We start from the raw sequence: 285,433 nt of genomic DNA on the forward strand, positions 1-285,433 counted from the left end.
CTGACCTCTCAGGTTTCCACAGTTCCCCAGTTTCACCCTCCAGAGGGAATATTAAATGGAATAAAGCCATTTACACTCTGCACACTAATCATGGCCTCCCTGACCTCAGACAGGCAAAGGGCCTCTGACATGGAAAGATGATAATCATGAAAGAAGGTACTGTCAAGGTTCTCATCATTTCATGAAAGCCAGAAAATATAAGAATAGCAGAGACCGTTCTATGCTTTCCAACAGCTGTGTGTAAAACTTATCCCAAAATGGAGTACCGGCGGGTGTTTGGCGGGGGAGGGGGTGGGTGGGTAGACAGTGGCTGTGGGTAACTCATAAATGCTTGCATTGGATGGTTACTAATACTCTTTGTATGAAAATGACCACTAAGCCAATCAGAGACAGTGACTATATTACATCTGTGTATGTGTGTGTGTGTGTGTGTTAGGGGAGCTCCTAAGGAAGACCACAATTCAACAAAACCCCCTCTTTCCATCCACAGCTAAATAAGCAAAACTGGGAGTTACCAGAAGCTAAACTGTTTTCGCTTTCACCCACAGGGATGGTGGGTTTTGTATGCACATTCTCAGAGGGGGCATCTCTGTCCACACCACAAAATAACATTATCATGCTGAAGTACTGAACAAACATGGAGGGAAACGGTTTCCAGGCTTCCACTGTCAAATAAAATAATAATAATAAAGTCCATTTTAACATATTTTATATATATACAGTATATATATATATAGCAGGAAAAAAATTAATGACCTGACATTGAGTGCGCATGATATCCATTTTTTTAAAACTTGAAATAATGGCTTTCTGGAAATACAGTAGTCTCTTGTATGAAGTATTTAGAGTGCAAGGGCTTTTAAAGTTTCAGGAGCAGTTGGCTTGCGGGTGTGTGTGTATGTGTGTGTGTGCGTGCGCGCGTGTGTGTGCATGTATCCATTCTGTGGAGATGCTGCTTTTCTAAGAAATTACAGAGGAAAAAAAAGCTTCCGATTTCTTTACTTCTTCGTGAAATAGGCGCCGATGGTGGCGCCCGCTGCACCCAGAGCAGCCAGACCAAAGACCGTCTTAATGTACGGCCACGAGCAGTGAAACATGGACTCCTGCTGTCGCCCGTACAGCTCCACAAATGCATCCTGAGAGAGAGAGAGAGAGAGAGATGAGTAAGTCCAAATCATGTCAGAGAATAAATACATTGTTCAATGATACACCCAGGACTATTAATGCATATCAACAGGGAGACGGTGCGTCTCATTAAACAAAAAAGAAAATCACTTGTTTGGTTGGTTCTGAATATACATGTACAAAAAAGCTTCTTGATTTCAGGAAAATAGAACACATTTTATGTGGCAGCTGCTGCAATCCCCTGCCCCCCTCCCTCCCTCCCTCCCTCCCTCCCTTACTTGTCAGTATTGCTTTTGAATTCTGCTGCATTGTCTGCAGTTGTGCGAGTGTGCAGCTAGCATATGGGGCAGACAGCATCAACAGCACAGTTGAAGAGAACAGTTCTGAGGAGCCGCGGAAAGCCATGGAGTATTCCACACAGACACTCCCACGGACTACAATGGCTCTGGACGCGATTCTCGCAGACTCGGACAATGGCTGCTATGGATATGGGTGAACACGTTCAGGGTTCCGCAAGTGTGACCGTGGCAACACATGTGACTCTGCGATCTAATTCCTCCCAAAAAGCATTTAGCTGAAAGCGCTTCTCAAAGCCCAACATATAATTGGAAAGCCGACCAACTGCCAATCAATGGCTTTAATCACCTCAGGCTACAGCACAGTTTCTTAGCAATCATACTGGAGTGTATCCATAGCTACTTGACCCTGGTCCTGGAGGGCCGCTCTACCTTTAACCTTGATTTCAGATGGCTATAATCCCTGTAATGCAACTCAACTTCACTTTCCAAGAGATATGGACAGCCTAATGGGCAAAGCTATGTCGGTCTAGACCACGCAGGAACCAGCGTTTAATAAATAAAGCTCTGGGATTAACACAACTCAGTCCATAACTCAATTTGGAAAGGTTAGGCAGTGCAGATCAACAAAAGCATATCTTTGTATCACACAGAGGCAGTGTGGATGTACTCCAGTAGGCATAATCTCACTAGTTCCTAGTCAGGAAATGGCAAACACTTCAAAGAAGGCTTTCAAGTAGCTCTCGTACATCGTCACAGGCACATAACTGATGTATGTCCACAGACGGTGTTTTCCAATGATGCTGTGGCGCAGCTGAACTTCTCTCTGCTTCTCAGGAAGGCACTGTGATTGGTCAAATATGCCAGATCAGGTACGGCTCATCAACAGGGTCATGTTCAGTATGCTCTCTTGTATCAAAATAAGACAATTACATTATGATGAGCGGTGAAGTCAGCGGAGAGAGGTTAACCGCAAGGGTTATCCCCAAACTCTCCTTCTATGACCACTGCCTCTAAGATAGGCCAGACTGAAAAATAAGAAAAAAGCTGTTTCGTTTTTCTTTTTTAAATAGCTGCAAAGGGGATTTTGGGAGCCTGGTCCTGCCATGGTGGAAGAGGAGCAAGAAGACAAAGCCAGTAGATGTTTGGGTTGTATTATTCAGAAGCATGCAGAAGGGAGAAAAGATGAAAAGGCTTAGTAGACATGGGGAGAGAATGAGAGAGAGACCGAGAGAGAGAAAAAAAAGAGAGAGAGAAAGAGAGAGAGAGAGAGAGAGAGAAAGAGAGAGAGAGAAACGAGGGAGAGAGATGGGCCCGAGGAAGTCCCTTTTAACATGACTGAAATCTGGTACATCTGGTATTCAGATTGATTTCGCTGGCATACACAGCTCAATGTCACTGATGCTATCATTGAATTTAACACTACCCCTTTTCTAGAAGTCTGAACAGATACAGAGTGCTGCACAAAATATGGAAACAATGTTTATTTTATATTAAACTGTCAAACAAGGATTCTGACCGGATCAAGTTTACTTCCTTCTGACATAGGCGACGGACCGGATGAGTCAGGTTAAACATATGCAAACGGAAACCGTACTACACAGTAGACTGAATGTATGACATACAGTAGGAGACTCAATTTTAGCCACCTGTTTACAGTGCTAACACTACCTGTGCCTGTCATTGCTGGCTTATCTGGAGCGTCAGCTGGACAGGGGCCGACACAGACGAGAGAAACCGAGCAAACACCAGCGCGTCCCTCTTCCCCGGAGACCGGCCTTCGTCAGGCTGCGGTGGAAGTGACAGGGCTGGCTGGAGTGTTGATAAGTTGGTATCTAATCCATGTTTGCTCTGCAACGGTGGCAAACATCCGGATTAGCGCCGTTTCCTCGCCGTGTTTAAAAAGGCTGGGTTGTGTTTGCTCTCTCCTGCGGTAATGGCCTCAGCAGGGACAGAAGGACAGAAGCAGCCTCTCTCCTCGACGGAGGCCAGGGGGGCACAGTTGGGGGGGGGGCAGGGATGGGGAAATGGAGGGAGGGAGGTAGGGAGGAAGGCACTAGGACCGTAACACTAACCATTCAGGCAACATGAGGTTCAGAGGAGGCCGAACCTCTTCGGCCGCACCGCTCATCGCACCGGTTGGAACATTTTTAAAAGCTTTGGAAGTTTAGCGGAAAGGCGGAGGTGCAGTTCAGCAGCGGCTATTAAAGGAAAGCAGCTAATGATGGGACACTCTCACAAGGCCAAGCCTATGTGTTAGGGACGGGCTGAGAAGCAGTTTCCTGCGGGACCGATCATCAATGTCAGAGCCATTAGCACTTACGGCAACAAGCATCACCAGTACAGTACATGCCATTGTGCACGCGACACGCATTTCAAAATCCTAAATTTAGCATTGAAGGACAGTTGCAAAATTCAACCTCAATATGGCGGTTGAGTCAGTTCTTAATTAAAGTCCTGAAGGACAGAGTCCCTTCCGTGGAAGTTCTCACATTCAAACCGCTAAAGGCTGAAGGGGACTGACGTATTCTCTCTCAAGAAGTGCTTCAGTGCATCGGTTTGGTCTAATAATAGCTCTCGAATCATGCATTTGTCCACCCCCAACCCCAATTGGCTCAGAGGCATTCTTATGAATGGCCATCTCGCTGGTTTCAGAAATACACAGAAATAAACCACATCTCCTCTTCGAGGAAGTAAGACTGCTTGCATATGCATTTTTTCTGCACATGTATTGTTTTTTTATTAGCTGGGGAAGGCTGGCAGGGGGTCAGGATATGAGATCAGACCCAGTTGTGAGCTCTTGAGTTCCCCTTTTGTCTCCATCCCCAAAAAGTTTGGCACAGTAGCCCTGGGTAGAGAAGGACATCCATTTACAGAGTGTAAAAGACCTAATCAGACATGTATTGTAAAAACAGAAATTACCTCATTGTTTGCTTCAACGTTCTTCCAGTTCATGGTATTTTCTCCACAATACCCTTGCGTTGAATCACAGAGGACTGTATTGTACTTAAATGTGATAACAGCTTAAGATCAATATACTATAACAAAGGACCCTGTTGCAGTTATTGAGGGTAATGTGCAAGAATGGAACTTTTCACAATGTTTAATGAGCACAATTATCCACATAGACTATTCTAAATGGTCCATTATCTTTACTGGAACAAATGTTTTGCACATATTATTTATACGGTTGTGTCTTCACGGAGGGTACACTATTTTAATGCAAAGCAAATTTCAAAGAAAAACAATATGGTATAATCTATCATTTTGGCAGTCTAATAACACTACTTTTGAACTGTGATTGGTTCAGATGCCCTCAGGTGATAATGATGCAGATAATGATAAAGATAGCCCTTCAGCTAATGATATCTTTCTGCTTTTAGAATTGTACTTGCATATTGCATAGCAAATACAGACAGTCTGTCTGTGTGCTTATTAAAATAGGTGTTCAGAATGGCAGCAGAAATTTGAAAGGTGATTTGGTAGAACGCCAGATGAAAAGACATGAAGAACACAGATGCATGGCATTCAAACAGAACTACAGCAGCTGTGGGTGAGGAAGGATATCCTTTCTTGGAGAGTAAAACAATCTAACAAGCCATTTAAAATTAGCCATTACCTCAGACAGTCTCATTAGCAAGCATCTTCTCACGTGTTCACATCTTTAAATGTCCCTCAAACACTCCTAACAGTGTCTCTTCCTTCTATGAAAGGGGTGTGGTAGAAGTTAGCGGTGCACAATCAAATGTACATCACATCAGGGCTGTGAAAACTGTCCCTATTTTTTGAAAGGCATACATTTATTTATATTTAAAATATATTTAAGCATTTGACTAAATCAATCACCATTGCTCTGGAGCATTTCCTTTGTAGAAAAACAGCCATGCTGGATAAAATGTCAACAATAAAATGTCAAGGTACACAGTTGTTTATTAACACAGCTGTGCTTGTTGGAACTTATTGAAGGAGCTTGTAAGATGTAAAACAGATGGATATCCACTAACAAACCTTTCTAAGGACCGAGGCTGGTCAGGAAGCTTTCTCTCAGTCGCCTGTGCTGTGTAGCATATCCAGTGCGACACTGCTGAATGACATCAGCACAGAGGGTGCTCTCAACAGCTAAGAGGGCATGTTTCATTGTTTACTCAAATACTGCAATGCTAAAGGCCATTGGCTGACAGGACACGCTCCACTGTGCTTTCATGTTCAATGCCAGAATCCGATAGGCTGAGAGAGTTTCCTCATGGTTAACTCTGCGCCATTGCAGAAGGCACAGCTGGCTCCTGTCCAGGCTATGTCCAGAACAACTGTTGGCCTTTCCCAACTACACTGGCCAAAAAAGTGCATTTTGCAGGATGGAAGATTCCAGCAGCCTCTGGTACGGGCACATAAATTATTTGTTACCTGACCTCTGAACCGATGACAAATTAGACTCTTCACAATGATTAATCTTGGTAGAAAATTGGACAGGTATTTGGACAGGTATTTGTGTAAATTGGACAGGTATATGCCATGGAAATCAATACTGCTTGTGAAATTGTGTAAAACTCCCATGCATATCTACATATCATATCCACAAAGAAAAACCCAACAAAATAATGAGATGAAATATGTTGAGTAAGCAAGACACATTCGTATTAAAAATTTAATTGCAAAGACTTGCAGACACATTCACTGCAACACCAAGACAACAACACATCTTCAAACTACTTTTGCCGGACAAAAAGATTCCCTGCCCTCGGTTCTGGTTGCGTTTTTTCCACCTCGAGCAGTGAGAGAGCTACATTCGGGCCCGCAGCGTCCTGCGATAAGATCCCCAGAACACCAGACACACTTTAAATACGCCCTGTGCACGACGCACTTCACCTTGTGGGGCGACCTGCAGCTACGGCGGGGTGGGTCCTGAAACACAGACAGACTATTGATTTAGGTCAGCCTCCCCCCCTGCCCTGAGTGGACCAATCAGGTTTCGCCTCCGTTCCCTGAAGACTGCCCCTCCCTTTATAAAACGTTTAATCAAGCACTAATTAGTAACTACATCACTCCCGACAACATCCAGCTGAGAGTCATTAAAACGCTGTGTGTTTTACCAGCAGGAGTCCTTGGATTGAGAACCCAAGATAAAGCTTCTCCATTTCACACAATCCAGCTGGATTTCCGAGAACCGTGAATGTACCTAACGTGAACTTTAGCATCATTTCTAAGGACAAACAAAACAACAAATAAGTCCAGTTCTCTGTAAAATTCCCTGTGCGATTTATTTTAAGTCATTCTATTTGGGTTACATAACAAGCCATCAAAAAAAGCACATTTCTTAAAGACAGACAGACACCGCTTCGCCCGTGTTTTCATACTGAACCAAGAGCGGCTGCCTAGAGTGCGGGTGGTAGAGTGGTTGTTGTTGTCCTGCTGGGGGTAGCAGTGCAGCATAACGGTTAAGGAACTGGGCTGAGCAACTCGAAGGTCCCGAGTTCGACTCCAGCTGTATGTAAAGATGTGTCTGCTAAAGGCCTAAATGCAATCTAATGGAATCTAATGGACAGAGATACAAGACCGGTCAGTGCACTAAGCAAACTGACTTAAAACTTAAGTCTGTTTACTTAATGCACAGAAGCATTTGAACATGTCATTTCTGAATACTACAGTATAACTTTGGCCCTGTATACTGTGATAATTCACGACAGAATACATAATGTGTGGGTCACATGTTCCTGAGTGCCCGTATAGTAAATTATTATTAAATGAGGAAATACCAAACCAAAATAAAGAGAAAACTATTTCCTGCCAATCACTGTCCAGTGAAACTGGTATGGATTGACTGGAGCTGATTTATTTTCTAACACTACAGTAGCTACAGCATTTCAATGAGATATACCACAGACATGCATCAATACTTCATGTTAATAACGAGGAAAGACTAGCAGGGCAGTCACCAGAGGCTAGTTGTGCCTCAGAATATCCTTCTATGAGTAGAATTTACTATATCAAACACTGTAGTCATAGCATGCTAATCATGTCCAATGAAAACAAAATAAATATTTAAAGCAATTTGACATATCTGCCAAAATAATATTTGCGAAGTGACCTAATAATTTTGTTTTGTTTTTTTAAGGATTCCCTGTTTGCCACAGTTGTTCTGTTTTGGGGCTCTGGGCTTGGTTCCAGGATTTACACTATCAACCTAAGTGTGGAAACTTTTTCCTTTTCAGCTGGCAGCAACAAAAACCTGAGTCACTGGGCCAGGGAACAGTAAACATCTACAATCGCAGGGTACCATGGGACACAGTTATGTAACACATAGAGCCGCTGTTCTGCCCATCTGGTGGGGAGGTCATTTTTATTATTGTTATTATTATTATCTTTCCTTACACCGTAACCAGACACCGCAACCATCTGCTCTGTCACTCGGAAGCCACAACTTTTACGGTGCTGACAATAACAGCCTCTTTTTCCATGCAGGACTAAGGTCTTCCATGATGCGCATTGATGCAGTGTTGATGGAGAAAGCTTCTTCCCCCTTCACTCCTACACTTCACCTGCAAAGGTACTGCGGAGTCATGAGACATACTGACTTCCAATCATGTGTTCTGCTGTCACAAAGGACTTGACATGGGTGGGGTGGGGGGGTAACTGGAAATCGTCTTGAAATTCTCCTGTGTGGATAATTTAAGAGGTCAGCTGCAATCACAAGATAGTCATCAGTTACCAGATCTCAAGATCTCATCTCGCCCCGTTATTACAACACTCCGACAAATCTAGGAATTCATCCACCCTGCCTATCTGCGCATACGGAAGTGTCCTTACAGTTACATTTCAGCATTTGGCCACACCTAGGAATCAAACCTATAACCCTGCTGGCATACTTGCACGAGGTACTAACTGGATTAATGTTCAGCTACATACATGGGTATTGTGTGCAAAGTACAACACAAATGTCACCATGGCTACGTCTACTAAGCAAAAGACGGTTAAAAAAAGAAAACCCAATCTCAAGTTCTCCACCTTTCTAATAAAACACTTCTAATAAGAAACTCTGGGGGGTGGTCACTGCCAATTACAGGCTGCCGATGGGCAGAAGTCACCCCCCCGCCCCCCCCACTCCCCGCACACAATTTTAGCTTGACCGGACTGCAACAGATTAGCTTTTTTTTTTTTTACTCATCACCCACTGAGATGAATTTGTCTGTGTCCAGTAGTGTTTCTTTGCACACTTTCATTGGCTCAGAGGTTTTCACTGCTTCTGATAAGTATTCCTTAGTTTATACAAGCAACAGCAACAACAAAAAATATATCAAACGATATTTAATGTACGGCAAATTCTTCTAGTGGTTGGTACGTTTTCACTGTTAGGGGCAGAGGGTATTAACTATTTCCTTTGTGATGGCAGACAGATTATTTGCATTTTAATAATCTCAAGAGATATTTACAGAACACAGTAATAAAAAGTGAATAAAATTCCAGCATATTTAAGAGTGGTATGTTTTGATTGCATACTTGCGAGATTAAGGAGAAAAAAAAACTAGTCTTCATTCTCACAATTACCTTTTTGTCATTAAAGCCAACAATTAATTCATTCATACTCTTTTATTTGATGGCAATAAAAGAATTATTTTGAAGAAACCAGTATTCTTCAAAATACTTGTCAGTATTTGACAAGCTTTGTTGAATCACTGAATATGTGATGTATCACATGATGAGCACACACAATTAAAACCTGGTGAGAACTTGACTTATTGGGATCATCCTGTTAGTAGGCTGCATAGCAGACAGTTTTCTGTTGTCCTGACCTTTGCACCCTCTGTAAATGCCGTTGTGTGATGGCTCCCTTATGAAATGTGTCTCAGTGCAAGCTGAGCTGCTCATTTGGAAGCTGAAGCGAGGTGTAGGCTGAAGTCACTCAGCACTTAAATCATGGCCGTGTCCACCACCCGCCTTCCCCCGCAAACCGCCTCCACCCGGTCACACCCCACCTTTATCCCAGAATCCTTTGTTCTGTGACACCTCCCGGTCCCTCTTCAGGGTGAGAGCTCACAAGACAGGGGATTTCACGATGCCGGTTAAATAAAAGAGAGGAATGGGCCATTAATCAAGCCCTCTGGTTACAGAATAAAGACAAGGTGAAAAAAATAGAGAGACTGACCTACTGCTGAACTTAGGAAATACCCACAGCAGGCCTCTACTCAAAGACTGTGAGGGTAAGATCACTCTCACTGTGATAACAATGGCCTCTAGGCACATGGCTCACCTCCCTCAATTAAAAATGGAGCCAAGAAGCCATTATCTACTGTACTCTCAGTCACACAACTGGTTATGGTTTGCTTATGTGCCAGTCTCCTTGACTTCATGTTATACTTATATCATATTTACGCTTCATATTATTAACAAGGCTCTTAGCCATTAGACATAAAAAGCATTTTATTGTTTTACATCTGTATTGTGAAAATCTTAGCAAGCCATCATGATTACATTACATACTGTACCCCAGGTGCATGCATGGTTTTGTGTCGGTTTCCTGAGAGATGGAAAGAGGAATGCAACACAATGGCCAGGCGGCGGTTTGAAGTTTGATCTGTAGCGTGACCCTGGAGTGCAATTCACAGGCCTTGCTCCTCACTCCCTTATCAGCTTTCAGAACAGTACAGAACACTGTCGAAACTCCCTGCTGACTGTGACATCATAAAAGCTACTGTGCAATCAGCACTGTGACATCACAGATGCGTCAGCCAACCACAACATTGCCAGGCATCCTTTTTTCCCTTCACAAACAGGAAGAAACAAATCTAGCACATACGTCAGACATACACTGCTGACCTTTAGTCTATGGTCAAGGTCAGCCAGATTGACTGCAGAGATTAGTCTATGGATTTGCGTCTAAGAAACTGATTACAGAAGCTCTTTCTGTGCTGGTCGATGCATTTAAAATGTGCAGGTCAACAGAGAAAGAGTGTCCTTGAAAGGCATCACCTTCCCATCCACCACCATTGATTCAATGAGAGTGCCAAGCAAAAAAAAAAACAGAGAGAAGAAAAATATTTATGGAAGGCCTTCCTCGCAATGAGACAGCCAGCCTTCCTGCGATCACACAACGTAGAAACTGTGCTCTCAGCGAAATTTTTAAAACATGGAAAGTGCAGCGCTTCATTCTTCAGTCAAAATCTGCGCCCTTTAAACGGATGTAGATAAAAGATGTCAAACGAATTCGAGTGCTCACACATGGACCTCACGCCGCTGCACAGGAACGCTATACATTATTCATGCTGTGGCCCGGCTGGTGCTGTGCGTGTAAGATATCCCGAGTTCACATGGCCTTCCTCTCCCTCGGAGAGCGGGTGCCGGTCCTCACGCGGCTGTTATACTTGGCGCAGAACTCAGACGACTGTAAAGCATCTTAATGCGCGCGATAATATTTGGGTGAGAGGCGCCTCTCCGTTTACAGAGCAGCGTCGGGGGAGCAGACAGCCCCGCGTGTGGCTGCCCGAGTCACCCGAAGGGGGGAGAAGAACATAACGGCTCGCACGGGCCCCCCCCCCCGCCCCCCTCTCCTTTCGAAGCATTCAAACAAGCGCCAGCGGCGCCGCGCAGCAAACAGGATGCACCCGAGGGATACGTTTTTATGCGCCTGCAAAACGATATCTGATAAATCATCCGGGGCTGTCACCAACGCTGACGTTGCTGCGGATATCTTCGTTAAGGGCGGCTTTCCTGGTAGATAAATCTTCGGAGGACCCTAGGTCAGGCTGCCGCGGGTGACGGGTCAGGTCGCTGGGAAGCCTTTGTTTTATTTATTTATTTATTTCGCTGGCTCCCGTGCACGGGGAGCCACGCCAGGGCAGTTGTCACGCGTTGGCTCTCTCGCCGCGGCCCCTCTTTGAAATACAATGCCAGCTCGCCCTATTAAAGCACCACCCCTTTTGTGACTTGAGCGAACCTTTCAATTATTCAATACCCTGCTTTATGTACTGATTTTATAAACTCCCGTCATGCCACGGAAAACAAAAGGCTTTGGTACTTTAGGTGGGGGGTAGTTGGTTGGCTGGGAATGGCACCGCCCCTTCTGAACTTCTAAGTAGATTGGGCCAACTACACCTATGTATTTATTTTTTATTTATTTATTATTGTTATTTTTAAATATGACCAAGAAGGATGGAGCTACACACAAATCTTATCATTAGTCATTGCTTTCCAGACCTTTCAGGTCATTCCTAAAAACATTGGGAGAGTCCATTTCTCACAACCTACTGTTCTCCTCACCTTAAGGCCATCATTCTTGGATTCATGTAGCTCTGTGCTGGTTTATCTGCATGGCTGTACAATCATACACCTAAAACTCTGCTTTGGACAAGAACATCTGGCTAATAAAAACTACTACCAATACTACTACTGTTACTATAATCTATGGAGATGCTGGACCCAAGGAATTCATTTATATTCATGAGAGATAGTTTCTGCATTAATCTTTTAGCGTTGGAGAACTGATGCAGCACTTCCATGAATCGAAAGGAGGCTCCCCTGAGACATTTTTACCCATGATTTGAATCTTAAGGGATTTGTCAGTGACATTCATAAATAATTAAACAATGTGAAACATCTCGGATACATCCATCCTTATCACTGAAACTCGTACATTCAATTAAAGTCAATTCTACAATTAAGTAAGACAGGGTTGCATCTAACACATGAAATATTTACGGCAAGTTTTCTTTTACTCGCAAACTGGAATGCATAAATAATGAAAAAATCCGCCAAGTCTTGGACGTGACGCCACTTTAAAACCTCAGATCACACGCGCACTCGCGATTCTTAAAACGCAGTTTTGACGGATTTGACGAGGGCCTGTCACAGTCATCTGAAACGGCCGACCCATTTCCGACAGTGATTTCCCGAATTGGCTGGCGCAGCGCCAACGTGCCAGTCATCGTTAAAGGTCAGAGGCAACGCGCGCCACTTGCCAGCTCCCGGAGGAAGGGAGGGGGGGGGGAAAAAGACCGCAGCTATAAATAACAGCAGAATCCGATAAATGGGCTTCGTCCCTGGGGAGGAATCCATTAAGGCTGGGGGACGATGTGAATGCTGGGACAGAACCAGCGCGTTGCCTGGAAAGGGCGGAACGTGGCGGGCAGCGGGGCAGGAAGTTCACGTCATTCCCCTTCATCCGTGGAACAATCGCGTTCAGCCGCCGCCGCCACCCCTGGATGGTGCCACCGGTATGACGTCTCTGAACCCATAGGTTGCGCTCTGGGCAGGATGCTGGTCCTCAATCTGCTGTCCTAATAATAGCTGGCAGTAATAACACAATCTAAACTGCAGTATCAGCTCCATTCATCTTACTGCAGAGGGGAAAACACTACCCAGAAGTCACTGTGCATTGCTGCCACGGCCAACCAGTTTGATGCCTTACCATGACAGAGAAAGCTCTTAGGCGAGCCCAAGAGATTGGGTAGGGAGTACAGAGAAGTGTTACCAGTAACAACACAAAAAGATTCCTTATAACTCCTCAATAATTGGTACCAGTAACAAAGCATCTACATTCACAAAAGCCTTGTGGCTAAACCAGCAGCCCCTATGCAAAACCTGTAGCTCCATGCTAAGCCTGTAGCCCTTTGCTAAACCTGTAGCTCAATGCAAAACCTGTAGCCCGTTGCTAAATCTGAAGCTAAATGCAAAACCTGTAGCCCTTTGCTAAACTCTATGATAAACCTGTAGCTCCATGCTAAACATGTAGCCCTTTGCTGAACTCCATGCTAAACCTGTAGCTCTATGTCAAACCTATAGCCCTGCACTAAGCCTGTAGCTCCATGCTAAGCCTATAGCCTCGTGCTAGGCCTGTAGCTCCATGCTAAACCTGAAGCCCTGTGCTAAACCTGTAGCACCATGCTAAACATGAAGCCCTGTGCTAAGCCTTCAGCCTATTTCAGGTCTCAAGGCCCACGCTGGCTTGTTTTCCATCCCCGGCTTGCCGATTCATCCAAAAAAGTTCCACAGGAATGGCCTTCAATGGGAACGCCACCAAGAGTGTCTCAGATCCCACCATGTGTGTAGGCAGCCCCCGCTTGCTCCACCCTAGCGAGACAGAGCCGCCATCACAGACGAATGCAAGACCACAGCAGAACCTCAGCATCCTTGTGGCTTGGGTGCGAGCCCCATCACTGTGTTTAAGGCAAGAGCGCCTCAGTCAGTCTCTCAAGGAAGATGTGTCTTTGGCTGTATGGCACGTACACTGGGAAAAGAAAAGCGATTAACGTTAAAATCTGCAATTTGCTACTAAAATAAAACAGCAGATGAATCGTAATAGTTCCAATTACACATAGAACTATGGAAGGCTCCTTTAATTCTCACACAGCAAAACTAGAAGGGGAATTAAAGAAAGCTCCCTTCGTTATTAAAATGAGAAATGCCAAAACACAGATCTCTTGACACTTTACTCCAGGCTCTGCAATGTGGCATACTTCTTGCACATTCTGAATTCTGCCCCAGCAGCAGTTTCTTATTGTCATTTCTTAATTTGCATCTTGTTTGTGTACAAACAGCCAGAAGCTAGCTGGGGGTGGGGGGTGATTAACATGCAGATATTTGGAAGACTTTCAGCTTTACCTCTGTGCATTTAACAACACTAAAATAACTCTGCCTACTGTGTCCCAGGCTCTAACTTAATTATTGCAGCTGTACCTACTGAAAAAGGTATAACTACTGCAAAATTAGTAAGGAATGCCTCAGTGCAAAGAGTATACTTTGCACTGAGGCATTCCTTTTGGGAAATTTGGGTTTACTTCAATGAAGTTCAAGGTCGCTCTTGTAGGAGGAAGAAATGAATTAAAATGGCTTTTTAAAGCTTTCCACTTCAATTACTACCTTTTGCAACTACACCATTTCCACTCTCTACAGTCATACTCCCGGTGTGGAGTTTTACATTATTTTGGCTGTCGGAGTTGTTGTCGTCTGCTGTGGTACAAGTACTTTGTGTTGAATGAAGAACATTGAGACTCCCGTAAAAAGAATTGTGTAATAAATTCCCATTCACAGTGCATGCCTGAGCCTCTCATAAGAGCGAGGCTGTCTAGATCTGTATCAGTAATTTCTTTCTGAAATGGTTTCCAGCTATGGTCATTCCTCGCTGCTCACACTGTGATGTTCTTCACCAAACCTATTACAGGTCACCAAAGTCATCATCGCTCGTAAATCCAAGCAACTGAGAATGTCTCTGGAATGTGTTCCAACTGTGAATGCCAGCAGCGGTGCTTCATGAAAGCGTCAAGAACAGTGGTGCTCATACCCACCCCCCACCCCCCCACCCCCCAATTTCATGCGTTTTTCCTTTCATCCCTCTATGGTTCCTAATTTCGTACATTCATCTCAATCTAAATGACACAAAGACAAAAAAAGACATTTCACAAAAATAGAGATGCACGGCATGACAGCTCCTTCCTGTGGTAAGATATTACCGACGTGTCATTGATGCTCCAGCCTGCAGCAGAGATCACAGGGGACCAGTTCCCCTGCCATGCCCTGGGTGTTTTATCTGAGCTCATCAAACTCCCACACCTTTCTAACCCAAAAGTGAGCTTCTTTAAGAGAGCTGCCGCAGCTTCAAGCAGTTTCTCCCCCACAGTGTGACTTTCATTCCAGTAAACAACGGAATAATATTTTAAGTAGTAATTCAACTGTCTTTCATGTAGGTCGACTGTCTATGTACAAATCACCCAATTAAGTTGTTAAAATACAATCTGTATTGTTGGGACTGCGGCATATTTAATTGTCGATATGAAAAACATGTTTGTTTAAAGTCATGTTAAAACGCAGGGACTTCTTAACGTTCTAAACAACTTTCAAACTTCGGTAACATTTTCAACTAACTGCGGGGAATTAAACACAGAGGGACCTAGGATGTGCAGAAAACAAAATGCGAAATTCAGAACAACTTCCTCCCCGCTGCCAAATTCACACAGGATTACACTAACAGAGGTAGGTAAAAGTCAGCAGTACACTGACAACCCAATAAAATGGTGCTTTGTGAACAGGACTTAGGAGGGGAGCTGTGGTATAATGGTTAGGAAACTGGGCCTGTAACTCAAAGGTTGTGTTTTGTTTCCCAGGTAGGAGGGCTGCACTGCTGTTGTACCCCTGGGTAAGGTACTTAGCCCAAATAGCTTCAGGAACATATCCATCTGGGTTGTTTTTTAAAAAGAAATGTTATCCAAGTAATTCACGCTGGATAAGAATGTCTGCTAATTGCTGAAATGTGAAGTAATGTCATTTGTGAGGGCAGAAAAGAGCAGCATGATGCCAGTCAAACAGAATGGTGACCCACAGATCGGGTGGCCGACAGATCAGAAGGGATTAAATGGAGTTTTTTGGTACAAAACAAACTTTATTCCAAAGGTCTTAATTAACCGCACCTCAAACTACAAACCCATGAAGCTAAAAAACATGCACTTTGATTTCATGCTACAACAACAGTAAACACCCTGATATGTAAAATATAATATTCTAAATTGGGGTTTGGTTGTTTATCTTATCTACATGTATATACACCAAACACCATGTATTGTGACAAGTTTCCAATATCAAAAATTGGTTGAGAAATGAATTATGAATCGAAATTGTATTAAAAGGCAAAGAGTGTTTTCATTGCAGTGTCTTTTTCCAAATGCACTAGATATTTCAGTATTAAAAGATTTATAGCATTAATAATTCCAAAGCTCAAACATTTACTTCCCTTCTCTAATTTTACAAGGAGCCATCCCTTGGGCCTGATTAGGGCCTTTAACAGAGCAAGATAACGCAATAATGTTGTAGCTTTTGCCTGGTTTGCCATAAAAAAGCAGTGTTCCATGACCAGAACAGTCTTTTGAGAGTTTTATTGGAATGTATGAATATTAAAAGAGGCAGGGTTAAGTGGTGTGTTGTAAACACCAACTAGGACCAGTTTTCTAACTCATAACCATTAATGACAGAGATAACAGTCACCTGATTGACGGACCTGCCTCATCCCTGTTTGAAGTGCTTATTACGGGCGCCTTTGAAATATGGCTGCTACGGCACTAATAGCAGGTGCAACAAGGCTATTACCTTAACACTGGCTCAAGCATGTACTCCTGCACACAAACACAGGGCAGAACTACACACCCACGTCAACTCATGCCAAGCCCTGTATTTAAGCCATAACACACAGGCCTATTACAACTGACAGTCGCAATTGTACGTGCGCACACATGTGCGTGTGGCTCTGTGTGTTTCCAGTGCTTCAACTGAACAATTTCGGTAATGCTTTTGCTATAGTTCTGAGAATGAGTGAATGATGAACTCTGTTAAGGAATTTAAATCTCACAGTATTTTTTCAGGCACTTCCCGTCTCCACGTCTAAAACTGCAGTAATGTGATCCTCATAACGGAACTCGTTTAAGAGGCAGAAGCGAACTGTCTTCCAGGACATCAGCAGTCAATAGTGAGACAGCCAGCTGAGTCTATACTCCATCGGCACACACAAGTACATAACTGCACACACACACACACACAGACACACACGCGCTTATGTAACACAGGAATGGCAGGAACCTCAGAGCATGTCTTTGCTGAGAATGAATGTTTAATAATTCAGAGATTTGCATAAGGGGACCATTCCATGCTGCTGTGCATTTCTATGTGTCGTTGGGCAGAAAAAATTACATAATGTCAGTTATGCCTCCCGAGAGCTGAAGCATGACTCTGTGATTTTTTAATGCCATGCAGTGTATTGCCGTGTGGATAGCTAATTTAGAAAATCTCACTTCTATGGATGTACAGTTGAGGCCTATAAGGATAGTATTTATTGACTCATCCATGTTTCAAGCTCAATGTTATGGAAAAGGTTAAAAAAACTCTCCAGCATTTCAGTAAAATATTGTGGGTTTCATGGATATTATGAAGTTGTTGAAAAGACGTAACCCAGGAATGCTGTATATATTTTACTTGCAGCCAAAAAATACAGTTTTTTTCCAGTATGCAGTCTGGTTTTCTAGCTGTTCCACAAAGGAGAAAATGACACAAGCAACAGGAAAAAAAATGTACTTGCAGCTTGGAAAATAACATTTATTTCCTTCCATTAAACCTTCTGAAATGTTTTGGGCATGTGAGAGTGACTGAGATTTCCTCAAAACATTCTGGCCGAGACCCCCCTCCCACCACATCCCACACACTTCAGGAACAGGAAGCTGGACAGGCAGTTAAGGGTTACATTCTTTCAGAGTTGTGGAATCGTACTTCCTTTCAGTCACGCCAATTGAACCAGCTTAACTGCTCCCCCGTCCCAAGTCCCTTCAGTGAACCCCCTTCCCCCTAGCAGTAACTGCATCCTCTGCGGGCTCTCCCATTGGCTGCTTTCCTGGACCACGTCAACGACGTAGGGGGTGACCACACAGACACCATCCTAATTGGATCCCTGTTCTGCACTCTGAAAAAAATACCTTTTCTTCCTTTAAGGGTTAACATATGCACGAGCGGGTCTGTAAAGCGTCTGGCAGACCTCGCTGCGGTAACGTTACGCCACTTGTTTAACCCCCCTCACCCACCCCCACCCCCCTCCACCCCCCCCCTTCCAGGGCTCTCAGAGGGGAAACAAGGGAAAAGTTCAATGACCTCTCTCAGCACCAGGACCCAGGGGAAGTATGAGTGGAATGCATTGATGTGGGCACAAAACAATCCCACTTTGTTGCTCCCCGATTTGGGAGCTGGAGGGGATAAAGTCTGAATCATGGGAACCTCTTCTACTCCTGGCCCCATGTACAACCCCCCCCCCCCCCCCCCCCACACACCCCTACCTCCCATAGCACAGGCCCTTTACAAAGTGCCAGCCCTTATTTCACAACACTAACCCACATGAAGACCAAAGATGCAATTCGGGTATTGGATTACAAACTGCATAATAACTGCAGTCTCTTCTTTTTTCGCTCAGAATCTGAAAGGGATCACTGCAAACGCTCTCGCCAGGCACTGAATCTGTGGCGCCTCTCAAACGCTCAAGGAGTTAAAACTCTTAAGCAGCCCCCCTGGAAATGGGCCAAGAGCCTGTCTTCTGTCTCCAGTGTGAATTCAGAGGGCTTGTACAGAGCGGCATGAACATGAGGCCTTCCACTCCCCCCCCACAGCATTTCCTCTCTCACAGCATGTTTAAGTGCCATTCAGCCTCTGTCTGATGGGCTAGCTTCAGTTCCCAGTGACAGGTGAGGTGGAAATGTACTCTACTGAGAGATGTGAGCTGTGCTCTTCGCACAGGAAGGTCTGAATCCAGACACCGAGTCCTCAATCCCGCACCAGAGCAGTCTGTTTTGAAAAGCGCACAACTCCATGAGAGGTTTTAAGAAATGCATGTCAATCAATCAATCAATCAATCAATCAATCAACCAGGCAACCAATCAATCATTCAATCAAAATGCTTGTGTTACAATGCATTTATGCAGCTGGTAAGCTGTAGAGCTTGACGGAGCATGTCTTCCAGAGGGAATCAATGAGCCGGAAAGCAGAGCCAATTTAGGGAAAACATTTGAAAATGATCCACTGATTCCAGTAAGAGACAATCCGGGAAAGGGGTGGAGAAGTAAAGATGAAGCCCAATAAGGAATGCTTTTATTGTAAAACTTTTTTTTAAAGGAACCCTTGAATGATTACTCATGTCAGTTATAAATTTTGCTAATACTAGTTTTTTATACAAAACAAAATGATTGTATCGTATAACCGTATGACTTAAAGTTAAGCAGGTGAATTCGGTTTTTCGTTATAAGAGGTGCTCTTGCAGGTTTGTTAGTTCTCTTTTTGCAGGGTTGGGGAATACCAGAATATCAGGAGGGGATTTTCACGTCTGTTTCACTGATAAAGGAGAGGTAAGGCTTTTATCGAAAGGGGATTTTACATCTTTGAAATTTGCATAAGCGTCAAAACATTACTTTTTTCCATCCAAAATCTCGTTTTGAATTGAAGACAGAGGAGTCGAGATCAGTTTTACTCATCTGGGTTTTCAGAATGAGTCTCTGTAGCATCCGTTGAATGTGGCGAGCCCACAGTTGGCTGTCTAAATAGGACTTACCGAAGAACCCCTTCAGCTGCGGGGCCTTCCCCTCAAACCGTTTTTTCATTGGTGGGAATAAAGCACCTGAAACAGTGTGTAGGATTGACTGCGGGGCCTGTCTCTCCAGCAGTTGGTTCTGTCGATCATTATCTCATAGGCATTTCTGAGAAGTTTTGAGCGTGACATACAGGGTGCCTCAGGGGAGGTTCGGGAAGGACAACAGACTAAAATCAGTAAAAGTGACACACTGATGAGGGGAAATCCCAGACATTTTGGGGGTTTTTATTTGCGGTTCCCCGTCATCTCAGGAGGAAGCCGTTTCTATGACGAGTGACTACACAACTGTAAGAGGTTTCATTAGAGAGAGCTGTCTTTCACCAAGCAAAGACTCACCATAATATACATATAGAATGCTCAGTACAGACTACTATAGAAATTGAATATAGAAGTATGTAGTATAGCATATAAAATGTAGTGAATAGAGCATGTACAGTACTGACAGTAGAGAATAGGTTATACTGCACAGAATATAAAGAAATAGGGAGAATGTGGAGAATATGACGTAATGGCACGTCCTTTAGAACGTCTTGTGAAAGGGCAAACACTCAGACTTTATGTCCAGAACATCCTGCCCTGCCCACTCTCCTGCTCTACCCAGAAAAAAAGACTCCAAAGGGACACCCCACCCCCACCCTTTCCTGTTCACTTTGCGATTATATTTATGATTTATAGTGGCTAGCTAGTGCACTGAATTGTGGCATTCTTCAAAGATCCTTATCCAAACCCATGGCTTTGCCTGAATATTAGACAATAAAGACCACTATTGGCATTATGGAATTCACAAACCATCCACCGTATGACCGCTTAAGGCACAAAAACATCAGATTGACAAAACATCTATGACAGTAACACTCCATCTATGACTCCCTTCAACATTTTTCATGTATATAATTTTGGCTGTGACGAGACAGTCTTGGCAATGGCTGTTGCTCCCCCCAAGGTTATGACAGTATGTTTGTTCTGCCACTAGATGGCAAAACAGCACAAATGAGGGAATCCAACAGCAGTAAACAGCATCTCTTCTCCTTCCTGCATTCTCTGCACCCGCTAATCATTACAACAGCTAATCATGCCATCCGCCAATGAGAAGGTAGCTATACGAACCTCACACGCATGATAACTTACTGCAATGAATGTGTATGCAAAAGGCTCCGCTGAACGGGTTGCTGTGGGATTCAGGGCCCCCTACTGCTGATCTCTCCTCAGACCAAGGTTTTCGGAACGCCCTCGAGGCACAAAGGGACACTAAATCACCCATCTGGTCTTGTAATCCCCGGCAGCAGCACGCGCTCCGCACCGACGCCCTCTGCCCACACCAGGAGACTGTGGCCTGGGGGACATGGCCTCCCTGCCAGGCCACCTCTGTCCTCATTCCTGGATGCCTGGTTTCCCTGAGCTGAACGTCTGATGTGGTCTGGGTTTTATCCATCGCATCGTGCATTGCCCCCCCCCCCCCCTCCCCTCACCCACACTGCCTTTCCCTGCTAACTATTCTTGAGATCAAAGAATTTCAGTCACCGCCGCTGCCACCACCATCTCCGATAACACCTGTCGGGTGCTTTGTAACTAAGGAATGTGTGCTTTATCCTGGCTTCATTTCTTAGCTTGACTTCGCTGGTAATGAAGAACTCACCTGCAGCTGAATAGCTTTTGACAGTCTCACGGCTAGATTTGCTACATGCCGAACAGTTTATCACAGGAGAAATAAGCTGAGACTTGGGGGAAAAGCAAGAAATGGTTCTCTGGAGCAAAACCCCCACAAAGAACCACAAGATTACGCCCATATATTAGCGCCATTCTTTTTGTTCGATACAAAACACACTGGCCTTACAGCCAACATAACTGTTTGGAGGAAATGTTTTTCACTACGTACAGCTTGGAATGCTGCTAAAATTCTCCCTGCGTTACTGAACTGTCTTCAGTTATTGTAATATAAGGCCAAACCCACCTTAGTAGTAAGAATGCCACCCCCAGGGCTTCCCTTTGTATTGTAGCTATTCCGAGTTCCACGTTCCAAGTTCCATTTTCTGATATAACCGAACAACCTCCCTTTGTGATTCTGTCCCTTGGTGCATTATTATTGTGAAATAATAATCCTTCTGTAGTAACTATTGTGAAACACATACAGTATTTTCTATAGTAACTGGTTTTATCCTATCAAAACAAGAGAAAGAAGGTTAAGAACAGTCTGGATTCAATCAAAACATTTTTCTTTAACTACATTAGACGCAGATTCTTTAACAGATTTTGGCAAGTGACTGCTAAAATTTGTTTTAAAAATAAAAAAATGAAATAAATAACGATGTCTGTAAGTCAAAGCTGAGAATAAAATATTGAAGCCAGGGCTCTACTATTGCTCTGAAGTTATACTGCAGGCCTCTGTATGTACTTCAAATACTTCCAACAATTATGTGCATTCCATGAATGTGCATTCATTTTCACATAAAATGCTCTTTATTTATGTTACTGAACGGGCTCATTTATTACAGCTGATCAAGTCTAGACGCCTGTGTTCACGTCTGGCCCCATCCCACATGGCAAACGAAAAAGGAAAAATTAAGAGTTGGTTTAGGAACTGACCTCGTAAAGCCAATGTTTGGGTACAGTGCTTAAAATGAGCCATGCTTCCAAAACAGTTCTCCAAGGGTAACACAGATATTTTCAAGATGCCTGATATAAATCTGTTGCTCCTTTACCTCCCACCCCTACAAAAAAAGATCTAACCCAAACAATAACAAGTTATCCCAAACCCCTCATGGACCGTGTGGATTCAGAGTTACCTAACCTGAAAAGTGAGCATACCCTTATCTGACTGGAATGCACATAGAGATTCCCTCATATCCTTTCACAAAGGAAAGGGTGTAGTTTTCCCACACTCTATAACCTATAAACTCACATCAAAGCTGGATACGAGAGATGTTGGGGGGGGGGGGGGTGCAGTGGGTGTCCGCCAAAAAGGAATTTGAGCTGCCACCATCGCGGACTTATTTGCAAACTGAAAAAAAAATGCTGATGCTTATCGATTTACATGCTTTCACTGACATACTGGCCGTCCTTTCTCTAAACCTAGCGTACCTTTCTCTCACCAGAATGCCTGTGGAGGTGTCTCTTACCACTGTACATTTCATCCTTTTCTTCTTCAAAATGAATGCGGCACTACAAAACACAGTTAAAACATAATGTTCCACTGACTTCTCCTTGCATTTCAATAATGTTCTACAATGTCAGAACCAAATTATTATAGTGTAGTGTTATGTGAGCTTTATGGGTCAAAAGTGATATAAAGCAGATAAGTACATTCTACAGAATTGTATGGTATATGTGATTTAATTATTGAATCTCTCACACACTTAACCATGAGTCAAAAGATTGTAATCCATTATTTACCGCAGTGAAAAAGTAAAAAGGACTGACATCATCAGTAATGTAACATGAATTTCTTTCGTAATTTTTATGATTGTTTAAATCTTTGTTTATGATGCACAGAATTTAAATTCAAAATACAGTAATGGCTCCTCTTCTAAGTTTATGCAAATGATCTGTAACACGTATGCCTCATAAATTTGAAAGCGGAAAGACACACAAAGCAGAGGTATTCGGATGTCGAAACCCATCAGCACTGTATTTTTCAGTGCAGGAAAGATGTAAGATTCAGATCATTTGGGAGATGCTGTCCAACTCTACCAGTTAAGTGTCTAGTTAAAAATATCTCTGAACATCCATTACTCAGGATAAGGGCCTCCAAGCAGAGATGCATGGTAAGCACAATTTACAGCTATTTACAACTATGCAACTATGATTTAGTGGTGAATGCGTCTTTCAAAGAAATCTTTGGATCGCAGATGGGGGCGGGGGTGACTTGGAGTAATGTTTAATTTATGTTCTGAGACACTTGTCTGGCTTAATTTAAAAAACAATACAAAAACTGGACTCGAAAAAAAAAGAAGCTCAAATAAAATGCAGATTATAAACTGTGTTTCTCCAAACTTGAGGCCCTGAGACAGGAGCAACATTTCAAAATGTTTCCTGGCAAACGCTGAAGCTGTTGCATCACACACACAGAGGCTTCCTGTTCCTGTCGAACCACAGCAAACGCCCCATGCCTCCGGAACAGGGCTCAGACTGCTGGAATAATACCCATGGTGCCATGCCGTGCACATCAGTCTGGGGACGGAGGGGGTTGTGGTGCCGGTGCCCAATCAGAGCCGGTCTGCCACCGCACTGGCTCCCCGCCCAGATTCGCACCTCGCCTCCGGGGCAACGGTGCGATATTGGTTTCACACTTCCGTACCTGCCCTGGGACGGGCACTGCGTTACTCAGCTAGCGGCCTAGCAGGGCTCGCATTCTGGCACGAAAACCGCCAGCCTTGGGCCGTCCACCGCAGGGTACGAGAGCCAGGCCGCGGTGCCAGCTCCCTCTCCTCCCACGCCGTCCGCCGGCAGTCACGACAGAAACACGGCCCTGGGCTTGCAGGCACCAAAGATTCATCAGAATGTATGACTGCAATCATCCCTTTTTGCAAGCACCTGAACACCTTAAGTCCAGGAAGTGGCATCATAATCTGTGGTGAAGAATCTGGTCTGACCAGATGATTCCTACCACAGGAAGCAAATAATATAAAGGAATGAACTCAACTCGCATGCCATAAATGGTCTTGAGACACGGCAGTACATCCAATAAAAGGAAGGCGACAAAAGGAAGTGGAGCCGTAACACTGCTTTCAAACTGTGCCAGTCGAGGCCCACAGACTGCGTGACTGGTGAGCACACCAACGCAAGTCTGCAGGAGCCACTATAAAGTGTGTCATTGCCCATAAAAGCATTATAGTGCCACAACATTGCAATTATTATTTTATTTATTTTTATTCATTAGAAAGGAGAGCACAACCCACCCTCCTTTGCTATTTTTGGTTTTATTCAGACAGAGAGAAAGCAGAGATGGTTACAAACAGAGAAGGGTTCACAGACCAGAAAGTGCCATGCCATGGCTCGAACCCTACCCATGCAGGTGGATTCATCAATGGTTTGAGAGTAAGACACCCTATGGTCTGCACCACACGTCTGGTAGCAACACTGTAACTGAACATTGAGCGGACTCCTGAAACGTGACAAACTGTATTTGACAGCTAGCAGTGCCCAGTTCAAAAAGTGTTCTCTGTGTTCTAGAACTCCATTGCTTTCTATTAGCAGTAGTGACTGTTATGTCCGAATTCAAATATTCATTTAAGATCATTCACTTTAACTGAGATGCGCATAGATCGAGGAGTGGGGCTTCAGTCTCTGGAACAAATGCAGTGCCACTGTTACAACGACACATAACTGTCACACCGACACATAACTGACACACCGACACATAACTGACACTCGTATGGGGAAACTATCCTTAGAAGCGTCTCCCATGTGCGAGCTGCCTGCTGTCATTGTGCGCTGTCTCCAGGGGAGAGTGTGGGCTTGCACGCTGCTCCCCTCATTGGCTGCCGTGGGACAGAGGGAAGCCAAGGCCCCCTGGGCAGCTTCAAAGGAGGTCTTTAAAGTGAACCGGTGAACCTACCTTTCAGTTACTCGTTTATGTCTGCTTTTCACCCGGGGCCTACGTCTGCCTGTCAGTTAAAACGACAAACAATGGCCTCGCATTTCATGCTCAAAATAGAAAGAACACTACATTGTGTTGTAAGAAAAATATATATATAGCGTGGCAATGTATAAAAAAGCCAAAACGACACAAAATGGAGATTTGCTAATCTGGAGTAGCGCTTTGTAGAGTTCTGTTTCCCTCCCTCCCTATTCAGCAGGTGTCCATACTATCAGAACAGGGCTGATAAGTAGCAAGCAGCAGCCATGTCATTACTGCGCACGTTAGCTCAGCACAAAGCAAGTTCCTGGATGAACTTCGCTGACCCGACCGGCAATTGTCCACCCAGAATGAACCATCCACACCCAAAACTGGCCACTCAGGAAAACAACACCCAAATCTCGTCCATTTATTTATTTACAGTCCCCGAGCTGCGCCTGACATTCCTAAAATTGCAGTAAAACATCCCAAAATAAGTGGCCAGGGCGTGGAAGGACAAAAAGAAAAAAAAGAAACAATGGGTTTGAACTGATCTCTACCTCCGAGCGCTCAAACTACCAATAATAAACCAAAATATCATCGCATATTGTGTATTTTTTTAAGGAACGAATGTCAGTTTAGATTTCTCCTGAGACATTACAAAGGGTTCCCTCCCCATTAGACATGGGTCACTGATCCCATTGTTTTGCAGTGTGCTCCCTGTGCAGGGTGGCAACTGTATTGTTTCTAAAACAAAGGGGAGGCCAGCTCCTCCAGTGAAAGGGTTTGGAGAGTCGTCTTTAGATTTGCTGTGCCTGTGAACAATGAAATCATTATCTATGCACAAACAGGGCATTGACAGACTCACAAATCCTGGTCCTTCATGATTCCAAGAGAGATCAGAGGGTTTTCCGTGGGGAAAAAAACAACCTTTGGGCAGGGTGTTGTATTTTTTCGGCCGATTCTATTCAAAATTCTGCTGGTTTGGTAGAGCGAGTGGGTTGTATCATTGATTTTTGAAGGAAGACCAGGTTCAAGGCTGACAGACCTGAGGTCAGAATACTTAATTGCACATACAGGCACTTGATAAATATCATTATACACAAAATGTTCATTAAGGACTGGATTCACCATCTGTGACTACTAAGGTCAGAAATCACTAAACACCAAACTCTGTAAAAACCACAAATTGTTTCCAATAAACATGGTCTGAAATGGGAAAAGGACTTGTGAATGAACTTAACAGTAAGCTCTTACGAGGCCTCTGAACTGTTAAGAATGCTAGTCCTTACAAATCAACAAAGTGGTAATTAAAATAAAAACGACTCCAAACCTTGAGCAGAAGCTGGCCCACTGGGAACAACAAGTGATAACCTGTCCTTGAATTTCCCCTTCTGCGAAATGTCACGTTGTTTTTGACAAGATCCCTAGGCCAGATCCTTGGCACTGTCACAAAAGAACACTTAAGCTACACAATAAGGTCAAAAAATGCAATATTCTCCATAGAAACAGACTGCACGTCTCTCAGCTTTCAATGGCATCTTTATAGCCAAACTAAGCCTTTGATTATAGCCGACTACACACAACCCACAAGTAAAGAAAACAAAGGTTTGGAATATGTATTTTTTTCTGATAACATGAATTATTTCGCACCAACTCCATTGGACACATACTGTAAACACATCACTAAGAGTTAACTTATGTCATGCCATGTCAGCAGTACATTTAGACAGCCTGTTATAGTACAGCAAATCCACTATAACCACATGACACTAAGATCCCACCTTTGATTTCAATCAGAGCAAAAGTCAGTCCTGATTAAAACAAAGGCTTTCTGTCCTTTCTCACTGGACACATTACCACAGGATTTAATTATAATATTTTCAGTGCATAGGAAAGTGTGTTTAATGGAGCAAAAGTAACTCTAGGAGCAAACGAAAAAAAGAATGTGGGGCTTTGTGTGCAAAATATCTGAATATACTATTTGCGAGGACCACGCATTGGAAAGGGTCACTTCAGCTTTTCTGTGGGAAAATCTAATTGAAAGTCTCTGTTGGAAGTGTGTGTGAAATGACAGCCTCTTGGCGACACAGTCATTTTTGGCCCAGCAGCCAATGCTGTCCTTTAATCTGACTGCTAATGTGATTGGGCTACATTAGAGTCTCAAACACATGGAAATGCAGGTGAAAGGCAGCCTGAATATGCAGAGCAGCAGGTGAAAATGAGTTCACGCCTCTGGAAAAACAAGTGTCAGTTTACATCACTCTCAGCGGAGTCGACCCTTCTGAGGAGGGGAACGAGGGACAGGGGCTTGGGGGAGGAGCTCGCAAAATCGCCTTGCAGCGTTCTGAAGGCTGCTGAACCCCAGCCACCTGGAAACGGGCGATGGGCAGGCCTCATTTTTGGGGCTGTGAGAGTGTAGGCCTTGTTTTGCGGCCTGTGAGAGTGCAGGCCTTGTTTTGGGGCCTGTGAGAGGGCAGGAATTTTTGGGGCCTGTGGGAGCGCAGAACTTATTTTTTGGGCCTGTGAGAGAGCAGGTGTTTCTGGGGCCTATAAGAGGGCAGATTTTTCTGGGGCCCGTGGGAGGACAGGCTTTGTTTTGGGGCCTGTGAGTGAACAGGCATTTTGGGGCCTGTGACAGGGCAGGTGTTTCTGAGGCCCCTGAGAGGGAAGGCCTTGTTTTGGGGCCTGTGAGAGGGAAGGCCTTGTTTTGGGGCCTGTGAGAGCCATGCCTTGTTTTTGGGGCCAGCAAGAGGGCAGGTGTTTCTGGGGGCCATGAGAAGGCAAGCGTTTTGTGGGGGGGGGGGGCTGCTCTGGCTCTGTGCTCAGGGCCACATTTCAGACATGACAGGCCCTGCTCTAAGGGGAGTAAACAGAGCAGCAGATGGCAGTGGCAGGAGGCAGACCTGACCTGGAGGTACCAGAGAGGGGGGTCGGCTCTCACAGTGCGTCTGGCAACGGGGCGTAGCTTCATCTCAGGACATGGCCTTCTGCACACCCCGCCTAGCACACCCACACCGCACTCCACGTCACGGTTATCCAAAATGGGCAAAACAGTCTTCCCCTCAAGGCAAAAGGGCTCATGGCCTAGTCTGTAGACGATTAGGACATCTTGAAGTTTTCATAACTACTGTGTGCAACAGGCTATGGAAGCTACAGCTTCAGGGAGAGGGCAAGACTCTGTCCTGCGGTCAGGTTCACAAACTTGACTGGGCCTTGCTTTACATTCAAGCTAAAATGTACATTAACAAGTATGTGTGTGGGTGTGTACAAAATCCATGTTGAGATTCATAATGATGTATAAGTGTGCGCACCAAAGTCTGTGTGTGAGAGTGAATGTGAGTGTGCGTACGCTTCTGAGAGCGTGTGAGAATGGGGTTATGGAAAGACTGTGTGTGTTGTGTGCACCCGCGTGTGCGCGCGTGCGTTCGTGTGTCTCGGCTCTCGTATGTGCTGGAAGGGAGAAGGGATTTACTGTAAATGGCTCCAGGAGCCTGTCACAGGCGTTGACATCTCTGTGTATGTGGGCGGCGAAAGCAGCCTTTTCTGAAGGGGCCCCACATGGTTCAAAAGTTTTTTCGTTAAAAGAAAAAAAAAAGAAAGACAAAAAGACAGACAGGTTTCCTTTTGTGCCGAGAGAGCAGAGGTAGGGTCGAAAACCGAAACTCTGGCTGGCGCGAATCCAGTTCACTTGGGAAACGGGCAAGAATGCCCTCTTTGAAGGGGGGGGGGGGGGGGGGGGGGGGGGGGGGGGGGGGCTTCCCAAAAAGAGAGGGGTGGGAGTTGCTGAATGCTGAAAGGCTGAAAGCTTGGTAGAGTGGTACACAACCTGGAGCACTGTTTTCAGTCCCAATGTAAACATGAAGCGTCTGTGGCAGAGTCCTGGCTGTTCAAAATGCCACTGTGCTACCCTGTCGCTTACTTTTCGGTGGTATTTACTGAACTTTCCCATCGGGGCAAAGAGATGGAAAAACCCTGTAAATACCAGAGCCCCAGACTGCATTCTTAGTCAACAGAAAGCAGACTCAATTCAAAGGGACGAATGCAAGCACAGCGAATGTTCTCAGGTAAATCTGCTGATATTTCATGAGCAAGAAAAAGAATGAACAGATGTTTACAGACAACACCACCCTGGCAACCAGCAGTTCCATTCTGTTTGACTGTCGAGCATCTCCCCCACCCCCCCCCCCTCCACCTAATATTTATGATATTTTACAAGCATGTGACACACACACACGCTCATACAGGGTGGATAAAAACAGCCTTTCCACAGGAAAAGGACTGACTGCTGCTGTCAGGCACAGCTCAGATTCCTCTTTTAATCCTCAAAAACATGTCACACTCGTCAGGATTTGTAGGTTTCTCCCTGTCCCACCTTCTTTCAAAACTCTACAGCAGAGGAGACGCACTGATTAAAACATGCCCCTGAGTGTCAGGCACTTTTTATATTAGGAGCCCCAAGCAGCCGCCCACCCACCATGCACACCAACCCCCCCCGCATCCCCCCCCTACATTCGCCTCCATATTCCTCTCCACCGTGGAACAGATCTGTTCCACTCCCACTGGAAACCCGATCTCCGACAGGGGCCCACGGTAGCACTGAAATCAGCAGGGCCCGGCAGTCACAATGCAGCTCGCTGCGGTAGCGCGGTGTGTGGGAGGGTACCCCACCCCCGCCCCGGCCCCCGCCCTCTCCCCCACGCCGTTTTCCAGGTGCGCTCAGTCCGCCCGCCCGCCCGCCCGCTCTCAAATCAGACAAAACAGAGGCTGATTAAAGACCCGGCTGTTTACAAGCAAAGTGCAGCCCAGATTCGGCCCCCCCGTCTACCTCCGCCACCCCCCCCTTCTCCCTCCTGCCTCCCACGAGTGAGCCTGCAGGTTTCTGACCACATCAAGGAGCAGCAGTCTGCACCGGCAGCCTTCTGCACACCCAAACACTTCCTCACCTGCCCCCACAGCCCCTGTGTGAGGAGAAAGTGCATCAGGCCAGCACCTCAGAACAACCGAGCACCTGAGGAACCTGCCCGGCAACCCAGCATCCAAGGGGCCTACCTGGCAACCCAGCATACCTGAGGGGCCTGCCTGGAAACCCAGAATTCAAGGGGCTTGCCAGGCAACCCAGCACCTGTGGAGCTTAATGGGCAAATCTGCACCTAAGGGGCCTGCCTAGCAGCCCAGCACCTGACAGGCCTGAGAGGCAACCCAGTGCCTAAGGTGCCACCCAGCAACCCAGAACCTAAGGTGCCTGCCAGACAACCCAGCACCTTCAGTCTTGTGAAACCAGCTTATATGGAACTTCCGAAAACAAAGACAAGTAGCTGCTGCTTTTTTGTTTGTTTCTTACAAAAGCAATAAGTTCCCAGTTAACCTCAGTGACCCCCAAACTGATAATGCATAAACAGCCACAAACAAAACACTGGCTTGTCAACTTCAAGAAAAGAAGAAATTCTGCCACCGTAAACAAAAAAAATACCATAAATGAGCAAGAAATATTTTTTAAAGTACAGACCATATAACCATTTCCACAATGCATGCCTAGGACTCAACTATTGAGCCACTATTTGCCATTTCGGCTGCATTTTTGAAAGTTGGTTAAGTGGTACACCCAAATACTGCACAGGATTTTTTTATTAGAAAGATTTTGATCCATTAAGAACTCTGTATTGATTTATGTCCACAAAGCCCTGCTGTGTCTTTTTCTCTAACATAAACTTGCTCACGTGCATCAATCCTAATACAGACTACTGTACTCAAACCCAAAAGTGTCATTTGCTTAGATAAGGTCCTGTAAGACAGATCTACTGGATTTCAATGGTGGCACCTTACAGCTTCACTTATGACGCTACTCAGTTTCCTCCCAGAAGTACCAAAACAGTCCTGCACCTAACAGCTGAGGGCTGGAGTGTGTCCAAGTGAAGAACATTTAAAAACTCTGCGAGATTACAGTGTTCTGGTTCCCGGCTCCCTCAGTGCTGATTCACTTTCCCCAAATGAGAGGTATGCGCCGTTTTAACTCTCTTCCCACGCGGCGTTTTAAAGAGCGCCTCGCGCCACCAGACTACACAAAGCGGGGTCAGACGTGCAATTCGGGAAGCCGAGGAGCCTCCGCCGTCCAATCGGCTTCGCTCGCCGAAACAACAGCGGGGCGAAAGAACGCAGCGCGGATAAACACAGGTGCGCGGCGCGTGGGCGCGGCAGCCATCCGCGCGCTGACAAGGCAAGCCGCGCAGCGCTAGGCGACACGACGCGGGGCCTCATTATCCCTCAGACTGCAGGAGAAACGCAGGGCTCCGAGCTCGCCTAGACTGCAGCGCTGCGAGGAGATGCAAAAGAGGGGAAATTTTTTAGAGATGGAAACAAAAACAACAAAAAAAGAAAGACAGCCTTGCTGGAGAAGATGCGGTTTTTAAAAACTGGGGGGGAGGTGGGGTGGGAGGGAAAGGACACTGACAGAATCCACTTACAGGCCCTAAACAACAAAGAAGGCACACCTAACTGGAGCGACGGCAAGCTGCAATAACAGGAAAGCAGAGGTGGAAACCTTTCCATACTAATTTGCTTTTTTCGTACTCTCTCTTTCCCTCCAAATGGTACCAGTGGGCTAATTAACAGCCCACATTTTTCTATTTTCAATGAAGACAAATAAACATCCAAACATCGTTTTCTTTTTCCAGCGCTGACAAGGTTACTGCTGTTTGCCTCACTTCTGGAGACAGTAGACCTCAGGCACTCTAAACTTTACCCGATTTTCACAAAAAAATCAACACTGCGACCTCTGTGTTGGATGGGACCGTACCAGTCTGTTGCAACATAGCTCAGCTAGCCGGAGCAGATGGTCTATGGAAAAACACGCAGGACTCAAATAACCATCTCTCCTCTGGGTTTGTGTGCAATGTGTTCATAAAACGATTGTAGCTTTTAAAAAAGCAAAAAATAAAATAAAATAAAATAAAACTGAATACGCCATATAGCCTTTTAAAAATCTGAGGTAATGTCAGCCTATTTATATAGCTTTGTCAAGACAAACTGTCACACCATAGTTCTCTCCTTTTCCTCAGTAATTAAAGTTTTTTTTGCAGCTAACAGGTACAGCCAGAAATGTGTGATTCCACCAATATGTGGAAAAACAGCTGGGTTGTGAACCTGATGCATCGTTAAGCAAAGGGGGCTAAAATAGCATTAATTTCATTAACATGTTCAGGTTAAAGCAGGCTGCCAGGTAGGTTGTTTAAAATAATTGTAAGACTCGCCACAGTGGCTCAATTATCCCGTGATTTAAAATGCAGATTAACGAAGTGCATTAATTTAGAGGTTCATTAAAACAAAGCATGCAGCTAATGGCAGAGATGGCAGAGGACATTTTCAGGAAGAATACAGGGCATCTGACTAGTCTGTGTCTATCTGAGAGATTATGCCAATATCAACACTTGCTTCAAGCCCTCTTTTGTCTGACAACTGTGGTGCCTTTCATTTGTAAAAATACAAATTGCACAGAACACAACATTGGCAAATGAGATGAAGAAATTCCAGCCAATGAAAACTGATGAACAACAGTACTGTGATACATCCCTCATTTTAACAAGCTCTGCAGCAGAACTAGCATGTAACGCCATTGCTTTAACTCAAATTCTTCACATCATTGTAAAATCAAAAAAAGCAACAACAGAAAAAAGGAATAGTTCACAACTTTCTGTACTTTAATTGGCTATCTCAGAGACCAGCATAATCATTTCAGTTGAATGTACTTAAAAATAAGCATGGCCAAGCCTGGGTCAGTGAAAAAGCTCATAGGGGTTTGGTCAAATTCAAGTGCAGGTGCAATATTTTTGCCATGAGAGCATATGCTGATTAGTGTCTCTTTTTATTTGGTTTACTGACGTGAAGCATGTCTAGGTCACATTGTTTTGTTTTTTGTTTTTGTTTTTTTGGTAACAATTTTAACTCTTCAGAAAAGTTACACGGTATATGTGTACAAGTTTTCGGTCATTCCTTCTCTATGATCCACCACCATCATTCCGTCTTCATTCAAAGACAAATCAGAACCAAACACAAGTATTTTAAGTATTCAAGGTATTCACTCTGCTGGAAAATAAAAAATATCGAGCATAAGTCAAATCACCTAAGCTTATGTGTATGATCGTAAATTACAGATAAAAAAGGAACTTCCCCTTAAAAAATCTTAAATGAAGAGGGGGAAACCCAGCTTCAGCATTTGCACACCAATCAAAAAGGCCTGTAACTTTTTTTGCAGTGTTTCACACATTAAAACTTTTAAACTACCTAAAGAAAATTAAGTTTCACTTGGGTATGATACTTTTGTTTTCAGCCTCAATGTAGGTGACTTGCCATACATAAAGGAAATAATTTATCCAGGTCATGTTGGTTAAAGATATTCTGGTGATGCAAAAGACTGATTTTGTTACTGACCTGCTTTATGTGAAGCTGATTAGAGGAAATGTGTTTTTTCTTTATCCACAATTCATAATCAGATTAAAGGTTCATCCTTAATGAATGGATACAAAAAAAGATACCAAATTCCTGTCACCTTCTGTCTCTGGGATACTGACCATTACCAGCCATATTAGCCCCCCCCCCCCCCCCCCCCCCCGCCCCCACCCCCGCCAGTCCAGTGCTTACCCTGCTGAAATTATGCTGCCCATATGATCGTAGTAACATATGTCCTATCCAAATGAGAGATCCTAACAGACTGAGGATGGTTAGTGTCTGTAAAAAATATACTTGCACAGATGATACCATTAGATAGCCTATACTGACAATGAAGGGTACATATTTTTCCATAAAATGCTTAGAGGTCTATAACCAAAAACTTACATGACAGTTGAAATACTTATGTTAAATCAGTTACTGCACTGGACTGAGCTCTGTGTGCTAATAAAAAGCGGCATTAATAGTTCATCATTTAACTGCAACTTTACAGTTGTTTCCCACTCAGGCCTGAGCAGCTTCAGCAACTTAAGCTAGCCTGGGGAAGTCCGTCGTAAGTAAAAGGAAAACCTGATGACAGAATGTCATCTTATGAACGACATAGTATCCCATGAAAAGTGTGTTTCGTGCTTACTGACTGTAGTACTGTTTAACTTAGCCAAGGATTTACTGCTTTTCATATCTAGATATGAGAGACACTACAATGGGGCCATTTCACTGTATTGGGAATTAGGGGTCAAAAAACGGGCTACGAACAGGGATCTGAAATAGGGAAGTCTGTGGACTGCTGTTTTTCCAAGATGATAATTTGTTAATTTCAGAGTATTGTTTTTGAAGTCCGCAGGTCCTACTAATGATATGACCAAAAAGATTACATTGAACGAATGGTCACACGTAATCGTTCAAATGTAGAGGAAAAAGTGAGGCAAGCATATAGCCTTATTCTCACAGAGGTGTGTTTAATTACTTTACCTGAGACTTGGTCCGAGCTCGTGATTAACCTTTAAAAAAAATTAATGAAGTGACCATTGTTCAGAAGACTAAATTACAGAAACAGAGAGCAGAGCACGAATTGGACCAAATAAAAGGACGTATTCATGCCGCAGATGGAAATGAAACAAATCAGTAGTCGTTTCTTTTGGACAATTACTTAGAAAGGAGTTCGAGCTCCTTATCCTTTCGTACCACTATCATACCACTACTATTAGCTAATATTAAGTACAAACGTGGGCACAGTCGTGAATATATGAAAAAGAATAATATATGTCATGGACAAGAGGTTCCAAGAATCCATTCTGTGCATGCGCTGTCACTATAATTCCGAGAGGGTGCGCTGCATCAAAAGACGACCCTGGTAAGATGACGAGCTGAATGGCCAGTTATCACTGTCAGACATTATCGTGTTCTAAACTAACAGTGGGAAATGGAAAGCAAGCGGGAGGCAGGAAGCATATGCTAGGCTACAATGAAAGCAGATAGCCTACCTCTGAATAATCATTTCTAGCTGGTCTTTTTCTCTAGCTAAGCCGGTTTTGCTTGTCCAAACAAACAGCACTAAAGAGGATGTGAACCTTGGACTCCTCAAATAAAATATGCTTAACCTTACAACCGCGCAGCAGATGCCATATTGAAAGTTCGCGATGACAGAACGCCATTAGGTCACTATAGAAGGCGTGTGGGAGGTGTGACGACAAGAGAACATCCTATTGGTGGAAAACACTATATGCAAACCACCTGACCTTAAAACGGGACGTCTGTGCTCTTGTATCATTTACAAAGCTCCCTTGCTTGCCAGGTGATAGACTGCGAATTGTTAACAATGATATGAAGACATAAACGATTTAACATACCCAACCGCCATTCTCCTGGATCCAGTTCTGCAGCGGCCCATTTAGGTACTCCGTCATCCAGCTCGCAATATTATCGACTTGGGCCGACATCTCTCTGTTCATACTTTCAACGCACATCGTCCCTCCGAACTCGAAGAAGGCAACAATTCGACCCCAATTGACCCCATCCCGGAACAGCTCTTCAATAACCGACGTAAATCTCCTTTGTGCGGTGTTAGGTGTGAAATGCAGCTGCTGTGACATCTCTGCAAAGTCTCGTTGATACATCCTTTCAATTTCGTTGCCCGCTTCTCGCAAAACCCTGTGAAGCGCAGCGTGCGGGTCCGGTTGGGGAATCCGGTTGAAGACGGGGGAAGCAGCTGTCTGTGCCCTCCGTGCCAAAACGGGCGAGGAGTCTGAAGAATCCACTAAGCTATTATTTGGAGAATCCGTTTCTTCGGTCAAATGGAATTCCCACACATAGCCCCTTTTCAAGAGTTTGTGACTAATATATTTTTCCACTATACTCCGATTATGGAAACCAATCTCGTTTGCCATTACGGTTTTAAAAGGGCTCGGCAAAATCAGTTGTTTCAATAATTGTTACGCCAAATGCATTTTCCAACCGAGATACGTTATATTCAAAGAGTGTGATCTGCAACATAACGACAAAGATTTCAGCAATTGATACATGTGACTGCTATATTTTTTCATTCAAATAAAAACAAATTATCAATTATATTTATTCGGTCGTATAAACCTAATTGATTCATCAAATATCTATAAAACTGCTGACATTTAAAAAAGTAATTTCTTTGTTTTACTGCACAAGTAATAGCTTATAGCTTACTAAACATAAGTAATTAACAAAGCGAAAATCTGAATTTAAAAAAATGTTGCCACACTTTGTTTAAAATAATCATTTACACATTCGGTTACTTACTTCATGGTGCAGACGAAACGTGCACCACTGCCGTTAAGATACTGTAGCTACCAGGATGGCTTGTTGGTTAATGCTACGCCCCTTTCAGATCCTTGGGAAAGTAGCAAGTTCAGTGTATCCGCGTTAAAATGGAACTCGCATTTAGCCAGGATAAGGAAATGTGTTTTCACTTGGATTCTTCCATCGACGATTATCTTCCAAGATTTTTCTAAATTTAGCCACACCGATTCTCCTTGTTTCTATACCATTCCTCTGACATTTGTAGCCTAGCTTCTTCAGAAAGACGGAAGAGAAAGCTTAAGCCCTCGTAATGCACTTAACACACAAAAATGACATGCACTGCACATATAAGGCAAACAGAGCCCCTCTACAAAGCAGTGTTGTGCCTGTATCAGATATCAAGTCCAGAGCACCTAGTTAACGCTTGACAGCGAATAGGCTACACAACGGCGCTTCGCGTAGGCAACAGTAACCTATGCGGAGAGAAGCCTCGAGCTGGGAACTGCTCTCACCCTCTGGAGCTACACCCTCTCTCTCTCTCTATCTACGAAGTTACTGCTTTCTCGTGAGGTAGTTCCTCTACGTCACACCATTCACAGTTTTTAATCAGCAAGGAGAGCGAGAGACTTCATGAATGATGAAAAAGTCACATGCTGCTCAGTATGTTTGGTTTGGACCGTTCATTCTTCCTCGTTCATATTTCATATAGCAACTGTTCAAAATTGTATGACAAGATGTAATCCTAGGCTTTTCTTACTTCGCGTCGTTCTTGGCGTGGTCGGCTATTAACCCTTAAAGACTCATTACATTTAGAGTTAAGGCACTTCATCAGTTCACAATGGAGAATGTTAGTATATAAAGCAGTGCAATGGCATATTTTTCACCTCAACAGAAGGGGTGACGTGTACGATCTTATTGAGAACTCCACTCTAGTTAGAAGACTTCTGAATTCTAGGAAATCAGTCAGTTTGTTTAAAATAAACAGTCAAAAAATAAGCAGGGAGAAAAAATCATTTTTTAAAAACTCAAAAGACATAGCACGCCCCCCCCCCCCCCCTTTTTTTTTTGTCCTGAACCAAGCTTTTAATATACACTGCCCATAACTTTGTGTGAAATGAGCAGATAAAACTGGAGAATCCCATCTCATAGTATTGCTCCAGTCAAAGTTGAAGGATTTTTAAATCTCACAGAAGGGCCTTGGTGTTATTAAACTAAAACAATGACAGAGCAGGACATGCTTTTACAAGGAAAATTTAAAATTTTCTTCAGAACACCCCAAATGAAATATAATTGATACATGACTTTGGTGAGAAGACACTCTCTTTGATCTTGGGGCCGTTGCAGTTGGCCTACTTGCATGTTAAGAAAACCAGCAAGTGCTGCAGTTATAAATTATTGCAATATTCACTCTGAATTGAAAAGTGCCAGGCACTGAAGAAAAAAACCCTTTGATGGGTGCCCCCTGGTGGCCAGGCAAGACTGGTGCACTGCTCAGGAGCACAGCCCACTAAAACTAACACTAAAATATGAGCATGACCCCAATGTCATGGCCCTCACCCCTACGGGTTCCACTTCCAAATGCAACACTTAATTTTTTCTCTCATTTGCCTTTAAATAATTTATACAGCTGGAAATTCCCTACGGCAATTCAGGTTTAGTACCTTCGCTCCAGGACCAAACAGCAGTGCCCCACCTAGTAATCGAATCTACATCCTCAGAGTTACAAGCCTAGTTCCCTAACCAGTATGCTACTCTATCACGACAGACAGCCTCTCAAACAGGATCCTGGAGTCATTGCATAAGACACGCATGCACACAGTTCACACACATACCTGTACACACAAACACAGGCCCATGCACGCCTTCACAAATGCACACCCATACGTACGTGCACATGCTTACACACGCACATGCACACACACACACGCACACACACTGAATTGCACAGACACGGAGAGAATGCCTCCAACAAGAAATGCAAACGCATGCAAATGCCTTCAAATTGCAAACTTCCTATTGGGGCCAAATTCAAACAAAGCACAGGCAATGAAAAGCAAGCATATCAGCTTTGGACTGAAACAGTTAAGAAAGAGGTTACCCACAGACACGTTTCTCCTTGAAGTGAAAGTGGGACTCCGGGGGTTGAGACAATGGCTACTTTGTCCTGGCAGAGCAGTGCACTGGGAGAGAGTGTGATGGATGTGTCTGCAGAGCAAGACGAGGGCACGGGTCTCATGAAAAGGAAACAGTCGCGTTTACAGCCAAAGCCGCCTCAAGTGATGGACACACAATGGCAGATTCGCTGCTCTGTGATCACCTTTAAGGCAGCTATTTACCTGTCAATATTTGCCAGCTTTAATTACTAGTAGAATTTAGAAGCAAAGTGTCACATTAAATAAGTACTTACAAAACAGAGTATGTGTGTATACTTTTCAGAGTATATATCCCTGACCAATACTGCAAAAATAATTTGGAGACACATTAGCTTCCTTTAGCCTCTCAACTAAGCATTAAGGGCCATTTCACCCCCATTATTTTTCTCCTTTGTATTACAAATGCAAGAGTACATACATTGTGTATATATAAGAATTATTCAAATGAGAACAAATGAAAAGACTCTATAATGTCCCATTCAGCTTACTGAAACCACAACTGCCCATAATGCATTTCTTCCTCGCCTGCTCACAACCAAACAAAAATCTCTCATTACAGCCTGGGAAAATGAGGCCGTGGTAAAAGTGAAGATCACTGTGTAGCTTGCATACAAATAATAAAATACTGATGTTGTCCCTGTGATGTAAATCATCATCCATGCATGAAAACAGCTCGCATGACCATAAGAAGGGGGACAGAGCAGATGGCCTCTTCAAAATCAGCAGCCAGATTGGAGGCAAACTGCCTTCTCAAAGCCCCACAAATGCTAATAAATAGGCAAGTAGAAAAAATACAAAACTAATTTAAAATCTAATTAAACTTTTCACAAAGAAACACACATTGGGCCTGGTCCAATAATTAGATAAATACAGCAGCTATAGACCCAAATTGTGGGAGCAGATATCGATCTTTTTTGTGGTTGAAAAAAAACAGCTTTAACAAGCAACTTGCATTTATGCCAACAGTAATCTTCATATTTTTCTTGTTGCACTTAAGACACCAGGCACTATTGAAGGAATAACAGTCTTACAGTTAGTATGGAACAGTTAATGAAGGACTTTGCATATCTGGCCAGCAGTTTCTCTAAGCTAGTTTCAAGGTAATAACATTGTTCAGAATGTGGATAGACAGCTTTACATTCCTTCACCGACAGCACAGGGTCTTGTGACATAACCCTTATGTGTACGGCCAGTAAACAGAAACATTGCTTTAATTAGTTAAGGTAATAATTTAAAAATCCCTGCAGATATTTTGAATTTCTCAGGGCTGAAAACAAAGGCAGTGTAATAAGGTTGTTCATCCTTCATCTCACCTTTGTCAATAATTTGCATCCACTAGCTTCTATACTTCAGAATGGCCTCCCACTTGACAGAGAGTGTTAAGTGAGGACAGAAACACTTGGCTTCATGGGCAGTAAAACAAGACCAGGTCAAAACCTAGTATATAGCTGGACCTAACACACATGATCCAGCCAACCAATGGTGTAACTTCATCACTCACTCAGTCACAGACATTCGCGTTTGTAGGGCTGGCCCCACTGTTGTGGTCCAGCCATAAAAATGTTAATGTTAACTGTTTGCAAACAGGCTGACAGAGACAGACAGACAAGAGTGTTGTCAGTTTTGTAGTCAGTTCTGTCTGTAGCTGGTGAGCATTATGTGTCCAGTTAAGCCACACCTTGTGGTGACTGCTCAATGTAAATTATTTTGGGACTAAGGACTGCATGTAAATCTTATGAAGATTCATGTTAAACACTTGACACTGCAGTCAAAACACGCAGCCTGCAGCCTTGGGTCCAATTATGGCCATTATGGTCAATCTTTCATCCCTACACCTTCCAACAAGTTACATACCAGCTGTTTGTGTCTAACGCCATGGCAACCATCCGTGTTCCATCACTCTGAGGTCACTGCTCATCCACTTCAGTTGACCTTAGCAAAATATATACATTGAAAAATGTGACACAATATATTACGCTGGAGAAATCAACTATAATTAGAGGGAATGCTTGCCATTTTGCTGAAAATGGAACAGAATTAAATTGTATCTGCTGACCAGAGGAGGATGGGTTCCCCCCTTGAGCCTGGTTCCTTCCGAGGTTTCTTCCCATCTGCTACAGGGAGATTTTCCTTTCCACTGTTGCTTTAGGCTTGCTTCTGTGGGGGCTTAGACCAGGGTTTGTCTGTGAAGTGTATTGTGATAACTGTTTGTGAAATGCGCTACATAAATAAATTTTGATTTGATTTTGATTTGATTTATTGAAAAACAGAGTAATCCTTGCGTGTCCTTTTAGAGTAATTAAGAAGGGATGTTAGTGGCAGAAATGTGATCTAGCGCATGAGGAGCAGAAACTGGCAGGTTCACATTCAGAGAACGGCACAGCTGTTCCATTCTCGGCGCATTTACGCTGAATTTCCTCAGTAAACACCAGGCTGTATAAATAGGTATGACTGGATAATAGGTAAATAGACACAAATGCAAGCTGCACAGTTCACCCTAAATACAGACGTCTGTGGATAATGAATGGTTTCTCTGTTGGGGGTGGCACAGCCTCTAAAAAAAAAAAAAGAGGTAAGAATTTAGAATTAAACATTGGTTACGAGGAGCCTGTTCTTCTGGTAGCTTTATCCAAAGCGGTAAACATGCTGCACTGCGCTCGTCTGTCAGGAACAGCTTCTTAGATTCAGGGTGCAACCACACCCTCTGCACAGTTCACTAATCAAACACACTTTGAGAAAACTGGATTAAAACTGCAAATAGACACACAATGACCAGCTGTTTGAACTCTAACAAGGCTTCCTTGTTTGAATCAACTTGTAAATGAAAATCATTGCACAGAATAGATTTAGCTGCGTAATTTGTTTTCAACACGCAGCAGATTACAATCTTTTAATATTACAGAAAGCACCAGGTTCGGCTGTGTTTTATGTTCTAGTGCTCAGTAAAGGTCCAACAACCCCCCCTACTGCCCACATGTAGTACTACTTATGCAACTACACTTAGAAAAGATTAGTAGTAGTAGTAGTAGTAGTAATAGTAGTAGTAGTATCAGTAGAAGTAGTAGTAGGTTCAAAGGAGATCTGTGCAATTACAGTGTTTGTCATATTTAAACAAATATCAGTATAAAATAACTTCTAGACATGGAAAGTGGAAAAGTCCACTGCAAACAAAACAAACCAATATGAAATTTTCCAGTTGTTTATTTTGTTCTGTTTTTTCATGTAAGAAAAATAAGACAGTAACATCATTCCACTCTTCATTTTCCTCTTTAAAATGGCACACAAGGTGAAATTCTTACAAGATTGGCAAAATAAAACAAAAGAAAATAAAGAAAAAACATGAACGGAATTTATTCTGGTCAGTTTCAACACATACAAATTATAGGCCATTTCATTCTTATACATCTTCCAACAGAACATCAACAACTCCTGGAACTAGTGCTCAGCATTAGAGTTCACATGTAATTTTGTTTGAATAGATCGAAACATAGGCTTAATTTGCATAGCTTAAAAACTGTTAAAACTAAAAACAAATTGCTTGTCAATAAGCTACATATCAAACTACTATGAACTACTTGTTGCTACAGTTTAACCTAATGGTGAGAGTATGAAAATCAGATTTGAAATATACACATATCGGAAATATGACAATAATCTGCGCACCGTCAACCATGTTCCGGACAGAACCTCAAGCCTAAGTCAGATGAGAGCATCGTCTTATCGAGTCATGTGGTCTCACCGTCATTCCACCGGTTGACGCAAGGTAATTTGTACAAAACACAAATGAAAACAACTGCCGTTGACATTTCTGGAAACAAAGCAACTCGCAAACGATAAGCAAACTAAGCCACGGTTGTGTACGCTGGACGAACCCACTCTTTTAGCATTAACGCAATCCGCAGGTATCTCTTAAGGCTTAGAATGGGCCCTGCTTTAGTGCCTGGCTTAATTACAAACTAGTTCTAGGATAAAACAAGCAGCAAAATTCAAATACAGTTGCATTGCATTGACTCGATTTTTGTAGTATATTTTGGCATTCAGACAATGGTGTGGCGGCTTCCTTTCTGAACGACAAGGTTAGTACTGCAGTACATTCTTCTCAAAAGGTGACACAAGGAAGAAGACTAAAAAGGAAGACTAGAATGAACTGACATCATTTTGAAAATTGTTTGATTGTTTATGTATTTAGTTGGACCGTGTGCAGCGGATGGTGGAGGTCGGGGGGGGATGGGGGGAGCACAGAACAGCGAATGGATTTGGAAAGACCACCTGGAACACCACGCGCTGACCAATAAGCTGCTCTCCAGCGCCCCCCGCTGGGCCGGCACGGTCAGCACTCGAACCCGCGAGTCTAAAACCGTGCTGCTCGCCACATACGCCCCCCCCCCCCCCCCCCCCCCCCCCCCCCCCCCCCCCCCAACCCCTCCCAAGGGGGCCAAGAGAAAGTTTCCATGGCAACATCTACACAAATGCACCCTGGCCCAATAAACAGGTGCGTGTAAGTTACACATGAACGGGAAAGCAATCTGTCAAAGAGAATTGTCCCCACACCGGACCGGTCATAAAGAGATTCCTGGAACAGAGACAGCGCTCCGTGAAAAGGCTTTGCGTTCTGAACAAGCAAGCAAGCATGCTCCCTCAGTACCAACGGACACACTCCACAAGACCTGAGAGCGGCACAAACACCAGCCTGCCATACGGGAGAAACAGAGTACCAAAATCAACAAAAATAATACTAATTATTCTTTGCCCGCAAAGAACTGGAATGACCAGCCGATTCTGGAAGTCAACATCGGAGAGGCGTGCAGAATAGGCGACGACTCACGTTTTCCGTCTGCTGGCCGACCCCATTTTGTTCCCATGGGATGCTGGGAATTCATCTCCGTACATTTTTCTGTCCTCTGCGCGACTTCAAGACAAAAAACCAGAGCATGTGATATGCCACGCCCCTTAAAGACTTTGCGAAGCAAAATAATCACTTTGCGAAATTCTGCTTTGTCCTACCGTTAACTCGAGTTCCGCTTCTGCGTTTTATCTTTAAATCAGCCACCACAAACCGTCGATTCGTTCTCGCACCTGCTTTTTTGGGCGAATTTCGTGGGAGCGGAGAGAGTCAACGTTGTATACGCAAGCGACATCAAGCAGTATTTTCGGATTCTCGAAGTTGAACGCCTGTGAAATTGGTGATGAAAGAGGCACACGCACACGCGCTTCTACACTCCCCTACTTTCAGAGCGGGGAACCGGTTACGCCTATGAAGCACACGCACACATCCAAACCGAAACGCACAGCAGCACAGCAGTTACGTTAGCGCACCGGACGTCACCGCACTGGCCCTCAACACACACAGAAGCGCAAGCGGGACGCGCGCGCGGCACAGCTCAGCCTGCCGCTGATCTGCGTGCAGAAATCCTTCTCGTTTCTGTACACAGGGAATGCGAAAAAGGCAGACACACTATAGGCTTATACCAGAGCAAAACAGTGGGCTTTTAAAGACATGGCTTTTTTAGTGGTGAAGGAACACCGAAGTTTTCTGGGATGGCGAATCCTGACTGTGGAAGGCTCGACACCTGTAGGAGGAAGGCAGAAACTAAAACACGGATAAAGATGGACTACGTCAGGTGGAATGCAGGTGGCCCTGCGATGACATCATCACCACCATGTCCTCCCTGCTGTCTCAACCTGCTGCCCCTCTCTGACATCATTTCTGTGGGGTGTGGATTTGCTGGGAGGGGGAGGGGGGTGGGTGATGAGGCTGGGTTAGATTCTCCTCTCGTATGGAGGTGTTGGTCGTGGGGTGGGGATTTTGGGCGGTGGGGGTGGGGGACAGGGCGAGCCGGGAGAAAGGGGGGGGGGGGTTACTCGCTCTTGTCCACAGCCTTGGACTGCTCCCTCTGGATCATGCAGCGGCGCACGATGCTGTCGAAGCTCCCCAGGTAGAAGAGAGCGATCGTGCGGAAGAGACCCATCGTCACGATCTGCCGAAGAAAGACAAGCAAGTCTTTTCATCCCTGAATCGCACGTTAAAGGGCATCTCGCCCAAACAGAGCTGCCAGTGATGTGAAGCAGGCAGTACAGAGCTTTCTGTCTCAAACACGCTTCACACTCTAACCGCTCACACCTCGCTATCTCCAATTAGCATTCAGTAGTGTTATTCTCACTGAAGGTGCGCTCACACTCTTCCTACACCCCAGCAGTCTGGGAGAGGTCAAGTGAGGGAGAGGTCTTGTGTTTGTTGGGAGGCTGTCAGTTTCGACATCATTAACCATTCTGCAACTGCCGCTCCAACCTTTCCACCCCCTCCACATACCAAACATTATACTGAGAAATCACTGCTCTACAGACAAGCTAGTGTGTGCAGGTGGGGATCGGTGTGTACGTGTGTGTGTGTGCACGCGTGTGTGCATGTGTGTGTGTGTGTGTGTGTCATACCTGCTGAAGGCCCTCTGTGATAGAGGTGACAGGTGACATTCCACAGGTGAGAGCAGAGAGCATGTAGCCATCGGGCCCCACAGAACTGGTGAAGTTCCCTTGCTGTGAAGGAAAAACAGAACTGGTGAAGTTCCCTTGCTGCGAAGGATAAACAGAACTGGTAAAGTTCCCTTGCTGTGAAGGATAAACAGAACTGGTATCCTCTCTTGGAGGATAAAGAATATTCACAAAAAGACTGCTAGGAGGCATTCTCTGTATACTGAAAGCTCTGTTCAGTTTTTGTCTGCCTAAACAGATGCTAACAGACGCTACACGGTGATTCATTTCCTACACTGCTATGATGGAATGAGTGGCTAGTTAAAGCCTGAAAGCCAGACAGGGTTAAGGCTTACCCTAATTAGAGTAACCCAAAGTCCCCCGACCTATTGGTACCACCCACAGACATTCATTAGTGCACAATGCATTTTATATAATAAAATCATCCTTCTCTTTTTAAAAAAACAGTCTTCAGAGCAAAGCAGAAGTAGAGGTCGTCGTTCTTACCACTGCATCCTTGACCACAATTTTAGCCACTTGCTCAGGCTGGCAGATCCCTGACGTCTCCGAGATCATCTTCGTCTCTAAGGGCTACGAGGACAGCAAAAATCAGAGCTTTGCCCTTCAACATGAAGCACAATCAGTTCTCCATACTGGAGAGGCTGAATTCCCAGAGTTTCACACAAAGGACTACTAGCACAGAGAACTACTAGTACATAGAGCTATTAACACAGAAAGCTGGGAAAAGTGCAGCCAACAATGTGACTGACTGGATGATTGATGCACAGCGGTCTTTCACAGTCACAATAGCCCACCTTTGATTTGTTCTCCTCCGCGAAGCCAGGAGTGTCTGTGTCTGGTGGATAGGCTACGGTCACGTAAATGTTATACGGCTTCATCTGCACAGAGAGACAAATTCCCACTCATTACTTTCACTACTATCGCATTCCAGTATTCCAACAGCAGTAACCCACCCTGAAAACCGAAACCTGCAACCCCCAGCTCTGCAGTCTGACCACTATGCCACAATGTCACAGGCACTCTAACATGGCTCACATTTTCATACATACAATCCATTCCAACAGCTGGATATTTATGGTAACAATTAGGGCCTTTGTTAAGGACTTCAACAGCTGTGCGCCAACTGGGAACTGAACTGGCAACCCCCGAGTTCCAAACGTAGTTCCCTAACCATGACACCACACTGCACAGTTTGCGGAATTAATAAGTAATAATGAATAATACAGCTCTGACTCGTTGGGGTGAGGCCCGGTAGAGACACACTGAGCTGAACCCTGCTTATCAGAGCCTGTAGCGTTCAGGTCTCGGCGGTTGCTGCGGAGACCAGTCCCCGCCCCCACCTCCATCTGCAGGGACTCGGCCAGGCCTCGCAGGGCGAACTTGGACGGGGAGTAGGCGGTGTAGCCGAACAGGCCGATCTGGCCGGCCTGCGAGGACACGAACATGATGCGGCCCATCCTGCGCTCCTTCATGGTGGTGATGACGGCGCGGGTGGGGTACACGCTGCCCAGGTAGTTCACCTCCATCATTCTCTGTCAGACAGACGCACAAATACACACAAGACACACACGCGCGCACAAATGTACACACACGCACCCAAGCACGCACGATAAGCACGCATACAAACAGACACACGCACACAAACAGACGCACGCGCAGTGTTAGGGTATGATTTCCACGGTAGTCTTAGCACAGGGACATCAGGGTGGTTTATTCTGGAAGCATTTCCATGCCCGTATAACTGCATTTCTCTGGGACAACTATTTCATACTCTATAAGAAGCGTGTGACATGTGGAATGTGAACAGCAAAGGCACGCTTTGGCTAACCAAATTAAGCTAATCGACCAATTACAGAAAGGAGAAGTACAGATAACCGGTTCCTCACAATCTAACTCTGATCCCATCTCTCTGGTTATAATCAACTAACATTTGTTAGCAGCTCTTTTCCAGGTTAGCAAGCCAGCTGTGCCTTCAGAGAGCAGCTCAAAAACGTACAGTCTCAACTGATGTTCTTAAGCCTGTCTATTAAACACTGATGGTGGAATTATGACGAAAATCAAACCAAGGGAAGATATTTCAATGATGATAATTAGTTAAATGGGTATCTAGTTTGCAAGGGCCACTGGTATATAAAATATAAATGCTTTCCCTGGCATTTAACAGTCAAATTTATGTCCACTTCCAAATAGAAATACAAGTTAAATGTTACTGAGGTTAACTATGTACTGTCAACATATTCACTTCCTTAAGAAGTGGCCTTTAGACTGAAGGCAGGTCAAAGATGAACGCGGTGATGGGGGAGATGGACCTGCCAGCGATCTCGAGGGGCACAGAGCACTCACCCTGAAGCGGTCCACTTCCACCTCCTCAAACTTAGCAGAAACGGATGTCCCGGCACAGTTCACCAGCATGTCCACGGGCCCCAGCTTCTCCTGGGCCTGCGGGGAGATCCAAAACCAATCATGTCCGAGCTCACGCAACGCATCACTCATTACATCACAAACACAAGGTCTGGAGCCTGTGGAGATCGAAGGGCCTCTTCACTGTCGTCCCGAATACTTCTCGAAAGACAATCATAATTTTACTCTCGATTACATTACAGGCATTTAGCAGAGCGACTTACACAACATTTTCACATAATATCCACTTTATACAGCTGGTTATACGCCAAAGCAATTCAGTATATACTGAAGCAAGTCCAACCTGGGAATCAAACCTACAATCTTCACTAACCCAGCTCTCCAACCATTACTACACTGATTGTCTTGGACCTACTTGCTTGATGACGCTCTCCACTTGGCTGTAGTCCTTGGACACGTCCACAGAAATGCAGAGCACCACCTGTAGGAGAAGGGCAGTCACATGGGCAGTCAAGACATGGGCCTAAAAACCAAGTCTATCCAATTCACTTCATTCACCAAAACTCACATTAATGAAGGTGAGAAAAAAGCTCTGGAAAACTATATTAAGGGAAATCACACAAATGTAAAGGCTGCCATTAATAAACATAAAAACTCTGGATAAAACACAGGAGCCAGTGGAGGACCTGGTTCATGCAAGCTGTTCATTCTCCAGAAGATGCTTCTCAAGCCACATTCTGGGTTACAACAACAGATGTGTCATTACCAACCTGCTTGTCATTTATAGCACACTTTTCAACCTCTTTCTTGGCTTGAACCAGTTTACTCTGCAGAAAACAAAAATAAATGTCACACAATTTCATCTGCTTGATTACGCAACTTACAGAAACCAATGCTAGAGAACAGGATTAAAAAGTAATTGCATAGTGCCGTTTTAATGACTTTGCTACATGAATATTAAAAACATGAATAATAAAATGACATGAGTATGTGAGTAACTGGAATTTATAACCTGATAATTACAATAGCAAACACAGTGAATGTTGATTGAATGATTCCCTTCAAAGGACTTTCAGGAGTAACAAGAACATCCCCTCTAACATCACAAAATAACAATTCAATCATGCAATCACATGATGTGATGTGACAAGAGGTTAAAGAGAACAATTTTTCCATATGAACTGAAATACTGGGTTAATTTCCTAATTCCAGGTGTGTCGTAAGACCGTTAGCAACGGTTTTGAATAAGGTTTCAAATAACAAGCAACACTTAGGACCCAAGTGTGTTTCAGCAGTCAATCTGAATGGCTCAGTCAGTCTAAGAGTACAATCAGTCACTGACACCCTGAATTGGTCAGTGATGTAAAATAATCCTTTAATGGAAGTGATAGATTTATGTGGGTTTTCATGGTGTTTCATACTTTCAGGATACAGACCTATTCTGCCTTTGGTCTAATATTTTAATATGTAAAACACAAGCTATTTTACCACATTTTATGTAGGAGTATTGCAGTATGGCATACAATTCATAAAAGGCAAGGTTCAAAGTATCTGCGAGTGTCCTGTGTCCCACAGCACTTCCAAAACTGATGCTATTTGGTCTGCAACTGACTAGTAAAGCCAAACGAATTCATCAGGGAGCAAATATAACCGAGTCCATTGCGTTGAGCACTAGGCTCTGCAGCCTGAAATGAGGTCATGTTTCGCAGTTTTTCGTTTCTTTCTTGTGGTTCCCGGCTGGATCACATCCACGCAGTGCTCCTAGCTTCCTGTCGCTAACCGCGGAGCGTAAAAAACCGTGCTAAGCGTCGCTCACCTCATCGCGCGCCACCAGCGTGATGAAGGCGCCCTGCCGGTAGCACTCCATCGCGATGGACTTTCCGATTCCGCTGGAGCCGCCAGTCACCTGCGGGCGGTTGGAAAAAGAAGGAAGAATTACGGTTATTCGCTTTTCCGCCCCGCGTTTTCTTTCTTTCCGTCTTTAAAACAGCAGCTTTCTGGGTCATGCTACACAAGCAGGACGCAAGCATGTGTGAACAGAGGAGAAGACCACCATATTCACCTCCATTATTAAGGCCTAATATCTTATTTCTGAAGGGCTTAATAAGACCAATTCTCTCCATTAGAATAATTTTTAAACTACAGAGGCTGTGTGGAATGATATATGCTGCAGCACATTCGTAAGAAGTCGTGCAACACAGGAATTTCAATGGTAACCAAAATGCCCAAGAATGCCAAAATGTTTTTTGGCTGGACCACAACGGGGGGCCAGCCCTATAAACGCGAATGTCCGTGACTGAGTGAGTGATGAAGTTACACGATTGGTCGGCCGAGTTATGAAGTTACACCATTGGTCGGCCAGATGAAGTGTGTTAGGTCCAGCCATATACTAGGTTTTGACCTGGTCTTGTTTTCATTTATTTATTTTGATTAGCCTTTAAATTTTATTCATAGAGTACCCTTTTAAAAAAACGCTAATTATACTGATGAACAGTTCATAGGTTTGCACAGCAGACATACACGGATACCAATCAATTTTTGGACAAGTTCCATGCAGATTAGTCTATACTCTACTGCAGTGTGTGTCAAAGACCAATTGGATCAAATGAATTATCAGCCACACTTCCATCAGCCACAAGTGGATGCCTTGAAAGTATTAGTATTGAAAGTAAGATAGTACTGCTAAAGAAAATTCTGAACTTTATTAATAAAACTAATGATTATAAATAATTATTGAGGCTTCGGAGCCGTCTGCAGCAGCAGCTTGCAGAGTACTCCACAAAGTATTTGTGAAAACTATGCAAAATTGGTTTGTGAATGTTTTCCTAAACCTACTGTTTAACGTCAAAGAGGGGGGTCAAATACTCCTTTAAACATGGGACATAGAACAATTTATGTAAACACCAATGAGTGCGAACGCCTAAAACGGTATGTATTTGTGCACGCACATAGGTCAGTGTCCTACAAAAGTAAAATAGGTAAATACAAAACGGGTTGCTCAATACCCACATTCACAGCTCAGTAAGAGATATGTGTTAGTGTTTAACCCTTTAAGATATGAGATTGTGATTAGAATGTTCTTAGCTGTACATTCTAATGCTGACGTAACAATCACTACAGATTATTAGAAGTAATGGAGTTCCAGAACAAGGACTTCAATTTTGAAATAACATTAGGCTACAAAAACCTCCTCTTCAAAGGGTAAAAGCACAGAGACCCTGCGAACGGCAGAGTAAAGGTCATATCAGACATTAACTTCCACTCATAAAGCTTCATTTAACATAAAAATCCAACTGAACAACGAAAAGACATTTAAAATACGAAAATATTGTCGCCATCTACAATTTGAAAATGTTAGCCTTTGGTCGTGAAACCAGTGCCTAGGTACAGGCGTTTTTAAATCCAATTTTATATTATATTTAAGTCCGTGAACGTAGTTTCAACAGAGCAAGACACTTGACAGTTAGCTAAGGCTGTCAAGTTATCTAGGCGCTCTATAATTATGTAGGTACTGTATAACGATACTACGTTACTTGCTATTACTAAGTTGTTGCAACGTCAATTTAGCAGGGAACCAAGCAACAAAGCTTCTGTGTGTGTCAGCTTTCCGAGATGCTTCTAAGACCGATGAATAGGCTTCATGTCAAAAATCCACTTTTTCTTCGCAGCTATACGAAACAAAGGTCATGCTTTAGCAAGCTAACGTTAGCCACCTAAGTGCCATATACCCCTAGCAGCGTTGTATCATGAGCATTATACGAACCAGTGACGAACAACGCAGACAAGCTAGCGAGCCAGCCACTGAAGCGAGTTACCAACGTGAAAGTAATTAGAGCTGGGAAGACGCCTGCTTGTTGGCTGGCTCGTTTCTTTTGCACTGTTATTTCGCACTTACCACGACGTGGGCCCCGTTTAATTTGAGAGGTTTAGGACTAATGAGCGGGGATATCATGTACAGCAATAGTACGAAGGCGACGATGAATGCGGCGACGACCAATAACATGACGAATGGCAGAAGCAGCCACCAGGAATTGAAGATGAGCCAGTCCGAGATCGCTGAACTCAAGCCTTCTTCGGCGGACATGGATGAATTTAGATCGCTGCTAACGATATCGTTAGCCACAGGATACAGGAGGAGCGTATAGTAGAGGGGCAGGCGCTCCTCAACCAGGGGAGGTGATCACTAGTTTAGAGGCGGAGTTTTGAGAGCCTCTGGCAACGTGACAGTAAGCTAGCAGAATAGATTAATTATGACCGCGAGCCCTTCCCTTTCAACAGCAAACACTCCGTCCATCCAGATGCAACACGAACCAAAACAAAATGAACCATACAGTACGACGTCCGTTACATCGGAAGCTGTAATTTGTGTGGTTGATTTGGGAATTGTAGTTTCTGCGGATCTGGAGTGCAGTATCGCCTTAAGAAAGACCAGAATAACGAGACTACAGGTCCCGAAATGCAATATTGTTTCCGTAGTTTCTGTTCCGACCCCAGCTGTTCAGTGATGCTGTCAAAAAGTGGACGTCGCCAGCAGACCTGGCAGCAAATAAGCATTTTATTTTTTTGACATAATACTATATACACAATAAACAAGGGAACTTATAAAGTCCCATTTGAAAAACCAGAACATATGATCTTGAACTTGACTACAAATTACTGTATGGAACTGAAAATCATTAACCTACATAAACTACATATTCTCTAATAGTCCATAAGAATTATTTGTAATAAAAGAACATAGAATAATCCTGACACCTACTGATGAAAAACAAATACAGGTAATTCAGATTGTATATGCTTTAACACAAATTAAGGTAATGCAATCCATCAGCACATCATTTTGAATTCACCACCCTGTTGTATTGGCTCCATATTCCAGCACATTTCTAATCTACCTTTTTCCTTAGTACTAAATATTTTCATGAGTGAGAATTAAATTTGGACAGACTAAATGCAGTTTTCGATAAGTAATAGTAGTTTTATTTACATATACAAGAAATAAATGGAACAAGGCAAATCCAAATAATTCTCTATAGTTTTGAAATCCCTTAAAACATACTTTCCCCTTCAGGTATGTGTAAATTTCTAACAGACTTAATAAAATAACCAAGTCCTACACTCAATCCTACCGCAAGCCACTTCGTCCTCAATTTTGAGAAACAAATTAATTCCCAAAATATTGCCAAATTCAGTGACTTCTGACCTTAATTTACCGTACAAATTGAATAAAAGGGACACTTGTTTACAGTCAAAGCTGAGAGCTAATCGTAAAGCAGGACTGAACATACCCAAGTTGCAAACATTGTATAATCTTTTATTCCCGTATAATGGATTTCTTTTAGTATGTTTTTTTTTCTTCTTCGGAAAACCAACACCGTTAAGTGCATAGAAGTACAGTCATATACAATCAATATAGAGTAATGTTGAATAATTAAATGTGCAAACATTAGCCTAACATCTCCCATTTCCAAACTATTTCAATAATGAATGCACACAATGAAGAGGTTTCTCTCAATCTCAACTTTCAATTTAAAGACCAAAACATAACGAATATAGACATTCTTATCGAAAGGCACACGTGTATGTCGTTGCTAGAAATGGACGCCTTCACAGACAGTGCAGAGAAAGTCTCTTTTTGTTGCCATGCTAGTTCTGGATGTCATGCTCTCATCTGCGTCAAGGCCATCCCCATTTCAAGCCCTTCTTAAGGCTTCCTGTATAATTTTGGATACTTGCAAAATGACCTTTAAATGTCTTCAAAGCCTTTGTGGGTTACTTTAGTAGTGCCCACGCAAATAAGGCATTATCATGTAAGTGGTGGCCAAAAGGAGAACCGAAAAATGTGATCCACGGCAAGTAGAGGGAGGGGGGAAAAAAGAAACAATGAGCAATGCATGCTAAAGTGAACAAATTGATGGCATGGACTCTTTCACAATTACAGCTGGTCCTGTAACTTTGTCGCGTGATCCCGCTGGACCGAATCAAAACCCTGATGCACTAGTTACCCTTCTGCAGAAATACAAGAATACACAGCAACAAGGTGGTTAAGCAAACTGGGCTGCAGCACCTTACTTCTTGAGTTGTAGCCAACTGGCATATCCATGACAACAGCACCAAATATGTACCAATATATCGGGCTGAAGAAACTGGCTACAACTGCATGCATCGCAGCTTTGACTCACTCCAGAAACAACAACCTTTAAATCTTTTGAAGTATCCATTAAAATCATTTTTGTGAGTTGTCTATGGTGTATAAAAAAGAATTAATATAATTTCTCTACTGGTAATTATGGACAATTAAATGGTACATTTGACACACTGGTTGAGCCCCTATGTTCAGCAATAGTCACCACTTTTCCTGTGTTGACAGAGGCACGGAAAGGATTGAAGTAAAACCAAGATATGATCCCAAGGGTAGGATGAGAGAGGACAGAAAAACAGCTTTGCAAACGACATCCGTCCAATGTGCTTTCGCCTTAGCCCTCCTGTCCAAAATCTTCTGTGAACTTCTTCAGTTTTTCCAGATCCTGGTCATTCACGGTTGGCTTAGTGTTTGCCAGAGACCTCAGCATGTCCGGCTGCAAACATCACAAGTGTTAAAAAATTACATTTACCAGACACGCTTACCCAGAGCGACTTAAACAGTTAACATGCTTTTACATAAAATTATTTTATATATACACATAAGGATAAGGATGCTTCAGGATATTTACGGAAGCAATTCAGGTTAAGTAACTTGCTTAATGGTACAACAGCAGTGCCCCACCAGGAAATCAAATCTATGACCTTGGACCAAGCCCAGCTCCTCCACCATTATGCTACACTGCTGTACGCATTCATGCCCTGCTGTAACATTCATAAAGCTGGGCTGGTGTATTGTGACTTTGGTTACATGAATCATTAGTAATGCAAATGAAAACCATGTGGTCCCTCCTCACCATGGAGACGATCGGCTCCAACAGCTTCTCCCCAGGTACCTCCATCCAAGTCATCTCTTGGGCTTGAGGGTCTCCAGGGGAACAGGGGGTCAAAAGGTCATCCACCAGCACATTGGGGTCGTCTCTCGACGGCCCGCGTACCTACGCACACAGAAGGAAATTGCGTTCGAAGAAGGCGGGGGGTAAAGCATTGGGACTTCAACCGTTAACGCCAGCCCCGAGAACGCTGCGACAGGCACGTACCTGCTTGAAGTGTGTGGCGGACTGGACCTTCCTGACCGGCTGCATCAGGGCGTCCCTGACGATGACGCTGATGTCAGCCCCCGAGTAGCCGTCCGTCTTCTTGCCCAGGGTCATGAAGTCGGACTCGGTCAGGCTGTTGGGCGTGGAGCCCAGGTGTAGCTTGAACATGAAGGAGCGGGCGTGCTCCTCAGGCAGAGGGATGTAGATACGCTTCTCAAACCTGATGTCAGAGCAGCGGGAACAACCCTCAGTCGACGTCTGATTGGCTGCTCGCCACCCCAACCCAGGCTGGCAAGTCAATACTATCCATCTACTGAGGACATCAACTGCCAACCCAGAGTGCAACACCATACAACAAGCTCTTATATGTAACTTTTCATGCATGAACCCCAGGGTGTCTAACAATATGATTAAAAATAGGATGGCAGAATAAACTATACAAAGCTTAGAAAATTAGCTGGGGTGACTGAAACATGCACAAAGAAATCTGCCTACTCATTTAATTACACTCGACAAATTGCTTTATAATCTCGAGACAATGCCACAACCTCATTCACACTAAACTTCTTATGAGTGAAAAGTATTTCAATATCTACGAGAATAGGGTTCAAATTCAGCTGAACTCATCTTTAAGCTCAATAATGAGCCTGCTGAAACTGCCTAGTGGAACGTTCCACGTTCAGCTCTCCAAACAGCCAAGAACCTTCAAGTTAATTCAGACCACTGCCAATACACTGTCAACTGAACTGCATTTCAGATACTCTAAAATAAATATCCATCAAACTTCCTTCACGATGAGAACCAATGTACTTCGTTTTTGTTGGAAACATTTACATTTTATTTAACAGTATGATCTATGTAAATCAACCCGCTGCCTTTTACAATCTAATTTTCAAACAGTTTTTTGCTCCATGTTTATCACTGATACACACGTCTGAACAACTTGCTTATGGTTTTCTCTCCTAAATACACAATATCACTTATTTCATTAATTACATGACATTTACTTGGCAGACGCTTTTAACCAAAGTGACGTACAATACCGAAGCGGATGCCGAAGGTCTTTGGAACAACTACATTAATCATTGTGGGCTCAAAATTTGGTTTGATATTGGAAACAAAACCTGTTTGCACACAGTCCTTTACAGCATATGCAGAGTTTGCCAGAATACAGTATGCTCCACAAATGGCATAGGCTTTGTGCAGTCATAGGCTAAATGAGGAGGGCCCTTTAAGACTGAGGAACTAATTCAATTAAATCAAACTACGTAGCTTCAATTGCTCGGAACTATAAAAACATCCTGTGTTTGTAATGTATTGATGATTATTCTAGCTAAATTGGCAATGACAGAATGCAAAATTCTTGGTGTTTACACGTACCTTCTTCTGATAGCAGAGTCCAAAGTCCAGGGAATGTTTGTGGCCCCAAGAACCAGGATTCCCTCATTGTCATTTCCAACGCCTGAAATGACCATCGAACCATAAGTAACAATGTTTCCATAACAACCACCCGTCACTCAACACATATTTTTCCCTCCGGTCCAAACGGATTCCTCACAAAACAAATAAATAAATAAACAACACACAGGAATCACATTTGAAATACATCAGCAACAAACTAAAATTTCACTATATGCTAATGACATGTAGAAGCATAATAATATGAAAACACTCAAGCACACTGAGGACCTCTGGCTTCCCAAACTGGCCTTAGATGCGGCCGGTCTGGGGAAAGCGCAGCTGGGTGCATCTCTGCAGCGCGCCTGCTGCTTACCCTGCATCTGAACCAGAAACTCGGTCTTGATGCGCCTGGCCGCCTCGCTCTCGTTCTCACTCCGGGAGCCGCACAGCGAGTCGATCTCGTCGATGAAGATGATGGAGGGCTTGTGCTCCCGAGCCAGGCTGAAGAGGGTCTTCACCAGTCTGGAGGGGGGAGGTGGGAAGGCAGGGAGAGAGGATGGAAGGATTGAGAGAAATGGATATTTGAGGATTTTTCCCCCTCCAACATTTCCCTAACCATCTTCCTAACCAATGTTAACAATCAACTGTTAGAGGAAATGTGTCATGTAAAAAAGGGGGAGGGAAAGAAGGTTTTTATTTCAGCTTACAAGGTATGTTATCAATTTTATACATGTCACATAAGGATAAAACCCAATTATATGAGAATTAAGATAACTGCTAACGATACTAAATATTGACATCCACACAGTCAAGAAAAGTAAGTTTCTTAAATAGAAATTATATAAAAAGCAGTTAAAACCAAATAAAAAAACTACCACTACTTTTCATAAAACCTACTCTTAAATGACATATTTTTGCTAAATGAGATATCACAGGCCAATGCTTTAAAAACTACAGACTTAAAATCCACCACTGATGTCACACATCCCCAGAAAGCTGCCCCAACCCCACACAAAGTGTCTCACTTCTCGCTCTCCCCGAGCCACTTGGACACCAGGTCTGAGGAGGAAATGGAGAAGAAGGTGGAGTTGTTGGCCTCCGTGGCGACAGCTTTGGCCAGGTAGGACTTCCCCGTTCCGGGAGGCCCAAACAGCAGAATGCCCCTCCAGGGAGTCCTCTTCCCTGAGCACCACAGAGACAGCAGGTTAGGAAAGCAGACAGCTCAGCCTAATGGCTGCCAATGGGTAGAACAGATCAAATGAAACAGCTTGCAAAAGGCAAGGTCTGTCTTACAGAAAAGAAAATGAGAAAATACTATTGTATTTAAAAAAATAAAATAAAAAAACAATTAATAGTAATGGACACATTACTTTATTCACATCCCACCTGGACAGAGGGACAGAGAAACAGACATGCCCTGGCTCTAGGCCATCTTAGGCAGAAAGAAACAGTATCACACTCTCTCAAAAGAACAGGATATGGTTAAAGGGCTGCAACATGTGTGAATCCCTCTGTACCACAGGCTGAAAGTTCACTCATCGCATAGCATTTGATGCATTTACAGGTTTAATAGAAACAGGGTTCATACACTTTTTCACCAATGATTTTCAATGACTTTTCCATGACTTCTCCACAACCTTTAACTGAATTTCCATGACCAAAACAAATGACTTTCTCAGCGGGACAATTTAAAATTATTTATTGTAACAGTTCCAACTACCCTGTACCCTCCAACAGACCCTGAATGGTCTTGATATCTGGGTTGAGGAGCACAAAATGAAACTCAACCCAAAGAAATGTAAAGTTTTACATGTCACCCACATGAAGCATCCACCTGCCCTGCCGACTCTCCATTGACCAGAACATCCTGGAAGTCTGTGACACTGTCAAGGTCCTGGGGGTCACCATCCAGAGTAATTTGCATTGGGACAGTCAGGTGGACCACATGCTGACCTCAGCGAACAGGAAGCTTTTTGCTCTGCGTCGCCAGAACTGGTTTCCATCTACACAGGCTACGTACGCCCGGTGCTGGAGTATGCAGTCCCCGTCTGGCACAGTTCCCTGACTACAGACCAGGCTAAAAGGCTGGAAAGCACGCAGAAACGGGCTTGTAAAATCATACTTGGCCAGACGTACTCAGGGTACCCAGAGGCTCTCTGCACTCTCGGATTGTGCACTCTATCAAAGAGACGCACTCAACTGTGTCTTGGCTTTGCCAGAAAGCTGCTAAAGTCCAACTTCAGTGACTGGCTACCCCCCCTCAGGGAGGAGCTCGCAGGTCATTACACAAGGAATTCAAACCAACTGGCCATCCCAAGATGTCGAACTGAGAGATACAGGAGATCACCAATCCCCTATATGTGCAGACTCCTAAATGACAGCGGATTTTAAATTTGGGATACGAGATTAGATCTCAGCTTAGATAATTGCAATATTTAAAATTTTTTGTCTACTTAGTATTGATGTTTTATTGTAACAGCAAAATAATTCAGTGTTTTTAATGACAACTGTCTTTATGAACCTGTAATAATGCTGAAAGGTCAATAAATAAATAAACACTAAGTAAAATTAGGTCTGCATCTGAAACATATGGTGCCTCTCTAAAACAAATAAACACCAGACAGACACACTTAGATACATTCTCTCATATTTTAATTCGAATAGTTTAACATTTTTGTCAATGTCTCAAACAGGGCTCTAAATTGCTCCCGAAATTTAATCTGTGCGACCTCGAAATATAACTGGGAGCATTTGTGCGAGTGCAAATAATTGTTCTGGTGCGACCTTTTTTTTTTTTTTTTTTCCAGTCGAACGTCTCTTTCTCTGTACATGCGCTAGTTAGTACTCAGCATGTCCCTTGTGAGCTGACGGTGACCCTTCTAACCAATCGCGAGCTTGACATTCTTACCTTTAATGCTGATTTTAAATTGGTTAATATTAGCCTTCAATGACTCCCTTTCGCTGCACTCCACTGTCACGCGACACAGAGAGCTAACGCGTAACTAATGTTACCTGAAGACAAAAGTTTATGTTCAATTTATTAGCGTTATCGAAAGCTGAAAAGTTGAAGCGGACGTTTTGTGTAGCGACCCGGCTGGAACAGCTAATTTCTCCGATGCAGTTTACTGGCCGTTGATTTAATTAGCGGTATTAATGTGACGAGAAGCGCTTTGTAGTTTGAATGCATAACACGCAATTCCTTTGAAGAGTGGACACATTTTATGCGTGACAGTTTAACTGTTACTTGTAAACCGTACTGTTATATTGTCGTTTTTTATTAATAAAAAATCTATTGCATATATTGTTGGTGCTCCTTACATTTCGGTGGGTGTTCCTAAGTTTTTGAAGTTGGGAGCACCAGTGGTAACAAGTAAAAAGTTAATTTCGAGCCCTAATATATTACTGAAGCTGCACTTCCCTGGCATATTGTCGTCACAGTAGGGCCTACGTTTACTAACTGCTACATCAGCAGGGGCGTGCCTGTAAACAGACTGAGCCGGACCGAATTAACTTCTCACACCACCAAAATACCGCAAAGGTTACGTGCCAATTTACGTTTTATTACTATACATACTATTTTTATGATAGGATTAATTAGTAATTATATTTGATGCAGCTTTAGCTATATTTCCATTACTTTTCAAAAAATATTATTTTCCATAACTTTTCCATGGCCTGGAAATTGCATTTTAAATTTCAATGACTTTTCCAGGTTTTTCATGACCGCACGAACCCTGTAGAAAGTAGGTTAGCCTACTGAGTGAAAGCTGCCTGTAGGTGGTTCCCACTCAAACAAGTCTGCTTCTAGTAAAGCCTGGATTGGCTCCAAGTGCCGTGCATTGGGAGGGCCACTACCGATCCTGTGTTTTAAAAATCCGTTGTCTGGGTCTATTGCTTCACCACACAAAACAAACTGAACATTAATGTCAATGAAATACTGTTAGTTAATGAGTGGCAAAGGACCACAGAAAACCCATTTCTGGTTATGTAGATGAAGCCTGGTCTTCTGTACCTGTGAACAGGTGTGGGAATTTGATTGGCAGTATGACAGCCTCTTTCAAAGCCTCCTTTGCCCCCTCCAATCCGGCGACGTCATTCCATTTGATATTTGGCTTTTCCATGATAATGGCCCCTGCGACAGAGAGAATGTAAAAAATCTCATTTGAAATTAAAAACATATGAATTACATTATATTACATTTTATTATATTCACATAGTAGGTGCTTTTTATCTAGAGCAACTTACAACATATAAAAAACACAAGTGCATTCACCCAATTATATGAATAACAGTTCAGGCTCGGCAAACAACTTTCTCAGACCAGCGAGTAAAGATGCAGCATTACAAAATGCTCTAGTGCATTTTAGCTATGCTATCCAAGCTATAAATTCAAAAGGCATAGAAATTAGACATACTATAGAAGATTTTAACCCTTGCTGTGGTCTGTCCTCAACCCTGCCCATTCACCTCGGTTTTTTAAAATTTTTAAATATTTTATATATATATATATATATATGCCGTTTATATTTTTAGATCTACATTTTTGGTTGCCGTCAAAGAAAAGCAATTCCAAGGTTGACTCTGGTTCGTGAACGAGCCCAGTCGGCTTGTCATTCCGCTTTACTTGTGCTTCTTCACCTCTGCCATTGCAGTAACACTCCACCGAAACCTGATGCCACCCCACAGGCTCTGTAGCCACACCCACTCCTCCCCACACAGAAAAGACCGTCACACCCAGAAACGTCCAGTATACATTTTAAAAGAAGCAATACAGGCAGAGGAGCAGAGATTCAGCAAATGTTCACAAAGACAGAGATTGCTAGTGCATCATAGATGAGACTGAGCATGGTCATTCTATAATGTTTCCAAATCATGCACTTTAAAGAATAACTCCATAGCAAGATATACAACTGGAGATATACGGTCATGAATATATGCCTCACCAAACAAATACATTTGCTGGAAAAGAGCAAATGGCATACAGAATTGAAATCAGATGAGAGGTCTAAAATAAATGTACTGTGGTAGGGGAGAAATTTACCCTGGAGCTGGTTTTGAAACTTCTTTTTCTCTGGGTCATCGCCGTCATCGCTTTCGTTTCTGTGAAAAGATTCGGCAGAACAATTCCGTTTCGTCAAACCGGAACCACGCCACGCATATCAGCGACACTGATCTGGCTCAGAAACACGTCAGGAGATCGAGCTGCGTTTCAATTAGACCGTGACAAGCTAACGGCCTCTGAGAAAAATCTTCCACGGGACAAAACGGTGAATTAAAAAAAAAAAATTAAAAAAATAAAAAGTTTTGGCTTGAATAGTTAAAGCCCCTCCACACTCACCCCTTATCATCCGATTGGTTCTCCACACTCACCCCTTATCATCCGGTTGGTTCTCCACACTCACCCCTTATCATCCGATTGGTTCTCCACACTCACCCCTTATCATCCGGTTGGTTCTCCTTCACTGGCTTGGCTGGGGGTGCCTTCTCCTTCTTTTTCAGGTACTCCTTTAGTTTCTCTGCACGGTCCAGGTACTCGGCACACTTTCCGCGGATACTCTGCTTGGCCTTGTCTCCTTGAGCTTCATCTGAGCAAGGACAGGAAAAAGGACAACCCAACTTTTGTCACTCTTGTAATACTGGCTCCTGTTCATTATTAAGAAACAATGAGGACTGCCCAAACAGCACACAGCACAGAATTCATTGGTCAGACAGACACAAAGGATTAGAGCTTATTTATTTGCACCTGGTCAGGCTTAAACGATCAGATCTTCAGACACAAGCCTTTCTATAGACTCAACCTTGATAGACATGCTGATAAGGGTTTTGTGTATATAATATCCACAAACAAACTGCTAATCCATTAAATGGATGCAGGTGGTAGGGATGGCGGCAGAATTATGCACCTATGGAGAATAACAACTGACTTTTTTGAAAGATGTACAGTACACCTTATGTTGAGATGCATAGATTGTAATTATCAATAAAATAAACTGACAGCATCCACCATTAGAACACCTCCTGAGAGGGCCCACTGAGCCCTGCAGTGTTTTCAGTGGGGTTAAAATGGACAAATCAGTGAAGCCATGGTGGATTGGCGATTCCTTCCCCCCCCCCATGATAACAAAATGAGACGGTTCATTTTACTCATACAGGCCAAAAAAAAATTGCAATATAAAACATTATTTTAAAAAATCATATACAGCATACATTCAATCATTTCTACAAATACTAAAATATTTGAAATTAAACCATTAGTAAAGGGTTTAGTCAGATACAGTAGACTGCAGTATCTCTGAACAGCCCATATCATACAACAATTGTTGCAGTCTAAAAGGAGGAATGAGGAAATGGTAACACACATAGGCCTCTAATTTCTTACATTTGACGACATGTAGGAAGTACTGCACTGCATGCTGGTATAAGCGCAGGGCTTCTTCATAATTCTGCGCTTTGTCCTCTTGCGCTGCTTTGCTAGCCAGATCTATGGCTTTCTGAAATTATAAAAAAAAAAGTAATAAGAAAGTTAATTTGGGGCCATGACCTTCATTAGGATGCGAACATCACGAGAACACCACACGTTCAATCTGAGATTAACAATGACATCAACCTCTGTAGCAGGCTTAAATGACTGGCTCTTCAGTCTTTCTGAAGGAAGATGTGTCAAATGACAATGTTCCTGAAGGGCTCTGCATAAACTGGTGCTCACGTTAAGCTCTTAATGACCCCTTAACGACTCGTGCTAATGCATTGCATTATTACTCGGCTTCAGTTCTCTTTTCTTTTTTAGGTAAATTAAAAAAAATTTTTTTACTGTGTTTATAACACCGACTGTGTGTACAAATAACTAGTAAACCATGAGACAAGTATTGTGTAACTCAGCCAACATTCCAGGACACTTGACTAGTACAATGATTCAGGGCATTCTCTCTGACATAATCATAATCAGGCATAATCACTGAAGCCGCAAATTTATGACAGTCCTAACATAACTAGCGGGAGTGTGTGGAATAGTGGATCGGGACCGATCTTAAAAGAACAGATTCAGATGGCAAACGCCATGTGAATAACCGGAGAGCTTATTTCTCTGAATTCAAATAAAGCATAAACAATCTGCCTGTCAACTGTCACGTGAATTAGGCTAAGTAATGCTACATAGTAAAATTCAGCAGATTAAGACCAGCAGAAACCCACCAGTTTTCATTTCCCCGCACTTGCATAAATGTAAATAGCTGCTGTAGTTTTGACTAAAAATAGGCACTTAACTCAAGAAGTATCTATTAATCATTTTGTCTATCGTTACAATACTTACCGAGATAACATATTTCAAAGTGAATTCCATTGTGTTCATCACAGATACAGTAAACTAAGAAATTGCCGTTTATTTAAAATTCACGACAGAATTTCACTCTCTCTTGACAGTGAAACTAAGACTTGGATCGTTTCCAAATGTTAACTACAGGAAAACGTGTACTCAACTTCTACGAAATCATATTCTGGAATACAAAGCGAAAATAAATACCATTCCAAGTTACCAAAGTTATCTGACAGAAAAGCAGATGGTTAGCTGAAGTTACATAGCTAACATTAGCAAGATAGCTTGGACACCTGAATTTGGCAGAAAAACACCGGTATTAAAAAAAAAAAAAAACTCGCCCGGGTGAAATGCTATTAGCAAATTAAAATGGTTCAAAGGTTCAAATCTAACCAACTAGAATACGAACGACATATCTGCAAGCTAATCTATGATGGCAACCAACCGGTAATATTCTCTGAAGTCTAGAAAGTAACAAGGGAATCAAGTTAGCTCATTCGATATTATTTTATCTAGCTAGCTAAGTAAACTAGCCAGTTAGCAAAACTGACTGGATTGGCGTGGCTATCTACGTGCAACCTCTGATTACTTCGCTAAACTAGGCCGACTTTGCCTGGATTAAGTAAAATTGGTTAAATTAACTAATTTAACTAAACGAAAATCCAGTATCGTCAACTTCAAATCTAATATGATCACATTAGTCTAATCTAACGTTAGCTTGCAAGCCCGTGTTTGTGGTAGTAAGCTGGCTAGCTTGACGGGAAATACAACTAAACTAGTGTTACCAAGCTAATTTTGTGCGAGTTTAAGCATTCTCTTAATTAATCTAGCTAATACTGACGCCAAATCATAGCTAATTAAATTCTTAACTTGCTAACGTTAGACTAGTAGCGAAGTACGGTTACACAGTTGGCAAAACAAGTAAGCTAACATCAGCTAACGTTAGCGTTAGCTCACTCGTAAATTAGACATTTATAACAGAGCATCTAAAAAATAAAGTCAAACACACCATCTGGACCGTCTATACATATTTATTTTGCCAGCAAGCTAAAATCTATTAAGTTTAAAGCTATTTCGTGATGTATTTTACAGTTAAACAAACGGCGAAGTGTGTGTGAACATGTTATTGTTTCTGCTTACCTGCAAATTGTTGTTGGCAGCCATGGGGCTGGAAAAACTGGTATACCGTCCGACTCACCAAAATATCACGTTACTTGAATTTACGGCGTCGTTCAGTCCTAAAACAACGATAAACTACCAATTGTACGACAAGAGATGTATCCAATTGATGTGTTTTTCAACTCCGTTTTTAGAGCGTTAGATAATTGTTCGTGCGAAAAGGAAAAAAAAAACTTCCGTATCAAGATGTCGAATGTCACTTCCGCCTGAAGCTCTCACGTGGCTACAAGAATGTTCTGATGTCAGTTCTGTAGACACACCCTACGCACCCTTTTTCGTATTGACAATGGCAAGGCAGCTCCTACTTGCAACCCTTGGCTTATTTATAATGAGGATTTGTTTATCAGGGGATAGCCCAAACAAGAGCTATTAACAAGCATAAAAAGTAGGAAATTACGTGTACCGCTCTGTATTATGACTTGCAGCTGCACAGATATTATTTTGAACCGCTGAAACGTTATACCTGGTAATTAGGAGATTATTGAGATCATGGTAATATTTTTTCAGCGCAGATGATTGATTTGCAGGCGTCAACAGTTCCCCTAGTGCAAAAACCTTTTTACACAGCAAATGTTGGCTACTGACCACCAATAAGACAACTCGTCCAGGGCATACTACTGCAGTAGCAGCCATAAATAAATATACATAATGCCAGAGCTTGGAGATGCAATAACCTCAGACTAGTTCCCTACTCACAATATAGGATGCTGGCAATATGTACAAAAGTGAACATGCCTAATCACCATCTGCTGCCACTTGTTCAATTTACATCAGAATCACATTGTCACATACACTCAGTGTGAGTGAATTGCAGCACAGTGTCATCTGAATAGGTGTAGCTGAAAATCCGTGTTTGAGCTGTGTGTTCAGTGTGCATGTCCAATTAGCATATCATAGGTTTCTCTCCCTGCATCTTAATGGCGGGCCATTCCAGTCATTTAGGAACAGGACTGCGAAACATTGACCTGACATCAGCATCTAAAACTAACACAGCACAATGTATCAACTAACTCTGAGATTGTAAATGGTTATTTAGGCAAACATCAAAGTTCACAGAGACCTCTTTCTTTTCTAAGTAGTCCTTTAGCTCTTCCATTCTGTCCAGGTACTCCTTGCACTTGTCTCTGATCTTCTGATTGCCAACTTTACCCTGTGGTTCGCCTGCATAAAAAAACAAAAATGGAAGCATTAGTAGTTTCAACATAAGCTGCTTTTCCACCGCATGGTACCGGCTCAACTCGACTTGACTGTACTCGACTTTTTTGGTTCTCCATCGGGCAAAAGTTGTGGATAGTACCTGGTACCTGGTACTTTTTTGGTATCACCTCCGTCGAGGTTCCAAGCGAGCTGAGGCGATACCAAAAGGTGATGTGAAAATACTGCAGACCACTGATTGGTCAGAGAGAATCGTCACTTATCCTCTTGCGTCGCCTTTGGGCAACCAGCCGTCTCGTCGTCTGAGCTCTGATGTAGGATTTCCCAAACGCTCCTGTTTTTTTCAGCAGTCTTTTGTCTTGCTGCCTTGAGCCTCTTCTGAAACAAAATTTGCCTCCTTGCTGTGACAAACAGCCACATACGGAGAATCAAGAACACCATCCCTTTGATGTCCTCCATTGTTCCTGTGTGTGTCGCATTTAAAATTACGTCACGGCAGCTTCATGTGGTGTCGCTATGACGACCAACTACATTGACAGGGGTATTAATCTGCAGTGGAAAATGAAGTACCTGGTACCAAAAGCGAGTAGAGTCGAGTAGAGCCGAGTCGAGTTGAACCGGTACCATGCAGTGGAAAAGCGGCTATATTTACTTTAGCGACTGTCCTGTGGTGAAATGTAAAATGTCCTTGCAGCAAGACAATGTGTAAAGGACAGTGTTAGTTTAATTGTTTTACGCTTACATGCTAAAACCCCAACCAGGCTCATCAAGGATATGTATGAACCAGAGCGACTAATACTAATACTAATACTTTTTACATAGTATCTATTTATATACCTGGATATACAGTATACTGAAGCTATTTAGGTTAAGCACATTGCTCAATGGAACAGCAGCAGTGCCCCACCTGGGAATCAAACCTGCAACCTCTCGGTTACAAGCCCAGTTCCCAAACCGCTCCAGCACCGGACAAAATTCCTTGGGCACTCACGTTTCACTATGTGAAGGAAGAACTGAACAGCGTGCTGATACAAACGGATGGCTTCCTCACAGTTTCCGGCCTGGTCCTCTTGAGAAGCCTTGCTTGCTATTGATATAGCTTTCTGAAATAAAGGTAACAATGTGAGAAGGTAATGCTCAAATACAACTTATCATCAATCCTTGTAAACCATTATTAATAATAATAATAATAATAATAATAATAATAGATAACACAGATAAAATATAAGAATTTACAGTTCATTAATTAATTTATAAATATTATCATTCAGGAATTAAAAGTTTTGAGTGAAAAAAAAAACACTTGCAAAGAAAAGACACTACAGAGTGTACTGAACTGGATATAAAAGGACATAGGGAACACCAGACAGATTGGTCATAATCCATCACTTTGTTCAGTAAGATTCACCAGGTGCAGTTATACACACAAGCACTTCCCCTAGACCAGTGTTGGCATAGGAAAGAAGAGTAAAGAAAGTAAAACAGGTGAGAACATTGTGCACTGGAGCAGTGTACCTGGAAGACTAAGGCATCACATCACCAAAGAGCTACATGGCCAAAAGACTTTCATCAAAACAAATCCATAGTTTGATTCACTTATGGATGGATATAACTTATGAAATATGTAATCTTCAGATTAAATATTTTGTATCAACAGTGTCATACAAACACCCAAATCTGGACTAGACATTTTAAGATTTTACTGCACTTAGCATACTGATGACCGGTAGGTGCTGCCGTTTCTTATGAGTAATACTGCTGAGGAAATACAAAACAATGTACCAATTCTAGAAACAGAGAGTTTTCTGGTATCTTGTACAGTAGAAATAAATGACGCTTACTGGATCCTGCTCAGTCCGTTCTTATTGGAGATCCCTATTTGGCCAATTGGAGTCATGTGCGTGGAAACGACAACGAGATAAACAACTAGTCCGACCAGATCCCTTACGCTTATCAGCTCTTATGACAGATGTTTATATTTATCCCAGAAGGAAGCATAGGCGAAGCTTTTAACATTTGTTCTCGAAATATCTCCTCGTTGCCCAGTTTAAGTTTTAGCCACGTGCTAAAACAACCTCTAGCTTATCTAGTCGCTTATTCGTGGTCGCTTTCTCAAAGTTGGAACAGCATGGAGCTAGCAACCCGATATTCTCGACAGTAGCCTACAGTGTAAAACAGGGCACGCAGGTTTCTTCCGAACGTGTCACGATTTCTCCTCAAAATCCTGTGGACACGATAAACACTGGTTTCGTGTTCATTTTCCATGTTGGAAAATTGTATTTGTTTTAGTTGTTTTACCTGCAAGTTGGTGGGCTCCATGATGTAAGAGGATCCAATAAGACGCCGACGAAAACACCTGATCCGGTCTTTAGTTTCGTTTACAGATGTTTCCTTCTTAACTTTTCCCCTCTCCTTTCTTGCACTCTGACCATGTGATTAAATAAGAATGACAACAATGTTCCGAGTTTATCCACGCCCTTATGACAAGTCACTGTGGCCATTGTATTGTTCTGCCCACTGTGAAAAAAGTTCTATAGCCTAACTATTATCGGTAGATAAAAATAATTTTAAAAAGCGAAGATTCTGTAGAATCATAAGCGCCTTCTGCCACACAACGGCTATTACTGCTGCTAATGATAATAATACATTATTGATATCATTATTAGGCTTTTAGTAGCAGTAGTAGTAGTACACTGCAAAATATTTAGTGTTAAACTAACTCTTAAAAAGTAGTCTACAAATATTTGGTGGCTATTGGACTCATATTTGCACTGTTAGAGTTGAATTGGGCATTTTACTGCGGAGTAGCCTAGTAGCCTAATAGTAATAGTATAATATGTTGAAACGACAAAGAAGTATATATGAAGCCCCAATCGCAAACAAAATTGCATATTTTAATACAAAATGTACAGAATGTATATGTATTTGATTCATTAGTGTGGTTGCATTCGGCAAGCACACTATTATTATTAATTTATGTTGTTACTTGCACTGTCCTGCAGATGGTAGTGGTGAGTTGTATCAAACAACTGTGCACGCCGGAAGAAATGAACGCTCCATTAAGAAAAAAGCGTTTAATTTTTTCTTCCGTCTGTTATGGACGGCGGGGGAACTGTTGTAGAGTATTTCCAGCAGCCTCTGCGCCTCTTTATGAAAAATAGCAATAACCAGTACTGTTTCTTTGCATTCAAGCTACACACAAGGACAAATAATCTACCAAAATAAATAAATAATAATAATACTCACCTTAAATCTAAAATTGAGTTTGTATGCAAATTGACAAAGTGTGGCAATGGGTTTATGGTCTAGTATGAATTATAAGTGCTTTTATGCCAGGCCAAAAACAATATATCATCCAGTCCAAATAAATTCAGCTGTGAAGGATGGCAATGGAGACATATAATGGGGATGTCCCTCATCTGCATGTCAGGACTGAAAGGGAAGAGGATGGTGAGACAGATGAATCTGAGGGGAAACCTGCCGAACCTGCTATAGTCAGCCATGAAAACTGGGTAGAAAATTTACAGCAGGATAGTGACGCAAAAAAAAAAAAAAGTGTAGTCAAAAATATACCATTGTCATTTGAATAAAAAACATTTTGGCAACGTTCTATAGATTATGAAAAATCTGCAATAAATTTCAGATGGATTTTAACACAGGTGTGTCATAAGAAGACAAAACAGAGATGACTTTCTCTCAGGGTCCAGCAGCTGCGAGCCTAAATCTAATGGCAACCACAGTTTGCTGCGACCATTGTTTGCCAGCATAATTGAGGATGCTAGCTGCTTTTTCCAGGGAACAGAGACATTTTAATCCATTAGGCAGACAGGTAGAAAATTTCTAGAGCATAGAGAGAGAGAGAGAGAGAAAGATCAGGGGAGAGCGAGAGAGATCAGGGGAGAGAGAGAGAGAGAGAGAGAGAGAGAGAGGGAGAGGGAAGGAGCTCTGATGTAAAATGGTGAAACTTGGTTGAGGACCTGACTCTGAGGCTGAAAAAGGAACCAAATGCGTGGACTGGTACCGAAACGTGGAAAGATGCAGTTGCCATGGTTACCCTTCTGCTCTTTGAGTGTTTTTTTTTTTTGTTTATGTTTTTTTTTTTTTTTGCCAGATCACATGGCCATTCAGATCTCCATCCAATCTACATCCCAGCACACATCCCAGAATATCCATTACATTACATGACATTACATAATTAATCCCGAGCGATTTACTGCATTCACCTGATTTGTATTAGCAATAGTGCCAGACCTACCTAACAGCACTGCCAAATGTCCCCCTGACACAGCTGGCTGTTATTTGGGATGTAAATGAAGTGGCTTTTTTGCAGGAATGAGAATTTTCCTTTGCATTTTTAAAAATTCTGAAAGTGTCTTATGACTGTATTGATCAGTCATAATCAATTCCACATGACAAGGGAGTTACAGGATTTTCAGGTTTTTCTTTCACCTGGCAATGTGGAGTTTAGAAATAGTTTTTACTGTAATGTGGAGTTTTAGTAATAGTTTACCCCAAGCAAGTGAATCACAAAAATGGCATTAGCAACAAGGAAGTATGCAGGTGTGAGTGTGTCATTCCATTGCATATTATTAATCTGTTCATTTCCATTCAACCTGCATGCTTTCATTTGCAAAGCTGTACTTGGTATTTTACCATCATATCCTTATACTGTGAAATGTGAAACCTTTAAACTGCAGCCCTCACAATGTATGACCTCAATCTGTGCTTATATTCCACATACGAAGAGCAAGAACTCACCTGGGGGGTGAAGGGTTTTGACTTTCTGGCTCCTTGGTCCAGAAATAACCTGTAAAAACTCTTCCTTGACACCTACATTTCACTGAATTAATTTAAATAAAGAATTCAGGAAACAGTACTGTAAGTATTTAATTGTTTTTTAAGTATTAGTATGCATTTGTATTGTGTACCATTGTTGTTATTGTATAATGTTCATATTTATTGTCATGCTCTCCTGGCCAGGTCTCTCTTGGAAAAAAGGCATTTTCTGGTTAAATAAATGTTAGATAGAATACATGTTCAGAATGAATTCAGTAGGCTATCCTTTCCATTAAATTGCTCTTCATATGTGACATTCGTAGAGTGAATTCCGTTTAGGGTTCGGACAGGTGTCTACATAAGGTGTAAAGCTTAATAACCGGCTAATGTATGCAGCACATTAAAAGTCCCTGTCAAGAGACATAAAAAGAGAGGGCATTCTTCCCTAACAATCAAGGCTGCCATAAAATAGCCTTTAATAAATCTATTCAAGCGGAAGAACAGTTTTTACCCTACTATGATTGCCTACTAAGACGCTTAATTGCAAACGTAATATGAGATTTTACATTAAACTGCGGCTAAAAGAAGTTTAACCTAATGTATAGATAACTAAAATATATATAGGTTATAAATAACTGAAACCATGATCAATACAATATGGATAGCAGGCAAAATGATGAACCCGCAAGGGCTTAGCCTACTAATGAGAACAAAAAAAAATTCAAAAGTAAAATGACGTAACTGCAACCGTAGTCCCCTTTTTCTGTAGCGAATTCTAATTGATTGATTAAAGTGGTTCGATTGTTCAGACATACACTGTTGCCACTTTAAAAGCAGAACACATTTAATTCAGAAGACCACTGTCATATACAATTGATTACAGGCTACAACCCGGTTTCGTCAGATGCTTTTAAACGTTGAACGTGGTCTCTGGAATCAATCCATTCTCCCTCTGACGCAGTCCTGTGCGTATGGTTTGAATTCTGTAATAGAAGCTGCGCTTTATGTGTCCACTGCACGAGAGAATTACTGTTTGTCCTTGCTGCGCAATTGGATTCGACTTGGAGAGACGTTCAGAGCACACCAATCAATCAGCACCGCATAACCGAACAGCACCCGCTCTTTTTCCGCGTTTTCATGGACACGTCCTGTCTTTTTTCCTGAGAACGTAGAACTGCCGGCGAAAATTTCTGATGGCATCAACTGGCTTTTGGTCCCAGGAAGGTGAAATCGGGCATGATGACGACGACCAAAGCCATACCACCCGTAAGTATGCCAAACTACAATTGGAACTCAGTAAAATATATATTTTATAATCGATGATTATAGTAGATTGTTCATGTTTTACTAAAAGATGTAGGTTACAGCTTAGGCTACATGGATTGATGAGATAGGCAAAACATTAATTAATTGTTAATTAATTGTTTTTCATATAGCAAGAGCTTGGTGTCAGGCTGCCCAAAAATTTACCGGAGACCTTGGATCGAAATTATATGGTATGTTTTATTATTTGACAATGCTCTTAGTTGTGCATCCGCACTGCTAATTGGTGAACAGTCTGGAGACACAGAAATGGGCTGTTTTCACAGTTGAGTTGTTTTCATGCTGCAGCTCTGTTCAACATTGGAGAGAGCGAAAAAACGGTCAATGCTTCCGCCAAAGAAGTCGAGGGTGCGACAGAGAATTGCAGCTGCAACAAACCCTGCGATTGTTCTAAAGGAAACATTGATCTCTCTAATCTGTACTCAACAGGTATGGATCTCAGTGCACTAAAGTCAAAATTAAATGCCGGGAATAGTCATGTTTAGATTTTAGTTATGTCTATCCATGCTAACTGCATGACAGCCAAACTCGAGCAGGTTTTTTGCTGAGTTCAAGCAACAGCATTTCAAGGTCAATTCACAATCTATTTGCATAGTAACTTTTAACACAGAATCCATCTTCCCATCTTTCAGACCTATTGCCTGCATCAGACGGGGATCTGGCAACCGTGACTTTTCTGCAGGAAGTTGTGGACGTAATGCTGGCATATGTTGTGAAATCGTTTGATAGGTCAACGAAAGTGATAGATTTCCATTACCCAAACGAACTGCTTGAAGCAAACAACTGGGAACTCTCAGACGACCCAGAAACACTAGAGGATGTATTATTAAACTGTCGAGTAGCGCTGAAATACGCAATCAAAACAGGTGAGCTGGATTTTTGTTCCCAACAGTTTTCATGCAGCTTGGGGCCAGCCGTTTCCCATGATTAAAAATGATTTTTTTAACGCACAGGAAGCAAATAATGTGGCTGAAGGCACTAAATTGTGCGTGCACTAAATTAGACACCTTTTCAATATCTGATTAATGTGTAGTTATTGCGTCATCATCTTTTGGAATGCAGTGGGTGTCAAGATTAGGAAACTTTCCATGTTATAGTTTCATTCTGTTATGATATGCTATATTGATAGAATTTAAGAATGAAACCCATTTAATATATAAGAAGTTTTAAGTGATATAAATCCAGAATGCAAGATGATGTACACATTTACATTTGCTCGTATTTATTTTTTAGATTTGATTTTTGAACATTCAAGTCCATTATTGTACTCCAGGAGCTATGCCTAAAGTACTAAGTTAATTCATTCAGGGAGAGGTTTTAGGCATCTTTGCCACTGTTGATACATCACCTAGATGTCCAATCCGACACACATCTGAATTATGAAAATCAAAAGTGCACTGGCATATAATATTCATAACAATAAACAATACAGACCATTCCAGTCAACCCCAGATCCTGGAAAACCTCAAACTCTCGAGTCCCCATGTACCACATTAAACAGCAAGGTTGGTTTAACTGTTTCCATTTGGATGCTATGACCTATTCACACAAAGGCATGTATTAAAGTACTTATTCTGGGCATCCTTTCTGCTGTCTATTTATAGGTCACCCCCGCTACTTCAATCAACTTTCTACAGGATTAGATGTGGTTGGGTTAGCAGCAGAATGGCTAACCTCCACAGCTAACACCAATATGTGAGTACAATCGGTCTCAGGCTGTGAAAGCTTATTTCTTCTCCCCTGCTTTTTAGCATTCCCAGCGATGGACCTGATGGCTCTCACAGAGGTTAAGGGCCTCTCCACAAGCAATATCAAAAGAGGTATCATTTAAAGATACCATTTAAAATGTTATTGCACTAAAGGAGAGGGTTGTGGTGACATTGCAATATTAATGCAAAAACTGAAAGCTATATGAATGCCATCCACTTTTAAAAGTCTACTCCTGTCTTTAACAGTTATTCAGAGCGTGTCATTTCACCCCTATGTGGGCTGTGACAGCGTTTTCTGAAGACCTTCTGCCATTCATAGTTCCAACATCTGTGAAAAAACACAGACAATGTCAGAAAACATGCTGACCATTTAACATGAAAAATCATATTTAAAAAATACTGCTGAGATCCAGCTGAAGTCCATATTCAAAAGACGATTATGTTTCTTCAACTGACCTTTAATTTGCATTGTCTTTTTTCTTTGTGAAAAGCGTGAATTGCATGAACAGATATTTTCTCTCCTTGTGTTTGGAACCTGGTCATGTGATCAGGTTCACTTATGAGGTTGCTCCAGTGTTTGTGCTGCTGGAGTATGTCACTCTGAGGAAGATGAGGGAGATCATTGGCTGGCCAGATGGGCAGGGGGATGGAATATTCTCACCAGGTATGTGTCACGGGGATGGGATATTCTCAGTAGGTATGTGTCAGAGTGGATGGGTCTCTCAGTCTTCAGCTGTGGATGGCAATGCAGTGCTGTTCTCTGCCAGGTATTCTTATTCAATGGTCAGCTTACTTTCTGTTACATTGAATAACAGGTTTTCTGAGAAGAGACACTCTATAATCATATTTATAAAGCAATAAATATTCCCATAATATTTATGTTGAACATGGGAGAATAATGATAGAATATACCATTATGCACAATTGGACTGCAGATTAATCTTTCTAATTATTGTATCTTTACTTCTACAAAAGCAAAGCAAACTGGTGTCCAATTATTTGCCCTTTTAATTTTATTACACATTACATTTCATTGAATAGAGGTATTAGAATTAAACCATAGCTGCCCACACCTGGCCCCATAACGCTCACTAATTTAAGCTTGGAAGGCAGAGCCATCAGATGCATTTGACCAGTCTCATAGCTAATGTTTCTTTGGAAGCAGGATAATGATAATGTTGATAATTACACTTATAACTTAGGATCTCCAGTGGGACCCAATAGCTGTAAATTACTTTGGCAGGATGGATCAAGCACCTGTTGGCATTCTCTTCCTCTAGGTGGCGCCATCTCTAATATGTATGCCATGCTGGTCGCGAGGTTCAAGATGTTCCCTGAGGTGAAGGAGAAGGGCGTGTCCTCCATCCCCAGCTTGGCTGCCTTCACGTCTGAACACGTAAGGGTTACTCTGTCACACGTAACTGGTTCCCAGGTCGCACAATATAGAAATTCTGGGGCCGATATCATTAACCGATATTTGGCTGGGTGCATTAGCCAATGGCGATGCCAGTACCTCCCTGGTTTACATTACTGAACAAATGCAAACTACAATCAATTTTATGCATTCATGGAAGACTTACATCAGCACAAATGTCAGCTTATGAAGGAAAAATGCAATATATTTTAATTGCATGGGAAAAATGTTTGAACTTGCTGACTTTATTATTAGGTGGAGAGCACAGTGAGAGTCTAGTGAGCGACTGAGTCTCTGTATTACTCTGTTTCTGAGTTTGGCTGGTAAAAAAGATGCTATTGTACTCATTCTTGAGAAAGAATCCTCTGTGTATCTGCATCCATTATTATTTCATTTATTTATTAAATTACATTGGTGTCATTTAAATGACTTTCATGTAAAATAGTTTCCTGGATAAGCTCATGTGATACGGCGATTCAGAATAATGAGAACCCGCACTGTTTCCCCCATGCAGCTGTAGTGGAACTTTACTAAAAAAAGGGCAGCGTTTATAAAAGCATGATGATCTAGAGATGCTGTCATTTTCATTGTCTTCTCCTCATTACATTTCCAACTACCTTAATAGTTGGCTATGGTGGGTAACGGCATTTTCATTTTGGTTCATGCCTTTAACTTTGATGATTTCCCAGAGTCATTTTTCAATCAAGAAAGGAGCCGCGGCTCTCGGGATTGGGACAGACAGCGTCATCTGCATAAAGGCAGATGAGAGGTACGCTGCTAATTCACCCAGTCCTTCAAGCGCAAGGCGCGACGGGCCGTCTCCTGACAGCTAGGATGTTCAAGAAATGATATTCCATTTCCTTCCCCAGGGGCAAAATGATGCCATCAGACCTTGAGAAGAGGATAGTCGAAGCCAAACAGAAGGTAATTTCACCCTAGAAGAAATCTTGTAATGCCTTTGGGTGATTGCATTGTGCGCACGTGTTGTAGCGCGAGTTCAGAACGATGCGCTTTCCGCGTCTCGCGGTAGAACTGACTGGGACCGCTTCTGTGTGTCGTGCACAAAATGACACTTCAATCTGCAGTGCTGTCTGTTTCCAGAGGGAGCGGGTTGGGGGAAACATGAAATCATCCTAAAAAAGTCACAGGTGCAACATTATGCATTTTCAATCCATGGATTCAATCCCCACCATTTTTTGCCATTATTACTTTAAAAAATAGTTTTTAAGTGCTCCTGGCCAGATTAATATCCACCCTGAGAATGGCTTTAATTAATCTTGAAATTTGAATCCTTTTGATGAAGACTGAGTGAATGTGTCACTGTCTCTCCCTCCAGGGCCTGGTTCCGTTTTTTGTGAGCGCGACAGCGGGCACCACTGTGTATGGTGCGTTTGACCCGCTCAACACCATCGCCGACATCTGCAAGAGGCACAACGTCTGGATGCACGTGGATGTGAGTTGAGTGAGACCGGGGGGAGCATGTCCCAGGGTTCCCCCAATCACACGTAAAATATACGGTGTCACTGGTGTGGTCAGGAGGGGAATGAACCCTCAGTATCTTTGTAGCCATGGTAATTTCCTGTATAGCTTACAGTACAAAATACCTAGAGCCCCACTCCCATACAGGTAACCAGGAATACATGTACTTTGACTTCATTGGATGACATCACCACACTAAGCACTCCCTTGTTTGCCATGAGCTCGCCAGGGCATACAAAGGTCACATGGTTTTTTTAGCCATCTGGCTAAATTCCACTATGATGTTAGCCTTGTTTAACTCTTCCCAGTCTCTCAGATCAAGGCCATCTCTTGGAAGTCTAGAGCTTTTCCCTTGAATATATGTAAATTTTTAAATGGGGCAAGACCAGAAGGTATTAAAGTCTTAAGAATGTACTGGTGGTAGTCTTCAATATATAGGAGACAAATCAGAAGAATATGTGTTATATATTTGAATAGGTAGCTCATTACCTTACTGTAGACCTACAGATAATAGATTCAGATCCTGATCCATTAGCCAGTAAACAATTTAGAATGAGAGTGAACTGCCTACTAAAAGGTCATGTGACATCTCTGTCACCCTGTGTGGCTGTTTCTCATCAGGGGGCCTGGGGCGGAAGCCTCCTCATGTCCCGCAGGCACAGGTGGAAACTGAACGGAGTGGAAAGGTTAAGTCAATCACCATCTTCCATCTTGTGGTGTGCCGCCGACGTAGACAGAAACAGCCTTCTCTGTGCAGCGGAGAGCGTCCTCATTTCTGTTATTTTTCCCTTTAAATTTTCATCGTGCATTTTCCAGTGTGCATGCTGATTGCAAATGTTATGGCAGTGCATTTAGGTAGGAACATAATTTACTCCAGGCGTCCTGGAGAAAATTACCTTTCATCGTGGAACACTTATTTCTCAGTTATTCATTTTATATTAGTGAGTAAAATGTACACATATTGCATATGCTGTAGGCAAGAGCTATGTATCACTGTCACCTTAGAGAGCTGAAGATATTTGGTTACATTTTGTGCACTTTCACATTTCAGGGCAAATTCGGTCACGTGGAACCCTCATAAAATGATGTCTGTCCCACTACAATCCTCTGCCCTCCTAGTCAGAGAAGAGGTAAGAAATATTATTTAAAAACAATAAATTCATGAAGAATAAGTCATCATAATAAAAAATAAAAATTCCTCAAGCTCAATATATGCACTGTATATACTGCAAGTGCAATTAATGTGTGCATGTGAGAGTGTGTGTGTGTGTGTGTGTTTGAGGTGAGTGTGTGTTTGTGTGTGTGTGAGGTAAGTGTGTGTGTTTGTATGTATGCATGCATGTGTCTGTGTGTTTGTGTGTGAATGTGTGTGTGAGGTGAGCAAGTGAGTGTGTGTGTTTGTGTGTATGTATTATATATGATATGTATGTTCATATATACTTGTAAGAATTATAATTGCCATTAATGAGGCATCAACCATCATACACACATGGATACAAAGAAGAAAAAAACCCGTTTGATGCTTGAATGAGTTTGATCTGAGCTGACAGTTCAGCTGAAATTCATCTCCTCACGAGCTTAATGTGAGACCCCGCTGTGTTCAGCTTTCACATAGTCTCCCGCCCCATCCATGTCTGTCTGTCTGCAGGGATTACTGCAGACCTGCAACCAGCTGCACGCCTGCTACCTGTTCCAGAAGGACAAGCACTACGACCTGTCCTACGACACGGGCGACAAGGCGCTGCAGTGCGGACGACACGTCGACATCTTTAAGCTGTGGCTCATGTGGAGGGCTAAGGTGGGGGGGGCACACGCTCGCCAGCAGAGCCTGACTTCTAATCTGGAGTGAAAGAATCCTGCAAGAAATGCTAATGGGTTTTTGCTGAAGATGCTGTGCTCTAATTAGATGGCCCACAGTTTTCACCACAGTTTTCTATTATTTTCCTCTGCACATTTTGTTGTTCTCTTTAACATTCAGTGAACGTGTTTTGCTATTTGTATATACACACAAATGTATAAAATACAGATAGTATATATTTCCTCTGATACAATACCTATTACCGTTGATATTCAGATAGGCAACTGCTGACACTGGTATTCTGTTCAATGAATTGATTCTCAGTAAATTGAAAACCTTTGATAGTGCTGATAAACTGATCCTTAGGCATGTAGAACATTGCCATGATCTGGAAAACAAACCTCTTTACCTCTCCTGATAGTGGGGTTTAATGTGATATCATTTCTGGTCATCAGGCTTCGGTGGATGCTCCTGTTGTTTTGCCAGGAAAAAACAAATGTAGCTATTGATATTCTAATGCGAAGTGATGACGCCACGGTACTAAATCACACAATGTTAGACATAACTGGAAAACAACCCACATCGTCTACATTAGAGATTTAGCATCTACTGTCTCAGAGCTGTTGACAGATATAATGCATTTTGAAGCTGCAGTTTTAGAGTTGATACTAATGCTTGTGATTCTACATTTCTAGGGCACATTTGGATTTGAAGCTCAGATTGACAAGTGTCTGGAGCTCTCTGAATACCTGTACAACAAAATCAAGGACAGGGAAGGGTTTGAACTGGTGTTTGAAGGGAAAGTAAGTAATCTTTGTCTACTGGTCCTCTCAAGACTACAATGAAACAAACAACCCACAAAAATAGTATTGTGAGTGGACAATAGCTTAACTAGCTATGTGGGGTTTAAAATAAAACCCAATTGCAGAAAAAATTCTATTCTATTCTATTCCATTCTATTCTATTTTTTTCTGTAATACATTCTTCCACAATTTAATTGGATGTGGATAGAATTCAATTAAATAAAATGCTTATTTATGTGTATTCAGTAGCTTTATTTCATCAATGATGAAGACAAGTAATGAAGATGCATCCTCCAGGGCCTGAGGATTACGATGCATTTAATGAGAGGAAAAAGACTTCCATCAGTCTGGCCATTAAATGATCCACTCTCCCCCTCCCTGGAGGGTGCATTTGCCCTGCGGCAGGCTGAATATGTTGGTAGGACATTTTAGCTGAGTTTTATTACAGCAGCCTGAATTTTGTGATATCTCTGGTGTTTTGTGTTTGTTTGTAAAAAAAAAATAGGGAGAGAGAAAGAAAGAGAGAGAGAGGCTGTACGTCTCCTGATAACAGTTCTATCTAGCAGGATAGCAGGATAGCAGGATAATTTATTATGATGTAGTCAGTAATGTGTCATGCAACCACCAACCCCCCCCCCCCCCCCCCCCCCCCCCCCCTTCCCCGAATCCATCCACAGCCAGAGCATACCAATGTGTGTTTCTGGTACCTTCCACCTGGGGTTCGCTACTTGGAGGACAAGGAGGAGAAGTTGCGGTGCCTGCACAAGGTTGGGCTTCACTCTCCCTTTTCCCACCATTTGGAATATTTTGAATGATTTTTAATCATCTCATACAAAATGGAGACTTGCCCTAGTCATTGCCCCCTGCTAATGTACAACAATGTCCATTTGCCACCTTAAATTCACATATGGAGAATAGATAGTGTGAAGAAACCTCCAGAAGTCAGAAACAGAGAAGGGCCCATAAGAAAGAAACAGTATCAAATGAGAAGAATTTTCATAAGGGACAGACACTGGGTTCTGGTTGTAGGCAGCCATTTTGAATGAAATATGGAGTCTAAAGACACATAAAGGAAATGGATGAATGATTGGCAGCCAGCAGACAGTGCCGCATCCCCCCTCAGCCCATTAGGTATTGTTAGCTTTCGCTTACAATATAAGCATGTGCTTTGAGCCTGTTGCTGCCAACTGTGTTGCAGCACATGTAAGCTAAATTTGACTAATTATATATGCCACAGCTGAGTGATTATACAGTAAATATAGTCACTGGAGTTGCAGGGATGTGCTGTAATTAAGACAGTTGGAGCCATTCATGCCCAATCATTCATACACAATCTATTGGATCTATTGAACCATGAACAGGTTCTAATTCACGGCTGAGTGACTGTGAGATGATGTGCAGGTGTTTGAGAGGTTTTGACATGAATGTCGATGAATTACGGACCAAGATGGGCTGAAAGGCCTGTACTTTATGTTCCACCATTTAGCTCATGTAATAGCTTATCCTTTGAACAGGGTGAGATGGGTCTTTAGGGTTCTATGTAGGAGCAAACAGGGACTCTGCGAACCTGTCCGCCCATCTTGGCAGGTGGCTCCCGTGATCAAGGCTAGGATGATGGAGCATGGGACCACCATGGTCAGTTACCAGCCGCAGGGAAACAAGGTCAACTTCTTCCGAATGGTCATCTCCAACCCAGCGGCAACTTTCGAGGACATCGACTTCCTCATCGAAGAGATTGAGCGTCTTGGACAAGACCTGTAGGTTAGCATTCAGAAAGAAAAAGCAAACCCTTGAGACGTGCTGTGGTGTTGTGAATGTCTTGTCCAGTCTTACTGTGAGTAACATTGTCCAGTGACTTATGTCAGTTCTTCTGTCCAAGTGTTGTCTTGACTTGAATAGCCAGTATGTCCTTCATTAGTACTGTAAGTGGCATAATATATTCAGACAGATTGACTCAGTAGCAAGCATGGGACCAAACTTTAAACTTGCAAGGAAAAACACACATGTGCATGCAAGCACGAACACACGCATGCACACTCGCATGCACGCGTGCACATATACACACACTGTCGTGGAAATTACACTAAACTATATTCCTTAATAAAAGCGTTCCACAAGGCAGAATGAACAAAGTTTTTTGAGGTCTCAAGGGAAGAAATCCAGCTGCTCTCAGATAAACAGTGAGATTTGTTCCAAAAATTGTTTGTTCATAGCACATTTTTATGCATTTCAAGCCAAAGCATAGTTATATAAAACAGGTTTTCGTTGGTTCATTTTTCCGGATACAGATTACAAGTTAAGACAATTTTGGTTATTGTACTCGTGCCTAAATCTCAAACAGAAAAGCTTTGATGGGTAACAGCCTTCAGGTCTGGTGTTCAAGGTGACCAGACGTTGAACGTACATAAGGCCTCCTGCTTCTCATGATATTTTCGGATTTGGCAAAAAATTATTTCCTGTTATCTCTTAAGAAAAAGGAGTAAAACTTAGCACTCACTAATGGTTATAAAAAGAACAACACACAAATATAACTTTTCTCTCACAACACACACACACACACACACACACACATACATGTGGAGGTGTATCCAAACTCGAAAACCGTATTCACATGCATGGTAAATGCCTTGAAGAGAGATTCGACAATTCAATGATTCAATGAGCACTAAAAAGTAAGCACTAAATGGACGTGAAACAAGGTAAATTTCCTGCAGACAATAAGACACAAGTCTAAAGCATTTTTGACACATTGACAAATGCATTTATTAAAATGCACTTATGTGCTTTGAATGATGTTTATATATATGATAAAATTATGATGAAATACTTAAAATACATATTGCTCCCTAATGCAATCATCATTCAAAGCAGATTAATTTAAGAGGGTGACTGTAGCCACTGCAGTTGTATTGATGTGCCTGTTAGAGAACACAAAACTGATGGAAGTCTACCTATTAAGAGCACAAATGACTCAATGTGGAATCATGGTGTTACATGTTACATACTGCATGTGTCATACTGTAAGCCTTTCAAAATGCTCCTGTCTTAAGAAGCAATTGATATGCACACTGTTACAGGTGCACGGCTACTAGATTAATTGAATACTGTGCTATCTGTCTAGTAGACTACATTTGCTGAAACTTGATAGTTTGTGCAAATATGTGAAGAAAATGTGTTTTTGTCTGTTTATGATTGTACAGCCTTAGTATAAAATGTCAGAATTGTATGGTTCCCCCAACAGGATTGTGCACTTTAGTCCATTATTAAAATAACTGTAGAATATGTGTGTAATATACTTGCCTGATTGTATTTTGAGGTAAAAACTGTGAGTGATTAAAGTGAATTTGTTGCAGTGTTAAAACGACTGAGAGGTTGTTTTTTCTACTTACTTCTGTCTTGTAACTTTGTATCATTATAGCAATTCGTTAATACAGCAAATTACATAGAATCTCATTTTATGGTTGAAATATTTCCTGTGGCACACACAACTTGAGACTGCTGTGTTCAACAAATCAAGTACTGGTACAATATCAAAGCTGATGTTTATGTGTCTAATTTAATAAACGCAATAAATTTAACCTGTTCAATATGTACAACCTCTGGAAACAACATCACAATATAAGCTGCTCTGGATTTACTTGACGCGTATTTTCTTGCTTTAGACCACAAATCGAAAAATGCCCTTCACCAGAAATTTACAGCCAGCTGGTTGTCAAAAATGCATGGAAACCTCAAAAATGCCCATTTAATCTCTACTTTGCTTGTATTCATCGGAGGCATGCCATTTTATTTCATTACACCAAATGCCTGTGATTGTGTTATTAATGTTTGAAATAAATGTCCTGCAAATCACTCCAAATGGTGGCCATGCACCAAAGCCAAAGTCCTAAAAAGGAAGAAGGTTCAGCATATCGTAGAAATCACAGCCAGTAGAGGGCACTCTTGGTCTCCTCAACCTTTGGCACCAAAACGAGATGTCGACATCAAGATTACATTTTCAGTTCATGTGGAAGAAGAAAATGACTTTTGTAGATACTGCAATGTTACATGCTAATGTACTGTGCTCATAAAAACTGTCCTTATGAATGGAGTAATCTCAAACATAATGAGTGACTGAAAGGTTTTTTAATTTATTTCCCTGGATTTTTCTGGAATTTGTGCTGGTCTTCTCGTCTACTATCACATTGAATTTATCATACTCATAGAACGTATGCATGTATACGTATATATTTAATTCACTTGTCTGTTGAATGTGTTTTACATGTACATGCAGGTCTCTCTTGAAAAAGAGATCTCGATCTCAATGAGACTGTTTTAATAAAGGAAAATGAATATATATTTAATACTCATACTCATAGAACATATACATGTATATATTTTTAATTTTACTCAGGAAATGGGTTTATCTGTGTAGAGTGTTACTTCCTTGTATGACACACTGGACTGTTGTTACCGGGTGAGTTTTTTGTTCCTCTTTTTCAAAATGTTTTCATCGACCTCTGCTGCAAAGTATGTATGGGCCCTAGCATCCATTTTCAGTGTGAAGGGCAGCACTACTGCAGTATTTTAAAGCAGCTGAAATCTTCAACAAACAATTGGATGTAAAACCTTACTGCCATGCATTTCAATCATACTAAGGTATTTCAGATAACCATGGTTTTATGCCAAATGATACATGAAATTTGGGCAAAGCATATTAGAGGGTATATTTGCACGTGGAAATGCAGTTGAGAAAAGTAAAGAAACTTGACAACTGATTTTCTTACACGTCTCTCTGTTGATGTCAGTGATTAGAAATGGTTGTGACATCAGTCAAAAGAGGCTGAAACTGTGTACACGCACAGCCATCTTGGTGTGTTACATACTGACACATGATTCCCAGCCGTACTGTAATGCTCCACAGATTGATTATTTCCTTGGAAGTATCTGAGAAAGCTTGGCACTGTACAACCGGCCTGAGGCCCCACCCTCTGCTCATCAGTGCTGAGGAAACTACTCGGAATGCGTAGTTGTGCAAACTACCAATTATTTCACATCAAAAGTAGCTGAACTACAGCAAAGCTACACTAAAGAGAAATGTAGCTTGCGAAAATACAATTACTCAAAAAATGAAGTTAAAACTATTTTGCAAAAAAAAAATTATTGTTATCACGTTCCCCAGATATAATGTGCTGGAGATCAATTACATTACATTACATTACATTACATTACAGGCATTTAGCAGACGCTCTTATCCAGAGCGACTTACACAACTTTTTTTTACATAGCACTTTACATTGTATCCATTTATACAGCTGGATATATACTGAAGCAATGCAGGTTAAGTACCTTGCTCAAGGGTACAACGGCAGTGTCCTTACCCGGGAATCGAACCTGCGACCTTTCGGTTACAAGCGCAGTTCCTTACCCACTGTGCCACACTCCATCCTGTTTGCACACGGGGAGAACCACCATACAGAAAACCTAAGTAGGGAGAACCAGGTATGCCTGGGAATTGGCATTTGACCATTTTAGGGCCGAAAATAGTTGTTAGTGCCTTTACTTAAATACACCTCAAAATGACAAAAAAGTAATTAACTACTACAACCGCTCCCCAACAATGAGTATCATTTAATATAACAGGGCGACATAGCTCAGGAGGTAAGAGCAGTTGTCTGGCAGTCGGAAGGTTGCCGGTTCGATTCCCGCCCTGGGTGTGTCGAAGTGTCCCTAAACAAGACACCTAACCCCTAACTGCTCTGGTGAATGCGAGGCATCAATTGTAAAGCGCTTTGGATAAAATTCTATATCAAAGCAACAAAATGGAAGCTGAAGCAAAGCACTTCCCCTCTGTTCTAATTTCCCTTCCTAAAAATACTTCCGCAGTAGTCCCACTGTTAAAATGCCCATAAAGGCACATGTTGTACAATTTGTGTGTAACAGGCTTAAAGTAGTCTGTAATATCATAAATGAAAGTCAGTTAACCAGAATATTATTCAGTCACGATAGCTATCATATATAGTGCCGTCTGTAAGTATTAGCATATTGACAGATTTTTGTTGTTTTGGCTTTTGACTCCAGCACATTGGATTTGAAATGAAACGGTGAATATGAGGTAAAAGTGTAGACACAATAAACACACATAACGCAATCAACTCTGGAAGGAATAACAGCGACCAGCCCCTAGACCTGAACTTCTGCAAAAGACAGGAAGCCGAGTAACTGCCGGTAAATCTTACTCTTTCAGCACACAGGCTGCAGCACTACTTGCCTGTGCAGCTCAAAACCAGAGCATATCCTCACTCTCATATGGTAGCTTAAGGGAATCACACCAAAGGTAAGCCTGTTTTCTAGACTTTTTAAACTGTGTTATTAAAAATCACGAGACTATAACTGGGCTCTGATTATTAAAATTGTCTGATTTTTTAAACATCTGTAGGTCACTCTGTGATGACTGCTTTCACCTCTCTCTCTTTCTCTCTTTCTCTCGCTCTCTCTCTCTCTCTCACACACACACACACACACACACACTCGCCGCGTATGTTTGTGTGTGTGTGTGTGTGTGTGTGTGCATGTGTGTGTGTCATATGGTTATCTTGCAGTAATGGCTTACGTTATATGTGTTAATGCAATTTCAGTTGTTTGTTCAATATAATAATTCTGAGTGGACAGAAGTCCCCAAATGACCCCTTTTGTCAGACTAGTTTTTATTTTGTACATACTGGGGTTTCAGTGTATTAATGATTAATTACTTTTGGATGGAAACATTCTATAAAAATGATCTATTCTTTTAAAAATTTCAATGGTGAATTTGAGTATTTCTGCAGTAATCAATAAAGGTGAAGCACCAATAATGTACATGAGCTCAAGCATGCTAGTTTTGGCTCAATTAACTTCCTTTTGCTTTTAGCTTATTAGTTAACCTGCAAACTTACAACAACAAATATGATATAGGAATACAATTTAGTCCAATGAAATTTGACCATTGCTCATTAAGGTGGTAATCCTTGTCCATATGAATCAATATTAGTCCCCATCTAAATTTTTCAACAGCTGCTACAAGTTTGTTACAGATCTTATAGAAAATTTGTGTGTGCAACCAGCTCAACACTTTACATCATGTGAGGACTATAAAGTAGCGACAATTGACCTTGAAGTGTCAAGCTGTGAAGATTCAGCAGAACAGATCATTTTTACTTGTCATACTTAGCCTTTGGTGTCAAGAACCATAAGAGCCACCTGCCAATGTTTAATGTAAGATAATAATTCTAAAAATTGCCAACAGTCAACTGTTGTTCAGTAGAGCCTATGTGGTCTGCATCCAGTAGATATCATAAGAATAAGAGATAAAAAGGTCCAGTGCAAAAGACATGCAAGGAACTTCACGAGCCGTGGTGGGAGCATGAGTTTATTTGATCCATCTTCAAACGCAATTTTTCAACATGATTTTGCGCATGGGGATGTGTTCAGTTCTCTAAATATTTATCATGCCTGGTGGGAAAATTGGTCTGGAAATCTTTGCTGAGTCCAGAGGAAGTGATGCTTCCTTTTTATTATTCAATAAAAAAAATATACATTTTACCAGGGTTCCAGTAAAGGGTACCCATGAATGTTACCACAGGCGGAAGACATCACATTCGGCCTTCATTTGAATAAGGAAAACGTATCACTTTTTGTGCACTTTTGTGCAAATGTGCCAATTTCTTAAATCTTTTGAACATCTTAAACATCAGAGTAATTCTCTACAGCAACTAGGTGGAACCTGGGCCTATTTTACATATACTTCACAGTACATGTCAAGTAATACTTTAGAAATCTCAAGTCAGGCCTGCTCAAAAAACAATCTTTTCCCCTTTTACTGGTTGTATGGATTGAAATTAGTCACTTCCTTTTTCCATACTGATTTTGGTTCTAAACATGGACTTCAGTGGATACCATAAAGAAACTAGGCATGCAATTTTATATGATAAAGTTGCAGTCAAATGGCAATAAGAATGGCTGCTGGATTGGTTCACCACGAGCACATGCATTCTAAATTTGAAACTGACTGTCAAAACAAAAACAAAACATAAACCATATGAAGAAGCATAGATACCCATTTAAACAAGGCCAACACAGTTAAACAAGGCCAAAGGGTATTTCAGCTACTCTCTCTCACAAAGACCAGACGTGGTTCTAGGTCCTTATCTATTCTCTTTTGCAGAGTTTATTATCATAGTTGACAATGTATGCATTGCCATGTTCTCTTCTTCATCACCATTTTAGATGAATCTTACTTCCAAAAGGAAAGTTTCTAATTTCTAAATATCCCCAGTTCATAATGTGAGACAATGTATTTATCCTTTAGCATACCAGGAAAAGTCACTAAAGAAGGCTTTCACAAGGAGAACCTGACATGAAAGACACAGCTATGAAGACAAACAATTGAAATGACCATAACACACGGAGATGAGACATATCTGAGCTACATTGTTCTGAGTAGCTAGTGAGAAGGCTTTTAAGCTAAAATACAATGAATGGCCATCATCACTGACTGAGAGCATGTGAGGATCTTTCTATTAATATTCTATTAAAGCTAAAATAACTCTATTAAAGCTAAAATAACTCTATTAAAGCTAAAAGAACTTTATGAAGTTAATTTTACACTTAAAATGTTTCTGTGTAGGGATTATTTTCTTAATAAACAATTGAATTATGAAGGCTGGCTGTTAGTTCTTAGCAATACTGAACAGTCTTCAAAAGCTGTGAAGAATTTTGCAGCACATTCTGGGGACATGTAGTTGTGAAGTAATTTGGCCGTAGTTTGTGGAAGTTTCCTGTTAAAAAAAACACGCTGGTTATTTTCTGCTTGACTGTGATCACAAAGGCATGGGGGAGGGGCAGTGCCGTCCTTATGTATTTGGTCAGTGAAATTATTTTTTTATTGTTTTGGCACTGTACTCAAGCACACTTGATTTTAAATGAACAAAGAATATGTCATTAAAGTGCAGACCATCAGCTTTAATGTATGGGTATTTACATCCGTATTGAGTGTACCATGTAGGAACTGCAGTCCATTTTATACATAGTTCCCCATTTTGAGGGACCAAAAGTAATTGGACAATTGGCGGCACAGCTGTTTCTTCACCAGCTGTGTAGTCATATCGTTAGTTAATGCACAAGAAAGCTAACAGAAGGTCTAGAGTTGATTCTAGGTGTGGAATTTGCATTTGGAGTCTATTGCTGTTGTCTGTCACATGAGGACCAAAGGAGTGTCGTGCTGAACATCATGGGGTGGAAAAATCTGAATAAATCAGAGCCAAAACATGCTCTGTCAAAATCAACTGTTTGATACGTTGTTAATAACGAAGAACGTGCTGGTAAGTGCAGCAATAGCAAACAACCATGTAGATCATGGAAGGCCACTGTAGTTGTCAGAACAGCAGAGACCCTGGCCGTCTTCAAACGTAGACTGAAGACTCACCTCTTCAAGCTACATCTCACCTCATCACCCCCCACTACCCTCTAAACCTCAACTGAGTAACCACGCGTCATGTTATTTTCATGTAACTAGGTTCATCTACAACTAGGTGGGTGGGGGGTGGGAATTTATATATATTTAAAAAAAAAAAAAAAAAAAAAAAAAAAGGGGTACAATTCACACTTTTTGCAAAGTTATACCTATTGTAGCTCTCTTGCAGGAATGTTGTAAAGCGCTTGTCTCTGAGTTTTGTAATGCACTTGTTGTAAGTCGCTCTGGATAAGAGCGTCTGCTAAGAATCTATAATGTAATGTAATGTAGTTGCATTGCACTGGTCTCAGCTGTCATATGAGTATTAGGGCAATCTGCACATGTGAGGAAATCATTTCACAATATTCTTCTCTCCACAAGCTGAAGAACAGTCATTCATTTCATTTCTTTGTTTTCTGTGCCTTCTAGTAATGAAACGTCACCTGTTACATGTTCACAAGTGCTGTAAATAGTGAAGGAGTTACACATTTCATTTATGCATCATATTGTGCTTATATAGTGCAAATCAGCAACCTCATCCCTAAGTGCTTCACAAGGTCAAAACTGTGTTGTACTAAGATGTGTCTAATACCATAATAGGGACACTGAACTGATCAATAACCTAGTAAAGTTTTTTTTAGAGACTCTTTTGAATGTAAGTACCATGTACCATGTAAAAATTCAGCACAGTTCAACTAAATTTAACTAAATTTGGCTGTATATGGCTGTAGGTTTGATTAAAATGAAAGGGGCGAGGTTTTAATTAAGAAGATCAATAGTTCTTGCCGTTCACATTCAGATGCATCAAAATATAATATACTTGAATATGAATATTGCCTTTAAAATGTGCGGCCTGTAAAAACATAATAAAGGGTGATGTAAAAGGCTTGCTTTCTCACAGGCCGCTAAGTCAATTGTTCCTGGTTTCGCAGAACTTCTGTTTGTTTTGAGCACTGCTGTCAGCAGTGAAAAGTTCTGTAGCCTGAAAGGAACGATAACGATAACCATTTTAACGAAGATAAAGTCACGTATAAATACACAAAAGGCTGTTATTCCTGCCGTGGTCTTCAAACTCAGGCCGCGTGACTATGTGCTCATCTCTGTCAGCAGATAAGATGATGATTATCTCTCGGTGCAGTCTGCCATGAGTATTTCCAGCCGGCAGTTTTACATAATGCACTGGGTGTGCCTTCTGCACACAGAAACATCAGAGGAAAAAGTGCAAACAAGAAAATGGTGACTGTGACACATCATCTTTCTCTATTGAGATATGCCCTCGTTGAGTACTTTTAGAAGGCAGTGTCACATTATGCGGCTATAGAGAAAGATGTACAGCAGATGTAGTTCTTTCTCTTTTGGGAATGATGTTGATTTATGAACGCGTATGTCATAGGAATACAAAGAAGCAAAAGGTGCATTTCTATGAACATTCAAAATTTCCAAAGGGCTCATCAGTACTCCAGCATTCAAGTCAATGTATAATAAAATGATGTCTTTTTATACGCTAATTGCTTCTTGTTTTCATTGCCTGAGGTTCACAGTGTGAGCACTGTATCATTTACTTTCTGTTATTTTGTATCTGACAGATGGAAGACATAGATGAGATGTTCAGTGATTTGCTGGGAGAAATAGACCTCCTAACACAGGTGAGACCACCAGCCATCCCACATCTCATGTTCATGTTCATTTGTGTGCAAAATCGGTTTACAGACATCCCCTTCAGTTCATTGTATAGCTTGGCCCTGTAAATGGAATCCCACGCTAGATGCCACTAACTTTAACTTACTTCTAGTATTGTGATGAAGCGTATGGGTATGTATGGGCTAATGCAAATGCAATGAATCTTCTCTTCAGTAGGCAAAGTGGAAAGATTGCTCCCTTCTCTTTTTAATATTCAACAATTTTAACAGTTTCTGTCAACAACAATGACTCTTAGCTGAGTTTACATGGATAATTTTAAAAAAGGACTAAATGCTTTGAATGTTTTTGGGCCCATAATGGATAGGAAATGACAGCCAATACTGGCACATTTGTCATTTTTTATAATTTTTTTATTAGTAACAAGGCTGTTATTTTGTGGTTTGCCATCAAAAATTTATCTTCCTGCACTTTACAGAGTTTAGGGGTGGAAACGGTACCACCTGAAGTCCCACCCAGCTCACACAACTTCTCCACTGGTTTCAAAGATTGGAATGGTAAGCACTATGCTGTGGCGTCACTAGGGTTGGTGTCAGCCGGTGCGGTCGACCGTTGGTGTCACCCGATGTTGGTTACCGGGGGGTGGCGGGGGGCTGGTGGGTGTCATGCATTCAAATGACAAAGTGCTTCTCGTCACATTAATACCGCTAAATAAATCGACCAGCAGTAAACCACTTCCGAGAAAATCAACTCGTCGCTACACAAAACACTTTGCTCATTTTGGTTTAGCTGCATGGCCTGGCCTTCACTGCAGCTGGGAAGTACTATTCAACTGAAGTACAGGAATGCAGACCATAAACTGTACATTATTCTTTCAGTCAACAAACAAGATACTAAATGGCATATAGACTTGTATTGCAGATAATGCCTGTTTATCTGCTACAGATCTCACTTTTTGTCATGTTCACATTTGGTTTTGGCATGGTCTAGGTCCGAAGAGTCCTTAGCCTGCAAAGAATGTACGCTCATTTTAGATCACCTACGTGTTTCTGTGCCTCTCCCAGAGTCTCTGAATGAACTGGAAGAACAGGATTTGGATGCGTTAATGGCAGACCTGGCGGCCGGTCTGAATGCGACAGAGGAGAACCTAACCACAGGGAAAAGCGGTCCCTCGCAGCCCAAACCAGCCTTCCCCAGTCTGCCTCCACCTCCACAAGACTACATCTCGTGTGCTCCCACCGGACACCATACCACCGCCAGCGCCCACGTCCCCGCAAAGCCAAAGCCACGGCCACCGGTAATAACGCTTCCGATCAGGGCTTCCCAACCTGCGACCTGGTCTGCTGGACTTCACTGTCACTCAGCACTGAACTGATCTAAAGTTTGTTACACCGTTAACCCACCTTGACAACCGACACACTGGCCCTCTAGGCCCATCCAGGATCCAGGACCTGAGATAACTAGTCCTCAACCTTGGTCCTGGAGAGCAATGGGGTTTTAGTCATTAACAAGTAATAGATGAATTAAAGCAGGTGGTTTAGGTCAGCTTGCCCCCCCCTTTGTTTCTGAACCAGCTGCTGATTTTAAGATAAAAACAAGTAACCAGAGGACACTGTGGCCTTCAGGACCTGACCGAGGACCACAGCCTGTTCCCACTGTTCTCTTTACCATACTCCCAGTGGGCAGAACATAACATCCTTACATTTGCTTAGTTCAGGCGATACAATGTGTACAGCATGAATGAATGACTCGCAGTTTGTTGTTTTCATTGAGTTATCATGTAAATGATTTGACATTCACATTGTGACCTTATTAATGAGGTGCCTTGTGCATTTATTTTTCACAGGAAGAGACTGAAGAGCAGACCAAAGCTGATAAAATAAAACTTGCCCTAGAAAAACTGAAACAGGCCAAAGTTATAAAGGTAAGACTGAGAAAGTATGCTCATTGGTAAAAAACAGAGAATTATTATTTTTTTTAAGTGAATGTGGAGCAGCTCAATGGTGAGGGCACCCTTCCGGTTCACTGCAGATGGTGATTAAAGTGCTCCTGAACGACGGCAGCTCCAAGACGCTGATGGTGGAGGAGCACCAGGCGGTGCGGGAGGTTCTGGACAGCCTGTTTGAGAAGACGCACTGCGACTGCGGGGTGGACTGGAGCCTGTGCGAAACCAACCCTGAGCTACAGACCGGTGAGAAACACGCACACACACTTACCCGCAAGAGAAAAAGCCTTTTTTTGTGCCTTCAAGCTCCTGCAGAAACAGTGGGGATCTTACCCTTATGAATCTAAACTGGAGAAAAATGAACCAGACATGATGGAATGACCAATAATTATCATTTGACTTGTACTCTTTCCTTGCTTTTCTACAGAAAGAGGAGTTGAAGATCACGAGATTTTAGTAGATATTTTGTCCACATGGACGCGAGACAGTGAAAACAAAATACTTTTTCTGGAGAAAAAGGATAAATATGCCATTTTCAAAAACCCACAGGTAATACGTCCAAAAAAGGAAAGAAAAGTGAGAAAGCAAGCCAGAAAGAATGAAAAATGTGACTTTGCTGTATAGCTCAGAAAGGGCTCACGGAGACAGGTGTATGCACTGCACTCTCATGAAAATGAACATATACCCTATCAAGAACTGGTGTGGTAGCCTACTCTTTTAGTTTGCAAGAAAAGAAGAAAATGTGTAACTTGCGAAATGGGACACTTCAGACAATTGACTTGTCAACATGAATCAACATCATCTCTTAGGGAACAGTAAGGTCAATACGACTCACATTACAGAATAAAACGCAGTTCAGCTTTGAGGTGTGTTAATATCTCTCATCTCATCATACCTTTAGAACTACTATCTCTGGAAGAAAGATAAAAATTTTTTGAAAGAGATGAAGGAAAAAGACAAGGAAAATCTCTTGGAGGTAAATCCAACCCACCTCGTTACCCACACACTTTGCATGTGTTTGGTATACAGTGTGCATACAGTGCTCTACAAGCTGTCCTTTTCAAACTCACTGCTATACCTTCTGAGCCATTGGTTGCATGAACAGGGCCGCTAGAATTTACTGCACATTCAAGGGAAGTACCTAAAGTAGATTTATGTGGTAGAAACCTAAAGTAGTTATTGTGACATATGGCTATGCTTTGAAGCAAATTGGAATCTTTCTGTAGGCATTGCTACCAGGATCCATTGCTGAAAGTACTGCTTTAGGGGAATAAAATTCTGTCGCGAAACACATTCTGTAAAAGACATTTTGAATCATTATCAATCGAACGAATGAATCAAATGAATCATTTGGGCAGAGTAAGACTTGAACGGTCATGTTTACAGAATTTTGTCATGTCAGCTCTTTAGGAATGCTAGCATTTTTCATCCTCTCCCACTTTCTCCTTCCCTCCTTCGATATCCTGGTGTTTGGACCACACCACAGGAGAATTTCAGTAGGGGTTCCATCATTGTGCCAGACCTAGAAGGGATGCTTTATCTGAAGGAGGATGGGAAAAGGTCCTGGAAGCAGAAATACTTCTTGCTGCGAGCCTCTGGAATCTATTATGTACCCAAAGGAAAGACTAAGGTTAGAGGTGGGGGGGATTTTATATATGCACTTAATGCCATGCTTCACAATCATAAAAAAAGACACATTGTCCCTTCTAAGTAATTCCTGTAAAAATATCTTTCAAGTTCTTTAAAGGTATTAGTAATATTACCATTACTTATGACAACCTCTTGTGGCATGGTGCTGGGCTGGAGGTGGTCACCATGTCAGGTAGTGAATGGACAAGACACATCAGAATGTTAGTGGCATGCCAGCTTTTATATGCTCCTTAAGTTTAAAAAAAAATCCACAAAATAACTGCTTTATTCAGCCAAATAATCAGATCCTGGGTAGCAGCTACCAAGACTAGCAATGAGCTCAGGTGCTACCATACCTGTGAGTGGAGCAGATGCCTGTTCCATGATCCTGCAGTTTCCCCAGGTGGTCAACACACCTGAGGAGTTGAATGGACAGCACCCCAGAACATAGGATTAGCCCTCTCTGCCCCTGTGCTACCCCGCCATTACAACCTGTATTAATATTCATCTCAATATGTATTCTTTGTTCAGATGTAATAGCCAACAGCCGAGCATGCCATAGTTTTAGGGGACCAATGACAGTCCTGCTGACACATCCATGGTGGCCCGCTTGAATTCAGAACACACCATATCCTACGCGAGCAGTGGCGAGCAGAGAGGGTTCACGTTTATTGGCGGATACTGATTGGTTTGTTCTCCCCTTTGCAGTCGTCGAGTGACCTGGCGTGCTTCATACAGTTTGAGAATGTGAATGTGTACTATGCCACAGGCACCGAGTACAAAAATAAACATAAGGTCCCGACAGAGTTTTGTTTCATCCTCAAGGTGAGTAATGTAGTGAGCCCCAGAGGCACAGGGGTTAACAATGGACCTAGCTGTCATTTCTGGTTAAGCTCCTGTGGTTCCCATGTTAAAAAAAAATACATCACACCACTTGAATACATTAGTACTGAAAAGTACCATTTAGTGACATCGCTCATGAAAAGATCCCCTCACGACTTAATGACATCAGTATTGAAAAAAGGGCCGCACCATTTAAGTGACAGTAACATTGGATACCACTTAATGGCAGTATTAAAAGGGCCTTGGGCCACAGACCTCAACAGCATTTTATGAAGTTTGTACTGAAAAGGAGGTAAGGTTATGGGATGTGGGCCTCAGGTCTCTGATTTGGACTGTGGTGACTCAGCATCCACAGATCCAGAAGGACTCCCAGTACATCAAACACCTGTGCTGTGATGACGAGTGGACAATGAACCTCTGGGTGACTGGAATCCGAATCGCCAAGGTGAACCCTGATCCTGCTCACCTACTAACAAAAATCAGACTTTTCACGATCTGATATTGCTTTAGCATAGCTTAACAAAAGGAATGTTAAGGTGGGGGCGTTTAATTAGACACTTTTACATTCATAAAAGAGATGAACAAAATGAACTATCAAAGTTTATTCAGGTTGACTTAAGTCAACCTGAAAAACAAGGGAGCACAGGTGGGAATGAGCCACAGATTACATTACAGGCATTTACCAGACGCTCTTATCCAGAGCGACTTACACAACTTTTTTACATAGCATTTTACATTGTATCCATTTATACAGCTGGATATATACTGAAGCAATTTCGGTTAAGTACCTTGCTCAAGGGTACAACGGCAGTGTCCTACCCGGGAATTGAACCTGCGACCTTTCGGTTACAAGTCTAATTCCTTACCCACTGTGCTACACTCCGTCAGATAAATTCCACCTGAATAGCAGGCCGTGTTTTTATGAAACAGGAACAGTTGTCAATGTGTGGAACAGTTTGCCAGGTTGTGCGGTAGAGGCAGAAAACCACTCGGGGAGTTCAGACTTGATGCAATGCTGGACACTGACTCATTTATAGGTAAATGGTGAACCTAGATAAGATCAAGGCCAGTTCTTGTTACTATGTATTTTTGTGTTTCCATGTAGCTGCCTATGAGCTTTGGATACATACTTTTATCCAAAATTAGATGAATGCATCTTTGGAAAGAGTAGTGGTATTCTGATGAGCTATATTAGGAAGTCCGGAAATGAGGCACGTTGTGTTCTTCCCCTTCAGTACGGTGAGAAGCTGTATGAAAACTACAAGACTGCTGCGAGGAAAGCCTGTACAAACTCGGCGTGGACAAACCGCAATGTTTCCACCCCCTCAACACCCTCCCCCGTCCCGAAAGGTCAGCAGCCACACATATATCTTAACAGGAAACAGCACCTTAGAAATGTGTGCTCCATTAATAAAGTTGCTATTCAATGAAAATATTTTAAAAAGCACAGCACACATGATTGTTTATTAGCAATAACTGAAACAGCTGTCAGACAAGAAACAAACTTACATAAATAGCGGAGAATGACTGAGGGACGGTTTTCCCCATGGTTACACACAACACAAACACAACTCATGTAAATCAACATAGGCTAGCTATGACATTGACAACCAACAACAAACAAGAGGGTGCCCATTGCGTTAGCCTGCTGGAGGCTAGCCAATTTGCTATCTGCTTCGCTAGCTGCCACTACAATACCAGGAGACAATGATTAATTGTGTCTTTCTGTCCTCTTCCAGCTAAAGCTGCCAATGGGTGTGCCCCCCAGACCTCCCATCAGCCAAAACCCCTCACCACTATCCTCCCTGAGGCCAAGGTAGGACAGTTCCATAGGCGATAGGGACCTTTGGTAAACTTGCACACATCACACCCTCATGGAAACTTGCTGAAAGAATTGTGGCGAAAAACACTTAGCAAAAGCACTAAAAAAAAGGAACAAATGTGGTCAGTGTTCAAAGCACCATATAGCTCATAGGAGGGACCCTGAGGGACACCATTTTGCAAAGCTCATATAGCAGCCAAGCCAACATCCAGCCAGGCCAACCAAGTTATTAAAAAGTGTAGAAGTTTCACAGAAAGCACCCAGACAAGACAGACTAATGGCCCTCAACGATACGCAGTGTGAATAGAGGCCTGTCACAGACGTTGCTGGAGGAACGGGGGCAGGGCTGGTTCTTGCCACCCTACGACTCATGCTCAGCACTTCGTCCTGGAAAAAAAAAACTGCCTGTGGTAGACAGCAATCCCAGAATGCCAGAGCATTCGTGTGTAAGCCATTGCTCTCACTAGATCACCCAGAGCAGTGGCCTTTCTTCTAGCGCATTTTCTGCATGTTGCAAGAAAGGCTGAGCATCCTGAAATGCATTTTGGCCACACCTGTTAGGTGTCAAAGCAAGGGTTATGAAACCTCTGCATGTGAATGTGGATGTGGAAGGGAAATTGCTATTTGCGGCCATCTCATTTTGGTGTTTCATCATTCATGCATTTATCAAACTTGTTATTGCACTCAATTTGATATAGATATTCTTTGCTTTCAGTATTAATACACGCACTGAAAGAACTTCCTGATGAATGTACAGTGAATACTGAAATGAAATCTCAGAGGTGATATTGTTTATTTTGTGTTTACAGGATTATGGTAGTGGTCAGGCTGAACTCTCCTTTCCGCCACCTCCGCACGCGGCAGACAGGATCCAGTTCCCCACACTGCCTGACCTGTCCACTCCACCACCACCACCACCACCAGCATCAGCTGCCCTGCCTCCCAACGCTCTGCCAGCCTTACCCCAGCACCAGTTAGCTGCTTTCCCTCCACCAGACCCAGAGGACTTCCCACCCCCTCCACCTGATTTCTTCCCAGAGCCTCCCCCAAACTTCCTGCCTCCTCCCCCTCCTGTTCATAGGCTGAGCCCAAGCTCAGGTGGGGGAACTCCACCCCCTAAACCACCACCCCCAGGGACATCAGTAAATCCTATGCTGATCGGAAAGAAAAAACCCCCAACTCCCCCAAAGAGGACAACGCCAGTTGCGCCCTCTGGTGGGAACATGATGTGAGAACCTACAGTTGCAAATGCGAAAAGACAGAGCAGTATTCAGAACTGCAGTAATTAGGCATGTTGCGCCAACAAAACGACCGATTGTACATGTCCTTATTTCTGTCACTGTCATTTCTCAGTCTCTGCCAGTCTGTGGCAAACTGCCAAGGATAGGTAGTTCGTTACAGGAAATGGTAGAGATCTGTTTAAATCCATTACCCTTTTTCAAAAATGGAAAAAATACCGCGAGCAAAAGCGGATTTGGACACGCTCTAAATGCACTTGAGCCATGCGCTTTAGACCGTGCGCTTAGATCGTTAAAATAGAGCCCTATGTGTTTTGCAAGGCCCAATGCCACAGTGTTTTAATACTGAAAACTTTTGTTAATTACAGTTATATGCTGAGTTTGAATCCTCTGTATACAATGGAAATCTGTTGATGCATTGCTGACTTTTATTGACTACAAATGCCTTCGTGTTTTATTGTACATGCTGATGTAAACATTAAATTGGTATTTAAAAAATCAATAAAACTAAAACACAACAGAGATACTGCCTCAGTCAGACTTGACTGGATGGAGTCTAACACATTGTAAACTCTGCATTGTCGATCAGTGCCGTGTTTTGCGATTGTTTTCTGGTTATCTTGGTGACGCAGTGAGTCACGGGCATTGTTCAGGGAGCTATCTTGGTCACACGGTCAGTACTGGCCTTGTTCAGGGAGGGATTATAAAAGAAAATGGACGAATAAAAATCATGTAAATTTCATTTTAGATATAAATAAGGAGTTCAGTAAAAAAAAAAATTACAGTTTGCTTAAACGGTTATTTTAATTTTGGTTCGAAACGTCTCCACCTGTTGGCCCTTTCCGGGTATTGCAGATGTCTAATGGCCGCGTATAGCATCATGCAGCATACTACGCTCATTAAAAATAAAAAGTAACATATCTGTAACTTTTAAATATCTACTGTACTGTACTATATTTATCACAAATATAATGACATAAATATCTATCCTACGGCCCAAAACCTCAGTAAACTCGAATTTAGAATAGATGGTGCCCAGTCTAGCCTACTTTAGATGACAGATACATAACACGTTTAACTAGACTACTTGGCGGCACGTCGCCTACGCACAGCTCCACATTTAAAAAAGACTCCTTTACGCTTCAGTTTGAAATATCTGGTTATTTAATGGGAATTCAACAGAATCGGTAAGGATGGGTAGGATAAGAAATACAACGTAGGGTAATAACGTCAGTAGGTAACGCACAGGCTGTCAAAATGCCAGCGACACGCCTACACGGAGGTTAGTGCCGTTCATTCACTACGTTTTTCCGCTTCCTGGCGAGCGAAACATGGCGCTGCCGTGGAGGCATTGCCGCAGGTGGACCGTGGGGAGAAATGGGGCATCTTCTCTAGTAAACGCGGTCTGTGGCGCTGTCACAGCAGCAGGGCGGAGAGAGGAGAGCATAATCTGTGTGGGAGTCCGTGGCATTGCGGGAACCAAGGTAAAGCATTCATTTTAGGGGCTTGTCAAAATCTGAGAAGGTCATGCGGGTTTAGCCGGTAGTATTAGCTAACTACCACGAACCGATTCACATGTGTGTGTGCTCAACAATAAATAGTCATATCACTCATGTTACATATTACTTAGATATTATTAGCTACTAAAATCGAAGTGCTATCTATATCAAGTTATTCATGATACATGTGTACACCCGAAACCCACCTCTTCGTAGCATAACCGGTGAACGATTAGGAGAGTCTGGGAGTCCTAGCTAAGAAGGTCAACTGTCAAATAAGAGTATCGCGTACAGTAGTAGGAGTCCTCAGAAGGGCGAAGGTCTAATGATTCGTCCTTATCATACTCACCTTGCAGCGAGTCAGCAATATGTATCATTAAATAGACACCTAGTTGTGTTTTTAAGTAACGCAGGACACATCAGCTAACTTACCCTATACATTTGAAAATAAATACGAAAATGGACGAGTAATGAAATGTCATACTTCCTTCTGACGCCTGATTGTTACGGGAAAACTTGTATTAATGGATGGCCGCATCACTGTCAGACCTAGTTACAAATATTTACGATGTAAACATGAGATTGATATTGAGGAACATTAGGCTTCAAAAGAATGCTATATGGAATGTTGTTTTAAGTTCATGGTTAAACCAAGAAATTTCCACGTCCTGTCTTGTTCGTTTAGTGGTTCTCAACCTTGGTCCTGCTCCTGCGGCCCACTCTGTACGCTGCTTCCGTTCCAACCGCAGTTGCAATCCCAGCATTTAAACGAGCTGTTCATTTTTCTTAATTACGTGCTTAATTAGAGTAATTGTTGGGAATTCTGAATCGATCCTACATAGGTACCTGAGTGCTGAGTCCCTTTAATACACTGAAGTTAAGTCAATACAATAATTTTATGTTGAAAACATTCATGGCAGTGATATGTTGTAAGCAAACCAAAGAGGAACTCTATTACTAGCTATTTTGGGAAGATTTCTGAAACATGTTTTTAAAAGAGCTGAGAATCTGACCTTTTTCTTCTGGATTCAACGATTAATGATTGGTTTTAATAGTTTAATTTATATTATTTGTTTCAGGTAACCTCTACCAACAGACATGTGAATCTTCCCTCAGTCAGGATATGTAGTTCCCTACTAAGGTACATAAACTGCCAAGAATTAGATTTTCATTATTGGTTGCTGTTAAATCTTCTTTAACGAAAACCTCTTTGCCTGTAGTTATAATTACAGGTCCCTGAACACTACAGAGAATGCCAGCTGTTTTAAAAAGCTGCACAGTGATGCCAAAGCAAAGGATCCCTTCACATTGGCTCAGAAAGACTTGTATAACTTATATGATGATATTAAAAAGGTGAGTGTCCGAAATATGTAAACGGTAGAGTCTAATGACAAAGCCCTCTGCAGTCATTGTCTTGCCCAAGGAAGATATTTCACATTTCAATCCCCTCCCAAGTTTCTGAGCATGTGGCATTCTTGGTTGAACTCCTAATAAATGCTACACAATGAATGGAAAGCACTGAACTGACATTTGTGTGACCATTCCTTGTCTAAGATGGAGGTTTATTACTGGCTATTATGTTGTAAAACTGAAGTAATTGTTTTTATAACCTTGTGATATTGTCCCTGTCAGGAGATGTTTGTGTCTAAAGTAGAGCTGAAGTCTGTGTGTGATTACTACTTCGACGGGAAGGGAAAAGCCTTGCGTCCCATGATAGTAGTGCTGATGGCCAGGGCGTGTAACCTGCACTGCAACCGCGACGGGTAAGACCACAGTAATAAAGTTTTTTTTTTTTTTAATGTCCTCAGACAACACAGCTTCATTAGTATTTCACGCTCACGACCAGTTAACAGAAATTAGCTGTGGTTTATGCGTGCAAAAACCAAAAATTCTAAATTTGCTAAATTATATTTTGTTGTCTACTTTGCAGATATCAGCATTAAAGCTTGAAAATATGTGATTTTCTGTGGCATAAATGTCCTGTGACACCTTTCATTTCCTTGGTTCAGTGCTGTTATTAATGTTGATTCATTAAGTTAAGAACCTGACAAAATAATAATTTAGAGCATATAAATATACAGCTCTGAAATGAACCAGATATTCTCCCTTTGCCAGTACCTACATGATTCATTGCCACAATTCCACAAATTTCTTCTTCCAAAGAGAGCTTCTCCCAGGCCAGAGGTCCATAGCTATGATCTCGGAGATGATCCACACGGCCAGCCTGGTGCACGACGACGTCATTGACGGATCTGACAAGCGAAGAGGGAAGAACACTATTAATGAAGTGTGGGGAGAGAAAAAGGTCAGCCCATCTGGTCTGAACTGCTCTTTTTTTTGTTGTAGATTTACCGCTTAACTATCAACACCGTTTTGATTTAAAGAACCAGTGTAATTTCTCTGCTCTTTTGAATGCCTCATCATTTCTTAAAAGGAAAAGTATGTGTCTTATGATACAATAGGCCTGATCTACCCTATTGTATGTGGATGTAATGTAAGTTTGTTTTGGGATAAACAATTTCTCACTGGGAATTTCCAGGTTTTTTTTTTTAAAGAAACACTACGTCATGGCTCAGTCCAGTTTCCTGGATTATAATCTTGTGCATTTAACATGATTTATAACTGAAGACGACCAATGTGGTTAGTTCTACAGGAAGGATGGAAATGGAACACCCAGTGCAAGAAGTTTATTTAATTTCAGGTCTCAATACAAGCAGGCAATTGTACAAATTTGAAGCTTCCAAAAAGTGACTTACTCATTTTACTCATCTGGCTGCAGTAAGACCTGGAGTGGCTCAAACCGCTCTGCTTTGGGAGTGCCTTGTCTGTCTGTCTGTCAGTCAGTCTGAGCTGTGCAGTAAAACCAGCCCATGTTGGAATGAAAACTCCTGTGGGCGGGACCTGTTCATTTCTGCTTTTCCCTTTGCTCCAGGCCATCCTGGCTGGCGATTTCATCCTGTCCGTAGCGTCCATGGCAATGGCTCGTATTGGCAACACCACTGTGGTGACAGTGCTGTCCCAAGTCATCGAGGACCTGGTGCGAGGTAATGGGAGCAGCTCTCCTTTAAACAGAAGATAAGCCGTATACAAGTGATTCAGCAAGAGCGTGAAATGCACACTTCACAAGGTTGCCAGATTCTTTTCAGTCTTTTCAATACCCATCCAAAGTGGCGTCTGCCCCCCAAACCGGTTTAGAGCGCACAACTTATATGGACTCGGCTCACGGGTTGCCGCTGTCGACTTGCAGGTGAATTCATGCAGCTTGGATCTAAAGAAAACGAAAACGAGAGATTCAAGCATTACCTGGAGAAAACCTTCAAGAAGACTGCCAGTCTCATCGCTAACAGTTGTAAAGCAGTATGTACGTTCTATCTCGGCATCCAAAATGGAGCCATGCAATTGAACACTGGACAAAAATGGGGGAAACTATTTAATGTGCTGACACCCATTCTTTTATATTGAAAGGTATCGATTCTGGTGAACTCTGATCCGGAGGTGCATGAGATTTGCTTCCAGTACGGGAGAAATGTTGGAATTGCGTTTCAGGTAGCTTTGCATCTATTTCAATTAATTATTTTTTTTATTATTGAAAATAGTTTCATAAACAAATCTGACAGGTATAAGTGTTTGTGGAAAAGTATTTTTTACTTCAGTACAATTTTTTTAAACACTAGTTTGGTTCACTGTATTTCCATACCATATCTCACTAGACACTATGTACTGTGACCAGTTTCACCTTGGAAATGGAATACCGTCTTAGCAATAAATGTAAGCATGTGTAATATTTTGTGAGTATAATAAATAGAAAAGTTTGTCTTAAAAGCAATTTTTCCTCAAGAGAGGGCTGAGTCTTTCCCCCTTTTACTTTCAATCTCAGAAGTATCAAATTTTGTGTGTTTTCTCTGCGGTGTCATATTATGACTTTTTACCCACAAGCTGAAATTTTCCTGAGACTTTAATGTTTCTGTGCTCTGCCTCAGCTGGTGGATGACATTCTGGACTTCACGTCATGTGCCAGTCAGCTGGGGAAGCCCTCTGCCGCAGACCTTCGGCTGGGATTGGCCACCGGGCCTGTGCTGTTCGCCTGCCAGCAGGTCTGTGTCCTGTGACAGCCCACATTGTAAACCAGTGTTGCCAAGTGCCAGGGATTTATTTCAGCCAAGTATTCTTTGAAACACCCCTGATTTACAACTGCCCTTCTTACCACCTCCTTTACAAGTTCATGCCTATCATTGACATATTGAGTATATTTAAACTGAAACCTTTCACAACCCCCCATTTTTGGGGATTTATACAAATCCCCTATACTGGCAACCCTGTGTTTAACCCAGTATTAGTGATCCTCATTCAGCTAAGAACCAAGCCAGTGTGCCCATTTCTCTGGGAATGGACTCCCTCTTTTTCTTACTTTACAAGACACAGCCGAGCTGTTCTGATAACATGCACAGACATTCAGACACCGCTTGCAGGAAAGATTTACTCTGAACAGGATGTGACTATTTTTGGCTGTTGTCCATGGTATTTCCTGGAGGGGGGCTAGTAACACAACCCTGAGCAGACAAACACAAGTTTGTATGTATTTATGAAGCCAAAGGAAGTACAGAAGTAAAACCTGTTGTGTGATGATTATTTTATTGTTTCGTTTTTTTTTTAGTTTCCTGAGCTGCATGCGATGATTATGAGGAGATTCAGTTCCAGTGGAGATGTGGAGCGAGCCTGGCGGTATGTCATGGAGGTAAGGAGTTTGAGAGCTGATACCTCAGAAAATTTTAGACTCACCAGAAACTTTGATACCAAATACTTTAGGCTCTCCCGATACTCTCCGATACCACAGACCCTGAAAATAACCTCACATAGCTAAGCAACAGAGAGTAAGGAATGTGTTGTGGAGTATCCCTGGAGTTTGAGGGATCTGTGGTAGTAAGGTGTGTGAACCTATGAGAGGTTGCGAGATACAGAAACGCAGCGATACCCAGCCACTGAATTCCACGTTTCTCTCACCCACCCCGCCCCCCTCCCCTCAGAGTGACGGCATCCAGCAGACCAACTACCTCGCTCAGCGGTACTGCCAGGAGGCCGTGAGGCAGATCAGCAAGCTCCGCCCCTCCGCTGAGCGGCAGGCGCTCATCCGGCTGACCGAACTGGTCCTGTCCCGGGACAAGTGAACCCCCGCCCCCCCCGTACACGACGTCACTCCAGGCAGCTATTCCTCGGGAGTGGGTCCCACTAAAGGGGTCGTGGCGGTGGCCCGTTTAGCGACCAGCTGTGCTCAGCTAACAAATACGCCAGGTTACCAAATGTGCCTATGCTCCTAGTTACCCACCTGCATGTTCAAATTGATTACATTTCCAGTTGTGTGTACACATCCACTTATTACTCTATTTCAGTTCTCTGATGGAACGGAGAAAGAGTGCTTGTTCACTTTCCCCATTTTCCGAGCACTTTTCCCCACAGAAAATTTAATGTCAAAGACGCTAGCAAGCTCGCTACCTGTTGCTAGCCTTTCTGTACTTCGCATTGGCAGAAATGATTGCCGTTTCTAACGCATCAGGTACATTTATTTCTATTTCTCAGGTCTCCGCTCTCAGTAACCCTGCAACTGGAAACGCGATCTGTGTAGACATGTAGGCTGTGAGGAGCCAGGAACTGGATACATTTGGTACCCTGGGCATTTCTGCTCATTTGACCAGTGAACTATGAGGAGGGGGGTTTGGCTGATTGACCTGCACTTAAACTCAAAAATGGTCAAACCGGCTCTACTCGATTATCAAATGCACAAAGGCAGTGACACATCAAAAGCAAACCAGTTAGAAGAATCTTGCTGAAATCATTTGTAAATCTTGTCAAGTATAACAATCAAAACGGCTATAGGATAGCTGTCGAATCTGAGAAGCGGGGAACTCCGGTCTTCCCGTCTCCCAATTGGCAGAATTTGAGAGAGAGCATGGCTCCGCCCCCCTCCCACTTGTGTGTCATAGAGGTGCACAGACAGGAAGAGGAATCACTGCATCGCTGTCAGACTTGGTTGTACACTGTACTGTAAAACACAGTTCTGCCTTCGCCCTTGTGCCAGTCCCAAAGGCATCTGGGACAGGAACCCGGGGAGACGGAGGACTTCTGAAGTTCAATGGGATTCTGGATGTTACTGTCATGTGGACTTGTTTACAGTCCTTAAGGATCCGTCCACACTGCAAGGCCAGTGTGTGTGCGCGTGTATGCATGCATACACGGCCAGTTGTACCCAGTGTATCGGTATACATTGTATTAATTCAATGAACAAAGCCTTATTCCATGTGAACTGTGTATTCAATTATTCAAAATAAAAGCCAATTTTTAAAAAAACCCAGCCTTCTATTGCAGCATTACCACACACCTCACCCAAAAACAAAATTAAGATTTTTTTTTTCTGTGGCAGAATGATTTATTATAAAAGACTGTACATAAAATTTCAATTAACAGATTATATATACAAATCAAGGATGAAGAGACAGGGTTCAGATGTTGCTCCCGAGGAAATTTAAGTTACAGAACACTTGGAACGTTTAATATAACAAAGCAAACGGACAAGAGTATCAAGGCGTTATCAGTGATATCCTGAAATGTTTTAGATTAGTGGTCAAGAAAACTGTTAGTTCCGTGTGAGTGACAGTTGAGGAGAGAAGAAAGGAAAGATCTCTTCCTGGAGCAGTATGATGACACAAACGAGATGTCCAAACTCAAGGTTATAAATTTGACTGTATAAAACAATTTTACCAATTAAAAATACTTCATGAGGACTACATGGGCTCTAACGCAATCACTTTGTCAAATCATTCAACACACACAGCTGGAAGGTGCCCACACTTTGTTTAAATAAAAATGCTTGTTTACAAAATGAATGACAAATGGTCGCTCTGAAAAAAGCTTTACAGACCTGAGTTATGAATCTAAACAGTCAAAATGTATAAAAATGGAAATCCCAATACACAAGCATCTCGAGGTTAACCGTGTCAAACATTTAGGCTTACCAGTCATTTTGGCCCAGAAAAGACCTCTTCTTCAGTCAACAGTACTGGGATGAATGGAATGGCATCACATGGTCCACTGCCTTTTAATATTCAATAGCACAACTGAGTACAGCAGTGTTTTCAGCCCAAGGGCTCATTTTCAGCAGCAGACTGTAATCGTGAGGGAAACTGGAGCCAATTTGGAGCTGCAGTCTGCATCTGTGATTGTTGATAATGGCACCATAGCTTCCTGTGTACTGGGGACCAGTTCACATGGAAAACCACGTTCAGGGCGCTGTAAAACCACAGTGAGGTCCCTCTGGGAAATGGGGCACGTGGAAATGCAAGCGGTTTGAGGAGCAGGGCCGACGCTGGGCCAGGGGGCGGGAGTTCAGGGCGTCCGCCTTTAGAGAGGACAACCCACCGCATCCGCAGCCACCCCCGTCTCCTTCAACCTGCACAGCACGGCCCCCGACGCTGCCTTACAGTTCCGCTATCAGCACTTTAATTACAAATCAAAGCATGGAGAAAATGAGATCAACAGCTCCACTAATGCGTCAGATACATTCGGTAGAAAAAGAGCGCTCACTGTAAATATCACACAATGGAAGCGAAATGGATGAACAAGTACATTTATCATACATTTTCTTTTTTTTTTTTCATTTGTACGCATGCTTTAGGCGATACTTAATTACATTTTAGGAATGTCTGCCGGCTTCAGATACTGAAAATGAACTTCGCTGTATTCAGGACCACCCACCCCTCCCCCCCCCCCCCCCACCTAAAAAAAAATAATAATAATGATTTTGCCTTTCGTCAGCTTGACAGAGGAGAGGAAGGAGAAAATGACAGTTTAACCTGACCAGTAAAACAATCCCTACTCGATGTGTTCACGTAGGGTGTAGACCGCTCAAGACACCAATGGGCACCCACAGGAACACGCTAACGACGACCTACTGGCAGCTGCTCACATTATATACAGTGAAGTAAGAGGGCACAGGATCATACCGGAAGTTAGAATATAATCATTCACGTCTCATTGTACAGGAAGCGCTTTACAGCTCTACGCACGCTTCCCTTTCAGTGCAGTGGATACTTTGCCCTTCGTTTCGGTCAAAACAATCCAAGCAGTAAAGCACTTCCATTGTATCATATTAGTATATTTTAATCCCCAACTCCCCCCCCCCAACAACCCACCTCAAATAAAAAATAATCAATAGATTTTTTTTTCTTCTCATTTGCAGTTCTAAAAGGAACAAACATTGCGTCACATCCGAATGCACTGGCCTACGCTCCGCAGGTCAGGTCAGGCCTGGTTTTGTTTAACTGTAGGCGTGACTGAACGAACAGGGCCCTCTCAGTCGGCATAGTGCATGATGGACTCCACGTAGTTTCCGGGGAAGAGGCCGGTCACGCCGTTGCAGACGCCCTCGTACCAGCCGTCGTCGTTCTTCTTGATGATGTAGATGATGGCCCCCTCCACGAAGGACAGCTCGTCGTCCTTGTCCTTGGTGTAGTCGTAAATCGCGACGACTGAAAGAGCAGGGGTGGAGATTAATGAAGCCAACGCCCGGAAGCGTTCCGAGGGTGTCAAACGCCCTCAAACCAACTCAACGCTTTGTTCTATGTGCAGTGTTAAGCAAATATAAACCCATTTATCCATGTGCAGCTCAATCCTGGCGATGCGCTTGAATAAGTTATGATGTTCAGGTTGGAATATGCAATGCTGACTGATGACTGTGCGTCTGGCTGTGTGAACACGGTAACAACGTGGCCAGTTTAGGGCTGCCCATAGCTTGCACCACAGTGGTCCAGATTGCAACCGCCTCCATTTGCCCAGGGCAAGGAAGAGGCTTTACACACAACCTACGTTTGATTCTGTGCAGCAACAGAGCGAGTGATCAGAGGGAACAGAGCGAGTGATCAGTGGCAACAGAGCGAGTGATCAGTGGCAACAGAGCGAGTGATCAGTGGCAACAGAGCGAGTGATCAGTGGCAACAGAGCGAGTGATCAGTGGCAACAGAGCGAGTGATCAGTGGCAACAGAGCGAGTGATCAGTGGCAACAGAGCGAGTGATCAGTGGGAACAGAGCGAGTGATCAGTGGGAACAGAGCGAGTGATCAGTGGGAACAGAGCGAGTGATCAGTGGGAACAGAGCGAGTGATCAGCGGCAACAGAGCGAGTGATCAGAGGGAACAGAGCGAGTGATCAGAGGGAACAGAGCGAGTGATCAGTGGGAACAGAGCGAGTGATCAGTGGGAACAGAGCGAGTGATCAGTGGGAACAGAGCGAGTGATCAGTGGGAACAGAGCGAGTGATCAGTGGGAACAGAGCGAGTGATCAGTGGCAACAGAGCGAGTGATCAGTGGGAACAGAGCGAGTGATCAGCGGCAACAGAGCGAGTGATCAGTGGGAACAGAGCGAGTGATCAGAGGGAACAGAGCGAGTGATCAGTGGGAACAGAGCGAGTGATCAGAACAGCAGGGCGCACTGCAGAGCTCACCTTTCTCAGCGTAGGCCTTGGGGGCCCACTGAGGGTCTCCGTCCGCGTAGGGGTCGCTGTAGTGCACCACGGCTGCCTCCTCATCCTCGTAGTCGACCGGCGGGGGCGGCGGGGGTGGCGGCGAGTCGTCGAACAGCGGCACGTCGTCGGGGGGAGGCGGGGGCGGCGGAGTGGGCGTGTCCGCTACTGGGGAGGGAGGAGCACACAGCTCAAAAGCCACACTTGCTAAGGCCCCGCCCACCTCACAAGGGCTGGATAGGCGTGTCACAGGGGGACGCCAGCTCGCCATGCATCGCGACGCTGCCTGCGACTCATGCATGTCCAGGCAAAGTGGGTATTAGGTCGTGCACTTCAGCCAGTATGGTTAGTGAAAATAGCGCCCCTCAGAGGGTGCGAGTATGCATGCCATAAAACCCCTTCTCTGCTCCTCCATTTGTGCTTTACTCACAAGCTACAGCCTCCCACCTCTTCTGCAGTACAGAGGAAATCGATAAAACTGTGCTGGGTCAGATCATACGCTTCCTTCTACACGATCCCAAGGGTAACTTATGTTCTATTCATATGGAGTCCTTTTTACATTCCTACCATCTGATCTCACGCTTCATGGTGTGGTTACCAAGATTTCCAGCAGATGGCACCATACAGGGTTTGATTTGGTTTCTTTTTGTTACAGGATTAGTATGTAGCCAGTTTTCCCTGAGAGAGGGTTCATGTAAACAGAAATGAGACAAGTACAAGACAATGGATGGTATGTTATTACAGGAGTGCCAATTAAGGGGGCTATTAATTTCAACATGCGATATTGCCATTGACGTTCTGCGAGCTGCTTTGTATCCTGAGAGTTTGAGAAAGCTTAGAGAGTGTAGGCAGAGAACACAGAGGAGTCTTTCAACGCAGACTGTAAGCCGAAAGGTTTTAAACTAAATTAACTTTGGTTTCTACGCAACAGCCAGGTTGCGCTGAAAAGCAGAGCATTTCAGCTTTTGTAGCTTCAGTATCGATTGAGGGAAAATGACTGTCTGGAAAATGCCTGTCTAGTACTTAGCCCCCGCTTCAGAAGTAGCACACTACTCACGTATTGGTAAATTGATGCACTGGTAAATTGATGTACTGCAGGCAAAAGGAATCTTAGGTGGAAGAAACCCTGGCATTTAGAAGTACAACTAATTGCCGGGGGATACGGGAGTCTTGTAGACAGGACACATTAAAACATTCTCGCTGCGTGCGTCTGAAGCTTGGCTACCAGCGTTCTCTCCTCAGCCAACCCTAAATACGCAGATCCGGCTTTTAAAAGCGGGCTTCGCTCGGCCCACCGTTTCCATGCCGACAGCTGGGGCAGTGTCAGACTGCGGTAGCTCTGGTCTAGCAGCGGTGCAGCGGCAATGGCAGTACGCATCGGGGGGGGGGGTTCGGACAGGGTGACGCAGGCGCGGAATACGGAGGGGGGAGATGGAGGTGAAGAAGAGCTACGCCTACGAGACGAGGCCGAGGGGACCATGCGCTCAGGTGCAGCTAGGGGGCGCCACTGCGGACTTACTGTTCTCCTGCACCCTGGCCACAAAGCCCGTGAGGGGTATCTGTGGAGTCAACTGGGGCATGGGGGGAGGGGGTGGGGCAATAGTCACTGGAGAGAGAGCGAGACGGATGGGGAAGGGGAGAAAGAGAGAGAGAGAGGGAGGGGGAAATGAGAGAAGGAAGGAGGAAGGAGGGCGCCCGGGTACAGGACAAGAAAAACAGAAGCAGATGTCAGTGTCAGGAAACAAAAGAGAGAACCACATGGAGAGAGGGGCTAACCACAAACCAAGCCCCCTGCCCCCCCCGGCTCCACCACAGATAGGACACACCTGCCCAACACCACCCAGGGGGACGGTTGGAGGGGGGTATGGGGGGTAGCAGGTGTTCGACTGCAGTGAGAGCCAAACAGCGAATGAAAGCTAACACAGCTAACACAGAAGAGCTTACAGACTGCTGCACACTGGCCAGACCTCTCCATGCTGACAGATCCAGTTTAACCACAGACCTCCACTTTATACTGTTCCTCTCTGTGTCCAGTTCACCCCAACATCTCTTCCTCTGGCCTCCCATCATATCTTACTCTCTCAATCTGTCTCCATTTCTCGCTCGCTCTCTCTCTCTCTCTCTCTCTCTCCATTTCTCTCTCTTTCCGTCTGTCTCCGTCTCAGTCTCAATTTGTCTCCCTCCCTCTCACCACCAGAGAACTCACACCCTTGTGTTTTTCCTGGTCTGGCTCAGTGGGTTCTGTCACTCTTGGCTCTTCCAAGTGATGGAACTTTCAGTCCAACACAACAGGAATGGGATTTTATATAAAGAACGAACAGTGCTTTCACGGTTAAAGAATCATTTGTGCACTGGGAATGCAGCTCCTCTGTGGCCCTCCTGGGTCCCTTTTCTGGGACACCCCGACCGGCGTGTTGCCTTCAGGCCGGGACTCAGTTTGTAACAGTGAGAGAGGAAAGGATACTCCAGCATCACTGGCCCCCAGTCCGCCCAGAGCAAACCTGCCGTAGCGCCACGATGTCCACGCTGGGCACCGATGAAACAAACCGCTTCTCAAACCAAACAGCTGCCATTTTCCCCAGGGACAGCTCCATGAGGGACTCTGTCATCTGAGGCTTCCAGCGGGAAAAAATATGTGAACACACCACACCAACAGGAGCCTGAGTCCATCCGCAGCAGGCAGCAAGAGGCACTTAGCGGAAGAGCTGAGCGGCCAGGGGCCTGTGCGGTGTCTGAGAATTACCGCTGTACACGGTGTCCTCCACAGAAGTTTTACAATGCAGCCTTAATGGGCTCCTACTCAGAAATGTCAGAGAGCTGCGATGCATGTTTGAGTGATGTGAGCTGGAGAGGTTGAGTCTAATCCACCAAGGCAAAAAATGAAAAAATAAAACTTGATAGTAAGAATGGTGGCAAACTTCCTGAAGTAAATCACTCACTTTCTCATGCCCGTTCACATCCAATAGGGGGATTTTATGTGACGTCTGAGTTAAAGTGGCAATAGAAACCGCGGTGGAACTGGCTGTTCTTACTGTATTCCATATAACGGTCGACAAGACATCCCATTACAACACTTGTCGGGTAACACCCAGCCTAGATGTATATTTATGTTTATGGATCTAAATCCAGCTCGGTCGATCAGCATCTGTATTGCACTACATGCCCAGAATTCGACCTTGTGAGTAAATGTTTACCTCCTGAAGAATCTAATCAACTGGAAACAAGGATGTTGTCTGTAATGTTAAATGACTGCGGGGCATGGGAACCGGACTCGTCCAACAGCAGCAGTCCATTTGCTGGTACAGACTGTGCTTGTGTCTCTCCCACAACCCAGGAATATCCCGCAAGAGCTCTCCAAAGAACAAACTATTAAAGCACACATCCTCTTTGCAAAGATTTAACAGGAATGCGTTCAATCCACTGCAGGTATTAAATCTTGAGATTCTCACAGGAGGTAATCCAACAGTGGAACTAAATTCAGCTCATCGTGGGGGGCTTGGAACCTGAAGTATGCTCCTGCTTTTAAACTCTGCTCTACTTTTTAATTACCGTTACAGTGCAGTCTCTACCCATTTGATGTTTGTAACTTGTTAGTCAACTGCCTTGTTCAGTAACTTTTATTTCAGGTGCCCCTTGCAAAAGAGATTTTGAACTCAGTGGGGTTTTTCCTGGTTAAATAATGGAAAAATAAAAAATGAAATCAAAACGTTTTATGCACTTGTTGTACAGGCATATGCATGATTTTTCCCCCATTGGTATGGTGTATATGAATTGTAGATGTCATTGTAGTGACATCATTGTTACACATACTTTTGGGTATGTGGTTCAGCTGGTGATTCATACAACGTATGAGGGTTCGGTTTGGGGGAGAGGGTGTGGCTTACTTGAGTTCTGGGGGTACACGGGGCCGCCGTTGACGTGCGGCTGCTGCACGGAAAACTGGGAGGTGACGGACGGGGCGCGCCGGTACGTGCCGGTGGCCGAGACGGTGGACACCGAAGAGGTGGTGGAGTTGTGCCGAGAGATCTGCCGGGATATCGTTCCGAACTGCGACATCGGGATGGGACCCAGCCCAGGCCCCTGGGGAACTGCCGCTGTTAGTACCCAAAGAGGAGGGAGAGAGAGAACCCAAAGGGAGAAAGTGAGCCACACCCAGTCACAGACAGGACCCAGTTCCCAGCAGTCCGTACCGCACACCGCAGACCACCCAGCATCATTATAACCCACACGGAAGACGGGAAAGGGACAGATGCACCAACAAAGTGATTCAACCAATCATTCGACCAGAGGAGGGGCAAGGTATCAGATCACAGTACCACGGCCCAGGAGACGTAGACAGGAACATTATTAACGGTCCACATATCAGATTACTGTACCAATGCCGATGCAGAAAAGGATGAGAGCACAGCATTATTACCCATTAGTTAGGGGGAAGGACAGCCATCAGATGAAAGAACTGAAGTAGTGGACATGAAAATGTTAGAAATAAAAAACGTATAAGGTGTGTCCTGTGGCATAAAAGGTTGTATTTTCACACGTCCAAGAGTAGATTAACCTGCCCTGTAAACAATGTTTGAAACAGGTTGCTGGAAATATAACAGTGCCATAATTCACTGTATATGCACCGATCGCAACAAAACTTCGCAAAAAATGCAGAAAGCTCTGACAGTCCAATCTACCCACAGAACTGCGCTGATGCTAAAGCTTTTGGCATTCTGAAATGATTAAAATTGTTGAAATTCTTGCGGCTTGCAGAACCCTGTCATGGCTGCCTGTCTGCAGAGGTGGTAGGTCATAAATCGAGGCAGAGGTGCATCCTGGAGAAGCATCACAGCCGAGACTGGGCTCAATCCCGGAAAGGGACAACACCTTTTTATGATCACCACACGCCAAAACCAACTTAAAGGTAAAGCGTATGTTAAAGATAAATTCAACCTGACATTTCAGTAATCTTATTTAATTTTTTTTTTCATAATTTCTTTCATTTCATATTGAAACTGAAAGTCCAGGCCTAAATCTACACCAGAGAAACTGATGAGCTCACAGTAGTTCAGTGGACAGTCTGAACAAAAAAGGCATTTTTTACAGCAGGCAAACATCACTGGATGGTCTATGCTGAAGTGGCATCTTGTTGCCAGTGAAATGGCATCTTACTGCCAGACCTTCGTAACATTTGCTAGCGCAGCGCTAATTACTCACAGGGACAGCGCATATCATCTCTCTGCAGGTTGTCTGCGCTGAAGAAACTCTGGCTTTCACTTTAATCTGCACTAAAAACTGTCTGTTTTTAAAAAATAAATTTTGCACTTCCACAAAATAATTGAGAAAATGAACAAATGCATTAAGCTTTAATTGCATACAAACAGAAATAATGAGATAAATGCGCAAAAGACTTAGTTTACTTATTTTCTAATAAACAATTTTGTCCCCAGTTTGGAACAGTGCACTCCAGCGAAGGTGTGTGTGTGTGTGTGTGTGTGTGTGTTCCTTTGACACTCATCCAGAAGTCAGCGATTACATGGCACACCAAAGGATGCACTATTACCGGAGAACTACCACTGATCAGACGAGAGAATATCTCCCTGGCAACAGCTGGTAGCCTAGGTAACCTGAGGATGTCTGCCACGATGCTGGGAGGGACCGAATCAGCGGTAACCCTGGCTGGCCACCCTGAACTAAACTCACCTTGCCTGCAAATCTGAAGTCACAAAATCAAAATCTCCAGACGATTAACGGCATTTAACTTCTAGAACACGGAGGAAGACAAACCCACCCCACAGCAAACGTGCCCCGTTCGCCATCAGCTACAGTACCGCTGCAACCACTATTTACCCACAGCTCTCTAAGAACAGATTCCATATCAACGGGACTAAATAAAGCATAAAAGAGTATCACAGTTCTCTGAAGCTGACATATTGAGAGGTGACTGACATACTGATTGTAAAATCCGTGTGGAAGCACTCCGGCAACCTACACCTCAAACCACATTAAGAGAGGAAGTCCAGTACGCCCATCAGACCTCTTATCACTGCGCTGTGCAACACGAGCCGTTATTGCATTACATTAAATTACAATCGTTTAGCAGACGCTCTACCCCAGAGCTACTCACAGTACAGGAACACAAGTGCATTCACCTGATTTATACGAGTAATAACGGCAGAACCTGGCTAACAACACTCCCACACTAGCAGGAACATACGCAACATCACTAAAGCACTAATGCAAACAATCAACGCTAAGCGAGAAAGATGAACATTCTACTCTTAATGCAAGCTTTCGCACCGTTCAAAACAAATGCACACCTTCAGCCTTCACACGGCACATACATTTCATGAATGCAACCCCAACAACATAAACCAGGAAATAGGGAACATGCCGGAAGGAAAAGGAAAGGCTTCAGTGCGGCCACAGTGCTTATTTTTATTTATATTTTTATCTCCGGGGCTTTCTGTAATGGCTAGGCTTGCGGTCATGCTTGGAAAAACCCAACACGTTGAAAACAGCCCAACGGCACCAAGCTGCTAGCTGATTATAAAAAGCCTGGACCAGCGAGACAAATTTACATGCTCCAAAGCCACATGGTCAGCTAGAAGCAGTCTCAGAGTTTGAGACTTTCACACGTCAAAACCTTTCTAACTGCAAATATGCTGTACTGGGACTCTCCCTGGACATTAATTGCACCCCACGTGAGAAAACCTCTTGGGGAACGGGGTAATGGAGGGGCTCCAAGGGGGCAAATACTGACTGTACTGAAATGAGGTCAGAGGGGAGGGGACAAATTCAAAAACAGCCCTTTTGGGTCAAAGGGTCAGGGCGTGATAATTCAGCCCAGCTCTTAACCAATCAGACGGCGTCCTGCTGAGGGGAGACCTGCGTCTCTACTGGCACGCCAATCACCCAGAACTGAGAGCAAGGGGCCGCTTCCTGAGTGAAAGGATGTGGCGCTATGGCAACCGGTCCCCTCTGACACACAGGCAGATCAGCGAGTCACACAGGCCAAGCGGTCTCACACTAATCACCTGGCAACTGCTCTCTCTCTCATACCCCAGCCTCCGCAGCCCCATAATCATTTCACCCACTTTTCTGCCACTATCCACCAGCATTCCAATCAGACGTTTTCAGGGTTAAAGTCAAGCCACATTAATAAAATGAATAATCTGCTCAATCTGGACATTAGTCCTGAATTCCAGTATGGAATGCGTTTGATATATCACATATTAAAAAAAACTGTTGTGCAGTTGCAGATGAAAGTGTTTAAATCAGGGCTGCCCACCCCTGCTCCTGGAGGTCTACTAGTCCTGTAGGTTTTCACTCCAGCTCTAAAGCACACCTCATTCAACAGCTGGAGAACTACTTCAACCGCTAATTAGTATAATCAGGCGAGCCAAATTCGAGTTGAATGAAGAACCTAAAGCAGGGCAGATCTCCAGGAACAGGGCTGGGCAGCCCTGGTTTAAATGGATCTCAGCTCACAGCACAGTGGAGTGGAGGCACCGGCCCTGTTCTGTGCCTCTTAAAGCCCCTGAAAATGACACTCTGTTTAATTGCGCTCGTTTGATCCGCCGCCCAACTGGAGCGTTTCCTCGCTGACGCGTGCGGGCCAGTTAATCAGCTGTGACATCCATGCTGGGGTGGGCCTGTGGCGCGCACTTAGAGGGGAGGGGGGGGGGCGGGCTGGTGGTCACCACGGCGACCATACAAACCAGCCGCTGACATCACAGTCTGACTCGCCGCCCAACCAATATAACCCTTCCTTTTTCCCTTCACCTGCCATAGCAGAGGGCATACGGTTTGAGCCGGAAATGGCGACATCGTTTCCCATGTGATTTTGTGCGTGAGGCGGGGCTTACCTGGCCCTGGTCCTGGTCCCAGACTGGGCGGGGAGGGTGTCGGCACGGCGATGGGAATCCCAATGCTGCTGCTGCCGCCGCTGTTCTCCCGACTGCCGCTGCCCCCACTGCTGCCACTGTGGGGGGGGGGGGGGGGGGGGGGGGGGGGCACACACACACACACACACAAGGTGTGTCATACGCACTGTGCTAAATACACACTGTGCACTGTGTACCACACCCATAATGCTACACACACTGTATCTCACACAGTGATATCACACACCATGTCAATCAAAGTGCATTACACATGATATAACACACAGTGTACTGAACCTTACCTCTATCGTGCAGAGAGCATATCACACATAACCAGTCCCATACACACACACACGCACATACACACCACTGCACAAAAACACCATTCATGAAAAGCAGCTTGCCACAGAAGAAGCACTACCTGTTAACCTTGAGCTGCTGTCCAGCTCCTAATTTCTCATTTCAAACAGACTTTCTCCCTCTCTCTCCACTACCTTACCTGTATTCTCTCATCTCAAAGAATCGCATTACACATGGACTGCCACTTGATGAAATTCACAATCCATTTTACAGCCAGGAGTTTTCGGTGTGTTTTTTTGGTTCTTCCAAGCAAGTGAAACAAAGTGGACAGCAATGATAAATGAGGAGAGAGATGGACTTGCAGAATTATAATGTAATACCGGGTGGACTGCAGTGCCCGAATGTGACACAAGTGATTCAGTTTTCAATTTATAACTCCCAAAGACAGTATTAGCTTTCACGCACAGAGGGTGCCTGCACACCCAGAAACTCATCCAATTCACAGGGGTGCATTCACTTGAACTACGTTTTGGATTTTAAAATATTAATACCTCCCCGTGTACCAAGGTTGTTAAAAGATTCCATTAAATAAAAACATTGATCAATACAAGAGCCAAAGTTCACTTTGGCTTCACACACGCTTCATATACACCTGAGCGAGGGCACATATTGCTAACCCAGCTAAATCAAATGCTTGGCTCAACTCTAATTCTCTCATTTGGCTGAAATGATGAGCTGATATTCCATAAAGGGTCAGCTGTATGAATTTTAGAACTAAAATGAATTCCAACGGATTGCAACGCACACACAGACATGCACACTTGCACAAACACGCGCACGCGCACACACACACACACACAGACAAACGCACAAACGCATGCATGCACACACAAACACACAAACATAGAGCACATACAAACACAGAGACACACAGAATATCATAGACACACACACACACACACAAAGTAAACTTATCACAACCCTGAATTTCAGTCACTTCACAAAAGCCGGGCAAATTAGTCCCGGCATCATTACTGCTAACAGGCCTCCTGCAGGAGCTCCAGCTCATCTGCTGGCTGTGAACGCTGGACGAGCTCTCCACACAACCGAGAGCAGAAACACGACAGCAGCCAATGAGGGAGCGGGCTGCGTCCACAGCTCTAACCACGACGCCCACCAGAACCCTTACTGGTGATGTGTCGAAGCGCAGGGCTTCCCCTTCAGAAACCTCAAGACGTTTTTAAAGACCGGAACGGGCCGGTTTCACCACCGCCTCCACCCGACCTCTCACCGCAAACAGGAGGCGACGCTCAGCCTGCCAGTTGAACGGCCAGACAGCCAGGCTGAGCGAGGCGGTTTGGGAACCTAGCCAGGACACCAGGGAACACTTCTGTAAAACACGCTCCGTGAATGAAGTGCAGCGGGAGCGCTAACGCTCACAGGAAGTCAGGACCTCCATTTGAGATCTGACAGATGGCGTCTCATAAAGCTCCCGGCGCTGGCTCTCATGCAGACGCAGGACTGCCCCCACCCGTAGCCCTGCTGAAAGCAACCCGGTTTCTGCAGGGAGTCTCCCATCCGAATGCTGACAAAGTCCAGCACAGCTTAGCTTCTGCTGTTCAATTAATATTTTGATAGTTTGTGGAAAGCAGTAACCCACAATGTTCATCCAACGACAGCTCACTGTTCGCACTGGGTCCTGATCCTGACACCTGCTACACAAACAAGGTATAAAAAAAAAATAAAAAAACAACCAAATCCCTCGGTTACAAAAAGGATGGAACAGTGCTGCCCCCTGTGGGGTGAGACGATGGGGAAACTCAAACATCCCGGTGGATGACTGAAGACACCTGGACCCAGGAGTCCAAAACACCAAACACACCTTGTGTTCAGGGATCACTCTTACAGGGAACGGCAGAAATACTCAACAACCTGTAGAGTCCTGGTTCATCTGAAGAGCAACATTTCTCCTCCACCACCAGAGACACTTCACTCTCCATAATAACCAGCACGGAGAGCTCCCAGTGTTTATACTGTACCACGGAGTTCTTTCTAGAATAGGTCTTTGCCAAAACGAAAGGCTTTATACCGATTTTGTGTCAAAGGCACTGTGCATAAACACTATCCACGTTTCAACAGATGCCCTGAGACAAACCTGTCCATCATCTTAAGAGGCGGAACTAGCAGGGGGAGGTGGTGAATCCTGAGGAGCATGTATGGGCCATTGAAAGGGTCATTTACACCCATAAACGCAGTGGTAAAGTCCTTCAGGTAACGAGACGACAGTCAGCAGTCTCTCTCATGCGTGTGACACATGACACTCGTGTTTCACCCTGGCACACAGAACTACAGTGAGAATAATGGCATCGGCGGTCATTGTCCTGTTGATGTGCTTTCTGCGCAGGATCATAATTTGCACCAGCTGTTGACACTAATGTGATTCAGCTGTTAGTAAAATTGAAATAAAACCATGGAGAAGATGTGTGAATGTTATTTATTCCGGGGGGGGGGGGGGGGTTCCGGATCCTTCTGAGAATGACCAGGGTATGACATACCATGCTCAGAAAAACTACTGAACAAACGGACGGAAGTGGCTGCTGAGCACAGACTCTGTTTCTGTAAATATTACACTTATTTTACACTTCTCTGTATTCATTCATGGGCCCTGTCACATAAGATAAAACAGAGAGCACAATGGCCCCCAGCTCTCTACAGGCACAGGCTGCCAAACTGCCTTTAAAGGGTTGGATCATGTGATCACACACACACACACACACACACACACACACACGCACACGTACACGTACACACAAACGCAAACACACAGACATACAACAAAAATACATTTCCCAGTTTAGTTTCTGCATTGTGACCAACAACAACGATTTTATGTTTTTCTTCCATATTATGACTGGCATTGTCTTCTGGCAGATCCCCTCCAACACTAACAAAAGATTACAGTCTCCAAATAAGGCTGCTCAGAGGGTGTGTTGGCATCTGAATCAAATAAACATGAAAACACAAGAACCACATCTGCGCACACACAGACAGACACACACACACACAATTGCAATCTCACACAGATCACGACAGTTTCCTTCACACAATCAGTTTCGTACGCCTGTCAATCCTACGGCTCCACACGCGGTGGGGAGAGGAGACATGGGGGCGGGGCTAAGTGAGGTGGGAGGAGGGGATTGGGTGAGGTCAGGTGGAGGGGGCGGGGTTACCTGTGAGTTCTGGGTCTCTGGTTGAGGGAGGCGGTGCGGCCGGGGCTGTGCTGGCTGCCCAGGCGGGCGGGGCTGGTCATGTAGTCGTTGGGGACCACAGGGGGCTTGACCGGCTCCAGGGTTTTGTAGGATGTGTTTCGACTGGTGAAGCACAAACAGGGCGCCCCATATAAACACAGGGTAGAGCTGCATGCAGGAACGCCTCACATATATGCATCACGCATATATGCAGTCAGAATACATGCTGAAGACTGTGTGGGTGCTGGGAAAGACCTCTGGAACATGCCATGCATTTCACAAGCTTCTGTTTACGCATCTTTCAGCAAAAATAAAAACCCATCCACCCATTCATCAACAGTTTAATTAAACCACAGACAGAGACAGACACACACAAAGATACACACTCACATACAGACAAACACACAGATGTACACACACACAAACAGACAGACAGACAGACGGACACACACACATACACACTGCTGTTCTGCGAAGGCAGCCTTACCCCAGAGTGCCCCGCCCTGCCATGGGCGGGCTGGGTGGTTTCTGCGTGGGGGGGTTGGTTCTGGACAGCGTCCCTCCCCTGGCAGGCTGGTTGTTCCCATGCTGCGGGGAGGGGGGGGGGGGAACGTTTGTGAACACCCAGCAATGTGCCCGTGCAGTTCTGAAGCGCGACGCAGCGCTACGGCTAAAGCGGGAGCCACAGACAGCTGGTGTTTCCCAGATAAGCAGAGATTTTTATTACTGTTTTATCCGCTCTCATCAGGCTTTATTTAAGCAGGCAGCGGAGCTGTGAACTCGTTTCTCCGTTACGGCTGAGCACCTGGGGGGCCCGGGCCAGCCGGAGGCGGTCTGGCAGCCGGTCAGGTGCGGCCGGGCAGTCCAGACCGAGAGCGGCAGCGTGAGAGCCACGCCAGGACGGCAAGCTCGACAAAACCTTCGATAAGCGTCACGTTATCTTGACCACAGTGTCGCTGGATCCCAGTTTACAGTGTCTGAGCTGTTCAGTGAGCTAATCACAGGCCTATGCACCCCAAAGAAAGGATAATGTGTGAATTATGACTGTTTATGATCTTTATCAATTTTTTAAAAATCTTTATCTGGGAAAGCCATATACACAGATTAAGTACTATGAGCATTTTTATGTACTATTAAAAGCAAACAAATCATGACAATACAGTGACAAACGCGTAAAAGGCCACAGTTCTACTGTAACAAATATATAAAGCAGGTAAGGGGGGCGGGGTTACAGGAGGCTACCAACACTACAGAAGTAAGGGGGAGGGGTCAGGTGAACAGTAACTCTTACCTTGGCTTTTAGCCACTTAACGTGAGCCGGAAAAAAGAGAGAGAGAAAGCACAATGTCAAAAAGAGCACCTCTGAGGGGACGTCTGAAAAGCTAGCACAACGCTACAGAAACAGGATGGGGCCAAACAGGGGCCTGTTCGCCTTGCGCTGAAACACAAGGCCTCATACTCCTGTTTGGCTTTGAACAGGAGGGGCAGCACTGCACTGGTTTGATGCTACAGTGACTGGCAGATTACAGTGCTGCATTTCAGTAAGAAAATAAACATCTCTCTCACACGCACACAGGCACGCACAAAGACGACATCCTTCAGTTCTGATTAACTGGGAAGGGAAGTATTTTACCCCGGCAGTGACAACCCGGTCTTTAGAACTCATCATTACACAAATTCGCTCCTATAGTCTTCAGCACAAAGCACGCAGGCAATTAGCCCAGATGTACCACGTGAGGGAGCTGGACCAATCAGCCCACAGCGTTCTCTGCGCTTCAAGTAAAAAGAAACAAACCCCAACTCTTCCAAGAGCATACTGTAGTTTACAAATTTCAATGCCCCAGCTGCAGCCTGTAAGACCGGCGGCTCGTACCGCCAATGGCCGCGTCTGTCTCACGGCACAATGCCTTCTGGGTAAATCCAAAGACACAACTGACAAATAGTCTGCTGTCATTCAGCAACACAGTAGCTGTGTTACGTATTCACAGAGCCGCACAAACCAAAAATAATGAAAAAGGGTGCATTTTTATAAGAGAAACGAGAGCGATACTGCTGCCCGCTTTCATTACTGTCAACAATTCTGTGGGCTGTGAAGAGGAACCAAAACAAGGCGTGGCGCATTGTGATAGCGACCGCTGTATGTTATTTTTGGAATCCTGCCTAACGAACATGGATGTGGAGATGGGAATAACATTAGAGAACCGTATTCTCCAGAAAAAAAACAGGCTCTAGAAAAAAATGAGTGAGAAGCTGATGTTGTAAGCAGCGAAAACTCCCTATTCATGCACCGTGACCACCACACCCAAATTACCGTGGCCACACTTCCTGGAGTTTACTCAAGCTGCAAAACAAAGCATGACCCTCGTCATGTGACCACTGCACTGCGACCCTGTACAAGTATATGAGCTAATAAGGAGCTATTAAGGGTTCTTTTCGTGACAGAAATTTGAGGCCATTCTAAATATTTAATATAAGTTTAGTCAAAGAGGAAGAGAGCAAGAGAAAGAGAGAGAGAGAGAGAGATAGACGGGGAAAGAGCAGGGTGGAGGGAGGCACAGATGGAAAGAGAGCGGGCAACACCCAATCCCCATTCGATCTTTTGGACAGGATCCGATTTCCCGGGGAAGTGGTCGCGTTTTCCCACAGGCGCGCGGGCCACCGGCGGGGGCGGCAGCGTTTGGCCCAGTTCCGCGCGCGTCGATGCGGTCCAGCCAGTGGCCGCGCGGGAAAGAGGACCAGACGACCGCTTACGCAATCCGTACAGACTCAGGGGAAAAAAAAAACCTCTCCTTTTCCAGGTCACGGACACGAACGCTTAAAATCCCAGCAGCAGCGTGGGTTAAATCTCTGGGGGATTGTGGAACAGTGGAATGCTCGGGTGAGGGCTGAAGTAGCAACGTCGCTAACGCTGTGTAAAACACGTATCAGCTTGGGGCTCGGAGTGGGGTAGCAACGTCGCTAACGCTGTGTAAAACACGTATCAGCTTGGGGCTCGGAGTGGGGTAGCAACGTCGCTAACGCTGTGTAAAACACGTATCAGCGTGGGGCTCTGAGTGGGGTAGCAACGTCGCTAACGCTGTGTAAAACACGTATCGGCTTGGGGCTCTGAGTGGGGTAGCAACGTCGCTAACGCTGTGTAAAACACGTATCGGCTTGGGGCTCTGAGTGGGGTAGCAACGTCGCTAACGCTGTGTAAAACACGTATCAGCTTGGGGCTCTGAGTGGGGTAGCAACGTCGCTAACGCTGTGTAAAACACGTATCAGCTTGGGGCTCTGAGTGGGGTAGCAACGTCGCTAACGCTGTGTAAAACACGTATCGGCTTGGGGCTCTGAGTGGGGTAGCAACGTCGCTAACGCCGTGTAAAACACGTATCGGCTTGGGGCTCTGAGTGGGGTAGCAACGTCGCTAACGCTGTGTAAAATACGTATCGGCTTGGGGCTCTGAGTGGGGTAGCAACGTCGCTAACGCTGTGTAAAACACATATCAGCTTGGGGCTCTGAGTGGGGTAGCAACGTCGCTAACGCTGTGTAAAATACGTATCAGCTTGGGGCTCTGAGTGGGGGGCTGTCCCGCTATGCTGGCCGTTTGGCGACTCTCTGGCCCTCCCCGCACAGTGGCGGTCTCTGCTGCCCCGTTTCCCTGGACCCGCGCCAGGGTGCCGCACGTCTCTCCGAAGACGTCCATCGCGCTTAACGAGCACGACCCGGCCTCCATCACTCCATCAATCTGCTTTACGCCGGCGCTCTGCATATCCAGTATGAGCATTAGCCTGATTGTTCTCCATCTTTTTATGAACTCGCTGATGTGCGCTGCTGTACAGAAAAATCAATCTTAGCCATTTCAGAAATCCTATAGTAAATATGACACGGTCGCTGCTGCCCCAGTTAACCCTTTCTTCTCTGCTCCAGACAGGGGAACCTGCTCCGGATTTCCCACAGTGCTCAGAGGAACAAGGGGCGCAGAACAGAGGCGCTAACGCTAGCAAAGCAGGCCAAGCCAAAACAAAACGCAACGGCGAACCCTAGAGAACACACATCTGGTTCCACTTCTGCACACCAGGAGCACAATGTTGACTGGGCTTCAGGCGACTCTCAAAACACATTTCTTTTTCCCAAAATACAGGAAGCTTGGATTATTCTATGAATACACGCTAATCTTGCAGTTAGACGGAATTGCGGGCGCATCCATGGATCTGCAGTGCGTCACGAGGCCCAGCGGCACCTCCATCTCCAGCCAATCAGTGGCAGCGGCATTTTCACACGAAGAACCGGACTCTCAAATGCATCAATGTCTGCACCAATAGGCAAAATAATGAGAAATGCTAAATATTAAGATGATGTCTTAGTTCGGTCTTACTCTTCTTAGAGAGTTATAAAAGAGGACATGTTTCACAATCAACTCATTAAAATCATATAATTGTTTCTCCGAAAGCAGTGAATGGAAAGTGAATGGAAAGTCTGCCATTGTGCAGACGACTTGCTGCTGAAACACACCACCCCTCCGCTGTGATTGAACACAGAGAGGGGAAATCATTGAAGACTTATCGAAATGTCGCCGCTCGCTTTCACGGCCGTGCCCTCGTGAAACACGGCCGCCGTTCAGCGGGGGAGTCCGGACGCTATTGTTTTCACTCTTCCGTCAGGCATCCGTAGAACAGATGGGGCCCGAGAGCCACCTCGCACCTCTCACACACACGCATCAGCGGCACATTAATGAGTAACTAAATCAGCGGGTACGTGCTAACGGCTAGCTAACCGGACCCATGCGTACTCACCCTGCAGGCACAGAAAGCACATACAAATGACCTCCTGCTAAACACAGCCTACAGTACAGCTACTGTAAAATAAGCTGACATCACACCTGAATCAAGAAATCCGGTGGCATAATTGACATGGAAAAACACAAACTATGGACATTCTGTGGTTGTATAGCTTTTTGAAAGAGCTATACAACAAATACAGTGGTAGAAGCAAATTCTTCAAACGCTTGAACAGTTTTAAAACGGCATAGACTCATAGATTAGTTCACCTGCGGCCAGTAGTCCAGATAAAGGCATCTGGAGACATACTAATGCAAATGCTAATGTGTTTTTGAGTGTGCATACTTGTGTGACTCCAACTCCAATATATGCAGAGTTTGAGAGACACAAGTATGCACGCTCAAAAACACATTAGCCACCCATTTACGGTAAGTACTTATATCAGATATTAGCATGTGCATCCCATTATGTCAAGCGCTACGCCTTTATGATTTGCACTAAACCAAATCTCAAGCAGCAGTTTGGCTTTTATTTTGGCTGCACGTTATCCTTCAGGATGACAACACTGTGCTATAAACTGCAGCTTAATTCAATAAACCTGACAAAACAAATGGGCCCTGTGATTAATGGATCAGAGGAGGGCGGGGCCCTGTGAGTCACAGTGCCTGGACTGTGAGGTCATTACAGTCAGTCATGTTCCCCAGCCAACACACACGCAGGGGGCGGGCAGGGGGCGGGGAAACTGATCCAGGACCCCGCCCACACATGGGAAACAGCTGCATAAGACACTGGCTGGAATTTGACAGAAACAAAGGGTAGAAACAAAGCTGTTAGTCTTGGCCAAGTATCGGTGGGCCTGAAGGCTCTGTTTCAGTGTGAGATGAGAGGGAGGGACAGGGAACAGGAAAGCGCCTTTTGAATAACTCAAGTGGCACACTCCGCTATCAGTCTCCCATCAGAGGGCGGGGCCAATGCCGGAACCTTTCTGAGCCAATAAAAGTGACGCGGTCAGCTTCCAAGCCAATAGAAAAGTGTGCTTTCATATAACGCCGAGTCTGGTCGAATCAGACGGCAGCAGACGGGAGGCCCTCACCTTGACCCCGTGTCCCACGTCATCCAGCACGGTGTAGTCTATGGGCTTCCGAATATACCTCACGGGCCTCTCCATGTTAGCAGGGGCGATGATCTTGTGGGTTCTGGACGTGTTCTTGTTTGTCGTCAAAATGCCGATCTCTCGCCTGGCAACCTTCTCCTTGTGGATATCCACAGTCTGAAAGAGAGAGAGAGAGGGGAGAGAGACAGAAAGACACAGGGAGAGAGAAAATTCTGTGAGTGCAATATTGGAGCTGTGGGGGAGGGGACGGTCATTTCATTAAATTATACAACAACGCTCATCAAATGTAATCGAATCATAAAGCCGGTTTACAAAGCTTTTAATCGTGTAACATAGTTAATACACCCCCAACAAAGTCCATTTACAAGACGATAAACAGGAACAAATTGCAGAGCATCCATTTGACTGATAAAGCAATCATGCCATGTAATATAATTATTCTGCAATCAGTATTGACAAGTGCGTGTCCACCGACGCACAAACACAGTTACAGTAATAGGCATCAACAATGAGCTCCCAAGAGCCTTCACGTTTCGAAAATGTTCATTGACTGAGTGTCCTCAGATTTTTCCTTTTTTTTTTTTCTTCAGGGGTAGGGAAAAAAATGTATCCTGGTAACCAACAACAACATGGGTAACAGCACCCAGCAATTATTTAAACTGATCGGTTGTGACAGTCTTCATTTACAAAATTACCCATAAGTAACTGCGTAACTGATGCATAAGTAATCTGCAGCTTCGAGAGCCTCTCTTGGTTAATTCACCAGAGTCTCATCTGTTCCACCCACCATCCAGATGAGGAAACTGCTGATGTGGATCTATTTATACTAAGCAAGTCACCCTGTGTCAGGCACCCGTTATAAACAAATGAATTATGGAAAAGAGAGAATAATGTATATGCATATTATGCAGGATGGCTACACAGCCTGCATGAGCTCTATATTTCCTCCTCAAAGCCCGAAGGGCTGGAGGGAAGGATCAAGGGCACAGAGATGAATTATTAAAATCCCACTTTGGGAAAGGAAAGCACTGGCTCTGAGCATCAGAGATTGAGATCTGCTCTTTCTGTTGAGTATCTGAGAATGAGATTGGCTCTTTCTATTGAGTATGAGATTGACATCGTCCCAACCACGGAGCTCCCCTGGAGTGGAAAGAACTCCTCATTCCTCCATGGACCGCTCAGTCACTGCCCGTTTTCTGCCATGGTCTGACAGCGTACCTCTTTAGACTGTACCTTGCCTACTACTCCTCCACAGGGTACATGCCTACTCCTCCACAGGGCTACTCACACTCACTGTCTTATATCACTTGTATCCTTGTTCTTGATCTTCTAGCACTTTCCTGTTACACATGCATCTAGCACTTTTGTGCTGCATCATTTCGATGTTGTAGCCTTATCTCATATCTCATGCAGTCATGCATTGCTTCTAGTTGGGACTTGCCATGACTTTACTGACTTAGTCTATGCTTGCTGCGTGAACAAGACTTGATGTTCATGGCTAGGGACACTGAATGAGAATAATAACTTATCGGACCTGTGTTTGGTAGCTGTTCCAATGACCGGTATGCACTTATTGTACATCGCTTCAGATAAAAGCGTCCGCCAAAAAATGTAATGTAAATGTAATGAGACAAGACCAAGTATGTTCACCTGTAAAGAACTAAAGAGAAGCTCTTTCATAAATCCAGAAAATATTGCTTGCCATCTGAAACTGGGGGGTGAAAGACCAGCTCTCTGTTCTTGTTGACCAGTTTCATATAATCTGATGCTGGGAACAGTTCAAATACCATTTTCCTTTTATATTCCCAGCGAACAATATATTCTCACAATGTTCTTGGAAGGTTTTGTCAATGTTACACAAATTTATTTGCTAGCTGGGTTCCGAAAGGTAATACCAAGTACTTATAGAGAGCTTATCATTTGCACCTGAAAATTGAAAAATAATTTAGGAGCAGATCTACAAATTGGGATGCATTAGTGAACTTGGGAAAATGTTAGCATAGAGGCATGGGCATTCACCCTGTGAAAGTACTGCTGAGTGATAGTGATATTTACACAGGTGCTGGGTAATTGTGTGAATGTATACAGAGAGAGAGAACGGTGAGGACACAGTCCTATTGAAAAGATCTTGCTGTCATGAACACGGCTGGACTTTGTAACAGACTCTGTATTCGTGCTTTGACCGAGTCGCCATGGAAACTCAAAAGAGTTTCCCACGAGTGGCTCGCTGCAATGTGACAAAAGTGTGCGTGCGGTAGAGGAGAATTCTAATTTCAGCCTGCCCCAGGCTGCATGCAACACTGCAGTACAGGCACCCTAACTGTGGGAACTTGAATTAGTCATATTAACATCAACAGTAATTAAAATATCTTCAGTTGAACCTGATGTCTCAGACCCTCAAACATACTCCACATTTAACCTGAAAAAAAACCGTTTGTAAATTCTTAAGATTTACATTTATGGACTTTTTTTTTTTTTTTTACTTTCTTTACTTTTTTTCCTCCAAAGCAATTAAGACGACCTAAGACAATAAGATCAGATTTAAATCCTTTAACTAGTCCAGCGAGGTTATTTGAGAGAAAAATATTCCAGGTGACCTGTAACACGCTAAATCACAGCTCTTTAGAACTGGCACTCTGCCCTGGCTGTTACTGTCCCATGAGCCACGCCCCTCTCTGATTACGTGGAGAACGCTTCTCCCGCCTTGGCTTCCCACACCTCTGTATCCACGGCAAGCCGGGAGAACGAGGCTCTCTCAGTGGCCGCATTTATAAAGGGTGCGACTGGCAGAAGAGTGAGCGATTCTCCTAACCCTGCCCCCTCCCCTGCCCACCCCTCCCCACCCCTGCAGCTGGCTCCACTGTAAATAATGGATGGAAACCGCCCCAGGCCCCAGGCTACTGCCACAGTATGACAGCTCTGGGTGTCATTTTTTCCCTTTATTGTTTTTTAATTTGTTTCTTTTTCTCCACTGTGAACTGGGCTGCCTTGGTTAGGCCTGACCTCTCCACAGCCTCATGGGAGATTCTTCTCTCATCTCACAGGCAGTCCCCCGCAACCCACTTTGCTGCAATTAAACCCATCTTGAGGGGAGACAAGGGGGGGGGGGTGGGCGTGGTAGGACACAGAGGGCGTGGCCATGGAGCCGATCACACTTTAAGAGCATGACCCCCCCCCCCAGCCATCGGACCAGGTCACCATTCACGTATCCGTTCGTCCTCGCTGTTCTCATCCCTCTGATGACCTCATTTCCTGCCAGTGTGGAGGCTTCCTGTGGGCATTGGAGAACAACGAACATGTGGCTTGCATGTTCAAATCCCAGATGAGACACTGCTTAAAGGTAGCACATTTCAACAGCTCCACTAAGACCACTGCTGTACAACAGTGATAAATAATGCATAGATATATGAAGAGAACTACAGAGGGAGGGATTGAAACAGCACTCCCTCATAGCACTCTCAGCGTCGAGTTGTGCTTGCAGCACCGAACACACGACTGCAACTGTTAAAGATAACTGGATAACAGACCTGACCGGATAACGGACCTGACCGGATAACAGACCTGACTGCACTGGATGATGGACCTGACCGGATAACAGACCTGACCGCACTGGATGATGGACCTGACCGGATAACAGACCTGACCGCACTGGATGATGGACCTGACCGGATAACAGACCTGACCGGATAATGGACCTGACTGCACTGGATGATGGACCTGACCGGATAACAGACCTGACCGTATAATGGACCTGACTGCACTGGATGATGGACCTGACCGGATAATGGACCTGACCGGATAGCGAACCTGATAAGTGAGCTGGTTCGCCATCGGCTGCACGCCATCTTGAATTGGGCGTCAGATTCACCAGAGAGGCTGGGTATCAGTTTGCCCCATAGCCCTGGCAGCGAGACAGCGGTGTGAGTTGGGGGGGGGGGGTGGGGGGGGGGTTCACAGAACAGCCCATTAGTCTTCACAAAGCCCCAGAGGCCAGTGCTGACCTCGCACGCCACGCCACGCCCCCCCCCCCCCCCGGGGTTTCGGGTGCTTCCTGCGTCTCGCTCTCACGCAGAGCGCGGGTCTGCGGCGGCGTGCGGAAGCGCTAAGGGACAAAGGCGGCCGTGATTCGATTACCGCGACCGGGACGCGACGCAGTGCGACAGGGCGTGAGAAAGTGGGGTGCCCCCCCCGGAAGCCTCCCCTGTCACCGCCCCCACCCCTATCACCCCCGCCAAACTTCACCATACTTCAGACTGTTCCAAAGGCATGCATACGGCCTGCCACAACTGATTAAGCGCAGAACCGGATAAACTAAACAGTACCTATCTTCCACACATAGTGTACTGTGAAAATGCAACGTTTCTGCTGGTAAGATTTTGCCGTGGCGTCCTTACCGCCACACCATATTAAATAAATAATAATAAAAATAAAATAAAAAATGATATATATACTGTATATAGCCTATATATTAAATTCATAAATTAAAAATGTTAAACTTTCTAAATATTTCTGCCTAAATGCACTTTCAAAACCATACTGTCGCGTCCACATGTACATTTTCAAAAAGAGCCTAGGCCGCGCGCTCCGTGCTTGCTCCTTTCTGAGGTGGTCGGAAGACGCTTCAGATATTACAAAAAAACCATAGTGTTAACCAGTGTTTGAATTGGACCAAAATAAGTGCCGGTACCTACTCATCAAAATACATACTGTTTAAAATAAATTAATGTTGGTAATCAAAAGAAGAGTCGGTACTCATATACAAGTCCCGACAGCTCCTGCCCATCTCAAGCACTGGCGAACTATCATTCGTTGATGACAACTTTTCTTGAGCATCAATTTTGGCTATATAGCCCTCTATTCTTGAAGATAGAACTTCTAGATGGACAATGTGCTCTTTTAATTGTTCTCACCCCACCATAACTCAAAATACAGGCCTATTTTGCTTCAATATTTACAAACAATACAAGGGTTAACAAACCTTTTATGGTTTTAAAGTACATCTAAAACTACTTTTTAGCTCTTGAAAACTGCTATTCCTTGTATCAAGAGCTCGTCAGAGCTAAAAGATGGATTCAGATATTTAAGAAGTCTCAAGAGGTTATGTTTTCATAGTCTTGAACTTTTTTGCCTTTGCTACACCAACCCCCCCACCCCCCACCCCCCCTTCGGACACCCACCACCACACGAAGAGATCAATTCCACAGGACACACTGAAATGCAATTCAAAAACTACCAGAAGTTTTATTTTGTCTGCATCATGTGAAACCAGCATGCATCCTCAAAATGGATGCCAGTTTATACATTCAGTATGGACTGCAATGCTGAATTTCACTGTAGCTGACTTTCTGGCACAGGCCATGGATTCTTCCATATGATCATCCCATACAATCACAATGGTGCATGTGAACAGGATCTCTATCTCTCTTGGTCTCTCTTGCTTTCCATCTCTCTCTCTCCCCCTCCCTCTCTCCCCACTTCTCTCCGTGATCCTTCATTATGTCTCCACTGGGAGCAAATTCAGCCATCTCTTTGTATAAGCAATATTTTATGGGTGCTCCATCCTCTGAAATATTGATGTCGAGGTAGCCGGAATATAAAATTGAGCTGGCACAGTTAAATTCAGCATGTCTCACACTTAACTCTCAACTGGGGCGTTTGCAGCGGACGGCACGTCTGGTGTGTGCGGCGGGCGGTGAGGCGGGTGGTGAGGTGGGGGTGGGAGGGGGAACAGTGACAGCGGTTGGCGCTCGCATCGCGGTGCTCAGTGCTGATGCTGCTGAGCCCTCAGCCTGGCCAACGCGTGTCATCGGATGACAGCGCTTTCCCCGTGAATCACCCGCCGCGCGCTCCCTCCATATTCATGGCCGTCGGGCCGCTCGTAAATACCACACTGGGCCGATAACTTTCTGCGGCGGAGGCGGGATGGCAATCTTCCGTAATCCATCAAAACACGCTTCCTGTACCCAGATCACCCTGGTGTTCGGCTGAAAGCCTGGACTCACTATATCCAGAGGGGGGAAAAAAACTAAACTTTAAAAAGAGGCTCTCTTACAAAGTAGGTCTTAACAGTAGTACAGTTGAAGATAATGTCTTAATACTGCCCCAAGCCAAATCTCCCTCACCAAGAACCTCTCCATTAATTTGCTGATACCATCTGTCTGAAGGCTGATTGGCTCTAAATGGCAGACAGATGTTTATCACGTGACTCAGATTACACTGTATCTCTAGAAAGTGTCTGTTCTCTGCTGAGAACGTATTAAAAGTGACTAAGCCCGCCTCCGGGCTTACTTGTAATCGTCGTCATCTGGGCAGCGGGGAAGGGAAGAGCTCTCCAGGAGCAGCCATTGCAGCGCGGCAGAGACGGATTACACATCCCGGGTATTAACGGGAAGGGGGAACGCGGCTTCGAAGACCCAGAGGTGTCTGGGGAGGAAGCGTGGGAGTCCGGCACCGCCCTCGAAGCTCCCGCTAACCCTGCGCGGCGCGACATAACGCCCCCTCCTCCTCCTCCTCCTGCTGCTCTTCCTCCTCCACCCGAAACCTAGCCGTTCTCTCCTCTTAGCGCACAAACACATACAGGAAGTAGGTGGGGGCTGCCCTGCGTCTGACTCATTTGTTCTGCTGCGCAGTGTCTGTGTGGGGCACCCTTCGCAGGGCCCCTTCTCCACAGCACAAGCAGTATGACTCTGTTCACTGCTCCTTTTCTTTATTGTCCTAAATTAAAAGTTACTTTCACTACTGAGTCTAAGCACTGGCTACAGAGGGACTTCACATGCAGAACTACCCTAAGAGACCGGACACGATCAGTCAGCCAGTTTATGTACAGGCATCTTAATGGACGGCACACGCTACAGGCCAAGCGGGGCGGGGGTGGTGGAGAACGGTCATCTCCGTCCGGTCCTGCTCTCTCCGCGCTCGTTCTGTGAGAGCAGCTGCGAGGTTTTCGCGGCAGGGTCGTCTGCAGCAGCCGCGTGGGGAGATGGATCTCGCCCTGTGGGGGCAGAGTGTGGATGGGGGGGGGGGGGGGGGTGGTCTGGTAGAGCAAGCGACCGACAGAGCAAGCTTGTCCTCTGCAGCGAGATATCACTATTCAGAGACAGGAAATTCGGGGTTCTAATAATGACAGCTACCGAAACAAGGCCGTTTCTTTTTTCTCCACTCTAAAGATAATAGCACGCCGCGTGTACCTTTTCACTTTCATAGTGCCGGCCGTGTCTGTGCAGTAACTGCCTGACGGAAGAGAACGAGCGCTTCACGAGCAAAACACAGCTGCGATGTTTCACAGTCAAGAAGCCAGCATTCCCCCCACGATGTTCTCCAGCTTCCGTAAGTTGCTGGAATATCTTCGGAGAGACGGAGGAGCAACTCTGTTCCGCTGCTATGACAAAAATGTGCGGAAGCTTCACCCCACAGGTCAGACCGGGGGGCTAAAGGAATCACACACAAGCGTTACTGATTCCGGGCGGCCAGCTGACGGGCAGACAGTGGTATTCACAGGTGTGCCTGTCATTCTGAAAAACCTCCTACGTTTCTCAAAGCCTGAGCCAAAATGGCCGCTGAATTAAGTAAGATTAAATTTAGTTTAGGCGGATGCACAAGAGGCATACTGGTATGGACAAGATAAATTTAGTGAATATTTCAACAGTATAAAGAGTGGATAATAATTTAGAACTGGATGGAAAATTAGACTGTAAACTTTGAAGTGAGAGAAATCAGAAGTACAGTTTAAGAACCTATTTCCAAAGAGCAGCCTGGACTGTGATCACCCAGCACCAGCTCAGAGAGGAATGAAATCGCCATGGAAACCCCTCTCTCACCAGCGTCTTCCTTGCAATTGGCATTCGGCCAACCCATGACAGCACAAATTGCTGTACTGCGCATGCTTTGGCTTCACACACTTCATATACACTTGAGTTAGGGCACCATACATGGCTAATCGACCGAAATCAAATGCTTGGCTCAACCCTAATTTTCTCATTTGGCTGAAAAGATGAGCTGATATTCCATAAACGGTCACCTGGATAAATCTGACAATTGTACAAGATGAATTCCCCACTCCAACACACACACAGACCACCAGACAGACGGACACAGATGCACCGCACACAAGCGCACACCTCGAACCCAGGACCCATCACACAGGAGGGAATGGATTTTGTGGGTGTGGCTGGGTGAGGAAGCGGAGAGCTACCTCACGCGTCCTCTCTGAGTGTGTTCTGCACACGGCAGCCCGGTGTGACAGGAAAAGCACCTCTGCGCCGTGCCTCAGCCCCGAGCGCAAGCGCAACTAAAATACGCTTCCGGCACAACTAAAATAACGGCTAGAGGTGAGTTTCAAACGCTAAGAGACATCATTACACTCAGGCACGTGAAAGCTTGGGCCTTTTTGAGCGCTAGCACAGAGGGCTGATGATTTCCTCTCCACAGGGCAGAGCGTGCTCAGAGTTTAGATCCGCCGCCCCCCTGCTTGCAGGCCCAGGCAGCGATCAGTCAGGAATGCTAACAGGACTGCTTCCGGTGAGAGGAGCGCCGCTGCACACACATTTTTTCGTTTCGGGTGAAACGAGGTCACGGAGCCTGCTGGACAGGGGCCAGGCGTGTGGAGAGAGGACGCCAACCGCCACTCATAAAGACGCCCAAACTCTCACATGCACAGACCACACCCACACGCACCCACCAACGCGGACATCAACACACAGACCGCACACAGGCTTGCACACACACGTGGGCTCACCCTCACACTCACACAATCTCACTTTCACACACACACACACACACACACACACACACTCACACACTCTCTCTCTCTCCCACACACACACACACTCTCTCTCTCTCACACACACACACACTCACACACACACACTCTCTCTCTCTCCCACACACACACACACACACTCTCTCTCTCTCACACACACACACACACACACTCACACTGCTGTAAGAGGTAAGCAGAGCGGTAAGCCTGCCAGCGCTGACTGCTGCTGAACACATGAATGGACACCGCTGGGCCAGGCTGTCCGGGGCAGGGGGGGCGGGGCCCAGCTCTGGGGGGTTATTAAAGCGTGCCAGGGCCCGCTCACAAACGGGCCGCTGTTGTCACGCCCGGGAGGGCTGAATGAACAGTGAGCGCGCCGCGGCCCGGCGGCCAGGGGGCAGCGGAGCGCCCGAGAGCCCGGCGTTACCCAGCGCCCGCCGCGGGCATTATAACCAGCGCCCGGCCCCGGGCATTATAACCAGCGCCCGCCGCGGGCATTATAACCAGCGTTATAACCAGCGCCCGGCCCCGGGCATTATAACCAGCGCCCGCCGCGGGCATTATAACCAGCGCCCGCCGCGGGCATTATAACCAGCATTATAACCAGCGCCCGCCGCGGGCATTATAACCAGCATTATAACCAGCGCCCGCCGCGGGCATTATAACCAGCGCCCGCCGCGGGCATTATAACCAGCGCCCGGCCTGCGGGCATTATAACCAGCGCCCCCCAGCGGGCATTATAACCAGCGCTGAGGGCATTATAACCAGCGCTGAGGGCATTATAACCAGCGCCCGCCGTGGGCATTATAACCAGCGCCCGGCCGCGGGCATTATAACCAGCGCCGCGGGCATTATAACCAGCGCCCGGCCGCGGGCATTATAACCAGCGCCCGGCCGCGGGCATTATAACCAGCGCCCTCCAGCGGGCATTATAACCAGCGCCCGGCCGCGGGCATTATAACCAGCGCCCGCCCGCGGGCATTATAACCAGCGCTGAGGGCATTATAACCAGCGCCTGGCCTGCGGGCATTATAACCAGCGCCCGGCCGCGGGCATTATAACCAGCGCCCTCCAGCGGGCATTATAACCAGCGCCTGGCCTGCGGGCATTATAACCAGCGCCCGGCCTGCGGGCATTATAACCAGCGCCCGGCCGCGGGCATTATAACCAGCGCCCGGCCTGCGGGCATTATAACCAGCGCCCGGCCGCGGGCATTATAACCAGCGCCCGGCCTGCGGGCATTATAACCAGCGCCCGGCCGCGGGCATTATAACCAGCGCCCGGCCGCGGGCATTATAACCAGCATTATAACCAGCGCCCGCCGCGGGCATTATAACCAGCGCTGAGGGCATTATAACCAGCACCCGCCCGCGGGCATTATAACCAGCGGCCGCCCGCGGGCATTATAACCAGCATTATAACCAGCGCCTGGCCTGCGGGCATTATAACCAGCGCCCGGCCTGCGGGCATTATAACCAGCGCCCGGCCGCGGGCATTATAACCAGCGCCTGGCCTGCGGGCATTATAACCAGCGCCCGGCCTGCGGGCATTATAACCAGCGCCCGGCCGCGGGCATTATAACCAGCGCCCGGCCTGCGGGCATTATAACCAGCGCCCGGCCGCGGGCATTATAACCAGCGCCCGGCCGCGGGCATTATAACCAGCATTATAACCAGCGCCCGGCCGCGGGCATTATAACCAGCGCCCGGCCGCGGGCATTATAACCAGCGCCCCCCAGCGGGCATTACAACCAGCGCCGCGGGCATTATAACCAGCGCTGAGGGCATTATAACCAGCGCCCGCCCGCGGGCATTATAACCAGCGGCCGCCCGCGGGCATTATAACCAGCGCCCGGCCGCGGGCATTATAACCAGCATTATAACCAGCGCCCGCCGCGGGCATTATAACCAGCATTATAACCAGCGCCCGCCGCGGGCATTATAACCAGCGCCCGGCCGCGGGCATTATAACCAGCATTATAACCAGCGCTGAGGGCATTATAACCAGCACCCGCCCGCGGGCATTATAACCAGCACCCGCCCGCGGGCATTATAACCAGCGCCCGGCCGCGGGCATTATAACCAGCATTATAACCAGCGCCGCGGGCATTATAACCAGCGCTGAGGGCATTATAACCAGCGCCCGCCCGCGGGCATTATAACCAGCGCCCGGCCGCGGGCATTATAACCAGCGCCCGGCCTGCGGGCATTATAACCAGCGCCCGGCCGCGGGCATTATAACCAGCGCCCGGCCGCGGGCATTATAACCAGCATTATAACCAGCGCCCGGCCGCGGGCATTATAACCAGCGCCCGGCCGCGGGCATTATAACCAGCGCCCCCCAGCGGGCATTACAACCAGCGCCGCGGGCATTATAACCAGCGCTGAGGGCATTATAACCAGCGCCCGCCCGCGGGCATTATAACCAGCGGCCGCCCGCGGGCATTATAACCAGCGCCCGGCCGCGGGCATTATAACCAGCATTATAACCAGCGCCCGCCGCGGGCATTATAACCAGCATTATAACCAGCGCCCGCCGCGGGCATTATAACCAGCATTATAACCAGCGCCCGCCGCGGGCATTATAACCAGCGCCCGGCCGCGGGCATTATAACCAGCATTATAACCAGCGCTGAGGGCATTATAACCAGCACCCGCCCGCGGGCATTATAACCAGCACCCGCCCGCGGGCATTATAACCAGCGCCCGGCCGCGGGCATTATAACCAGCATTATAACCAGCGCTGAGGGCATTATAACCAGCACCCGCCCGCGGGCATTATAACCAGCGCCCGGCCGCGGGCATTATAACCAGCATTATAACCAGCGCTGAGGGCATTATAACCAGCACCCGCCCGCGGGCATTATAACCAGCACCCGCCCGCGGGCATTATAACCAGCGCCCGGCCGCGGGCATTATAACCAGCATTATAACCAGCGCCGCGGGCATTATAACCAGCGCTGAGGGCATTATAACCAGCGCCCGGCCGCGGGCATTATAACCAGCATTATAACCAGCGCTGAGGGCATTATAACCAGCACCCGCCCGCGGGCATTATAACCAGCACCCGCCCGCGGGCATTATAACCAGCGCCCGGCCGCGGGCATTATAACCAGCATTATAACCAGCGCCGCGGGCATTATAACCAGCGCTGAGGGCATTATAACCAGCGCCCGCCCGCGGGCATTATAACCAGCGCCCGGGCGAGGGCAGCAGCCGCTGCCAGCGTCGCCACCCTTCCACGTTCCACCAGCTCACGAGCGGCCCGCGGGCACTTTATGGAGCTCTCGCCACGGCGGAGATTTTAGAGAGGGACCCCAGCGGGGGCCGGCCGTACTGCCCTGCGGGGACAAAGCGTGGACGGTCTTCAGCGCCGACCGCATCTCGCCGCGACCGAGAGCGACCTCACTCCAGCAGAGCTCACGGAGCGGCACCCAGGGGCCAAATCTGCCGAAGCGCGGCTCCTGCGTTTGCATATGCAAATAGGGCTGTCACTCCGTACTCTAACGAGCCCAAGGAAGCGCGGGCTTCAGAAAGGACGCCGCTTCCTTCGCCACTTTGTCCCCGCCACATGAAAGGGGTCCTCAAGGCCTGTCAGGGCCAGACAGCATTTCATTCATCCCCACAAGCGAGGCCTTTCTCCGGGGATGAAAGCTGCTCAGTGTCCCCTTTGCGCAGGGGCCGCGTGAACAGAGGGCCCAGCGACGCAACGCGACCTGAAAAGCGGCCCGTTTGAAAGGGCCGGCGTAGGCAGCCCTCCGTGAAAGCCGCGCTCGGGGAAGGCTTCGGGCCGGACGTGCCGGGCTTCATTAATCCAGTCCTGTGTGGGTCGCTTATTTCGCGCGTCCCTGGTAGCTGGCGCCTTCCACTCAATGGGGTTCATTTTTAAAACACTTGGCAACTTCTAGCCCTCAGAACACCCAGAACAAGTTAACTTGTCTGCAGTCATGCGTGCGGAGAGATGCAGCCATGTGCTGGGCCACCTACTGCTGGCGGACGTAAATGAGGTTAAAACTGATTTATTCAGGGGTGTCTTTCCAGTCTTCCGTCTCTTTTTAATCGAACGATTTCTGGTCTGCTGTTGCCTAAGTATCACAGCCCTTTCACGTGAAGACTGGAAGATCACCTGCCCACATGATCACAGGCACCCAAGCCATCTGACAGGTTGTCACTGGTATGGTCACATGACCTTCAACATGCATGTTTGGCCATTGGCTGCTCAGCTACACTGCAGCAATACATTTCCCCATGACAAAATGAGTCGTGGGACGAGGGCTGAGGTATGATTTAAGCAGGACAGCTTCCCTCTGGTTCAAGTGTACAGTTTCCCTCTCTCGTGCTAGGTACAGAACGCATCAGAAAAACACCATGTGAAAACGCACTTGCACTCCCAAAGGCCCTGAAGAACGACAGCCCCCCCCCCCCCCCAAACCCAATTAATTAACACCCTCCATCATCCCGTTTTGGCTTAATGAGAATCCCCATATACTTATCCCCATAACTGCTTGAGTCAGATTTTGAAGTCTTAAGAGGCACTGATTATGTAGAGGCCCGATAGGCCTTAATGGAGCAGGCTAAGACTGCGGGTGCATTGTGGGAAGGCTGACCTGAGAGATGTGGTTTATGGAGGACTCCATCCTGCGGAGCTGGGAGGCCTGGATGTCCAGCAGCTGCAGCACATTGTTGGCCAGAGCATTGATCTGATAGGCCACGCTGGCCAGGGACTGGGTGGTGTACGCTTTGGTCTCCTCAAGGGCCTTACGCTTGTCCTGGGCCTAGAGAGAGGGAGAGGGAGGAAGGGAGAGAGAGAAAGCAAAAGACAGAGAGAGGTTAGAAACAGGTCAGCCAGGAACATACAGTAAACACAAAAACATACACCCACATACACACAAATACAGAATATCTCTGGTTCGACTCATGATGGCAGAATAGCCAAGACTGAGCGTTCAATTAATAATGACGAATAGAACACAGTTGAGTTAGCGGTTTGACCGTGGTTATGCCCGGTAGAAAAACACACAGGCCGCTCTGGAAGCAAGGACGGCTGTGTTTCCGATGGTCACCACGACCGCACTGAACCACCGTAACCCGCGACCTTCTCGCGACGGACCGCCACCCTCCCCCTCCCCCTCCTCCCCACCCCCGCAGAACTGGGCCAGCGTGGGCCGCGGGCTCAGAGAGGAAGGCTGAGGAAAGTGCTGGCACAGCGGTCGCGGTCACAAGCAGAAGCAGAAGAGAAACTCGGTCACAAGCCGAGAGGCCCGCTCCCCTGCTCCCCAAAATATCCTGCAGGCCCAACCCCGCTCCTGGAAGTGGAAGCGGCGCAGACGCTTCTGGCCTGGGCCATTGTTGCTTCACCGTCACATGATCAGCGTCAGTCTAAGCGAGCCTGAGGGAAGGGGGAGGGGCACTTTTCCATGCTCAGACACGATTGGTTCGAGCAATTTCCAAAACCGCCCGAGGGAAACTCCACAAATGACTTGGCAACTTAACGTCATTAGCGGCAATGGCCCTACGGATTTAGAAATGTGTGCCGAGAATCATTTGACTAAATGGCCAGACAAAAACTGGTTTTTAACGTGCGACATTTGACGTTTGGAAAAAAAGAAATATTGCTCAACATCCATCATATCAGCCTCAACATGAGATCTGGGTATTTTATGTAAAAAAAATAATAAAATAAATTGAGAAAACTGTGGTCATCTATCCCTTTTGAAACAACGGGGGTGAATACTTCACATTCTCTGGTAAAGTAAATTTAAACAAAGAACACAAATTTGTGGAACTTGCATTCAACTGTGATGGAACAGAGGATTTTCAAATACATTTTAAATAAAAACAAATCCGAAATGAAATCATTTTGCGGCAGAGTAAAGCGTAAAAACTCACGAGGGGGGGTGAATATTTCTGCATTCCACTGTACATAAGCCGGCTCACTTCAGCATGGGGTAACCTACAGAGAGCAGGCCTCATTCCCCTGCTAATTTAACCCAACAGGATCTTAACTGAGATGTGGGTAAAACACGAGCAGTTCGGTCTGAACAGGACTGTCAGCTTGCGCTTCAGAAAGGTGTAAAAACAGCACCGTGTGGTTAACCTGGCTTTCGTACCGCACATCCCTGGCCTTTCGCTCAAAGGTGCGATGCCACAGAGGCGGGTTCCTGTGAACGCTGCAACGCATCTGTCGCTGGCCGGGCGCAAGCGAGGGGAACCACGGCGGCGCCAAAAATAGCATGCTCCTGATTCGGCACGCGAAGCGAACGAGGACAGGGGGGATTGTGGGAAGGCGAGCAGCTTTTTGAATGGGATACGGTAGCACAGCAGCAGATGCTGAGGTCGGTGCGAGGCCTTCGGGGAAGGAGGAGAGATTTCAGCGGAGCGCCTTCCCGCCGCCGCGACCATCTGCTCGCCAGGTCGGGTGGCGCGCGTCTCCCGCCCCCGCCGCGCGCGTGCTGGAGAACGCAGGGCCCACCGCGGCCGCGCCCGCGCGGGCAAACGCGCAGCCGCCTGGCCGGCGTGCCCGGGGAGCACCCGCCACACCCCGCCGCTCCAGCACCCAACACACACACACACACACACCCCGCGACTGCCCGCGAGAGACAAAGAACGCCGCCGTGCTAACATTCCGGAACATTCTCACAGCCCCAGAGAGAGTCCTGTAGAGTGAATTATTAAAATCCTACAGTTGTGCTATTTTTACACCTTCATAGATAACCCTGCTGCTTTCAGCACTTTGTCGTATCTTCAGATGGTTCCGAAAATCCAATATATTCGGTTTAACTTGCCAAAAAGAAGAAAAAAAAAGGAACGGAAAAGAGAACAGCAACTGCAACGCTAGGTGTAACATGGTCTTACCACCAACATCAAAGCAGTTTCGCATATGCTCAACCAGTAACCGCAGCACTGGGTGTGTGCACAAGCATGCATTTCAGAACCTGGTGACGTCACTCTGTATGCGCACAGACTTCGTTTGAAAGCTCCTGCTCCTCGGGGCTTTCACACAAGGCTCTGTGACTCAAGCTCACAGAACCTGTAAATAATTCAGGGGACAGCTGACATGCACAGAATTATTCAGACAGAAGGCAATCAAAGAGCAAAGCCAGCCATATTCCCTGAACCTCGCAGAACGCACGGCAGGCTTTCCCTGTTCAAAACCAGTACGGCACTCAATGCTCGTCACAGTACTGCACTGCATTACACATGAGCATAGAGTGCCAGTGACATTTTTCAATATGAAGTCTAAATTGATTTTACAGATATGTAATTTTTTTTAATATAGTGACAGAAAATCCGAAAGAAAATTGGAAGCATTGTGCATACTTTATTACATCAAATTAACAGACAGCTTTTCTGTTAATGTGATGACAGCAATCAACATAGGCTATATGCAATGCGGTTGCTTTATCATGGAGGCATAAAGTGTAACGCTACATTGGAGTCCATTCTAACTGCGTCTGAGTGCAGGTAGGGAGCAGGACTGTAAGGGTGGTTACTAAGGCAGAATTAGGGAGGGAACAGGCCTATAAGGAGGCCCATAATGTAATGTATAAGAGCGGCCCTAAGGCAGTATAGGGAGGAGCAGGCCCATGAGCACTCTGTCAGAAGGAAAGTAACAGAGCCCCTCTCCAGAGGGGAAACGCCCAAGGTCAGGGAGAAATGCACCTCCTCCCACTCTTCCTCTTCCTCTTCCTCTAACCCTCTCGGTTTCGCCAAGTGTGAGCCAGGACTACGCCAGCGCTCGACACAGAGAGGGTGGGCCAAGAATCCATCAGCCATCAAGACAATACGACCATTACACAACAAGATAACGCTCTGGTCTGATACAGTGGCCAACTCCCCCGACAGCACGGAAATAAGAACAACATGCCGCAGATCATTTCTGCTTCATCCTTGGCCTTTCCACGCCGTTTCCCCGGCCTGTGTGTACAAACCTCTCAAACGGTAGAGCTCGGGAAAGGAGGACGCCCGGCAGTTTGCTCTCTGGGCATAATTACGGAACTGATCCAGAAGTCCTACAGGCACGCCATCGTAAGGGAGGTGTTGAGATGAGACGGAGCTGAACGCAGCCGGCGAGCACTGACACAGCCGACTCGACACAAATTCAAACCTGCAACCTCCAGGCATGTTCCCAACCAAACTATAACAAACCAACACACGAAGCTTGGAGACAGACAGAAATGTGTAGATGTTCATATGAAAAGCTCGGCTCCTCGGCACCACAGCTCCACTGCTAATTGCTTGGCTTTATTCATGCTGCGATTTCAATTTGGCGAAGTGGGAAGCGTTTCCCTCCTCTTCAGACGGGCCCCGGCGGGCCGCGCGCCGCGCGCTGACTCTCGGACCCCCGTATCGGTCGGGGGCCGCCGGCCGCGGGCCAAACGCCGCCGCGTGTCAGCGGGGTTTAAATGGGAGTTCCAGAGAGTTCCGCGGAGAGAGGCGAACAAAGAGCAGCGGTCAGCCCATCTGCACGAGAGGGGGGCCTCTCATCAAAGCGCTCCAGCGCACCGCAGGCTAACGCTACGCTATCTGGGGGAAAAAAAATAAAACTGAATGTGGTGAAAGCTACATCGCGGGCAAAGGTAAGCCTGTGGAACGTGCTACTGTGCTCCAGTCCTTGGTAACAGGCTAGCAGCTAGCTAGCTTCCGAATGCATTTCTGAGCTACTCCTTCACAAGCCAACACCACCGCTGGGTAAAGAACCCATTTCACATAACGTGCGGCTCACTCCGGGGAAACGGTTTTAGGGACAGGAGCAGAAACCGGACTACAGATGAGCTCTTCGGCCACTCTCATACCCACACACAGCATGCTACGACTCCTACGCGAGTGTGAAAATGACAAACGCCTGGCTTTTTACGCTCCCCCAAAAAAATAATCTTTAAATAATGACTTTCTGCAGCGAGGTCTGCATTCACTCAATCTTCCAGACTGGAATGTTAACAACATCTGTCCCACTCTGTCACTTAATCTCTCCTTAACAAGTACTGAAAAAAGAACAAAATGGAGAGTCTTTCCCTCCCGTTTTTCCCGTTGGCTTAGCGGCGGATTTTTAATCTGATGGTGAAATATCTGAATGAGGGAACACTCGGGCTCCTCCTCCCAAGAAGTGGATGCTCCAGGCTGCAGCGGTGACCGCTGGCATTTACCCGGGCACGCGGTGCCAGCTCCACTTCACTCCAGAGCGTGCCACGGTAAGGATGGCCGGTCGACACTGCGACTCCTGTGACGACGTTTAAAAGACGAGACTGCGATGGTTAAGAAGGGAGCGAGGCCAAACCGCACGGCCTTGTGGGATGCGGAATGGCATCTGGAGGTCCCGCCGACTTCCAGGATCGTAGGGGGGGGGGGGGTAGTTGAACCCAATGGCAAAGAGATTACAGGCCCTCTCTAATCTCCGGACAAGAGGACTTGTGCAAACAATGCAGGCCCAGCATATGTCCGTCAAAGCAGAGCCGGCCCACTTTTGCGGGTCAAATTGGTTTCCTGACCTGGATTCTGCGTAGCTTGTGACCCACAACATCTGGCACGCTTCTAGCTCATAGCAGCTATAACATAATTAATCTGGTCCCTTACACAAGAAATTAAAAGCCAGACACAAAAAAATAAATGGTGTATTACCAATCAAACAACACATGGTACCTTTCTTTAGAAACCCCTGAAAAAGCCCCCAGAAGAATTTTCTCCAGGAAAATTCTATTCAGTTTTATTTGTACAGCACTTTTTACATAGATACCGCCACAAACACACTTTACTGGAACACAGGAAATAGCCTAGGTACGCTGGGAAAGGACAGGTCAGAAGCATCCAAAGTGCCATTTGAAAGCCGTGAGGCTTTAAATACTGATTCCTACAGTTAGCCTAAATCAAGTTGTCCTCATCTCAGTCTTGGTAATATATTTTATTTCCATATATTTTCAGTACCTGTAATCTAACAAGCAGTTCAGTCTGTGTCATGCCACCCATCCTAAAATCAGAGGTCCCTTCCTCTAGAGCACATGGCAGAGACTGACCCAGATCTTTACCAGGACATCCCAACCTCTCACAATGCACAACTGTCAATTGCCATAAGACCTGAATGTTCCTTTATTACAGTTCAGAAATTCTCATTTTAAAATTCTAAGCAAACCAAACCATTCTCTGCTCATGAAAAGAATGAAATGACAGATTGTTGCTTTATCGTGTTCCCAGAAAGTACAGTACGTTCCTTCTCGGTACACAATCTAAGAGCTTGTGGTGCTACCCATTATAACAGCAAGCAAGATACCACCTCAGTTGTTTGTTTTTTAATATAAATCCAAAGTTGCACACAAACAGCTGCTATATTTCAAAGCTTGTGGTGTTCACATCTGAGCACTTCACGAAGCGGAGCACGGCAACTGCGACTTCTCTCCTGAGAAAGCTTCTCAACTCAAACTGCTTCAGCAAACACTGAGCTGAATAAATGTCAAAATGAAAGTCAGGCTAAATAAGGGCACCAGGGAAACTAACTGATTTAAACATGGGGACTAAAATATCTGGCTAAAGGAAGAATGGAAGCCAAATGGCTTTGTAGGCAATAAGGGGAAGGGGAGTTGCTTTGGTTGGCAATAAAATAGCGGGCCAAATGGCTTTGGTTGACAGTATACAGCTGTGGCACTTCTGGCAAAGACAGTGGCTCCCAGTGACTCTCAATGTGAACCACGAAAACCCAGCAAGACCTGCAGGCAAACCGGCATGCGTGTCACTTCCCCTGCCAACTCCCCTGGCTCTTTCCTGTAGGGGGGGACTGGTGTGTCCCAGAACATTGTTAGCCGGGAATCGCAGCTGAGTCACATGACCAGGTAGGAAGCCGCGGGAACATTCCGGAACATCTAATGACAGGACAATGGCTCGCCACTCCCATCAAAACCACCAAAGCTATTCCCACTCCGCACTTCAGTGCTGCCAGCCTGCAAACACAAGCCAGGTGGCTGCTTTGGAGCACTCCTGCCCTTGCGTAGAACAGCCTAATAAAAATATCAAACAAACATTTCCATGTGAAAGGTTTGAATGCACATCTGACATGCCGTGGCTGCCGGCCAAAAATATGCGTACATTAGCATAGGCGAGTTGCTTTCATGTCCAGTGCGCTGAGTGTGTACACTCATGAACGACAAATGCCTTCTCATTTTCAGAGGGAATTTATCTTTCAGAAGCAGTGTACCAGATTAAACTGCATCACAACAGCGCACATACAGCAGAAAGCCATTACTTTCCAACAATTTGTCAAGCTGGTCGAATTCATTGACGTCATTCAAAGTAGAGCACAGTATTGGCAGGCCTGTCAATATATAGACTCACTAGTGTTTCCCGGGATGTAATTCCAATTGGACATCATCGCCTTCTGATGCGTCATTGGTAACTGGTTCACAATGATGACTGAAAATGTGGGTAGATTGGGTAGATATAACCTCCACTGGCGAATGGTGTGCTATACTAGCATATCTGGGGCGACATAGCTCAGAGGGTAAGAGTGGTTGTCTGGCAGTCGGAGAGCTGCCGGTTCGATCCCCCCACCCTGGGAGTGTCAAAGTGTCCCTGAGCAGGACACCTAACCCTTAATTGCTCCCAACGAGCTGACTGGTACCTTGCATGGCAGCCTTTCGCCGTTGGCGTGTTAGTGTGTGTGTGAATGGGTGAATGAGAGGCATCAGCGCTTTGGATATATAAATATAGGCTAATAGAAAAAAGCGCTATATAAATGCAGTCTATTTACCATCTTTTTGTATTTAGCTAACTCGATAAGATACAAATGATAGTACTTTAAAAGTAACATATTTGTACAGGCTGATAATAGGCTATTTGACGTTACCTAGAAGAGTGCCGTAGTTTGTGCTCAGAATTAGGAAATCTGCTTCTCCTGAGAAGTCTAGAATTCGAATGCCATCCCAAGCACAAATGGACAGCGGGGCGAGAATCTGGGAGACCCATCTACGTATTCAAATTTCGTCCCTTCCACAGGAACAAAAGAAGTGCAGACATCCAAGAAAAATAGATGGATCTCCCCCCCAATTATCCAATTTAAAATCCTTTCATTTATAGACAGCAAGGCTGAAGGAAACGCCAGCCGCCTGCAGAGTAAACTAAGGGTACATCCAAACACAGCAGGGCGTTCGTTAATTACAGGAGGCCCGCTTCTCGTCTGTTTCTGCCTCTACAGTGCCGGTTTGCCCCAGATGCCCCAGCTACAGTCACACAGCCCTGCAAGCATACATGCTGGGGCAATTCAGCATGGCACCATCTCCCCACAGCCTCGCCTCCACCTCTCTCTCCACAAGGAAAACCCATGAGATCAGAGACAGAGGAGAGATAAGAGAGATACCGAGGAAAAGGAAGGGAAGAGGAAGAGAAGGGGAGAATAAAGAAAGAGAAAGACAGTTCAAAGGAAGAAGGGAGTAAGACAGAAACGGAGAGGGTGTGAAATTTGGGGCAGGCTTCACAGCGGGAAACACTCCGAGTCCTCCTGAAACCCCCAAAGAGTTTGCGGATCTGGGACACCCTTCAAATGAAGTCTGACACAACACAGGGAGGACATCCTGAAGTGATATGCTCTTATAAACTGAACCCCTTTGATGCTCAGATCAAATCCCCATTTTTCACAGTTTTTTTTTTCAGAACCGTGACACCATTGGAAAACTTCTTTCACCATCGGGCTTGCACACCTGGGCCTCCCTTTGAGTTAAACAGTTTTAAAAATCACATGAACTTCTGCTGAGAATCTGGGAAAGTTCTGGCAACAGGCTATTCTAAATGGTTTATACTGAGCGCCTCCATATGTTCTTATCAGGGCATCCAAGGCCTCAGAACATCAGACAGCACACAGAGCGTTGCTCTTGATAAAGAGAATAAATCATGTTTAGTCCCAAATGTGTTACTGATCAAGGCTATTTATTTAATTTTTTAATTCCAATGAATCATCTTGCTGAAATGTAACATCTCCATCAAGTATTTGCTCGAATTTCACGAGCTACAATTTTAGAAACAATGCTAATGATTGCGGTGCAGACGTGAACTGAAACAGAATTCATTTGCTGCCATTCTGGATCTGAATACAGGCAGCATCCCACTTCCTGCTCAATAGATTCAATGAGTCAGCTGTTGTACCTCGCAGCCAACTGAAGCAGAACAGCCACAATTAGGCCAATACAAACACTAAAATTACAGTGCGGCAGCCGGGCTAAAGTAGCTATTAATTAGACCACTTCTGCCATTTTGTTACATGTATCTACCAGTTCTACACATTTTCACAAGTGTAAGCAGCTGCATGATAAACAAACAAGCGAACAAATACCTCTCGTTTTGAAAAAGCACAAAGTGCATCTAGGCTATTGATAACGGTGCAAACATCACACTGGTACATCAATCACCTTCATAACCTGCAGACTCACAGAGGCATCCGGAAGCACTATGGGCACACTAGAGGCAGGTGTTGCACAGAATGATTACTGAGAAATGCAAGAGACCAACACCCAAATGGCTCCAGTCCCAGCCATACTGAAGTCTTGTAAAGCCTTTACAATGGTATTGAGCATTTCCACATTTATCCACCATTAAACATTTTTCAAACTCTCCACTCAAGTTCCAAATGTCTTGGCAGTTGTTCTAGTGCAGCCCAAGCCTGCCTTATCGGTGTGAGAAATGTTTCTCTTCTGAGACAAATCGAGCCATTAGATCTACGGTAAGGATCGAACTCTGAGGTGAGTTAACCACATACGAAAACAGATTCCACTCTGATGCAAACCCATCTTCCGCTGTGGCCTGAAGACTCATCTCTTCAGACTATACCTAGACTAACCACCACCACGCTGTAGGCTATATTTCACTCTAAATCCCCCCCCCCCCTTTTTTTTCACGACACTTGTTACATGTTGCCCCATCCCAGCACTTTTTGGTAATTTGTATCTGTCCTAATACTGTAGCTTATTCTTCTGCCTAGTTGGCTTTGCAGAGGTTAGGTCTGAATAGTGTTCACTGTGTGAACTAAACTGTGTTCTTGGCTAGAAATAGCTGTACAAAATAAGTATTGTATCTTACTGAACCTGTGTTTAGTAGTTGTCTAAGACCATGAAGTGCACTTTTTGTACGTCGCTTTGGATAAAAGCATCTGCCAAATAAATGTAATGTAATGCAAACAAAAACTGCAAAGCTAAAAAAAGACTCTGTGACCCTCTACACAGGGCCAAACCCATGAAGGGTGGGGTGAGCCAAGTCAGGGAAGCCCAACCCTGTTCCTGTTGATCTACTGTCCTGTAGGTTTTCATTTCAACCCTAATTTGGCACACCTGATTCTAACCATTCACAGCACAGGGAGAACTCTGGCTGTTGACTGACGGTGCATCTAGTCAAGGTCAACCAACAGGATGGTAGATCTCCAAAAACAGGGTTGGGCAGCCCTGCTCCAAGTCACAGGTTCCCGTGCCACGGACGTTAGTCAGCAATGAGGCATGGCTCACATGAGTCACCAACCCCAGTGAGGTCAGACTCGGCACAAAAGCGTTCATCCAAAGCATGACTCGAGCCCCGGACGAGATTCGTCACACAGCTAACGTGTTTCCCCAGGTCTGAGGGCCAAACGAGCAACAGATGCAACCATTAAACCAGCGCGAGTGACTGCTCAGCGGCTGGGGACTTCAAGAAAAGCCAAAGATCGGCCCCTTTGCTAAACTGTGAATAATGCTTTCATTGTCAGTCTCCTATGCTCCAAATAAACAATTTGTCAGTTTAACAAAGTTGCTGCAGAAGAGAAATGCAGAACAAAGCTTTCTGAGGACAAAGGTTATGGCCGGCTACTTACAATTCAAGACAGAGGCAAAGAGAACACTCAATAATACCACAGCATTCACACTTGAGCTGCACATTACAGCAGTGGTTTTCAACCCTGGTCCTGGGGGCACACTCTGTATGCTGGTTTTCGTTACAACCACAATTGCAATCTCAGAATTTTAACAAGCAATTATTTTTCCTTAATTAGGTGCTTCTCATGTCAGAGGGATTATTTGCCCACTTGTGTCAGAAATAGCTATGCATGCCATAAAGAATAAAAGTCCCATATTCACATTGTGCTATATTGCAGACGATTACGTTCAGAGGTTAAAAAAACTTTTTAACTAATCAAAATAAAGACTGAGGCAAATCAACAGGTTCCTAATTGGGGAAAGTGTGGACACCTGGCCACTAAATCTAATAATTTGACAGATAAGGAAGAATTCAAAAACAAAGAAAATGTTAACGAGTCAAACCTGTATTGTGCTAATTAGTTTAAGGGAAATATTATGCACTTAAAGCACTTAAACACATGTGTTCAGCAACCTAATTAGAAGCCTATTAATTCCCCTTGTTAATTTGATCTGTTAAAAATGTTACCTCTTTTCAAGTGATTGTTTGCAATCACTTTAAAAGCAACACAAGAACACAATGAGATTTTATTCTTCATGCCATGCATTGCAATTCCTGACATAATGTGGCTTAAGAGGGTAAATAATTCCTTTTAACATGAAAAACACCTAATTAAGAAAAATTAACAGCTTGTTAAAATTCTGAGATTGCAATTGTGGTTGGAACGAAAACCAGCATACACAGTGTGACCCCAGGACCAGGGTTGAAAACCACTGCATTACAGGCATTACGCTCTTATCCAGAGCGACATAGCATTTACATTGTATCCATGTATACTGCTGGATAGATGGACGGACTGGGACACCGGCAGTGTCCTACCCGGGAATCAAACTTGTGACCTTCAGGTTACAAGTCCAATTCCTTACCCATCATGCTACACTGCCGCCGTAGCATGACCCACTCAGGGTGGGAGTGTGGATGCAGTCTGAAAATGATTGTTTTTCCCTTAGACAAACTTTGACTTGCCTGAGCTGATTATAAGGGCGATAGAATCCCTAGACAGCATCAGAAATCAGAGCGCATCTGTAGCTGAGAACAAGAGTGTAATCTGCTTGGACTCAAATCTTAATCCCACCTATTTTTCTCACATTTTTTTGCTCCAGATGCAGATGAAATTCTAGGTCAAAGTGATATGAACAGGTGCACTGGAACTGTGATAGTACCAGTAATAATGATGTGATGTAAATAATGCAAACCGCATCTATCAGGATCCAGAGGCAGATTATTTTCAAACTGATCACACAAGTTAATTTTGAACAGAATGGTCTCATTCTGTTGCTTTAGATGCTTTGGCCAGATAGTAGGCCTAGTAGTTAATAATAATAATAATAATAATAATAATAATAATAATAATATATTGTAATTATTATAATTAAGAGTTTTCACTTTATAAATGAATGTAAAACACCCACACACACCATCAGTGGTTTAACTCATGTCAGTGTGCGCTTCATGACCAAGCTTAATGCTTTATTTCAAAATGACAGGAATTACAAAATTGTTTCACTTCGCTAGGGGAACAGCACTGTCTGTCACTATAAAAACGGCTAGGCAAGCTCGTGAATAGTGCCAGCTGAGTTGACACAGCAACATTAATTCAAATGCAGAAGAGTAATTTCCCCAAAGAAAACATTAAACGCTGCTCTACAACAGCGTATTGGTAAAACCTGTCCATAAAGGACAAGAAAGCATCGGGGAATATCGTCGTCCTGAGTATTTTCCTGTAATGTATTTAAGGCTCTTCTGTCAGGATTCAGGTATATTCACAGCTTTAGGTGTCACGTATAAGTTAAATGACTGAATAATCAGTCGCATATGTACGCTATAGAAATAGGGCTTTAGACCGATTCTGCTTCACAGGAGACAGTTTGTTTCTGTTTTTTTTTTTTTTAAACACATACTTAAATTTGAGGAGGGGGGGGGCGTTCCAAAAAAAACTTACTCTTCCAAGGGTTAAATTCTACAAACAAAATGTAAACCACCAGGCTGTCAGCGCAGGAAAAGATGAGCTATATTGTAAGGCTACTTGCACGTAGGCTATAAACGCCCGCTCTGGCTAAATCATAATTTCTCTCAATGCAATCGATCCACTGAGGGGGAACTTAGCGAACGAAAATTGCAATAGAAAATGGATTCTCCAAGGCCTTTTAAGGAAAGCGTTAATGGCTCAATTAACAGAAACAAATGCCTCGCTAACATTGCGGTAATTGCAACTAATAACTCGCACGACGCCTTTAGCCGTAATTGTGCGAAATGCAGCGTTCTATGAGACAGCGATGATCATTAGCCTACTCAACGACACTTACGTTTGATATCAGAAATTACAAAATGTTAGAAAAAGCGGTTTCAAAGCTAGACGATATCATTATTAACAACATTGTGTGAATATTGCCATCTCCACATTGGAGTAGCTATCAAGATATAGTTTTGGCGATGGTTCTGATCTGACCCTTTAGGATAAAATGAGCCAAATTCGGTGAAACGACGGTTGTATTTTAGCAAACGCAGATAATTCAATATAATTGCAACAAGACTTAATAATAAAGACACACCCTCTCTGGTTACACCAGCCAAACTAATCATGAACCATTGCAATGAATGGGGACAACAAATCTGTTCGATACCACAACAAGAATAATCAGCTGTCAGCTGAAATAATACACAGAACACAGCCTAGAACGGTAAAATTAAATCCCTTTCATGAATGTGGTCAGTTATCATTTTTTTTGTTTTCAGATCCCTAATTTCAGTAGCACTCCACATTTCCTGTATTCAGTTTACACTGGCACGAAAAATATCTCGCGAAATCGTGAAAATGAATCATTCCACACATTCAGTAATATTTCTCTCACCTGAACATAATTGTTTTCGCAGTAATCCGCTACCCTCGTCAGATTCTGGTAGCTCTCTACAAGGGCTCTTTTGCCGGCTGGAATTTCTTCCTCTAACAACATTTGCAGCTCTGCCATCTTGCATCTCTCTGCATTTCTTTTTTTCTCCCTTTGATTGAAACCACAAGCTCTGCCCCGAAACGGAGCTCCTTCGCCTGGTATTGTGGGATTCCTGGCCTCGCTTTCATTGTAAACGTTCACCGATTGGGTTCCCAGAACTCATCGGATTCTCAAGCGCACTCGCGGATTATTGGTTTATAGACCTCCCTTCAACCGTGTCCACCAATAATAAACAACAGCGCACTTCTGCACGAGACTAAATGCAACTCATCCTGGGAAAACGCAGGATGGGAAGTGTAGTTTTCATTGTATCAACGGCAGGGTCGTTGCGGAATTGAAACATTCTTGCCATAATCCAGCTACAATGTTGCAGGAGTCTGTTGTCTATTTAAGTTGGTTTTATCATCAAGTGTCACTTGGACAAATGTACGTTATATTTTCCAAACAACACGCTACCAGTTTATTTTGAATTAAATGGTGTTATCTGTACGATCTTTTCAGGTCATTTTCTCCTAGAGTAAAGCTAGGATATTTTGTACTACGATTCCCACAAGTAACCGCTCTCTGATGCGCATTATGGATATTGTAGGAACTTTCTTTGCGGTTGTCTCAAAGCAAGATCAAGATGTAGTTTAATAAAAACTACAATTCCCTAGAAATATCAGATGTGATAGAATCATATGGTTCCTGTTTGGAATGTATTTGAGAGGTCGCCGTATTTCCAACAGATAGGTTATAAATGGTGAGATCCTAAAATATTATTGGGTACAGGTTATCATAAATTCAATACGTTATGTAGATTTTAATCATCGTCGTATTTTTATTTGATGTCTTTGTTTCATTCCGTTGTTAGTATCTGTGGTTAAAGTAGCCAGGGCTACGAATGGTTTGTTAGATACTTGGATAGCTTTCACATGCTAACCACTATTTATGTCTGCATACAAAGGTTAATATTTAATGGCAGTTAGAAAGCTTCACTGAGATTTAGCTTACCATTGGTGTTACAACCTAGAGTGTATGTTTACTAAAATGATTCTTATTTTTTCAGCACAATAACAGGGTGTCGGACATATAACTTGCTAGCTGTCGTTAGCTAACCTAATAAATTACATTGATACAGTTTATGCTGTTGGCAAAAACAATAATCGTTTTCATGTTTAGGTCAAGACATTTGCAGCCGACACTTAACATTGTGTGTCACTATGGCGGAAGAAAAACCAATCTACGAGATCAGGTTTGACGCGGCAGTAAAAGTAATCCAGAGTTTGCCCCGTAATGGTGAGGATCCGCATGTTGCAAACATTCAGTCCGCTGTTACATTGTGCATTCTAAAGTGTAAATAATTGCTCGTGGATATAAACATTTAAAGAAGTTGATTTGGTGTGTTATTTTGCGGTTTTTCAGTAAAAATTCGATTGACTTTTCTGCCATAATTACGGTAGACCCATTCCATTTGCAGGCTACACATCCATTTGTTTTTTTTTCTTCTAATTTGGGGTAAATGGATTAAGCCCATATATTCAAGCTACTTATTTAACTTCGTTTTTGTCGCTTATAAGGAAGCTCTTTATAATGAACTCGTTGCCCCTATGTTTCTCTAATTGTCTGATTTTAGAAAACAGACGTCATGACATATTTGCCTGCATAACCTACTTTGAAGCTTTAGTGCTGGATCAGGGCTTTTGCTTTAACTAATTTGGCTAACTTTAAAAAGGTTTATTTTGAGTGCATTTGCATATCTCCGTACGTGTTTACATGCAAGAACATGTTAAGTACGATATTTTTTGATGGATTGAAGAAACATGAATTTAGAACACACTGCCATCCTTGGACGAGCAAGCTATTTAACTGCATGTCATAATCCATTGCTTTTGACTCTTGCACCTCTAGTAACAGTCCTTAATTGTTTTGGTGCCATTGTAGGCCCCTTTCAACCATCAAATGAGATGATGCTGAAATTCTACAGTTACTATAAGCAGGCTACTCAAGGGCCATGCACAACTCCTAGACCTGGCTTCTGGGATCCTGTGGGCAAAGTTAAATGGTAAGGTATGGGTAAAGGGCATGTTACACAGCAATACTGTGTGACAGCTGCAGATGGCATCACGTTTAACACTCAATTATGCGATTAAAGTGAATGTTTTTTTGTTTTATGATTTTTTTTACCACTGGATGACACTTCATCCAGTGGTATTCAGGTGTAATGGTGTATGACAGAGATACTAAAATCTGTCTCTCAAGGTCAGTAGGACTGCAGGTTTTCTCTTCTGCTTGACAGTCCAATACTGTCTCTGATTGGCCAGAGATTACACTCTACTGGTGGTTAGGTTTAACTCAGTCCCTGATCAGAGAGGATGAATGATACGCAGCAGTACCCCTGGCGTATGACATGCATGATACTCGTACCCTACCAGGATCTACCACCATAACCATTTCTATTCTCAGTTTGGCAATGACGTGGTCTAGAGAATTGCAACCAACTTAACTGCAGTGAATCACAAGATGATTAGTGTGTGACAAGGTCTCCCCAGTGCCTTTCTGGTGTGTCTCTTTAGAAAAAAATGACAAGAAAATGTTTCATTTATTCATTCTCAGGGGCTTCTCTGCTTTCTCTTCCATGGTAACTGCTGTTCTGTTCTGCTATCGGGGTGATGGCTGGCCTGTTCCTTTTGTGAAATTTACAACACTGGAACAGTGTTCCTTCCTAAAGTTGACTTGTGCCAATTTCCTTGTTTCAGCGTATTTTTGTCACAGTAACCTCCACTAGTGACAATAAATGCTGTCAAAGCAGCCATTGGGCCAGCATGTCTCTTTGGTTTTGAAGTCCATAACCTTGCGTTTGTCTGTTTACTTTGAAAGTGCTATGCTGTCCAGAGCTGCAGTGCCATCTTTGAGCACCATTTGCAGAGGCACAAGAAAATGTGATTAAAGATTTGTAAAAAAAAAAAAAAAATTCATTTGAAGAAAAAAATAGATAAATTATTAAGATCATCTCACATTGTGTTAGTTGTGCCTCAGTAAAGGTCTTTACAGGTGCTGGTCATTCAATCTTCTGTTCTGTGACCAGTCACGGGGGAAACTGCAAATTTGAAATAAAGGCAAAATGTGTGACGCATGTTGTTCTGCGTTCTTAAGGGATGCTTGGAATTCTCTGGGAGACATGTCAAAGGAGAAGGCAATGATTGCGTATGTTGATGAAATGAAGCTGGTAAGCTGCCCATGGTTTTGATTCTGAAAAAAAAAAATACTTGCATATAACTATGTAACTACTACATATAACTTTTTTTGGGGGGGGGGGGGGGGATAATGTGTTAACTGGCCTCCACACCAAAAAAAAAACTGCATTTCTGCATTTTTATAGATTCTGGAAACCATCCCAGTGACAGAGCAAGTAATGGAGCTGCTGGGCGTTCTGGGACCGTTCTACGACGTGGTGGAGAACAGAGTGGAGGAGATTAAGGAAGCCTGTGAGGAGCCTGACCAGACAAGCGGTGCGTGCTTGCGCGTTACTTCCCCAAATGCTGTGAGCGGGCCTTGGGCTACCTCACAGCTCTGTTTTCACTCAGAGCGGCAGTGCAGACTGTGGGGTGGGCGGTGAGGGTGGGTGAGGCTATGGCTAACCAGGCTTCTGGAGCTACCATTGACCGCTGGATGCAGTCACACAACAAAACACTGCGATTCATTCTGATCAATGAGTGGTGACACATGATAGCTCCACCCCTTTAAATGAAAAAAAAGAATACGTTTGGCCTAGTTGTGTAGTGTTACAGTCCAGTGCAGAAGTAACCAAGGAAACTTGGCAGAAAAAATCAAATCGTGTCATGCCACTACTGATTCCCATTTTAGGGCTAAGGATGCCTCGCTCTCCCATCAAAAGTCGAAAACACCCTTCAGGACAGTTGTTTTGTGATTACCTGCCGGGACTCCACTTGGTTAATTTGGGGAAAGCTTAGCAAAGCTTTGTGAAGAAATTAATGCTCTTTATTTGTGTAACTGGGAAAGGAGAGGACCCTGGCTAACTTTTATAATCCTCTCTCGGCTCTATGCAGTCAGTGTCAGTAGTTAATGTATCGCATTAATTTATACCTTATATATAAGTTTTTTCATTCTGAGTGTTCATTGTTTGGTGACATTCCTTTCTGCCTGAATAAAGTAGGTCAGTCACTTCATTCTTTCAATTTATGCAATGCTGGGAAACATACTGATTTGTTACTTTTAAATGGCTGATTAGGAAAATGAAGTTTTGAAACTAAGTGTGGAAAATATACAGAGCATTTCCAGACGTTCCTGTTTCCCCTGCATTTGTGCTGTTGTGGTTAATGGAGTTGGTGTTTGTTGCTGCTTTTGGTTGCTGGTCTGTGGTGCTGTAGTTTGGGTGATGGATCAGAGCACTACCTGATCTATCCTTTACGTAAATGTAGCGGATTCTGCAGGGTAGAATAAAAGTTGTGAGTTCTGTGGCAATGCGGTGATGGGCATTTACAGGAAAACACAGGGACGAATATGACTGGTTTCCTGTTGTTCAGGCTTTGGAAATGCCATAACACCACCATCAAAGAATGGCCCCAAAAACATTGAAAGCGATGGAAAGGCGAAGGACAGCGAGGACGTCAGCAACACGAGTGTTGATTCCGGGGGCAGCGAAGAGGAGGAGGAGAAGGAGGATGATGATGAGGAGGATGATGATGATAAAGAAATGGAGGAAGGTACAAAGCCAGGAAACAAACTCAAAATGAGTACCAGAGAGGAGGGACGAGACTGCCAGGGTGACGGTGTAGCATAGTGGTTAGGGGCCTGGGCGTTTAACACAGAGGCTGGAATTTGTAGGTTGCAGGTTTGATTCCCAGTCGGGGCACTACCATTGTACCCTTGAGCTAGGTCTTTAACCTCAATTGCTTCAGTTAAATACCCAGCTGTGTACATGGATTGTTTGGAAATAATTTAAGCTGTTCTGCATAAGAGCATTTGCAAAATACCAGAAATAAGTTTTAAAGAAAGGAAAAATTCCTTTGATTGAATGTTCAGTTGTCACTTGATGGGCTGTTTTTTGGGTTGTAACACAGAAGCCTTCTCCTCCCATTCCTCCAGAAAAGGAGATTTTGACGGAGAGGCTCAAGGTTGAGGAGTCGATGGTGAAGTCCCAGGTTGTGCTGTCCAATGGGAACGTGGAGCACAGCGTGTCGTCACTGACCAACGGCACGCACAGCTCCCTGAGCAGCGACTTCACGGAGGACGACCTGCAGTGCATTCTGGAACCTGCGGTCCAGCTCTGCGATACCAATGGCCCGCTCAGCGGTAACGGCAAAGGGTGTAGCACTGCGGAGTGTGTGCTCCTTCTGCTGCTGAGTTCATAAAAGCCCCAGTTTAGTGTCTCTGCATGCTGCCCATAAGCCATAATAGTATTACTATGCAGAATTTTAAAACTCTATTATGTCACTCTTAATAACTAGAATAAGACGTCGGTTTCCATTATTAAGTTTGATATGTTATGTGGTGATATTGTCGTAAGGTTTCATATGTCTGAACAGTTTAATTTGGGACTGGAACATTTGGCACTATATAATCTTTCCCCCCCACCCTTACTGTGTACAACTTAATCTTCTCCTAATTAAGATGAGGCCTTCCGAGCATAATAATAAGAATTGGCTGAAATGGGTTTTCTTCAGCTCTTAGACATGTGATTAGATAAGCGGCTTGGCCCTGAATTCTCTTTGAAAGCCGTTCTGTTCAGTGTCGCAGTACAATGACCTGCAGTCAGCAAGGCCGGCTCCTGACCAAATGGCCTTGGTGGAAAAGATCCAGCAGGCCACTGCCAGCTGCTAAAGCTCTTCCCTGATTGGTCCGTTCTCTTCCTGGTTCTGTGCACAGATCACAGTGAGGAGGTGACTGGTCTGCTGCAGCTTGCCAGCGATTCGGATGGGGAGGTGTACTGCGACTCCATGGAGCAGTTTGGGCTGGAGGAGGTAAGGGACCATAGAGTGGAAAGCACCGTCTCCACCCCTCTTCAGGTGCACTGACTCTGCCCCCTTGCTCTTGTTGGTCTGCAGCACTGAAGGGTTGTTGCCATGCTGCTGAGCACTGCATTTGTTGGTCAGGTGACCTCAGTATTCACACTGATAATTGATCCAGGGAAATGGTTTGGCTCCAGTGTTAATGCATCAGAGTCTGCTCTGTATAATTAAGCCTAGGAAGGTGGACCTGCCCAGATCACACCGGCCATTTGGTGTCTCCAATAAGTACAGGTATTATTGACTTGTCTCATAACAGGCAGTGGATACTCTTTTGATTGGATAGGATGGCCTTTGTACTTGACTTGCGGAAAGCATTATGTGCGAATAAATAATTGTTACGATAATCTACTAGTGCAAACATATCAGGTCACAGTGGCACTATGCTGATCCAGAAGCCTGCAGATTGCATCAGTCCATGGTTCCAACTCTGTGTTCAGTCTTGGCCAACCCAGGTCACATGATCTGCATGTTGCATCTTCTGTACTGAAGCCTGTACGGCTCATATAGTTGCTTTGTGAGTACACTGTCATTTTTTGTCTCCCTCAGGGCTCTGTGGTGCTCGTTAACCACTCTCTGGAGACGGGCGAGGTGACCCACCCATCCTCAGTGGCGCAGGGGATTCCGGGAGAGGCGTGCAGGACGGACGATCCCCAGGGGGGAGACGGCGGTGTCCAGGACGGCGGCGAAGACTGGGCGTCTGGCGGACCCACGGCCCAGAGGGGGAGACTGAGCACAGGCGAACACAACACCTCCTTGGTCAGGAGAGGAAGGGGTACGGCCCAAATCCTTTTGCATTTGAGCTCTGTTCTCTAACTGTTCTCCATGCAGGTCTCTGACTCTGAATTTGCAAGTGAAGTGGCAGGCTTTGTTTGGGCTTCGGAGGAAACTATGTGATATGATCGTATCCACAGTATCACTGTGATAGAGTGCTGCTTCTCCTGGGAATGGCTTCAGTTCCCAGCCCATGCTGTTAAAGTCCATTTCAGCCTGGAAAACAGTCAATTTCATTTGCTGGAAAAGGTGCCCCAGAGCACCTCCTTATTAACCCTGCGATTACCACGCCTGACTGCACACGGCCTTTGTAGGCGTTGTAGTTAACCTGTTGGTGCTGTCCTCCAGGTTCCAGGCTGTCTGGGTCGGGCTCTGGCGTGGGGCCCCCGGTCAGCCTGCTGGGCGGAGGGGGTGACGGAGAGCGCCGGGGGTCGGAGGGCGGGGTCGAGGGCACCCTGAACGAGCAGATCGCCACGGCGCTGGCGCGGCTGCAGGAGGACATGCAGAGCGTGCTGCAGAGGCTGCAGACGCTGGAAGCTCTGACTGCATCGCAGGTCTGCGTAGCCACAGAACCTGTGTGTGTGCGTGTGTGTGCGTGTGTGTGCGTGTGTGTGCGTGTGTGTGTGTGTGCAAGCATGTGTGTGCATATGTGTGTGTGCGCCCGTGAGATGTTAACCATAAGTCATAAGTCAATGGATAGATCTCAGTTTGCTGTTTTACCTGAATTCAACAAATGTAATACTATGTACTATAAAGGGTTGCTTTCATTTGATGAATATTTCCTTTTTTCGTTTTTAGACGAGGTCGTTATCGCTGCAGCAGAATTATGCGCCGCTTCCAGGTACCAAGGTAAGGGCTTTCACTTCCTCTTCCACTCCAGGCACAATTGGCCTCAGTGTTACCCGCAGAGGAAGGAGAGGGTTTCATTTAGTATGGTTTTCCCCCACGTTACAGAATAGGAACAGGTCCTGTGGTGAATGGCACCCCTGTAATCTGCCTGTGCTAGCTGCACATGAAGCATCTTCTCTCCTGGACCCCAATATGTACACTTGCCTAGAGTCCTGTCTTCTGTGGACCGTTAAACTTAACAGCCACAGGTCCTTTAGGCCAGCAGCTTCCAAAATTCTTCAGCCTGTGGACCGCCAAGTCCCAGGGACCGTCACACATTGTGCAGTCAACAACCTTGTGCATTTCATTGTGACTTACTGTTATTGCTGGGGACCGGCGCTGGTCCACAGACCAGTATTTGGGAACCATGGCTTTGGGTCATTCCTGCATGGTCTTGGCACATGGAAATTCGGTTTGCCCTTTTGTACTGTTCTGGAATCTGGCATGACAAAAGTCTAACAAAGTTTTTTTTTAATTTTTTTTTTTTTTTTAAACAAACAAAAAAAAAAATAAAAAACAGTAAGAGTGTGGGGCACATCGCCCCACTGGGGACTAGTGTTTCAGTTTCAGCGGCTCGGGAGGTTGGCGTGACAGGCCGAGTCCCAGGCAAGCCGCTGCTGCTGTGCTCTTGAGTGCTTAACAGAAACTGCTTCAGTGAGTCTCCAGCCATAAACATGTCAGAACTGTATAAGATGGTTTACTAAAAGTCTGTGTAAATCTGCTGGGCGGTATAATGGCTAGGGAACTGGGCTCGTAACTCTGAAAGACTGTTTGGGAGCGCTGGCGTCTCGGTGACGGGTCCAGTCGCTCTCGTATGCGTCAGGCGTCATGCTTCGCTGCCCGTGTCTGTTCCAGAAGCCGCCCTGGTGGCCTTTCGATGTCCCCCCTGGCGCAGTGGCCTTCGCCGTGGTTTGGCCCTTCGTGGTGCACTGGCTGGTATGGCTCTACTTCCAGCGACGGAGAAGGTACTCGTCCCGCGCCGGTTAGGGGCGCGCTCGCTCAAAGGCTAAACGGCACAGAAGCGCGCGTGCTGTTTGAGGAAGGTGCTGAAGTTTGCCATGGCGTTTTCCACGTGAACTCGCATGCAAACGGTCTCTCTGTGCCAGGCTGCACACACAAAGCTACCCTGCTCCATCTGTAAAGAGACACCAGCTCTGTCTCCATTAAACTCGTCCAGTTCATTTTACTGACCTGCAAATATGTGTTGTTTTGATCAGTCGTGTCACGTGCTGTAGCGTTCTTCTGTGATGTGCTAATTTGTTGCATTGTCATTACAGGAAGATGAACTGAAAACCGGGTGTCCCTACCGTATGAGCCGCCAGTTCAACGAGAGGGTTTGATGTCTCTTGTTCTAACATGGGCATTACTGTACTGCACCTCTTTCGCATTTCTCTACTGTATCTCTATGCTTTTGCACTACAACGATGGCGCTACTAGTAAGTTGTACCTTATCAGCCTCTGCCAGTACCCAGTGTGGTATCAAAGAAAATTGTGAATGCAAGGTAAACTTATAATCATGCAAGCTCATTTTTTAACACTGACCGGTGATTCTGGTCATTATCACTTTGAGAAATGGGTAGCATTTAACCTGTGAAAGCCAGAAGTAGCTCTGTACGAATGAGGGGAGTGTGGTTTAATTGTAGTAAACCATTGTGCATCTCCCTAGATTTAAATTCCACCTGTACTTCCTTTGAGGCATGCAATTACCAGTTTGTATCCTACTCTGTAATGCTTTTTTCTACTGCAATGACAACCATGCACAATCCTCTTGAGTTGCGCTCATATTGCAGCTAAATTTATCATGATATATCTGCAGAATGTAGTTAATTTTTTATCGAGTTGCATTTTTTATCTAATTATTGTGTTGATTTAATATATTGTTGCTTATTATGACACAGGGATGGGGTTATACTGGTAAACTGCACTAAACCATAAGCTAGTCCTTTGAACAGGGTGTACTTAAAGTCAGAGGAAGGCTTGAAGATAAATCTGTGGTACTGTGGGAATGAAAGGAATGAGAAAGCTGAAGGTTAGATGGAAAAAATGGCAGCAGAATTCAGTGTCAGAGCATATGCTTGCTCTGAGATAAATATTCTTATCTGTGCACAATGCTCCTTTGGGCTTCAAGTAACAAAAGTATTTGTTTATTTTAAATTGTACAATTTCAGAGACTTAAAAATGAATGCTTGCTTAAATTGGTTATATACATGGAAGTATATTTGAGTTTGGTTAAATCTCAGCATCATAAAACTGAAGCTAGAAAGCCTTGTAGTGAATGTCAGCCATTTGCCAGCATTAGCATGGTCAGGCTTGGATAACCACTTCAAGATCAATGACAAGGGTAGATCCTTGCATTTGTAGTAGTAATTTGCAAAAAAAAATTAAATGCCAAAACAATTGTATAATTCCTTGAGAGAAACTTAAATAAATATGAATTATTTTCTTATCTGAAACGATTCATATGTCAGGATTTCCCTTTGTGAGAAGACTAAATGAAATCATTTTTCAGTGTCAGACAAAGCAGGAGGGGGAGGAATAATCAAATTTAAAGGCCAGTTAGAGCAGTCAAGGAGTCCTTCTAGTTTTCTTGCATCCTATAGATCCTTTATAATGCTCCCATTTATAATCTATTCTAGATCTAGTGATTGTGGTAGTGACTGGGAAGAAAATGCTGCATTTCTCTCTTGTGCCTTGTTCCAATACAGTAAAGAGAGAGAGGGAGAGACATGTTTTCCTCTGTAGCTGCTGAATTGTTTTATAAAGAGGCTTTTGCTATGAGCTGGCTTGCAATGTAATTCTGCAAAAAATATTCATGGAAGGCTGACTCAAGTTTATTTAGATTAAATCACTTCTGAGAGTCCTCCTAAGGCCAAATTCGCCATAATTTAGTGATATTGGAAATCCTTTGATTTTTATAGAGTGGACTCTTCAGTGGGCTTAAACTGAACCAAATTACCATTTAGGAGCCTCCATACCAAGCCCTGAGAGTGACTCTCATCAGAAGTGTTTCTTCAAAGGGGCCCATCTAGGCACATGTCTACTGACAATTTGTCCATATGCAAACTACTACTACTACACAAGTTGGCTTAATCCAGTCAGAGATGAGAAACAATGGTAGATTGAAGAAGCCACCAAGCCTTTATTTAAAATTTTAAATCCCTGTGGGATCAACCCAAAAAGAATAAGCAGGGTCTGGGTCAACGTCCAGTTAACTGACTTTCTTTTCGGTGGTGTACAGTAGAGCCAATGCACTGCGGTCCACAAGGCCCAGAATGGCATTTATTTTTTAAGTTGCTCATGTATACCTAAATCACTTGTCACATGACTGCTTATTCAGCTGAAGACTCAACCATAGTTAGAAATCCGCACCTGTTTTGGGCCCTAAAAGATGGGAATTATCCAAGAATGTTGGTCAGTTTTATTCAGCATCATCCATGTTGTATTACATAGCTTTAAAAAAAGTATTCATAAAGCATTTTTGATTCTATAACAACGGGGCAGAATTGGAAAGCACCATTTGAACAGTAATCTGTAGTAAGACTGTCAAACGTATGAATTGTCTTTGTTATACTGTTTGAACTGATTTTAAGATTTATGGTTGCAATACTTTTTAAATGTATTTTTTTCCTAATTCTCTTTAGGTGTAAATTATGTTCAATAATGTTAATAGCTGTACAGATCAGATTATTTAAAAAGGAGGATAAAAGTGCAATATTTTAATTGCATTCTACTTTATTGACATAGAGTATAAAGACCTATATGCATTTAAACTGTAACAAGGCTGCATCGGCAATAGAACTAATTGTAGAGTTCTAGTCGCCTCTGACAATGCATACTGCGTTTCTTTGTAAATGAAACTAACCTGGTCCTCCTATCCTCTGCCTTCAACAGGCAGGTGTTTAGCATGACAATTAATACTGTCAAGGCATGAATAAAATTTTCATAAAACTTTTGGGCTCTTTCCTTTATTTGCTAAACCTGTTACATTTATAAAAAATTGTTACTGAAAATGTAATTTTTTGTGGTAGGTATACTTCTGTGTCCATGTAAGTATCTTAAGATGATCATGGATGGGTAAGGGTTAGTGATTCTCACACGTGGATGGGTTGGGTTAGTGATTCTCACACGTGGATGGGTTAGGGTTAGTGATGCACAGATGTGGATGGGTTAGGGTTAGTGATGCACACACGTGGATGGGTTAGGGTTAGTGATGCACACACATGGATTAGTTAGGGTTAGTGATGCGCACATGTGGATTAGTTAGGGTTAGTGACGCACACGTGGGTTGGTTAGGGTTAGTGATGCGCACACGTGGATTAGTTAGGGTTAGTGACGCACACGTGGATGGGATACATGGGTTACCCATAAAAATGTACAGTGTACACGATTTAAGTGTTATGACCTGAAGACTCGCTACTCTTTTCTCTTCTCAAACCAGACTGATACGAACACTGTTAAAAGTCCCCCCCCAACCCCACCCTACGTTCTTTTTCTCAACTTCAAACGTTTTTTACAGAGGCAGGTTTGGCTTGTCAGTCAGCTGGCTGTTCTGTGGGACAGACCTGCAACATTCCTGGCTCCTACTGCCTAAAATTCCTCTGTGAGGGGACTGGAAGTTCCAATTCTCTCAGATGGAGTTTTTTTCTGGGTCACCATGCGACCTCATTTTTTGCAGACAATGGCTCTGAAATAGAATGTAGTGCCTGTACTCTCATGTTCAGCCATGGGATTTTGTTCAAGTTCTAATCATTTGATAACTGTACAGTCTTGTTTATTTCAATAGCATAAAACAAGCAATGTGTTTGGCTTGCAATTTCCTACAGTCATTAATTCCCGACCCATATACATGTGTTAAGCGAATTAGTATTTAAAACCACATATATGTAATCTTTATTTAATAGTGCAAGTAATGCAGTATTTTCTGAATATAAATGTTGTAAGTGGAAATACAGCTCAAAGTGAATATGCTGCATACAGGCACAATCCAGCTCATTTGCTCACAACAGGCTGGGACTGTTGTAGGTATATGGTCATAACTGGTTTAATGATCGGCTGTCAGCTCAAATGGTCCCACGTGTCAAACAGATAAAAGTTGGATGGTAAAAGATAACGGGATGTGCAGAAGCTTCTCATTTTCCAGGTTAGACGAACATAATAGGCTCAGTTTAATCAGAAAATAGGCCTAGGTCAATTCATACAGGCAAAGGTGTCTACTGTATCTGTACTGCTCAGAGTTACTGCTGGAGCTGACTGGGTTAATAGACATTCCTCCAGCTTTCCTGTCTATTCAGGATCTGAAACTTGTTGTAATTAATTATGATTATTTTAAATAGGACAAAAGGTTGTGGGCATGTGTTTATCACCAAATAAATCGTCAGAAAACCGCAATTACCAGGTTGCCGGTGAGCCGAAGTAAGATGAACGTCATGACAATGAGACCACTGAAATAACAAAGTAACATATATTTATAGTTGTGAGTCAGTGATAATGGGTGACCGTTTTGTTGATCCTACTAGACTAATCTTTTTAAAAGCTAGCTTGCCACAGCTTCCTGGAAATAGACAAATGCCACAAGAAAATAACAACAAATCCCATGTTTTTGTGTTTTTTAAAGCACCATGAAAGTTATATCTTGACAGCTAACGCACAATTATGGGGCTTGATTTAACGTTAGCTGTAATAACTGGTGACGCACAAATCCCGCTCCGTCTGACCTCACTAGAAGAAACCATTTCAGTCACAACAGTGGAGTGGAACACCGGGTGAAACCGAAAGGACAGTACATTTAGCTATCTAGTCCGGGACTAACACTGATCCACCTGTGACAGTTTTGGAAATGTTCTCCCTCTCAACCACAGTCCAGCCGCAGGTAACGAGAGTTATTTTGGCTCGCCAGCTAACTTAGCAGCAGGTCTCCGAGCAAGTCAGCGACTACCCTGCGACATACTCAGCAGCTAGCCAGCTAAAACTGTTTGCAGGTAGTTAGCGCATGCGGGTTTGTTCCTCTGAAACTCGCTAATATCTAGCTAGTTTGTTTCAGATTACAGTTTATTTGTCATATGAAATAAAGTACACACAGATAAAGCAATACAGAGTGTTTGCCAAATAATCTCGCAGAGCTGTTTACGTGGGTACTCAGACCATAGCAGCTCCTGTTAGCTAACTTCGTTGGCTAGATCTAGCTAAGGTTGCACAGCTATGCGCAGCAGCAGTTTGGAGAGATCGTGAGAACTGCGTCCGATAATCTGCTAACGTTGCCCTTAGCCCATACACATTTGCTACCTGTGATTTTCAAGGTGAAAATACTGGACCTACATATTGCGTTGTGAACAGCGTCGCTAACTGGCAAACTCAGAATCTTGCAATGCAATTGGCCTTAGCTAGCGCTAGCTAACGGCGGATAACTGGCGATCACACCACTATTTGATTCTCTTCCTAATTAGCAAACTTGCTAGCCATGCTAAGCATGTCGCACATACGGACTAACGACACTTTACCCGTCAGACAGCTAACTTGCTGACTTCTGTTCAAAATCAGTGAAACTTAAGCACAGGTTGGAAAATGTCTGGAGACCAGACCTTAGGTCTAAGGTTCTACTACTGTAAGGCCATATCACTTGTGTAAATAACACGACGAAAACATAACGTTACTATAATTGTGGCGAGGAGATGAAGTGCTTACTGCCATTTGGAAACTTGACAAAATTGTTAAACTAAAAAAAAAAGCACAGTGGAGCATTAATTTAGCCAATTGTGCACGTTTTATTTTACAGTAACCCTCTGATACCGCGATAAGCTATTTGCTTTTGATACCTGCTGGCGTCATAATTCTAACATCACACATTGCTGTTAATCTTATATTATTTTATTTGTCAGGTAACTGTCCATCTCATCAATGCCTTCCATTCCCTGAAGAGTCCGGTGGCGGCCAGCCCAAATCAGAATGACAAACGAGACACCAGTCCCGAACATGACCCACAGAACAGGGAGGTAAAGCATCCTCAGTTTTCACATAGGACTGTGCTGCTGCCCCCGCGCTGAGGATGTCTACTAATTATTGATCATTTGTGGTGTCCAGTGGTAGGGCTTGCCCTGATCTTTTTGGGGCCCTAAGAGAAGTTTTATTTGGGAACCTCCACGTTTTCATTCTATGGCCGGGAGGAGGGTGGTTGGGGCTGTAGCTGGCATTGAGGACCAGGGGGTGTGGGTTGTTCAATTGAAAAATAAATAGAAAAATCTGGCATACACACACACATTGCCAACATTGCTGCCCTCTCTTGGGCCTTGCCCACTGTCAGGGGTGCTCATGTCCTGTGGTGCCAGGGATATGAAGGTAATTCGGAGGCAGTGATTCTGAAAATCTAATTGAACACTGAGACATTTTTTACTTATTAATTATGTTTGTGTGCCATTGTCATCTCTAATAAGAGCAGCTGTTCAATGCCACTGCAGTAGAGCAGATAGTAGTCCTGCTTCCATTTTTAACATTTTAGGCTTTTAGCAGACACTCTTATCTAGAGCAACTTGCGCAGTTCATATTCTTTAGGCACACAGTTGAATATTTACTGAAGCAATTCAGGTTAAGTAACTTGCTCAAGGGTACAATGGCAGTGCCTGAACTGGGAATTGGACCTAGAACTTACGAGCTGTGATTGCCGTGCCCTAAGCATTATGGTACACAGTGGTGATGTGTGATGAGCCATGTGTCTGCCCTCCACAGCCCTCACTTAGCCTGAGGGATCTGGGCCTGGCTGACCTGAGAGCGGAGCAGCTGGACGAGCTGGTGGGCCGGCTGCTGCCACGCCTGAGCCACGCCCACAACCTCCACAGGCCCCCCCCCCAGCTGAGCGGGTGGAGGGCGTCCCACGTCTCCTCAGGCTCCTTCTTACAGAACAAACATGGTAAGCGGCAGTACGCCCCAGCATCTGTCTGGTATCTGTCCTCATTTTGGCCACGACTGCTACAGACCGTAAAGCTATCCTGGTCCTGTTGAGTGAGTGAGTGAGTGAGTGAGTGAGTGAGTGTGTGTGTGTGTGTGTCACTGAGACTGAGACTGAGAGAGACTTGCAGGGGTATTTATTAGCATGACTAAATTTTGCAAGAGAATACATAATTTGTCCCTGTGAAATTGTTCAGTGAGTGTGTGTCTGTGAAAAGAGGGAGAGAACTAAGGGACTGCATGTGATTCTTTAATGGACACTACTGTTGAGTGCTGGTCCTTTTCTCATGTTCCAGGGTTCTTAGATAGGACAGCAAGCGTTCTGGGGGCCCCAGCATTCTGTAGGCAGAACCCCTCTCCTCTACAGGCTGTCTGCACAGATCTTCAGTACCTGCCAGGTGAGTAACAGCACTCGATTCCCATTACTTTCCCTTGGAAGCACAGACGTTACATCACCTGGAGCAAGTGTCAGGGAACGACTATGCTAATGCTGTCTTGAATGTGGGAGCGCAGCATTTGTATTCTTCTGTAGTTTGTTTACCAAATATACCAAATTTGTATTCTTCTGTAGTTTGTTTACCAAATACCCATTTGCATTCAACGAGTGTAAATATTTAATGAGAAACTTTATTTGTGTATCTTTATTAAATTCATTTGTTTAACAGTGTGGATCCAGGCCAGAGGCTTTAAAACTCTGAAATCCAAGACCAGGCGTCTGCAGTCCAGCCACGAGCGCCCCGTGGAGACAGAAGGCTACACTCCATCCTTCATGAAGGTTTGCCAGCAGGCTTGCTGTGCCGTTACATAAGCTGCCTGGAGTTTATCAAGGGGGCCTTAGCCCTGCTCTGTGTGGAAATGGCAGCCACGTCTATCCAGACCTGCTGCTTGCCCTGTGGGGAATCTAACGCACAGCACAATCTTTTACTCCCTTAATGTCTGTGAAATATGGTCTGGGCATGTCCATTTTACATTGTCATAGCTACAGTTCTGCATGGTTCTTCCGAGTCTTGACTTTAATCAACCGAAGCGGTCTTTCAGTGTAACCAAGTCAAAGCTGTGCAACTACAACCTTTGCATGAAACCCATCAGCTGTTTTATTTTGGATCCAGCTGCCTGACACAGACTACTTAAAAAGTGCATGGAAACTGTCTGTTAGTAAATAGCTGAAATTTTACCATTTGAAGCATAAGATCACAAATACATGATTAGAATGTTATTAACTGAACATTCTAATGTCGATGTAACAGTCACTACTGGTAATTGAAAGCAACGGAGTTCTAGAACACTCAAAATTATGAAAAACCTACTCTTCACAGGGTTATAATAAAATCCTTTGAACAGTAACAAATAATTTTTGACAGTAATTTGGTTCAGTCACACTGGATGAGTTCCACTGTGGTAAAGATGATTGCATTATAACAATTTTCTTGAATTAGTGTAAGCCATTTTCACTCCTGGTTTCAGGCGAGTGCTCCTTGCTCTAGGGTTTGCTCTTGTACCAGTTTTATTGCACGGTGGCATTACGTTTATCTGCCGTTGCCCTTGGAAACCTTCGTTCCTTGTCCTGAGAGGAATTCTCTGATTGGTTGGGAATCTCAGGCCCCTCTTTCTGCCCTACTGTCTCTGAACAGGGCCTCCTCACGCGGGATAAGATACCGGACGTGGAGACCCTGGACAAGCTGCTGAAGAATAAGAACATTCCAGAGGCCCAGCACGACGCATTCAAGACCGGCTTCGCGGAGGGCTTCCTCAAAGCCCAGGCTCTCACCCAGCGTACACAAGGCACGTGCACACCTTCATCTTCCTCACAGTTTCCTAGGCCCACAGGCTTCCTCCTCATGTAAAACAATGCATAGTACAACAGTTATTTTATATTGGGCAATACCACTGTTAGCATTACTCACAAATAACCTGTAGCACAAGTAGTGGTTTTCACATAGAGCTGCTCCTCTCTGAAGGAAAATATGTGGCTGAAGTTTTTGTTCTGATATTCTGTTTTAAAAAATTCCAACCAGTGCAAGTGAATCTAATGTGTTGCTATTTATTTTCAATTAAACGTTAAGCAGTTGCATAGATTATAAACAACTATTTACAATATTACTGAATGAAGTAATGCAGTGAACAAAGTGACAAGTGCTTTAATCTACTGGTAGAAGATGATCACAAACCATAAACCTGAGAATTCAGCGATTCTCTTATGTGGGCCAATGCAAAGATGTGTTCTGCAAGGCCACCACTAGGTGGCAACACTGTATAGTACTGTTTATTGGGCATAAAAAACTGAAGGGGTTTTCTTTGGGGCAGACTCTTTGAGGAGGACTCGGCTGATCTTGTTGGTCCTCTTGCTCCTGGGCATCTACGGCCTCTCCAGAACCCCCTTTTTATCGGGTAAACGCTCCCTTTCTGATTCTGCACTCCGTTTGCCTTCTTGCCTTTTCAATCTTGTGAGCTGTCAGGAAGTTGCTCCAAAAACCACGTAAACCATAATAGCATTAGCCTTGCTTCCATTAAACATACTAGGGTCTTTTTAACTCTCAAGAAGGTGTATGAGAAACACAGGATCAGTAATGTTGTCTGTGGAAATTGATGTAGTTCACATTTAACATCAAAAGGATCAATTTGATACGTTTTGTTGTTATTGTACTGAATGGATTTTAGTGTCTGTATGTCTTCATGCACAGTTAATACAATAGAAGCTTATCCACTGGGTCAATATTTATCCTGTGTCAGAGATAAGCCCACCAAATAAATTTTTATTGTTGATGTTTTTATTTTGGCTTTGCAGGATTAGGGTAGCCTCTTTAAATTAATATGAACTCTGAGATTGGATTGTGCCGAAGCCAGTTGATTTATGCAGCTCACATTAACGAGTTATGTTGAGTGATTGCATGACTAAAGAACACAGCTTTCGGTCTCCACCTTTAAATGACTGGCTATGCACTAACAGTGTTTTATAGAGGCGTGTAATAAAAGTCATTTATTAACAGGCTTCCCTGGAAACGGTTGTTTAATTTGGCGGCTTGGTTCCTTACGGCTCGTGCAATTAAGTAATAAATGAATAACGATGTTTGGTGTGAACGCGTCGTGCCTGTGAGTGTGATGTCACTGCTCCGCATGCGGTGTGCGCGCCGTCCCGTTTGAGTGTGAACTTTGATCTAACCGCTCCGGACAGTGCGGTTCCGGACCACCTCAGGCCTGGACGCGGCCGTGGACCCGGTCCAGATGAAGAACGTGACCTTCGAGCACGTGAAGGGCGTGGAGGAGGCCAAGAACGAGCTGCAGGAGGTCGTGGAGTTCCTCAGGAGCCCGCAGAAGTTCACCGTCCTGGGAGGGAAGCTCCCCAAAGGCAAGAGGGGGGCAGAGCCCTGCAGAACACTGCAGCAGCTTCTCACACAGTCTCGTGAACTGGGCTGCTCATGGACTTCAGTCTTGGCTCAGATTCAAGTGCAACTTTCACATTGATTACAACATTAATTTTGTCAATACAACTAATGTAGTATCTCTCTCAGTCTCTCTGCTCACTGTCTCTCTCTGCTTGCTCTGTCTTCCTCCCTCTCTCCCTGTAGGTATCCTGCTGATAGGCCCCCCGGGCACGGGTAAAACCCTGCTGGCGCGGGCGGTGGCCGGAGAGGCGGACGTGCCCTTCTACTACGCCTCCGGCTCCGAGTTCGACGAGATGTTCGTGGGCGTGGGGGCCAGCCGCATCAGGAACCTCTTCAGTGAGTACCCGGGTCACGAAGCGGGCGGGGTCGATAGCGCCGGGGACGAGCGCTAGCCCCCCACCGCTGACCCCGCCCCTTACCCGGCTGTTTTTCCCACGCTTTCCCCCAGGAGAGGCCAAGGCCAACGCCCCCTGCGTGGTGTTCATCGACGAGCTGGACAGCGTGGGCGGGAAGAGGATCGAGTCTCCCATGCACCCCTACTCCAGACAGACCATCAACCAGCTGCTGGCGGAGATGGACGGGTGAGCAACTTCACTCGGGGTAGCGCTGGAGCGTAACCGCGGCGACCTGCGGGTCATTGCACTGACCTGTGTCTGTCCTCTCCGTGCCCTCAGATTTAAACCAAATGAAGGAGTCATTGTCATCGGTGCCACAAACTTCCCAGAAGCTTTGGATAAGTATGCTTTTCTTTTTCCTTTTCTTATGCGGTCGGATGAATCACAGAAGCTTAGAATCGCATTAGATCAGCGCCACGTTGTCTGGTCTCCCTACTTGTTTGAAGTCAAAATTTCACAACATCACTCGCATGGAAGAATCTTCACTTTTAACCTATGGTGTTTTGTTAGTTTGGAAATCCTTCACGCTTATAAACTAACCTGCTGTCAGAGTCAGCTTTCAGGTTCAGTTGTCAGAGGAAGTGTGAACAAATCAGGAAGTCCAGAACCTTGTGCACCAAGCATGGACCTCTGCTTCCTAACACGTCTGAAACTGGCTTTGTCTGGGTTGCGGAGCTGTTTCCGTGGTTCCTGTGGTCTTACCAGAGGCCTCCGCTGTCTCTTTTCCGCAGTGCTCTGATCCGACCCGGACGCTTCGACATGCAAGTCACAGTTCCCAGGCCAGACGTGAAAGGGCGCACGGAGATCCTCAAATGGTACCTCAGGAAAATTAAAGTAGACCCTGGTGAGCAGCCAATTTTCCTTGCTTACTTCGATCTTTCACTTCTAAGTGTTCACATGTTCATGTTGTGCTTGTTGTGCTAATTGCTGAACCTGCCCTCTCAGATATTGAGGCAGAGGTCATCGCCAGGGGAACGGTGGGGTTCACTGGGGCGGAGCTGGAGAACCTGGTCAACCAGGCGGCCCTGAAGGCTGCGGTGGATGGCAAAGACATCGTCTCCATGACAGAGCTGGAGTTCGCCAAGGACAAGATGCTCATGGGTGAGGGGTGGGGCCAGCCACTGCACTGGGGGTCTGGGCTGGGCTGCGTGACTTAACTGCCAATATCACTCCGAATTTAAGGCTCCTTGGTAAACCCTGGCCTTTTAAACTCTGTAGTGTGGGAAATCCCTGTGTGCTGCCAATCACTGACTTTGATAAGTATGAACCACACATCACATAATGGCATATGTCAGCTCCTTCCATTCCCCCTGACCGAACCTCGTTCTCCTGTCTTGTATGTCAGAAGTGCTAATTTGTGAGTTTCTTGACACCTCCCTCGGTCCACAGGTCCAGAGCGTAGGAGTGTGGAGATAGACGAGAAGAACAAGAAAATCACCGCGTACCACGAGTCCGGTCACGCCATCGTTGCGTCCTACACCAAAGATGCCATGCCCATCAACAAAGCCACGATCATGCCACGGGGCGCTACTCTGGGTCATGTGAGTTTCGCTGCAGCAGCAGTGGAGGGGGAGGGTTTTCAGTGTCCGTCTCTTTGACGGAGAGTTGATCCCCCCCATCACTTTTATTGCTGGTTATAAAATGGAAATCTAAGTTTCAAATATTTGAAAGGGAACAGAGAGGTAATTGAAACTGGCACACAGGTAAGTATGGTATGAAAAGGGAACAAACAAACTGAAGGACTGTAAACAGATGCACCCATCACTACAGTGCAGTGTGTAAATAGAGAGACTGTTATCTGGAAGCAGAGATAGCCGTCTGCTGGGTACGGCTATCTACAAGTGCAAGCTTGAATACTCTTTCTGTTTGTCTCTCAGTAGAGGAGAGGATACTGGGAAATGGGCTTGTAACTTAGAGGTTGTAGGTGTGATTACCAGGTGGGACACTGCCGTTGCTGTATAAGTTGATTGTTTGTAAAGAAAGAGCAGTGTGCAAAGTGTGTCTAGGAGTTTCTTCAAAATTCCTAAAATGTAAAATGCAGTTGTACATTAGCAGGGGTTGCTGTATTCTTTGGTGTAGATATACAGTACTGACACAAATTATGGAAACACTACATTTATAAAAGGATTTTGATGATAAATGCAATATTTAGCAACTATTTATCTTTCTGGCATCATAATTGTAGTGTGTAATGCATGCAACATCAACATAAAATGAGGAAATAATTAGTATTTGTGTTAAACAATTAATAATCATTTCACCTTCCTATACGTATTAGTTCATACCAAGTAATTAAGAAGTCTAATGCATCTTACTGTTTGAAATTTTATAATCAGCTTGAACATATATCTTTGTCCAGTATTTTTCTACATAAAATGATAAATTAATTTGTGCAGAGAAAACCGTTTTTCTTTTTTGGCTTGTATACTGTATTTCAGATTACTGACAGTCACATAATGTTGTTACTACTTGTGGTCAAGGAAATAAGGGTTTTGAATACATTATTACGGATGAAAAAATGCCTCTGAGAAACAACATCAGATGAAAGGGCACAGATAAAAGAGTACTAAGCTTCCTCTTTACGCACAGCATTTCTATAATGTGTGCCATTACTGTGCTTATTGCTCAGGGCTAATAACCCAGTTGGATGATATTAGCTCTTCATTATCCAGTGCGTTCACTCCTGCCCCCCTCCCTCCCTCCCTCCCTCCCTCTCTGTCCGTATGTCCGTCCGTCTGTCTGTGCAGGTGTCCATGCTCCCGGAGAATGATCGCTGGAGCGAGACGCGCTCGCAGCTGCTGGCGCAGATGGACGTGAGCATGGGCGGGCGGGTCGCCGAGGAGCTCATATTCGGGGCCGAGAACATCACCACTGGTGAGCTCGTTAGGGTCCCGTCCCTAATGTCCTCCGAGCCTGAGCGGGCCCGAGCGGTCACTGGGTCTGCCCCCCCGAGGGTTTGGGTTCAACCGCGTGCAACTGGCAGACGTCCAGAGCTCGGGTACAGGGCCAGCCGCTGACTCCCTCTCCACTTTGGCTCATTTCTTTGTGCTTTCTTGCAGGTGCATCAAGTGACTTTGACAATGCAACAAAAATAGCCAAAATGATGGTAACTAGATTCGGCATGAGCGACAAGGTAAGAATGAGTCATTTTGCATGTTTTAGCCTGTTCATTAACATTATACTCGTGCAGCAACACCTGTATTTTAATCTTAATGGACATTATATTTTGATTGATTAAAAGTGTAGAAATGATGTATCATGTACACTGCACAATCAAAGTGACTTGGAGTTGTGCAATGTAAGATGTTGATGTTCAAATTATTCAGAGTAGCTATAATTACATGTGTGTCCCAGACCTTGATTATTGTGCTAGAATGAAGTAGAATGACCTGCCTTCTTATGTTTCAGCTTGGCGTCATGACATATGCTGACATCTCCCACCAAAGCCCAGAAACACAGGCTGCTATCGAACAGGAAGTGAGGGTACTCCTGAGGGTAAGAACACTTAACCATGGTATCTGCACTTAAGCCTACATATCTGCTATGTCATATTTTCCAGAAAACGGTGCAAATAGTCATCTTTTCTCCAAGTACATATTCCCAAAGTCTTTATGTTACAGTCCTTACCACGGCATGGCACCTGCATAAGTCATTCAGGGGAATGCGGGCTGGAGTTTGCCTCAGTAGTTGGCATGATTTTGGTTATATTTGAGCATTATAATTTGCAAAATCACTTTGAGTCATCCTTTCTAAAGTATCACCTTTGTTTTAGAGTGATTTCTGAAGATGTTGTGATACACATGTTAGTGTGTTGTACATGCTTCATGCTGATAGTTTAAGGGAAATATGCTTTTTGCCAGTGTTTTTTCTAATGTGTCCATTAGAGCTTTTATGATATGGGCTGTGGGACGTCAGCCCTTTTCCCATCGTCTTGTGTGATATTTGCCAACAGGACTCGTACGAGCGCGCAAAAAACATCCTGAAGACACACACCAAAGAACACAAGAACCTAGCAGACGCCTTGCTGATGTATGAGACGCTGGACGCCAAGGAGATCCAGACGGTCCTTGAGGGAAAGACGCTGGAGTGCAGATGATGCGCTCCAGGCCACACAGGAATGTAAATACACAGAATTATAAGGGAGGCTGGACTTAAATGAGAATTTAAATAAAAAAAACTTAGCTTGTTTTTCTTATTTGCGCTCCCAGTTTTATTGTTCTCATGTTGGTTTCGACTGGTGGAAAGCGTGGACTTCCATGGGATCTGTTACTTGTCTAATTTCATAGTCTGTGGCCACTTTGCGGTGCGATTCTCCCCTAACCTGGCATATTTCTCAGTGTGAGGTTGACCACACACACAAGCAAGCACACAAGCGTTGAGGAGTTTTTCTCTGCATTCACATGTTCATTTGTCATGTGCCCTCTCGTGTAATCTGTGGTTTGTGTGGAGCAGGTCAGGGCGTGTGGCTGAAGGTGGCCAGTCAGATTCTTGACTTCCTGTACATATAGAACTTAGACCAGTAAACTTGAATGTAGACTTCTATTTCACACGCGCACTTAATGAATTGCATATGACGTTTAAACCATGAGGCGGACAAGAATTGCAGTGTTTACTGTGATTTGTGTTATAATCTGACATAAACCAGCATTATGTCTGTAAATTCCTAATTTGCTGTATATTTAATTTGGTAAATCTTTGGATTGGTATCTCTGAAGGGTTGACCCCACTTGCACAAGTAGGGGACCTCAACATCTCAGGCACTCACAATGTGAAATGAATCTTGTTTTGTTTTTTGTGATAAATTTGGCTTTTTTAATGTGAGGTAGATGGGGATATAACAGGTATGTTCAAGGGTCAATATTATTTAAAACGCTACTATGGAAAAACAGTCGAGGTGTTAGGGGGAAGACACCGGAAATGGTGTTGTGTAATCCCCACCTGTATGGTTTATACAATTTTCCCAGAATGCTGTTTGTGAAGGACAGGGCTCCAACCATGATTTATAAACATCTGTTTGATATTTATAAGGTTTATATTTGTGGTAAGTCAGGTTCAGTATGTGAAATACTAGATTTATTTTTTAGAGTACAGGCAGATCTTTGCAGCCTCATTTCATTTCTTCAGCCGCACATATTAGCGCCTCAGAGTTGTGTATCACCATATTTTTATTTTGTGTAACTTATTTAAGCACATTATAAAGTATCATTTATCATTTATGCACATTATGAAAGTATATTTGCTTCACTATGGGTTTAAGCCATAATTTCTGCTGTTTAGCCATGTAGAATGTAGCTGTAGAAGGCAAGTGAGGGATCACTGTATATACTGGTAAATGAATGCATTTGCCTGTGTGTGCCACATTTGGTTTTTACATGGACTGCGTGCTGTTCCATTTCTCAAAATCCCCAAAAAATGGACAAGTGTTTATGAATCTGAAGTAAATAAAATCTGATTATGATGTGTTCTCATGGGCATTTCTGATTCTTTTCCCTTTAACCTTTTTTTTTGTACTCTGGATCACAAGCCAATGGCTATTCTGTTTCTGCTGGTTTCACAGTACTACATGAGAACCAGTACCAGTTGGAGAAGAAAACAGGTCATTGATTGTATTCAGAAGCTGCCATCTTGGTTACTCAGGATATGTTGCTAAATAATGTATTTGTTGGACTTGTTCAGTGGAATAACCTCTGAAATTGCTTGATGCAAATCCTTTTAACGGGTGAATACATTTGAACCAATGGGCACTTTGTGGCTGGAAAAAATAGGCTCCACCAGTTTGGTTTAAACATGTTTGTTTATTAATGCATAATGGTCCACATAATAGTTATCATCACCAGCCAAATATTGGTAATTATCTTCCACACAGCAGTATGCAGTGACATTGTTTGTCTTCTGACCGGACAGATTTAGCTCATGGTTTATAGAGGAAATGAATAGACTTTATAGAACCAGGTGATTCCTAGTGATGTCCACATGTCCTGTGACATCATTCTCTTTCCTAGTTTGTCCACTTGTCCACTCAAGCATTGCAACAGAATGTCCTCAAAGACATTAAATCATCCATTTTTCATTAATATTCAAAAGCTGTCATCTGTCACCTCTCCAGACCTGTACTCTACACAAATACCTGGATCACTTTCTTTACATTTGAATATATATTAAATTTATGTGGGTAGAAAATCACATGAGCCTAACTGGACCAGTACAATCCAAAAATGAGACAAACAAATTCTGAACATAGATGGATAGACAGATTGTTTATTAGCCAGACAACCAAGGCCAGTGGAATTTGTTTTATGTAGCCATTATGTAGCGTCTCCAGGAAATTTTTCTGTGCTTCACAGTGGCAGACAGCAGTATCTATGGGAACCACAGGCATCACCTGTCTGATTTACTGCAAATCCCGAAAAAGGTCAAGAACACAGGAATAAAAACGACGCCATGAACCAGCCCGAAGGAAATGACCAGGAGCATAATCTTGAAGAAGGTCCTAAAGATGTAGCTCTCAGCCACAGAAAGCACCACCACCCCTAATATCGTAGAAACAGCTCCCTGCACTATGGGATAGCCCAGGGAGTGCAAAGCATCTGTAGCCTTCTCATTGACAGTGGACTTGCTGCTTGAAACGAACGCATAGGAGATGTGGGCTGAGAAGTCCACCGAGAAGCCAATGCAGATGACAAGATTTATCATTGATATAGAGTCCAGGTTTACGCCCCACAACGCCATGAAACCAGCCACGCCCACGATGACCGAGGCGATGGCAAACGTCACCCACAGCGAGCAGAGCGGGTTGGGAATCAGCAAGAGGGAGATGACCAGCATGACAGCAGTGGCAACCAAAATATTCTGAATCGTATTTGTCACTATGACCGCATACTGGTCGAAGAAGATAAACGCAGGGTGATAAACCAGCAAAGGAACTGGGCACGTTTTGGCTGTCAATCTCAACTCACTCAACATGTTCTTTTCCTGAAGCGCACTGGTGATATTTACAGTCTGAATGAAAAAGCGGGAGGCGTGTATCTCCCCGTTAGTTAAATTCAAATCCTGCCTAAATGCTGGAGCCAGCTTGAGAAATGCAGGCAATTTTTCCATGAATACGGTCTTGTTGTTTAAATCCAAGGAGGATTTTCCCAAATATGCACCATATGCATCAAGCCAGGATGTGAAGAGTTCCTGATCAACATAGGTTAGCATCTGAAAATCTTTCAAGCATTTCTTAAGGTTGGAACGCACGCTTTCTTCCCAGTAAGGAACTGTCTTTTCTACCACTACCATGACATTTGGACCATACACTGAGAAGTACTCATCTTCATGCGTGTAATATTCAACAACATATGAATCATCAGATGCTAAATTTTTAAGTTTTATTCCTTCCTGCACATTGGAGCACCCATAAATACTGACACACAAATAAAGAGCATAGAGGAAGACCACAAAAAATTTGGTGTAATTTTTGGTGAGGAATGGCCCATAGTATTTCTTAATGAAGTCATTGATTGGCAGCGCTTCCTCAGCTTTAGTCTCTCTGTCATAGACCCCACCCACACAGCAGATGCTGTACCATCTGGAACGTTCTGGGGGACACGTCTTTGGAATTTTCATGCACGTTAGCCAGTGCCTATTGCTCTCCTCCCTCTTACCATTCAGAGCCAAGATGGCACCAAAGAACGTGATGCTGTAAATGTAGCAGAACAGGACGGCGGTGCCAGTATAGAGACAGAAAGACTGCACAGAGCCGAAGGGAGTCATGACCCCGATGTAGAAGGCCAGGACGTCGGTCAGCGTAGTGATGGTGATGGAGACGGCTGCGTGTTTGTACGTTTCCGCCAGACGGTCCTCTACATTGTCGTGCACATTGGTCTTCTGCCAGTACGCTATCAAGACGAACATGTCATCCACACCGATCCCTGGCAAACAACAATTTAAGATCAGCCAATGATGCAAATGACAATGCTCATGCTCAATACATAATTAAATAATTCATTTTGAGTGTATGAATTTGTGTAATAATAATGATAATAATAATAATGTGTAAACATTATGATTTTTATAATTATGATTATTATTATGCTGACTATGATGATGACAATGGTGGTGGTGATGAAGAAGCCAATTGATGGTGATACTATTAACGAAGCACAATTCAGTTTGACTAAATCTGGGCCTGAAAGGGAACTGAAAGGAATCCCACATGTTGGGGCAACAGGAGGTTATTACCTAGAATCAGGAATGGGGCGGTGGCCACAGTCATTACGAAAGGTACACCGACATACAGCAGCAAGCCAAAGCTAGACAGCACAGCCAGGCCCGCTGAAAACACTCCAAACGTCGCTACCCACACCTTGTTTCTCACATTGTCCAACCTAAAAAAATGAAAAATTTATGTTAAAAGAGCTTGTATTTGGTACGAGGAAGCAATGCGCCACTTGGTATAACAACGTTGGTATAACAAAGTTCTGATTATTGGTGCACTCCAAGGTTGCTGTGGTAGCACTATACCTGCTGGTTGACTTCAGCTTTTTCCTATTCAATAGTACAACTGTGAAAGACAATAGGCCCTATTTCAAAATTTTTATTCTAAGATGCATTTCTCTTTTGGATGCATGTACTTGTACATGCTGCACGGTTCATTTCAGTATGTAAAACACGAACAAATTCAGCTTCGTAAAATGTATTGTTTTCATCTTTCATCATGACTTTATATATGTATGTCTATTATTTATCCTCAAAGGTATGTCTAAAATGACTTGTATGCAAATTTGTTAACGGTTTTTGAAGTTTTTTTTTGTTAAATATAGTGTTCATATCGCAGTTAGCTATCTCGGTGCAATGTGGCAATACTATTCAAGTACAGCCATCATTTTTGCATTAAACAAACCTTAAACATGACACGATGGAAAAAGAAATTGCAAGGGCGTATGTGGCTGCAAACAGTGGAATAACAGTCTTTGAATTTGCTTCAAATTCTTGCTGCCTTGAGATCGATGTATAATATGACACCGACACCTAAAGTGAAAATAAGAACAATCACGTGATCATTCTCAATAAATTATCGTATACATGAATTTCCCATTTCCAAGCGATAATAGACTTATTTTTATTTTATATAATCTACGGCTTTCTACTTAACATAGAACCAGCTGAGATTATTTCCACAAACCACCTGCACAATTAAAAAAAAAAACAAATAAATACAAACAACATCAATTAGGCCTATAGGCTAATAATAATCATCATCTTCGTAATAACATAATAATTGATCATTAGTCGTTTCGTTTTAGTTTTATTCTGTGCACGCAATTATTATTATTAGATGGTAACAGGCTATACTGTTATTATTATTATCCACATAATATATCCTATAACATAAGACTACGTAGGCCTACCTCTTTAAATTTCAACTTCGATTCTCCAGAAAATAATTTAATGAATTCTTTCAGCCACAGATATGTTTCAGGCCTCTTCTCTTGTAAGTAGAAAAAAAGTCGTATCGCCTGTGCTTGTTCAACTATTAAAGATTCATTTACACCACCTACAGCGGACCCCAGAAAAACAAAACCAGATGAGGATTTATACATTGGGAACGTCAAGTTGATGCTTTCAATGTTGCTTGAATTGTAACCAATAATGTCCAGAATCGCGTTCGAATAACAATTCTGCTGCACAGTAGCGCAAATGTCATTGTATTTACGCTGATCCACTCCCGCACTTATCTGCATAACGTCGTCATATAAGGACAGTATTTCTTCAAATGCTGCACGTCTTAAAATGTTGGTTTCCGAAACCGCTAAAATTGACGCATATGCTCCTTCAGTTGCAAGCCTTTGAACTGAAAACACTGAATCGTTTTCTGGAAAGTTGTCTTGAACAAAAAGCCTCTCTTTCTTTGCAGGACCATTCACTGGTGTAAATTGTTCCTCAATATCATTTGCCTCTCTGTCCTTCAAAAAATAAAAACCTCCTCCTAAGGCAACGGAGACCAGCGTGGGGATAACCAAAAACCACCAGGGGTGTCTTCCGATAAAGCGTCCGAGGCTTCCAAAACTCATAGACAAGGGCTCCTCAATACAGTCCGTCCGACATCCGGCCATGGCTTTTCACTAAATTTCCCCGTTCGGTTGAGAAGAGTCCAACTAGTCTGGACCATAGACCGTACGCACCTGTACTTTCCGGGGAAAAGGGAGGAGCCTCGCCTGCCGCGCAGAGGCTCAATATTGGTAATCGATCTGTCTATCTCAGTGTGCCGTCAACGCTCTGTTGAACGAAGCAAAGCGAAAGTGAAACTTTGTCTCAGCTTGCCCGCAGTGCGGTGCGGTTCTGAGAAACATGGGATTTCCGAGAAGTTATCACTTGCCCGAAACACGCCACCGTGACATGCAAAGACAGTTTCTGTGGAAACAGGAACACACGCGGGAGGGGCTATGAGCTCCCAATAGGCTACTTTTCAGTTATAAGGTAAAACAATTTAAATGATTTCTTTCGGTTATATAAAAGCAAGTAAATATATTGCTACTATTAAATAAGGAGCCCGTCTGGTGACATTTGTGAGAAAAAAAATATTGCGTGGCCACGAATTAATAACGAGATAATTAAGTCGTGGCCACAAGATAATTCATTTGTCGCCATTTGTTGCCAAGTTCCAGATGTGGCGGAATGGTTGTCAGTTTTGGAGTGATTTATTATTCGTGAATAAAGGTAATTAGCCTATACTTTTATATTCAAGAGTATAAACCTATAATTCAACTAGGGCTGCAGCAGCTGTATCCATGAAATCTACTTTAAACGCTGTTTTCTGCTGATCTGAACACGCCAGTGGCTGACACCATATGTCCCTATGTCATTGTGGAAAATAAGCAAATAATACCAGCACACTGCTATTATGCTCCCAAGTGATTTAGTTAACTTAAATCCGTGAGCAGTGACAACGTTTTGACCATTTTGGTCTTTTTTCTTGAAAAAGACCAAAATGGTCAAAATGTTGTCACTGCTTGAATTTGAATTTAAAAAAATTTGCAATCAATTACTTTTGAAAACCAAAGGTTGTGGAAGAAGGCCAGGCATTAATAGAATAATCTGAAATTGGTTTTGTCATGGTTCTGTGGTTGTCTGCGTTTCCCTTTTTGGGCCGCCAGATGGCGGCACTTCAGTTTTTAATTATGTTCATTTATCCTGTTTAATTGTATTATTGTTTTCAATTATTCAATTATTGTTTTTTGGTTGTCTCATTTTCCCTTCCCTCTCTGTGGCCTGATTGTGCATTGTGCCCTCCTGTGTCTCGTCAGTGTCTTGTCTATTTAAGTTCCTTTCTTTCCTGACTCAGGTGCTGGATCCTTTTGTGTGCTTTTCTGATTGTGTTTCGGTATGTGCTACCTCGTGTACTTGTGACTCTGTGTTTTGTCCTGGGTGTTTTCTACCCTGCCCGTGTTCTGTTTTTGCATTGTTTTGGATTTCTGCATTTTCTCAGTTTTTGTGTTTAAGGAACTTTGCTTTGTCCTTTTGAGACTTGCCCTGCGTGGCTTTGATTTTGTTCTCCTTTGTTTTTGTACTTATTAAAATTAATATCCTCGGTTTGTTTACCCTTTGGATTTTGAGTTTTTGACTCTGCGTTTGGGTCCATTCCCTCGCCTCACCTGACAGAAGGATCCAGCCAGTTCTGGACCCAGCAGAGTTTTTTTTTTTTTTTTTTCTCTCCCTTTTTGCCTTCCTTCCTGGGGTTTTCATTTTTTTCTGGAGACATGCCACCGGTCTGGAGCAAGCCGGTGATTGCTCCGAGGCCCATTGGGTCCAGTCCTGTCGCCAGAGAGATGGCCGACAGACTCTTTGATATCAGTCAGGGGTCGCGTAATGTATTGGATTACGCGACTGAATTCAGCGCTGTAGCCGCACAGGCTGACCTGCCCCAGTCAATCGTGTGCCAGATATTTCGGGACGACATGAGGGACTCCCTCCATGGTGGGCTAATTTACTCTGGGCTTGAGGGGTGTTGTGACTTTAAAGCCCTAGTTTTAACGGCACTTCACTGGGAGGAGTATCTCCGGGGGGCCGCGGATATGCCCCCTCTGGCCGAGAAGTACTCCAAGCCCAGTGCGCCGCAGGAGCTGCCTGCCCAGCCTGCTCGGCCCGCAGGGGTCTCCGTCTGCTCCGCCTCGAGCCCCGGAACGGCCGCCTGCTCCGCCTCGAGCCCCGGAGAGGTCCCCTGCTCCGTCTGTCCCGCAGGGGCCGCTGCGGCCTGCCCTGCCCGCTGTCCTGCAGGAGAAGCCACCTGTCTTGCCTGTTCATGCCTTGCCAAGTGCTCTCACTCCCCTTAGGGCTCTCGCTCCCCCTGGCGTTCTCGCGCCCCCCAGTGTTCTTGCGCCAGAGATCTCACCCAGTCCATTCTCCCAACCATGCGTTCGTCTGCACACCTGCCCCCTTGTCTGTTTGCCTGCCTGCTTGTCTGCCTACGTGTCTGTCAGCCAGTTTGTTGGCCTGCTTGTCTGTCCCCCAGGCCGTTGGCCCGTTGGCCAGTCTGTTCTCCCGCCTGTCTGCCTGTCTGTCTGTCAGCGTGTCAGTCTTTGAATTCACCCCTCTCCTTCCCTGTCTGTCTGTCCCTTAGTGTGTCTGTCGGTCTTGCCGTGTGCCTCCCCACCTGCTTGTCCCTTTGTCTGTCCTTGTAGGTCTCCCATTGTTGTTCCTGTGCCAGTGTCAGTCTGTTCCCTATTAGTGTCTTACCCCTCTCCCTGTCTGTGTCAGTCCGTTCCAGTCTGTGTCAGTCCGTTTCTGTGTCAGTCTCAGTCCACTCCAGTGTCGTCTGAGTCCAGTCCAGTGTAGTGTCCATGTCCAGTTCCATGTAGTGTCGTGAGTCCGCTCCGTGTCTGTCTTGGTCCAGTCCTGTCGTGTTGTGTCTGAATCTGTTTCGTCTTGTGGCTTAATTTGGTTCCGTATGTGTCAGTTTGGTCCAGTCCGTTCTTGTCTTGTCGAGTCCAGTCTCTTCCTGTCTAGCCCAGTTGGTACCTGTCTTGTCTAGCCCAGTCCAGCGTTCTGTCTTGTCTCAGTCCAGGTTTCTGCCTTGTCATACTTGTTCCAACCAGACCTGATGTTGTGTTATTTTTATGCTTATAGTAGGGCTTACTGCCCTCATACAAAGCACTTACTATATCATTATACATGGAGCAGCGATCTCCTATGCTTCACATCCTTACAATTAACGCCATTACACATAACTGCATCTCTAGGTAGATGAATATTACTTAAGGATTTATCTGTAGTAGCATAATAGGCTAAGATGTGTTTCCTTGTGAGGGTTGACCAGTCCAGATTTTTTTGTTGATACTATTTCCATTTCTAGATGGCACAGGTAGATGTTCAACATTTATTGTCATAGCAAAAGGTATATGATCAGTCGTTGCTACCCCATACAGAATGCTCATAGACCCCAAAGAAGCATGTGCATAAGCTGTACTAATACAATGATCCAGCCATGACGTAGTGTGCCAGGCCTCACTAATGTAAGTATAACTATTATTAGGCAAAAGCACTTTGCTTGACAATATAAAATTATCTTGACAGAACTGAGCCATGCGACTGGCAAATAATGAGTTCCTGTCTGAGATATCTGCATTCATATCCCCAATGGCATATACAGTAGAATAAGTATTATCTTGCATAAAGGAATTGATGAAGGCAATCCTATTTAGATATTCATCCTCATTCTGATGGCATTCCTAAGGTGTGTACACATTTAGGACAATTAATTCATTGTCATTGTGAGTAAACTGTATTGCAATACACCAGTCAACACCAAGCCTAACCACATTTATCAATGAGTCAAGCTTCTTATTCCATAGAATAGCCACACCCCCTGGTATCCTACCTCTGACTATCCCCATGCCAAGGTCAGTTGTAGACTCCCCAGCCCCATGAAAGTTATCATTGAGAGAATTTCGTTTTTCCAAGTCTTGCTTTGCTAAAAATGTCTCTTGCATACATAGTATGTCACAATTTTCCAAAAGGTTGTCAACATTTATGCGGCGAGCTTTATCCCCTGCGCTCTGACCCAGACGCAGGCCACGACAGTTGTATGACAACACCCGAATGTTCATTTAGCAAGACTAGTGAGTGCCCACAGCTCCAGCAGGTACACTCATTCCCCCCACAGCAAGTGCAGTGTTTGACCCGATAACTCCATCCCTGCGCGGCTCATAATAGCGGCGGATCAGTGCTCCTTCTGGCCAGATCTCCAGACTGTACATTCCGCCAACCTCATTGCATTCAGCAGACACTTTAAATGAGCCGAATCTACTGTGTACAGTGTCAATCTTTTTACAGATAACCTCACGGCCAAGTTTTTCTTTAAGATACACAGATAAAGTTTTAGCGCCTAGGTCTGGCGGAAACTTGGTAGCAAAAACACTCACCATCATTTTGATGTTACCCACAGCTGCGGTGCCAACAATAGGCAGAACCTTACTGGATTTATTTTTCTGCCCGGTGGTGACAGTACGCGATCTTGACTGAGCAGCAGCGTTCTCTAGAACATGCATTGGCCCTTTTTCACAACATGACTCCACTTTGGAGAGCCTGGCACAGACGTTAGCCCACTGGGAATTTCCACTGTCACAGCCCTCTCCACATCCAGAGCGGAAGCCCCAGCTGCATCTCTCTCTGGTGCCCAAGCCCGAGGCTCCCGCCGGTGCAGCCCCCAACGCTGTGCCGTCCAAGCCAGTAGCCCCAGCCATCGCGCCCACGCCAGTGGCTCCGACCATCGCCGCCTACGCATCCGGACCGTCGCCCCGAGTCAGGTCTGTGGGACGCTCCAATGCACACACTCGGCCATTGATCTCCACAGTGATAGCACGAAGATCTTCGCTTACATCAGCCTGTAGCTGCATTGCGTGCTTCATAGAGCAAACCTCAGCGTACAACTGCTCCATTCTCCCAAGTAGGCTCGAGACATCCATGTTGGTAAATGTCACCGGCGGCAGTTCATCCAAGTAATGAGAGACAAATCTGGGAATTTTCTCCCCACACTCATTCATTACTTTAAGGCAACTCTTCATGTTGTTGATGTCTTTCTGTGGCCCTTTATGGGAAATGCACCGCTGTGTAGTAGTAGGGCAAAGTTCAAACAACACTTTCTTCGAGGACTCTATCCATTTGGAGTCAAAAGGGTTCGCAGCCAACAGGACGATCTCGTCCTGGCTTAATGTCTAAATTTTCACAGCGAGGAAGTTAAGCAACTCATCCTCCACAATCACTTTGCCGTCAACAGTCTTGTAGATCTTCTCTGGCTAAAAACAGGAGCAGCCGAGCCTCGACATGCATTGTCCACCATCTTCCAAACACAATGATGTAAGTTCATTACATAATTATCTCATAATTATGACTTTATCTCATAATTTTGATTTTTTATCTCATAATTATGACTTACTATAGGGATATTTTTATTATCAAGGCTAAGTTTTCATCTTATTTTTCTTTTACTGGCGGAAATGGGCTTCCATAGTTTACCTCTGCAAGACCGTCACAATGTATCAAGGTCTCTTGTTTTGTGACATCTTGTTATTACCATGTCCTTTTAATTTTAATTTCCTTTTTATGTTTAACATTCTATACAAGTAAATGTATTATTATTATTATTATTATTATTATTATGTGTCCTGTGGCTGTGTTTGATCGCGCTACCTGCACATTGAGATAACCAGGTTGTAGCCTATAGGCTACGTACAGTAGCCGACATGGTTAATGATTACCATCACGGCTAAAATCCGTTCAAAGAATTAAAAATAAATAAATCAGACCGACTCTGGCAAGAACATTCTTTCTGGGCTTTCTAGCGTATCACATTATTAGTGACCTTATGTCACAAAAGAATGAATCCATTACACATTACTGTCATCTAGCAAGCGTTAATTCCTTTGTTCCCCGTGCCATCAGACTGCACAACTCCAAAGTTGGAAGGGAGAGGAGGGGGTGGGGGAGGATAGGTTAGGTCTGAGGTCTGAAGAAGTAGAGTTAGGCCTGATCACCTGAACATCATCATCATCACACTGGACAGTCTCATTATTTATTGTTTACTACCTATTTAATTAAACTGGAACAACCGCTGCTATTTTATATAACCGCTGCTACTTTATTCTTTATTTATTTTCTTTATTTATTTTCTGTATATTGTTACTATCTCTATGTTTGGTGTGTGATGTTTAACTTGTTAACTTTTTAACTTATGGTGCTGTACTCACTGGAAACCTGAATTTCCCTAAGGGAACTTCCCTACGGGATCAATAAAGTTTCTATCTATCTATCTATCTATCTATCTATCTATTCTTACCCCAGGGCGATTTACAACGAAAGTTGATCGCATTGTTGATACCAGAGGATTATCGCATCACTGGTGGTCAGTAGCCTATGCCTATTCTTCTTAACAGTAGCCTATCTGGTGTCCCTGAATCTGTCTACCAAAGTGGTAATTATTTACGCTAAGAGAGAGCTACAGCCCTTTCTCAATGAACCTTTTGTTTCTTAGTGGACAAAGGGGAAATTCAATGTATACTCCGCTCAGGTAAGGGGTTTGCCATTAAAATATCGAATTTAGGTTTTCTTTTAAACATCTTTAATTTTCCACTTGAACGATTTGGTATCATTCCCTGGCCCTGACTGCACTCAAATAACATTCCAAACGTCCTGCAGGTCAGAGATTGCGAACGATAGGAGACAACTCTGAATTCTTAGATTGCAAAATGCATTTTGTGCAAATTGGCCTTGGTATTCTAAATGGGTTTATTCACTAAAACATTCGTGTAGCCCACATATAAAACCACAATAAACCATTTCATGTAATTAAACATAACAGGTTAATTGCAGGGTGCTTAGCTGGAGTTTCAACCTCAGGTTTAATCCTCTAAATTACCGAACTGCATTACAACTAGAACATATCAGAATCTTCGAAATGAAGAATTCTATGATCTAGTGGTTTAAGCGAGTTTAACCAAGAGGTTTAAATTGCAGCTAACCACGCTACACGTATGCGTTTGTTTATCGCCTCCATAGCAATTGGCTGTTAGTCACCAATCCAGTCCTAACTTGTTGATCGCTAGCAGCCAGCGACCCCGTGTGTAGGCCTACAACAGGAACAGGGACTGTGAAAGGGGATGTTTTTTATTTTTTATTTTAATTTTTAGAACGTTCGGGTCACATTTTGGAGGGTTTTGATTGGATTACACCAGAACGGTCGTGATGACGTGATTGTCGTCAAACCTCAGAAGCACAACTAGCTAGTTTAGCCGAAACAGTCAGCGAATGGTCCGTTTCCTGTTTGTTAAGAAGTTAGCTAGTTAGCTAAATAGCTAAGTTAACGTCACTTGCTTAGCACAACCACAAGAACATGGACGACGGCATTCTGACAACTCTGAAACTATTGATAATCGGAGAAAGCGGCGTTGGAAAATCCAGGTAAGTTAACGTTAAATATTTTATGCGTAATCTTTCTTTTAATAGATACAAAACCTATCACCCAATAGGTGGCTACGACTTTCTAGGTTTGCGGTAATGTAGTTAGCAACATGGCTATTTATTTAAAATTAGCTGTAGCTAACCTCTCTGTCTTGAGTTCGTCCTAGCTAGTGAATTGTTGGCTACTTCCCTGAGCTTCTGGTGTATCTCACGGATGGCTTGCTTTCTAAATACTCGGTGTCTCTCCAAAGTTGACTATTATGGTAGATATTTGATCGTGGGTGTTTTCGATTAAAACCGGGACAACAAAATGACGTCAACAGTAATGCTGTTTACTTAAGTTTGGCTTTAGTATGATCTGATTAAACAGTAACTTGGTAGCTGGAATCCAGGACCAGGGAGCCTTGTTAGAACGACACTGAAGTTATCAAGCCAACGTTACATAACATTCAGCTGCTCTGTGTACGTTAGCCTGCTTCTTGTAAAAAAAGTTGCCAGTGAACGTAGCTAGCTATTCAGTAACTAAAGAGTTGTATCATACCATTTTAATTTGCTAGTATATTATTGGATCAGTATTATTAGATCCTAACAGTTTGCAAGTTATGATTATGTATCTAGTATCGTGGATGGTTGGCTATAGTTACATGTATAGCTAGCCCGGCCATAAAACATGAACACAAGAATCTAGACAGCTAGACTACTTAACGTCGTCAGAAGGTTCAAAATATAATTTCACTGCGCACAAACTTATGTTCTTTTTATTTATTTATTAGTTTTTTTGGTGCTCTGTTAGAATTGTTACATTTATTTGAAAATATTTATTATCAGCTTATTTTTCCCAAAAAGAGAGCGAGAGGCAAAAAAGAGAGAGGACATTACATATTTATCCGTGAAAACAGTACAGTATAGAAGATGATGGATTCCAATCAGAAAATTGTTGCTATGCCCTGAAGAGCAGCAACACCTTCACACCTTAAATGTACGTTAACACAAAGGCCTCTCTGTGAACACTGCTGTCCTGACCTGGACTCTCCCAAGCTTTGCTTTGTTTAACATGCTAAGAATTTTTATGGCATAATGTGCTTTTCTTGAAAATCAGTTGCTGTCACCAGGCTTTCATTAAGATAATGGACAAGTTTTATCAAGTGGAATAGATGTTGAAAGTTTTAAGGACTTTACTACGTGTAGAAAATGCCAGCTGGGAGCCTACAGGTTTCGCAGTAAAGCATTCACATCTATTAGCATCATGTGAGGAAATTTGTCAAAAGGACCGCAGAGAACTGAAGGATGAGTATGTTGTGCTCTAGACTGGGCTGCATGACCAGGACCCTGTTTCACAAAGCAGGATTACTGTTTTAGCTGGACAGCTGCAATAAGTGAAACCCTGAACCCTCCCAAATCTGGAACATGGACTGAAGTAAAAACAGCTGTTCCTGGTTTTACTCTGAGCAGTTATCCAACTAACTCAGCCATCATGTTTTGTGAAATATACCCCAGGGAGGCAGTGTGTTTCGTAAGGATGGGAAAACTAACACTGACGTGTCATGTGGCCAATACTGCAACACTAACAAACAAGCATGGCTCCACACAGCCCTGGCATCTTTCACATTGGAGCTGTCAGACAGTCTGTATTGCGCTAAGACTAGCCTCAAGATGATTTTTATTGGCTGTAATAGTAGCCAACCACTCGCTGGTTGACTGGTTGAGTGAATGGCTTCTGCAGTAATAGAGTTTGTCCACTGTAGGGCGCTGCTGCAGTGCAGTTCACAGTCTGGAAAATGAGCAGTTTGAGATGCCACACAAATGAGATGGATAATGCAAATTTATGACACTGGAATGTGAAGGTTTTTATTTGTTTTACCTAAGTATCTGAATGCAACACAGCTGAGCAGACAATTTGTTGTTTGTGGTAGCAGCAGAGGCTGTAGTTATGTATTCTTTTTATGTCATTTGATTCCTGAACTTTCCAAAATGTGGAGTAAGAACCTCACCAGTAGTTCATTCTGAGGTCAGTAATGGTGTTATCTCAGGGTTTCACAGAGAGTTTGGCAAGGTCAGTGTATTTTCCGTGCAGTCTTAGTTGACTGAGGGTATCTGAAAAGCTCAGTCTGCCCTCCAGTTTGATGCACTCTGAAGGAAACCTTTCTAATTTCTCTTATTTGAATTTTTTTCTCTCCCTGCAGTCTTCTCTTGAGATTCACTGAGGATAAATTTGATCCAGAACTTGCAGCAACTATTGGTAAGTTGGAATTGAGACTGAGTGCACTCCTAATTCTTCACTAAGAATGACACATCATGGTGTGCAGTACACTAAGCATTATGAAGTTAAGTCCCATCCTCACAGTTGGTTATGTTTGCACCTATGCACAGTGGCAGCATGTTCATTCACGTTTTACTGCGCCCATCCTCTCACACCCTTCCTTAGTTGAAGGACACTTCCCTGATCAGGGACAGGATGACACTACAGCTAGTCCCAGCAGTGCAGGGGTTGGGACAGACAGGATTTGACTTTGCAAGAGACTTGAATGCCAGCAGCAAGCTGCTCACAGATGGATCCATTTTCACTAAAAAGCTTAAACTATTTCACAGACACTGCCAATGATTTATGTTCTAAAGAAAAATGGAAAAATAATAGCCAATGATGATGCATGTTTTCATTTATGTATACTGGGTATGCATGTTTTAATAGGTCCGATGGTTATTAAATTAGAAAATATGGTTACTTAATTTAAACCTAAAAATTGTTCTGAAAGGTGTATCTGAAATTACATTGTCAATCAGATTTGCCACATTGGGGGAAAAATTAGCCTGCATTCTTTTGCTGTTAATTTATCAAAGTTTTTATTTTGGTTGGCCATTACTAAGGTACTCGGGGATTCAAATGAATTCTGAACATTCCTTACTTGTACGGTGTTAGCTACAGTGAAAAGCCAGCTGTAGCCAGCTGTGCTGAGTAAAGTCTGCTTCCTCAAACGTCAGAACAGAGACCAATGTTTATCTTACGAGGCCTTTAAACGGCCTGCTGACGCGACTGGCTCTGTGTTCATTAGACTGAGTTGTCAAAACAGTCAAAATCCAGGCTTTTGTTTTTACATATGCATTTAACAGTTTGACATTGCTGTTATTTTTGGAGGTGGAAAGCAAAACATTCTGGCCCCAACAGTGACAGCACTCAGTAATGCATTTGCTTAGTTATGTTACAGATGTAGCTATTTGGCTTAATAGGGAAATTCCTTTCCACTATTGTTAAAAACCTATTTATAAAAGTGTATTTAAAGTCACTGGGCAGTTTGGTGCTGTACAAAGGCCAAAGGTCAGCATCAGAGTTTAAAAGTTTGTGCTTGATGTGTTGTGTTTGTGTAGCCGTTACACTATGTAGTTTCTGAATTCAGAGCATTAAAGGCACTTTCAGCTTGTGTTCATGTCTGTCTTATGGGGCGCACAGAGAGTTAAGTGTGCACTCTGTTCTTGTGCATCTAGGTGTGGACTTCAAAGTGAAAACTGTGGCAGTGGACGGAAACAGAGCAAAGCTCGCAATATGGGTAAATGCTGCTGTTTGTGCTTCAGAGAGACTTATGGAATTTTGAGGTTCATTTGGAGAGTGTGAGATCACTGTACTCACAGAGGACACACATCCAATCCACAACCTAAAATGACAGTTTCACCCACTCAGGAAAAAGGTGTCAGCATGTTAAACTGTCTTTTATGGAGAAAACTGTGGTATTGCTATTTTTGTCAAAGAGCAAGGTTTGTAACCTCACCTAATTAATGTGATATGCTGTGAACGAGTGCACTGCCACATAGACTTCAGTAGACGTTTTATATTAGACCTGGAAGCTTGGAACATGCACACACACACACACTCTCTCTCTCTCTCACACACACACACACACACACACACACACACACAACCGTCCATCTGGTGCATGCTGATTGGTGGTAATAATATATTGTCCATGCTGCGTGACTTGCCAACTGCTGACAGCGTTTCTGTAGAAAAACACATTTCTTCTGGGGCTGCACACCGAGAAGTCTGCAGAGGTCTTTGCGTCACAGAACTTTCTTTGGAAAGGAATACGTTTCATTTCCAAATGTTCCTGCACTACGCGCTAACACAAAATACTGCACACAGCACAAACATAATACGAGAAATTGGTTTGTGTGTGTGCATTTGTGATTGTTTCTGCTTCTCAGCGAGCCTTGTTTTCCTCCGTTTGAGTTTACTGAGTGTGGCTGCCTGTGTTTGGTAGGACACGGCTGGCCAGGAGCGTTTTCGAACCCTGACTCCCAGCTACTACAGAGGAGCCCAGGGTGTGATCCTAGGTGGGTAAACACAGTAATATCTACAGAAGCTCTCCTGCAGTAAGTAGTGTCATTTCAGGCTGTAGTTAGTCCTCAGATTATTTGCATTTGCATCTGCAGCTTTTATTAAGCTTTTCCTTCTCTCCAACGAAGCTGCAATGGTAACTAGATATACCTGAACAAAATTGTACATTTTTACACAGGTTTCTTTTTTTGCATAATGCCAAGTTGAACTGATAATGCATTTGGCATTTTTGTGGGAAACTCAAAAGGAGGATGTAAGGTTTCTATTCAAAATCTGGACCTGAAATTGTCAACAGCTTCCATTTTTCCCCGAGTGTGCTTTAAAAATCCATTGTGTTGTTGAAATTTTCTAGTCTTTAGTGCTGTAATTGTAACTGATATTAGGGGTGGTTGGTCTGCACATACATGCGATTGGAGGATTTCGTGGATAAAGGTGTCATTTTTGTCATTCCTTCATCCAGTGTATGATGTTACAAAGCGAGACACCTTCTCAAAACTTGGTAATTGGTTAAATGAACTGGAGACGTACTGCACAAAGAATGAAATGGTGAAAATGCTGGTTGGGAACAAGATCGATAAGGTGAGTGTGTGTACGTTTCCTTAAATGCTTCATCAGAATAAATATCAGTACATTACATTTATTTGGCAGACGCTTTTATCCAAAGCGACGTACAAAAAGTGCATTTCATGGTCATAGACAACTACTGAACACAGGTTCAGTAAGATACAATACTTATTTTGTACAGCTATTTCTAGCCAAGAACACAGTTTAGTTCACACAGTGAACACTATTCAGACCTAACCTCTGCAAAGCCAACTAGGCAGAAGAATAAGCGACAGTATTAGGACAAATACAAATTACCAAAAAGTGCTGGGATGGGGCAACATGTAACAAGTGTCATGAAAAAAAAGGGGGGGGGGATTTAGAGTGAAATATACAGCATGGTGTATGTATAAGTCAAAATGTATAAGTACTGGGCACATGGGTTTCCCCTGAAAACCTTCTCAGATATTTAAAATTCAAATAAACTCAGCTTTTATTTCCAGTTACCCTTGAGATACACTATAATGGCTGTTTACTTACTACTTCCTCTGCTGAAGAGTCCTGTTAACCAATACTTTCATTTTCACTGGGATAATTCTTTCATTCCTTCTCTGGTAGAACTGACCAGTTGTTCAATTTGAATGTCCCTTTAATTTTACCATTCCCTTTATTTCAGGAGAACCGTGAAGTAGACCGAAACGAAGGCCTGAAGTTTGCGAGGAAACATTCCATGCTTTTCATAGGTACGCTGTGATGCAGGCTCTTTAAAGGCCACCGTCTGGGGCCCACGGCCAGTTGTGTGGCGGTTCATGCGCTCGGGTTCGCCTGTGGCACCTGTCAGCACACCGCCGACGTGTCTTTCATTGCACGTTCTCACCTCCCACTGTCAGCCGTCTAGACCTCAGAATTCAGCTGCCGTGGAAAAAATCGGAGTGCTTACGGTTGGTGACAGTTCTTGGAAGGATGAGTCATTTGACATTATTTTTTGGTGGATAAATGCTAAGCATGTTGTGTGTAAACCTTGCATCTTTTTCAAGAATATGTGCAGTCCTCCAATGTTATCATATAATCCTGCCCAGTACTCATTTCATGGGCAAGGTTTATCACTTGTCTTATGGGTAGATAAATGCTGAAAAATGTATCAATTTAATCTGGAAATCACCGGGGGCTAGAGTAAGCTGAACATATATAAATAATTGATTGCAAGTCGATTTGTTTCAGGGAGCAAGCCATTTACATTACTTTGGTTGTCTTGAAATTTGTCCATACCTGACCACTATCCCCCCCCCCCCCCCAATATGATCAGTTAGAAATTTTTTTTTCCTAACGCTTCTTGTTGTTTGTGTAATTCTCCCTCCCTCCACTAGAGGCCAGTGCAAAGACTCGGGACGGTGTCCAGTGCGCCTTCGAGGAGCTGGTTGAGAAAATCATCCAGACGCCAGGGCTGTGGGAGAATGACACACGAAGCCAGGGGGTTCAGCTGTCCAGCACAGACCAACAGCCGGCGGGGTCTTGTGCGAGATACTGCTCCTTAGTTTAACTCCACCAAAACAAAAAACCAAAACAACTAAAAGACAACAACCGAACTTAATCGCACAATAAAGTACAGGTTGACAGACGCTATTTAAACAGCCACTGAAGTGTAGGCTTTCGCCCATCGGTGGCTGTGGTCAAAGGGACACTGCTGTTTGCACACTGCCTACGTCAAGGCAGCACTCTCAGAACCTTAGATAAAAACCAAGCCACCCTCATCTTCCTGACTAATGGGGCTTTTGTTTGGCCTCCTGGCAGAACTGCCCTCGCCATGGTAACTGGCGGCCTGCTGCTTCAGGGTTCCAGTGCCATTTACAGGCACGGCAGGGACAACCGTTCAGCCTTTTACAGTAACGTATGTTTTAATCCTCTGTACGTAATGCAGTTGGTGACGCATTTATCTCATTAAGTGTAAAATAATGTATGAACTTTCTTGCCTGGTGTTTGATTTTCAGATGTGACTTATGACAACATTTTGACAAATGAGTGCAATGTCTTTCCTTTTCCCCCCTCTTTCCAGTAAAGCATTCTTTCCATAGTGTGTTTTAATCTGCAACTGCAGTTTTCTTTCGTGAGAACATACTGTGTGGTTTCTTCTCTCCAAATGAGTTGTACTAGTGGTTCACTAGTACAACTCGTAGTGTTTCACTGTGGAGGCAATTTTTTTATGATCATTTGATTGAACAAGTTAGTGATTGATAGTACTTGGTAGCTCCCCCGACAGTCTATGGAGATGATCAAGTCAAAATGCGAAACGGGTTGGTGTTAGAATTAACGGTCGATTTAAAGCATTATTCCCCTCTCCACCATGTGAAACCCTTTTATGATCGTTTCTGTAAAGGACATAACTTAAAAATGCAGTGGGTGGATGTGCGGCTAACGTGATGGTTATGGCACAAAAAGATGATTAAATTTCAGGGTTTATATGACCACCAGTAGAAAGGGTTAGGGTAAGGGTTAGTGGGGATGCATTCTCTTGGATGGGTCACTCTAATGTCAAGGTATAATTTAGTCAAAATAAAAAAGAATGTATGTTGTGAACAAAATGTATGATTGCCTATATTCATCATTGGAATTCTATCCAAACCACTTGGATTGAATTTCTCCCTTACTGAATGTCAAGCCAATCCACGTTGATTGAATTGCCCCTGTAGGCTGTATATAAAATGATTATGGGAATTTGCTGGGAAGTACATGCCTTTTTCTGTGTGCAAAAACCTTCACTGTTTCCTCTAAACTGCACAGCATGCTATCAGACATTTTGTTTGGAGTGTAATGCATGTGTAAACTAACCTATTTAATAATGAGCAGTATTAAGATGCTGTCTTTTTTGACAGGATTTGTTACATGTGCACACTAAGAATCATCATTTCTGAGGATACACAATGGCAGGGCATGTTCAAGGGCAATTCTTTCTGTAATTTCTAGTTTGGTTTTTAATTGAGCATTCCAAGAATTTCCTATAGAAATACAATTTTGTGTATGTATGTACTGAACATATGATATGCCCTTTAAATGCATGGCAAAATGTTGAGAATGCCAGAAATCCTGTCACAGCCCTATTAATACCTTGTTTCAGAAGCCCTCAATCTTCGACACATTTAAGAACTTGTTATAATATACTGAGGTTCATCCCAGCATTAATAAACATCATGCTTAATACTTACTGTATCTGGCAACTGCCCAGCACCAAAAACACATTTATTAATGGTATTCTTGGGAGTAGGAGGTTCTCAGTTTGAAGAAAACCTTGATGAAACCTATATGTGAAGCCTACACTGTTGATATGGGGAATGTACACAAATTTGTGTATTATTTTCCCCCCTCTCTCGTAAGCTTGTCCACCAGATGGCAGCTTTGTTCAGTGTGAACATCCATAGGATATGAGGAGTACGGTTTTTTATACAGTATCGATGTAAATGTAGTGTTGCTTGTTGCCCCGTCCTTCTGGTGTCTTGCAGGTTCTCGGTAAACATGCAGAAAATGAGTCGACACTGTCTCCATGTAGATTGTGAAACAGGTGAAGTGTTCAACCACAGTTTCCTGCCCTACAGGGGTTGAGAGCTGGAGGTAGGAGTGCAGCATTGCAGGAACTCATCATACAGGAATACCAGAGGCCATAATGTCTAGAGAAACAGTAACATGGTTCACTGGCTTTTCACCTCACAGTCCAAAGACATGCAAGTAGGCTAATTGGAGACTCTAAATTGCCCATAGTAGGTAGAAGTGTGTGAGTGAATGGTGTGTGTGCCCTATGACAGATTGGTAACCTGTCCAGGGTGTGTTCCTGCCTCTCGCCCAATGCACGCTGGGATAAGCTCCAGCATCCCCTGTCCCTGACCAGGATAAGCGGGTACAGATAATGGATGGATGGATACACTGGCAATGCTCCATTCATTGCTGAAGATACAGTAATGTTCACTGCTTGCATCATTATATATCCAGATGTGTAAATGTATGCCAATTTTCTAATGGAATTTCTATTACTATTTCTATTAATTTTCCTTTAGTATATTACATAATAACAGTTAGCAGACACTACTACCCGGAGTGACTTACAGTTCACAGGGTACAATCCATTTACATGGCTTCATATTTACTTAAGCAATTCAGGTTAACTACCTTGCTCAAAGGTACAATGCCAATGCCTCAGCAGAAAATTAATCCACAACCTCTGAGTTTCAAGCCCAGTTTCCTAAGCACTATAATACACTGCCGCCCCATGCAAATTCATAACTATTGAATTCGTTTTTACACGATTGATTTTAAGGCGGGATTAAAATTTTGGCCAGTTTTTGTGCTGCTGTGTCAGACACTGTAAACAGCTTGTGGAAGCAATGTACTGTAGCTCTATGAATCTCCAGGATGAAGATTCCGTTGGTGCATTTGTGAATCGTTCTTTATTTCTTTTTATTTATTTATTTCTTTTTTATTCTTGACAGCTGTGTTGAAAATAAACCCTCACAGCGGTGTGACTGGATGGCCAGGTTTTATTAGACAACAACAATAACCTCAGCCGGGCAGTGCCATCCATCACAGCGAGGCATTCAGAGGAGCGAGAAGCTGCCGCCAGCCAGGAGTCTGCCTCAGGGCTCCGTTTGTCATTCCATTCTCTGCCACTAGGTGACGTCTGGCAATCATTTTCCAGCCAGTAACAGAATTAATTTTTATTTATGGGGTAGAGTAGTAGCTCTGATTACTTCTCCAAAACATGACTGGTCCCAACCAGAGTGAACGCTTTACATTTTTAATAGCCTTTGAGACTCTGCTCACTATATTTACTATTGTACCTTTACATCTGCATTTCTGTGTGAATAACAACTTCAGGAAAACCTGAGAGGAAAATGTGATGCAGTCCACCAATGAGTTACAATATTAGATTTCCGTTCAGTGAGATGCTCTCAGCTAAATTTGTTGTGAATGTGCCGTCTGGTTTTAGATATCTAGGGTCACAATGCACACTGAAAAGCGAATCTGTTGTCTGATTTGAGATATCTATGGTCACAATGCATGCTGAAAGTATCTTGAAAGGCCTGCAGTTTTTGGAGATCCCCCTTTCTCCTTCTACATAAACAGCATTCATACCTTAATTTTTGAGTGACTATACTATTGGATGAAACTCTCCCCACCCACAAAGGGAGCAAAAGAAAGGTATCCTCCCCCCACCCTTTTGAAACATGCTTCAGCCCTGTACCACTTTGTGGATATAGACTAAACAGACTCCTGTGACCAAGCCACATGACAGTTGCATATATTATTTGTGTGTTTTTCTTTTTATGCTTCATTTTAGCATTTGCTGACTCAGCCTAGATTGCATCATTTTGTTTGTCAATAAAATAGTACACACACACACAGGCCCTGTCAAAGAAGCATTTATCGAGCTGGCAGTCACTGTTTACGTGATATTGTCACAGCTGTCCGCTTAGCCATCCCCTGGTTGGTGAAGGTGTAGATGGAGGTGGAAAGGGAGAGAGAGAGAGAGAGAGAGAGAGAGAGAGAGGCAGATTGAACACTGACGAAACTAAACAAACCCATCACATCTGTCATTTTAACTCCACTCAGCCTTTCGGAAGTGGAGAAGTAAAATGCCAGTGAGAGGTTAGGCTTTCCATCAGGGTGCAGAATATTGCAGACATTTTTCATCTTTACAGTTACCATTAGGATACAGTTTTGTGTAGATATTAAGGCTGAGGGACATCTGATACCTTTAAGTCTAATAAAACAAAATTAGGTACTTCAATGTCAAAAACCGTAAGTCATAGTTGGGGCCCTGCATTTTTGGCAACCAGATTGTTTTAACGAGTAATGCAGATTAAATCCACTGCGAGTCTTTGTCACTCTAGTTGACCATTTAACAAAGTAATTGGTTGTGATTATTGAAATAGAGAGAGATAATGAGTTTGGTGCAGCCCATTAACCAAATGATTTAATTACTGACTGATCACATTTGAATAAACATCTACATCTATTTCACTTTTCTTGAACAAATGCATACTGTAAACAGTTGGATATAATTTATTCAGAAAAAATGGCAGATTTCACAAAACAATGTCAATCCATAACAGAAACCTTAGTGAACCACCAAATACAATACACTGTCTACTTACTCATAAGTGCTTCATGCCAGAAACCTTTTGCGAATTGTTAGGATTACCGAACAGTGGTAATGTAGTAGTGATGATAGATTCTGTGGTTTGTGGTTAGACCAGGGGTGGGCATTTCCAGTCCTGGAGGGCCCATGTATATGCATGGTTTTGCTTCCACCAATTACCCTTGCTAAATGAGCTAATTGGCTCTATACACACCAACACTAGTGGACTCGTAGATTAGATCACAGGAAAACATGTTATATCGGGACACAAGAACAGTCTTTGGTTGTCATTCATGCGCTTTTCACAAAATGTAGTTAAAATAACAGATGGCATAAATGTTTCATTTTTCAAATGTTAGGGCTAACATAACCAGACATTGATATGAAAACCAGAAGCAGATACGTATGGCCCTTTTTGCTCATCTCTGGATTAGATGAAGCATGTTTTCCTTAAAGCATTCCGGAAGCATTACTGTGGATTCATAAGGGCATAAAACTAGATAGCATCTTTATAAATTATGTATTCTTTGCATCAGCAATGGTGGAAGAAAATGTTTTAAGAGAAAACGATTAAAATGGTGGTACAGTTCAGTTAAAAAAAAAAAAAAACAGTTCTATTGTTTTGATATAGGGAACTCATGCCAGCCAACCCCTCCCATTCTGATGACTCGTCATTGATTAATGAGTAGAAAATCACTTCAAAGCCAATTAAAGACGAGGTGGGGGATGTGGACAGCACAGTAGATGCTGAAAAGGACTGGAGAGAAGCAATCAGTGTTGTCTGTATTGAACTGTATTGAAAACTATAACAATGATACTCTATAAATCAGACTGAAAGGTACGTTGGATAACATCTCTCTCCCTCTCGGAAGGACCAGTGTTGTTTCTTTTTTTTTTGTTGTTGTTTATTTTCCTTTGTTCCTATTCCTGATAAGTCAGACCTCAATGGCCCAGAGGCCAGAATGCTCATTTATCATTGGTTAATGGGCCAGCCAATCATGTGTAAACATGATTGTTAGGTTTGCATGCGCCTTATAGCTTGTTCCCATGGTTGTGTTCACCATTTCAGGCAATATTATCGTCCTAATACATGGTCTGCACTTGAAATTGTTCTGAAACTTCGGTCCAAAATGGCTGCCATTGCAGAATTGGTGATGTGCTCCAGTTTAGTGACCCAGGGCAAATTACTTACCCAACTGATGGTACCCAGTCAGATTGTTGCAGAAGAAACTGGGGAACAGGTCAATTGGTTGCCATGGTAACAACATAAAGATTCACTAAACTTGCTTTCTCTTCCTATAAGTAATCATTCTAAGCACTTTATCCCAAATAAATGAGACAATGACCTAAATGTGAAAATAAATAAGTGAAATTGTAATTTAAGATGGCAGATCTCTCACACTCTTTAATGTGTACACGATTTGTCTTTTGTCATTGATTTATATGTCATTGCATAATTGAAGTAAGTAATGATTTTTTTCAATGATGCACAGCAAAGATCATACCACCTCAGTTTAGGATGAATGGTAGCTGCTGAAGAGCGTTCATCTCAAGTGGCCCGAGTGCTCATTTACAGCAGGCTTCCAAGTGAAATCTTTAATCTGGTCACTTTAATGAAAAACTTCCCCACTCATAATGTCATTTGTGTGGCACAACTGATGTTGGAGGAATTAATTATTATACTTTCCTATTTTCATTTCAGGGAACGGAAGGGTATTGCCACAATGCCACCGCCCCCCCCCCCAAAACTCCACAACCCCACTTTCCAAACACAAAATGAGAAATATTCAATTTCTATGCAAACGGACAGTGTCATGCTTCGAATTAAAGCAAAGAAAAACCTGCCATCATTAAGAAACCGACAATGGTGAATTGGAAGTGCGAGGAAGAGGAGGAGGATAAAGAAAGATGGAACATACGTTCCTGTAACTGAGTGAACTCTTTAAAATGGGAAATGGAGGAGGGTGGGCTGGGGTGATTGGTAATTGTTTGACGGCTAAGGAGCCAGAATAGCTGAATGCAGCCACCGGGAAGATCTCTAGAGGTGAGGTGTTATCAGTGCAGACCCATGGTCAATGGCAGGGTTAGTGAACACCCTTCGATTTTTGAAAGCAAACACAATTTCAATAGACAGATTAAAGAGGCTCTTGGCATTTGCTTGCTTATCAGATCAGACGTGAGCCACGCTGTGTATTCAGATGGAAGGGCCTGAGGAAGGGTGCCTAGTTCCTGCTTTTGTCTCTCCTCATTAATCCACCCTCCACGTACCCCCTTATCCCAAGCTCCTGACATAAGTCTTGATGATATCAAACAGAGATGTCCCAGAAAGCTGTATAGACAACTCTGTTATGACGCCATAGAACACCATTAGACTGGACTGGAATAGAAAAACTAGAATAATATGAATCACTGTGTGTGTGTGTGAGAGAGAGAGCGAGAGAGAGAGGAGAAATGAACATTTCAGACATTTGTGCAGTTATGTGCATACAAATACAGGCACAGAAGATTTGACCAGCTTCTGTGTGTGAAACTGGATAATGGAGCTTAGATTTGGACTGTAAATGGACTGCATTTATATAGCGCTTTTATCCAAAGCGCTTTACAATTGATGCCTCTCATTCGCCAGAGCAGTTAGGGGTTAGGGGTTAGGTGTCTTGCTCAAGGACACTTCGACATGCCCAGGGCGGGGTTTGAACCGGCAACCCTCCGACTGCCAGACAATCGGTCTTACCTCCTGAGCTATGTCGCCCCCCAGATTTCTGTTTGGGTGTGAAAGCAAAATATATAAAACAAGAAAGAGTAAGAAAATAAATCAATGCATACATTAAACTGAAAACAAAGGGAGAAAATGGCTTACGTAGTCTGCCAAGAAATGTGAATTGTGGAGAACCAAACAATGTATGTATGTACGACCAACAGCTGCATCAAAAGCCTATCTATCTTCAGAACAGTATCAGACAATTTCTAGTAATTTTGCATTGGACTGGATTCTGCCACTTTAATCGTTGATTGAATATACTATATAAGTATTAAAAATTGTAACTAGCAGCTCCAAGTATGTCCCATATATTTTGGCTACAGTGTTGTTGTACATTCAGTTAGTAAGCTGTTTAGCTGTGAGGATTCAAGTGGTGTCTGATTACTGATCAAGACCTCAGTAAAATATGGCATAATATACATAATCTTTCCAAGTGATAGCACCCTCTAGTCATTACCTCCAGTAACAACACGTAATAAGTTTGCATACTGGTTTTATTTATCACTCATAATCAAATCTTAGCTTTTGTTTCAAGAAGCCATTCAGAAATGATGTGGGCATAGCTACCTTTATCATTAGAATGGATGGCCCTCTGGAGAGTTACTGCATGCAACCACAGTACAATATATCTAATACCAATACAATATAAATCATCATGACAGAAAGCCAAAGAATCAGCCGAACAGAAAAGTAGACGCATTGATATTTTAATTTAGCGAGAGTGATGTAGCTTCAGTTTGCTTGTCATAACCACAGCATCCATTGAGAGATCACACGGAACTATCCAGCAATATGGTCACCATCACGCCATTAAATATCAAATCTTTGTGAGTGAGAGAGAGAAGCATCGTACGATATTCAGTGTTCAGTGAACTCTGATAGAGTACATTTGGAGTACATCTGTGTTGGAAACACAAATGTTGAGAGTTAAAAGCACTGGTAATTTTATAGTGCACCATAACACTCAATAGGGTCGACTATTCTGAAAATTATGCTAAAACGTATTTTTCTTGATGATTTTATTTAAAGGAAAACGTCATTAAAAACAAGTTTTTTATTAAAGGAATTTTTGGCATAAAAATGTTATTATAGAATAAACACAAATATATAAAGAACGTGAAGTAGATGCATGCAGTGTCAGTTAATAGGGAAAAAATAATGCCTGCAGGCCGTATAACAGCATCACCTTTGCAAAACACAGTGTTACGATATCAATTCTGATACTGATAAGCAGCACACTTTCATGTTGGTCACGGTCCCGCTCCCTCCGAAAAGCAAAATCGGTGTTTTCCAGCTTTAATTAGGACAAGGTGCTCTTTATGCACAAGAAACTGGGCTGAAATGAGATAGCAGTTTATTGGATTACATGCTAATCATCTGATTGACATATTTCACATAGGGGACATATAGGCTACTTAAAAAAAACGAGTCGACAGTTTGACTTTTTACTCTTGCGACGTGGAGCTCTGCACCGCGTAACGCAAGCCGTTTTGTGGAAACGGGGCTTACAATAGATAATGTTGCCCGGACGGCTGCAGTGTTGCCTTCCCGGTGCTGTGATTTATTGAATCTCTCGCGCATAGTTCCGTGAACACCATGTGCCAACTGCATGCGTTTAGCCACACAGACAGATGACGGCTTTAGGGAGAATCTGGATTTTAATGTATAGGCAGTAAAGAGAAGAGTGAAATAAGAAAAAAGGGGTACGTGAAATGTTGATTCCTCGACCCCACACGGCCTTCTCAAAGTAAGTCTGCTAGATTTATGGACCTGCTGTTAAACCCGAGTCTCAAACTAGCGCGCGGTGAGGGATGAGCGGATGACAGTTATTGGAGCTCTGGGACTGGGTGAGGTTGTCTGATTGGACCGCGTCGCGTCCCGGTTTGAAGGTTAGACGATGTCTTTGTCATTAAGAGACAGCCCCGTTGTCAGGAGATATCTCCTGCGGGCTTCCCCTCGGATTACGGCGGCGAAAAGGCAAAGCAGAAAAGGAAGAGGAAAAACCCTTTCATTTAGATAGAAAGGAAAAAAAATGTATATCCTTGCTACAGTTCAATTCAGCTGCCTGCAGTGGTTTTGATCTGTCTTAGCGCAGACAGAAGGGTGCAATTTGTCTGAAAGACGACGTATACCATCAGGTATAATTTTTTAATGTAGAATTCAGTCTCTTATGTTCTTAAAACGGTAACATTGTTTCAAGCATTTGATGTGTGTCGGTTTATTTTTCATAGCACATATTGTGATTTCGGCGACTGCCAAGAATGATTCCTAGTGCTACGTCATGAAGTCTATTCTGGGGGCAGATCATTTCTTTCTTTTTTATTATATCAAACAATCATGCTGTTCCCGTCATGTACTATCCACATAGGCTATCACATCATACTGATTGTGTGACAAGTCCTTTTTAAATACCGTAGCATCGTTGTATATTGTAACTGACTGATCCAAACTTAAGTTCACTCCTTCTTCGCAAAGTCCCAAGTATATCCTTAGAGTCACGTTTTCTGACCTCTCATACACCCACTTCTCCTTCTCTTCACTATATGGAGCTCACGGGCGAACGGGTGCAACAGGTAACAGGTGAGGCTGCACCTGGGCCCAACGCTCCAGGGGACCAGACCATCAAGCCCCTTAAGTCCCACTGCGGGTACCTACGTTCTTTCTCCAGGCCCATCTCCACCATCTTCGCTACTCCAGTGTTTTTTTATCATTATTGAGCTGTGGGAAAACCATCTTAACAACTTGAACTAACAACCTGCCAAATTCCGCATTCTGTCATGGTGGCATGGTGAGTGCATTAAAAGTATAGATCATAATGAGTTGCTGATTTGATCATTAATATTTTGTTCAACATAAAAGTTTTGTTAAACAGAAAATGGATGCATCTGTGATGAGTCATCGTTCTGTAGGTTTGTGGTACCAGCCATAATACAAAGAGGCAAGGGGTGCATTTTCTGCACCAGGGCCCAGAGCGCACTAGTAACGCGACTGAGTGCATTACTGTTCATACCTCAATAAAAATCCCAGCCAGGTAAATGTCATTACCTTAAATTTGTAACCGCACAAGTGATTATCTCTGTATTTTACATCTTGAAACATTATGAAATGTGTTACACCATTCAAAAGGGCACCTTGTTGCATGCATCTAATATGTTATCTTGTCAGTTAAATCTTTTTATTACCATTTCTATATGCATGGCACTGTTATAATGGCAAAAAATTGGATGTCAACACAACACAAAAACAATTATCAACAAATGGTTACATGACTGAAATATCGATGATCCAGTTCACAGACTGATGCCACTGCTGGAGCACCATGGCCAGCACAGAGAACTTCATGTGTTAGTTGTGGCTACCTCTGGACCTACGAGACAGTTCAAATCTCTTGTGTCACATCACTCATGTCGACTTGAGAAAGACAGACTCCTTTCCTCCACTTTCTGCACAAATCAGAGCTCAGTCTGATAATCAAGACGTCTACAGCGATGTTTCTCCCTGTATAGAAGCGATGTGAAGGCTTTTCCCCTGCGGGTGGATTCTCTCCACATCATTCTTTTTACATGCCTGGAAAATTCTGGTATACTGGTCCCTGTAGTCCTGTCTGACAAAAAGGGCAGTGGACACTGCGAGGTCTGCTTATCAACATTTTACTGAGCTCGAATAACCAGTCTTAGGGTGACAAACATCACCCCTGATATCGCTCTCTCTTGCTCTCCCCTTTTCACACTCCACATTTCTTATTTAAATCTGTATCATGTCCAAACAAATCTTTTCCCTAGGTTTTATGTTCTCATAGGACGCTTCCCTTGCATATTGAGCATTTGTCTGTGAAAACGTAAGCCTGTGGGACGATGCTGCTATTTCAGATCAGAGAACACACAGAGCTCCAGTATCACACAGCATGCTGAGTAATACCAACCATCAGCAGTGTAACATTTCCCATTCCTACTCCAACTCTGACACTACCTGACAACAAGGGTAATGAGATGCTGATGATGTAAATTAAGGAAAATTTTAGCTGCACAAATGTAAAAAAGACAGAGACACTGTCACAGATGGGAGAGTAATGAGAATGTGTGGGAACTCCCTCCCCCCAATTTTCCTTTTTTCCTGGAGTCTCTCTCTTATATCTCTTGCCATGTGAGAATAAGCAGGCACTGGTGACCACATCAAGCAAGCAGAGCCAGACAAATACAATCCGTTATGACTAAGACTTGCCAAGGCAGTGACAGAAAGTTGTTGGTTAAGGAAAACAGCATATCTCTAATTTTGTTGAATAAGAAAGAGCTACGGTCTAAAATTGAAAACAAGGAGTCTGCAAAGGCTGCCGTCGAATGTGGAGGCGCGTTAGATCGGCGAGATGATGCACGCGGTCACGACAGAAAGCACACAGCGACAAGCACTGCATCCGCACTATTCAGTAGTCACACAACACAGTAAAATTTGTCCACGCGGTCACTTTCGTTTCAGACTTTGCTCACTCTCAGTGTTCTGCAACGACAAATATGGTTGCACTGTGCAATGAAGGGGATTGTAAAAGTCCTCTCTCTCTCGGTCTCCAGGTTTGGGGGTGCGATGGTCTGTCGTCATACGGGTCTCACCTCGCTGACACCCCTTGATATCATTATTGTGTGCGAGATGTGTTATTTCCCAGCTTGGCTGTAGAGGCTCGGGCTGTGATGGGGGTCAGGGTGTGTGTATAGTGTGGAGAGCAGGACCGTAAATAGGGCCTTGACCCTCTGATGGAGACGCATCTCTCCGTAAAACCGGCTGCTCTCATCCATCACGGCTCCCGGTAATTCCCATAATGCACCTTGTAATGGCACATATGGAAAGCTCAGCCCTCGGCGTGACCCAAAATGGAATCTTGTGAACCGTTTCCTGTTTTCTTCCTTGAATCGCATGACTTGCCACTGAGAGTTTAGCATGTGTCTTTCATAGTGTAAGGCATGCTGTTAACATACCGGATACCATGAAAATTAAACACACACAAAAGCAATTAATAATACATGGAACATTCTAATCAATGAAACATCATTTTAAATAGTCCTAGTGCTGGGTCTGCTATCATTAAATTGTAATTAAATTTTTTTTTGCTTGTTGTAAAAGGAGCTTACATGCAGTGCATTGTAGAAACTGAAGTCCATTAGTTAAGTGCTCTAAATGAAAATACATTTATTTTACATGTTTAAATGAATGCAAATGGAAAGAGCTCTCTTAATTCCTCTCTACTGTAATGACTGTCCCCTTCGTCTATGGTTTACCACTCTGTAAAAGCCTTTTCCTAATCAAAGTGCTTCCCCTGGCCTTTTTGCCACAGTAGTCCCTTTGTGGAAAGCACCTGGTTAAAGCAAAGATCATCAGCGACCTCAGTGGAACCAAACTTCCGATGGAGCCATGACTCATCTCACAAACTCTTACCTACAAAGCCTGTTTGACCCCTTGGGCTGCTCTCTTTTGTTGCAAGCTCAGTAGAAAAAGCATACTTTAGTCAGAGCAGAAACATGGCTGCACGTCTGACCATTGTGGATTGCTCTTTCAGGCTGGCGCAGGGCATTCTGGGAGTGACCAACATCAATATACATTGATTCATAGTTGTAGGCATATTTATGGTGAACAGAAGCAGTGTTGCAGGGAGGTTTTGCGCACTGGATGTTACCTCTTGAGGGAAGTCCATTTAAATCCCGAGTGGGGCACTTAGCCTTTTGAACAAATCCTCTCAAGGTAAAAATGACCGGGGAAAGACACAAGCCGAACCCCAAAGATGATCCCCAGGGTTTGTATGCATCGTTATCCATCCCTGAGCACAGTCTCTTCGGGAAAAAGAAGACAAAAAAAGGACAGGAAGAAACACAAGGACCACTAGGACCAAAGTCACAGTACAGACCACCCCCCCCCCCCCCCCACCCCCGCACTGTGAATCTGCAACATCCATCTTCAGACCCAAGCTGGCCCTTTTAATCAACAGCCAAAGAGTCCATCGTACCCTATTAAAGGATGAAGTCTAATTGTACTCCCAAATTAGAGTGCTTAACGAAACTAGTCAGAGGAGCCATTCATCAGCCTAATGCGAGGACTGCCACCGCACGCAGAAAGCCTTTCTCTTTGTTTAAGGCAGAAATAAAAAGTGCATCTGCTGGGAATTGGAGCTTTGTCTGCCTGATAAATGTACACGCCAGCTTCATGTAAGTAGCAACCATTAGTAAAGTAAGTGTTGACTCACATTTAGCATTTATTTATCAAAATAAAGAAACATTATTTTTAGAAACTAAAGGCCAACACTGAGGGTTTTTTTCTGAACACCCCCCCCTCCATTTTTCCAGCCAAGGTTGACACTGGCAGACGATGGCATGACATTCACACCCATGCAAGCAACACCACAGATGGAGAGTGTGAGCTCCTCAGATAAGCTTGTGATCATTTTCCTTATTAGACAATACACACATACACACGCATGCACACGCACATGCACATACATGCACACACACACAGACACACATACACACACACACACACACACACGCACGCACACACGCACACACCCACACACACACCCACACACACACCTGCAGGAGATTGATGAAGAGTCATGCCTCTCAGTATGCTCCCACAAGCTTGCACATGTGAATAATGGCTAGTCAACTTTATGTCCAAAGTCCACAAGAGGCTAAGGATGATGGTCTGGAGGAATAATTACTCATTATTTTCATTTATCTTTAGTTGAAGGGTGTCACTTAAATTAACTCAAAAAGAAACAGCAGACAAACAGAAATGACAATAACCAAAGTTGCAGTTGAATTTATAAAACCCCACACTTTAACCTCTGCCTGGACACCAGCACTGCCCGCCAGAATAAATCTTTGTCCTGCCATTCCCAGCTTGATTTTCAGGCTTTGTAAATTGCTGACTTTGTTTAGACAACAATAAAATTAATCAGCAAGTACCAATATCCCAATATCTCTCTTACTTTTGAGAGAGAGAGAGAGAGAGAGAGAGAGAGATCATTGGATTTTGAAGATCAGGTCACATAATGCATTTGCTATCAGAGAGCAAAGTCGATAAAGATGACCAGACAAACCTTTATCTTCTGGATTAGATGTACATAAAAGTGAACATTTCTCACAATCCAATACGTGAAGTGGTCTTTAATCAAATGGGGCTCTGTCCAATGGGGACCTGATTAGACCACTCAGGAGAGTATGCACTGCTCCAAAACATGTGATATGATATAAACAGTAATTCCTGGTGCATTAATGTGGCCCACAGTCAGGAAACAAATTCTGACCATGCCAGGGGAGTCTCACAGGTTATGTATAGCTTAACTGACTAACGCTTTGTCGATAAGGGTGGGGGGGGGGGGGGGGGGGGGGGGTGGAGTCATTCAATCACCTGCAGGCTACTAGCTGAATACTGAATGGTGCAGGTGTAATGGAAGAGGTTTACATTTGGGACCGGTGTCCCTAATTGGGAAACATTTATTTGAAAATACAATGGAAATGCAAAGAAACAGGATTTAAAAAATTATGAGAAATCATGTAAAGCCTTACACTGATTGACATATGCATGGATATGCTCATTCATTTACTGTGAATAGAATATTACATACATCCCCCTGAATTATTCTTACTGATACTGTAACCATGTGACAGACTAACAATAAAAAAATTAGTTGAAATGGGCAAATACATGCTTTATGGACTGAAGCTGATAATACAGTCAATTCTATGCACAGCAATGACAGACACAGATGACAGACCAGTTGCTCAGTCTGCTGACATTGCTATGTTCTGTCATAGTGTGGGTGGGTGGGGGAGTTTTTCATCGGATGGCTAACTCACTTAGTGCACTGTATCTTCCTGACTCAACATAGCTCAATTTTCTGAAACATCGCCCATTCATATGGCCGTTCAGTTATCAAAGCAAAGCAAAGGATGCAAAAGCAGGCCTTAAAACCCATTTTTCAAGCTCACATCCTCAGTCAATCAATCCGATTTCATTAGCGCAGTCTTCAAATTTTTGTAAATACGCTTCACAGTATACCTCGGCCTAAAACCCCCACAAAGCAAGCCGGAGACGACAGCGGCGCTAGCGCTGGTCTGTGGGATCCCAGCGTGACCGGCGATAGGGGTTAAGAGCTAGGAGGTTTCGGGGGACCCAATTATGTGGGTGCCATCAGCGAGACGGGGAGCTGCCAGCGAGGACTGATGGCTGTACCTGCGCCGTCCAGGAGGAAGCACACGGGGAATGAATGCGGTGACGTCCAAGCCCTCCATAGCGGGCGCTCTTAATCCGGTTAGACTTTATTGCCTGTATAAAGCGCAGTCCCTAATCTGGTTTACACAGGCCTAACGGGCTTCTGGCACTGGGGGTACCTGACTCAGAGGGAGAGAGGCCACGCTAATCCTACTGGGGAGACCGTTTTTCAAAAGGCGCATCAAAAAATATGCGAAAGCGTCCACCTATGAGCCCATATATCCTCCGCTGGCACAAACGACCCTCTTCCCGAAACTCCATTTCTTCCTCTTTTTTTTTAATCATCTTGCCGTTCTCACGAAGCCAGGCTGAGAATGACAAATTCAGAAACCCTTCTGAGGCGGCCACAGTCACAGATCAGTATGCGCATATTAAATCCCACCCAAGGGTTTTTTTTTCTGCTTCTGCCCCCACCCCCAGTGCCCTCTTCGATAACTTACAAGCGCTAATCAGCTGAAGCTCTAATGCAGTGTGTGCAATTACATCTTTGTAATCTGGTATAAGAAGGAAAATAGTCTTAGTCTTATTCCTGGGAGGAATATTCAAGGGACTCGTTAAATCGAAGGAGGGCCTTAAAATGACAGTCATTTAAAGCTTGACCACCGGTTCACACATTTTTCCATATTCATTCTTGAGTCATGCGATTTAGGCTGAAAAACTTTACTGTTCCTGGAATTACATCTGGTCAGCTTGCACACAAAGCATTTCACAGCCAGGTAATAAATACAATAATGAAAAAAACAACATAAAATTAGTTTTTTTAGATGTTTTAACAAAAACCATTATTAAAAGCAGGCCAATGATAGAGCAATTACCAAAACAAACAAAATGCATTAGAGAACTGTGATGTCAGTGTTTTCTGTACGCATATGTATCACCATGCATTTCACAATTAGCAGTGAGCTGTCCAACAGCTGTTAATCCTCTGTCACAGTTATCAGACAGCTAGACTCTCTGTTCAATGTTAGAGGAGTATGGAGCATTGTTGCACTGTCTCATCTCCCTTTGTGGCTGGATGCTAGTGTGTGAGGAGAATGATCATAGCCTGTATGGGGTTCGGAGCCTTCAGCAATGGCGATATGACTCTACCTGGAGTGGGAGTGGCTTCATGCTACATTCTTTACCTTTTTTAATGTTGTGTAGAAAATGTCTCTTCAGGTATCTTTGATGATTCGGCTGGGCAGGTTATTGCGTCCTGGTAAACTAAATTTTTTTGAACCAACTTATTGCATGTTAAGACTTGATCAATAGACAACTACACACCCAGGAAGTACCAGGAAGAATTATTATTTAACTGCCAGCCAAAATACATCAGAGTGAAACTCTGGAACACATATAAATATAAAAGTACTGCAACTCAGAGCTGGTGGCAGTCTGCAGCTGTCTTGTATGTTGTTTTCTGACAAAACATTACAAATATTTACAGATTTATTTTAGAATATTTGTCTAGGACACATCTGGGGATGAGAAGAAAAGATTTAGAGCACTTCTACAGTGTGGTTTCACTGATTATATGATCACACATTTTTGTTTACACTAATGATCTCTTGGTCTAAAATTATGAGTGTTCAAGATTATGATAACAAAAAGGATGATTGAACCTAACAGTAACCAAATTTTGAACACAGCTGTCTTCCGGATTCAGAAATAGCTCACGGGTTGAAGATCCACATGACGTGCTTGCAGTGGTTGTTTGACCACTTTACACCACCAGAGGGAGCAGGAAAATGGTGTGAGAAAAGGCTCACATCACTATAAGGGGAGTACTGAACACAGCAAAATCTTTGTTATCAACTCTCTGTGAAAGTATACTCTCAGTACACTTTATACACAAACGCACGCACATGTCACTCTTACTGTTGGTAAGAGCAGTAACACTTTTCAGACTTACTGTGAAACGCATGACTAGTGTCTCATATTCGCTGTCAACTTTCAGCCAGATTTGCCACTGCAGACTCCCAGTGCAGTTATCCTTTTAAGAAACAGGCTGTTCTCCCTGTAAGAAGCTCAGCTCAGCAGTTATTTGCTCACAACTTCTGACTTTTTCTTAGTTCCTCTTCTCTCATCTTGAGCTCATGAGTCACTATCCTCATAAACCAATTTGCTTCTGCAGTAAACCAAACTACCTTTGCTTTACCGCATGAAAAATACACCGTTAGCAATGAATAATATTCTTACATTATACATAACTACTTCTCTAGCACCACCGATTTTCTGTTCACTTCCTTGCCTATTGAGGGAAAGTAAACCTGCTTTGGGTAAGGGCAACAGTTCAAATAGCAGCAGCTCACTTTTCAGGCGTCCAGCACTATAAACAAATTCACTCACTCCCACACTGTCAGGCTGATCTAAATCTGCTTCCACAACTAATCCAGGGGCTGGATTCAGTTAAATGTGGAGGCATTCTGTCAGTCCTTGTTTGAGGCAGGTTTTGACCGAACCCGGTGTTCTGGCACAGGAACCAAATCTCAAAGTCAAAGCAACCAAAACAGAAAAGGCCGGTGTTTGCGTGTGTCTGCATACACTTGCGTGCGTTTGCATGCCATGGGGAGGTTATAAATAACAGCACTGAGGGGTCCGGGCGACTGCCTGGACCAGCATCCAACTTGTTTTTGTTTGAGCAGAAGAATAGGATGAAGGGGGGGGGGGCATGAGGAAAGTTGAAGGAGAGATGGGGGGAGGACAACATGGGGGGGGGGGGGGTGGATTGAAAGGTAGAGGGAGGAAAGGGGAAGACAGATGGAAGGAGGAGGGAGGAGTGAAAAGTAGAGAATAAAGGGGGGATAGGCTCCAGAACTGTCCCACTGTGTGCAGCTGTGATCCTGCTTTTCGCGCCTTTAGTAATTAGCATAAAAATTGAGTGCGAACGGAAGGAAAAAAAAAAACCTTGCACATTAGCTGTGTCACACACTGAAGGCTGGCAGCGGGGGCACTGACAAAGTGAGATCTCCACCGATGTCACCGTCCCTCTCCACAGGTGCAGTCTGGTTTTTTATGCTCTGTACAGACATGCAGGAGGACTGACAAACTGTTAGCAGATCGAGGAGGAGTTCATTCACAGAACATAATCCTAAAAGAGGCATCAATCGGGAAAGAGGCAACGGAGCCACTGTCTCGCAAAGGTAAAAGTCGTCATGGTACGTGGGTTCTCTGTCGTAATGAACAGCAGTGGGCAACAGTGGGGACTTACAGGTTATGGGGGTTACGGGTTCAAATCTTACATGGGTGACTGTGGCTATTGTACAATTACCAAGCCAATTAATCAGAACTGTGTGCATACATGTTATTCAAAAAGATATATAAGAGATATTTTGCCTTTTCTATTTAGCTAATAGAATATGAATATTCATTCTCTAGGTCATCTTAGAACCAACACAGCCGTGTCATTCATAGGGCAGCTTCCCCCTAAATGTCAACTCACAGCTGAGCCGTTTCTACCACAAGGAAGCTCTACAGTAAACCAATAAATTGGATTCAGGCAGCACTGGACGCAAATAGAGCCAAAATGGCCGTTGACGATGACAACTCTAGCTTTCACCAGATACATTTGTCTGGCACTGACTAATGAAGCAGTGACTACGAAAAGTACTATCACCTTATAGGCCCATCTGCGCGAAGTTCATACACCCTCCTGCCGTCTAGGCTCTGATTTTTCCTTACAGTAAAGGTTGATTAGCGTCCCTGAATTGTCCCATGTGCTCTTTAGTAGGCTGCTTCTTTTTTGATATAAATTAAATTCTATAATCTTTGCATTACCTTCAAGTCCTTCACCCCTCCACTTTACTAAGGGCCTTCCACATGACTATATAAATTATTAAAATGCAGGGGTTCTAAACCTCAGTCCTGGGGACCCCCATGTGCGTACTGGCTTCTGTTCCACCCGTAATTGCAAAGTTTGAATTTTAACAGGCTGTTAATTGTACTTAATTAGACATTTTTAATGTCTTTTGAGGAATACATTACTCCCTGAAGGCCAAATTATATCACAGACGACTACATGTGCCATGAAGAATAAATATCCCATGCTGGGATTTGTAATCAATCAGATCAACTAATGCTTTCATTTTTAATGGGCTATATGGCAAATGATCCCTTTAGGAAAAGGTTACATTTATAAATGAGCAAAAGCATCAGCTGACGGGTGAAATCAGTGGCATCCCAGTTACTGAAAGTATGAATTCTAATCAGGGGAGGACAAAGGGCTTGAAGAATAAGAAAATGGTATAGCAAGCCAAAACGGCACTGTTTTAAAATAAGTTTAAGGATTAATCAAGAGATTGGATTCGGAGATTGAGAATCTTTTGCACCATATATCCGTAATACATCCCACATGTACCAATTCTACATAGTCTTGTGTTTCAAATAAAAAATTACATATATTGAAAAATGTGTTCTACAAACAACACGTAATCCAGCCTCTCAATGTGACAAATGTATTCATTTAAACCCAAGATAGAAATGAAAAAAAAAATGGATTTCTCATATTCTCAATCTCATCTTGCTGCTTTGTGACTCCCTTCCTCAGTTGTCTGGCTATGTGACAGATTTATGCCCGAAATCTCCAAGGCTTGTCAGGTTGAATCTAAGACCAACAGAACTGTCCAGTTTTGATAACACTTTCTGTCAGACTGATTTCATTATGTCATTCAGATTTTATGAGCTCTTCCCGCACGATTGTCCATTGGGGAAAATGACTGTTAGATTCCAGAACTGACACATTTTTTTAAAATAGTGCAGCGGGAGTGGTCTCAGCCTGAACTCACACACTGCAAACAAAATTCATTTAATATCATGACAAATTATTGTGATGATGATGATGATGATGTTGATTATTATCATTATTATTATCATCATGATCATCGTGACAGGGCAGTGGAGAAGAGAGTCGAACGCAGTTGGAACCCAGTTCACGTGCTCATGGATTTAGGCCCAGTAAGATCTTGAATGTAGAGTAACGGACGGATAAGAGTCAAGGTTGCGGTCAGGATGTCTCGGGCTTCGCGGTGGAAAGAGAGCGGTTAGCGTTCTGAGAAACCGCTCCTTTTGGCCGGGTGTCAAAGCCCGCCCGCCCGCCCTCTCCGCGTCTCTATCAGCTGTTCGAGAGCCGATCCCGCGGTTAGCGTTTTTGATTGAAAGAACATGACAGCCATCCGGGGTGGAAGAGCCCCATCCTGCTTTCACCTTGACAGCAGCTGTCTCCTCAGCCAGGCCGCGCGTTCATTTGTAGGCGCCCGGCGCCGGCGGCGGCTCACTTTGGGGAAGTGGCACCTTATTAATTACCTGGGGTCTGGAAGCAGCGCTCCTGCCAGCGAGACCCGCGCTCTCAGTGCGCAATGAGAGGGGAGAGGGAGGGAGGGAGGGAGGGAGGGAGGGAGAGGGGGCAGAATGAGAATGAGAGAGGGATTCAAAGTGAGAAAAAGAGAGATTGTGAGCCAGATGCAGGGCGAATAAAAGACTGAATGGATGGGGAAAGTGGCATAGTGACAGAGAGCGAGAGAGAGAGAGAGAGTGGGGGGAGAGAGAGAGACAAAGTGAGAGAGGGAGAAGAATTAAGAGATATCAAAAGAGAAGGCTAGATGTACCGGATGGGAAAAAGAGGGAAGGAAAGAGAAAATTTGAATTTGATGAGATTTTAGAAAAAGAAAAAGATTGAGGTGGTAACACACCATTTGACTGTTTTAATATACTATAGCACAGATGGTCAGAGGGTTTGAGGTACCTTTTACAATGGATTCCATAACATCACATGATCACAGATTTCACTTGGAAAGCTGCTGGGCAGCTCTTTAAAAAAAAATTGAGGTAGGTTATGCAGTGGGTTGATTCGCACTTACTTATATTTTCTGCATGTGTCCTCATGTTCCAACTCATAAAATATGAATGAGACATTATCACATATAACCAGTTCATAAGCCTTAACAAAGCATTCATCATCAACAGCAACACTTGGAGTTGACTGACATAGTGATATTTTGCATGTTATCTTAAAAGCCTATAATATATACTGTCTACGGACAGTAATTAGGATATAACCACTTGATGTCATGGTAATGACATGTTCATGAAGGCATAATATACTCTAAATGAAGGCCTTATGAAATTAAACTTGCGTAAACTTTACTGCTCTGTGAGTCATCCTAGATAAAGGTCTCTGTCATATTAATAAACAGTAATAAAGATAACTGCTTCGCGCAGCAGGGACTGGTGCTCTTATCTTCCCTTCCCTATCATCTCAGTCAGAGTGTGCCCTTAAGCCTGGCTGAAGCATTGAGATTACTGCAGATGAACCCGTCACTCCGCACTAGTCTGATACTAGCGGCAGGAGTCTGGAGTCTGATACTAGGAGTAAGAGTCTGGATTCACGTACCATGAGATTTTTCTCAAGTACCCACCATGTAGGATCTACATTACATTACATGCATACACACACACACACACACACACACACACACGCACACTCACACACACACACACACACACACACACTCGCACACACACACACACACACACACACACGCACACGCACGCACACACACTCACACACACACACACACACAGAAACAATGCAGTGTCCTACCGGAGAATTGAACCGGCACCTTTAGGCCCAGCTTTTGTAACCGTTATGCCACACCGCTGCTCGTTATTCACCCCATGCTCTCACCGGGAGCCTCGAGGCTGAAGCGTGCGCGCTGCTCAAATGCACTTAACCACGCCGCGAGTCACACGGCGTTCTCCAGGAGGGCTCGTTCCGATCCCACAAGAGGCGCGTTCCTCCCACTGGCGGCTGCTAACCTGTGCGCTCAGCGCCGGAAGGGAGGGGGCGATTTGCATGGCTGTGAAGTAACGGAACCTGGGCCGACTTACGCCCGTCCTACCCTGGAGGGATGAGGCCGACCGTGCCCCTGGCTATGGAGCTCAGCCTGCCCTCAGAGAGTCTTTACGGTACGAGCCAGCAGCAGCAGCAGCGCTTACTCTGAGCTTCTACAGGTCAGGGGAATAGCACACGTACCAAATCACCTCCCGTTTCTACCGCTTCCACACAAGCCTGCCGCGTGCTAATCCGGTTCAGACTGATTTCGAATTTTAAAACTCCCTCTTTGTCTGCCAAAACATGCCGTGTGCAGGCTGAGTTTGTACTGCGGCTTAAAACTGGTCGTGTCCAAGGTCCTGTGAGCACAGTTACGACTATTAAATAGTGAGAAAGGTCTGCCAAGTAGCACCTTTCAAGAGCTGGAATAAACGTACAACAGCATTTAATGGAAAACAACCATCTCAGGTGGCATGTAATTGAGTAAATGATTACCAAACAATACGCATGATCACTCAAAGCTGCAAACAGCTTAATGGAAACCATGTAATTGCCATGTTTAGTGCTCTAATCTGACACGGCTGCATTCATTTGCTTTTTTTACAATCAGATGTTCATTTTTTCCCCCAGTGTTTACATTTCAATTTAATGTATAATTATCTTCATTTATGTATCTACATTCATTACAAAATCATGTGCCATTGCTTTATAATAAGAAAAATGTTAATATAATATTTCAAAATATGAATATATATAATCAGTTTCACAGGTCCCTCAGCTTTCCTAATTAAACAAGTATAAACCATGCACAGCCCACAAGAACAGACATTTGAAATAATGGGAATGCTTAAAAAGTGAAATGGAATGACTTTTTTTTACAAATTTGGCAAAATTTGGATGCCCTTTAATTTTACCTTCCCTCTTGGATTACTCTAGATTTTTGGAAACTTTTTTTGCATGTTTATCCATGTCTATACTGAATATTGCTATGACTACGTAAACATTTCCAGGGAAGCATCAGTACAGTGGGTGGCACAGTGTGGTTCATACTGCAGCTGAAAATGGGGCAGAGTCCTGGGGTGCTGATACGCGTGTGCTGTGTGTCACCCCGACTCGAGTCATGCAGTGCGCTCCAGGTTTTACGGGGTGTCCGATGTCCGTCATCAAAGGCCTCGGTGGGAAGACACATTCTTCTAGAATAGACCATTCTTCGAGAACAGCAGATTTTTCTAGAACAGCTCATCCCTCTCCTGCCAATATGTGATCTTTCCTTTGTGTTCTCCTCTTATAGCCATTGTGTCCTCCTTTGGCTTGGCCACCATTTCTTTTTTGTCACAAAGAGGCCAATGGCTGCTGAGAGCCCGTCTGGTGAGCCTTGCCCTTGAAACCCAACACTGATCCCACTACCCTTTAACTCTGACAAATGGTAAAAGGTCAGAGCTTGGGGAAAGGTTCCAGGTTTGACTTTGCTCTTTTTTAAAATGTCCATATCAATCGCTGTCAAACACCTGACAGAAAAGTATAAATATTTTTAAAACAGCCAAAAGAAACACAAAATGTAATAATGTGTACTCACACTGTAATATACCATGACAGTTCCAGGTTTGTTGCATTTCATTTATGGAATGTTTAGTTTATGGCTGTCAAATCTTTTTTTTTTTTTTCAATTTTCTCCCATTTTTTTCGTTATACCAATTCCCTGTGTGGACCAGCCACAGTCCTGGTCTGGGGGTGTAGACTGCCACATGCCTCCGATACATGTGGAGTCACCAGCCGCTTCTTTTCACCTGACAGTGAGGAGTTTCACTGGGAGAGCGTAATGCGCGCAGATCTCTCCCCCAGATCCCCTCCCTGCTGAACAGGCGCCCCGACCAACCAGTAAGAGTCGCTAATGCAACGATCAGGACTCACCGGTTTCCCACTCGCGAACACAGCCAATTGTGTTTGTAGGAATTTTGGGGATGCCAGGGATTGAACCCGGATCTCTGCGGTGGTAGGTGAGTGCTTATGCCTCTACACTACCAGCCCATGGCTGTCGAATCTTATACAGAAAGGGCCAGCATGGGTGCAGGGTTTTTGTTTTAGCCCAGCACTACGACATGGTCAAGACAATGATAAGTAGAATCTGGTGTTTTAGCCCTGGGTAAAAACAAAAACTTGCAAAAAAATCATCGAGTCTGAACAAAATGACTGCCTCAGTTCATTAAAAAATTAACTAAGAGAAAGCATTTGGAAATAAAATTCACACCTCATCCTTTTCCTGAAACAAATATCGTGTGCTGAGTGGTCACATGGCCACTGAGACATCAAGAGCATTACATTTCAGTGTTTCTCCTACACAGACTCATCTACGTATGGCGCACTGTTACAATAACGGAATTTATTTACAAGAGGCATGTTTGAAGAAGCACCGTCATCACAGATTAGTGGCCACAAAAATCTCAGACATGGACTAGGCAGCGACAGGTCATTTTGGATAAAGAAAAAGTCTGCCCCTCCCACCCCCCACCGACCACAATGTACATTGCGCCATCCCCAAAGTGTTCAAGTGTCATGGCTAACATTACCCTAGCTTCTAGAGCAAACACCATATATATATATATATATATATATATATATATAAACATATAGTTATTGGGTTATTTGTTGCATTTCCCCCCAATTTTGTTTGCATTTTTTGCATGGGAATGTGCAACATTTCGCTAGTAAATTCCATCAAGCGTGCGCTCTGTATTTCTTAAGGATTTAGTATTTTTCTGAAAAGCCTGTCCTCCACATGGGGGTGGGAGTGGGGGGGTTTGGAAAGGTGGAGAACAACGCTCTAATTGTTACCTGCAGTATTTTACCAGCGGGGAGAGGCACAGTTTCTATGGAAACCTAAACTGATACCAGTCATCTTTATTCATCAAACTCACACCAAGGCATCCAAAGCAGCGACAGAAAATAGCCACTGTGATGCATGAGAGTGACAACACAAAGGGTGCTTAATAAAACCCCCCCCCAGGCCGGATCAATAGGGTGCAACTCATTTTTTATTGGACAGCTGGAACATGCTCCCCGGGGGACCCTGGAAGATGTGGCCAGACACACACACAGGCCCCTCACCTGAAGTTACGCAGAAGACCACAACGGCCCGCCGGACGATCTGACCTCTAATGTCCGCCCAACAGACCGCCACAGGTATGAATGTGTGTGCTTGCGTGCGAGTGCATGTACAAGCATGCACATGCATTAGTGTGTGTGTCTGCGCAATCGTGCAAGCAATTCAGGAGTATTTGTATGCATGTTTAAGAAGATAGGGATAAGGAGGAGGAAAGACACTGAGTGCAAGGGTGTTTCCTTGTGTGTGCGCGCATGTATGCAGCTATATTTAAAGGAGCTTTAAGGGAGGTTATCTTCGCCAGTGTTATGGTGTGACCTACCCCGAGGTTTTAACATTAATTAACATCATCATTTAATAACATAGGACTAGATCACCAATACCTTTCCTTTGAGTTTGTTTTACTCAGTAAATGTAAGAGCAAGAACCGATTTGCCTTCTTTCTGAGATAGTGTCTAATATCACATGCCACATTTCTGAGCCAGGAACTGGTTCATGGTGCCAAATTTATCCCGAGAGAAAAACATCTTCTAAGCAATTTTTCAACCACATAAGTGGATATTTTCCCCCCTATCCTTTTCTATACAGTTAATAAAATCCATGCTGTAACTGACAAACACACAAACAATTAACCTCTGAGGGCAGTGTGGAGTCAGAGCAACGCTCGCTTCCTGCTTCCAATTTATGTAAACAAATTCCACCGCAAGGCAGTGCCCCCAACGCAAAGCGGTTAGCGACCCTCTAATCTCCGCCGCACAATCCGGTCCGATTGCTTCCCTCTTCCCCTCTTTTTAACGTTCTATTAATAGCGACCTGGAGAGCCACCGCGGGAATGCCAATTTGTTCTGACGCTTCGTTCCTCAACACGTCAGAAACGACGGCTGGCTTTCCATCTGTGCGGCGCGAGGCGCTTCCCAACCTCCGCGCTGGCGGCCATGATGGACGAGGCCGAGGGCACGAAAGGGGCCTCGCTGTGAAGCTCCGCCCACCGCGACAGAGCGCCATCCTCTCCCATTAAAATCCTGCCTTGCCTTTAACCCGCTTGGGTATGAGGTGCTGATTCGTTCAAAAGTCTGTCGAGAACAATGCAGGGTGTGTCGCGTGCATCGAGGGTTACTGGCGGAGTCCGTCGAGACTCTTTAACCACTTTAGCAAGTTTCTCATGAAAACAAGAGGACTGAGGACATTTTTATGGCTATGGTTACACAAGCAGCCTTCAAATAACTCATTATTATTGTTTATAATTATTTTGTTTATAATTATTCTGCCATTTTGAGAGATTTTAAAGCAGAACTGTAGCGAGATCTTCCTCACCCATAGCCTTCCATTCATTTTGGTAATGAAACCCTGCAAAGCATTTTAGGTGGACCAATAAAATACGAAGAAAAAAAAATACAGCAGAAAGCTCTCATTGTTGGGTCAAAAGATCATCGCTGAGGCGAAGAACTGGATGAATAGCCTTAATTTTTAGGATGAACTATCCCTTTAAAGTCTGATGAAAAGCAGCGAAGTGCTACCAGCTACTGAAATATCAGCAGATTCCTGAAATAATGGAACACTCACTGAACAATTCTATCCTGCCAGGCTGTCCAACAGTTTTAAAACCAGCTTATACAGGTGAATACACTACTACAGGATACAACCTCCAATAAAAACAAAAGAAATGTATAATGGTCAGAGTCTGCAATTTTAATTGAGTAAACCAAGTCAGTCAAACAAAAATGCACGTTATGGGTCTTGCCTTTAACATTTGAAATGGAATGTATTCTGCCCAAATGGGTCAAACTACTAAATATTGATGTTATATATTTATTTATTTTACATTTTACCCACATTTTCTGCCCAGTGTGAAACAATGGGAGAGCGCAGAGAAGAAACACGATTTCCTTCGAAATACAGGACATCAGCAGCCGATCCTTTTTCCTCCGCAGACCACCAGCTAAGCTCACAGAGATATTGAGTTGGAGAAAGACACTTCCTGTGCTGCTTGCGCAGGCAAACTGTGGGCACCCAATTAACTAGAGCGATTGCCCGTGCACCATGAGACTCATTTGTCCCGGTGACTGAAACCCCTCCCTCGCTGGGTGATGCTACACCAATCACGCGTCGCCCTGCGGGCCTGTCGGCCACAACCGGCACAGGCAGGGTCTGGATCCCACACCAGGAGTGTAAGGAACAGCTACACACTGGAACTGCGTCATACCAGAATGAGACAGTGAGCAGCCCTACCTAATGCAGTACAACCATGGTGTGCAACCTACAGCAGGGATCAGAGGTCAAAGAGGTCAAATTCCAAAGCTTAGAGAAATAACTGATATTTTAAGTACAAACCAGACATTCCCCTCAAGGATCTGATCAATATATAACGGCTGTGATTAAACTACCTAGCTGATTATATTATTTTTTACACCCATAGATGTAGGCGCACCTCTCACAGTTACAAATGAGAATGTAAAGAATTTACCACCTTCTGTTCCAAATCGAAAATTGGAACTGAGCAGGTTAGCATTGATTTAATTTTCCATGCATCCAGGGCACAGAGAATCAGAAACTACAAGCTGTGAAGAGGATAAACACCATGAACAGACTCTTGTGAAATGCTATTTTTTAGTCTTGAACAGCAGCAATTGTGTTTGTGACATGGTAAATAAAACAAATTAGATTTTGTGAGAGTACTTTAAATAACTTCACTTCAAATTCTAGATGATTAGGTAATCACAATTACAAATGAAGGAGAATTAATTAGCACCAGCAACCAAGTTGCTGCATGTCTAAATGCAAAGATTGATGGGGTGGGGGTTGGTGTATAAATAAAATAAAATCTTTGATGCAGTGTAAATGGAAGGAAGTGAAATCCATTTTAATTGAAAGTGGTGATTACTGATCAGTCTTTCCATGGACAAAAAGGAATTTTCCAGATTCAGAAACATGAGTACATGTCAGAAAGCTTTATTGTTTCTTTACCAAGCTTTAATTCAATTATTAAATAAATATTTAAGTTAGGTTTAATAGTTTTTTGGTTTAAAGCACTTTGTAACTTTTGCTTGAATATAAATATAAAAAGTGCTATATAAACAACAACAATAATAATAATTATAATAATAATAATAATAATAATAATAATAGTTGTTGCTGTTGTTGTTCTTCTTTTTATTATTATTATTAGATGAACTGAATGCATTGTGTGACTACCTTCAAATGGACATTTCCTTGGCAGCAGTGTTGGCCGACTCCAGGCATTCCAGGCAGATCCCCCGAGAGTACGGCGGTTTCTCCCCCCCGAGACACAGGGCGCGATGGAAAGAGCGCATCGGCGCGTGATCAGTACTTCCAAGCAACCAATATAACGAGCTGAAAAGTCAGCACCCCCCCCCCCCCCCCACTTCGGTCAGTGAGCACACGGGCGGCGGGGTGAGGAGGCGGTCGTGTCCGGTATGAAAACATCGAGTTCCCCAGTCCGCTACACTGACCTGATTGACCACATCGCCGGAAAAAGACAGGCTCTTTTAACATGCAGCTTCTTTCGCATACAGACTCGGGAGAAGTTCAAGTTTGAGATCTGACAAGCTTGAAATTTCAGAAACATGACAGAATGCTGCAGGCAGGGGTGCCGCCAGGGATTTTGGGCCCCATGAAAAGATCTCACATTGGGCCCCACCACCCCAGGCCACCCCATTTCTGCACAATTTCAGGAAAAAAATTTTGAGGGCCCCTGTCCCCTGTCAGTCAGTCCTAACCCCCCACCGAGCCCCCCACCGACCCACATGGTTCCCCTGGCTGCAGGGTCTGGTTATGAATCTGCCAACCGGTATATTCTCAAATGTGAAAGAGGGGACATCTGGTCTCATAATACTGTGAGATTCATCAACCCCTTGTGGTTTCTTTGAAGGAGAGTTTGCCCTGAATTAACACTTGGCCCGTCACTTTCACTTTCTTTGTGCAAAGTTAATAAGCATGTCATCGTTTCCTGTATGAGCTTAACTGTAGTGGGGAGGCACTATTGTAGACACGTTTAACTTGGGTCACCACTCGCGAAACAACAAACATAAAGGCTAATTTGTGACAAATGACTGCTATCACCCTAAACCAGAACAAGCAGCAATACGAGTGTGCTTATAACAGGGAGGAGAGTGATCTTATGGTGCAGGGTCCAGTCATAGTGCCCATGCAGATGGGATGTATGCATTCAGACACGATGTAACAATTCAGCAGACTTGCGCAGAGTCCTCTGGAAGCGGTCCAGTCTCTTACCCAGGAATACCACAGTATGACTCCATTCTACACCCATTGCTTCATCAATAACTCAGGGACAGATTGAGGTAATGGCTTTTAGGATGGCCTGGAATCGTCCCCGAAGAGCATGCCTTGACCTCAAACTGTGAACCCCATGGGACTACTGCGCTAGTCTATTGTATTTCTTGCTCTGCTATCCTGGCCGAATATCCAGTTAGATGGCTCTTTCCGACCTGGCTGTTTAATTACTCCCCAAGTTTGATTGGCTCGCAGAATTCTAGCTTCTTCACCCCTGTTGACTTTTTGGAGATTCGGCAGCAAAACGGCTACCCCACTTCATTCTGCCGGGTGGCACTGACACACAATGCTGGCAGTTGAGGTCTGTAATCCACGTGGCCCTCTGTAATTAATATTCATGTCCCTTTTATATTATATGCTCAAACAATTGTTATAGATTAAATTCAACTCAATTCATTTTGAACTATTAATGCTTACATGCTTCCTTCATCCCTATAGGCTCATTTAACTAAAAGGTGGGGAAACTGACATGTAAGGACAGTGTAACTGGAAAGTGTGATGCGTTGATAGATAATATAAAATTTAAAGATTCAAAGAATGTGGCACTTATGGAAGAAAATAAGGTTCAAACGATCTGAATTGAAGAACACACAGAATTAACAGATTATATATTTTTTTAAACTGTGAATTCAATACATTTAAATTTATTCACATGGAATTGTATAGTTTTGAATTTACATCTGAAACATTTAGCTTCCCAAAATTTTAATCTTAAAAAATCAGGTTCCATTTTTCCAATGCCTCAAATTCAGTTTTTAAGAATTCAGTTTTTAAAGATTCCATTTCCAAACGAGCACAGAACATTGTGGTTACTCAAGAAAAGGGGTAGAATGTGGAAGAATTTCTACCTGTGGGTTCTTGCTTCCTAACAATGCATCAGTGGTTTTTCTTTGCCTCTCGATGATTTATTCAGATTTTTCAGCCTTATGCTGGCCTGCTTTACTGCCACTGACGTGTATTTAGTCCTCATGTTGAGAGACAACCACAACAGTCTCCGAATGGAAATTCCACACCAAGAGTGAACTCTAGATCTTTCTTGAACTAGTGATGCAAGGACACACAACTGACCAAAAGAAAACTGAGCAGCCAATTGTCCCATTACTTTTGCTCCCCTAAAAAGGGGGGAAGACAATGTATAAGATGGGATGTAATTCCTACAGGCATCAACCGATATGGATGTAAATAGCCTCAAATGAATGTCGACGTTCATTGTTAATTTCAAATCCAATGTGCTGGAGCACAGCCAAAACAATAAAAACTGTGCCACTGTCCCAATACTTTTGCATTTACCCGTATACCATATGCTGTTCTTTCGCCTCCATCCAATTAACATATAAAATGAGCATCACGTTGCTCTAACACGCTGCTACAATATCACATCATTATGAGAGCATCCTGCAAGCTGTGTGCGCTGACAAACAGGAAAATGAAAAAATATCAGCCGACGTTAAGCTGTGGGTGATTTGCTGGAGTGATTTGGGAGAAAAAAATACCGGGTCATCCATGTAGCAACAGAAGGCTCAGGACAGAAGAAATATGGCCTTAGCTTGGCGCATGTCTGCAGTGAGAAATGCCTGGATTTATCAAAGTCACCCAGCACAATTAGCGGCAATTTGATGTCAGGGAGTAACAATGTCCGCGCTGAAAAATTGGGGGAAAGTGCCAACTAAATGGACAAGTCTCCTGTTATCCCAACACTCTACATCTCCACAGACTGTCCTATTCCCCTGTCCAAGGCATCAGCGCCTGTCACTGATTTATCGGGTAATTCAGTCTTCGTCGATGTGTCTTGTGCTAATTAAATGCATCGTGCTCCATCCAGAAATGTCACAATTGATTTGTCTTCCGCTGGCCCAGACTTTATTTCAATCTTCGGTGGAAAGAGAGGGAGAGAGAGAGAGGGGGGCAGAGAAAAAAAGCACAGACAGAAAGAGAGAGGGAAAAAATAACATTCTTCTTTAATAAGAGGGGAGAGCTGGAGTTACCCCAGGCCTGGTTTCTCCCAAGGGGACGTGCCCACGCACACAATCACAGAGCCAACAGTAAAGGAGAGCCAGCGCGTACTCCCACTGCTGAGCGGACGACAGCGGGGACGATCTCTTGATCCGAGCGCAGCGTCCACCGTGATCAATATCGGGATGTATTGCCAACGCGCATTGTCACAGTGAGGGTGATTAGCGTTGAGATACACCGATGGGAAGTGATCGGCCATCAGAGGCAGGCTAAACAGACCCAGCCCATCACGATTCAGAGCTTGCGGCAGCGAGCTCCTCTACAGCCACATTCAGTTAAGTTCAGCAGGTAGGCATCCCATTCCACCCCAAAATCCCTTGCTTAATTCATCCAATTAATAAATTAGCCGCATGAAATTACTAAAAATACTGCGCAGTAATATAGACTACAGTGGACACCTGTGTGTGTGTGTGTGTGTGTGTGCGTGCGTGTGTGCATGTGCCTGTGTGCATGAAAAGGATATGATGGAGGGTGAATATTATTTCCTTGATTGTGCATATACATAACACATTTTTATTCTTGTATATGGTTGCAAGTATGATCTTGTTTACATATGTTTGGATATGAAGAGCATATGGTGACACTGCCTATGGGTTTCATTCCCAGTGTGTGTTTTGTAAATAGTTGCTTTAACTTGTACTGCCAATACAAATCTATGAGAGAGAGAGAGAGAGAGAGCATGACAAACATGCTTTTCCTATCAAATCCCTGTTAATAGGACACAGCAGCCTCTTTCACACCCCACAACAAATGGAGACATCAGTGGTATTAGAACAGACAGGGGGCCTTTAAGCTACTTGGCACAATTTGCTGTGAGTTAATAGTCTCTTTCTCCTGCAGATTTGATAAGCGCAGAAGTGAATCACATCCCTGGCCAGATAGTTCCATGGTACTTGTCACATCTGATCAAATCAGTGTTTTTCCAGCAAGGGGCTTTGGTATAATGGGCTCTCTGGGGCTACAGTGCAAAGGGGGGAAGGGGGCCATGTTAAAGTCTCATCACCAAGATTAAAACATTTGTTTACTGATGAAGATTACAAGATTGAAATCCGAGATGTTTTTTTCCCAACAAAAATGTGCTGGGATTCAAATGATGTTGCGTTACATTTAGAATGTGGAAAACTAATACGGGGATCTGTTCTATCTAACTGCTATGTGATTTTAGCTTTCTCCTATAAATGAATTCCCTCGTGTTTGTTCTGCATTCCTGCACCTCATTTTTAATAATTTCAGGAACCACTGGACGCATGATGCTATGTATGTGTCAAAAGAAGCACCCATTCACAGCCACTATGGTTTTGAGCGGATCTTGTTTCAGTTACATTTAAGAGCCCATGCAGGGATCTTATGCTGAATATTGTGGAGTTTATGCCAATGCATAACAATGCGATAGAAAGGAGATAACTGAGATATACAATTTATATTTATTAACTTGTAATTTGGTTACCCTGTACCCTTGAAATCTATTGATTATTTGAAATCAGAATCCAGATTCTGATTATATATATTCTTACTGTATAAAATTTAAAAAGTATCCTATGAGTCTGTAATGGCCAGGGGCCTAACAATGGCTCATAAAAATGTTTAATAAAAGGCGTGCCTCAAATGACAGAAGGAACTGGCAATATCAGAATAGCTAGTGTGGAGTATAAACACTGAACTCAGGGGTTGCGAGTTTGAGAAAAAAAGCAGAACACTGCCTCTGTTCATGAAGTCCTCTGCAGCTCTACACTGTGCCGGTTTATGTTAGCACGTTAGCTTACTAGCTCCGCTACACACGTCTGCTGCATTGGGATCTGAGTGACAGCAATATTTCCCAAAGAGAATTAATTTTCATTGTATAGTATCTAATTAACAACTGACCATCACTGAGATCCCACTACTTTTCTTCTCTATTACTACTTTATAAAAAACAGAGCAACCCTCAGGACTAAGGTTCTTCCCGAGGCAGATGGAATGAAAAGGCTTCGAATGGAATTGCAGTTATCTCCATTTTTGACCTGATCCATTAAGCTGGAGCTTTTCCAGGCTATCGCTGTTTAATGTCAGATTGAATGAATGAATGAATAAAACATTGACTCTCAAAGTGATTTAGTGATCAGGAGAAACTTACACCCCAATGTGTAGCCATTTTGCACCAGAACGCTCACCACACATCAGCTGAGGCGGAGAGAGAGAAGATACATTTTTGACCAATTAAATCAGGGGATGATTATGTGACAGGACACCGGATAACCCCCTACTCTTTGCGATGAATGTCATGTCTTTAATGACCACAGTGAATCAGGCCTCGGTTTAAGGTCTTATTCAAAGAATTGCGTCTCCCGCAGCACAGTGTCCCCATCACTACACTGGGGCATTGGAGATTATTTGGCCAGAGGGAAGATCACCCCCTGCTGGCCCTCCAATACTACTTCCAGCAAGAGCTTAGTTTTCCCAGGAGGTCTCCCATCCAAGTACTAACCAAGCTCACAGTGAGGTTGTATTTAACCCAAAAGGACTCAAACAATTGGACATGCCTCCGCAATAAAAAAAAAGACCTTCTTTGATGTCGTTGCTTGCTTGTTATTTAAAAGATAAACGACCGGTTTCATTTCAAAAGTATCGTTTTAGCATGGGTATTATCACAATCTAATAAACACATAACCGTAGTCATGAAACAATATTATGTGGGGTTTGCATGTGAAATGATAGATAATGCATTACAGAAATATAAATTAGTTTCCCACAGAGATTATACAGCTATAAAAGTAATTATTTTAATTAAGGCACTTGTTAGTTAACAAGCAAGCTGGTTTCCGCACAAAACAATGATGGTGACGACAAAGTTTTTAAAATGTTCTATTGGCTGAAATAGCATTAAACGTGCACTTCCTTATGTCAGTTTTGCATGTGTATCTGAGTATCCTGCGATTGGCTAGTTTGATGAGATGTTGTTATTGGCAGAAGATAAGCTAAATTTCAATGGGGAGAATTATTGATTGTGGGACTGGAGCATTTGCGATGACGAAACTGGCAGGGGAAAAAAGAAAAACACAAAATAATCGGCTTTATTATATGGACGTGTGAATTTGTTTCTGAATTCCGTGTGTTTACACGAGAGCTGAAGGTACAGAGAGAGTCCGTGGCCATTGTGGTTATTTCTGTTGGAATTCCTGAAAAGGCCAAACTCTGTCCTGTATCGCTATGGTGTATGCATCTCCAAGCCGTAACTTATGCCATCCCAATCGAAATAAAAATATCCGCATTGCAAGACAGAATTAACTGTACATTCAACTCCAATTATAGACGAATTCTCACAGCCTGCTCTAGCTCTTTTTAAAGTAATGTTTTGTGCTGAATTTCACGTTTACTTAACGAGGAACTGACACGATCATTTAAAAGTTCTCAGTATTTTGTGCCAGATGTAATTATTAACATGCAGCCTGGAGCAGGAAATGGCTCACGCTCTGAAACAATTTCTTGCACAGACTTCTCGCGATAGTTTAATTTAACGATACGCTCGACTTCTTTTCACTCGCACAAATCCTGCACGTCAAGGACACTTCGCTTCAGGTCTACTGTCTTTTCTCAATCTTGGTTCAAATGAATAAGCGCAATTTTGTTTTTTGATTGTAATTGAATACACAGTTTTTCTCAATTGCCGATTGCACCAAGACCAGTGCAGTCACTCCCGACTTCCGTATTGCACTCTGCCATATATTCTTAAATCCGGCTCTGAATGGCAATTCAACTTGCGTGATCACTAGTTTAAAAGCAATTGGAGTTGCTTACGTGTATTTTGATTGTGCATGCGTATGCTTTATAAATAAAAAAAAATAGAATGATTCAAAGTTGCATAAAAGTGAAACGATGCGAGTGTTCGCTAAATTATTGTATACTTGTGAATAGCCTTATGCAATACTAATGTTTTGCTTGCAAATAATCCTATCGCGAATTGGAACGAAGTCGTTGCATGAATACGGGTCAGTGTTTTGGGATATTTTTCGCGCGAACACCAACACAGTTAAATTACAGTAAGTTAATATATCATAAGCGCGATTTAGGATCTGTGTGCCTTGCAATTCCCATGCAACCAGATAGGTCGCAATGCACATACTTCAGTACAAAAGTTCAAAGTTCATTACTCGTGCACGCGCGGTTGGTTTAGCTCATCGGCATTGCCTATTGCAAGGCTCCCGTGGGAAGGTAATGTGTCCCGGGTAATTTTGTATCTGTTAACAGCCGATTTAATATTATATCCCCCCTATCCCTGACTAAGTGGAAGACGTTATCTCACTGGGCACCAGACTTGGATCAGATCGTTTCAAGTATGTCATGACTATTCAAATACATTTTATATCCATTTTTTACGTGGAAGATGCATGTACAAATAATTTTTTGTTGTCATTTTGAAATACTTAATTCCATATTATTTTAAAACATGCAAATATCAAATATTTCAAACAGGATATCTGAAATATTTGTCATTCATTTTATGAGGTCTTTTCAAATACTTTCAGCAGCGAAGTTTCTGTAACCCACGATGATGTTTTTTCAGATATTTGTATCCCCGACCTTGTGGTGGGGAATGGAGACTGGTATTTAGAAATAGTTTATCAGTTTCATGAATGAATATCCATGTTATGCTCTTTTATTAATGCTAAACATTTAAGTATATCCAGAGAGTCACTACACAGTCATGTTAACTAGCTTTGGTATATTCAACAGGGTCATTGCACAGTCATCAGTCTCTTCAGGCATTTAACATCTCTTTGATGTATCATGATTTTGCAGATTTTTGCCATGAAAAATTATGACACACCACAAAATACAATCTTCCAACAACACTCGCACGCTCAAGGAGGCCTTTTTCCTAGGTGTACTAATTGCCGGATTAATCTCAGGTGTGCTCAGTTGCCAGGCATGCTATTCCCTCCACTGACAGAGGGCAGAGCTCACAAAGTTGCAGATTCTCAAATGGGGTCAGATGATCAATACACAGCGAATAGGAGGAGTTAGTGGCTAGTGAAGAGACACTTTTATTTCATGAAATATATATTATTTCTAAAGTATTTGATGCAATTACACAGAACAAATAAACATCACAATTTTGTAGTAATTAAAAAAAGTATTTGAATCAATCAGTTTTTTTCTAGTACATATCTGGTTCATATTCTGCTATATATTTTTCACTCCTCAAAATGAAATGTATTTCATGCATATGTAGCATTCTGTACCCAATGGGTGCTCATCTGCCAAAAGAGGGACTGGTTTTGTCATTTTCACCTAACCCAGCCTCTCTGTGCATCACCCCCCAGGTTTTTCCTCCGGACCTCAGACAGCAATGTCGGCGCTCAGCGGTAAGGTGCAGACGGTGCTGGGCCCGGTGGAGCCGAGCCAGCTGGGCCGCACCATGACCCACGAGCACCTGACCATGACCTTCGAGTGCTGCTACATGCCGCCGGCGCCGGGGGACAAGGCCGTTTCCGAGGCCCACATCGAGATGAAGAACCTCTTCTGGCTCAAGCAGAACCCGTACAGCAGCCCGGAGAACCTGCTGCTGTACCAGGAGACCGAGGCCGTGCGGGAGGAGCTGCTTCTCTACCGGCGGGCAGGAGGGGGCGCCATCGTGGAGAACACCACGACTGGCATCAGCCGCGACGTGAAGACCCTCAAGAGGCTGGCCAAGGAGACCGGCGTCCACATCGTGGCCGGGGCTGGCTTCTACGTGGACGTCACACACTCCAGTGAGACGCGGAAGATGACTGTGGAGAAGGTACGCTGAGCGGATGAATGCTTTTTTTTATACATTTTTTATTCTCCTCTTACACGGTGGTAAGCGGTTCTGTCAGCCAACTGGATCTGGACCGGAGCCAAGACTCTGCAAGACCCTTTTTCCAATTATTCTTTATCCTTGCACTTTTCAGAGAGTACCTCTGGAGATTTTCATAGCACAATTGCCTTTGGATACAGTAACAAACGGAAAACTTTCTTGAATTTTTCTTCACAGTGCCTTCGTTCTTTGTTCTCTATACATTTACTTTTTACTTTCTGTATGATTCCATAGGTCAGATTGTACCTCAGAGATTATGAATGTAGATGTTATAACTGTGTGTGAGGGGTTTATTGAGCTGTGTTTTTGACTGAGGTTGCAGATGCATCTCAAATGCAGACTCATGTATAACAGCTGTCAGAGCACAAATGTAACCAGTGCAGACTGTGTGGGGCATTAGCCTGTGACCTTCAACACTACATGACAAGAGGCACAGTGAGTTCCCAGTTCACAAGGCCCAAGCCATACACCCATGTGCTTAGAGGTTCTGTTCGAATATCCATGATCATCAGCGCAATACCCTCAGTCTGATCCTCCTGTCTTTCCCAAGCTCACCGACATCATCGTAAGCGAGGTTCTCCACGGGGCTGATGGTACAGACATCAAGTGTGGCGTGATTGGGGAGATCGGCACGTCCTGGCCAATCACGGACAGCGAGACGAAGGTCCTGAAGGCCACAGCCCATGCCCAGACCCAGCTTGGCTGCCCCGTCATCATCCATCCGGGTCGGAACCCCACTGCTCCTGCCGCTGTGGTCCGGATCCTGCAGGAGGCCGGAGGTGACATCAGCAAAACCGTCATGTCTCACCTTGACAGGTCAGAGTCCTGGAGACCATGGAGATGGCAACAAGGGAGGGGGTGGGGCAGAGACCTGGGCCTTTGTCAACTGTCCGTTGGTTGACAGAAATTGACAAAATAGGTGTTTGCTGGTTTGTTACTAGGAGCCCTTTTAACCATGTCCATGCTGCTGAAAGGTTAGTCTTAAAAATAATTTTAGCTTCTATTTTGCCATAAATCAGGGCTTCTCAACCCTGTTTGTGAAGATCTACCATCCTGTAGGTTTTCACTCCAACCCTGAAAAAGCACACCTCATTCAACAGCTAGAGATCTAGTTGAGCTGCTAATTATTAGAATCAGGTTTGCCAATATAGGGTTGAAATTAAAACCTACTGGACGGTAGAGCTCTAGGATCAGGGTTGTGCAGCTCTGCCATAACTATTTACTGTTACGTTGTATTCCCGTTCTAAAGGACAGCAGCTCTCAGGGAATTTATTGATTTCTTTTGTATTAGCAATAACTCTGTTTTTTAACAATTTAACAATCCAACCATTCCTGATTGTATTAGGAATAACAGGCAAATTTATCGCTTGTCTGTTGTGAGTCCCCCTTTATGGCAGTTCTGCCTCAGTTTTGTGATCTTCTTTTCTTTTTTTAGGTAGGTTTTGTGAAAGAGAAAGCTCTTTTAGAACTGCTTTTGAGCTATAAAAATGTTTTGCTTTGGCGAATGTGATCTTGAGTCCTTGACACTCTAAGACACGGCTGTGGGTAGAGACTTGTAACTCGTCTCCTCCCAAAACATTTTGATATTAGCTAATGCGCCAATCCAGATTATTACGTTGTTGCTTCTGTTTATGCACCTGGTACTTCCTGATTAAAAATAGGGTTTTGGGGGCAGGGGCAGTGGTGGTTATCGGAAGCTTAATGTTGTGCTTTGTGCTCCTTGTGTTTCTGCTGTGGCGCTGCTCTGGATCCTTGACGAGCCACTTATAGACCTCTCATTCCTGTGGAGCCAACAACCTGCTATTGAACAGTCAGATTAATCTCTCCCCTCTGCCTGCCTGCCCCCCCCCCCCCCCCGTTTAACTCATGTCTGCTGCTTGGCAGTGCTGTCTGTTATTTTTAATACTGATCATGTGACACTCCTGTGTTACAGTTATAGAACTGTGGTCCTGTTTTTCGGTGGGAGGAAGTGAGATCACCGCGTAGCTCTGGCATGTTGAGTCGAATGCAAGCACAGAACAGGCCGCGTGGGAGCTGCGGCCTCTTTTTGTCCAAAGGTGAAATTACTTTCTGTTTTTCTTCTTTGTCTTCAGAACCATATTTGACGAAGGGGAGCTCCTGGAGTTTGCGAAGATGGGGAGCTACCTGGAGTATGACCTGTTTGGGACAGAGATGCTAAACTACCACTACAACCTGGAGGTGGACATGCCCAGCGACAGCCAGAGAGTCAGGACGTGAGTTGCCACCCACACACATTTTAACGTCATCATTTAGCCTACACCAGGGCCAACTGTTATACAGAAACAAAATACAGCCGGACGTAGCCATACTGTTGGCCCTCGTTAACCTTTTTAGACTCAGCATAGCTTTCATTAGTGATAGAATATTATAAGTATACTATACTTATATATACTAAGAATACATTGCATATTTCAAGGACACATCTGCTTAGTTTACACATTTACAACATTTATTCATATATCGCTTTCAAATTTTTCATAGAAAATATTTGTTGAATGCAGAGTCTTTGTTTCTTTGTTAACGGCGAAAATTGAGAATGAGGAATGCTCCAAATGTCCAACAAAGAATATAACAAGTGTACGCTAGAGTGAGGAATTAAAGGACATTAAAGCGACTGCTCAAGGGTCCTATAAGAGCATCCTTGTGCTTAAAGTCGACAACTGTAACACGGCCGGGTTGCTGTGGGATTTGAAAGCAGCCCTTACTGTTCACATCGCGCAGCAAGACGTACGGTTCGCCTGCTGAGCCGAAGACCCAGGTCCCAGCCCAAGGGAAAGAATAGCACTCTTAATAATGCCCGAGGAGGCAAGAATATGAGTGTGAGTGCTCACGTGTGCTTCTGAGATTCACCACTTAACCTACCAGTCTAGTGCAGCTCCCTCTCTGAAGTGCTGAAACGTTCTGTAGATCCGCACATACATCGAGGCCAGTGCCAGAACATTAGATCTCTGATTGTGACTCCGATCACAGCCGTAGTGCTAATTGCGCTATACGTGTGTCCTGTCCAGAGGTTGTACTGCCGTAAAAGAGCCATTATTATCATGAAGAGCCAACAGTCGCGCCGCTGCACAAGTGTACTCACCAGTGTTTTTTATTTGATTACGGCCACTGGATTCTTCTCTACTTGAATGCTTTACTTACCTCTTCTGTTCCATGATTGCGAATGATATTTAAGAAAAGGTCAAAGCGAACTGAAGGAACACATTGCATATTGATACATTAGCCTATCCTTCTCAGTTGTATTGGCACTTTTTGCCTGCCTGCCCAATTGATAAATAAACAGTGGGCTCTGTCCCCATTATAAGTGCCCTTAGATGTGTTTGTACTCAGAAATAACCATGCCAGTGGTCTATTTCCTCTATAGAAATCCCTGACCTAGAATCCAATTGTTATTTCTCCTGCTTTGTGCTAGATAAAATGTTACTCATCGCCCTCCTCTTCACATTTTCTTCAGCGTTTTGCTTTGAAGCTTCTTTCAGCAGTAATATTGCACACAGGGGAGGGCGCTTGTAGATTTATTTTTTTCATATTATTTATTTAATTGATTACTTTTGACTGTGATGATACTGTGTAATTTGCAGTGGAGCGCAGTAGTTTTGGGGACCGCATTCACGCTGTTCTCTGGTGCGTGGTCAGGGTGTGAAAACTGAAATGTGGGCGTGGCCACTTTCTTGAATATTAATATTTATGAATATATTCATACTTATGGCAGTGACCGTTGATCCTGGTTGCAGAATCCTTAATACTGGTCCAGATCAGTCTGAGTGATTATCTGATTACTTTTAATGGGATCCAAGTTATTACCAGCTGGAGTAAATGGACTTGGAAGTTTGCTATTGTTGTTATGATTAATGGAATTAAGACATTAGCATTCACTCTCATATTCCCATTGATTAAGTCAAATATATTTTAGAAATTTATATTTGAACGGCACAAGAGCAGGGACCTAAGGGGTGTATGCCTTTAAGAAGAGCCACCTTTGCTCCTAGTACTTGAGTGTATTTTCTCTCTTTGGTAAAACTTCTTCTCAGAAATGGATTATTAGGGCACACTCTCTCTCTCTCTCACAAACCCATCTCTCAGGGCTGACTGTAATGACAGAAGGAAGAATAACACAGACAGTAACCCCCTTCTTTGCAGTAAGGTTTATTTATTCTCACTGAAGCAGAAAATATAAGAGGAAACAACTGGGGGAGGCCTTTTTCTGGGACACCTCCTCAGGACGGGTGAGAATGATGTCACCTCAGAGAACTGAGATGAGTAAATAAGGATGTGGAATGGTGTGTGGACAGGGAATTAATGTCTTTTTTTTTACAGACTATTTGTTCCACTTTTTTTAAAGCCCTATTGTAATAGTAGGTCTGCCGTCAGTCTGCGTGGACACCCGCCAAAATGGGAATCCTATTAGGTGCTTAAAATTGCGCCGTGCAGTAATGGCATAGCTGGCACCTTATTCCCCACAAGAGGCGCTGTTGAGCAGTGAGGCGGGGACACCCCTCCCTACTGCAACCCTCCCGTTGATTATCGCGAAGTATTAACCACCGCTTTGGAGATCCCATTAACACCCTGGCCACTGCTGTGATGATTTGGATCTGACTCAAAAGCATGCTCCTGTTGCATTTGCCCCCTGGCAGCCTAAAACTATGGGGATTTTAAATGGGGGATAAAATGGCCTCCCTCATTTTTTGTGTCTGTGTTCTTCCCCCTCATGGGGTAGTGTGAATTTAATGACATCATCCCCAACCTGAACGTGGCAGTTTCACCTTGTGAAGTTTTGCGGCAGTATCACAGATTTCCAAATACCCCAGAGTATTACTAAGGGACTGAACAAAACAGCAGAGATTACCATACAGTATGTGGCCAAAGCACTGAAGCAAACCTCCGGATGTGTCCTTGTCACTGCAGGACTTTCAGTAAGTTAGTGAAGTGAATGAATTACCACCTCAAAAATATTCAATAATATTCTTCTTTCTTCTTCCCCCATACATCTGTTACAGTGACTCTTTTGATGTGTTTGACTATGCAAAGGTTTATAATTCTGTATGGATCTAATTTAGTTTGTTTGCATGTGTTGTTGCCTGTGTCCGTTTTACGTGTTTGTGTGTCTCTTGTCTGCGTGGGTCTGGATGTGTGTGTGTGTGTGTGCGTGTGCTTGCGCGTGTGTGAATGCTCTCGTCTGCACGCTGTGTTTCCCAGCTTGGCCTTCCTGGTGGCGGAGGGCTACGAGGACAGGATTGTCATTGCGCACGACGTCCACACCAAGAACCGGCTGGTCAAGTACGGCGGGCACGGCTACTCGCACATACTCAACAACATCGTGCCCAAAATGCAGACCAGGGGCATCAGTCAGGTCCAGGTGGACAAGATCCTGATTGAGAACCCCAAACACTGGCTGACCTTCAAATGAGGTGTAATTTTACTCACCGGGCTAAACGGCCAGAAGTTTTCCTTTTTAACCCAGTAAAAATCTGGACAAGAGCACCTGCTACGTGATTGTAATGTGAAATTTCGGCCACGCTGTGCTTCTAAAAAAATTTGTATGTAGCTTGTCCCTGTCAGTACCGGTGAAACAAAATTATCAGTGGTAAATGTGTTCATTCTGACTATAAATATTGATCATTTACATTATGAAATTGATCATTTGTCTGTTTAGCTTAGACTGTGAAAATGGTGTCAACTAAAGATGGCGTTGCTGCAAAATTATTGTATCACTGCAGCAACAGTCACTGCTGTACTGCATCATCACAGCGATGTTCTGGGAAGAACAATCCATAGCCACAGGGACGGCATTTGCTTTAATATGCGTAATGCTCATTTAAAAATTTAAGTAGTACAATAGTCTAAATTGAATGAAGGCCTCAATAAATAACCGTTTCAATATAAGCCATGCAAATGCGTACCTTTATCTTGTCTAAGGTTCTATTAACCTGTCAGTTCACGGCGATGGATTGTGTCTTAGAGTATCTGAGATTTTCTGCATTTTATGATTACATTTATCAGGCTGTAAGCAATATTTTTCGGACGGCAAACAAGTATACTGGCGCTGTCGAACACATGGTGCTAAGGGTGTTCAATGTGACATGAGCTGAGAAGGGATATTTCAAATGAAGTATGTGTGTCAAGTAGTATAATTATTACAAACTTGTGAAGTAAAATAGTGTAAACACAGGCATGCGTTTGCTGATAAATGACCTGGAACGGCATTACCTCTGTGCTGTGTCACTTCCCGGTTTGTCGTTACCGCACTCTTTTAGGACTGAAACCCTGTGAGCTGTCCTCAGTGGCCTGGTGGAGGGCTGTGTAATTAGGGAATGTGTTCGGAGCCTGGCAGATTGCATTGAAGGACACCCGAACCTGCCGCTGAACAGGTGGTATCGCAGAGTGGCTTCTCATGTGATAAATGACATGCTGGAGCAATCACTGACTGACTGTTATATTTTAAATCCAAAGAAAAAAAATTTGACATAAATAAATAAATAAATAAATGAAGGAATACTGATAAAGCCGAGGCAGGTTGAATTGTCCTTGGCTCGTGGCGTTTCATTAAGCATTGTCACTGAGAGGAGTGTTGATAGCTTGCAGATGAGGCAGGAGGAGGGGATGCGGTGCTGCCACATTGCCTAAATTATTATATTATACCCCAGAACCACAGGCTCCTTCCTGTGGGAGGATTTCAGAGCAATAAAAGTCTTTTTTTTTTGACCAAACCTCTTGTGGTCGTGTTTGTGTTTGTTTCAGTTTGGCCTCTTGCTCCTCGCCATGGTGCACATGAGTAGAAGGGATTATTAATGCAGGTGATCCGTGGAACAGGAGGTTTATGATATCAGCCACGGTGACGCGGGGAACCTGAGCTGGGAAATGATCACGTCCAGGCCAAGGAGCCCTGAATATCAGCCGCGGCGAAGACGGGGGAGTGCCGGACGTTTTCTCGATGCTGCGGCAGTGTTGGCGTGCCACGCAGTTGGGGTTCAGCTGGGCTGGGCGTTTTGCTTCTCGTGGACGGGGGGTTTTTTTTGTGCTCTGTTTGGGAAGAGACTGAGTAGGACACATTTTTAGCATTTCAAATCCTCGCCTTGATTTCGCGCTGATTGCCGCATCTTACTGTTATTGGGAAATGCTAATGCCCTGTATTACAAAGGGACCAAATTAAATGAAACAGCAGTGATTACTGGATGTGAACAAAGTACTGTGAAGTGAACAGAGGATGTGTCCTTGTAATTCCGGAATATTCAGTTTGTCAGAAGTTTGTGAAATTAGGGCACTACTTTAGGCGGGCTCAACAAACAAGCCAAATGCAATAGTTTTTTTTTTAGAATTTGAATGAGATCCCCAGTGAATTTCCATTCACAGCACCCTGCAGTACAACATGACTGATTTACTTTGTTTTAGCTGCAAAATATGCAGTTTAGAAAATTAAAGGGGAACAAATTGCAATCCAAACAACTACATTCATGGGGTGTGGCCTACGTATGTTTGGGGAAATTTCTCCAATGGCTGAATCTTACCATCTGACATAAGACTCCTAGGCCAACCATAACACCAGAGAGTATTGTTTATCTGCAGTCTTATACAGGAAGGAGGAGAGGAAAGTTCCCATAATGCACCAATAAGAATGGCAGGTAGTGGAATCCACCCTTTGGTCAGAGCATAAGTGTACTTGTGTCATTTGTAGCACCAGAGCTTACCACAATATCAATTGTTTGACACAGCTGATGTAAAATAACAGGACTTCAGTTTCCAATACATCTGCTGCTTCACCTCTCTATCCCTCTCCCTCAATGGTGTGTACCAATTACTGTGTCTTTGGCATTGGTCATTAAACTGGGGCTGTATCCTCAACTTTCTGGTGTCCTGACAGGGGCTCTAAGCACAAAGCTACTCAACCTACAGCCAGAAACGTGTGACACAGAGAGACCTGCCGATTCCAGGGACAGACCACGGGGTCAGTGGAAGCCAATCAGGAGCTCCCAGAGTTGAGAGCTCCTAGACCAAGCGGATGCAAATGTGCACAGCTTGGCTATTTTAAGTAGCATAGGTCCATAAGTGTACAGCTGTGGTCTGTGGGGATAGTATGTTCCTCGTAGCTGTATACTGTTGTAGAGGTGTACGCTCAGGTCAACCGAGTTATCCACTGGCAGTAAATAAATAAAATTTATTGTGCAGCAAGAAATGAGGAGCACCAAATAAATCAAGCTTTGATCAAAAGAAACAGAAGCCGAATCGCTTGTCCAGGCAACTGTTTAATGTCAATTTGATATGTATGAATCAGAAAAGCTCATGTGAAAATAAAACACCCATCAGATCAAGTCGATCCATTTAATGTAGGTAGCATAACATTTTACACGAGAAGTGCCTTCTGGGGGAAAAAAAGAAACAATATTCCCAGCGCCCAGCTGTTCTTACATGACAAAAGCAGTGTCCGTCTGTCCATTTGTCATCTATTGTCATCTTGAGAAAGCTGTGAACGAGGACATTTCTGATTTGAAGGGGACTCATTTTCACATGCTAGCATATTGCGAAGAGACATTCATAATAAGAACATTGAACAGGTTTAAAAGTCAACTGCCATAATCTCTGAATCTTTTAAATCTGATAGGCTAAATATTTATTTTCCATCTGTAAATATTTACGTCTCCATCTGTCCCCCATCGCCTGTCCCAAAGGACCTTAAGAATAGAGATCGCTGAAATGAACTATTGCTCCTCACAATAAGGAACATAATTAATCTGCTTTGTGGTGCCAGAGATGACTGTTGTTCTCCTTAAAGCTGGATGTTGATAGTTCCATGTGTTCCTCCTCCCGAAAGTAGAGGATCCACAGCAACCGAGCATGCATCGTCTGCCATTGTCATCACGAGATAACACCTTCAACCGGTCATTGAAACAAGCAGTTTTCGCTGGCAAAATGTAAGATTCAGTTTGGTGACGTGATTTCAGTGAGGTTCTTCGAGCTGGCGAGAATAGTTTTCAGCCGAGTCTGCCGAGCATCTGATTGTGCCCTGCCAAAAAAAATGCGACTTTTGATCATTGCGTTGTTTCTTTCTAAAACGGAATCGGCTTCCCTCATACCAACTTCCCACAGTTCTATCAGTGCTGAGTTAGCGTTTTACTTCATTTAGATACAAGGAGGAAAACAGACGCCTTCGGATAATCAACCATTTATGATTATTTATGCTGATCGCATCTTTTTTTCTTGACAGTCTTTATATTGTTTTAAGAATTGCAGACACTCATTTGGCTGACTGAAGTGAAGTTAAACTATCCGAGATACATACGTTCTCATTGACACTTTTGTGATATGACTCAAATTTATTTATTTATTTTAATTTTTTTGTTTATTTCTAATAAAACCTTGACCCTCATTGCCTTTTATTATTTCGACTATTTTTCACGATGTCGAACCCACACACAGTAAGATCAATTTTATTGTCTGGACGGTATTCCGTTTAATACCTGACACAAGCCTCTGTAACACTTAGCCCCTAATAATACCTTCATTGGAATCAAATGTGTGAGCAGAATTCAGGCATGAAACCACAAGCACTTATCGAATTTATGCTTGACGGTTTTGAGGAATGACTGAGTGAGAAATAAGGTGCTCCAAAGGTGCTGTGGCTACGATAAATCACGCTCAAATTAACCCTTCTTCTAGTGCAAGTTTCCCCGCACTTAAAACCCTATTCAGAAATCTCTGTTTGAGCTGCCACGTCCACATCACAAGGATTGATTAGGAAGGTGAGCCATTTGGCTACAATTCAATTAAGCCCCCAATATGAGTAAAACAGTAAATTGACATTTTGATATCGTACCTTATAGAATTTAGTCTTTTGTCTTTTACACAACATCATTTCAGCAGAATAAGCAGTTTAGCAGGCAATGCGCAGAGAGAATGTCCAGTCAGTGAACAGTTCAAAGCAGATAATACAGACGAGGGTAATGTTTGATACTGGAGACATCATGGTTATTATCACCATAATGATTATTGCACAATCTCAGATTTTTGTGATATGAAAAGTCTCATGAATGCCTCCGTTTTACACAAACACGATACACACGGACAACAGCTTTGGTGGTAGAACGGCAGCGAACGTTTTCCGCATTGCTCCCCCCCCCCCCCCCCCCCCCCCACTCCCAATTCTTCACGTTTTACTGTGGCCATTTTTTTGTGTTTACATTTTAAATAACGTGTTTACTATTTGTTGGTTTTGTTTTCATAGCAGGGCAGGCACGGGTGCCCCCACACGGAGGGGGCCGTGGTTTCCGTGGTTTCCCCGCTTTGGGTCGCCCGTCCGCGGATGTTTCGCCCCGCGGGCGCGCTTCGCTGGGAATGGCGGCGGAGTTGAAGGGGCTCTGCTACCCTCCCGTCGGGACAAAGGGGAAAGGGTGACCGAGGAGGGGACGTCGGGGGAAAGGAGGACGGGGCGCACACCCGGGCCGGGGAGGAAGGGCTCCACTAATCGGCGTAGATGATGAACCCAGAGAAGGTGCTGTACTTGTTATTGTTCCCCCCATGCGCCTTGCCCCCGTCCAGCTTTATGTATATCTCATCCCCGGGCTCTAGGTGCAGAACCACACTGTTGCTAGCATAGTCATAGTTCTGGTCGGCGTCCTGGGCGATGGCACTGGCCCGCACCTGCAATTAAGGGTCACGGTAAATAAGACATGCACCCCCAATATATCGCAAAAGGTATAGTTAGCACATGCACTGTATGCTCTCTCCTTCTTGCGCGCACACACACACACATGTGCGCAAACACACACACATACTCACATGCAAACACACACTGATATTTTAAATGCATTTACATTGCACAAATAAAGCAGAACAGATAGGCTGCCTGTCTATTTTTGAGCGACAAACAGCTGGCAAGCCCTCAGGTATTAAATTACACATCAAGATAAGTCAGGGTTTTTGAGTTGGGGGTGAGGGGGGTTGGGGAGGGGGGGGAGACTGATAGCGTCACTGGCTGGCATCTTCCCAGTCACAAACACCGTGTTCACTTAATGATTTCATTGCATGATTTCATCGCGCAGCGGGGACAGGAGATATTTCTCCAGGACCATGGACAGCTACGTTTCTTGTTAACGCCCACCCATCATTGATGATACGCGTTCTCTCCAGGCTACCTACGAGGTATCTTTGGAAAATGCATAACGCATGAATCACAGTGCGTAACAATTACTTTTGTTTTACTGGCACAATGTATAATCCCCATTAACGGCCATACTGAGATTGGTGTGTTCTCGCAGCAGATTCTTTTTTAAGTCAAAGGACTAACTATATAATTTACGTAATAAAACACTCACTCTGAAAAACTGAACCTTTAAATGCAATTGATGTTTAAAGGTAATAAGCTATGAATGGATATAAAAACATTTTATGACGCAGCTGCAGTATTTTGTTGTAGTTTTGAGAGATAAGACGACAGTGATTTTACGAAACTACGAAATTTATATCATTAGTACGAACTATAATTTATACAGCTTATTGTGGAGTGATTTAAAATCGCTCTGAAGAAAAGCTCTTTACACGTGTGTGCCTTAGGTTTTTAGACCTGTTAGAGAGAACTTGGAAATGTAGTTAGCCTACTTTACAGTTTCCTACAGCTTTGTAAGGTAACAACTCATATTGAGGTTATGTTTTCAAACGACTGAACTGAATTCTGCCTCATCGAGTAATGGCACTGATGTGTTCATTGTTTATACCTGCACTTTAAAATTAAGTTTTAATGTCGGTGATGAATATAGCGCAGATACATTGTAATAATTATTTCCGTTATTTGTTTTAATGGCTGAACATTGCAAGCTTGAATATGTATCTGTAACCGATTTGGTGACTTTGTTAGCTGACGTTACTGCACTAAAATGCACGATTTGTCTTTTAATGTAGACTATTCTGCTTCCTATAGGTTATACGTTTGCTTTACTTGTAGGCCTACGTATTTGTCGAAAATGAAATTGGCATCGATAGACTATTATTATTTTATGATAATATAGGCTAAAAAGTAGCCTATTGAAATGATTTACGTTCTTATCCTGACATAGGTCCCACCGCGTCCATTACAGAAAGTGAAGTTGTGGCATTTGTGACAGCGTAATCCGCGTCACAAATAATCGCAATTCACATTAAATCGCTCAGCAATTTACTTCAATCTTTCATAATACGCTTCTGTTTCGGGCTTGATTAGGTCACCGTTCTCAAGGTTCTCTTCAGTGGTATTACGTATGACTCAAGCGCTCCAAACTCAGAGAACAAGCAGAGAACAAATATGAGACCGACTAAAAATAGGCCCATTGAAATTCTGTCGATGTTTTTATAACGGTACTTAGGAGTCACTTCCACATTCCCACACGCTTCTTGACTGATGCCAATTTTGCAGATATACCCTTCATCCACTCTCCCATCTTGCTATACCCCCCATATTCAGCGCACTAACCGCCGGGAACACAATTCGAGTGGCGCCTTGCTTGTTAGTGGCGCGGGATAAGAGCGCTAAATGAATGCAACTGTGTCAATTAATTGTTTACCATTGTAGCATTTATCCTTTTAATCACATTTAATCAGTCTTAAGACAGAATTGTCGTCGTTGACAACCAATAAAGTGCACGATAGGTAGCCTAAAATCGGTGCATATAAAGGCCAAGCATATCACGTTCAGACATGCTCAACTTGTAACCAAGGAAAACGGCTGATTTTCTCCTGCTAAAGAAACAATATTGTTACCACTTTAAAAATAGTCTAACTGTCCAGCAGCACTGTGGGGAGAAATAAAGGGTCTTACTCCACTCCATTGGCCATTTTTTGCATTGTTGACCACCAGTATTTTCAAGCATTTGAGCGACTGAGAATGTGTGTGTTTATTTTCTAACCGTCATGCCTGCGGTAGGTAGCCTATTCGTCTTTCGCCCAGTCGCTTTCTTACCTGGTTATTTTTACAAAGATCAGCCCACATGCTGGTCCCGTCCCCTCCTCGCATCAGTACGTGATAAATAAAGAAGTATATCCCCGGGATAGAGCAGGTGAATTTTCCCGTCGTAGGATCATAGTGGTTGCCCAGATTTGTTACAACGTCATCGAACTTCAGCACCTCGTATCCCTCGTGCTGCTTTTTTAGGCCGGCGTAGAATGCTATTTTGGGGACAGTGCTATATGTAGCCGCACTGATTGCCCCTGTAGGGCCATTCGCCCCAGGCGGTCCGGGTAATCCAGGACGCCCGGACTCTCCTTGCTCGCCAGGCGGGCCCATTGGACCGGGTGGCCCCGGTTCCCCCGGAGGGCCCCTAGGGCCAACCTTTCCCGAGCGTCCCGGCTCCCCCTTTGGCCCCTGTATGAAAGTCGGCAGAGATTGGGTAAGGCGGTTGTCTCTGACGGTGTCTGCCGTGGCGGTAGTTGGAGATTTAGTCCCATAAGGGTCACACACCATTCGGCAGGTGCCGAGCATCTCATAGCGAGCGGAAGTCCCCGCAGAGTTTACTAAGACCGGGATCAAAATCACCAGTACCAAGACCATGATGACTCCTAGAACCCCAGCCGCGAGCAGCCGCTTCCTGCCGACTAGTCTTGTCAGCGCAGGGCGATCCTCTTGTCTGCTTTTGGACGAAATCTTGCTGGTTGACGAGGGACCCTTTTAGTCAGAAAAAATAGGACCTATTTGGTGTTGCAGTGTTAATTGACTTTTCGGACCGTGCCTTTTGTTTGGTCCGCCTTTCACTTTTGTTTGTGCTGATGCTTGCTTATTCAACACTTTCACCAGTTGAAAAGTTCAGCTTTTTCAGGCTTGTCGCGCTCTTCTTCAACGTTTGAAAAATCTTGTCATCAGCATCTTTTACCGCCTGCACTTTCCGACTTCGATGTCTAAACAGTGGTCAGCGATATAGACTACCTCCTTTATTAGGAAATGAGGGACAGACTACCTCCCCTTGCTGCGAATGAAGGATCACGCCGTCTTATCCTGTGGTTATCGGCACAGTTTTGAAAGCTTCGCGACTTTTTCATGGATTTAACGTTGATTCTTCTGTGCTGCGAACTGGGGTGAAGCCGCCGAGGTGAAAGAAGCGCGCCCAAGTTTTCCTTTCACTGAAAGATGTCCTCGAGATCTGGAGAGCGGAGAGCGTCTGCAGGCGCGAAGAGTTGTGTGCATCGCAACAGAGGGAGAGGGAGGAAGAGAGAGAAAGAGTCAGGGCGCCGTCTTATGAAAGACAGAAATGTTAAGAAAACCACTGCGACTTAGCGCCGCTATCTTGGCATATCGCCCCGTCACTCAGCAGTCGTATAGCATCTGATATAGAAACGAGAAGACAGGGACACAATCACTATTCCCACGTGACTGAATAACTTGGCATTTCAACTAGATTGCTTTATTTTATCGTTGTTTAAGTGCATATTTGGCTCCGACAGTCCATATGAGTCTTGTGAATTGTTTTTGGGTTTAACAATGAAAAAATATTTTCAAATGTCATAACGCAGTATACCCCAGTGGTGCCAAACATTAAGTTAAATGATACACGGTTTGATCGTAGGCTATGTCTATTTTTTAGATTAGGGCTAGTCAGTCGATCCAACGGTGCCTAATAAAACCAGGAACATTAGCAGCCTTTTATAAAGTTGTTGAATTATAATGGTAACTAGCGGTCCGTCGACAAGTAAATGTGTTTTCCAAAAATATCCAAAATGCATAAAAAATAAGCGACTTGTGGCACTTTTGTCCAGGTCCTTGAAAATGAAGTCTGAGGGTAATGGAGCTATTATCAATATGCCATTTATGCCAATAATCATGACACTGAGGCAACATGATTTATGGCTTTGGGAAAATATTGAAAGCAAAAAAGTATCTGAAATGCCGACTATTGGAAAGTTATACATTTAAGTTACTTGCGCCGATCATCAATTCACTATATTGTGTCACCCATAAAACTGTCAGTCCACAAAAAATCGCTAATGAACGAATCAAAAGTACATAGATCACACGGCAGGAGAAAAAACTTACTGATAATGTATGGACATATATGACCATTTATGGTGAATTTAAAATAGGGTCGCCACTCGCAAGGGATGCAGTTGTGGGAAAGATTTTTACGTACGGCTTCATTTTTTCCACACATCCCGTTTTCGGATGAATGCACCGTCTGGGAACACCTGGCTCAGATACTCCATCCGCTGAACGTGGGGACTACAAGGTCGAGGAAGACTGAATACCAAAAGTCAAGTCAGAGCCCGATTATCGTACGTCTTCATCGTATATGCAATTCTCCGCTGCACGTTTCCCTCGGGAAAGGGGCCAACCGGGATAGGTTTTTAGGTTCGGCTAACCGTTTACACCCCACATGCGGTGTCAGTAATCGACCCGAAGGTGCGATTGTAAGGAAACGGTATATATAATCACTTTAACTGGAAAAAAGACCAAAGTGCTGCAGGTAGTACCGTACTACAAGAACGCTCGGCCACTCCTGGCTTAATTTACGCATACGTCATATAAAAGGTGTGTTTATTAATATTATATTCATATTATAATATGAATATAATATTTGCGGCAATATTTTGATTACCTAAATATATAATATTTAAATTTATACCAATGATGACAGGACCATATTACTTAGTAATGTTATAAATATGTTATACAATCCCTGTTGTAAAAATAGCAATTTACATTTTCTCTGTTAAAATTTAGATTAACTTTTATAATCAATTTTTCCTTTTCTCCCAGTTTGGAATATCATATTCTTATGTGAGTCTCATTATCTCCACTTCTCTCTATCGTTGTTGAAAAAGTCAAACAAGCATCCCTGTGGCACATTGTCCACATCATTGTTACTTTCTGCTCTGCGGCCACTATATCTTCGAGCACTTTGTGCGCAACTGACCTGTGCAGACTCCTGGCACCGAGTCGACCACATGAAACCCTCACTTCCTGGGAGACACTATGGCCTGTGTGTGCATGCAGGCCTACCAGCCACAGTCAGCACTGGCACAGTTAGTGTTCAGTACTGTGGGACGTGCCACTGCACTGAAACCCAGTGTTCTAGCATGTTTTACACGGATTGTAACATCAGGCTTGAAGTCATTTAATGCAAGTCAAAATACACCATCTTGATACCCTGCATGGGAAAACCGGGCTCATTCAAAAAGCTTTTTATCCGTCTTTGTTTCCAATCCTTGTGTCATTTTTTAGTATGGAAGGCCAAACAGGTCAAAAATATTAGAAATTGATGTCTGGAATCATGCGTCTGGAATATGTCTAAATCAATGTATTTAGACATATTGACAACACGTTGACTATGCGTGATACCAGACGTCAATTTCAATTATTTTTGCGACAAAGCAATTGGAATGAGCCCATAGTCAGCTCATGGCATGAATTGAAGTGGCATATTGGATAGAATGCATTTGTCTGACTGGTTTTTGTGGGTTCTCTCATAGTCCGTGATGTAGCTACTTCTGAATTGCTCGTTTGAGAAAGGCATCTCACTGGAAGTTACGGGGTTAGCATTGTCCCTGAATTCTGTAACAGTAGTCCACCTCTCCTTGAGTCAAGCAGGAGGCTTTCTCACAAGAAAATTATATGAGACCAGAGTCTATTGGAAATCACCAAATGGCAGATGAGACCAATCAAATGGAAGTGAGTATATTTATATAGCATAAAATACCGTAGTCATAGACGGAATGCCTTTTTCAAAGCATGTCTGTACCAAGACAGCCAGGTCTTACTATCCAAATCTGAAGCAAATAGCCAAATCAGTTCCAACGATCTGAGACTCTTGCATGCGAAGAGATCCAGGGCATGTATGTGCATCTAACAAGCACAAAGAGGGTCCTCCGCCCAATTAGGTAAGCTGTGTGCCAATGAGCGCACTCGCCAGCCAATGAGAAAGAGCGTATCTGCAACCCATAAATCACAAGGTCAAAATCAATGAGACCTATGCACAAAGGAGCCGTTGTGTCCTTGGGATCTTAAAGACGTGTGAAGTGGAAACAACCAAAAAACTTCTGGATGTAAAATGAACACACAAAAAAAGACGACACCGGTTGTCAGGAATTGATTTGACTCGAAACATTGATTGCTCTAAAAGACCGAAGACAAATCGCTTTCGGTGTTGGTCACACTGTGTGCATAATGATGCATTTCCTGATTGGAGCCTTGTTCTATAAGTTCAGCGATCAGCTCTCAGAGCAAAAGTGACAAAACAATTGAGCAGATAATCATTCAAATTCCATTATCCCAGACACAAAGGACAAAAGATTTATTACACTTTTAAACAGCACCAAAATGAATGTCCTCTGCTCTCTTTAAACACGGCCAACTGAAATCTAGTTCAGGTTTTAGCAAGATAGAAATTAGTTGCATCCAGTACCTTCCTAGGCCAGGGTTGGATGGTCCTACCATAAAAGCCCCACATTTCTCTTTCTTGGACTTTCGGGAAAAACACTTTTTTTGATGGGCTGTAAGACACTAAATGAGGAGAAATCCTTTTCACCTCAGAAGGTTGAGCTTTGACTCTGTCTCAAACAATGTTAGTGGATTTGATCCACAGGATCAGCAATAACAGTGCTTCTCTGTCTGGAATTTAGCACATTAGAGATAGAAGGACAACCCGTTGCCCATTTGTACACGGGTTGCATTGCAGTATTTAGGCTGAATTATGTAAGCAGCTGGTCTTGGGTTCACGTCCTGGATGAGGCACATTTGTATCCTTGTGCCAGGTTCTTAATTAGGTTTGCTTCTGTAAATGTTTGGTGGTGTGAGTAGATAATGCATAAACTGAGATTCGCATAAGCCATCCAGCAACCAGGTAACTACTTAGCAAATAAGTCATCCTACATGTTTTACATAAAGGTGCCTCGGAGAAAAACACAGGGAAAATCACTCACCTTCTTCGCCAGCCGAGGGTGTGGACCCAGCTCCCATTTTGTTACAAATATTTTGCCAACTACTTTTTGCTAACTACAGAGTCCCCATTTGAATTCTTTCTCCCCTGCCAGCTGTTTTCTCCTGATGATTCAGACACGAGGGCGTGGGACTTTGGGGCGGAAAAGAGTATAGAAAGGTTACGTGCCGCACCTCAAATGATAATATCAAAGGGCTCCAGGGAGCGCCAAATTATGTGGCGAGAGAGCTGATAGGCCGGGGGACTGATGGATGAAAGGCTAATTGGCGGGAGCAGGGACAGAGAGCAGCGCACGGCGTACACTCTTGTGGTCAATATCGCTCGTTACCAGGGCGGCAGGCACAAAGGGCAGCGGTTCAGGATCTCCTAATTTATCATGACAAGTGGGCGTCGCCATGGTCACCACATCTTCCCGGCAGGTTCTGATGAGGAATCTCCTTGCCTTGGGCCAACCGCTTGTGTACTGCTGGGAAAACACTCTTATCATAGAAAATGCTCTTAGCACTGGGGAAGCGCTCAACCTTTTGTCTTAGACAGAGATGTTTCTTGTGTTTTGCTAAAATTTCACATTAAGTTTAGTCAAGGTGTGTGCAAGTCATAATCAACCAGTGAGCTCTAGTGCATATATTAATAGAATTAATATTCTTTAAAGCCTGCAACCGTTTCCAAAATAATATTTAAAAAACATTTAGAGAAAATTTAGGCCATTTAGAGAAAACAAACGTAATTATTAGTATATTGAATAGAAAATAATAAAATATAAAAAGCAGAATATTCATGCCATCCCATACTTAAAACAAGTACACTTCCACTGCATTAACTTTCAATAAATAAAATGTTATCTTTTATCTCAGAAAATGTATTGATATATACCAAACATATTATTGACAATGTGTCATACATAGACATCAACATATAATAAACTTGTAATATAACATAATACAGTATATCATACAATAGCATATGTTTAGCAAACTATTTTTCTCTCATGAACAGGTGCCAATTCTTGTGTATTTTTCATTTTTATACATTTTATGTCCTAGAATTGTTTTATGCATATTATCATCCATTCCTAATGTATTTTGTTTATTTTTGTATCTGAGAAAAACATGTTCAAATATATTTTATTTATATTTATTATTTTCCGTATGGGAAACACATTATGCACATTGAAGACAATGGCATATTAAACTGAATAATAAACTGTACCAAACACATACAGGGTACAGTACTGTAAAACCTAGTAAATTTAAAAGGAAAGGAACAATGGAGTTAGGGGTAGAACCATAAGAAATGATATCATTCCTTCAAATAACTGTAAAAAAGGCACATACCAAGTGGGTAATGTTCTCCTGTAGAGCCTCAACACTGCACCAGCAGAAAAAGGAGCTAACAAGCTTTAAAAAGTCCAAAATCCCCTTTGACATTCTGATACCCCGAATTACGAAGTTCAGAGTCTCATAGTTCCGGATGTGGGAGCAGAGGATAAGCCCAGAGAAAGAGTTAGCAGCACATTCCCCAAGGGACATTAAAAAAAATATAGGTTCACTTAAAGTTTCCCGACCGTAATGACATTGCTACAATGTTACAGAGATGTTGTGAGAATGTTCTGTTTTGTTGTGCGGATAGGGGGGTATGGCAGATACAGTACATATCAGTACATATACATTATTGGAAGAAAAGTCCACACGTGCACACGCACATCACACACGTGTGCGTGCGCACACAGACACACACACACATATAAACCCTATAGATGTACTTCACTGCAATGTAACAGTGAAGGCTTAGATGCTTATTTGGATTGGTGTTGTATTGGCTATCCTTAAACAGCCATCAATGAAGTAAGATAATGATGGAGAAGAAGAGAGAGAAATAGCCCTTCCTAAACCATTAAAATCTGGTTTAATGGCTGTTACTAATCCATAACGAAATTATGGATTACATTTTTATTATTTTTATTTTGCCATCAGCTAAAATAATGACAAAATGAACCTATGAATCATTCTAAGTGGTGTTTAAAACGATTAGCATTACTTGGAATGGAAAGGTACATTCACCATTTGTTTGCAATTTTAACCAGTCAGTTTTTGAAAAACAATCACACTTAGACTTATTCTAGATTACAGGGTCCAGTCTTCATCCTAATTTGATCCATCTCAGACTCAGAGGTTTAAGTATGGGATCATTCTACAGAGAGGAAAAAAGCTTTTAAGTAGGTGAGAAGACAACACACCGCTATGAGACCATCACTCCAATTGGGCCAAACTACTGAGAGAGTGAGGGATAAAGAGAGGAAGAGAGAGGGAAGGAGGAAGGTGGACTGAGAGAAAAAGGCGAAAGAGGAGTAGAGATAGAGACAGAGGAAGGGAGAGAAAGACAAAGTATTCATTTCCAGTCCAGCGCACATCGTCTGTGTGAGAGATACCCAGGGGTTCTGCAGGAAAGTGACAGAGGGAAAGAGAGAGGGGGAGGGAGGAAGGGAGGGATAGAGAAAACAGAAAGTTAGCTAGAGAAAGGATATCAGGGTCTTCTGTGCGCTGCGCTGCTTTGTAATTGATGCTTTGTGTCCCTCAATCCCACGCTAACAAGTAGCAGGAATTTAATGTTGATAAAGTGTCCTGTGATAAGGGGCCATGGTGTGAGCAGCTACCGAAGGGAGGATGGATTGAGTGGGTGCATCAGGGCCCAGCGCTCAATTAAAATCTGCCATTTGGGGTATTATTGCGGGTGAGTGAAATGTCAAGCACTGGCTTTGGTTAATGGTCAAAGTTCAGATTAAATATTTACCAGCATTGAAGAGATTCTTCCTTAACTGTGTGCTAAGTATTGAAAGAAGAAGAGATCACTCAAGAACACACACACTTACACGTACCTGCATGCGTGCATACGCACACAGAGACACATTCATACTTGCAGAGGTACACACACAAACATACGCAGGCACACACAAATGTGCACGCACACACACACACACACACACACACACACACACACTTCTGTATGCATATATTCAGAGCAGTCCTTGTTGAAAATGCAATTCATTTTACAAAGGGAAGCAGCATTAATGTATTCTGAGAATATGAATGTTCACAGTACGCATGTGTCCTGCAGCCCAAAGGAATGAGCCATACCTCGCATATCCCATAATGCCTCTCTTTGATGGAAGAGCCTGCCCCCAACCTTCCGTGGGAGGGGCAGCACCTGACTAATAACCCCACCCTGAGGGAGGCCAGAATGCTTACCTGTTAGACCATCTAGCACCATTCGCTCACGTCCCCCAGAGGAACGTTAACGCGCATCCGCTATACATTTATTCCACAGAGCAGGGGAACGCAGTGCTAGCCACAGAAATGATGACAGTCACACAGGAAGAGGGGCTCCATCCGCCACAGGCACACCAGCAGCCCGGCATGGGGCCTTGCGCGTTCCACAACTTTCAATCATTTCACCTGAGCCACTTTTCTGCTAACCTCGAAATCTTCTGCAATCAGTGTTACCTTTCATTTCTTCTCTTACATCATTACATTTATTTGATCTCCCAACATCACTGAATATTAATATTAGTGTTTTTTTTGCTATACCTGTATATGTAGTTTCTATATGTTCTATATTAGTATGTTGTACTGTCTGATATTAAGCGTGATTCCATCCTTCTAAATTAAAAAAATACTGTGAGGTTCATATAGTGTAGCTTTTTTTTTGTGCAGTTTTGAAGTAGTGCACTAGAGCAGTGTCTGAAAGCTTTTTAAAAACACCCCACTAACTTAACATTGGCGTACAGCAGAATACCAGTCTGGCAGTTGAACAAATAAGCATCATTTACTACGGAAACTGCTGGGAGAATTGTAACAGAATCCTAAAATAATTTCACTGTAGTGCCAGTGAAGCACATTTACAGACTTGGACTGAAGTCAATCATTGCAAGATGGAGAAGTTGCTAAGTAATGCAAGAATGAAATTGCTAAGCTAACATTAACATTACTGTTTTTTCTTACTAAGCTTGCTGCAACAAATTTGCTAATACAGCTAATATTCTTTGGTAACTAGCTAGGTAATTTATCCAGCTCGTAAGTTAGGTAGCTAGTTTAGCCAACTAGTAAACTAACTAGCTAGGTAACATTACCGATAACCAAGCTAACACAATGTTGTCAAAAGTTCAGGCCATATGCTGCCACATATGTTGTCAAGAGACTTTGTCAACGTTATTGATTTTCAACTTTCTATATGCATACATAATATTATCTAAATAGATAATGTTAGCAATATTGACTAACTTGCGATATTTAGTAACATTATTGCTTTGGCTGGTAATGTTATCAGTGCATTATATTAAGCTACTTTCAATGCAAATAGTATCTTTATACTTTGGTTTTTTTTCCAAATCAAACTGGGAGGATGTCAGTTGGTCCCATGCATAGATTGTAGCAGATCATTTATGCTTTTTTAGTTGGCTAATGGCACAATGGTGCAGCCTAGATCAAACAGCGAGCTAGTTTTTTTTTTTTTTGGCAGAGAGATAAATCCACTGAAGCTGAGCAGAAATCTGTGGAGTTCATTCAGGCTGAGTCTCTCTTGACCCAGTGCGCAGTCTGACAGCAAGGGATGGGAGGAGCCTTAGGGTGTAGGGGTCGCGGCCCCCCTCCGGAGTAGTCCAGTGAAGCGTGAGAGACGTCCTCAAGGGGGTGCCTCGTTTAGCCCTCGGGGGCCTTCATTTCAGAGACACAAGCGAAAGCTGCCCCTCCTTTTAGCGGCTCCAAACTGACACCGGATCAGATTGCTTGTGTCCCAGTGGCTCAGCCCCCAACCCCCCCCCCTGCCAAAATGCACTCAAACGGTTATAAGCTGAGAGTTCTCCCGAACCCTGACTATAAATTGGGTCTTGGCTGGACCCATTCAGGTAAAGCACATTCACAGGTGCTCTGCTGACATTCAAAACCAGGATCACGTGGTTCTAGGTCTTGTAGTTGATCATGCTGATTTAAATACAGTAAATAAATACGGCAAGATAACTCAAACATTGTCACCTAAGAGCTCTTAGACTTCATTGGAGATATGTGTCTGTATTGTACAATTGTGGCAAGCAGTGGAGTCAGTTGGAATGTCACTGCTTCCATGGCAACATGGCCTAAGTGTCCTAGAACCAAGGCCAAACAATCACAGGGAAATTGGCTAATGATTGGACATCACATGTCATGTTTAGCAGTGGCTTATGTAGCTTTAATTATTTTTTACAAACAATCAATTTATACATTTGGACATTTTTACAGAGGCAATTGAGGTTAAGTACAAAGTAGGGCTGCATGATGTAGGCAAAATGTGCAATGTACATTTAACATGTTGGATATTGAGATGGCAATATGAAATGCAATGAGACAAATGTTTACTCTGCTGCTTCGATGTGCCACAGATGTAGGCCCTAAAAATGAGAATCCTGCTGTTTAATAAAATCAAATAATGTTATTTTTAAAGGATTTAGTGAACGACCACAGGAATCAATGCAATGTTCTTTTGGTTCTTTTGGTAAAAGAGCATCATTGCAAAGCTCTCCTTAAATAAACTACTACGACGATCCACCGTAGTAACAATGAATTCTGCTTGCTTCAGTTATGATTCTACCGATCTCAGACATTCATCATACGTTTTGGGGGTGGAAAATTTGGAGAAATACTTTCTTGAGGGGATCTGGTACCATTTATCTAACTTCTTTAATAGGCTCCCAAAGCCTTCTTTACAACCGTTATAAGCTGGCACCATATCCTTAGCCAAGTACTGTGTGTATACCTCAGCAAAGGCCTGCAGGGAGGTTTCTGTAGTCTCTGTGGTAATGAGACGCCAAACTCCTGTCCATCTGTTTACATTTGTGAAAACACAGCGGCGCCCAATGAAATTACTGAGATAACGGAGGAGGAAGAAATTTTGAATCTACTTTTGTTAAAAGAATGACGTCAATGGAAATATAGGCGAAAACAGGGATAGTATGTTATAAATGCGAGAAATGCTGGATGAAGACACAAATTTCAAATATTTTACTATGTCTGCCAACCGGTTCAATGACTTAATTAACTGCATCCGTCCTGACGTCATACAGACGATACTTTCTTATTTAGTCCAACCTTTTTTCTCTGTCTCCTCCAATTTTATCAACACCTGAAAAACAAAATAATGAAGTGGAGCAAAAAGTGCATCAGTGGCAAGGAATTTTGGCATTCCCTCTGGCTGTCCAATCACACTGTGTGATGAAGTGTGATGGTGTCTGCTGCATAGCAAAATTTTGGTGTGCAACTTTGAGGAAAGAGTGTTGTGCAACACTTTTTTCTGTTGAAAAAACATTATTATTATCACATGACATTTGTCAAAAGTATCTTGTGACAAAGTATACTTTAGTGATTGCATTGCAGAGGGAGCTTGACATGGCTTGTACCAATATTCATAATTCTGATATTGCAGTGATGTATTTATCATGGAAATTCTTATTGCAGTTACAAAAAAAAAAGGAAAAGATACATTGTCCTGGGAGTCAAACTTACAACCTCACAATTGCAAGCCCTATTCCCTAACCATGTTACCACACTCTCACCCATGCCTGGGATAAAGGGGACACTGATTTAAATCACAATTTCATCATTAAGATACAAAAATAAATAAATAAACTCCATTTGTGTAGCCAATCTGCATCACAGTAACAGCAGGGCCACCCTCTACTTGCTCACTACTAGGAAAGCCAGGACGATCTGGGCCACCTTAAGAAACTGGAGGCCGAAGAAAACATGGCGATAGTCATTCCCCTCTTACGGACTGCAGTAATGGGATCAAAGCTCACTCACTCACTCACTCAGTTACATGTGCTGCAGCTCAGCAGCCTGACTGACACAGACGTGCGCACACATTCACGCACGCGCGCGCACGCACACACTCACGACCCGTTATAGACACTGTGGTCCTTTTGGCCAGCTGACTCATGCCTTGACATTCAGAGAAACTGGTGGACAGAATGGGCAGGGCGAGTATGGCTCAGCTGCACTGGTATGCATCCCGCTCGAAGGTTGAACCTGATTCATTTTGGCTGAGGGGAGGGGGGACAATGGATGTTCCGGTGATTGCTACAGAACTTTGAAATTTACATGCTGTAAGTAAATTGGATGTATTTTATACAAAAAAGGAAGAGGGAGCAACTGCGGTGATTGAAGAGATTTGTAATTGGAGTCTCAAAAGATGTTTGCTTGAATAGCCCTCAAAATAAAAAGCATGAGGTGATCTGCAGAATGCCTGCACTGTAATAAGTTGGACATCATTTAGGGGCTTCTGAAAACTCCCCCTCCTATATGCAAACCCAGGGACCGGGGAGAAATAACAGCCAGTGAGAAGGGAGAGCCTCTTGGTGTTAATGCACAGCCCCTGACAACCGGCCGTCTCAGGCCCCCCGCATTCCGATTCCGCAGTCGACCTGGATCAGTGGATTCTGAAGTGATGGGTGAAGGTTCACAGATGGGGAGGGGGGCACAGATATAGGAGGGGTGGGTGTGAGGTGGTGGTGGGTGGGGGGATGTGGGGGGTGGAGGGTGTCCAAAGCCTCAGGTATGCACTGCGGACGAGCAGAATGAAATATCTTTCTGCGGCTTTGAAAACGTCGCTTTAGGCGACGTCCCTCTCTCTTCGGGGTTCCTCGTTCCTTTATTTGTGACCGGCGTGCCCTGCCCCTCCGTGCACCCTCTCTCTTTAAGTGCCCAGTCTCATTACATGCCCCCTCTCTGCACGCGGCCTGTCTCTGTGAGATCCCTGTGTGTTCGTGTGCCCCATTCTCTCGGGGGTCCGCAGTCTTAGAGCTGTCACTTGGAGCTGCGCGGCCAGAGCTCCGCAGTCAGAGCCCAGGGGGGCGAGACACTTCCTCAGCTACGCGGCGCATGCAGCAGGAATCAATAAAGACCGGCTTGTTACTCCAGTACACTGCCTCCTTTCACGAGCACAAAGACGCCTTTCCCTCTTTATGGAGAGCTGTGAGGCACCCACAACCCCCGGGTCCTTTTCTCACTGATGGCTTCAGGCCAATTACGAACAGAGCACTGAATCTGCCCAGTTAATTGAATTCGACTCCTGTCCTGGTGCTCGCGGCCCGGGGATGTTAGCGTATAGATTTTTGAAAGCCTGACGGCATTTGCGGCAGTTAGTCTCGATTACCGCCGAATCCGTCTGCGTGCGCGAATGTGCGCGCGCACGTGTGTGTGTGTGTGTGAGTGGTCATGCTTTCCTCCATGCATGTGTGTGCTGTGTGTGTGATTCTGATGCTCTCTGCGTAGATGTGTATGTTTAATGGAGTTTTAGGAGGGAAGATTTCAGATAATCCCTTATTACCTCATTACCTTAACTTGCTGAAAGGATTTTTCCTGCATGTATAAAAAGACCTCTATGTCAGCTATTTCCGGCATTTTATGTTTTATTCTGAGCTTTTATTTGTCTACTACTTCCCCTTCTCATCAGTGTCCTATGGGGTCAACAACAGATGCGGCCCCAATAAAGGGCAAGCTTACAACGATGAGTAACCACCTTCTGATCTGCATGTGCAAGCTCTGCGCCTCCTCCGTTCGTTGCTTACAGACCACCCCTGTTTTGGCTCAGGTGTGCCTGAAAATCATGGCAGTCCTGCTTCCTGCTGTGTGAAGGTGAGCACAGGCATGAGAGCTGCCAGGAAATGTATGCAGGAGTCAGGGGTGCATACGGCTCAGGAGTCCTGTGGGTGGATTTGGAGGGGGGTGGAGAGTGCTCAGCCGTGCACTTCCAAGTGTCATACGGCACCTCATTACAGAGTCTCAAACTCCATAAAAGAGGTGTCCACACATGCACTCACATATGCACATACAGTATACACTGCATGAACATGCACTCATGCATGCAAATACACTCATACATATATATATACACTTATGCATGCACATATACATACACATGCACATGCACTCATCCATGCACATGTACTCATGCATGCACACGCACTCACAAATGCACATACAATTACACATGCACATGCACACATATATTGTATGCACATGCACTCATGGAAGCATACGCACAAGTTTGCAACATGCACACATACCCACATGCACATGCATATGCATGCGCAATCACACCACACATACATGCATGCCTGTATGCACACACACACACACACACACAGATCCATTCATGAATGTTTTGCATGTGGGTGTGGGCATACATATGTACTGTACATCTATGCATACACACATCTATGAACACATGCATACACATGCGTGCATTCAGCTCTCTCTCTCATGCAAGCATTCACGTACACACGCACACGCGCGCACACACACAATCTGAGATGACACACACATGAAATGGCCTTCATGGCTTCCTCCAGCTGGAGCAGGATGCTGGTGACTCAGCTGAACTGGCTGATCTCTCAGGATTCTGAATCACACCATCTACACAACTTCAGATGCTATCACTGACTTTATCCAAAATCCAAATGATTACAACCACTTTCTTCTTTTAGAGCTCAATGCAAAAGCAGTTACACCATGGCAGAGCCATAGGAAATCTATAGAGCAGGAGACCCCAAGGGAAAAATAAGTGACAATAATTAAGATTCAAGACAAATAAGATCCACAATGACTGATGACTGGTTCCTCGTTTAACCTATAGGATGTGAGTTATGTCATCCAGTGATTCATGTCATCCCGCATTGGAGTCCGCTATACAGGCCTGTACGAACAATAGTTATTTAAACTGACAGTCCTGGTATTCTGGTTTGCCTGCTACAGCACAGAGAACATTTCGCTACTAATAAAACTTAGAAATGACAAGCAGAGGGAAAATAAATAGCCCAATTAAATCAAGGGAAGATACGTGAATATTTTCATATTTAGCATAACAATCAGTTATGAAAATGTTCGAATGTCTCCGAGAAGGATCGGCGATTAATAATTCATGGTGGAACCGGCGGGAGTGCGTCGTGCTCCGCTTGGTTTTGGGGGCCTTCGGAGGATGGAGAGGCAGGTCGCATCATCTGGGCTCCCAGCTGCCCTTGCGGTGCAGTGCGACACAGCTTTATGTCCTGTGATCAATCAGCATTCGTCCTTACCTCTGACCTACAAGCAAACACGACTGTTATGCTTTCTCTCCAGTTAGGCGAGTTTGTTTTTGTGGTTGCTCAGCTCGCCGAACTGAGAATGAACAAAAAAAAAACGTCCAAATTTTTCGACTGAACGTGTTTAAACAGGAGCTGTCGATTGGCTTTTAGCCGATTAACAATGTTGTATGCAGAGTATTTACCATGTCTGAATCTAGTGACTTGACATTTCTCAGATTTCAGTTTGGTTTTCGGCAATAAACGGTTGGGGATGAACTGAAGGGGTTTCCAAGGGGGAACGTTGCTATATCTAAAAGCATGAGCATTTGTAGGACATCAAAGAGGTGCTGATGGCTTATTCATAATACTCAACCATTTCAACCCGGTTACGAAATCCCGCTACGCCTCCGGAGTCCTGTTACGCCATAACAAGTCAATACATTTCCGCCGCCGGGGAGAGATCCATCTTCGGTCCGTGCTACCTCTCTTCTGCAATAGGCTACCGTCAGGCCTGCGGAGCGTAAAATAATCAGCGGCTCGCAGGTGAATGTGTTGGAGGAGTGCACGCAATTCAGCTGCGGCCTTCCGTACGTGAGTGCGGGGGGCTCTATGGTCCCTCGAGAGGCACAGTTAGAGAAATAAAAGGGGAAACGCTTTAAAGAAAACAACAAACAAACAAACAAACAAAAAAAAAAAAAAACGACACCTGATACGATTTGCACTTCAATTTCCCTCGTCCTTAAAAGTAAGACCCACCCATCCTTAGTAAGAAAAGTAACTGCCTGTGCCCAGGAAGGACATTGGTTAGGAAGGAGAGCTAGCTGGGGGAGGCACGCGCGTGGTTCATTTTCACTCGGCGGACAGCTCTGACGAGAGCCCCGATACTTGACAAGCGTATCAGCACGCGTTTAAGGGGCATGAATAAAACATGGCCGCCGCTTGTCCAGAAACGAGGTTTACAATATGTTAATGCGTTATGAGCATGGCATCGCTTCCCCCCTTGTCAATCCGCCTCAGATCTTTCTGTCAGTCTAACAAGCTGCCCATGAAATATGGATGGCTGGTGCTTCGTCTGACGAGGCTGGGCAAGCTGAAATTAATGCAAGGCAGTTACAACCCAACATAACCCAGCATAACCCAACATAACCCACCCTAGTCTAAGGAGAGAAAGAATAAATGAGCAATTTAGCACTGAATTTTCCCTTTTTTGTTGCCGATATTAATCCTGCCTGAGGAACACTCAAAGATATTTTCTTATTTCAGGAGACACATACACGGTACTGTAAACCTGTGCACTGCAGCCCATAAAACGCTTTGTGCATCTGTGAATGCATAGGTTTGAGGCGTGCTCTTCACACGTGTCGATGTACAGTAATCACACATGTAAGTTTGGGAGTCTCAGAATCCTTCTGCATGAAGATGAGGCCATTCTGAGTGGTTAGGTCTGAGTGTGTAGGTTAGGTCAGAGTAATGTTTACTCTGTGAACTGTGTGTAGGTTAGGTCTGAGTGTGTAGGTTAGGTCAGAGTAATGTTTACTGAGTGAACTGTGTGTAGGTTAGGTCTGAGTGTGTAGGTTAGGTCAGAGTAATGTCCACTGTGTGAACTATGTGTAGATTAGGTCTGAGTGTGTAGGTTAGGTCAGAGTAATGTTTACTCTGTGAACTGTGTGTAGGTTAGGTCTGAGTGTGTAGGTTAGGTCAGAGTAATGTCCACTGTGTGAACTATGTGTAGGTTAGGTCTGAGTGTGTAGGTTAGGTCAGAGTAATGTCCACTGTGTGAACTATGTGTAGGTTAGGTCTGAGTGTGTAGGTTAGGTCAGAGTAATGTCCACTGTGTGAACGTCACTTAATGTGTTCATGGCTATGAACAACTACAAAATGTGTATTGTACCTTATCGGGCCTGTGTTTGTAGTTGTTCCAATGACCTGCACTATGCACCTATTGTACTTTTTTTTTTTCTGTTGATAAAAGCTGCCAAATAAGTATGTCTCTCCCTTACAAACAGCTAATTACAGCAGAGTGGGGAGAAACTGCATGTTGACACTCAGCCTCGCTTGCTGAGTAGACTAATAAGCTGTGTGGTTTTCTGTGCAAAATTTGCTTAAAACATTTTGCTTTCCACTCCAAACCTAGCTGAACACACCTCATTCAACCGCTAGAGATCTCGGTGAGCTGCTAATTAGTAGAATCAGGTGTGCCAAATTAGGTTTGAAATTCAAACGTGCAGTACATCTTCAGCATTGGGAACGACTGCCTTAAATTATACTCTTGATGTTTCCTTGCCAGGAACAGTGCAACCTGCAAGGTTTATTCATTTATTTAGTCATTTTCCCCCCCACAAGTTCAGCGTTTTCATCTGGGCTACCTGCAAACATTTTAGTGTTAGTGGTGATCTTACTAGTGAAAATAAAACCCAGGGAATGTGTTTCTTTGGGCAAGCCAAGAATTATATAATGCAGCCTTTTTTGAGAATCTTCTTGGTCGGCCACGACACCTATTGCTGGCAGTGTACGAAGCGAGGACAAAATCTGACCTCGACATTTTTATTCACCCGTGGCCATGACCATGTGATTGAAAAGGGCGCTTCACTGCATTGCAGGTACTCAGGCTTAGAACACATTCAAAATTTGGCAGGGGTGACACCACATAATGGTGTAGACTAAAACAGAGGTCTCCAGTAAAAAAAATTTCACTGGTTGTTTTTCCCCATTCATAGGGAAATGGTAGCTGCAACTGTTGACATACTGTGTATCATATCAGACGATTAATGAATGTGTGAAAGTCCCACTTCATTGCTAGTGTAAAATGTCACAGAAAAGTGGATCATAGAATTGTTGCACATGCGTTCGTACAGGCATTAAATTGTGACATTACATAATGTTGCATTATGACGGCATTAAAAATTCTGTTTGAATGAAAAATACTCCATGATGACTAATTCAATCAACATGTATGATACTGTAGAACATAGGATGCAAGACACCTCGTACAATTAGCCTGGCCATTACCTGTGTACATAAGACACTGTAAAATGTAGAAAATGTCAATTTCATGTTGGGTCATAAAACAGGTACAGTCTGTTCTGGTGCACGCACTTGTCATTTAAAGCACACAGTGAGTTTAATACACTTCTGCCAGATATGACATCTAATGGAGACGCACGATAGATCAGAAAAGCTTATCAACACCACCCCCTCAAAATCTGTACCATGCTGAGAAGAAAAGAATGAGCAAAATTTCTCAAGGACCTAAGTTGCCTGAGGCGATGTTGCAGAGATAAGGTTATGTTAAGTGGTATAGCGGGAAGTCCGAGGTGATAGTACCCAGTAGGGGAGGGGCCCGTATCGGCTGATCCCGAGATTGAGGATAGGCTTTATTGTGGAGGGAAGTGGAAGAGCAAGACCAGGGAAATAAGAGGCCTAGGTTGTCCCGAATATAGATCCCTGGCGATATGAACTGGAGTATCGTAGAGAACCCACGGACCCAAGTAGCCATGTCACTAGTCCTCATTGTTGCCACCTACTGGCAGTGATGAAGACAACAATATATTGTCAGCCTCAACTTTGGTTTTCAAACTTTCAGTAGCGAGGTCCACTTCGTGAAATGTTGCGTGTTGGTGGACATATTCAAACACTGCCCTTTCTCACTGGGATGGTTTTCCCAGTGAGCTGCACACAATACAATCCAACAAGTTGTGAAATACGAAAAACAATCAAAACCAACACTCAGCAACATTTCAGTTTAGTGGCAAACAGTCCAAAAGAGCAGTCAATTTTGAATAATTAGATTAATGAAACCACTTTGGGACTTCAGTCCTTACCATTCATATGTCTCCTCATCAGTCAGCCAATCGAGTTCGATTTATGAGACGCTGAATTTTTGTTGACAACCCAAAATTTTAAATGATCGCCGAAGTTGATGCCATTGACTGAACATCGATGAAGCTCTCATTTGTCAAACAGCTCGACTGTATTGGCAAAACACTCAAAGACCAAAAAAGTGCAACCTTTCACTTTACGGCATGGGCCAACACATCAGGAAGCAGCTTTCAAACTCCAATTCATACAATAAGGAAAACAACAGTACTGAGGGAAGAGGTGGTGGTGCGGGTATCTAGCTGGCTTCCACTGCTTCCCTGGAGATGATAGCATAGATCTGCAGGTCATTACTGTGAGATACAAATGGAAACATTGCTGAGTGCTTAGCCTGTGAGCAAAGACTATTTGTCAACTGTGTGGTGTGTGTATTGTGAGGGAAGCCATTTTGAATTTGCAGTTTGTCTCTGTGCCCGTCCCATTTGCTCCGTGTCTCTTGTGAGTTCAGTTCTTTTCGCCGCATGCGCGTACCCCCTCGCAAGTCTTTAGCGCTCTCGGTCACCGGTGAGCCGTCGCGCCTGTTTGTCTGTCCAGCGCGCGCGCACGTGCCTCTGTCCGCTCTCCAGCTCTCCAGCGGGAGCGCGCGGCGTTTGAGTCAGCGCACCAGCCGGGCGCCTCGGCGCGCTAGCGGAGCGGGGTGCGAACGCCCCGCCGAGCGCGCAGTCGGTCCGCGGGGGCGGTGCTCCGCCGCGCTCACAGTCAAGCATCTCGCCAGGTGACATGAATGGCACGCGCAGCGGAGGGCTTCATTGACAACAGCAACAGCGCCAGCGCCCGCTCTCCTTCGCTCGCGAGCTCCGACGGAAAGGCAGGCAGGCAGGCAGGCAGGCAGGCAGGCCGCGGAACGCCGGGTCGATGCAGAGCGGGAGCGCAGTGGGATTAGCAGTGGGATTAGCAGCGGGATTAGCAGCGCGACCCCTGCTACACCCCCGTAACACTGCTAATGCTAACCAGAGTGCTGCTTCTGCACTGACCTGACCAGTTCCACTATAGCCAGTGTACTGGGACACAGTGACACTGCATGACAGCCTAACCTGGACAGCAAGCAATGACCACACCCAGGACAGGAGTCTCATTCTGCATGGGTGACACATACACACATACACACATCACATGCCTACTTCACAAGCCCATCAAATGCAGACACACAAACATGCCAGCGCACTGTATACACACACACACACATACACACCTTTTGACATTGTCTGTCTTTAATCTAAGATACTCAGTAAATCAATCAATCGTTTTACAACAAATTTATCATAATAAGCTTCGCAGCATATCCCTGGCCTAAACCCCCACAAAAAGTAAGCCAAAAGCGAGGTAAAACCTCCCAGGTAAACCGGCGCATATCAAACATGTACACCTGGAACCTACAATAATCATTAGAACACCAGTTTTAAAACTGACTATCCACCCTGAGCCGGGTCATTTCAGTTAGGCTATCCCAAGCCCGAGCAGGCCATGGAGTTAAATAAGAGGTGTGTTTGACGAACGAATCCTAAAGACAGGCCTGACACAAAGGCCACCGAATGCATTGAGCATTCCTGTGGCTTCCACATTCCATTCAGAGCCACTGCAATGCAGGTAATGAGAAGTTCAGGCATGCAGTCCCAAAGTACAGCCCAAAATTACAATAAGGCCTGGAGAAAGCCTGCAGGCTAGTCAGCGGCCACTGCTTCTTCACTGCCTCTTTTACATAATTAATAAAAATAACACTTTGGCAAAATGCTAAATAAAATCTCTGCGAGTAATATGAGTCTAACTTAAGATTACCCCTGTTTTTAAGTCATCCTGGGTTCAATCCACATATGCGACAGACCATCTGTCATCGTTTTAGCAGCCCTGAAGCTGTGCAGTCCTGGCAGAGCCAGGTCTCAGTCCCAGCCACATGAGGGCTGAGAAGACCTGACCTGGGGTCAGTTTCATTCAGCAGTTGGGGATGATTATTTTGAGTGAGGCAGATCAGTGGCATTGGCCCAGTCCTCTCAGATCCTAAATTCATGGAACAAGTAAACAAATGCCTTAGTTGCACATAAGTGCAAACAGCCTTTAAGCTTTACATAGGGGAAAATGCTGACAGTAAAATAATAACAGGTTGTGAATACATAAGCAAAATAATTGAGATTTGTGTTGAAGATGTGGATGTAGGTGATCAGTGATTTGCTTCTCCTGGTGCAGTAACTGTGCTGGGTTGGCACTGCTGAGAGGTAGAGCAGCTGAATTTTCTGAAAGGTTACAGAGATGCAAGAGGAATCCAAGCTTAGCAAGTCGCCTTAATGAGAGCCAAAGGTTTCACTGGAGATGAAGGTGCTGGAGTCATCCCACACCAGCAAATGTCTGTGAGGTTTTTATAAAACATGACCTCGTCACACCATCACAGTCACCGTAACTACATGAGAAAGCTAAACCCAAACTTGCATGCAAACACGCACACACACACACACACACACATGCAGGCATGCACACAATCACACTCGCACATACGTGGAGACACACATACCTGCACATGCACACCAGTGTGCACACACACATATACACACACACACTCACACATTCACAGATGCTTGCATAAACACACGCAAACACATGGATTATTCAGACCTGCTGCATTTTGTACTGTACATGCGTTTACAGAACATGCATCATAGAAATACCATACAATAGAATGTTCTGTACAATAGCGAAAGCAGCCATTTATTAGTATCGGTTGAAGATCCACTTTATGGTTCTGCCTTTACTGGTTCCTTAACGTAATGCTATGCATCCTAAAATAACCAGGACTCTTAATGTAAAATAACCCATCCTTAGTCTTGCAGGTAGAGAAGCATAAACATTATATAATCAGCAGACACACGACACAAGATAAAAAGTGACGATTTCCCCCCCATTTGATTTCAAAAATCCCTTCAAATGCCTTTCTAAGAAATATCTCAGTTTAGCTATGACCCTCAAATCGTCACTCAAGCAATTATTTCAACAACAGCCTTCGACAGAATTACAGTGGTCATACAGAGGCCATTTGGAAGTTGAAGAGGCCTACAGTTCCCGCCTCTGCCATTTCACCTTGTTTGAAAAGCTGGAAGTCGTGTGCTCATTCACTACTTCTAGGTCCCAGAGAAAAAGTAGACAAATTATGGGAGGTGTTGGGCAAATTGTCAGCAAATGGGGTCCTCAAGGGGTATTGCTCCACCTTAAACACCTGTTCAGGGCTTCTGCCACCCAGGTTACTTCAGTTCAGCCAGAGAAATGGAGTGGAAGGCAAATAGCAAGAGGCCAGATGGAGTGAGAGACAGAGGGAAAGATAAACGGAAGGGAGGAGAAGGGGAGGACGGGAGAGAAACTGGAGGGCAGTAGAGGGAGAATGGGGAGAGAGAAGAAAAGAAGAGGGGGAGAGGGATGCAGAAATTAAAGTTCTGACAATGCTCTCCACTGGAGGTCATTGTGTTACAGTACAGCTCCACACTCAGGGGGCTAATTAAACAGCTTTAGGATTAAAAAGTGTTGAAAAGACTGTCAAAAAAGGGCTAAAGTACAGCCAAGCCCGGCACTCTGCACTACGCCTCACAAACCTAGCAGACAAGCACATTACTCTGATTCACATGCTAACTCAACTTCTCTCCTGCTACTCTAGCTTTGCTTTCAAACGTCGGCAAGTCTAACTTTTTTTTTCAAACACACAGCAAATTCAGCAAGTTGCCTGAAGCTGTTTAAAAGCAATGCCAAATGGCACACTAATCTGTGCACAGGCCAATGCTGTCCTAGGAACACTACATAGGTGTTCTTTAGAATGCCTGTGGAAAAAGTCAATGAAGGACCCTACATTAATTTAACTTTTGGGATGAGAGCTGTGGAGGAATGCCACCAAGTAGAAATTTCTTCATTTTTAATAAGAACTCACTGAAGTATGGAAATGTGAAATTAAGAAAAATAAACAAAAACATTCCAGGCAAATCAAAAGCATTAGGCCTACATCACAACAGCAGATATTCACAATGAGAAGGGGCTTTAATTGAAGGGAATTGCAATACAGCTCATTTTAACATGGACATAAAAAGAAGCTCAAACAAAAAAAGTGATGTAATCTTCTGGACAGCCAAATTTCTGGAAGGGACTGGCAGTTGATGCCTTGGCAGGGCTCAACACAAATCCCCCCTCTTTCTCTCTGTAGAAGACAGCTCCTCTTGAGATCTCTCTTCCACACAGCCTCATTTCCCCCTCTTCTCTCCCGTGTTCATGCTTTACTGCAGACCCTCTTCCTTTCCCCTCTCTCCACTCAGGCTCTCTCTTTCCTTCCTTCTCTCCCCCTCTTTCACATCCTTTGCCCCACTCCTGTCTTCATCCCCTTGGCTCCATCTCTTTTATCAACCTCTATCCATGCATCTCTCTCTCTCTCTCTCTCTCTCTGAGTAGTACTTCATGTAATTCCAGACAAATGGAGGTTTCAGCCTTGTGTTGGTCGCTGTCTGGGAAGGCACATGGTGAAGGCCTGGCTGATCCTGGTTCAGTGCCTGGCGCTCAATCTCTTTTATCCCCCTCTTCCACCCCCTTCCTCTCTTTCTCCCTCTCCCTCTATCCCTTACTCTCTCTCTCTGTCTCTCTCTCTCTCTCTCTTTCTCTACAGAACTGAGGTGTGGTGTAGGAGTGTGACTCTGCCGTGTCAGACAGTTTAGGCTCCAGCTATGCCCCCCCTGGCCTCCTCCCCTCAGTCTGCGATCAGCTCTTCCTTTCTCTTTATTAAGAGTGCTGAGGAACCAGCCTGAGGTCAGATGTTCCACAGTTCAACCCCCAACACACACACACACGCCTGCAATATTTTGGTACCAGACAAAGGTCAGTACTGTACTGTCCACATAGTGATCGCACTACTGATCCGCACCCATAGGACAGAAGAATTGCATTACATCTCATTTTTAGTGAAGGTCAAAAAGTCACAGAGTATGTAGTATGTGAAATGACTACTTGTAAATGTAAATATATAATCAATGGAAGGACAAGTGTTCTTAATCAAAATGGGACCTCTCCCCCTTCTCGGTATATAATGGAATCTATAAGGTGACATCAGCAGACCCTGCATGTGTCTCTATTAGGAAGGAAAGTGAATATGGATGAAAGGAAGCCTTTTTGATACATCACTATTGATTGGACAGAACAAAACTAGCACAATTACGCACGCAGAAACAGACGCGTAGTGCTGGATATGCACACAGAGAGCATCAATACAAGCTCTCACACACATACACACGCACACACGCACACGCACGAACATATATAATATGTCCTCATAAAAAAAAAAATCAGGTGCAACCATCACCAAATGAAACTAAATCTCTAGGCTCTAATGTGCAAAACTTGTAAAGGTCAGCAAATAAGAAAAAGAAGAGCAAAAGGAGGAGCTCCATGCGGATTGATTCGGGAGGAGCCGACGACCGGCCCACGGCTGCTGCCCGTCGCCATGGCGCAGGCAGGGAGCGCTGTCAGGCAGCTGCAAATTAAAGGGCGCTGTGCAGACCGGCAGGTGCGGAGGCCGGCCCGATTGATGTGGCTGGTCTGGAGTTGATTAATAGCCGGGGTGGATTGACCCTGGCCAGGCCTAGATTTAGAGGCTCACTCTCTCTTTCCCTCTCCCCCTTTCTCCCTCCCTCCCTCCCTCCCTCCCTCTCCCCTCCTCCCCCCTCCCTGTCTGCGCACATGCACGGGGCGCACCCTGACAGCACCAGGCAGTGTGTGCATCGGGATTCTGTGGCAAAGCGATATAAGGCTTTCAAACGGGGTGTGCAGGTTTAACTCCAGAGCTCTGCTGTTTAACCCTTGAGCGTGCTACTTTACACAAAATGCATTAGCAAGTAAACAGCCGGATGATTCGATTCCATGTTGACTGTTAAGCGTTTGCACACATGGATAAAGCTTGTGGTCTTGCTGGGGCTGGCCACCCTTAGTATTAGTCTTCTTGTGCCTTTTGGTTTATGTATAAACTGCAAATGCGCACATATATGTAATATTTCCAAGTATCTCATGATTTTGAAAAGCGAACATTTTCACACCCTTTGCTGTGGCTGTCCTGGCTGCCTGACAGAAAGCTCTCTGGTATGAGGCTGTGTTGTCATTCTTGTTCTCACTTTATGGTAAGAGATAAAATAACAATCCTCTGCAGTCATTAAGGGTCCAAAGAGCTGTAAGGCCAACATCAGACTGGTGGACCTTGCAGCTGAAGCCAGAGCCAAGATAATATTCACAATCAGATCTGTAATCAACGACTCCCCTGATCTAACTGGCCAATCAAACCTGTGATTAACAACCTCCCTGATCGATTCAGCGAATCAGATCTGTGATCAGTGAAACCCCTGATCTAATAAACCAATCATATCTGTGGTCAATAAACCCCCATACATAACTGGGCAATCAGATCTGTAATCAACAAATCCCCTGAGTGGCTCAATGAGTCCCTCTTAACCCACAGTTACGGCACGGCTGTAGTGAGCAGTCCAACTCTCTATTGTGGGTTCAAAATGGTTGTGGAGGATGAGGTGAAGGTGAGTTCCTCTCACTGTCCTGTCTCAACACTGGTTGGCTGGCACCAGTGAAGTGCGCTGGGTCTTTCTATGGTCTGCAGAGGACTGACACAGGCTGGCACGTGGCATGGTGGGAATGCAGTTGCCAAAGCAAATGGATTAAAGGAATGGAAAAGAGAAAAAAGTTTGAGGATTTGAGGATGCCATTTGAAAGACGTGATAGACAGCCTGCGACCCGCCGCGGATTACGCTGCTCGGTCTCCCCCCTCCATCCCCCAACCCCCCACCCCCTTTTCCCTCCCTCACTTTTCTTCCTTTGATTGCTTTTCCTGTTCATTAATCAGATCGCTTTAATCTGCCTGCAGAATCAGAGGCAATATCGGAGCGCGCCCGTCATCGCCGTCCTCGAGACGGCCTTGATAAACAGGGAGGCGTGAGGAGGAATATCAAACGAGCGTTGATTACGTTTGAATTGTGATTTCATTATGTCATCGGCATTAAAGTAGCACTCCATTAAATGCGCTCATTTTTCACTTGAGAGCTTGTTGGTGATTGTCAAAGGATTTAAAAAAAAAAAAAACCAAATTCGTTTGCCTACCGCAGAATTGGTGGTGCTGTTATGTTTAGATTGTAGTATTCAGTCGTTTTTAATATGCAAGTGTTAGGAGTCGTGCAAGATATCCTGGAGATCGGAGTTCCCCTTGTCTCGATAAAGCATACATTTTCCTCAGTTGTAGATTATTCCGCAGCTGATATGCAATCAAAAATAAGTTGCATTGTGGAAACGCAACTTGACGGGCGTGTGTTGTTGTGTTTTCTCTGTATTTGACACAAACTGTGATTGTTTTGAGGAGGTTGTGCGTTTCTTGGTGAACTACCCACGCCTGTCAGGAGTGCAGAGAAAACATGACAACAGCAGTTTTGAACATACTACTGAGCAGAGGCAGACAGTTCAATCACAACTGAACACAGACGGTGAGTCTATTGCATTTAATTACTCTGCTTTCGACAATTGGCAGTAAAATAACACCAACGCAGTCACTTTGCTCTTTTATTGAACAGAGAGAGGGGGATATGAGATATATCTGAAGATTGATATTATTTTTCATTATTTGCTCTTGGGTGATATGTACCTTTGGAGCATGCTTTATTTCATGTACACATGGGGATATGACATCTGAGTTGAACAGAGAGAGAGAGATTGAGGAGAGATTGAGGGGAGAGGGAGAGAGAGAGAGAGAGAGAGAGTTATCATCAGAGTTTTGTTGGTGTAATCATCAGTATTGCTGCAACTGTCTAATAAGTCTTTCCAGTAAAGCACAGCTAAATGGAACTAAGAGAAAAAGAGATAAATAGTGGCTCCTACGGACTTCAGAAAGAAAGACAGACGCAACCACTCATTTCTCCTGAGCGCACAGAGTGACACTAAACAACATCACAGCTTATCATGACTGTTTACAAAGTGGAATCGCACCTGTTGTTTGGCTTCAGTCAGAGGCTGGTGACTTCAAACGTGCCACTTCCTCCCCCCTGTCAGGTGGTGACTTGTTTGTCAGTGTAACAGTTGGTGAAAAAAAGGGCTTGAGTTCTGTCAGCAGAAGAGGGGATGTGTAACAATTAGTCCAATGTGAATGTTGCTCTGATACTATAATTATTATATTTTCTGCACAATCCCTAATGCATGGGATAGCTCATCGGTACTGGTAACAGAATCTGAGACCTTCTTGGGTCCTAAACACCAGGCTTGTCAATGCTGAAAACCCTAAGACTAGCCAAAAACTACCCAGTTAATAATAATAATGTTCAGCCTGTCCCTGTAATGAAATGTTTTAATTCCTAATAAAATAAGGGATTTTTCTGGTAAAGAAGGACGAGGCCAGTCTCTAGTTAAACACCTTCCGAGGACCCTTTGCCATTTCAGACCTTCCTGCATCTTTCAACGCAAGACTGAGCTAAAGTGTAAGGACTCCACAGAACAGTCTGAGATAAGGGACAGACTGACTCAAATTAAATTCTACTCCTATTTTCAGCCTACTACATTCACAATTATAATCCAAATAATTGTCAGCTATGTGTCAATTGAAATCGGCTGTACAAGGTCTATAGTTTTGAAAGCCTGAACTGACTTCACGCCAAGGAAAAAATGAAAGATTTGACAAATACAAACAGGTACACAAATATCCGAGGAGATGTGGCCTTTTGAATGCGATGGCAAAGCTTATGTGTTCAGATTAATGCTGGAAATGGCACGTCAGACAACAAATCAATAAAAAGCCTGGGTGCCAAATGTATTCCTGTTTGTACGACTGAGAGAGAACAAAACATTCCTTAATCCTGCATGGCATTGAGGTGAGCTCTTGTCTCCTGTTTCTTGGAGAATGTCATTCTGCTGTTTATTGGTGTGATTAAAAAAATAATGCCAAGGCATATGAAGTGAAAAAGGACATTTTTTCATACTTGCAATTTTGCATACAATAAGGAAACGTTCTGATCGGACGTATGCAGATTTGAGTGGAAAATTTGACCTGTTCTAAAAATGAAATATGATATACAATATATTTTGACATAATATCCTGTTGGTTAAATGTGTTTCATATGTCAGTGTCAGTATATATATATATATATATATATATATCTGTATAAAGTACTTATCTCCTGTTAAAGATAACATATAGGCTAGATTTCAACAGATGGCCAACGCATGTCTTAAACACAAATTACAAATACAAATCTGTGTTACTTCAGTTACTTGGGTTAAACAAGAATTATGAAATAAAAAATAATCAATCAGTTACACATGCATGTTATTATCAGGTCTGAATGTAATGCATTAAATGGGAATGGCACACAATGCAGGAAACTTGAGATATTGGAATTTGATCAGACAAGGAATTTACAGCGAAAATCAAAAGATTTTACAATCAACTCCACATGCTGCTGTTTGGCCCGCAACAGGAACCCCAAATCTGTTTGAAACCAGACGGCGACCCGGCTCATACCTTCTTCGCTCACTCAAGCACGTTCACCAGGGCTGCAATTAGCATCAAGCCGCCGCGACGTCAGCAAGGCTGGCGCAGACACTTGATTGGCGTTACGAGCTGTTCTTGCTTTGATAAAAAAAAAAAAATCTCCGCGCTGGGGCGACGGGGACTGACCCGTCACCCGGGCGATCAGACGCAGCCTCGCGGGCGACGTGTCGTCCCTAGCCCCGGGGAGGGGATTGGCCCAGGGACGGCGGGGAGAACGCGCGCGCGGGGAGAACAATAGAGGCCCTGATTGGCGATGGAAGCGCTCCGCAGGGAGAGCGGGGGATCGGCGCGGAGCCACGCTGGCACCAGAGCGGCCCTTCCTCTCCCCGCGCGCGGCGCAATTACAGCGCGATGTCATAACACGCAGAGAGGGAGGAAATTACAGGGGATCTGATTACGGTCATCAGGGAGAGAGCGCGCGAGAGAGAGAGTCTCCGCAAGAAAGATGGGGAGGGACAGGGAAACGGCGAGAAAGAGGGACAGGAAGAGAGTAGGAAACATAAAAGGATAAAAACAAAGAGAAGGAGGGAGCTAGACAAATAGAAAGAGGGGGGGATGCTCTCGTCTGGTCCTTTATCTGAAACTACCTGGTAATCAGTGCCTTGAGTGTCATCAGACCAATGATGACCGAAGGTGTGGCTGCGGTTAGATAGAACACACCTAATTGTATTTAACGTATTACATTTCCCCAGTAGTGAAACTCCAAGAGACTGCAAGGAAATAGGGCCCCACTACAGGCCAACAAAATGCATTAATTAGTCTGTATGTTCAGTTACCAGATACCATCTAAAACAACGGATGAAAAATAATTATTTGCTGCAGCAGTAAGGCTAGATCCTACTGACGCAGTAATTAGAGGGAAAATTTGCAACCTTCAGAGCCTCTCTCGCACTTTTTTCCTCACCGCTATCCAGATCGCATTGAGTTTCTCATCGCGGAAGGGGTGCCTTTCTTATCTATCAACAGCACGATGCTTAACGAGAAAGCGGCGAGAACAATTTGCTGGCTCATATCCAGCGGCTTCATTACGAGGTAATCGCGATGCCGAAGGCTTGACGTAGGCTACGTACGATCAAACCGTTTACCATGGTAACATTTTTATTCCATAGAGGCAGAATCGCCGACGATGGAAAAAAAAGAAAAAAACATATTGGATGGGATAACAAGATCTCCACTCCAGCAGACACGCGGATCAATGCACGCTCATTAGCGGCAGTGCATTGGATACAGTGCGAGTACGCGGCACTGGAATCCTCTGCCTCTGACTGAGGCAGAACGGATTCAGGGCTGAAGCCATATCAGCTTTCTCAGCTGAGCTGAAATGATAGTTTACACACGTCGCGCCAACACTGTCGCTTCCTCCCCCTGCAGATCCCTGGTGGGGCACTTTTGCAGGCTTGTTTCAAAACTTTATCACTCTGACCTCTGGTAATCCACAACAATGAAACTCTCAGAATTGATTTTCCTCCTTGCCAAACATATCGGAGGCACCTTGTTCCATTCAATGCTCTGCACAATATATTGCTGAGCTTTACACAAACAGTACATGAAGGGGCACCGTCTGCCCACGGAGCTATGGGGAGATGGAGGGGTGTGATATGATGCTATCCACAGGCCTTGATTGCACCTGGCCTCCAAGAAAAAAAGGCAGCCGTGTTTGTGGCAGAAACTCAATGATTTGGGCTTCGAGTGCGAGATCTCGGTTTCAGGATCATAGAATTGGGTAGTACAGTTATAATAACCTTTACTTTCACACTATCTCTCTCAACTGCAGATATCCCCCTTTCATTCCCACTTGCCCAATACCCCCACCATGCTTTGCTGTTCAATCTAATCAGAAGGGATTTGGCCCTTACCTTTAAATAATGAAAACAAGCAGGCATTGTTATTTCTTATTCAAAAATATCAGATTCACTACCACAACCACCAAGCCCTTAATATTCCAGAAAAATTAAAACAGCTGAAAGTGAAGTAAACCATCAGAAACCATGCTCAGATATTAAGATAATTTTGGGGAAAAAATTAAATGGTATAATGAGAGTAAAAAAACTACAGCTGTAAGACATGAGATGCATCTTCTTTTCTTACAATGCTAGTTCCTTGGAAAAATGGGGTAAGGGGAAAATTAACCAGGCTCACATCCCACTGAAAATGTTTGTGGTGAAATGTCAATGAAAGGTTGGTGAAATGCCACCTAGGTGCTCAAGGTGAAAGCCCAACTACGTTTAGTTGAAAAGTTTTTTGACCACCTAGTACATAGCCAGGCTATACCCAGGTGAAACCTGAGCTATATTGCAGCTATCCTAGCCCATTTGTGTCCAAATGTTTCTCAAACTTGACAGCCCCTTATGAACGTCCGGATTCCGGCCTTTTCTCACTGGGATGCTCTGCCCTGCGAAAGCTGCCCAGGGCGCGCGGGGGTTAAAGCCGCAAGCGGAGAACGCACCCCTGACCATGAAGGATGGACATCTGCTGAGCAAGAGAACAGCGGGAGACGAAGGCACCGCTTCCCATCTGCGCCGAATCACGCACCGGGACACGAGCCTACTGGCGGCGCGCGCTGACTCAGACCGGCACCCGCCGCGCCGCGAGAGCCGCGCGCCCCGCCGGACCCCGAGCGCCGCTCACGAGCCGGGCAGCTGGCGGCCGCTCGGCGCGGAAGCGAGCGCGTACCGAGCCGCGCGGCTCCGTGCTTAAGGAGGCGCTGCCTGTCTGTTCACTTCTAGCCCGGTGGTGTTTGCACCCTGCTAAATGACGGGTTCGGTTTCACACCCCCAAACCCCCCCCCCCACCCCAAACCCCCCGCGCCCCCACACATGCGAAAGAGAGGTGTGCCCTAACACCCTGACAATCCGGGTAAGTGTCACACCCCTAGCCCGGCTTGTGTGCTTCTCTCCATTTCATGACTCAGACAGAGTCATAGAGGCTAAACTTCTCGGATGTGCAAAGTTAGAGCAGTGCTGTGTCGTGCAAATAATTTTAGACCGAGATCAAGCCGTATATATTTTTTTCTCCTTTTGTTTCATGTGTTATCTCGGCCCCACGATCGTGCCGCTGGGTGCGCCACTCATATGTCATGGCTGGCCTGGGAAACAGATATTTTTCCCAGGTTTTACTGCCATCTTTGGGTAGATTTTTCGGTTTGCTGCTGAGACTTTGCTTCTGCTAAAAAAAAAAAGAATTTTTTTTTTTTAAACGGCCAAACATTACTCAGCGTTTAATCTGTGAAATTTAACAGATGTTTCGAACAAAATGCATCATAGTCGCTAGATATTGGCCAGTATTCAATCAACATTTCTGCTTAATTTTAGCTTGCAAGTAAATGCAAGCCTTAGACTTTTTCTTCACAAACTCAGTTTTGTGATTGCTCAACTTGCCAGCTGTGCTTGTGCATAAAAAAAAGAATAATGCTTTTAATTGTTAGTCAGAGTTAAGGACAAATGTTGATTGAGTCCCAGCCATTGTTTCAACTGACAGTCTATTACTTGGGTATTCCTTTTAGCTTTGGCAAGCTATCACTTGAACACAACAGGAGGCTGTATATATTGGAAGATGAAAAAGTATTGTACTGCATTCATTTCTAAAGAACTGTAATAACAACAGAAAACTGTGGTGTGTGAAGACATGCAAAAATAAATAAAATAAATAAAGACCTGAGCCTCAAAGGAATAGAAGGAGAGCATGTTGGTAAACGTGAAGAGAATTGGATTGATTATGTTTGTTTAAAAAAGTGTTAAATTCAGCACCCTAGCCACCTCCCACGTTCTTGACTCAGGAGCCAAGGGAAGCACCATAATATGACCAACATTTTGGATTCATTCATTTTTTTGGTCTAAACCTGTGATTTAGCAGATAGCCTTCACTGCTCCCAGCACAGGCATTTACCTATTTTCAAAGCTGGCTTAATACGGCTTGTCTTTTCATTAACTGATGCACATAGGTAATTGCTCTTGCACACATGCTTGTATGCACCAGGCATACAACAACAATTCTCATATAGGCTTGCATGGTTTCTGTATACTGCATGACAGGGACAACAATGATCACGTGATAATCAACACTGGAGCTAGAAATCCTATTGGGACTTGAAGGAATATATTTATAATATTAGGTTGGTCTGCTTTTTAAAAATCATGATTCTTAATGGACTGCTTTCTCATATGAAGGCAAGGGGCACAGGACTTCAGCTGTGTCCAGATTTCTCTTCTGTTAGGCAATCAAACCTTCAGCCTTAAATTCCAGGGGTGTCAAATTCCTCCGTTCACTACTGCGGACAAGCAGACAACCTCCAGGAAAGGAGAGACAGGGGTGATATGAAACCACGCTTAAAACAGGCACTTAATTAGAAGAAGAAAGCTGCCATGTCAAGGCTAATCAGAGTGGGCACTTCCGAGCGCTAGACCCTGCTCGGGGGATGGGATCAGTCTCGGACTCAGGCTAATTCAGAAGCAGTTCAATAAAACAGTGAGGAGAAGCATGAGATTCAGCCCTAACAAGTCGCATGCTTCCAAATAGCCCATCAGCCTATTTACAGAGATCAGACACAGTGACAACCGAACAGTGAGATAACATCAGAAGTAGGCCCGTCAGTATCTTAGGAAACACATCCACATAAACAACCTGATTAGAGGCATGAATTGCCTGCATCATGTGGGGGACTTTCAGAAACATATTACGGTCATTCAGTGGATGTGGAAAACTTCCGTAGTCACCCCACAAGCCAAGTTTCCACGTCCACAGTTGTGCTACCCAAAGAGCGAAAAATACAGTCAGGTGCAAGAAAATATTTGCCTCCCTCTGAAAAGCATATTAGACAATATACCTGAAACAGAAAAAGTTGTGCCTTACTGGCTAAACCACAGTATGTCCATTTTTTTCTGACCTTTGTGGTTGGGTTTTGAGAGAACTTTGGGTTTGATTTTTTTTTTCTAACCTAGCAACACTGAGCCCAGTTACCACATAATCACAGCTCTCACAACGAGAACGAAGGTGCAACAATTAATTTGTGATGGCAGCAGCTGTCACACGTGTTAGCAATCACCTCCTGAATGTAGCAGATACATAGCTAATCTATGCTGTTTTACTTGCTAAGAATCCTAATACTGTAAGGGTTCATAGAAGTTATTTTTACATTTGAAAGATAGAGGCCTAGTCCACAAAAACCATATTACCACCAATAGTGGCTTGTGAGCTTTGGAAGTCTCGCATCAGAGAAACCTGAAGCCATAGCCAAGCACGCCAGACCAATTCAAAGCGTTAACGATGTCCAAGGAGCTGGTGAACACCCATTTGCTTTTCTTTAATTCCAGTCGGCAGTGGCATGGATTGGATTCGATCTAAGATCATGGTGCTTACCCATGTACCACAAAAACCCAGATTTTATGAGTAAGCAACCCAACAGTCACCTAATTTCAGTACTTTGAGCCTTAGAGAATATATATACAGTGTTAGCATGTTTATTCTCCACATAGAAAACTATTCATTACCTCTACTCCCTCAGCTCTGTACCTCTTCAAGCACATGCCTTTACTTTTCTTCCTGTCTCATGTGCACTTTGTCTGACCAAGATAACTATTCATGAGTCAGTTAAAAAACTGATAGTTTAACTCTGATACACCAGATAGGACAGACAGCATGTCCTACTACATTGCTGGGTGTGTGTGTGTGTGTGTGTGTTTTTGTGTGCATGCGTGTGTGTGCATGCATGCTTATGTATGTGTGCGTGTGCATGTAAGCTTGTGTATGTGTGTGTGTGTGTGTGTTTTCTGTGTAACAAAATAGTGTAGTGTCACATTTTGTTTTCAATTACTCTGAAATACAAATTGAAGTTTTTTTGTTTTTTTTCTCAAGATCACGAGTTTCTCTCTATAATTCATTTTCACTGTACAGGTCTCAGAGGGGCCACAAACGAGCACAGGAAAGAACATTTGCATAAACGCGCCACACAAAAGCCCCGTGGTGACCAAAATGAATTTCAGCGCAGAACAACACAGAAAGCGCTTTGTGAGGGGAAAAAAATGATGCTTGGAGGCTAACTTTTAATTCCCCCTGCAGGAGTCTGTATTGATCCCGTTTTCTGTCTTCAGTTTAATATTCTCAGCCTCACATTCAAAACAAAGGCAGTCCTTTTGTCTATTTTATATACTGACCAGTACACCACCACCACCACCCCCACCCCTGCCTTGCCCCTCAGCCCAGTAGGATTAGGGTGCCCTCCAACCACAGCCCTGGATGGTATGTTGGGGGGCGGCTGCACTCCTCAATGTCTATGTCTTTAGACCTGGGCCTTTAAACAGGGTGCACGCTGGCTCTAATAAGCAAGAGCAGAGGTATCACAAGAGGAAAGGCTTCCACCTTCAGTAAAGCCAGTGCTTCTCCGTCTCCCTCATTACCCAGGCTAGCAGCCTGATCCCGTTCGGTCTAATGAGAGAGTTCGGAAATGTCACCTTGAGTCCTGGATTACCTTGAACGTCTCCGAAAAGGCGGCAGACGTTATTTCTCTCGGGGGGTGCAGGATGAGGGGGGTTGGGGTTGGGGTTGGGGGTGCCGCGTCTGTGCAGCAGTTAGGCTGCGGAGCTGGGAGCAGCCAGCGCTCAGATTTGGCTTTATGAATCCTTCATAGACACCCGCAGATTATGAAACATACCAGGGGATTCAAAAAAATAGCTCGTTTCACATCCAAAGTAATCTCCTCGAGAATTTTTTGTGTAAACATGAGGATAAAGGTGACAGACTCAAGGCATCAGTTATTGATAATTTCATGTAATTCACAAAATTGTATGCACGCTGTGTAATGCATGTAAATGATTTATGTTATAAAATGTGTCCTACACATGTAGGCATGCAGGTGGCAACAACATAATTCCCGCAATGTGTTGCATAATGTGACATATGTATATTCCTGACTTTGTAATAATTCCTGTTTTTTCCCCCCCTCCAAAGAATATATTACTTACATATATTATAAATAACTGAATAATTCCAGATTTTACTGAATAATGACAGTTAACGTGAATGTTGGTAGGTTAACATTACCAAAGAAATACATTTACTTTCAGCGTATTGCATGCTCAGAAATACACATGAACATAACAGAGTGAAGGGCTACAGTAATTATGCAAAAACAGTGGATGAGGGCTTAGATAGGCAAAGTGGAGATCAGAAAGAGGCAAAGAGAGAAAAATATGCGGTCTAATCAAGGTGTAGCCATCCTGTTCAAATTTATGCAATTCATACCTGCACACACTGACTGACATCAGCTGCAAATGGTAAAGTTTTGAGCTGAATGTTGCTGTCTGCATCAGGGATGGTCAACTCTGCAGGAATTGTAGGGCTGTAAAGCTCACAGGATCTGCTGGTCTCCTGCTTGCTGAAGTCATTTTTGCGATCAGACATCATCTCACTTGCACCGAGAACAAAGCAGTCCCTTTTTGCCTCATTTATTTATTTATTTATTTATTTATTTATTTATTTTTGCTCCAGCCAAACTGAATGGCCCGCACACATTTCAGAGCACTGCACACAAGGAGCGCTGCAGCTCGAAGCACGAGCACTCTTACAAAGCATGAGCCAGCGACTGCGTTTCACATGCCAGGCCACACAGGAAGAGCTAATACTGCAACAGCCAAAGTAAGCCCAGCAGGCTTAAACCCATCCTACCCCCCCGGCAGGACCGAGACTGTGCTCTACCCCTGCACACGCCCGGTCACACCTGACTTATGAAACAGCCCAGACTCAACCCTCTGATGTCAAAGCTCTAGGGGTCAGCCAGAACTCAAGATGAGTGCCTCTACTGTCCGAGCCCTCGGAAATATAATGAAATTATGTCTTAAATCTTAAAAATCTAAAGGTTGCCTTTCCCCTTTACTAAAATATAAACCCATACCACAAAACCCTTTCTGACAACAAAACTCTTTCTTACTGATTAAACTAATTTGAAGGTGGAGTGGCAGGGAAGTATTATGGTCAGGGAACATGGCTCCTAACCTCAGAGGGTGAAGATTTGAGGCACTATTGATGCACCCTTGAGCAAGGAACTTAACCCGCATTGCTTCAATATTCCCGCATCTCCTACTGTGCAAATGGGTACTACAGAATGTAAACATTAAAGCTGTGTAAGTTGCTCTGGATAGTAGTTCCTGATAAATTCCTAAGTCTACATTGCATTGGAACTACAATAATCAAATTCTCTTGCAAACCCTGGAGTGTGGTTCACAATCTCCTTACCTCGATTAAATAACCTAACTGCACATGCTTGGGGGCAGAGTGGTGATTCTCAAGAGACACCAATCCTCTGCAAATTAATTGTTCAATATGAAAACATCCCTTTAAATACACTCCTGGGCATAAAAATGGGCCACGCCCAAAATGGCAAAATATTAAGCTTTTAATGGTCTTAACAACAAATAATTGGTCAGAAAATTATCAAGAATTGAACAAATGCACTCCTGAGACCTCCTGTGCCACCATTTGCTCGTTTACTTTTGCTGCAGTGAACTGTTTGGGGTAAAGCTAGAAACAGGGAAATTCACTTATACGGTAGACAAATTAACATAATGTCAAATAAAAGAGTCATGTTTTGTATTTGGTTGCATATCATTTGCATGCCATGACTTACTGATGTCTGTGACCTATCAACGTCATCAGAGTCTGGATATCTTATTTTCAGGTTGTCCTACAAGTGATACAAAAACTCTTTACATTTGAATGGATCTCTATGGGAATTGGGGGATGGGACTAGATTCAGCTGTAAATTATGCTGATACAGTATTGTTTCTCCTGAATATTTTTTCCATTGAGTTCAACAGGAAAATTAATCAGGAGATACAATGCTTGTAGTATCTACTGCATATCTGCCATATCTGGTTTGAGGCTCATTTGATACCTTGGACCAACAAATGTGTTCCATACTGTATCAGCATAGTTTACAGCTGAATCTAGTCCCACCCCCCCAATTCCCATAGAGATCCATTCAAATGCAAAGACTTTTTGTATCACTTGTAGGACAACCTGAAAATAAGATATCCAGACTCTGATGATGTTGATAGGTCACAGATATCAGGAAGTCATGGCATGCAAATGATATGCAACCAAATACAAAACATGACTCTTTTATTTGACGTTATGTTAATTTGTCTACTGTATAAGTGAATTTCCCTGTTTCTAGCTTTTCCCCAAACAGTTCACTGCAGCAAAAGTAAACGAGCAAATGGTGGCACAGGAGGTCTCAGGAGTGCATTTGTTTAATTCTTGATAATTTTCTGACCAATTATTTGTTGTTAAGACCATTGAAAGCTTATTTTTTTGCCATTTTGGGCTTGGCCCTTTTTTTTGCCCAGGAGTGTACATAAATGGCTTAACTGGTCTTGGGGAGGCACGGGGACATTGTCAAAATTGACTCATTGAAATCTGAAGACAAGCATTCATTCACTTCTAATTTATAGGATAGGAGTAATGTAATGTTGATATTTTAAAACAAGTAAAATTCTGCAACAGAACCCCTTAACTGATTTAGACCATCTCACTTGGATATCTACAAAATTATAAGGAACAACATGAAATGCATTTGTGGTTTTATGTCACTCTAAAATCTCTAAGGAAACATAGTCTGCCATTTTAAAATCTTTATTTGATTTCACAGAGGTGTGAAACTAACGATGTGCTTCTGCCTTGCACCTAATCAGAGCCATGAAATACCAAAGCCATTTGTCTCTGGAAAAGGATTTGACATATATGGACTCTTCAAGCTTCATCTACATATGAGACAAATGTACAATTGGAGCTGGTTGACTTTCCGCAGTGCTACTGAACCACACACACACACACACGCACACACGCACACACACGCACACACACACACACTGTTTTCTGTTGCTAACACTCCCTCATGCACACACACACGACCCATACACCTGAACACACATATATAAATATATAAGTAAGAACTGACATGTACACAGGTCATTATTTGTCTCCATGGAATCACTTATAGCTACTGTTGCTAAGAAGCCACAGCGGATACAAGTGTACCAGACACTGATAGCTAGATTGCCATAAGCCAGTGAAATGTCCTTTTAGAAACCTGTAGTAGAACGATACTGTGGCAAGAGTGCATTCTAGTGGCTAAAGGTGGTATAACATATAGCGGCTTTGCAAAAGTTTATCTTTGATCATCAGATCTAAGAGAACGGTGAGACTCCGTTGATCATGAATCCTACTGTGAATTTTAATTCAAAATGAATAAATAAAACATACACCAGCGGCCCAAACATTATAACCTGACATATGATCTCACATGTAATTGTGAGGTTAAAAAGCTTGAAATAACAGGTAATATAACCTGGTAACATCACAGAGAAACTAGCCACACGTGAACTGTGTAACAAAAAGCTTTCAAAAAGACACAATCCCAAAAACTCCACCCGTAAACCCTGCTGAATAATACCACCCACCAAGGCCACCCCCACCCAGTAAGGCAAAACAGTCAACTATCTCACTCTCCAACTTTCTGTCTCAGCTTGATGTGCTGTTCCAATAGACTTGCAACTTCCAGACCCCTCAACATTTATAGCATACCAAGCAACCTGGGATGACCTGTCTCACATGGTATGAGTTCAGTACTGTACCGACGGGGAGGAGAATGAGAGAAGGACCATACAGGTCCCTGTAGGGGCATAGGGACTGCCACAGGTTGTGATCCCCAGTGCTGACACACATAGGTGACTCAGGGAAATATTTGTTTCTTGAGTTCATAACACATTAGGATGTGTGGGGTTCACTGTCCTGAAAGTTGCAGCAAAAATTCATTCAAACAGGTCATTAGCAA

General features: G+C 43.9%; 13 protein-coding genes and 3 long non-coding RNA genes across 28 annotated transcripts; 8 read left to right on the forward strand and 8 right to left on the reverse strand.

Annotated features, from left to right (window-relative positions):
- Positions 1-265: 265 nt before the first annotated feature.
- Positions 266-36,862, reverse strand: LOC118233789 (apoptosis regulator Bcl-2-like). The gene is made up of 3 exons (XM_035429736.1): positions 36,287-36,862; positions 35,365-35,998; positions 266-1,136 (listed from the first exon to the last, which is right to left on the reverse strand). Exons 2-3 carry the CDS (start codon positions 35,899-35,901, stop codon positions 999-1,001), a joined length of 675 nt encoding a protein of 224 aa, XP_035285627.1. The 5' UTR covers positions 35,902-35,998; positions 36,287-36,862; the 3' UTR covers positions 266-998.
- A 6,541-nt stretch (positions 36,863-43,403) lies between these two features.
- kdsr (3-ketodihydrosphingosine reductase) lies at positions 43,404-51,631 on the reverse strand. Its single transcript, XM_035428430.1, has 10 exons — positions 51,185-51,631; positions 49,106-49,195; positions 48,060-48,116; positions 47,705-47,770; positions 47,272-47,367; positions 46,269-46,460; positions 45,723-45,806; positions 45,415-45,498; positions 44,872-44,973; positions 43,404-44,417 (listed from the first exon to the last, which is right to left on the reverse strand). The coding sequence occupies exons 1-10, from the start codon at positions 51,371-51,373 to the stop codon at positions 44,298-44,300; spliced, it is 1,080 nt and encodes a 359-aa protein (XP_035284321.1). The 5' UTR covers positions 51,374-51,631; the 3' UTR covers positions 43,404-44,297.
- Positions 51,632-51,826: 195 nt separating this feature from the next.
- On the reverse strand, positions 51,827-67,938 carry vps4b (vacuolar protein sorting 4 homolog B). 2 transcript variants are annotated; one of them, XM_035428428.1, is made up of 13 exons: positions 67,816-67,938; positions 66,509-66,620; positions 65,423-65,523; positions 62,251-62,362; positions 61,306-61,456; positions 60,913-60,971; positions 59,884-60,003; positions 56,897-57,053; positions 56,245-56,393; positions 55,851-55,932; positions 54,471-54,690; positions 54,228-54,368; positions 51,827-53,867 (listed from the first exon to the last, which is right to left on the reverse strand). In XM_035428428.1, the coding sequence occupies exons 1-13, from the start codon at positions 67,834-67,836 to the stop codon at positions 53,766-53,768; spliced, it is 1,527 nt and encodes a 508-aa protein (XP_035284319.1). In that variant the 5' UTR covers positions 67,837-67,938; the 3' UTR covers positions 51,827-53,765. The 2 variants fall into 2 exon arrangements, with proteins under 2 accessions (XP_035284319.1, XP_035284320.1); XM_035428429.1 differs by lacking the exons at positions 65,423-65,523; positions 66,509-66,620; positions 67,816-67,938 and adding an exon at positions 64,324-64,658.
- Positions 67,939-71,102: 3,164 nt separating this feature from the next.
- On the forward strand, positions 71,103-82,180 carry LOC118233028 (glutamate decarboxylase 2-like). The gene is made up of 16 exons (XM_035428330.1): positions 71,103-71,559; positions 71,730-71,789; positions 71,905-72,045; positions 72,249-72,482; positions 73,221-73,311; positions 73,877-73,989; positions 74,606-74,721; positions 75,429-75,508; positions 75,609-75,663; positions 76,076-76,192; positions 76,840-76,904; positions 77,270-77,348; positions 77,867-78,016; positions 78,712-78,819; positions 79,497-79,586; positions 80,407-82,180. The coding sequence occupies exons 1-16, from the start codon at positions 71,487-71,489 to the stop codon at positions 80,578-80,580; spliced, it is 1,746 nt and encodes a 581-aa protein (XP_035284221.1). The 5' UTR covers positions 71,103-71,486; the 3' UTR covers positions 80,581-82,180.
- Positions 82,181-84,995: 2,815 nt separating this feature from the next.
- LOC118234164 (amyloid beta A4 precursor protein-binding family B member 1-interacting protein-like) lies at positions 84,996-97,927 on the forward strand. The gene is made up of 14 exons (XM_035430552.1): positions 84,996-85,135; positions 89,875-89,934; positions 90,405-90,483; positions 90,991-91,223; positions 91,773-91,850; positions 91,958-92,117; positions 92,299-92,420; positions 92,773-92,847; positions 93,358-93,501; positions 94,209-94,325; positions 94,690-94,788; positions 95,579-95,693; positions 96,083-96,159; positions 96,975-97,927. The coding sequence occupies exons 2-14, from the start codon at positions 89,875-89,877 to the stop codon at positions 97,395-97,397; spliced, it is 1,782 nt and encodes a 593-aa protein (XP_035286443.1). The 5' UTR covers positions 84,996-85,135; the 3' UTR covers positions 97,398-97,927.
- On the reverse strand, positions 93,443-96,075 carry LOC118234168. The gene is made up of 3 exons (XR_004766634.1): positions 95,853-96,075; positions 93,857-93,916; positions 93,443-93,671 (listed from the first exon to the last, which is right to left on the reverse strand). It is a non-coding gene; the product is annotated as an uncharacterized LOC118234168 (long non-coding RNA).
- Positions 97,928-98,635: 708 nt separating the features above from the next.
- pdss1 (prenyl (decaprenyl) diphosphate synthase, subunit 1) lies at positions 98,636-104,067 on the forward strand. The gene is made up of 11 exons (XM_035430559.1): positions 98,636-98,887; positions 99,982-100,043; positions 100,123-100,255; positions 100,535-100,665; positions 101,066-101,207; positions 101,835-101,946; positions 102,150-102,259; positions 102,368-102,448; positions 102,883-102,996; positions 103,557-103,637; positions 103,927-104,067. The coding sequence occupies exons 1-11, from the start codon at positions 98,735-98,737 to the stop codon at positions 104,065-104,067; spliced, it is 1,260 nt and encodes a 419-aa protein (XP_035286450.1). The 5' UTR covers positions 98,636-98,734.
- Positions 104,068-106,706: 2,639 nt separating this feature from the next.
- LOC118234165 (abl interactor 1) lies at positions 106,707-152,438 on the reverse strand. Of its 6 annotated transcripts, none has more exons than XM_035430554.1 (11): positions 152,223-152,438; positions 139,065-139,232; positions 125,680-125,856; positions 121,118-121,132; positions 120,314-120,414; positions 119,809-119,949; positions 116,261-116,376; positions 112,295-112,504; positions 109,930-110,016; positions 108,393-108,575; positions 106,707-107,421 (listed from the first exon to the last, which is right to left on the reverse strand). In XM_035430554.1, exons 1-11 carry the CDS (start codon positions 152,337-152,339, stop codon positions 107,246-107,248), a joined length of 1,491 nt encoding a protein of 496 aa, XP_035286445.1. In that variant the 5' UTR covers positions 152,340-152,438; the 3' UTR covers positions 106,707-107,245. The 6 variants fall into 6 exon arrangements, with proteins under 6 accessions (XP_035286445.1, XP_035286444.1, XP_035286446.1 ...); XM_035430553.1 differs by having other exon boundaries at positions 108,393-108,578; XM_035430555.1 differs by lacking the exon at positions 121,118-121,132 and having other exon boundaries at positions 108,393-108,578.
- A 537-nt stretch (positions 152,439-152,975) lies between these two features.
- On the forward strand, positions 152,976-163,943 carry LOC118234272 (acyl-CoA-binding domain-containing protein 5A-like). 3 transcript variants are annotated; one of them, XM_035430698.1, is made up of 13 exons: positions 152,976-153,063; positions 153,483-153,599; positions 154,245-154,365; positions 155,457-155,529; positions 155,683-155,812; positions 156,848-157,027; positions 157,410-157,616; positions 158,190-158,284; positions 158,879-159,104; positions 159,452-159,657; positions 159,902-159,952; positions 160,847-160,956; positions 161,269-163,943. In XM_035430698.1, exons 2-13 carry the CDS (start codon positions 153,524-153,526, stop codon positions 161,279-161,281), a joined length of 1,488 nt encoding a protein of 495 aa, XP_035286589.1. In that variant the 5' UTR covers positions 152,976-153,063; positions 153,483-153,523; the 3' UTR covers positions 161,282-163,943. The 3 variants fall into 3 exon arrangements, with proteins under 3 accessions (XP_035286589.1, XP_035286590.1, XP_035286588.1); XM_035430697.1 differs by lacking the exon at positions 152,976-153,063 and adding an exon at positions 153,141-153,267; XM_035430699.1 differs by lacking the exons at positions 152,976-153,063; positions 156,848-157,027 and adding an exon at positions 153,138-153,267.
- Positions 163,944-165,697: 1,754 nt separating this feature from the next.
- Positions 165,698-177,175, forward strand: LOC118232726 (ATP-dependent zinc metalloprotease YME1L1-like). 2 transcript variants are annotated; one of them, XM_035427785.1, is made up of 18 exons: positions 165,698-165,860; positions 166,867-166,980; positions 167,711-167,891; positions 168,226-168,327; positions 168,595-168,704; positions 169,561-169,711; positions 170,234-170,317; positions 171,102-171,275; positions 171,496-171,648; positions 171,761-171,893; positions 171,987-172,049; positions 172,439-172,551; positions 172,653-172,808; positions 173,097-173,248; positions 174,455-174,581; positions 174,767-174,840; positions 175,116-175,202; positions 175,660-177,175. In XM_035427785.1, exons 1-18 carry the CDS (start codon positions 165,828-165,830, stop codon positions 175,801-175,803), a joined length of 2,151 nt encoding a protein of 716 aa, XP_035283676.1. In that variant the 5' UTR covers positions 165,698-165,827; the 3' UTR covers positions 175,804-177,175. The 2 variants fall into 2 exon arrangements, with proteins under 2 accessions (XP_035283676.1, XP_035283677.1); XM_035427786.1 differs by having other exon boundaries at positions 171,123-171,275; positions 175,660-175,850.
- Positions 177,176-177,480: 305 nt separating this feature from the next.
- On the reverse strand, positions 177,481-181,976 carry LOC118232725 (patched domain-containing protein 3). 3 transcript variants are annotated; one of them, XM_035427782.1, is made up of 4 exons: positions 181,100-181,976; positions 180,592-180,719; positions 179,931-180,076; positions 177,483-179,620 (listed from the first exon to the last, which is right to left on the reverse strand). In XM_035427782.1, the coding sequence occupies exons 1-4, from the start codon at positions 181,802-181,804 to the stop codon at positions 178,086-178,088; spliced, it is 2,514 nt and encodes an 837-aa protein (XP_035283673.1). In that variant the 5' UTR covers positions 181,805-181,976; the 3' UTR covers positions 177,483-178,085. The 3 variants fall into 3 exon arrangements, with proteins under 3 accessions (XP_035283674.1, XP_035283675.1, XP_035283673.1); XM_035427783.1 differs by having other exon boundaries at positions 177,481-179,620; positions 179,931-180,719; positions 181,100-181,323; XM_035427784.1 differs by lacking the exon at positions 180,592-180,719 and having other exon boundaries at positions 177,481-179,620; positions 181,100-181,209.
- A 24-nt stretch (positions 181,977-182,000) lies between these two features.
- Positions 182,001-186,310, forward strand: LOC118232729. The gene is made up of 3 exons (XR_004766381.1): positions 182,001-182,168; positions 185,114-185,200; positions 186,193-186,310. It is a non-coding gene; the product is annotated as an uncharacterized LOC118232729 (long non-coding RNA).
- Positions 186,311-188,759: 2,449 nt separating this feature from the next.
- Positions 188,760-196,729, forward strand: LOC118232727 (ras-related protein Rab-18-B-like). Its single transcript, XM_035427787.1, has 7 exons — positions 188,760-189,143; positions 191,327-191,382; positions 192,624-192,685; positions 193,394-193,466; positions 193,931-194,049; positions 194,690-194,756; positions 195,381-196,729. Exons 1-7 carry the CDS (start codon positions 189,076-189,078, stop codon positions 195,551-195,553), a joined length of 618 nt encoding a protein of 205 aa, XP_035283678.1. The 5' UTR covers positions 188,760-189,075; the 3' UTR covers positions 195,554-196,729.
- A 34,092-nt stretch (positions 196,730-230,821) lies between these two features.
- pter (phosphotriesterase related) lies at positions 230,822-239,926 on the forward strand. 2 transcript variants are annotated; one of them, XM_035431112.1, is made up of 5 exons: positions 230,822-230,938; positions 232,684-233,141; positions 233,749-234,014; positions 235,292-235,432; positions 238,416-239,926. In XM_035431112.1, the coding sequence occupies exons 2-5, from the start codon at positions 232,710-232,712 to the stop codon at positions 238,624-238,626; spliced, it is 1,050 nt and encodes a 349-aa protein (XP_035287003.1). In that variant the 5' UTR covers positions 230,822-230,938; positions 232,684-232,709; the 3' UTR covers positions 238,627-239,926. The 2 variants fall into 2 exon arrangements, with proteins under 2 accessions (XP_035287003.1, XP_035287004.1); XM_035431113.1 differs by lacking the exon at positions 230,822-230,938 and adding an exon at positions 230,985-231,693.
- A 1,515-nt stretch (positions 239,927-241,441) lies between these two features.
- c1ql3b (complement component 1, q subcomponent-like 3b) lies at positions 241,442-247,642 on the reverse strand. Its single transcript, XM_035428386.1, has 2 exons — positions 246,142-247,642; positions 241,442-243,851 (listed from the first exon to the last, which is right to left on the reverse strand). The coding sequence occupies exons 1-2, from the start codon at positions 246,727-246,729 to the stop codon at positions 243,672-243,674; spliced, it is 768 nt and encodes a 255-aa protein (XP_035284277.1). The 5' UTR covers positions 246,730-247,642; the 3' UTR covers positions 241,442-243,671.
- A 5,189-nt stretch (positions 247,643-252,831) lies between these two features.
- Positions 252,832-275,011, reverse strand: LOC118233207. The gene is made up of 3 exons (XR_004766481.1): positions 274,579-275,011; positions 273,054-273,167; positions 252,832-253,541 (listed from the first exon to the last, which is right to left on the reverse strand). It is a non-coding gene; the product is annotated as an uncharacterized LOC118233207 (long non-coding RNA).
- Between the last annotated feature and the right edge of the window lie 10,422 nt (positions 275,012-285,433).

The sequence above is a fragment of the Anguilla anguilla genome, chromosome 8, assembly GCF_013347855.1.
Source record: "Anguilla anguilla isolate fAngAng1 chromosome 8, fAngAng1.pri, whole genome shotgun sequence".
In the NCBI taxonomy this organism is placed as follows: domain Eukaryota; kingdom Metazoa; phylum Chordata; class Actinopteri; order Anguilliformes; family Anguillidae; genus Anguilla; species Anguilla anguilla.

Coding starts and splice junctions, on each gene's coding strand:
- LOC118233789 (XM_035429736.1), bottom strand. CDS start 35,901: ATGGCAAACGAGATTGGTTTCCATAATCGGAGTATAGTGGAAAAATAT. Junction 1,137..35,364: donor TCCAGGAGAATGGCGGTTGG/GTATGTTAAATC, acceptor TCTCTCTCTCAG/GATGCATTTGTGGAGCTGTA.
- kdsr (XM_035428430.1), bottom strand. CDS start 51,373: ATGTCCGCCGAAGAAGGCTTGAGTTCAGCGATCTCGGACTGGCTCATC. Junction 46,461..47,271: donor TGGAAGTGGACCGCTTCAGG/GTGAGTGCTCTG, acceptor TCTGTCTGACAG/AGAATGATGGAGGTGAACTA. Junction 45,807..46,268: donor CCGAGTCCCTGCAGATGGAG/GTGGGGGCGGGG, acceptor CTCTCTGTGCAG/ATGAAGCCGTATAACATTTA.
- vps4b (XM_035428428.1), bottom strand. CDS start 67,836: ATGGAGCCCACCAACTTGCAG. Junction 60,004..60,912: donor GTTTCAAAACCAGCTCCAGG/GTAAATTTCTCC, acceptor TCTCTGTCGCAG/GGGCCATTATCATGGAAAAG. Junction 54,691..55,850: donor GACTCTGCTATCAGAAGAAG/GTACGTGTAAAC, acceptor CTCTGACATCAG/GTTTGAGAAGCGTATCTACA.
- LOC118233028 (XM_035428330.1), top strand. CDS start 71,487: ATGGCATCAACTGGCTTTTGGTCCCAGGAAGGTGAAATCGGGCATGAT. Junction 72,483..73,220: donor GAAATACGCAATCAAAACAG/GTGAGCTGGATT, acceptor GTCTATTTATAG/GTCACCCCCGCTACTTCAAT. Junction 73,312..73,876: donor TCCACAGCTAACACCAATAT/GTGAGTACAATC, acceptor TCATGTGATCAG/GTTCACTTATGAGGTTGCTC.
- LOC118234164 (XM_035430552.1), top strand. CDS start 89,875: ATGGAAGACATAGATGAGATGTTCAGTGATTTGCTGGGAGAAATAGAC. Junction 91,851..91,957: donor AACAGGCCAAAGTTATAAAG/GTAAGACTGAGA, acceptor GGTTCACTGCAG/ATGGTGATTAAAGTGCTCCT. Junction 92,421..92,772: donor CCATTTTCAAAAACCCACAG/GTAATACGTCCA, acceptor TCATACCTTTAG/AACTACTATCTCTGGAAGAA.
- pdss1 (XM_035430559.1), top strand. CDS start 98,735: ATGGCGCTGCCGTGGAGGCATTGCCGCAGGTGGACCGTGGGGAGAAAT. Junction 100,044..100,122: donor ATATGTAGTTCCCTACTAAG/GTACATAAACTG, acceptor CTTTGCCTGTAG/TTATAATTACAGGTCCCTGA. Junction 102,997..103,556: donor TGCTGTTCGCCTGCCAGCAG/GTCTGTGTCCTG, acceptor TTTTTTTTTTAG/TTTCCTGAGCTGCATGCGAT.
- LOC118234165 (XM_035430553.1), bottom strand. CDS start 152,339: ATGGCAGAGCTGCAAATGTTGTTAGAGGAAGAAATTCCAGCCGGCAAA. Junction 119,950..120,313: donor GCAGGGCGGGGCACTCTGGG/GTAAGGCTGCCT, acceptor GTGCTTCACCAG/TCGAAACACATCCTACAAAA. Junction 116,377..119,808: donor CAGAGACCCAGAACTCACAG/GTAACCCCGCCC, acceptor CCCCCCCCACAG/TGGCAGCAGTGGGGGCAGCG.
- LOC118234272 (XM_035430697.1), top strand. Junction 154,366..155,456: donor CCTGTGGGCAAAGTTAAATG/GTAAGGTATGGG, acceptor TGCGTTCTTAAG/GGATGCTTGGAATTCTCTGG. Junction 159,953..160,846: donor CGCCGCTTCCAGGTACCAAG/GTAAGGGCTTTC, acceptor TGTCTGTTCCAG/AAGCCGCCCTGGTGGCCTTT.
- LOC118232726 (XM_035427785.1), top strand. CDS start 165,828: ATGTTCTCCCTCTCAACCACAGTCCAGCCGCAG. Junction 166,981..167,710: donor ATGACCCACAGAACAGGGAG/GTAAAGCATCCT, acceptor TGCCCTCCACAG/CCCTCACTTAGCCTGAGGGA. Junction 171,276..171,495: donor GGGAGGGAAGCTCCCCAAAG/GCAAGAGGGGGG, acceptor CTCTCCCTGTAG/GTATCCTGCTGATAGGCCCC.
- LOC118232725 (XM_035427782.1), bottom strand. CDS start 181,804: ATGGCCGGATGTCGGACGGACTGTATTGAGGAGCCCTTGTCTATGAGT. Junction 180,720..181,099: donor CGAAGTTGAAATTTAAAGAG/GTAGGCCTACGT, acceptor TTTTCACTTTAG/GTGTCGGTGTCATATTATAC. Junction 180,077..180,591: donor TCCATCGTGTCATGTTTAAG/GTTTGTTTAATG, acceptor TCATTTTTTTAG/GTTGGACAATGTGAGAAACA.
- LOC118232727 (XM_035427787.1), top strand. CDS start 189,076: ATGGACGACGGCATTCTGACAACTCTGAAACTATTGATAATCGGAGAA. Junction 192,686..193,393: donor GAGCAAAGCTCGCAATATGG/GTAAATGCTGCT, acceptor TGTGTTTGGTAG/GACACGGCTGGCCAGGAGCG. Junction 194,050..194,689: donor TTGGGAACAAGATCGATAAG/GTGAGTGTGTGT, acceptor CCTTTATTTCAG/GAGAACCGTGAAGTAGACCG.
- pter (XM_035431112.1), top strand. CDS start 232,710: ATGTCGGCGCTCAGCGGTAAGGTGCAGACGGTGCTGGGCCCGGTGGAG. Junction 233,142..233,748: donor GGAAGATGACTGTGGAGAAG/GTACGCTGAGCG, acceptor GTCTTTCCCAAG/CTCACCGACATCATCGTAAG. Junction 234,015..235,291: donor GTCATGTCTCACCTTGACAG/GTCAGAGTCCTG, acceptor CTTTGTCTTCAG/AACCATATTTGACGAAGGGG.
- c1ql3b (XM_035428386.1), bottom strand. CDS start 246,729: ATGGTCTTGGTACTGGTGATTTTGATCCCGGTCTTAGTAAACTCTGCG. Junction 243,852..246,141: donor ATCTTTGTAAAAATAACCAG/GTAAGAAAGCGA, acceptor CCTTAATTGCAG/GTGCGGGCCAGTGCCATCGC.